Here is a 216,140-nt window from a genome sequence, read left to right as displayed (position 1 = left end):
CTTCCCAAGGGTCTGAGCTCCACCTGCCTTGGAGCTGGGCCAGGAGTCCCCAGGACCCCTGGTTCCCCACCCTCTTTGCCGCTAGGTGGGCACGGGGAGCAGAAGTGACCGCGGACATCCTGGTGGGAAGACGGTGTCCTCACCTGGCGCCCACCTGGCAGCCAGGCCCGGGATCCCCCTCTGACCTCCCCACGGCCTCCTTCAGAACATCACGGCCGTCCTCGTCCTGGGCTGGGTCTGTCCCTCGGCCGAGTGCTGCCCCACGCCTCCCCGGGCCCATGTCACAGAGGAGAAGACTGAGGGTCAGAGTGGGCAAGCAGCCAGACTGGAGGGTCTGAGTGACCAGCCCTGCCTCCTGCCCACTCCCGGATGGGGGTGGGGAGCGGAGCTGCTGGGGTCACAGGGGCCTCCCAGGGCAGGGGCCCTGCTCAGACTCCTAGGCAGCAGGGCTGCCCCTCTGCCCACCTGCACTCGCCATCCCAAGTCCCTGGGTTCGATCCTCAGCACCACATAAAAATAAATAAATAAAATAAGGGTATTGCATCCAACTACAATTAAAAGAGAATAATTTTTTTAAAAAAGGGACTGGGGGACCCTGCCTGTCCTCTCTCTTTGCTTTTGAGCTCATGATGTAACCAGGAAGCCATTCCATCTTGGCCTGGGTCCTCCAGAACCATGGGCCCAAATAAACCTTTTTTCTTTATAAGTCAGTTTTCTCAGGTAATCCATTACAGTAACGCAAAGCTGACGAATAGAGGTGCAGAGGCGGGAGTTTCTCTAGAAGCAGAATTACTGGGTCACGGCACATGCCCATTACCAATTTGGTAGATGCTACCACATTTGCAAAGCATTGTATCAGCCTGCACACCCACCAGCTGGGGACGAGATTTTGTTTCTACCACTCTTGCCAACACACAATATCGCCATATGTGTGTGTTTATCTTTACTGGTTTGGTAGATGGGAATTAGAATTTTATGAGTGATTTAAATTCCTTGATGGTACAAAAAAGGATGAGCTTTTATTTGTTTATTGATCATTCCGGTTTCCCTCTGAGCACTCTCTGCTCTCCATCCAAATGTTTATTTTTTTTAAGCTATTTCTTTGTCAGAGCCAAAGAGAGATCTGAAACAGCTTCACGTGCCCCGCTTAGCATTCGATGTATCAGTTAACTATCGCCGTGTAACAAATGTCTCCCTAAGATCAATATCTGGGGTCAGCTGACATTCAGGCTGAGATTCAGCTGAGAACACCTTGCCCATGGGTCCTTCCTCCTCCTGCAGTTGGGACCTTTCTTTCCATGGTGACAACCCAGGTGCCAGAGAATGTGTGGAAACACTGGCCACCTCTGGAGGGTGAGGCCAGGAGGGGCATGTTGTCCTCATTCACAGTGAAGCCCCTTCATTCGACTGGACAACGCGAGCCATGTGTCTGAATCCAGAACCAAAGGTTGGAGGGACAGAGGCCACCCTTGGACGTGAGGAGCTTTAGTGTCACAGGTAGATGGTGTTGAAGTGGGTGAAGAGTCAAGGTCAGGGCTCTGTCGTGGGTTGGCATCTTTTCCTGGTTCATGGATTTACATATATATTGGCACCAGGGATTGAACTCAGGGGCCTTTGACCACGGAGCCCCGTCCCCAGCCCTAATTTGCATTTTATTTACAGACAGGGTCTCCCTGAGTTACTTAGGGCCTCTATCAGTTGCTGAGGCTGGCCTCCAACTTTCGATCCTCCTGTCTCAGCCTCCTGAGCTGCTGGGATGACAGGCATGAGCCAACACGCCCGTCTCCTGATTGATATGGATCCGTGGTCTGTGCTGGGCCCCTGTGGGAAAGGATGGGAGAAGATTTGACAATGATTGAGCACCATAGGTTTGCTCATGACTGTGCTGGAGCTCATTACACCCACAGAGCAAACTGATGGAGGCTACTATTTGATGTTTTTATATAGAGAGTTAGTTGCTGATGAGCCTTTATATATTTTAACATTTTAAAATAATTTATTTTTAGTTGTCAATAGACACAAACCTTTATCTTACTTATTTATTTACACGCAGTGCTGAGAATCGAACCCAGGGCCTCACACATGCTAGGCGAGCCTCTACCGCTGACCTCCACCCCAGCCCCCTAAGTAAAACTTTGCTACTCCGTGACCCCGTCCAACCCTCCCATTGCACGGATGGGGAAACTGAGGCCCAGGGTCAGGAAGGCATGGCTGAGTGAGCCCCCCGTCCTCGCTCCTCCGGACCCTGCAGGTCCACAGCTGTGCCTGCTGGATGCACACGTCTCTGAGTGTTTTTCCCAATGACTGGTTCTCAGGAGGCGGTTTTGACATCAGATAAAGCAAACAGTTTATTAGTTAATGAGGGAGGGAAAGGGGGGGGACCAGGCTTCAGCCGTGGGCTGGGGACGGCTCCCGCCCGCTAAGCTGTGTGCCGTGTGTGATTAGCACGCACAGCTTCCCGGAGGACTCATTAGCAGCCTCATCGGGAGGCCACTGTCACTGAGCGAAAGGAGCGATTCAGTCTTCACTGAGGGTGAGGAAGGCGCTGCGGAGACTCGGGAAAACAGGGTGTATATTGAACCCAGGGACTCTAGACCCCTGAGCCCTGTCTCCATCCCTGTTTTGAATTTTATTTGGAGACAGGGTCTCCCTGAGTTGCTTAGAGCCTCGCTGTTGCTGAGGCTGGCCTCCACCTTGCGATCCTCCTGCCTCAGCCTCCAGAGCCTCTGGGATGCCAGGCCATACCACTGTGCCCAGCCAGCATGGATCTTAGAAGCCCCCAGAGGCCCATGTCCTAAGGGCTCGGTGGCTGTTCTGGGGCACTACTGGGAGTTGGTGCTAGTGAGAGGACTCTCCTTGGGGACATGCTCTTGAAGGGCATAGTGGCCCTGGCAGGAGCATGAGGTGTGACAGAAGGGGGTTCTGCCATGGAGCTATGCCGCACCACAGGCTCAAACAGGAGGCCCAGGGACCCTGGACCAAGTCCAGGAACCTGTGAGCCCAAATTCGCCTTCGTCCTTGCAGCTGGTTAAGTTGAGTGTCCCTCCTGTGGCAGGGGGCTGGCTAGCAGATGGAGTGGGCATGGGGACCGGGGTGGCTCAGTGCATGCAGCCCTGGATTGGATCCCAGGACCAAGAAAAAGCAAAAAAAAAAAAAAAAAAAATCAGCGACAGCAACACAGTGGTCAGCTCCTGGGTCAAGGACCCTGGGCATCGTGGTCAGGAGCAAGTGCTAGGTGCTGGATGCTCGTGAACTTGGGCTGGTCACCGGGCAGTGCTCGCCTCGCTCGCGATTCCTGGGCTCCATCCTCCGGGCCACATTAACGTAAATAAATAAATAAAAGATGTGACCTTTGTCCATTCCCCTCCTTCAGGGGCCCAGGGAAGCCACTCCTGGTCTCTGGGGGTTCATGACACCAGAGTCACTTCCTAGCACCCATCTGTCACTCACTGCGCCAACAGAAGCCAGATCGATAATTGATCAGGCGTCCTAAGCACAGATGCGGATGGGCCAGCTGGGTGTGCCCGTGGGAGAGGAACTGGGGTGGACGTTGGTGACCCAGAGCACGTGGCCTCACCTCTTACCTGTCATCCCAGCAGCTGGGGAGGCTGAGGCAGGAGGATCGCAAGTTGGAGGCCAGCCTCAGCCACTCGGCGAGGCCCTGAGCCACTCAGTGAGACCCTGTCTCTCAATAAAACCCAAAATAGGGCTGGAACGGGGCTCAGTGGCCGAGTGCCCCTGGATTCAGTCCCCAGTATCCCCCAATAAATGGAATTAAAGGAAGATGATCCAGGGCCGTTCCTTGGGCTCCTGGGTGGACACAGGGACGCATTGGCTGCCAGGTGGAGGACACAGGTCCAGGAGGGCCGAGCTGCTCTGTCACCTGCGGGGACGCTGGCACCCTTCCTGAGGCTCTGGTTTAGAGGCACAAACCTGGGAGCAGCCCACTCAGCCAAACCTGAGCGATGGCTTCATTTGATGACCCAAAGCGATGTGACCAGACCACGTGACTCCCTGCCCAGCCCTGATGGAGCCCCGTGTCTCCGTGCAGTGTCTCAGGGTGTCCGTGTCCTGCCAACCCAAGGAGGCACCTTCAACAGGGGGAAAGTACGTGCTGCCGCCCTCCCTTGTCCCCTTCTCAAGTGGCCAGATCCCAGTGGCCCCAGGACTGGGTGGCCCGGTCCCCGGCTCTGTATTCTGTCCTGCCTCTCATTAGCTCTGACAGGGTGCTGAGGGACAGGGAACCCAGGGGACATGTCCCAGCCGGCCCACCGTCATGGAGCCCGGGAGCAGATGGGACAGCAGCTGGTGATTCCGCAGCAGAGACCTTTAACCTGAGTCTGGAGCTCACCTGGGCCTGGGGCGGGTGGGAGACGGCGGGCCACGCCCTGCGAGCAAGCCACGCCCCACAAACCACGCCCTGCAAGCCGCACCCCTGCAAGCCACGCCCCCACAAGCCACGCCCCGTAAACCACACCCACAAAGCAAGTCACTCCCCTGAAAAAACATGCCCCACAAGCAAGCCACGCCCCCTTCAAACCACACCCACAAAGCAAGCCACGCCCTGCAAACCACATCCCATGAGCAAGCCACGCCCCTGAAAACCACACCTACAAAGCAAGTCACTCCCCTGAAAATCATGCCCCACAAGCAAGCCACGCCCCTTCAAACCACACCCACAAAGCAAGCCACGCCCCCTTCAAACCACACCCACAAAGCAAGTCACGCCCATATAAACTAGGCCTCCGCCAGCAAGCCCAGTCCATAAAAGCCACGCCCCTACAAGCCACGCCCCTTCAACCAAGCCACGCCTCTACAAGCAAGCCATGCCCCATACACACCCATATGAGCCGCCCGCTATCTGACTCCTTCCTGGGGGATCTGAGCAGAAGGCTCACCTCTTTTGAAGCTTTGTTTCTTCTCCTGTCCCTTCTCTCTCTCCTGCTCCCCACGCAGCGCCCTAGAGCACTCCTATTCCAACTGAGGTCTTTGGTTACAGTGGCATCACTGTTCGTGGGAAAGGCATGATTTTTTTTTTCCTTCCATTCAATTTTTTGGTGCCAGGCACAGGACCCAGGGGCAGTCGACCACTGAGCCCCGTTCCCAGCCCTTTTCATTTTTTTATTTAGACACAGGGTCTCCCTGAGTTGCTTAGGACCTCAATCCGTTGCTGAGCCTGGCCTCTAGCTTGGGATCCTCCTGCCTCAGCCTCCTGATGGACCGAGATGACAGATTACAGGGGTGTGTCACCAGGCCCCGTGTCTTCAGTTCAAATTTTTAAAAGCCCTTTTTCATTGACACATAGATAACGGTACGTATTTATGGGGTACAGTGTGATGTTTAAGAAACACATCGACCTACTGAGCAGATCAGGGTGGTGGGCACACCCACCACCTCAAATATCAATCACTGCTTTGTGGTCAACACACTGAGAACCCTCCCTGGTAACCATTTTGAAATACACAGTGCATCCTTGATAAGGTGGTCCCCTACTGGGCAGCCGAAGACCACGCTGATAACTTCTTCCCACCCACCAACCTCTCTCCATCCCCGACTGCCCCCCCACTTACCCCCAGTTCCAGTGACCGCCATCTTGCTCTCAATTTCCATGGCATCACTTCTTTAGATCCACCTTCGAAGGAGACGGTGCTGTGTGTGTGTGTGTCCCCCTGTGCCTGGCTACGTCACCTAACACGAGGTTCTAGGTTCCTTCACGATGTCTCCCATGAGAAGATTTGGTCCTTTTTGTAAAAAAAAATATATTTTTATTTGTTCCAATGAATCGTCCATGACAGTAGAACGCGTTTTGACACATCGTCCATAAACGGAGTCCCGCTTCGGGATGTGGAGTCACACCAGTCACTCCATGTCATTCTGCATGCCCTTAGGGTAATGATGTCTGATTCATTCCACGGTCCCTCCCACCCCACACCCCTCCCCTCCCTTCACTCCCCTTTGCCTAATAGGAAGTACCCCTCTTCTTCCCTAGTCACCCCCTTATTGTGAATCAGCAGCCACATATCAGAGAAGATGTTCGGCCTTTGGTTTGGGCATTGGTTTATTTCACTAAGCATTATGTGCTTCCACCTCCATCCATTTACCAGCAAATGCCCTGATTTCATTCTTCTTTATGGCTGCGTAATATTCCACGGTGTATATGTACCACAGTTTCTTTATCCATTCATCTGTTGAAGGGCCTCTAGGTAGTTTCCCTAGCTTAGCTATTGTGAATTGTGCTGCTATAAACATTGATGTGGCTGTGTCTCTGTGGTGTGCTGATTTTAAGTCCTTTAGGTATAGACCAAGGAGTGGGATAGCTGGGTCAGATGGTGGTTCCGTTCCCAGGTCCAGAGGAGGAGTGAGAGGGTGTGAGGCCTGAACCCGGCATGAATGGCTCCCTGGGGTCACCTGGTGGCCCTTGGAGGCAGGTGGGGTGTGGGGAGGAGGTGGCTCTGGGGCCATGGCTTGGGGTCTCTATTTGTCCCCGGAGAGTGGAGTCCCTGCTCCCTGGTCCCCATGGGAGCTGCTCCCTCCCCACACTCTTCCTCCATGATGTCCTGCCTCCCCTCGGTCCAGAAGTGGATTGGGACCTGTGACACTCTGGGCCCCAAGTCAACTTTCCTCTCCTACAATTGCTGTGGTCAGATCTCTTAATCACAGCAAGGAAAAGCCAACTGAATACAGGGACTGAACCCAGGGGCGCTTAACTCCTGTGCAGTGGGTTAAGCCACGCCCCACAAGCCACGCCCCATAAACCACACCCACAAAGCAAGTCACTCCCTGCAAACCACACCCACAAAACAAGCCACGCCCCCTGCAAAACATACCCACAAAGCAAGCCACGCCCCCTGCAAACCACACCCACAAACAAGCCACGCCCCCTACAAACCACACCCGCAAAACAAGCCACGCCCCTTCAAACCACACCCACAAAGCAAGCCACGCCCTGCAAACCACACCTTTTTATATTTTATTTAGAGACAGGGTCTCACCCAGTTGCTTAGAGAGACTCACTAAGTTGCCGAGGCTGGCCTCCACCTTGGGATCCTCCTGTCACATGAAGATCCTCCTGCCTCAGCCTCCCAAGCCACTGGGATGACAGTCCGTGGGCCACCGTGCCTGACTTATATGGACGTTTTAGATAAATACAAGCAATTTTTTTGTTCAGTACAAGTCTGTTCCATGCAACCTTCAGGATATTATTTATTTTTTTTTAAAAGCATTCATTGTTTACCTGAAATTCCATGAAATTGGGTTTTTATCTGACACTCTGGGCTGCAGAGAGGGGAGGGAGAGGACACGGGGCCAGGGCCACGCTGCAGCCGGTGGATCTGCTTCTAAGGGTCTTGGTCAGCAGCCTGGTCCGGCAGCTCCCGGGTGGGTGGTTTTTTTTTGTTTTTTTTTTTTTTTGCTTAATGGAGGAAACGTCTGTCAGGGACCCCAGACAAGCAGTTTGAGTCACCCACGTTCCAAAGAACGCTCCAAAAGATGACTCATCTTCAGCTAGAAAAGCCGGGCCGCCTCCTGCTCCTCAGAGGCAAAAACATCCCTTACATAAATGGCGGGGAAAGGGGAGGGAGGGGAGGTCCTGGGAGAGCGATGTTAAAATTAGAATAACTGTGTTCTCTTAATTAGAAATGCAGGAGGAGCCGCATGAATCCCTGATGGGCTCCTCCAGACTCCTGTAAGGGGAAGGGAAGCCCGGGAAGCAAAGCCAAGATTCACACAGAGCTGGGGGGCCCCTGGGGTGCTGGCCTGCAGGCCCCAGAAGGGCACAGCGGACAGCCCTGGGGGCCAAGTCCCTCTTTGCACTGGGTCTGTATGGCCGCAGGCCTGCCCTGCCCTCTCTGGCCCTCAGTTCTCCCATGTGGGCAAAGAAGGAGTCCACCCTGGGGGAGGACAGAGACAGAAGGAAGGGGTAACTCTGTGCCTCCCCTTGGTACCACCAGGAGACCCTTGAGTGGCCTCTGCTGATGTCAGAATCCGTGCTCATTGAATGAATGAGGGATCTTTAGAAAACCTTCTCTTAGCCTGTCATCCCAGCGGCTCGGGAGGCTGAGGCAGGAGGATCGCAAGGTGGAGGCCAGCCTCAGCCACTTAGCGAGGCCCTGAGCAACTCAGCGAGCCCTGTCTCTAAATAAAAATAGAAAAAGGGCTGGGGACGGGGCTCCGTGGTGAAGCAGCCCTGTGTTCAATCCCTGGCATAAAAAAAAAAAAAAAATTAAAAATAAATAAATAAATAAAATAAAAATAAAAGGAAATGAAAAGCAGAACCTTTCTTTTTGAAGGCGCGGCTATTTTAAGACACCTGCGAGGTCCTGTCTGGCATTTCCATACCGCGTCACATCAAACGGATTAAGAGGCACCCACATGCCTCATTAAATAAAATTCATGTCTGGCTATAGGAGAGTTGGGTTGAGATGCGATTGACTGGTTGACGAATGTTCTGTTCCGTGGATATTTAATTAGACATTTATTCATTTTGACGCCTCAGCGTGGTCCCCTCTCCCTCCCCACAACTCACCAACTGAGCCACCATCACGGACCCCTGAAAAGCTCCTGGCTGACAGGCCCTCCCCGGGGTCTGAGGGAGCAGGACTTGTCTGGGCCTCAGTCTGTCCATCTGTGAAAGGGGACGTTCTGTGCTCAGGTTAGGCATGGCTCTGGCAGCATCTGATCCTGGGGACAGCGCTCCTGCTAGGGGGCCTCGGGTGGTGGCGGGGCTGCCACAGCCCCGGGGCTGTGTAGCTGGGCAGTAGGGTCTTGCCAAAGTCTGTGCCTTGGAATCTGAAGCCCCAGAGGATGGCATTGACAGGTGGCATCTTCGGGAGGTTCTGAGGCCAGACAGTCCCTTCCCAAATGGGGCTGTGGCTTTGCCGCCTGCAAATAAATAGAGGCCCGTCAACCAGGGGAGGCACGGAGGCCGGGAGGATGGGAGGCTCAGAAAGCTGCTCGGCCTCCTGCCTCCTCTGCCACATGAAGATCCAATCTCCCGCCTCTGCCTCCTGTCATCTGGGGTCAAAGCCACTAGATGTCACCTGGGAGGTAGGGTGCAAACCCCTTCCAAATCCTGCCCCTGGCCTGGGCCTCCTCAGCCTCCGCACGTGGGTGGCGAGTCCCCTGCCTGAGGGGCTTTGTTCCAGCAGCTGGACGCCCTAAGGGACCCAGGTGGCTTGGAGAGGAGAGGCGCTCAACTGGGAGCCAGGCACAGGAAAGGGACAAGACAGGGCGCGAGTGTCACCCTGGGAGGCTGATGTGTCAGCCTCCCCGACGTGGCTGGAGGTGAGCATGCGCAGAGAGGAGGTGTTCCAGAGACCCCTGGGGCTGCCTGGGTGCAGCCCTTTGGGAGGGGGTGAAGTTAGGGTGGCAATAACGACTCTGCCCACAGGGGGCGCTGTGCTGGGGAGCTCTGCGGTGTCTCTGTTCCTGTCAGGGCCTCCCACCTCCCTCGGCAGGGGGTACTGCTGTTCCAGTTGACAGAGGATAGACCGGTGGGGGCCGGTGAGGACACGCCCTGCAGGGTCCCAGAGTGCCAGAGACATAGCACCCAGATGACAGGAACAGACAGATCCATCCATCTTGTCTCTTGCAATCCTTCTGATTATGTGAAGAAGGTTTCAAGATTGTTTTGGTGCCAGGGAATTGAACCCAGGAGTGCTCAACCCCTGAGCCCCGTCCCCAGCCCTTTTTGTATTTTATTTAGACACAGGGTCTCCCTGAGTAGCTTAGGGCCTCCATCAGTTGCTGAGGCTGGCCTCCAATTTGTGATCTTCCTGCCTCAGCCTCCCAAACTGCTAGGATTACAGGAGTGCACCACCGCGCCCTGGGCACATCTCCCTTTTAACAGAGAAAGAGCAGCCCTTAAACTCACAGTGTAGATTAAAAGCAATTTCCAACAGAAACCCCCCCCCCCTCTGTTTTAGGGGATAGTTTCTGTGGTACAAAGGAATTGAACTCGGCCCCACACATGCTAGGTAAGTGCTCCCCCACTGAGCCCCATCCCCAGCCCTCATTTTATTGGGTACCTCAGTTTATGGCAATTGTCATAAAGTTTCATCACAGTGGCTACATTTTAGTAGGAAAGCATTATTGAATTGATTTTTAACTGATACACACAGACATGGAAGTTGTACTTACCAGTGGGCTACCCTGTTATGACTCATCACACGCAGATTGTGTCATGTGGAAGTCACAGTAAGCAAATCTAGAAGAAAAACCTCTTAAAGATATTGTGACTAAAAGAAAGGCCAGGAGTGGTGGGGCAAGCCTCTAATCCCAGTGACGTGGTTGGGAGGCTGAGGCAGGAGGATTGCAAGTTGGAGGCCAACCTCAGCAAATTAGTCAGGGACTAAGCAACTTTGTAGGACCTGTCTAAAAAGAAGATGGGCTGAGGATGTGGTTCTGTGCATAAGCACCCTGGGTTCAACCTCCAGGATCAGCGCAGTGGTTCTCAGAGTCTCCAAAAATAGCAAGTCTGCAGCCAGCCAACTGCTCCTAGGAGGTGGGACAACTGAGGCACGAACTTCCTTCCCGATTGGTGAAAAGAAAGTGATTGACAAGTGACCAGGACCAGCCATCCCCCAGAGGGCGTGGCCACAGATGTTCCTCAGTTGCTCAGGGAGCAGGGAGCCAGAGGCGAGCAGGAGCCAGAAAGCCTTGCAGCCTCCACACAGGTCAGGCAAGGGGACAGAAGGTGCTGGAAGGTAGGGCCCAGTCCCAAGGCCTCCTGAGACACCTCCCATCAATCAGTGCCTACCTCTGGGCTTCACTAAGAGCCTGTCTGAAGCACCCTGCAGGGTTTTCACATTTGGGGACTGTCCCCAGCCCATGCCCACATTCCAAGAGTCTCTGCCTTTTCATAGGTGAGTTGGCAACGTTAACATTTATTGTAGTTGTTGAGGTTTGGACTTGTTGGCTTCTTACTTTATATTTTTCAATTAATCATGATTTTCTTTTATCTTAAAATTGATCAAATGGTCCATGTTGTATATTTCCTAGGGGTTGGAAAATTATGCTTCTGTCTCTATTTTCTAGTGTAGATATCTATATATGGGGTGTTGAGCCCAGGGGTGCCTAACCAGTGAGCCACATCCCCAGCCCCTTTTATTTCTTATTTAGAAAGAGGGTCTCGCTGAGTTGCTTAGGGACTCACTAAGCTGTCGAGGCTGGCTTTGACCTCGTGGTCCTCCTGCTTCAGCCTTCCGAGCGGATGGAACTACAGACATGTACACTGTGCCGGGCACTTTTATCTAGTGTTTATGAACATAGAAATGTCGGGTTTTCTACTGGTCCTGATGGTTTAATAGTGTCCACACTCCAACCTGGGCATGGTCAGGCTGATGAAGCCCTGGGTCAGCGACCAGCAGGGTGTGGAAATATAGCGCAGTGGGAGGCCCCAAGTTTGGTCCCTGGTGCTACAAAACAACACCCCCTAAAGCCCCAGGTACCTTCCCTGTGCACGCAGGTGATCTCATTCCTCCTCAGGTGCCCGGCAAGAAGAGTAACATCCTGTGTCCTGTTTACAGGTGACAAATGTGGAGCTCCAACAGGAGAGTCATCCAGGGCTGGCCTCCAACTTGCGATCCTCCTGCCTCAGCCTCCTGAGCTGGTGGGATGACGGGTTTGCACCACCGCGCCCAGTGAAGGCTCCAATTTTTGACATGGACACCCCTATCTGCCATTGTCTGTGATTTTTATTCTTGCCGCCCTAGTGGGTGCAAGCGGTATCTCGTGGATTTGATTTGTATTTCCCTGATGGCTAGTAATGAACTGTTTCTATCTTCTTAGGATAAATGTCTATTCAAGTCCTTTTCCCATTTCAAAAATGGGGTTATTTGTCCTTTTAATTACTGAGTTGTAAAGATCCTTTTTTTTTTATACTCTAGATGCAGTTTTTCTAAACGTTTTATAGCTTTATTTTATTTATGTATTTATTTATTTTCATGTAGTGCCCAGGATGGAACCCAGTGCCTCTCACCTGCTAGACGAATGTCCGGCCTCTGAGCCCAGCCCAGCCCCCGTATTTTCTTTTTCTTAACAGCATCTTTTGAAGAGCGAGGTTTTCGTTATGAGGAAGTCCATTTATTGATTTTTTCCCCCCAGAGTTTGTGCTTCTATTTCTCGTATTTAAGATATCTTTGCCAACCTCCATGTCATTAAGATCGTCTCTTATATTTTCACCCTAGAAGTTCTCTAAATTCAGTTCTCACATGGAGGTTTACAATTTAATCGGTTAATTTCTATAAATAACGTAAAGTCTGGCTGGACACAGGGGTGCACACGTATAATCCCTAGCGTCTCGGGAGGCTGAGGCAGGAGGATGGCGAGTTTAGAAGCCAACCTTGGCAAAAGCGAGGCCCTAAGAAACTCAGGGAGGCCCTGTTTCTAAATAAAATACAAAGTAGGGCTGGGGTTGGGACTCAGGGGTCTAGGGCCCCTTAGTTCAATCTGTGGTACCCACCCCCCCAAAAAATAATAATAGTGTAAGAACTGGGTTGAGGCTCATTCTTTTGCATATGGATATCCAGTTTCAATATTTATTGAAATACTGTTCTTTCCCTTATTAAGTTGGTTTAGCATCTTTGTCAAGAGTTGATCAGTCAGGCATGAGTGGATCTACTCCTGGACTCTCTTATATTCTCTTAATTTATGTGTCTAGATTTACACCGTACTGCTGATTTTTTAAAAATATTTTTAGTTGTTGTAGATGAGCACCACACCTCTATTTATTTATTTATTTTTATGCGGAGCTGAGGATGGAACCCAGTGTCTCACACATGCTAGGCAAGTGCTCTACCAAGAGCCCCAACCCCAGTCCCCATAACCTCTCAGTTTGATTGCTCTTGCTTATAATAAGTTTTGAAATCAGCTATTGACTTTTTTTGCAATTTGGGTGTGATCGTTTTTTACCGGGACTTGTCTGCGTGTGGTATCCCACGCCCTTGTGCATTGAGTATTAGAGTATTTCCAGTCATCCATTTGGATGACCCCCAAACTGTCCCCCACTGCATTTCCAAATGTCCTGCTCAGGAATAGTACTACGCGTCCCACCAAAGAGAATCTTTTCTTCAAAGGAATGAGAATCAGCCCAGTACCAGCAACCCTCAGTGATAGAGGAAAACAGAGCTGATCTTTCCAAGTTCTGAGGCAATTGGTTTTTAACCTGAAATTCTATACCCAGCCAAACTAGCAATCTAAGGGTAAAGGCGAAAGACTTTCAGAGACAGAAGGAGGCACAAGCTGTCTTTGGGAGACTTGCTTGGGCCTGTACACTGCAGAACAGAAAGCGAATTTAAGAAAAAGGGTACAGGACCCCAGAAATGGCGGATCTAATCCAGGAGTGTCATGCCAAGAAATTCCCCCGTGACAGCCGTGGAGAGGCCCCGCAAGCAGCCAGCCCAAATTACAACAGCGAGTCAGGGGGCTCTCAAAAGAAGTTCTCAGGGAGGTAAGTGAGTTTTCCACAAGATAATAGGTCAGATTAAAAAGGTGGATGAGCCGGGTATGGTGGCACGTGCCTGTAGTCCCAGCGGCTCAGGAGGCTGAGGCAGGAGGATCTCGAGTTCAAATCCAGCCTCAGCAAGGCCCTGAGCAGCTCAGCGACACCCTGTCTCTAAATAAAATGCAAAATAGGGCTGGGGAGGGGGCTCAGGGGTGGAGAGCCATGAGCTCAGCCTGACTGGGGGCCAGCAGTGGGGATCAGAGCCAAGGAGACAGGACCAAGTTCGTGGCGCAGAGCTTACAGAAACGGGTGGCTGGTGGCTTGTGCCGAACCATCTGGTGCAGCTGACCCTGTGTGGCAGAGGTTTGGCCGCACTTCCGGCCGCTTGGTTTAAGGGGCCTGGAAGGGTCTGTCTACCCTGGAGCAGAGCACGGTGGGAGGGGCCTGGGCAGGGGGAGGAGTCTTTGCCCCCAGCTGTCAATTCTCCTTGACCCACAGGGAAAGCACTGTTGCCCTGCGTGTTATTGGTACTGTCAAGTTCAAGTTCATGATCAGTCATCATCAGGCAAGTCCAGCATTTGTCATGTGCTGTTGTGACATCCTGTGGCTCATCCCTAGATGGCCACCTGTGACTTCTTCATCCCAGCTCCACCTGGCCCCTGAGGTCACACGGACACCTTGAACTTGGCCGTGGTGGAAATATTCACACTACGTGAAATGGGCAAGAGCTTCCAGCCGGGATTTCATGTGGCTGTTAAATCCTTATCAGCACCTCCCACTGACATAGGAGGCTGAGGCAGGAGGATTGCAAGTTGGAGGCCAGTCTCAGCAACTTAGCAAGACCCTGAGCAACTTGGCGGGACCCTGTCTGTAAATAAACTAAAAAGGACTGGGGACAGGGCTCAGAGGTTAAGCATCTGTACCATACCCGACTTGATGTTTTTTTAATTAAAAAAGAAAAATCATTCTGATATGTGCAAGGCCAGCCTTAACCCAGCTGTGCTCTGACAACGTCCATGACAGACCTGGGGCTGTGGCCCGGTGGGTAGAGTGCTCGCCTGGTGTGAAGAGGCCTGGGTTCAATGCCCAGCATGGGGTTGGGGAAGGGGGGGGGGAAGAGTCAGAACGTTCTAGAATGTTCGGAGATGGAGCTAAAGCTTGACTCCGAGGCGGATTTCTAGCCTTCCACGTGGGCCACGGAAACCATGGAAATCGCCTCCCTCTTTAAGAAGACAGAACAGAAGTGAGTTCAGCCCGAGGGACCCTGGAAAGCCAGACCCTCAAACAGCCAAGAAATAAAAAGATGAGAGTCACCAAGAAATGTTCAGAGCCATCATGGGCGAGGGAGTGCGGTGTCTCCGGGGGGCACCATCTGCTGCTGCGGGTCTCCAGGCCAGCGCCCAGGTGTGGCTTCGCTGGACCCGCGGGTGGAGGGCCTCGGGGGTGCCACGACAGCCACCAGGAGCTGCGGGGCCACCTTCCGGGTGCAGCAGCGGGGGGGACGCTGGGGGAGCTCTGTTCCCGCGGGCGGCGACCCTGAGTGCGCGAGGCCCGGCCCCAGAGCGCCTCCGAGCGCCCGTGCGCCCCGCTCCCCGCGCCCTCCCGCGGGCCGTTGTCCCCGGGTCCCCGCGCGGCCGGCCGCGGGCGCGGGCGCAGAGGCGGGTCCGGCAGGCGGCGCCCTGGGCCTCGGCCTCCGCCTCCCGCGCTCGCGCCCGCGTCGCAGCGGCACTTTGCAAAACTCCTCGCCGCCCGCGGCGGCCGCAGCTCCGCGCCCTGCCGGGCCCCGGGGGCGCGTCGGCGGGGCAGCGGGCAGCGGGCAGCGCGCAGCGGGCAGCGGGGCGCGGCGGCGCGGGCGGCGAGGCGCGGACGGGGCGCGGGCGCGGGCGGAGGCGGGAGCCGAGGCGGGGCCGCGCCAGCCCCGCCGCCGCGCCCCCCGGGCCGAGCCCCGCGCCGCCGCCGCCGCCGCCGCCGCCCGCCGTCCCCGCGCCGTGGCCGCGCCGCCCGCTCGCCAGGCGCGCCCGGGCCATGGCGGGCGCCGCGCCCCCCGGCCGGGCGGCCGCGTCCCTGCGGGAGCTGACCCGCATCGTGGCGGCGCAGCAGGAGCTGCTGGCGCGCCGGCGGCGGCGCATCGAGGAGCTGGAGCGCCAAGTGGCGCGGCTGAGCCGGGAGAACGCCGGCCTGCTGGAGCGCCACCGGCGACACCTGGCCGCGTGCGCCCTCCCGGAGCTGGGCGGCCGCCGCGACAAGTAAGCGGGACCGGCGGGCGGGCGCGCCAACTTCGGGGCCCGCCGGGCGCGTCCCTCCCGCGGGGTCGCCCCTGGGCGGGGACCCGGCGCTGCCAGGGCGCCGCCACCCGGGCTCCCGCGGACCCGCTCCCGGCCATCGCCGGTCTCGCGCGGGCGGGGACCCGGGGCTCTGGGCGCCGGGGACCCCGGGCGGACGCGCGGGGCAGGGGGCGCAGCAGGTGCAGCTCCCACTCTGCAGGGGCCGGGGCGAGTCGTGCCCCGTGGCCCGTGGCCCGAAGGGGCCCCCCGTGCTCGGTCCAGCCCGGGACGATCTGGCCCTTGTCGCCTAGTCGCCTGGGCTCTTCCGCCTCAGCCCCGGGGCCAACTCCCCCGCCCGCCTCGCCCTGGGATTACCCGGGCTATTTCGGAGCAAGGATTAAGCTGGGGTCACGGGGGGACTTCCCGCTGTCCCCGCGAGCTCCCAGGCCCCCGGGCTGTGTGGCTCCTCCGGTGTCGTGGGAACCCAGCGCAGCCCCTGCCGGCTGGAGTGCGGGTGCCATCTGGGGCGGGGCTCCAGGTTTAAGGCTTTGGTGACAGCGGGGTGGGGTTCCGGTGCCCTCGGTCTTTGGGACCCCCTGGGCCATTGTTGTTGGTCCAGGAAAGCACCCTGGGTGTGAGGCCGGGGGAGTGGCAGTGGTCAGTAGCTTCAGGACAGGCGTCCTGGGAAGCTTTGGGAGAGAAAGGACAGGGGGAGGGTTTGCACTGGCTCCAGAGTGCGGGGTGTTCCTGACTCCCAGGGCGGGGTGCAGGGTGTGTACCCCCAGCCCAAGGTGGGGCCGCTCCAAGCTGTGGCCCCCCAGGGTCCACCTGCCACTCTCCTGCTTGGAGCCCTGACTCTGGGCAGTGCGGGTGGGCTCGCTGGGCTCTTGGAGGACAGGCAGAGTGTGGGTGAGTGGCAGGCTGCGGTGGCCGACTCCTGCTTTCTGTTCCTCCGGGAGGTAGAATCCTTCTGCAGATGTCTCTGAGAAAGCAGCGACCCTGCAGCCTCTTTGTGCTCTCTGCCCTTAGCTCTGAGACTCCATCATCCAGTCCCCTCCCTGGCCAGGGGGGGTCAGCTGGTACAGCTTGCAGGGTCAAGCCCTTCCTGCTCACCGGCCCGAGGATGGGGACAGAAGGCCCAACGGTCCAGGCGGACTCTCTAGTAGCTTAAGGAAGCAGCACCAGGGCAGGGACATGTGTTTCTGTTTTCATAGGAAACAGTGACACTCGTTGGTCGGCAGATGCCTCCACACCACACCATCCCAGGGGACAGATTTCTTTTTTTCCTCTTCAAAGTCACCCTTGGTGACCAGACAGAGCGTAGAGATAGGAGAATTCTGAGAGACAGTGTCCTCCCCGCTGTGGGGAATCCCCAGTGTGTGTGTCCAGCCAGTGGCCTTGACCCTGGACAGAGGGAGGGAGCTGGCGATGTGAGTGCCCGGCTCTCTGAGGCTCCGAGCCCTGCTCCATCTGGCTTCCCCCTGGTGAGGCACAGCCAAAGCTCCTGTCACCTTAAAAAAAAAAAAAGAAAAGAAAGAAAGTTTGGCACCCCCTTGGGGAGGCAGGGTGGCCCTGAGCCCTGGCTTGTGGCCCGGCGGAGGACAGCTTCCAAGCTGGAGCGTCTCACTGAGCTGCGGTTTCTGACCCAGGGGTCTGCTGCAGGCTGGGGAGTCCCCTCTTTAATCAAGGCCCAGGGAGGTCCCATGTGGCTGGCCCAGGGACCCTGCGGAGAGGAGCAAGACTATGAGTAACTAGAATAGGAACAGAGACTGGGGCGGGGGACAGCGGGGACCAGCCCTCTCTTCCCGCAGGAGACTCACGCAGACAGATGGACAGATGTCCACCGGGTGTCCGAGGCCTGCCCATGACCTTGGGGGTCTGGGGGCTGCTTTTCAGAACCTAGATGGCACCAGGCCCACTGCCCGTCCGAGGAGCGAGGTGACTGATGTCTAAGGAGCCCGCCAGAACCGCCCCCTGGGCCCTGAGAGGGTTTATTAAGCACCTGCTGTATGCAGAAGTGTCAGCGATAGGCTTGGGGACAGAGAAGATGGTCTTCCGCAGAGAAAGGAAAGTGGCCCCCATGGACTTGGGCCCAGGTCCTGCTCTGCACATCCCAGCGGGTGGCCCTGGGACATGCCACCGGGGTTGAACTCCCGGAGGTGACAGCTGGGCAGGCTGGAAGTTTCCATGCTTTGAAAATCGAAAGGTCTTTCTCCAGAGAGCCCCCTTGCGTGCCTCCAGCCACCGCTGCAGAATGTCACCATGAGAAAGGGACCGGGGACAGGCAAGAAACACAGGGATTTGTGAGGCTCTTTCTGCCTTAAGGTTTTCTGTGGCCAGTGTTTGGGGGGTGCTGCACCCTAATCATCTGTCTAGGACACCTCTCCTCTGGCTAGAGCTGGGCGCCCACCAGGAGGGTATTCATTGAGTGGGTGACATCTCAGGGGGAGCGTTGACTGAAGAGCCCTTTCCCTTAGAGTCACATGGGACTTTTTATTTGTTTGTTTGGCTCCGGGGATGGAACTTGGGGCTCTCGACCCCTGAGCCCCGTCCCCAGCCCGGTTTTGCATTTTATTTAGAGACAGGGTCTCCCTGAGTTGCTCAGGGCCTCCCTTTGGCGGAGGCTGGCTTTGAACTCGAGATCCTCCTGCCTCAGCCTCCCGAGCCCTGGGATGCCAGGCATCCCGGCTTGGTCCGCTAGGGGTCTCCTGCGTGCCCACGCGGCTTGTGGTCCTTGTCAGCTCATGTCACCACCTCGCCACTCCTACCAGGCAGACAGGGTCGCCGTGCCCCCTGCACAGGTGTGGAACTGAGGCTCAGTGACATCCTGTGCCTCGCTCAGCTCCACCATCTGGCTAAGCTGCGGATCCAGGGCTCAGCCTCGGGCAGCCTGGCTCGGCTCTTACCTGCCCACCGCCCGCCCATCATACCATCAGGTGATCAGATGGTCCCCAGGGGTTCTGTGCCACCTCTCCGGCCTCAGTGCTGCGGGAGAGCCAGCTACAAGGTTTCCTGCCCTGTGGGGTCTTGTCCCCTCGGGGGACTTTGGAGGTGGCCGGACAGAGGGGCCAGGTTGAAGGAGCCGGCCCCGTCCAGCCTTCAATCCGGGGGACTTTCTTGGCAGAAGTAAATGCCGGCCTCAGGAGGCTGGGGAGGGGCCCTGGAGTGGCCTCTTTGGTTTCTTGTCCCCTGCAGCCCGCGAGGGCTGTCACATCACACATCACTCAGAGAGGACATTTTTTCCAAGGCTCTGAGTCGGTGACTCACTCCGGGGGAGGCTTCCCATGGCAGGCAGGCAGTCTCTGTTGACTTCCCAAACAGGCACTCTTTCTGGGTTCGCTGTGACATTAACCATGATGGTGGCACATCATCTGAAGGCACATGCAGGCTTGGCCGGGGAAGTGGGGGCGGCAGGGCGAAACCAGTCTGTCCTGATGGGCAGCCGGCGGACAGCACAGAAAGTCCTGCTGAGGAGGGTCCTGGCGACGAGCCTCTGAGACCCCCTGTCAGTCTCCAGGGTGGCTGGAGGAACCAAAGCTGGGGTCCTGGGGGACACTCTGTGCACAGTCTCTCCCCACCTGAACTAAAGAGCAGGGGACCACCAGGCACGGTGGCACCTGCCTGTCATCTCAGCAGCTCAGGAGGCCAAGGCAGGAGGATCGCAAGTTGGAGGCCAGCCTCAGCCATGGAGCAAGTCCCTAAGCAACTCAGTGAGGCCCTGTCTCTAAATAAAACATTAAAAAAAAAGGGCTGGGGACGGGGCTCCGGGGTTAGGCGCCCTTGGGTTCAACCCCTGGTACCAAAAATAAATAAATAAAATAAAAAAAGAGTAGGGGACCTTATTCTGATCTGTCAACGTGGCAGGAGACACTGTATTCATGTTTTCATTAAAGACTTATTTTTGTTCTCCCAGGCGAGATAAAGCCTGTATCCAGTGTCAGGGAGGAGGTCTCTTGGTCAGGAACGAACTGCGCCACACTTTGGGACACGGGTCCTGGTCGGATAAAATGTCGCAGACTCCGCGGGGGGCGGGTGAGCCGGTCCTGTTTTTCCCCGTGATGGCAGCGTCTGCAGAAAGGCGAGGGAGTCTCTGACGCTCTCTCCCCCCGCCGCCTGACAAGCCGAGCAAATGATGATTTTACAACCTGGGAAATAAATCAGAGGATGCTTCTTTTATCTAGCCGGAGCCCAGAGGATCAGAGAGGGCGCCGGGCGCCAGAGGCAGCCCAGCACTGCTCCTGGTTCCGATTGGAGTCCTCCCTCTGGGCTGGGTGCCCTGCCCAGATCTCAGATCTCTAGGCCTTGCCAGGGGGGGTCAGGAGAGTGTGACTGGTTGGTCACAGTGTACAGGCTTGCCGTCAGACATTTGGGGAACATCAGCAATTTTTCCCTGTCGGCTGGGTGGCTATTTGTCAGCTGTTCTGTGTGTGACGTCGTTTTGGGCAGCTCATCATGTTGTTTGTGGTGCCCCCCCCTTTTTTTTGGAACACAAGAGCCACTTTGCTTAACTTGGGACCTGCTCCCTTCTCTACTGCTGAGCAGGGTGGTCATGGCCACCAAGCCCCTGAAGAAACAGGCACAAACAGCCAGGCGTTGGGAGGGACCTGGACTCCACCTCATTGAAGTGGAGTCTGAGCTACAGAGGAGGCCGGGAGGCCAGCTGAGTTCATGGCCTCTGATTTGCTAACCTCCACCCAGTCACAGCCCCAGGCCAGACTGCCGCTGGACCCAGTCCTCAAGGACCAAGCCCCACCGAGTGACATGAGCCAGAATTCCCAGCCCCTGGGGACCTTGGGGACTTCGGTCCGGCCCCTCCTCCAGGCTGGTGAGGACTGGGAATTAGGTGGGGTGCATAGGACCAGCTATGACAATTGCCAAGCCCTGGACAATGCCTGCCCCACCCCCACTGCCCAGCTGTGCGCTGGGGACCCTCCAGCCCTCTGGGCACTTGGTCAGTGCCCTGCTGCAGACACACTTGCAGGAACTCCGACTTTGCAACCATGTCAAAGCCCCAGCCCTTCTTACTCGCTGTCACAGTAATAAATGAGCGGGGTGGCCCGGTGCGGTGGCCCACGCCTGTCATCCCAGCAGCTGTGGAGGCTGAGGCAGGAGGATCGCCAGTTGGAGGCCAGCCTCAGCCACTTAGCGAGGCCCTCAGCAACTCAGGGAGACCCTGTCTCTAAATAAAATCGAAAAAGGGCTGGGGACGGGGCTCAGGGATTGAGCCCCCCTGGGTTCAATCCCTGGTACCCCCCAAAAAGAGAGAGGGGCTACTTCCCTACAGGGTGATCAGACGTAGGGGTCACCTCTGGGCCCTGGCACTGTGAGATCAAATGGGTCAGTGGGCAGCTGGGGCGAGGCCCGCCTCTCTCCCTCCCTCCTCCCTCCACGTTCCATAATTAAGGTTTTGCAATATTTGCTTTATGGCCTCCGTCTCTGCCCGTGGGGGTGTTTAGCACCACGTGGACAGCGGGCCTGGCGGAGCGCCTCCCGAGGGCCAGGAATGGGGCTCAGTGCTGCAGACACGTGATGGGCACCTCCTCTATTCCCCCGTCCCCTGGCTGGTCCCTGGTTAGGGCAGTGACGGGGTCAGGATGTGGAGTGTGCATGGAATATTCCAGAGGGTGTGGGTCAGGGTGCAGGGTGGGGCCAAGCAGGAGGCTGGGCTTCCTGGAGGAGGTGACATGGAGCCGGGACTTGAGGAAGAAGACGAAGGAGGAGGGTATCCAGGCAGGTGCGGCTGAGCAGCGTCCTTGGTGGAGGTGGGGGATCTGTGAGTGGGGACCATGGGCCCAGGGGAAACCTAGGGGCTCCGAGCAGCGCCCCCGGGTCTGAGCTTGTTGAGCACCTAGATTTCAGGCTTGGAGGGGACGGTGAGCGAGCGGGTTCAGCCCTCTGAGCTGCACCTGGTCTGACTTGGAAATGTTTGGCCTTCTTCCGAGGGAAGGCGGGACACAGGAGGACACAGGACAGAGGGCCCAAGGCTTAGAACTGACACTTAAAATGCTTCGGTTATAATAAAACCCTGGGAATAACTGGGTCCTTCCCAGGTGCCGTGTCTGGGGACGTTCTCCTCAGTCCCTCCGTGGACGCCCTAGCTCTGCAAGTGTTAGCATCCCATTTTGCAGATGCAAAAACCAAGTCTCAGTTGGGGGTGTGGTGGCGCACACCTGTCATCCCAGTGGCTTGGGAGGCTGAGGCAGGAGGATCACAAGTTGGAGGCCAGTCTCAGCCACTTAGTGAGGCCCTGAGCAACTCAGTGAGACCCTGTCTCTAAATAAAATAATTTTTTTTTTTTAAAAAAGGGCTGGGGGTGTGGATTGAACATCCCTGGGTTCAATCCCTGGTACAAACAAAAAGGAAAAAAAAAAAAAAAGAAAAAAAGAAAACCAAGGGTCAGAGAGGTTGAGCTATTTGTTCACAGTCACCCAGTGGCAGAGGCAGGATTTGCACCCAGATCCCTATGTCCCCGGAACCCAGGCTTCAGAGCTGTTCATGGAGCTGTTTCCAATTGTGGTCTGGTCAGCCCACCAGATTTTTGGCTTCGGGAACCCACAATAACTCTGGCTCACCCGCTCAGAGACAGCTGTGGCTTTAAACTTTGAGCAGGGATTTGGCTCTCGATAGCTAGCTGGGTCACCTTGGGGAAGTCATTTCCTCGCTGAGAGCCCCATTTGCTGCAGAGCCAAACAGCCAGTGGTGGTGGCACCCAGCTGGTCAGTTGACCCAGGAAGCCTTCTCCAAGCCCACAGCACGGCCGGGCGCTACTCCTCGAGTTGGCCCGAGTTCCCTGTTCCAAATGCAAGCATTTGCTAAGCTCCCAGAGAGCTCTGGGCAGAGGGGCCCGTGCATTTTTGCATATTCTCATTCCTGCAAGATTTGCTTCAGACACTGGGTCAAATGCAAGGATTGGGACCGGTGCCTCTCTTCTGGATTTGTCCCCAAGCTTGCTGGTTGGGAGCACATATGTTAGGTGGATGTCCTGCTGCATTTGGATCAAGAGCATCACATCTGCAGAGAGTCAAAGGACTGGGCGGGTTGCAATGGTGCACGCCTGTCATCCCAGCAACTCGGGAGGCTGAGGCAGGAGGATCCCAAGTTGGAGGCCAGCCTCAGCCACTTAGCGAGGCCCTGAGCAACTCAGGGAGACCCTGTCTCTAAATAAAATATAAAATAGGGCTGGGAAGGTGGCCTAGTGGTTGAGTGCCCCTGGGTCCAATCCCTGGTACCAAACCAAACCAAATTGAATGGATAATTTCCCATTAAAAAGCATGAGTATCTGGAAGGTTCTATCCCCTCCCAAAGGCTTACATACACCTTTGTCCAGCCTTATTGAGGCTCTAGTTGCACCCAGCTCTCACCTTGAGGTCAAGGGGGTGTCCAGAGTAATCTTGACTGTCCTCATTTGAATCTCACCCATGGACTGGCCTCCATGGCCCCTAGGGTGAGCTGGGCTCAGGGATAAGGACCGACAGACTCTGCTGTACCTGGGCTTCACCACCCGCAGTGTTTCCCCATTCACAGGTGACCCTGCAGGGCTGCAGAAGGTCCCAAGTTCCACCAGGGGGCAAAGGCACTTGCAAAGTCTGAGCCATCGCATAAATATGACTCTCCTCTCTGAGAGGGAATGTAATGGACGGTTGTCACCACCTCTGTCAACATGGGGTAATAATAACCGTGATGCCCAACTGCTTGTTGTGAATACTTGCTATAACTGTGAGGTAGGGACCGTGATTGCCATCACTGTAGAGATGGGGAAACGAGGGCTCCGAGACAAGCACGTCCCAGCACGTCCCTGTCAGAGATGTCATCGAGACATGTTTAGGGGACCCTTTTAATTTCAATTGATTGTGTTCAGAGAGCAAACCTTGGGTAACTTCAGTCCTTTTAAATTTATTGAAACGCATTTGAAGGTCTAAGGTATGACCCGTTTTTCCTGTAGAATGTTCCTGTACACCGTAGAATATGTATTCTTTCCTGTGTGTGGAATGTTCTCTACATGTCTGTGGGGTCTTGTTGGTTTGTGGTGTTGTTAGTCTTTTATTTTCTTATTGATTTGCTTCTATGATAAAAGAAAAAAACAAGGTATTGATATTCCCAGCTGTTGCTCTTGAATTGTCTATTTCTCCCTGTATTTCTGTCAGTTTTTTGCTTTATGTATTTTGAGGTTCTGTTGTTTGGTGCGTATGTGTTTATGATGGCTGTGCATCCTTGTTGGATTGACTCTTTGACTGCTATAAAATGTTCTTCTCTGTTCATAGTAACAATATTTTTCATAAAGTCTATTTTGTCTGTATATATTAATAGAGCTACTGTAACTCTATTTTGGTTACTATTTGCAGGTTATATCTTCTCTCATTGTTTTATTTTTAACCTATTATATCTTTGAATCTAAAATGAGCTTCTGGATGGCATATAATGGAATTATGTGTTTTTTTCTATTCATTTCTGCAAGTCTCTGTCTTTTGATTGGAGTGTTTAATCCATTACATTTAATGTAATTATTGAAAAGGAGGGATTTATTTATACAGTTTTGTTGTTTATACATCTGAGGTCTCTTTTCCTATATTACTTTACAATTCTCTTCTTTTGTTTGAGGTAGTCATTTTCTTTTTGGTACCAGGGATTGAACTCAGGAGCACTCAACCACATCCCCAGCCTTATTTTGTATTTTATTTAGAGACAGGGACTCCCTGAGTTGCTTAGTGTCTCTCTAAGTTGCTGGCCTCCAACTTGTGATCCTCCTGCCTCAGTCTCTGAAGCTACTGGGATTACAGGCATGTGCTACTGTGTCCAGCCTTAGATGTTTTCTAATACAATATCTTAATTTTCTTCTTGGTTATTGTAGTTTGTAGGGTCTTTTTAGAGCTTATTAGAACTTGCTGCAGAAACAGAGCACCCCACATTTCTTATTCTCACTGAGAGAGAACAAGAGTAGGGGAAGGAACTGGTCAGGGGATAAAGCCCGTCATTCCAAGGCAGAATGAAGTCCAGAAGTGACAGACCCTGGGGGCAGAGAATGGCCAGACACGGATGTGGGTCCATGACAAACTGGGTAGACACCAAGGAACCAGCCCAGAAGCTCCCTGGGGACAAGGAGAGTGGATGGTTTGTCTCTGCTGTTCCTATAAGGAGCCCTGCCTCGGGTTAGGTTTTAATGAGTAGGTATTGAATGACTGAAGCAGTCAATCATCCGGTCGCTCTGAGTGCGATGGCTTTTTGTTGCTGTGTAGCAAGTTAAAATTCAGAGTCTTAAAACAACCACCATTTTATTCTACCTCAAGATTTTGCAGGTCCAAGTTTGGCCAGGCCTTAGAGCCAAGATTTTCAGAAGTCTTTTTAATCTTCCACATGTGGTTTGCTCAAATCCTACACTTCATCTTCCTTCCTCCAAGTCTAGCGAAGAAGTTTCCCGTGTGGTTTGCCCTCGGGTGGTGCCCAGTTCTTGCTTCTCTCTGTGTAGAATGCAGCAGCCTGTCCCATCCCCGTGTGAGGACCTATCTATGCAGGATTCCTCTGGTAGTCCGTTTTCTGTGACCGTGACAAAATACTTGAGACAAACAAATTAAAAAGAGGAAAGGTTTATTCTGGCTCCCGGTTTTGGAGGTTTCAGTCCATGATCGGTTGGTTCTCGTTGCTTTGGGCCTGTGCTGAGGCAGGACATCATGGAGGGAAATGTGGAGGAGGAATAAGGTGCTCACCTTGCAGCAGCCAGGAAACTGAAAGGGAAAGGAAGAGAGCTGGATCTCACAGTCCTGTTCAAGGCCACGCCCCCAATGACCTAAGGACTCCCATTAGGCTCCACCCCTTAAAGGCTCCACTACCTCCCAATAGCATCCTGAGCTGTAGTTTTCACACAGAGAAGAGGGTTCTGGGAGAATCATCACCACAGATGGATGCTGATTGTTCCCGTCACCTGGAATCCCATGTCCACATTCCTGGCAGTAAGGGTATCATGAGTGACATCACATCTGCCTGGTGGCTGTCCTCTTGGGAGCCCTGTGCCTACCAGGTGGTGAGCCGGCAGGAAGTCCCCCTCCCACTTCTTCTCGTCCCCAAGTTACACTTTCAGTGTCTCCCCATGAAACCTCATGTGGGATCCTTAAACTTAATTGCCAAACATTAACAGTGTTCAAGGTCGGCCTTTGGGAGGTAATTAGATGAGGTCATGAGGGTGGGGCCCCCAAGTCATGGTGTTAGTGGCCTTATAAGAAGAGGGAGCGCCCTGTGTCTCACTATGCCCATGTGATGCCCTTGCCGTGCAGCGGGAATGCCACCAGCACCAGGCCTTTAGACGTCCCAACTCCCACAACCCTGAACCCCACGAACCCCTCTTCTTTGTAAACCACCTGGTCTCAGGCGTTGTGTTTTAGCCACAGATGGGAAACCAAGCCAGCCACAGAAGCGGGTGTGCATCTGAATGCACTCCTGCTCACAAACTTGTCCAGGTGGAGTGGCCAGGTGCCTACTGGTTGGCTCATCTCCCACCAGTCCCCCAAACTGTCACTGGTCCCAGATGGGTGCCCTTCCATCTGCCTGGAAGGCCCTGACCACACCTTGAACTCAGGAGCACTCAACCACTAAGCCACATCCCCAGCCTTATTTTCTATTTTATTTAGAGACAGGGGCTCCCTGAGTTGCTCAGGGCCTCGATTTTGCTGAGGCTGGCTTTGAACTCTCAATCCTCCTGCCTCAGCCTCCTGCCTTTTGAATCTACTTGAAGGATAGCCTTCCATCTTAGACTTTTTATCATTTTGATTCATGTCAGAGTAAGTCTTCTTTTTATGTGACTGCGTGTGTTGCTGCAGCCCTGGGTTCCCGTGGGGGCTTCTGTCCACTCTTGATCACTGTTTTCCCAGGTGCCTGCCTCTCCGTCTCTGGGGCAGGTGGTGGCCACGCCCCACTCACCTTTAGCCCCGCCCTATGCAAACATATTTAAATTGACATGTTTCATATACATCCACAGTTGTGGGGTGGGAAAGGCCAGGGTTTCCAAACTGGAGCGTGCACACCCCTGGGGAAGCAGAACACAGTCCTTTGAGGTCCAGGGAAAAACCATGTCAGAGTTTCTATTTCCGTGTATTAGTTAATCTCAATCTTTGTCGTCCTTTTCCTGGGGTCTTTTACAATATGCATAATATGATAATGTGACGATATTATCTGCATATAATTTCAATACATAAAATTATATGCGGTGGTGCTGTATGCTAGAACTTTCTTCGGGTAAGAGAGCCTCATCAAAATAGTTCAAGACTGCGGGGCGCAGTGGCCCACACCTGTCGTCACAGCAGCTGGGGAGGCTGAGGCAGGAGGATCACAAGTTGGAGGCCAGCCTTAGCCACTTAGCAAGGCCCTAAGCAACTCAGAGAGACCCTGTCTCTAAATAAAATATAAAAAGGGCTGGGGATGGGGCTCAGGGGTTAGCACCCCTGGGGCTCAATCCCTGGTACCAAAAAAAAAAAAAAAGAAAGAAAGGAAGAAGTGTGCTGACTCAGGGCTCAGGGCCCAGCTGGGGAGGTGCCAGCTCATCACCCTCTTCCAGATTTTTCTTCACCAGCTGCCCCCAATTCCTGCTCAACAGAGGTGACAGGAAGGACAGCTTTTCTTTCTGTGGGGTGACAGCCGGACTGTTCTGTTGTAAAGGTAGCTTCTTTGATCTCTCCATGGGATGGCGCTTCAAATCTCCATGCTGAGGCCGCTGTCACAAGGGCTGGCCTTGGATAGGTGGTTTAGGAGCTGCGATAGGATTACTTACAGTTCTGGAGGTCAGGAAGTCCAAGACAGATTGCTTACAGTTCTGGAGGTCAGGAAGTCCAAGACGGAGGCGCAGGCAGCGCGGGCGCCTGGTGAGGCCCTGCGTGCGGATTCACAGACTGCACTTTCTGGCTGATCTCAGAGGGTCAGCTCCCTGGAGCCTCCTTTAGAAGGGACTAATCCCGTTTATGGGGGCTCTTCCCCTGTGCCCTAATTACCCCTGGAAGACCCTGCTTCTAACACCACCTCCTTGGAGCAGGAATTTCAGCCTATGAGCTGGGACATCTCCACATTCAGACCTTAGCAAAGTCCAAACCCATGGATAGAGGCTCTTTTTTTTTTGGGGGGGGGGAGTACTGAGGATTGAACCCAGGGGCATTTGACCCCTGAGCCCCATCCCCAGCCCTATTTTGTATTTTATTTAGAGACAGGGTCTCATTGAGCTGCTTAGGGCCTTGCTTTTGCTGAGGCTGGCTTTGAACTCGCCATCCTCCTGCCTCAGCCTCCAGAGCCGCTAGGATTACAGGTGGATGGAGGCTCTCATGGGTTGGAGACATCTGGGCTGCATCCAGGTGCCCAGGGCCTTCCTGAATCTTGACCTCAGAGCCTGGTGGGGACGCAGTGTCACTTTGGGTCTCTCGCCTGCAAAGAGCGCTTGCTAGTAAGAGGGACCCTGAGCCCCAGACACTCACAGCCTCGGCTCTGTGCTGTGCTACGGGGGTCTCAGGGTAGGGACCCCGGCGCGTGGGATCTTCCTGTGCCCCCTTGGGAGAGGGTCGGCTTTTCATTTCTGCGGGAGGTGAGAGCTTCTGCGCAAGCGCAGCTCTTGCTCTCTGACCGCCTCTGGGCTGGAGTTTGACGGACACAGACCACGCCCTCCCCACCAGGGAGCTGGGGCCGCTGCTGGTGCAGGCTGAGCTGAGGCCAGGTCTGCGTCTTGCATCCGGCCTCAGGGACCTGCCTGCAGCTCACCCTGCCCAGCTGAGCAGCCCAAGCCCCGGCTCTTCTTACGTGTGGTCTTGGGATATTTCCAAGGTGCAGATGGCTGGAGAGGTCTCAGGCTCACGCTCAGATGCCACACAGAGGTCAGGGGCCGTGGCGTTGAGGTCCATAGCTGTCACCTCCTGTGCCCCCGTGTGCCATTGCGCACTCAGCATCGCTGAGGTGGTCGGCTGTGTGCGGGGCCGGGTTTGGCTGCTGTTTCCAGCCCCGGGAAGCTTCCTCTTCTGGAAGGTCCTTGTAAGACTAGTGCCCTGTCCTAGGGCCACACCTGGGCAGCCCGGGGTGTGTTTGAGATTCCTTATTATTTCAGACCTTATGGGGAAAATACTAACAGGGGTCTTGGAGGTGAAAGGGGGGTGATCTCTGGATCTTATAGGGGTGAGATACGCAGCTGGGACTATTCCATGCCTTCCAATATCCACTTCCCTCTTTCCTTCAACAAGAATGACCACGAGACAACCAGAAAACAGATCATTTCAAGCCATCCTGGTAATTATGCCTATGTGATTATGCCTGGTAATTATGCTTATTGTGGCCAGTAAATATGCAGAAGTGGGGTGAGCAGCTTCCTGGGCATGTGTTTACAAGGCAGAAGTATTTCCTTTGCCTGCATTATTTTGGCTGGAATGAGGATGTGATGGCTGGGGCATAAGCAAGCATTTTGGAGTGTAAAGACAAGGGCTCCATCATACTGATGGGAATGCACTTGGTTTTGATCCCTTGTCATTCATCCTAATCCTAAAGTTATGATGAGAGTGATGTTTATTGTAAGCTGTGATCAGATGTTGGAGCACACCTCTGGGACCCTGAGGCTTTGGGTTTGAGTAGGTGTGGAGCTGAGTCCTTGGGGCTTAGTGAGGGAGGAAGAGACAGAGACAGAGATAGAGACAGAGACAAAGAGATAGAGATAGAGAGGAAGAGGCAGATACTTAGGGACAGAGACTGAAAGACAGCCAACAGGGCAGAACCTGCAGACAGTCTCCTGCAGAGAGGGACATGGGCAGCTGCTTCCCCTCCCCTCCCCCTTGCACTCCCTGTCCCCACCCCTCCCTCCCCCTCCCCTCCCTCCCCCTCCCCTCCCTCCCTTTCTATCCCCCTCCCCTCTCTTCCCCTGCCTCTCCCTCCTCTCCCCTCCCTCCCCCTCCCCTCCCTCCCCTTCACCCCTTCCTCCCTTTCCCCCTCCCCTCTCCTCCTACCCTCCCTTCCCCTCCTCCCTCCCCTCCCTCTCCCCTCCCCCTCCTCCTCTCCCCCTCCCCCTTCTTCCCTCTCCCCTCCCCTTCCCTTCACCCCTCCCCTCCCTCTCCCCCTCCCCCTCTCCTCCCCCTCCCCCATTACCTTCTGTATTCACCCACCCTGGCAAAGCACCTCCCCGCCCCCCCTGCTGTCAATCTCCCACAGGGCGGGGCCGGGCTGGCTCCCCGCCCCTGTCAATCTCCGGGGGGCGTGGCCTGTGGGGGCGGGGCCAAGCCTACCTATGGGCACCAGCAAGTGGCCAGAGCACCGCAGGGAGCCCCTTGGCTCTGCTGTGGAGACCCATGAGGGTCCGCGTAGGACTCAGGCGGGGCCCAGGTGGGGACAGCCGACAAGGTGACAGTTTGGGCCATGGGATCACAGTCTGCCTGCCCCACTGCCCAGGGCTGCCCATCCTGCCTGTCTGTCCGAGGACCCGTGGAAGCCAGTCCTGCGGCCCGGCTGGGACCTGTATTGGGGACCTGATGGCGGCGGCTGCCAGGCGGGGAGCACATCCTGGAGGAGGACGGCTGGCCCTGCTCCGGATCTGCAGGGCAGCTTGCTTCGAGGAAGGCCAGCTGGGGTCACCTGGCCTGGCTGCGCCGCCCGCTCAGAAGCCAAGAGCTCCCGGGCTATTTATATCCACCCGGCCAATCTTTTGATCTTGATGACATTGTGCAAAGCCTGTGTGAAGCCGGCGTTTGTACACTGGCCTCCCAGGCGGTCAGGAGCAGGGACGAGGACATGGATCCTGACGGCCGGACACCAGCTTGTCCACCAGAGAGCCTTAGAGGGACGGCCAGCTCCTCCAGCTGTGTGTGGCCAGCCCTGTGCTCACCCTGTACTCCGTGTTTCTCTGTCTTCGGGCAGCGGGGAGGCTGGCTGGGGCTGGGTGTTAGTTGAGCACCTACTATGTGCAGGTACTTCCCCCCCCCCAGGACTGTTGTTTAATTTTTAAGAATTGTGATAAATCTGTGTAATTTTTTCCTGCTTCATTTTTTTTTTTTTTGGTAGGAGAAATTGAACTCAGGGATGCTTAGCCACCGAGCCACATCCCCAGCCATTTTAATTTTTTTTTTTTTTTTTAATTTTGAGACAGGTCTCCACTAAGTTGCTAAGGGCCTCACTAAATTGCTGAGGCTGGCCTCCAACTTGTGATCCTCGTGACTCAGCCTCCTGAATCACTGGGATTACAGGCATATGCCACCATTCCTGACTCTTTCCTTCTTAAGACCAAATAATTTATCACCGTGTATACACACCCCAAATTGCTTGTCCCTCTGTCGGGGGACTTTGGCTATTGTGAATGACACTGCTCTGATTCTGTGTACATATCCCTCTTTAAAACCTGCTTTCCGCTCTTTGGGGTGTATTCCCAGAATGGGGACCCTGTGTTAGTTCAAATGTGCCCGGAATTTCACCAGTCTTTGTGTGACCCACCATGGCAGGTGGTGTTCTCTGAATTTTACGGATGAGGAAACTGTGGTGGAGGAATGGTGGGGTTAGGATAGGGGTGGCCTCAGGGTGGCCACATGGCTGGTCATTACTGGGGCTTTCGACCCCCAGAGGCACGTTCCTCACCCCCTTACTTCTTAAAAATAAAAGCTGCAGGGCACGGTAGTGTGGGCTGTAATCTCAGAGGCTCAGGAGGCTGAGACAGGAGGATCGCAAGGTGGAGGCCAGCCTCAACAACTGAGCCACCCCCAGGATGGCCAGGGTGGGAGCGGAGTTTAGTTGTTGAACCCTGGGGGGCGGGGTTTCTGAAGGGCTGTGTGACCTTGAGTTCTCCACAGAGCCTCTCTGTGCCCCAGTTTCCTCATCTGTAAAATGGAGACAAAGATGGGTCGTCGGAGGTTTGCTGAAGGTGCCGGAGCCGAGCACATGGGCCCTGGATGTAGTATGTGCTCAATACACGTTGGCTGTTGGGTTCAGTTGTTATTATAACCCTCTGTTGAGGCGAAAGTGGGGTTCCAGGCCTGGGGCTCATTGCTGGGCCGCACCCACACACTGAGGGCGGGATAGTCATGTTTCAGGTCTGGCTCTCTGGCCACCGGTCACCCGAGTTCCCAGCAGACTGCAAAAACGACCAGCTTCGTGTATTCCCCGAGTCGTGGGTTTTCCCAAGATGTCACCAGTGCTGGCCGATGGAACCCGCTTAAGGAGACACTGGCCCGGTCCATGAAGTGACCGAGCAGGGTGGGTGGGGAGTACACTGGCTCCTGCTGATCTGCTGGGGACGCAGCCATGCGGGGTCATGCTCCACAGGGCTGGTGGCCCCCTGAGAACCATGACTTCCAGAAGGCTCCGCCCTGCTGGGGTCTTGGGGGTGCCTTGTTTAGAAGACCCGTGGGGACGCCAGATGGGATCCACTGATATGGATTAATCCCCTGATGTGGATTAATCCGGTGGTAACTGCAGGCAGTGGGGGGGATGGAGGAAGTGAGTCTTTAGGGCTGTGCCTTCTTGTCCCTGGTGAGCGGAGCTGGCCCTGCTTCCTGGCTGCCCTGTCCTGAGCCGCTGCCCTCCTCCACGCCCTTCCTCCATGACGCTCTGCCTCCCCTTGGGCCCGAGCCAGGGAGGCGGCTGGCCATGTGCTGGGCGGGGGGTCAGGGCCAAGGTCACCAAGGTCTCCGTGTCCTCAGCCGCTGCTCAGTGCCTGGCACAGAGGAGACGCCTGAGCTCAGGGCCAGGGAAGAGGTCGCAGAGGGCCGACCGTGACCTCAGAGGCGGTGGCACTTGGACCTGGGCCATCCCCACTTCAGGGCTTTGGCCGCCGTTGCCACGTGGGTCTGTGTGGGACAGAATGGCCACCGAGTGGGAGTCTGCAGTCTGGCCCTACTGGGCGGAGACTGGCAGGGTGGCCTGGGACAGAAGCCACCGCCATGGAGGCCAAGAGGCACCCCGCTCCTGGGGGGATCCGGGGGTCCACCTGCACTCGGCGCCCCCTCTGCTCCCCACAAAATGTCAGCACAGGAATCCGGCAGCCCACACCCCGCCCGCCTTCAAGCTTGGAGCAGGAGATGTCAGGCCAGGGAGCCCAGGGGACTAGCGTCCCCCAGAGGACCCGCTGGGTGAGGATGGCAGCTCCCCTGCCCCTCCTCTCCTCCCCCTCCTCCTCCCCCTCCTCCTCCTTCCCCCCCTCCTCCTTCCCCTCCTGCTCCTCCTCCTACTCCACCTACTCCTCCTCCTCCTGCTCCTCCCCCTCCTCCTCTCCCCTTCCCGCCCCTCCTCTGACTCCTCCTCCTCCCCCTCCCCCTCCTCCCCCTCCTGCTCCTCCTCCTCCTTCCCCCGCCCCCTCCTCCCCCTCCTGCTCCTCCTCCTACTCCACCTACTCCTCCTCCTCCTGCTCCTCCCCTCCCCTCCTTCCCCCTTACCCTCCCCTCCCCCTCCCTCCTCCTCCTCCTCCTCCCTCTTCCTCCCACTCTTCCTCCTCCTCCTGCTCCCCCTCTTGCTCCTCCCCCTCCTGTTCCTCCTCCTGCTCCTCCCACTCCCCTTCTCCTCCACCTCCTCCCCCTCCTCTTCCTCTCCCTCCTGCTCCTCTCCCTCTTCCCCCTCCTCTTCCTCTCATTCTCTTCCTCCCTTCCTTTCCCTCCTGCTCCTCCCCCTCCCCTCCCCTCTTCCTCCTCCTCCCTCTCTTCCTCCTCCTCCTCCTCCTGCTCCTCCCCTCCCCCTCCCACCCCTCCTCTGCCTCCTCCCCCTCCCCCTCCCCCTCCTGATCTTTCCCCTCCTCCCCCTCCCCTTCCCCTCCCCCTCCCCTCCACTCCTCCCCTCCTCCTCCTCCCCCTCTTGTTCCTGCCCCTCCCCTCCCCCTCCTCCCCCTCTTATTCCTCCTGCTCCCGCTCCTCCCCTCCCCCTCCTCATCCCCCTCCTCCTCACTCTCCATCTCTTCCCCCTCCTCCTCCTCCCCTTCCCCTCCTGCTTTTTCCCCCTCCTCCCCTCCCCTCCTCCCCTCCTCTCCCGCTCCTCCCCCTCCTGCTCTTCCTCCTGCTCCTCCTCTCCTCTTCCTCCCCCTCCTGCTCCTCCCCTCCCCTCCCCCTCCCCTCCCCCTCCTGCTCCTCCCCTCCCCCTCCCCTCCCCCTCCCGCTCCTCCCCTCCCCCTCCCCTCCTGCTCCTCCTCCTCCCCCTGCTCCTCCTTCCCTTCCTCCCCCTCCTCTTCCTATTCCTGCTCCTCTTCTTCCTCCTCCTCCTCCACCTCCTGCTCCTCCTCCTCCTCTTCCTTTCCTCTAGTGCCCCCTTCTTTCTCTTCCTCCTCTTCCCCTCCTCCTCCCACTCCCCTTCCTCCCCACAGCCCCTTGGGCCTCCATTCTTCAGGTCCAAAGCGCCAAAACCACTCCCCAAGATGGGACCTGGGTTGCGTCTGGCAGGGGCGACTTTGGCGACGAGGTCCCTGCCGAAGCCTCCTGCCAGCCGACTGTTCTAATTAGTCATGTTTTGAAAGCAGATCTGCTGAATCGCAAGCAGCAGTAAATATTGGTGTATAAATAAAGTCATTAATAACTGCGCACAGAAACTCCTCCCGAGCCCCACAAGGACGGGCCCCGTTGACCTTCTCTGTGGTGGCATCTGCTGAGCTGAGGGGTCCTGCTCGCGCCCTCCTGGCATCTCTGGGAGATCAGAGGTCATGGCAGGTGCAGGTGAGGGTTGGCAGTTTCCCCTGGGGGACGGGAGCAAAGGCGGGTCAATAGGGGCCCTGGGGCCCTGGGAGGGATCCAGAGCAGCCTTAGGCTGTAAGCCCTGGGGAACGGGCGCTTCCAGGCTCAGGCTCTGCCTCTGGGGGGAAGGATGCGTCTTTCCAAGATAGTTCCACGCAAAAGCCATTGTGTGTGCGTGGACTTCACTGTGGCCAGTGGTCAGGCTGCTCCCCAGAGTGAGACCTTGGGCTGTCCCTCGGCTTCTCCACTTAGCGAATGCAGAAGGTGACACTCCTACTGTAGCCACAAGCGTTCACTGAGCACTTACTATGTGCCGGGTTTGTTCAGTAGAGAGTGTCAGGTCCCAGTGCCCCTGCGGTGGAGGATGGCGGGAGGTTTATGGCCACCAGGAAAGGACCCTTGGAGAAGGGGGTGGAAAGGATGGGCCTTGATGGGTGCAGAGGAGGGGAGGCCAGGCCTCAGAGGGAGGCCAGGAGCCGGTTTGGAAGGGCAGCACCTGAGCCTGTGTGCCCCCAGGGTCTGGGCACAGGGCGGAGTCAGAGCAGGAGGCAAGGAGACATGGAGGGCCTTAAGTGCCTCCCCCAGAATTCCATCTTTGTTCAGGGAGCAGTGATCGGGTCAGGAAGGAGGTTAAAGGGGCAGATGAGCCTGAGGAGGCTTAGCAGGCCGGTGTCCTCGTCCATTTTCTGTGACTGTAACTCCAGAGCACGCATCACGTCATTTATAGAGAACAGAGGTGTCTCGCCAGGCGCCACACACCTGTAATCCCAGCATCTCGGGAGGCTGAGGCAGGAGGATCGCAAGGTTGAGGCCAGCCTCAGCCACTTCGCAGGGCCCTAAGCAACTTCGTGAGACTCTGTCTCAAAATAAAAAAATGAAGAAGGCTGGGGACGGGGCTCAGTGGTTAAGCACCCCTGGGGGTTCAATCCTTGGTACCAAAAAAGAAAAGATCAAAAAAGAATAGAGGTTTATTTGGCTCATGGATTTGGAGGCTGGAGAGTCCTATGCATGATGCTGGCGTCAGGTGAGGGCCTTGGCCCTGGTGGAGGACACTGCGTGGTGACACAGAGCAAGCAGGCTAGCTGGGGTCTCTTTACCTCTTCATATAAAGCCATCCTAGGGGACTCATCTGATCCTAATAACCTCCTGAAGGCTGTCTCCAGCCTCCACTGACACATGACTTCCGGGGTTAATCTTCCAGCTTCAGTGTCTGACATAGTCGGGGACATTCGCCAACCCTGGGGACCGTAACATACACAGGAGAGGCATCGCGACATCCAAAGCTCAACTCCCACAGACTTGAACTTGACCTTAGGCCTAACTCAGGGAAAGATGGTTCAGCCGATGACCGCTGACCTTGGACAAAACCCTGACCGCCCAGCGAGACCCCCCCGGGAGCTGAGAAGGTGCCCTACCATAGGAAACTGTCCCTCAGGGGGCCGCGGAGGCGTCCCTTGTGGGCGGGGAGCTGGAGGGGTGGGGACTGGGCAGCCCTGCACGTGGCCCTGGGGATGGCTGTGGGGTGCCCGCGTCCCAGAGGACAGCCCCGGAGCCCTCCAGATCGGCTGGCTTATTGAATTAGCACTTGACACAGGACGGAGCAGGCGGCTCGTGTGATGAAATCCCGGCTGTAAAGTGATTCTGACACCCAGTCGGCCGGGCGAGAGCTCACGGACTGGAAATGATTAGAGATTAATATCTGGTCCAGCTCGAGGTGGCAGAGAGAGAGAGAGAGCCCCGCGCCCAGGGGAGGACGGGCAGGCCTGGCAATGGAGCGTCCAGCTTGGGTGGGGACAGGCCACCCAAGGGTTGGCACAGGGTATTCAGGACTACCATCCAGAAGGGGGTGAGGTGGGAGGTGAGGCTGTAGGAACCCAAGTGCTTCTTCAGGGGTCTGAAGTGGGTGCCTTTGGCTGCCCTGGACAGAAGTGGGGGACTGGACCTGGGGGACCCGCCGACAGGCTGGTACCGGTAGAGTTGGTCGAAGCTGGATGGCAGAGGAGGAAGCCCGGGGCATCCCGGGCCCGGCTGGGAGGCACGGGAATCCATCCAGAGCCCTGTGGGCAGGGCACATTGACTAGGTAACCTTGAGTCGCTTTTGGAGCTCAGGTCGTTGCAGATGGGTTAACAACCAACCCCCCAGACCTCCCCAGAGGGTCTCGAAAGAATCAGACACAGGCTGGGCCCAGGAGCATGTGCCTGTAATCCCAGGAGGCTGAGACAGGAGGATCCCAAGTTAGAGGCCAGCCTCAGCAACTTAAGGAGGCCCTGAGCAACTCAGCAGGACCCTGTCTCTAAATAAAAAAAAAATAAAAAGGGCTGGGGATGGGGCTCAGGGGTGAAGCACCCCTGGGTTCAATCCCTGGTACCAAGAAAGGTCTGTCTCTGGCTGCCAGGCAGCCACCACAGCCCTACGGCCAGTTCCAGAGGCTCAGGAAGGTCTGTTGGGATGTTTGCGTCCTCCTGGGTCACCTGAGGCACATCTTGGGGACAGAATACCCTGGCCAGGCCTGGGAATCGGGAACAGGAGAATCCTCCCCGGTTCCCTCCAGGTGGGAATGGGGATCAGGCTGTGTAACCCCCTTTCCCATAAGAACTCAGCTCTAGTTCTGCCTTGTCCACACAGGGGACAGGAGGGTCTCTGTGAGACGGGTGGGAGGGGGCAGGTAGCGCCAGACAACCAATCAGAACCTGCTCTTAATTAACAAGCACCTCACATCACCTGTTTGTAAACATGTCTTATGCTAATTAACCAAGCCTCTGAACTTGACTGCAGAACACAGCAGCGTGGATGGAGCTCGGAGCCGGAGGGGGCAGAGGTGCCGAGGAAGGGGTGCTTAACCACTGAGCCACATCCCCAGCGCTTTTTATTTTTTATTTAGAGGCAGGGTCTCGCTGAGTTGCGGAGGCTGGCCTCCCACTTGCGATCCTCCTGCCTCAGCCTCCCGAGTCACTGGGATGATAGGCGTGCAGCTCTACAGATAGTTTTTGAAACAGATTTTGGTCCTGGGGCTGGAACCCAGGGTCTCATGCTTGGTGCTCTGCCACTGAGCCACATTCCCAGGACATTTATTTGGGAAGGAATTATCACATCACCCCTGTAGGGGAAGACCCCTGGCCTTTGCTAGGGTGGGAGAGAGCTGGCATTCAACCTCGGAGTTCCGGCCGGGGATAATCCTCCTCATTTGGATTCCGCAGCATCCTGCAGCAGAGTGGGCGATGAGTGAGAAACTGGAGTCCCAGCATCTTCCTCGAGAGGAGTGTGGGTTCATCTGGAAATGAATGGTCTCAGTTTCCTGCCATGTCTGCCTCTACCTGCCTCCAGGAAAGCTCGTGGCAATGGGACCTTGGAGGGCATCCCCTGCCAAGGGGACGCCCATGTGCCACCCCTTAAATATGCGTGGGTTGGTTCAGTGACTCGCCTCGGCCAGCCACGATGACAGAGGTGACGTTATGCACACTTTTGGGCACGGTGGCACACACTTGTCATCCCAGCTGCTCGGGAGGCTGAGGCAGGAGGATCGAAAATTGGAGGCCAGCCTCAGCAACAGCGAGGTGCTAAGCAACTCAGTGAGACCCTGTCTCTAAATAAAAGACAACATAGGGCTGGGGATAGGGCTCAGTGGCTGAGTGCCCCTGAGTTCAATTCCCGGGACCGAAAAGAAAAAGGAAATGGTGCTGTGTTATTTTAGAGGTTCTGGTGATGCTCAGTGGAAATGCTGGCTGGGAAACCCAGAAAAGATGGAAGGTTTAGCTCCAAAGCCTTCTGCTTCCTCCTCAAGTGTCCTCATCCCTGCCAAAAAGAGGATTCTTTTGCCATTGGCTTATGTGTGCCACCCAGAGAAGGATCGGGGATCAGTATGCAGTGTCTAGATGGGTTACTTACAACCCGGGTGAGAAGCACAGTCAACAGATTCACTGTCCACTCTTTGGGGTCATGTTATTCCAGGCAGAGTACACCTCTCCATTCACCCACTTGGCAAACATTTATTTGGCACCCCTGTTTGCCCAGCCCAGGGTGCACTGTGGGAATGACAGGTTGAAACACATGTGCTGATCATCGCTAGGCGATCGGCGGGTAAATGGTGCAACTTCAGCTGTTTCTGCACTTTGGAGAAGGAGTGATTTCTAAGTGTCAAAAAAAAAAAAATAGACATTGTCGTATTTAATTATCGAAGGCTGTTTTTGTTTTTTAATCAGCTGCATTTTTAGAAAGTGATAGCCTGAAACGGAGTCAGAGGGTGCAGGAGTCAGACAGCCTGGAGGAAGATCTTTAGTTTGGGTCACCAAGGGGACGCCACCCCGGTGCCTGGAGCAGCACAGATATGTGCTGAGCTGACGAGAGGATGTCCAATCTCGTCACATTGTCCCCAGCGCCGCGTGTGGCCATCTGTAGGCGGACACCGCACCATCGTCTAGGCTCCTGAGGGGTGGTCCAGCTGCCAAGGCTGCCCAGTGAGGGTGGGGACAGCCAGGAGCTCCGTCTCTGCCAGCCCCCTCCTCCAGGATCAGGCCGTGGAGCACTGCTGTGCACCAGATGTTGACAGGGGGCCTGGGGAGCGGGGCAGGAAACCTCCGCATCTCCTTGTCCCCGATGGCAGTGAGAGCTGCCCACTAGCCACAGACACATGCGCCAGTCCAAGGGAGATTAGCCCAAGCCAGCTGGGCACAGTGGCACACACTTGTCATCCCAGCAGCTCAGGAGGCTGAGGCAGGAGGATCTCAAATTGGAGGCCAGCCTCAGCAACAGCGAGGTGCTAAGCAACTCAATGAGACCCTGTCTCTAAATAATATACAAAATAGGGCTGGGGATGGGGCTCGTTCCTGGCCATGCACGGCTGGGGCATCTGCCGGGCGACAGAAGCCTGAGAGAGCGGCAGACAGAGCGGGCTGCAGGCCAGCGGCACCCCTTCCCGGCCACCTGGAGTCCAGACCCACCCGCTGGACGAGGCCATCGAGCCAAAAGGGGCTGCTCCCAAAGAGGGCTCTGCTGCCCTGGGGCAGGGGACAGCGTGCAGCCAGAGGCTTCTGGGGGCAGCGCAGGACTGTGAGGGACGGACGTGGAGACCTTTGGGGCACATTGTGGCTTGCTCATGGGTTCCCCAGTGACTGTGGGTCACCAACTTGATGGACTGAGAAACGTGGGGACACTAGCCAGGCTCACTTGGGGTGGGAGGGTGTTCCTAGAGCAGATTGGCACGTGAGTCGGTGCTGCCCAGGGTGGGGACTCTCAGAGGGGTGCCTGGCAGGACAGGGAAGGGACATTGCGCATGCGCCTCCTGGAGCCTCTGCACGGTGCTTGTGCAGCTGTAGCCTTCGCACGGGTGCATGCGTTTGCTCAGAGCCTTCACGTGGGCGCATGCGCTTGCCGGAGCCTTTGCATGGGGCTTGGGCAGCTGGAGCCTACATGTGGGCGCATGGAGCCTGCTGGAGCCTTCGCGCGGGGCTTGTGCAGCTGAGCCTTTGCGCAGGCGCATTCATTTGCTCAGAGCCTCGATTCGAGCTGGAGCCTTCGCGCGGGCGCACGTGCTCCCAGGAGCCTTCGCGCCAGGGTTGTGCAGCTGGAGCCTTTGCGTGGGCGCATGCGCTTGCTGGAGTCTTTTCGAGGGCGCATGCGCTCGCTGGAACTTTCGCGCGGGCGCATGCGCATTGTGTTCTCCAGCCTGCCTGAGGTACTGCTCCCCCGTCGCCATTTCCGAGGGACCTCTGAAGCCCGCTTCTTCAGCCCTAGAACGTGGTGACACCAGCCAGGGCTTCTAGGGCTTCCAGGCCTGGGCCCCGCACTGGGCTGCATCAGAGTCCCTTCTGGTTCTGGGGCTGCCAGCTTCCTCAGCGGAGCGGCGCTGGCTCCCGGCCGAGCTGCCTGTGGACGGCCTTGGAACGCGTAAGCCACGCCTTTCGGTCCCGCGTGTCCCCCGCGGCCACCCAGAAGCCACCCAGGAGGCCCGCGGGTGTTGAGGGCGGGCCTGGGTGCCCGTCAGAAGGCGTCCCCACGCGGCCACGTGCCGGGGCCACTCTGCGGCTCCTCCTGGGCCCCGCGGGGTGGCGAGGGTGGCGAGGACGGTGTCCAGGGCCAGCTTTCCCCGTGGGCGTGTGAATGGCCGGTCACAGTTCAGTGCCGCCGTCCAGGTTCTCTAATTGTCCCCATGACCCTGGGGACTTGGAGGGCCCCGGGCATGGGGGGCAGGGGGGCGCGGTCCCAGCCACTTGGGAGGCCGAGGCCGGAGGATCTCGAGCTGAAGGCCAGCTGCAGCGACTTAGCCAGACCCTGGCTCAGAAGTGACAAAGGACCCGGGTGTAGATCAGTGGTAGAGCACCCCTGGGGTGGCTCCCCAGGGCCACCAAAAGGAGGTTCCCGGGGCCCAGCTCTGCCCCGTCCTCTTCCCGCCTGTCCCTCTGCTGCTGCTCTGGGGATCTTGAGAAGGCACTTGTCCCCACGGGGTCTAGATTGGGTCAGCGTGGGTAGCTCCAAGAGCTTCCAAGGTTCTATTTCTGCAGATCTTTTGTCCCCAACCTGAGTGTTAAGGCCTGGCAGCCACATCCGGGAACCTGCAGCTGGGTCTTGGTGGGGGTTGAGCCAGGAGCAGCTGAACAAAGGAGAAAGAGGACATTAAAGAAGAAGAAGAAGAAAAAGAAGAAGAAGAGGAGAATGTAGGACACAGGGTCCTGAGTTCGCAGGCCAGGATGTCACAATATACAGGATCCAAGAGCAGCAATTGCAAAAATGATGTCGTCATCAGAAGAGGTGTGTGGCGGAAAAGCCAAAGAGAATTATTGGTGACAGTGAAATTGCAAAAGAAGATGGCACCCCGGTGGCCTTCCTCTAACAGGGTTGGGCGACAGGAACTTGAGATTGTAATTGGAGATGAATCTTAGCACATCAAAAGTAGGTTCCTGTGTTGCTGTCAGTCACTCCAGGGCTCCTTGGAACAGGACTTGAGGTGCTGAGCTTTCCGTCTCACTGGATCACACTTGAAGATTGAACCAGTTTAAATTGGAAGAAGAAAAAATGTGGGTAGAACATCCCTCCAGAAACATAAGCTCCCAGTCAGGAGTATGGCCACCAGGTTGTCACAAAGTGCCTGTGCTGATAGAACCTGCCCAGGGAAAGGAGCAGAGTGTGACCAGCATCCTTCACCCTCCACCCCATAAAACACCATGAACACAGATGGACAGAGACTTGATCACAGCCAGGATGTCACAATATACATGAGGCCTGGGGACCCAGCTTCAGCTCGCTGGGTGTGTGGCTCTGAACAAGTTACTCTAAGCTCTCTGACCCTCAGGGTGCATTCCCCGTGTGCCCACCTTGCCTCCTACAATGCAGCATGGGTTCTATGCAACACAGCAGGCAGGAAGCATCTGGAAAATTCTTCACTGGAGGGACCATTACCTCTCACCATAGAGATGACTGTCCCACTGTCCACATTCTGTAGGTCAGGGCTCCAGAAATTCTGAGTAGTTCACCTGGGTCCCAGATGCCAGGATGAAAAACACCCACTCACACCAGCATCTCCTGAGTTCTTTCCTTACACAGATATTTCTTGGGTGTCCATGTGCCTGGCTCCACACAAGGCCTATAGCCCCCCAGAATGAGTGCTACTTGAACCCTACTTTTTACTCCTTACATGTTGTTTCATTAAAATATGGTAAAGTTGAAAAAAAAATTTGTGGTAAAATATATAACACAAAATTGGCCATCTTAACCATTTTGGGTTCGTGACATTAAATATATTTACATTGTAGTGCAACCATCACCTCCGTGAATTTCCAGAACCTCTTCATCTTCCCAAACTGAAGTCCTGCTCCTGGTTCATTTTTAATTATCTTTATCTTCTGCTGTGCTGGGGATGGAACCCAGGCCCGCGCACATGCTAGGCAGACACTGTCCCACCGGGCAGCCCTCAGCCCTCTGTTTAATTTTTAAATGTCATTCCCTAGCTGCTGCTTAGGAGTCGAAAACCTCCGAGGCTCTTAGAGGCTAATGTGTGCGTGTGAGAGAGGGAAGTGGTCTGGCCAGCGATACCCTCCTCCCAGTTGCTGCCTTCCCCACAGAGGAGCTCAGCCCGTGAAGAGAATTGTTGCCCCCATTTCTTAAGCATGGAGCCACGGGAACTGGGTTAGAACATGCCAGGTCATCCTGTCCTGAATCTAGCGGATACGCAGACATTTGTCACGAACAATGAGGACAGTCGAGACTCACCTCGACCCCTTTCCTGTTTCAAAAGAGGAGGACAAATTGTCAGAGCATTCACTCAGTGGCCTGGAAAGCAGCCCTGGAGGAAGAGGCTGTGATTTTGAGGCTAGGCTAGGTGGCCCTCATCAAAGTGTCTAAGCCACATGGCTGCCCAAATCAGTCGTCATTTGTGATTTAGGGTTAAACCTAGGAGCTCTCAATGCTACCAAGCACTCTACCACTGAGCTACATCCCTAGCCCTTTTAATTTTATTTTGAATGACAGTCTCCTTAAATTGCCCAGACTGACCTCGAACTTGCAAGCCTGCCTCAGCCTCCAAAGTAACTGGGATTACAGGCGGGTCCCACCATGTCCCACCAGGCGTCATTGTTAATGAAGAGCACGAGTTGACACATCTGCTCCCAGGCATTGATAAGAGTAGAAAGGATATTGTTCCTGTGGTTTGGTCCTCAGGGCCCGACAGAATAGCAAGGAGGTTGCCAGGTGATTCTTAGAAAATTTCCAGCGTTAAACTAAAATCTGCTTTCTGTTGCCAGCTCATGTCTGGCCTCTTTGCATATCATCAAAGTCCTGGAATGCAGCGTTTTCCAAACTTAGCTGTCTACGAGGCCGTGAAGCAAAATGTTTCATGGTCAGTGAAGTCACAGGAATTCTGAGACCATCTGCTCAGAAGTCTTTGCTGCACGACTTCTCCGAGCATTTAGGGAACTGATGGACATAGTCCACGAGGAAAAGTTGGACTGTCCAGCACATTCCACCGTCCTCTGACCATCAGGTGCCTAGTTTGAAGATGTGGTCACAGTGTGGTGCCGGTCGTGTGCTACCCAGTAGAACTGCTAGAGCTAAGTCCTTGGGGAGGGAGACAGATTCTGTTTTTTCCTGGAATTATTTTAGTAAATGACTCAGTCCAGTGTGGCGGGTGCCCCTTTGACCTTGAATTCCAGATTGAATGGGAAGTACGACCTTCAGCTTGACCTTGGCTTGAATTAGGGTGTTTTGCTAAGCTACATGAGAAGTTCCACACTTCTGCATTGATCAGGCTCCTGGGTAGGTGATCTTGCCTGCCATAGGCTGTTGCAAAAGCTGCATGTGCATTTAAGGTGTACCAGCGGGCTGTGGTGCGCATTGCTCAGTTGGGTAAAATGCATTTTTAATTTAAAGCTGTCTTTAACTTGTATTTGGTTTATTGGGGCTTAACTCCATCCTAAGTGGGAGAGGTCTTTACAGAGAGCCTTGGTTAGTTGCAATCTTTTTTTTTTTTTTTTTTTTTGGTACTTGGGATTGAACTTGGGGCCCCTTGACCACCGAGCCCCATCCCTATTCTGTATTTTATTTAGAGACAGGGTCTCACTGAGTTGCTTAGGGCCTCACCATTTCTAAGGGCTGGCTTTGGTCTTGTGATCCTCCTGCCTCAGCCTCCCGATCCTCTGGGATGACAGGTGTATGCCACCGCGACTGGCCCATTCCCTCTATTTTGACTACCTTACCACAGACCTGCACCCAGCCCTGGAAAGCTTCCAACAGTAGCTCTTTTATTTATTTGTCATTAAAAAAAATCAATTGAATTATTGTGAAATGCGCAGAACAGTGTACCACCTGACCATCTGTAGCGCGGCTCAGTGGAGGTCAGCACGTTCACAGTGTTGTGCGGCGTCACCCCCAGCCATCTGTAGAGCTTTGTCCTCTTTCCAAACTGAAACCGCCGCCACTGGACACCAACTCCCCATCCATGGCCCCAGTGCCCCCAATCCCCCAACACCTGCTGTCCTGCTTTCTGTCTATAAATGGCCCCCTCTGTATGAGTGGATTCCTACAGTGTCTACAGGCTTTGGGGACTGGCTGATTTCAGGTGGGAATGTGTCCTCAAGGCTCATGCATGTGGCAGCGTGTGTCGCATGGCTCGGTTCTGCCTGCTGGGGTGCTCACTGTGGGTGAGCTCAGTCTGATGCTGCTGTGTTTGGGGGCTTGACCCGTGGGCCTTCTAGATTCTCTTGAGCCCTTGCTGCATCCTGGGGGTGGGCAGCCTTAGTGACCGCTGCCTCAAGTCCCAAGAGTGCGGTCATTCCTAGGGACCCCATTGCCATGAAGCCTTGGACCCCCAGGACTTGGCTATTTCTAGGAACTTCCTGTGTCCTGAGTCCCATGGCTGTGTGTGTGTGTGTGTGTGTGTGTGTGTGTGTGTGTCACAGAGAGAGAGTTGGGGGCTGAGACAGGACAGCTCCTTGGAGTCGGCCAAACCTGTGTGTCCCCCCTGCCCACTCCCTGCCTGAGAGCCCAGCCAGCCAGGGGGACTTGGAGCTCAGAGGAGCGAGCTGAGTGTCCCGCCATGTGTGCTGCTGTCCCTTGTCTGCCTGATGGCCTCATCTGACCGCAGCTGCGCTGCCTGCACGTATGAGCCAGAGCTTCACGGCGGGTGGCAGGGTTTCGAGGGAATTCTGTGATTTTAATTTAATGCAACCAAAGGAAATTCATAACTTACTCTAATGTTGTTTCTTTGAGACACTAATTGTGCCGCCTGCCTCTGCCCCAGCAGGGAGGATTTGCAGGGAGCAGTGGGCATCACCCAGAGCACCCAAGTTCTCAGGGAGGACAGAGATGAGGAGAGGCTGGCAGCCCCGGCTGTGTGGAGGAGCCCTCTCCTCTCCTCTGGGAGCACTGGACAGACAGTGGTGGTGGACTTGTACGCTTGGCTCTGTGAGCCATCTCTAGGTGGCCACCCTGAGCCAGGGCCTGTCCCTAAAGGCCAGAGCCCTCCTGGGTGCTGTGGTCTTCAGCCTGGGGGCTGGCGCGGACCTAGGCAGTGGTGGGCAGCCTGGGGGAGACCCTACCACCTGAACTGAATTTGGCATGGAGGGCTGTGCTTGGGGGTGTGCAGACTGGGGAACTGAGGCAGGAGCTCATTCTTTCTAGGAGGGCAGCACGAGTTGGGGGCAGAGGATAGACATCTCAGTGCCTCAGATGCTGATTTTGTTGTCAGCCACCTGCCAAGCTCAGTGTTAGGCTCATGGGGCACGGGGGAGACAAGACATAGCACTGGCCTCGTGGAGTGGGGCTCCTGGTGACAAGTACTGAGAAGGTATCAGCAGAGGATGGGGCTTCTCTTTGAGGAGGCCGTGGCTGGGCCGAGGCCTGGTCAGAGAGAGGAGTGAGCTATGAGGACGTGTGGGGAGAGCGTCCCTGGCAGAGGGGGCAGCAGGTGCAAAGGCCCTGAGGCAGGGATCTGGGGATGGGAAAGCCTGCAAGAGTCAGAGTCCAGGGCTGCACACGAATAGCAGCTGTCCTCTCTGCACGTACCCCAGGTAAAACCCCAGTGGAGTCCTTGGGGCCGTGGCTCAGTGCTGCTCCACCGCAGGTCTCAGGAGTGACGCTGAGAAAGCACCTGGGGCTGACAGACCCTGGGCGGCCCTCTGTCTGGGTCTTTGTTGCTCAAAGCCACAGAGGTTCATGCCAGACCCATGGAAGGTGCCATCCTTGGTCTCATTCCCAGAGTGCCTTTGGGGCAGGCACCAGTCCATTTCACAGATGGGGAGAGTGAGCCAAGTGCCCGTCTCCAAGGGCGGGTGGTCACATGTGCTGTCTGCTCCTGTGCAGCCCGTGCTGTCCCGCCGAGCGCTCCCTTGCAGCCAGAGACCGACCGTGCAGTTCCACACGCAGGCTGCTGCGCGGCCTGGGACAGTCGTGTGACTGCTCAGGGCCTCCTTGGTCTGCCAGCAGTCTGGGTGCAGTCACTTGGACACAGCTGGTGTCAGGGACCAAAGGTATAAGCAGAGGGTGTTGGAAGATGGGGAATGCCGTGCTCTGGCTCTGGGCGTCCTGAGCCCGTGGAGGTGCCCAGTGTGACTGTGCGCATGGGGGGGCCTGGTTCAGAGTCTCATCAGGGGACGGTGCTGTCTCCGGGCTCCAGGAGGACTGTGACATCTGGGCTGTCCCCGCTCTCAGCCCAGGACTCTTGACTCGGGCCATTCAGCTGGCGCAGGAAGGGCTCTTTCCGGACAGGAATTTCCAGACTTTCCTATGCGAACAGTTTCCACAGCAGACCTGTCCCCACGCGGAGTCCTGCCACAGAAACCCTGCCAAGCAAGATGCCCTGGGAGGGGCGGTGACACCTTGCTGTAGCAGTGTCACTTGAGGCCTGGCATCTAGGGGGGCAGAGATGAGCAGCCATCCGTGACCAGGAAGCCCCCAAGGGCAGATGTCATGAGCAAGGCCTGGGGCAGCCGGGGCAGCCTGTGCCAGGCCCTTCCCCCCAAAACAGCCACCCTCAAGCCCCTCACAGGAGCAGCCCTGCCAAGCACCGTGGACGGGCGGGTGGCAGCGTGTCTGCGTCTGATGGAGGCTGGAGGTCCCAGGAGCAGAGATGTGGGGGAGAGGCCGTGAGGAGGCTGTCACGGCCACCCTGAGCCTCCTTTCCTGCCCCAGCTTTGCCACAGGGCCCCACGTGGCTCTGTAGGGCCCCCCCAGGGGCTCAGGAGACGGTGGGGGGCCGCCAGCTGGGGGAGAGAGGGCCCTGAGACCCAGAGGTCCCTGGAGAGGGGCCAGGCCCTTGTGGGGCGTGAGCCTGTCGTCAGCCCTGAGTGTGGCCCGGCTACCCCTGGGGGGTGCAGAGTGTGCGGGGAGAAGCCTGGGGCAGGGGCGGCTGAGCCACACGTCCTCCCCCGCCTCTGTCCTCCGCTTTCTCTGGACTCCTCTCAGGAGGCCTGACGTCATGGCCACTTCGCGCGTGGTCTGGAGCTGACAGTCTGGGTGCCACCACTGAGACACAGCACCCTTATCTGAGGGGCGGGGGAGGGGGACCCACCTCCTGGGGCTGATTCTGGAGGTGCCCCAGGCTGCTGAAGGCAGGAGGCTGTGATGACGGGGTGCCCGTGGGGACATGCCAGCACCCTGGTTCCCCACTCAGCCCACAAGGCCGCTGGCCTCCAGAGAACCCTGGGGGGACTTGGGTTGCCAGGTGGGTTCTGGTCCAGCACGGCCCTGCTGGGTCCTCCCGGGTCCTCCCCTGTTGGCTGTGGGCAGTGGAGGATGTGCCACTCCCATGCAGTCGACCTGCCTGGCCACTGGCCATCTCCCCAGCCGTTCAGTTGGGAGTTGGCCACCTTGGCCTCTTGCCCTTGAACTTCTGTGCAGCGGGAGCCAAGGGGCACCCAGGGCATGCTCTGGGCACCCAGCCACCCTCGCAGGTCTCCCGGGGTGAGGCCGTTCGCCTGGCCATACAGGAAACAGATGCCCCAGGGGGTTGTGCTTCCTGCCCAGCATCCCTGCCTGGGGCCAGGGGAAGCCCTGCTGGGCGTCCACACGGTCCTCTCAGAGGGGCCCAGTGGAAAGGAACCTTAGGGGATCTAGAAACAAGCCTCAGGGTGGTGGCCTCAGATGTGTGCTTGCTCCCTGTTCTGTCCCCGGCTCCCCCTCCTCCCTCTGTCCCCTCCCTCTGGTACGGCGCGTACCTTCTAGGAATGAGCCCTCTGCGCCCAGTCACAGTGGCAAGGGCTGGAGACAGTTCACAGAGATGACAAGAGACCAACTTGTCACGACTGGAAGGGTCTTATTCCTCACCTGCCTGGCACTTGTGCTGCTCCTGCCCCAGCCTCCCAGTTGCTGGGACTTCAAGGGCGCCACTGATCCAGCGTGGAATCGGTGCCATTTATGAGCCCCTTGGGGGAATGCAGAGACCATCTCTGCCCCTGGGAGGGTCGGGCGCAGGGGATGTCAGACCTGTCCCTTGAGGGACACTAATGGGGGTCTTGCCTGTGATGAAACATCCTTTCTGTGGGATGGACCACCCAACCTCTTGTCAGTGTGCAGGTTGGCGGGTTGACCTTCTCTGTCCCCGCATCCCCTCACACCCTGCCTGCTGGTCAGCTGGCCTTATTCCCAGGTCTCTCTGGGCCTGTGATTCAGGGTGGGACGGGCAGGCTCTAGGGCAAGGACGATGGCCGTGGCTGTGTTAAGTGTCCCCAAAGCGTCCCTGTGGTTAAAGCTTAGGCCCAGGGTGGCACTGTGGAATCTTTGGAAGTGGGGCCTAGCAGGCTGCCCTTGGGTCACTGGGACTTGATCTTGGAGAGGATTATGGGGCCCTGTTCTCTCTCTCGGCCTTGCTTTTGGCAGCGTTGGCGTCTCCACAGGCACTCTCCCACGATGTGCTGGCGCCCACGGCCTCAGCAGAGCCCAAACCAGAACCCCCAGCCCCCCATCTTGAGCTTCGAGCCTCCAAACCTCAGTAAACAAACCAACCTTTTCTCTTTGTAAGTTAGCAGCCTCAGGCATTTGGTTGCAGTAATGCAAAGATGACTAATGTGAGGAGCCTGGGACCAGCTGCCCTTGCAGGGCAGACACTGCTGGGATCCCGTGGTGACCATCAAAGCCGAGAAAAAGCCGTCTCTGGGCTGTGACACAGAAAGCAAAGCAGAGTAATGTGACCAAGAGAACTGAGGTGACTAGGGTCTGTGTGAGGCGTCAGGCCCGCATGGCCCTTGTCAAGGCAGGTGGGGTGACGCCCACCTCTCCCCGCAGGAGTACCAGACAGGGCCGCTACAAACGCAGCTGGTGACCAGCAAACGTCGGCAGCTGAAGAGCTACATGCAGCGTTGCCCAGGGGGACACACAGTTCCTGGGCAAGTTTTTCCAACCCAAGAAAGTGTGGCTTCTGGGAATGCAGAGACCATCTGTGCCCCTGGGAGGGTCGGGCGCGGGGGACGTCAGATCTGGGATCTTGGCCCTGCCATGGGTTAGTGCCCTCATAAGAGGACGTGGGATTTGCTTTACTTTGTTTTTTCACCATATGAGGACACAAGAAGACGGCCATCAGAAGACCCATTCCTGACTGGAGCTCCACCATGTGGCACCTGACCTTGCCCTCCCCAGGGTCTGGGATCATGGGAAATTTCAGTTGTTGAGCCACCCATTCAATGGTGTCTTGTGATGGCAGCCTGAACTACTACTGAGAAGGAAAGAGGAGGGTTTATCATACACCAGGCACTTTTCTTCGTATTCTACACACATCAACTCAAACTTGAAATCAACCCCATGAAATAAGTACTTATTTAATTTTTATTTGGCATATGAACCACCAAGCACAGAGCGGTTGAGTCATTTGTCTGAGGTCACACAGAAAGTGGTCATTCTAGCTGGAGCCCTCAAGAGGCAGTGGCTGAGTGATCTGAAAGAGGTGTTTGGAGAAGAGTTGAGAGCAGAGCTGTTCAGAGTAGGAACCGTGGGTGCATCTGAGGATAAGCATTGCAGTAAGAGGGAGTAGTTTGTGCAAAGGCCCTGGGGCACCTTGTGAGTTGAGGGGAAGAACGAGTGAATGAACAGGTGAATGTTGATCTTGTCCAGCCTCAATCTCTCTCTTGGTGAAGACCTATGCGCTCTCAGCCACCCATCCTGCCTCCCGTGTTTCCCGTACTCGTCTAACCTGACAGTCAGCAGTGGGTGGTCCGTGACAGCTCAGCCATCTCTTACGGGACCTTTTAAATTGTCCTGTTTCCTTATTTGGAGAACCAAGAGCTCAGCAGGACCAGAGCCAAGACACATGAGAGGAGGGGCCTGCAGCCCTGCCGAGGGGTGGGGTGGTTTTCACAGAGGAGTCCTGATGTCCCCAAGGTGTTACAACCTCAGCAAGTTAAAATAAGACTTTGGCTTTTTTCTGGTCAATTTTGCCAACGAATGTTTTGGTGTGAGGTCCTGAAATGGCGGTGCTCCTGGAAGTCCTCACCACGTGTCTTGTGTCTGGGTCCTGGGTCTCGCCACACCTGCCGAGTGGTCATGCACTGCTGAGAAGGGGCCGAGGGGGGAGTGACGAGCAGGCCATGTGCCGCTCAGCCCGTCAGGCTCCAGAGGCCTGCTGTCCCAGAGCATCCCAGACACACTCAGTGACCCCTGGACCTGCTCGCCCCACATACCCGCTGCCGCGTGGCCTCTGACCACATCTCCTGCTTGCCCGCACCCTCGCTGCGGACGACTCTTCCCCTCTCTGTCTCTGTGTATTTGAGTTTTAAAAATCCTACAGCAAGTGAGATTACCATGACATTTGTCTTTCTGGGTGTGGCTGTGTCCCTGGCCCATCATGACTGTGGCAGATGACAAGAACTTGTTACTTTTTGCCAGGCGCCATGGCACATACCTGTCATCCCAGCACCTTGGGAAGCTGAGGCAGGAGGATCGCAAGTTCAAAGCCAGTCTCAGCAACTTAGCAAGGCCCTAAGCAACTCAGGGAGACCCTGTCTCTAAATGAAGTATAAAAAGGGCTGGGGACGGGGTTCCGTGGGTAAGTGGCCCTGGGTTCAATCCCAGGTGCCCCACCATGAAAGCCAAACCAAGCCCTGGCCCTCCCCAGCCCCCTCCCACCCTACTTGGCCTTGCCCCCACCCCGCTGCCCTGGATCTGCTTTGCACACGGCCCTAGGGGTTCAGTGAGGTGCAGTCGGCCCTCGCCTCCTCTGCCTGATCCCCACCCCCCGCAGTTTTCCACCTTACCCAGGGGACACCGCGTCATCAAGGTGGGCGCACCTCCTCCATGATCTGTCATGGCTCCTTGGCCTCATCCGCTCTTCCTCCTGTCCCACCTAGAGCCCAAGTGCAAGAGGCAAGAATGTGCCTTCTTCCCTGACGCGTCCCCAGCGCTCTCATCACCCGGCTTCACGAGGTGGATGCGCCGTGGTTATTTGTTGAATGGATGGAAACTGCTCTGGGGTGGCCGTGGTCATCACCTGGTCAGACCGAGCAGAGGGAGGCGCCAGGGGTCCTGGGTCACACCAGCCCTGCACGGCAGAGTGGGCTGCAGCCCAGGCAGGCTACTTGGAACCCTGTCCCCTGTCCCCAGTCCCCACGCTGTGTCCTCACGAATTAAAACTCAGTGAGCCACTTTGGAGCCCAGTGGGCATTTGTGGGGTGAGTGACTCCGTGTGTGTGGCACTGGCCACTTGCCCAGTGACTGCGCGTCGGGTCCTGTTACAGGGTGAGCCTCTGTTGGAACCCTGCCCGTGTGTCCCAGAGCCAGACGGCCCAGGTCGTGACAGTCGAACACAGTTACACGTCGCAGTGGCTTTGTATGTCATCCATGCAGAGGGAAGTGCCCCTGGTGAGCACCGTCCCGTCTTTGGGGACTTGGTGTCATCTGATGGAAGGTCACCTTACACCCTTAGGTGCAGAGGACACAGCAGGGATCGTGCAACTAACTGACCACAGGAAAGGCCACCTGGGCACGGGGAGAAGGGACGTGGATGCCCCTGGGGCACAGAGTGGCCATCAGACGCGCTAGCCTCTCTGCACGACCCTTAACCCCGGAGGTGGGTGGTGGCTGTGAGGGGCAAGCGCCCCCGTGAGGGTGGCATGTCCTGTTGGCTGGGGCACGGCACTGCAAGGCGGGCCTCGTCTTCCCACGCCCTCCTGCCCCGCTGGGGCCTCAGGGTGGGGACACCTTCCTTTCCCTCCTTCCTCTGGCGGGACTGGGCTGGGGAGGGGACCCTAGGCTGGGAGGGGAGGCAGAATGTCACTTCTCATGGCCTCTGTCGCTGGTTCTCCTAGACCCAGCAGGCGCAGGCTCCTGCCATCCTCCAAGCTTCCGTATCCTCTCCATTTCTCAGATAAGGGGCCAGGGGTTCAGAGAGGCAGGGTGACCTGCTCAAGGTCACCTAACAGGTCCGTGGCCAGGGGAGGACTCGGCCGCACACATGGAGCTCGGAGCCGGGCTCTGACTCACCGCCCGGCCGGCCCCCGGCTCCTTCCAAAGCTAATTAATGTCCCGTGACTCTCAATCACCACCGCCTCAGGAGGTGGCTCCGGGCAGGGAATTTCTAGGGCACAAGATGTCCCCTTCGTCCCCTCCTCCTGCCTGAGTCTATCATCAACTCAGGAAACGCCGAGACGGGCCAGGTGTGCCATCTGGAGCGGGGCCCAGAAATTAATGAGTCCCCTTCCCTGCGACGCTGTGGTTCTGAGTCCCTCCCTGGGTGCTGTGGCTCCAGCGTCCCAAGCTCGTCCCTCTTGTAGTTGAGGGTTTCGGATGACAGACGGGAAGTGGGTCGGGACGTGCGAGGCCTGTGTCCCCGAACTTCTGTGGACATGGGGCTGCCCTGTCTTCCCACCCGTCCCTCTTCTCTGACACGAAAGGACTGTCAGCCTCAAGGATGTGCCACCAGCTGTCACCTCCATATCAGAGGGGCTCGTGCTCGGGGTGCAGAAAAGTGTTGTCACCTCTCAGGAATAGAGGATGTGGCCCCAGGGAGATGGCCGGCTGCCAGTGCCTGGGTGGGAGGGCGGAGAGGGGGCCTCCCGCCTGCAGCCTGAGGGTCCCCACGTGGGAGCACTGGGGCTCCTGCACCCCTCCCAGGCCGAGCGGCCATGTCTGGCCTCCCACCGGCCTGGCACACGGGGGTTGGCACGCAGAGGAAGGCCACATAGCCACGCCAGAGCCTCTGGGTGGCATCCCCACCACCGGGGAGAAGACCCGCTTTGGTTATTTCTGCCTCATGGGGATTCAGATTTTGGTGACATCAAACTCCACCTGGGACACCAGAGTGGCCGGGTGGCCGCATGGTATCGGTGTGCTCTGGGCCGCACGACAGGGGTGACCCTGGGGGTGGTCAGTGGGGTGGGCCGGCGACAGGGGAATGTGCACCATGGGGGTCCCCTCCCGAGGCCCCTCAAGGAGTCAGATTCAGAGACAGAAAGCAGGACGGTGGGCGATGGGGCGGGGAGGGGAAATGGGCAGTTTCTGTCCTCGCGATGGACACAGGTGATGGCCACGTGACAGTGAGTGCACTTAATGTCCCTGAGCTGGACACTGGATGCTGGCTCGGCTCGAGTGACGCTCTGGGTCTTCCCCTGTGGTGAGGAGCCGTCGGTGGCCAGGACATCCCAGGGCGGGGGCGCCTCTTGCTCTAGGATACGCTCAGCTCCTGGGTGAGGCAGCTGCCTGGCCTTGGGTCCCTCAGGAACCCGGTCACCCAGGCGCTGAGCCTCGTCTCCCGGCTGGCTCAGCTGGCTCATCGCTGGGGAGCCTTGGGCTGTGGCAGAGCGGGCAGCTCCGTGCAGAGGACACGTGGCCCCTTTGATGGAGGTGTTGCTGGGCCATGTGCCACGCGCAGTACAGCTGCCAAGGGCCATTCTGGGGACAGAACCGCCGTGCTCTGGGCCTCTGCTTTGGGCTGGTGGGGCTGGAGCCCACTGTTGACAGGTCTTCACCCCCAGGCGGCCGGGACGGGCTGGTGGGGCCTTTGGTCAGGGCTGGGAGTCCACAGGACAGGTCCTCCCGTGGCCTTGCCCCACAGGCTCTTCACATGCTTCCTGGGGACGCGTGAGGAGTGGAGGTGGCATGTGTGGCGGTAGCAGAGCACTGTCCCAAGTCTCCATCCTAATGTCACCCCTCTCCCGCTCCTCCCTGGGGAGTCTTGGCCTGTTGGGGGACAGTGGCATCCTGTGGCAGAGTTTAAAAGGCCTGCAGAGCTGGGCCCAGGGGCAGCTGGGGAGCAGAAGGGCTGCTGATGACCCCACTGTCACCAGGCCCCGGGACAGCAGCCTCCAGGGCAGAAACGCCCCACCTGCTCTGCGCTTCCTGGGGTCTTGGCTGAGGCTGTTTGGGGCTGTCCCAGCACAGGGTCCTTTCTGGACCTGGGTGGTCAGGAGCCGGGCGCGCTGGGCTCCTCTGGGCCCCTCTCCTGGCCACCTGAGTCTCCGTCCCTCCCGCTGCGACGTCCTTCCCATGCCTGCAGGATGGAGTAAGCAGCTCACGAAGCCGGTGTGAGAAACGAGCGGCCTCCGCAGCAGAGCGTCCCCAGAGCGGGAGCTATTAATAGAAGCGGGCTCTGGCAGGCAGCTGGGCCATGCGGGGCCACATGCCCGGAGCCAGCAGGCAGGCTGTGCCAGCCGCGACCAACAGCAGCGCAGCCCAACAGCCAGAATGGGCACCGGACGCAGCACCTAGGGATGGGGGCAGGCCCCTGGGGGACCCCGGGCGGGTGCTGGGGGGCCTCTGAGGCCACTCATGAGGCAGGACAAGGACGGGCCCAGGTCCTGTTACCTTATCTGGTGAGTGAGGGGGCTCCCCGTGGGGACAGAGCAGGAGAGGTTAGGAGGGTGGGACACGGGCCAGCTGCAGAGGGAGTCAGGGTCTAGGGCAAGGGCCCCTCCTCCCAGGCTCGAGTCTCGGTGGCAGTATTGGTCACAAGCCCCACTACAGGGTCCTTTGTCCAGGGTGGTGTTGTCCAGGATTGAGTCGGGGACAAGTGGCTCTGAGTGTTGCAGCTGAGCAGCACAGAGCACAGTCCCTACAGGACGGTTGCCCAGGGGCCCTGGGTCCGTTTCCCCACTCCTGGCCCTCAGGCATCTGAGTGCCATGGGGACCTTGGGACCCTGGAAGGTTCTAGACTAGGCTTCAGGCAGGAGCCTGGGCAGTTCAGAGAGCACCCAGCAGGAGCCTGGGGCGAGCCCAGGCAGCTTCCCGGCTCGTTTCCTCGACGGAGTGGCAGGTGGCCACCTTGGCCACTGTTCACATCTGTGAAGACTTGTTCCCAGACCTCAAGTGAGTGGGAGAGGGGACAAGCGGACACAGCAGATCCCCAATGAGTGCCCGGGGACCTTATGGACCTGGTGCTGGTGACTAATGTGAGCCCCAGCGTCTCCAGGGCTTGCCAACATGGAAACAGCCACCTCCTGCTGGTTAAATGCACTCCCCCCTCTGGTGGCCGCACTCCCAGCAGGTGCCACCCCCATGCTGTCCAGCAGAGGTGGCCAGTCACTGGGAAAGCATGGACGCGGCTGCCCCACTGGCGGAGAGCCGCTGGGTGTTTGGTGGGGCTGCTCGTCGTTGGATTGTTCAGTGTCCTAATGAGCCCATTCTCCACATCCCCAGGGTCCCCCCGGCAGGCAGGCAGCTGGCAGCGTGGCCATGAATATTAACGCAGCGTGCGGCTTGGTGTGGCCGCTCCGTGGTTCTTCCCCCCAGGGTGGGCATGCGTCATCCAGTTTACGGTCAGCAGGGTCCTGGGAACAGTTCTCCAGCGGGAGGTCCCGGGGCCTGTGGGGACACTGAGCCAGGCGAGGGCTGGTGGGGGTGTCCCAGCCCCTGGCCATTTGGTTGCAGGACTTGCTGTCAGGCTGCCCACCTTGCCCTTGCCCTTCCCGGTGAACTTGGAAGTGGGCGCTTTGAGCACCGTGCACATCACGTCCTTGGAGAGAGCAGCCGGGGAGGGCTTGCTGCTGGAGGACATGGACCCAGGCCGTCCTCCCTGTGGGGAGCAGACAGTGATGGCAAGTCCCCAAGTCCATGACCCAAAAGCACCAAAGAGCTGGGAGGGGCCCCATGCAGGAGGTGGCCCGTGGCCTGGTCTGCAGGGCTGGAGGGGCGGTGGCAGTTTGACCAGGGCAACTGTGGTTGGAGTGCACATAGGGTGAGGGAGGAGCAGTGGGTTCTGCAAAGAGCCTGGGTCAGGGATCATCCTCTGCCCTCTCCAGCCCTGCAGGGTCTGCCACGGTCAGAGCTCAGCCTGGCTCCAGTCCAGCCTCCAGGCCTCTCCCGGGTTAGCACAGGGTGGAGCAGCAGAGCCCAGGCAGAATGGGATGCTGTTATTCGTATCTCCTTGGATTTATTTTTAGGATTCTTTTCTCTTTGGGTCAAGCGGTAGTACTTTTGCATTTAAAATGTAAATATACAGCTGGGCATGGTGATATAGGCCTGTCATCCCAATGGCTCAGGAGGCTGAGGCAAAAGGATCGCAAGTTGGAGGCCAGCCTCAGCAACTTAGTGAGACCCTGAGCAACTCAGGGAGACCCTGTCTCTAAATAAAAAATAAAAAGGGCTGAGGATGGGACTCTATGGTTGAGTATTCCCGAGTTCAATCCCCAGTACCAAAAAAGAAAAAAAAAAGTGAATATATACAAAGAGGAATTTCCTTTTTGAAAGGGTGAATTTAAAGGGAAATAGTAATTCATCATGATAAGGTTCAACATTGGGGAAGGTGACTGAGTGAATCAAGTTGGGGAAATTTGGAGCTGGTCAGGTCCAAGGCTTCTGGAAGTGCCCCAGTTCTGCCTTATTTCTGAAAAGTGGATCATTCTCCACAGTGCCTTAGATGGAAACATTCTGGAAAATGGTGTGAATGGATGGGTAAAATGTTGGACTTCTATACGATGGAATATTACTCAGCTCTAAACAAGGAATGAATGACTGATACATGCTCTGCCATTGATGAACTTTAAAAACAATGCAGAGTGAAAGAAGCCAGCCTTAAAGAAATTGTTTCCAATGAGAGTTCTGAAGGGGTAAATTCAGAGAGAGGGGGTGGGGATGGATAAGAGGATACTCTGTATGCTGTATGTCAACAGACATGAAGGATCTCCCCACCCGACACCCTCAGTACTGGAGACTGAATCCAGAGGTGCTTTGCCATTGAGTTACACCCCAGCCCTTTAAAACCTTTATTTTGAGACAGGGCCTTGCTCAGTTGTTGAGGCTGGCCTCAAACTTGTGATCCTCCTACTTCAGCCTTCTAAGTCACTGAGATCACAGGCCTGCACCACTGTGCCTGGTGGCATGAAGAATCTTAATGGGAGAAGAAAATATTTTAAAAGTGATTATGGTGGTGGTTGCCCTGCTCACTGAAGTCAGTCACAACCCCTAGATTGGGCCTGGGGACATAATTCAGTGGGAGAGCCCTTGTCTAGCATGTGTGAGGCCCTGGGTTCCATTCCCAATCCCACAAAAAATTAATCAATTAATTAAGAAATATTGAGTCATGTTCATTCTGTTCAGTTGAGAAAACACACACACACGAATAAAATCAAAGTGGTCCGCAGTCTTCTGTCTAGGGGAGAATTTCCTTCTGGGCTTTCTCTCCATGTACACATACCTGGGCTTGCGACTGTTCCTCAGGCCTGAGTAATATTGTGTGTGGTATGTTTTTTTTTTTTTTTTTGGTCGGGGGGCACTCAGCATCCTCGACCCCTGAGCCCCGTCCCCAGCCCTATTCTGTATTTTATTGAGAGACAGGGTCTCCCTGAGTTGCTCAGGGCCTCGCTGTTGCTGAGGCTGGCTTTGAACCTGCGATCCTCCTGCCTCAGCCTCCCCAGCCCTGGGATGACAGGCGTGCGCCACCAAGTTCCACTGTATTGTGTTTTGTCCCGTATCGTCATTGTCTCTTTAGCTGGATCAGTGTGACCCAAAGTCATCACAAGAAGACCTCCCTGAGCCGGGGATGGGCAGGGATGGATGGAGTGGAGTGCGTGCCAAGCGAGCCTGTGAGCATGCGCTTTGATGCTCTGGCGGGGAGAGGGTGTGTTGGGCGTCCTGTCCGCCTGTCCGTCTGGGCTCGCTGTCCGGGGTTCCGCAGCTGTCCTCACCCGCCCCCGTCGTCCCAATTCCTGGCTAGGTGGGTGTGCAGACCCGGGGCGAGGGCAGCCTGGCGCAGCCCCTCCCTGCTGGCCATTGTCTCGGCGCAGTGCTCCTGGGTTCTGGTGATGGTGACGGCGCCTGCCCTGTCCTGCAGGATGAGAGCCCAACGGGTCCTGGTCTTCAGTGTCTCCACCCATCTCCCCAACCCTGTTGCACCTGTAGTGACCCTTCACTCGGCTCACTCCACTGACCCCGGGAGGCCCTCTGTCCCCCACTGCCTCCTGCGTCCTGAATGCGTAGGCCCCGTGTTTCTCACGGAGGTCACCCATGGGACCGTTCAGGGACGTCATCCCACAGCAGCAGTTTCAGCAGCTGCAGGGTCTCCCCGGGGAGCGTGGGGTCTGATCGTCGTTGGGTCCTGCTCTGAGCCGTCCCTCACCGCCTGTGCGTGTGCTCGCGTCCACGATGGTGATGATGACCTTCTTTTTAGCTTATTCTTTAGTCGTGGGTGGACACGAGGCCTTTATTTTACTTCTCTTTAGTGGTGCTGAGGATGGAACTTGATGGCTGCTTGTGCCAGGCAAGGGCCCGCCTCTGAGCCCCAGCCCCAGCCCAGCCCAGCCCCAGCCAGCGGTCAGCCCCTTCTCAAACATGCGCGAGGCCTGGGCTCACCGGGTGGGAAGCTTTCCTTCCTCCATCACCATCCCGCCTGTCCCCCACGGTTAGCCGGGTGGTGCCCTGTGCTGTCGCTATGGCTGCCCCCCAGCCCACCCTGTGGTCAGCCAGCAACATGTCTTTCAAGATGTCAGCCGCGGCCTCGCCTCTGGGCGGCCCAAGGAACCTGCCCCATGGGCCAGGCTGCCCCTCACCTGACCAGGAGAGCCCTTGGTGGTCACCTCGCAGGCCACTGTCACCAGGCGCCTCCTGGCTGCTGAATGCTGGCTGTCTCTGCCACCCCACTGGATGGCTTTCTGGAGGTGTCACTGCCCAGCTCCCCCAGGTCCCCATGTAAGAGACGCGCTGTGTCCCACGTGCAATGCCACCTGGGAACTGGGTTTCCCCCTCGTTCCCTGAGAAGGAGGGGTCAGGCTGGGCTGGGCCTGGGTAGAGGGAGGCCCATGGGACTTTCTGGGCCATGCCGCTGTCAACTTCGCTGCTGGGACGAGAACGATTTTAGAGGAGGGCAAGTTTATCTGGGGCTCACGGTCCCCAAGGTCCGCAAGGTCTCAGTCCAGAAATGGCCGACTCCACTGCTCTGGCCACAGGTGGGGCAGGACATCATGGCAGAGAGCGTGGAGGGGGAAAGAAGCCAAGAGACGAAGCTTGGCTCACCAGGGTCGCTGTATGTACCCCAAGGGCATGGCACCATGGCCACCTCACCCAGCCACCCTGCCTGGCCGCAGTCACCACCAGGTGACCCAGGTCCACTCAGGTAGGTCAGTGCCAGCAGGGTGAAGGCCTTAACTGGTGCTTCTCTGTGGACCTTCTTATCTCCTGTCACCCATGGGCTTCTGGCGGACACCTGGTTCCTGCTCTTGGTGACTAGACAGATGATGCTCGTGCTGCGGTGGCCTGGGCATTGGGTACCGTCCCTCCTGCCACTGGTGTGACCTTCCCATCTGTATGTTTCCACTGCACACCTGGGGGCCTGGTCACACAGCCGGGTCACAGGGCCGAGGGGATCTCTGTGTGCGGGTGGTTGGGTTTGCGGAGGTTCAGCAGGATCTCATGAGGCTCAGAACTCGGCTCACAGTGATGGGCATGAGGTCTGAAGCAGCCCCGGATAAAATCTGGCCTTCAGGTTCATGTCCATCAAGAATGAGGGTGGCCAAGTGGCTCTGTGATTCACGGGAACCCAGAGGAATCCACGACAGCCGAGGGAACCCCGAGGGAACATGAAGCCAGCAATCTCACGCTTCTGATGTCAGAAGTCCCCGCGAAGCAACTCAGGTCCTGGCACAAGGAAGGACATACTCCGTGGAGTGGATCTGAGAGTCCAGGAGGAAAGCCTCACATCTGTGGCAGCTGTTTGTGCAGGGAGCCAAGATTGTGCCGGATGGGCTCCTCCACAAATGGTGCTGGGCAGTTGGCTGCCTCCTGGCCAAGATGAATCTGGACTCTTGCTTCAGGCCATGCTCTTAACAGTGGGCCACAGGTGTCAGTGTGAGCGTAAGAGCCAGAGGTACCAAACGCTTAGGAGAATCAGAGGAGCAGACTCCAGGCCTTGGGCTTGGCAAAGGAGTCTCAGGTCTGACGCCAAAAGCACGAGCCAGAAGAGGAGACCATGGAGAGGGGATGCCACCAGGTCGAGACTCGCGTGCTTCCAGGAAGGCTCTCGTGAAGGTGAGCTGGGTGGGCACTTGTCCTGCGGTCAGCCCCAGGCTCTTGCGCCCTGAGGCAGGGGTGTCACTCCAGGGCAAGGCCGGGCAAGGCACCAAAGGCCCACTTCAAAACCAACAATGGCAACAGAAATCATCCCGTCCCCCAAAAAGAAGAGAGAAAGTGAAAAGAAAACCCTCAGAAAGGAAGCAAATATCAGCGAACCTCGTATCTGATGAGGGACGCGTAGCTAGAGTATGTACAGACACGGCGCAGTAACAAACAGCCCATCAGACACCCCACAGAAGTCCAACTGCAGTGGATTTAAGACTCGGGTAGGCAGTTTTCCAAAGATGACACAAATGGCCAGCGTGCACCTGAGGCGGTGCTTGACGTCCTCAGTCACAAGGGACATGCAGATCAAACCACAGTAGACACCACCTCCCACCCATCCACCGGGACATCTTCCAATAGAAGATAGATGTCTGTGACAATGCAGAGAAACTGGGACCCTCGTGCACTGCCGCTGTGAATGTGGGGGTGCAGCTGCTTGGGGAACAGCCAGGTGTGAAGGCCCCACACCTGAATCCCAGTGGCTTGGGAGGCTGAGGCAGGAGGACCCCAAGTTAGAGGCCAGCCTCAGCAACTTAGTGAGGCCCTAAACAATTCAGCGAGACCCTGTCTCTAACTAAAAAAGGGCTGGGGATGTGGCTAAGCACCTCTGGGTTCAATCCCTGGTACAAAAAAAAAAAAAATGCGTTACCCTACCACTCAGCAATTTCAATCCTAGATGTACCCGAGAAAGACAAAAATACACCTCGACACAAACCCGGTACGTGGTTCATGATAATGGCATTATGCACAATAGCTGGGTCTTTGTCTGGTGGATGGAAAATAAACTGTGATATATCCAGATAACAGAATATTGCAAACATAAAAAGGGATCAACTGCTGATCCACAGCACGGCCAGTCTACACACAGGCTGAAGCCATTCATAGAGCCCTGCTACACCACGCTTCCAGAGAGCAGAGAACTAACTGCTCCGACAGAAAGGAGGCTAGCTGGTGCCAGGGACCCGGTGGGAGAGTTTCTTTTTCAGTGTTGAAGCTTTTCTGAAATTGCTTTGGTGATGGCTGTCCAGTCTGTGGGGAAAGCGAATACCGCTGGCTTGCACACCTTCAAATGAGTGAGTGAACTGTCGCTCAGACTGTTTTAAAAAGGGCAAGGACGGGCTGCTCATCTCTAGAGGTATCCAAGAAGCAGCTCAGGGCGGACCCAGGGATACTATAGAGATCTCAGATCTTTTGGGGTTTAAAAGCATCTTTATTTTTTTGGTTCTGGGGATTGGTCTCAGGAGGACTCGACCCCTTAGCCCCATCCCCAGCCCTGTTTCGTATTTTATTTAGAGACAGGGTCTCGCTGAGTTGCTTAGGGCCTTGCTTTTGCTGAGGCTGGCCTCCAACTTGTGATCCTCCTGCCTCAGCCTCCTGAGCTGCTGGGATGACAGGCATGGGCCACCGCGCTTGACTTGGAACCACATGAGGGTGCTCAGGCTTGGAAAGACTTCAGGCCCTGTGCCCGCCATCCCGCACCCTGGGTCCCTCCTGTCAGCAGCACCGTCTACACTGTGCCCTGGGTTAGGCCAAGGCTGCTGGGCGGCCTGTGGGGTCTGCCAGAAACAACGGGCCCTGAGAGCTGGGCGCCACCGCCACCCTGGAGCCCAGTGGTCAGTAGATCCGTGATCACAGAGGAGCCATGCAGGACCTCGGGTCAGGAGCAGACTTCTGGTGGCGGGGCTGCGGGTGGTGTCTGGACACTTCCTGTACCCCAGATCTGAGCCAAGGCCTGGGGGGCAGGGCTCCTCTGAGCCTCTGCTTCCTGTCTGTGTTGGTCGGCTCCCAGGACTCTCCTAGAACCCCAGGCCCTGGCGTCACCCCCTGGCCTTTCCACCCCAGGCACTAGTTGGCCACTGCAGCTACCTTTCCTGAGCCCCATGATTCTCTGCCTTCATTAAAATTCACCAGTTGCCCCGAGAGTGTTGTCATCATTGATCTTATCACTCTTCTTATTAAAGCCGCACTTTATCAGAACCTCCGTGGTACCGGGCTCTGTCCCAGAAGTGTGACTTCTGTGGTGTCATTTCATCTACACAATGATCTTGATGAAGAGGTACAATTATCTCCACTTGATGTGTGTGCAGATGGAGGCTCAGAGAGGTTAAGGAGCTGCCCCTGAGGTCACACAGCACAAATGAGGCAGAGGCAGCGTTCAGACTGCCCTCTGCGAAGCCGGTGCTCATGGCCACGTGCAAGGCCACCAGAGCTTGAGCACACAGACCTTGTGGAGCCCCAGGTACTCAGATAAAGAGAGTCCCATTGGTGTCAAAGCAAAAGGGCTGTGGGCACATGAAAGAAGAACAGAGGGACGGTGGCTTTGAGGACAGGCAGGTGCTTCCTGGAGGTTCTGGGGATTGAACCCAGGGCACTCAAACCCTGAGCCACATTCCAGCCCTATTTGTGTTTTATTTAGAGATAGGGTCTCGCTGAGTTGCTCAGGGCCTCTTTTGCTGAGGCTGGCGTTGAACTCATGATCCTCCTGCCTCAGTCTCCCAAACTGCTGGGATGGCTGGCGTGTGCCACTGCATCCAGTTCCTTGTGGTCTTTTTCTTCCCAGTGTCCAGCCTCAGGTCAGACCCAGGGGCAGGGGAACAGACTGATAACGTTTGTTGAGTGACTTCCATCTGAGGAGTGCAGGGGGCTCAGGGGTCTGCTTGGGCTGTGTCTGTAGGTTCTGTGCCCCACCAGACCTTGCAGAATCCTTAGCCAGGCGCCTGCCTCTCAGTCCCCAGCAGCAGTGCCTTCCGCACCGATGACATTTGTTTACAGGGCTTTGGGGCCTGCCTGTGTCCTCCCCTCGCCCAGGAATGTCCCCATGGGTGTGAAACAAGGAGAGTACAAATCGTGCTTCCCGGGCCCCCTGGATTACCCTCCACTGCTCAGCTCTGTGACCCGGGCCTGGGCAGGTGACAGGTCTGCCTGCGGGTCCCAGGGGCTCAGCTTTACCTATGTGAAATGGAATAACCTAGAGCGGCCACGGGGCTGCTGGGCTTCATCCACCCAGACACTCACGAGTCTCCTTGGGGTGCCAGGGGCTGGGTGCCCTGGCAGCTGGGGCGAGGAGATCGGGGCTGCCCTGGGCAGCCCAGAGAGGCACAAACCCTTGCCAACCTTGTGACACAGTGCCCACAGGGGTGTGTGAGGCAGGGTGGAGGGCGTCCAGGGTGTGGGCACTGACCCTCACACGGCCCACTGGGTGCTTTCTGCAGGAGATGTTCTTGGAACCACTGTTTTATGGGGCGCCACAGACTGGAGAGGTGAAGCCCCTAAACTAGCATTGGAAGGAGCCGGAATTCAAAACGGGGCTTGTCAGACTCCACTCCACGCTGATAGGCACACACAGGGCTTTTGTGTCTTGCAAATGAGCTGACAGCTGGGAATGCAGGCTCAGAGGGGTGATGTGACCCCCTCAAGGTCACACAGCAAATGTGTTGAGTTTGCTGGCTGCACCTCCTGAGCTGCATGAATATTAAGTAAAGCGTGCTCTGCTCCATGAAGGCCACGGGAGGGGGGTGGACAGATTGCCCCAGGGAGAGAGTAGGGGAAGCAGCGGCTCATATCATACTGCAACCGAGCTCTGTGACAGTGGGGAGAGAAGACACGGAGCCAATATGGCCAGTCCAGGGCTGGCCACCTCCCGGGCACGTGCCCCATCCTCATCTCTGAGGCTGTCCAGAGCAGCGGGCTGCTGTGGGTTAACTGCATGAGACCACCAAGGTCCAGGCCGTGGGGTCCCTGAGAAGCAGGGAAAGGCCTCGGGGTGGGGTCCAGGCTGCCGGGGCTGATGCCCACCTGGAAATGCCCAGAAGGAAGCCTCTGGGAGCAAGGCCTGCTCAGCCGCCTGAAGTTAGGGGCGCATCCCAAAGCCTTGGGGAGAGTCAGCCCACACCCCGCGGCTTTTTGGGCCCAGTTGAAGGAGGCACCGGAACTGCTGGCCAGGCACCTTTACCCAAGCTAAAGGACCCCAGTGGACAAGCAGAGGGACAGAGAGAGAGGCTGCGCTAACGGACACCATTTGACCTACCTCTCCTCGGGAGCCAGGGCCTGGAAGTGGGCGTGGACTAGGGGTGGGCGTGGACAGGAAGTGGGTGTAAACCTGGAAGTGGGCATGGACCAGAAATTGGGCGTGGGGCCAGGAGGTGGGCGTGGACATGAAATGGGCGTGGTCATGAAGTGGGTGGGGACCTGGAAGTGGGCGTGGACAGGAGGTGGGTGTGGACATGAAATGGGCGTGGACAGGAAGTGTGTGTGGGCTTGGAAGTGGGTGCGGACCAGAAAGTGGGTTTGGACCAGGAGGTGGGCGTGGGCCTGGGAGTGGGCGGGGCCAGAAGTGGGCGGGGCCGGGAAGCAGCCTGGGGTCTCTTCCGTGGTCTCCACGCCCCTCCTGCCTGTGCCGTGGGAGGTCCACGTGTAAGGACACAGGTTCTGGCCCTGAACACAAGTTCTGCCTCTTCTGGGTTTCTCAGAGACGACAGCCGTCCGGGGACTTGGGGCGGAGACGTGTTCTCTTGAGTTGTTGGCTGCAACCCTGGGTCAGCTGTCATGCACCCTGTCTTTAGGTCCTTTAGGTCACTGGTCTGGGGATGACCTTTGCCCGCTCGACTTGACTTTGACCCAGCCTCTGGTGGGATCTGGCCCCGCAATGGGCTTGGGGCAGCCGCCCTGTTTGACCTGAGATGTGGCCTCCCTGTCCTGGGGTGGCCCCAGGGCAGTTCCGTGAGGGCTGGAAGGGTGGCTGTTGCCGGCCCATCCTCCCAGAGGCGGACAGGAAGCCAGGGAAAGGCTGAGTGGGCTTATGCCGGCATCCTGGGGAGAAGCAGGCAGGTGGAACAAGGAGAGAACGGGTTGGGTGGGGCTCTTCTCGAATCAGGATTGGCTGACCATGGAGAAAACAGGCACCGACTGCATTTTTGAGACTCCTTTGTTTCCTCATTGTTTAGCCATCCCTGGAGGGAGTTAGGCATGAGCTGATTTTGTAAATGAATCCATTCAGGAAATCACAGAGTGGGCTGGGGATACAGCAAATGCTTGCCCAGTAGGCACAAGGCCCTGGGTTCAATGCCCCAGCACCACCAAAAATGAGAGAGAGGAATCACAGAGCCCTTGGTGGTGGCGCACACTATAAACCCACCAGTTAGGGAGGCTGAGGCAGGGGAATATCAATTTGGAGGCCAGCCTCAGCAAATTAGTGAAACCCTGTCTCAAAATAAAAAAAAAAAAAAAAATAGAAAGAACTGGGGATGTGGCTCAGTGGTTAATGCCCCTCCCTGGTACCAAAAAAAAAGAAAAAGAAAAGAAAAGAAAAAGAAAGAAAGAAATCCTGGGATGGCGAGGCGGAGATGCCGTGGGTTCAGCATGAATGAAACAGGAATCCTTGAGTGGGCTCCGGAGCCCAGGCTGTTTAGGGATGCTAGAGTTCGCTCCTGGAATAAACAAGAAGTAAGTAGAAGGTGAGAGGGCAGCACGCCCAGACAGTGGGGAGCGCGGCCCAGCGAGAGGGGAGCACGTCGGGTGGCCCCGTCTCTGTGGCTGTATGGCAGGGGCATGGATTAGCAATGACAAGCAGAGACGGTGACAGCCAGAGAGCAAGTGGCAGGAGGAGGTCCCGTGGAGATCCGAAGGGGGAGCGGGCAGCAGGAGCCCTTGGTACAGAGGCTGGGGTGCGCAGCCTGGGGAGCCAGGAGGCAGCGCCAGTCGCAGGGGACACAGCAGTTGCCAAGGCGCGCTGACTGGGGTGCGGGTCCGGAAGCTCTGCGGAGCGCACAGGGACTCCATGGGCAGCTGGCAGTGGGCGGTGACGTCAGAGCCGCCGAGGGGGCTGATCTTGGCTGAGGTAATGGCAGCTGGCAGGTGGGGGCAGCCACTGGAGGCTGTGCTGGTGACCAGCACAGATGACGGGTAGTACGGGAGGTCCTGTCCAGGGCGGTGGCCTTGGAGGCAGAGACCTAGGGACATGGGTGATGGGCATTGGGGGTGGAGACGCGGGACCTGCTGACTGGCTTGGCTGTGCCCGGGAGGAGAAGCCACGAGGATTCAGAGGTGGACAGGGCGGGCATCCAGGGCTTGGTTGGGGTGTGGCCAGTGGGAGATGCCAGGCATGGCGGGTGTGTGGCACACAGGACCTTGGGTCTGCCATAGAGACACCACGTAACAGACCACAGGGGGATGGTATCCCAAGGACAGCTCCAGGGACAAGGTGGTGACAGGAAAAGCCCTTAGGCCTGTGGTATGTAGAAGGTGACAGAGGTCAGAATGGGGTGGGGACAGACGCAGGCAGAAGGAGTGACAGCTCTGCTTGGGTCTCCCCAGAGCACTGGCTGCAGGCCCTCCCTGGAGCCTGACGTCAGGGATGCTGGTCTCTCTGTGCAATGGGGTGCAGGGGCGTCCGTAGGCCTCCTGCCGTGGCCGAGTGCTTCCAGTCAATTCTGGCGACTTCCTGGCTGGACCGTGGACGCTGGGCGCGGTCCTGCTGTGTTGCTGGACGACAACAGGAAGCGCCCTCGCAGAACAGAGGCTGTGGTTCCCCCAAATATTTTCTATCCGCTGTGGGTTGAACCTGCTGAGGCAGGACCAGTGGCCATGGGGTGGGTCCCACTGTCCTCCTGTGAGGGGCAGAAGGGTCAGGGGTGCCCGCCCCAGCCCTCTGCAGGTGGCTCGCTCCAGGGTGACCCTGGTGGCTGTGCTGGCTGGAGTGTGGCGGGGCCTCTGGCTCCCAGTCCTGCTGCACACAGGGGCCTGCTGGACACCGGAGGGCCTTGCTCAGTGCCTGGTCCCGTCTTAGTGGGGACAGCCCCAGATCCATGCCCACCCGCCAGAGGAGCCGGGGTCTGCCCAGCACGTGGGAGAGGGTGGACTTCGTGCAGACACATGTGCAGAGGAAGAGAATGGAGACCGGAAGGGACAGGGACAGACGGAGAAGGCGCAGAAAACAAAGAGCAGGAGAACCTTCTCTGTGGGCCAGAGCTCATCCTGCCGCCTGCGCAGGTCTTCATGGCGGAGCAGCGGGGCTCTGGGAACTGCTTTAGCAAAAAAAAATATGTGAATAATCACCCAACGGCGTGTCCTTGTGTCCTGGGTGTCAGGGTGAGACACAGAGCTGCTGTCTTGGAGGCCAAGGTGGCTGCGGTCGGCAGTGGGCTGGGCCCCAACCCAATAAGACTGAAGGGTCAGGTTCTGGCTCTGAAAATGCCAGGCTGGGGACAAAGGAAGAACCCAGCAAGCCCAAGGACAGGACAGTCCTTCCTTCCACCTGCCTCAGGCTATAATGTGACTCCATAGCTCTGCAGACGCAAAGCCCCAGCTAGAAGATCAGAAGGAATCGGGGTGACATGAACAAGAAGAGTCAAGACCGAAGAAAAGACTGAGGGTCACAGTGGCAGTGCTAAGGACTGATAAATAGGTTAGCCACGTGGGGAACTGAACCTCGGTGTTCCTGAGACAGGGACAGGGCCATGAAGGGCTAAACGGAGAGGAATGGGATGCAGTGGGTGGGGCGGTGGGCGGGGCTTAACCCTGGACGCTGCCAGACTGATGGCCACAAAAGTCCGGAGGAGGGAGGGGGAGGGGAGGAGTGGGGTGGAGTATGAAGGGGCAGCAGCACAGCATGAGCACCTACTGCATACACTCCTCTCCTGGCTTTGGGATTGCCTTCCCCACCTCTCCCCAGTGTTGGTTTGTTATCGTTACACCTTCTTTGCCCTTGTCTCCCCTGAGAGCCCAATGGCCCTCTGAGAGGAGGGATTGCTTCCTGTCCCCTTCTCGGCTGTCCCCCACCCGTGCCTTAGACCAGTGTTCAGCCACAAGAGGCCCCAGTCATGGGGAGCCGAGTGGGTGGGCGAATGGAGGGAGAGGTGGAGGGTGAGGTCCTTTTGGTTACTATAGTGAAATGCTTGGGGCCGGCTACTGTACAGAGAAGAGAGGTTTGGCCCACAGTTTTGAAGGCTGGAAGTCTGAACAGCATAGTCCTGACTCCTGGGAGGGCCCCATGAGAAAGGGCAGCAGGGGCCAGAAGGGCACTTCGGAGCAAGTGACGTCAGCAGGGAGGATGCTGGGAACTGGGTCACAGGGTCGGCGAGCTTTTACGAGATCTGACTCGGGATCCGCAAGGACTGTGCCACCCTTCTGAGGACATTACCCCCAACAACTAAGGCCTCTGTGAAGCCCCACCTACTAAAGGTCCCTCGACCTGTGAACATGGCCACACTAGGGACAAAGCTTCTAAGACTCATCTCATACACGAACCTTTGAGGGGGACAAATCACATCCAAGCCACGTCAGATGGACAGCGGGGGAGGAGAGGAGAAGGTGACAGCGGGGTGGGCAGACGGGTGGGTGGGCAGGAGGGAGGAGGCGTTGGGGAAGCGTCTCATTTGGGGATATCCGCATGGCGGCCACTGCATGGTCCTGGGACCTGGCACTGGTGGGCATTTGAATGCCATCTTGGGATTCTGTGACATCTGGGTGACTGAACTAGTGTGTCGTGTCCCCAGTTCAGTTTGGGGCACAGAATGGTCCTACTGTGTTGGGCCATCCAGGTTTGAGTTGACAGCGTGGGCTCCCTTCTGTGATCCCTCTGTCCGGGACAGGATGGAGGCGCGCTGGGTGGCCCCAGGAGGCGGGAGGCACGAAGACATTCTACATGAAGCTTGTGACGAGGGGAGGCAGAGGTTGAAGGGCACAGGACAGCAGAGGAGCTGGCTCCGCGTGTCCCGACAGCCAAGGGTTTTATACCCAAGTGTCTTGTACAGTCCCCAGGAGGCTCCAGCAACCTGAGCGCCCTGGGCCTGTCGTGGGGAACTGGAGACTGAGGCTCAGCATCGGCCACCTCTCGCTGGCCGTGGGCAGTTGGGGTGACCTGTGGGGCCTCCATCTCCCTTTGTAAACCAATGGGGAGGTGGCACCTTTGGGGGGGCTGTGGAAGGTGGCAGAGGTGGGCCACGTCAGGACAGGGCTTTGCACACTCAGCAGCTGGGGGGTCTTTGTGGCTCGGGATTCCGGCGGCGCCCGTGGGCACACCTGCTCATTTCCATCCTGATTTCTCTGGGACTCGGGCTCTGCCGCACCCTGTGACGGTTCCAGCGCCCGAGCTGCTTACTGAGGGTTTTCTTTGATGACAGTCACGCGCAGCGGCAACGGGAGGTGCCAGCAGCCGATCCCACTCCCTGCAGCTCACCAGCTTGATCCGGGCCTGTAATCTCCCAGGCCAGCGGGAGCCTGTCACCACGGCCTGAGGATGGAGGTGCAGAAGGGGACTCTCCGGGGAGCGCCACACTGCCTTCCTGGAGACGCCTGGGGACCCGCGCCTCACCCACAGGGCAGCAATCCCAGTTCCAGGATCCCAGCAAGGCGGGTGCGTCCTGGCCACCAGAGCAAGGCACAGCGAGGTCAGCTGGCACGCCGTGTCCCTGAGGACCACCTCAGCCATATCATGGGGCTTGTTTGACAGCTTTGTTAACATCAAAGCTACCTGTTAGGACAATGGGGAGAGAAGGTGGGGAGACTGAGTACAGAGCACCTTAGAACAGGGCAGGAGCAGGCGCTGTCTCCAGGTCATGCCCCAGCGAGCTAGAGTTGGTGCCAAGAAACTGGCATTAATGAGCAGATGAGCCGCCATGACCCCACCCCGCCACTCACCCCACCGTCACCCATCCACCCGGCTGTCAGTCATCCGCCCACCCAGCCACCCACCCAAGAGTTCCCCTGAGGAGCTACCGTGCCTGCTGTGCCTCATCGGCGTCACACACAGGCACCCGCACGCACACTCACACACACACACACACACACACAGCGATCTTTGAGGACGTGGATGACCACAGCTCCCACAGCTCCTGGTCATGAGTGTAGCCCTCAGCCCAGAACCAGATGCAGACATACCTGGCTTTGGCCCTGGCCCTGGCCCTGCCGTGCTGTGACCTGGGCACCGAGTGCACCTCCATGTCCTCACCTGGGAAGGCCCACCCTGGGCGGTTCTGAAGGCCTCTCTTAAGGGGACTGCGTGTAGCAGTGGGACGCAGAGTCATCGTGTTCCATGTCCAAACTTGGGGACGCATTAGGGGGGGCATCTGCAGGCCCCGTAGCTGATGCACACAATGTGCTGGGGAACTCCCTTCCCATTTTTTGTCTATGCATAGATTTTTATTTTTATTTTTTTAGTTTTGGTACCAGCGGTTGAACTCAGGGGCCCTCGACCCCTGAGCCACGTCCCCAGCCCTATTTTGTATTTTATTTAGAGACAGGGCCTTGCCATTGCTGAGGCTGGCCTCCAACTTGGGATCCTCCTGCCTCGGCCTCCTGAGCCCTAGGATGACAGGCGTGTGCCACTGCTTCCGGCTTTGTGCATAGTTTGTGCCAGTGTTGAAACACCTTGGTTAGGTGCTTATAAGTGATGAGGAGGGTGTGCGGCGTGGGGTGCGTGTGGCCCATGGCTTCCGAAGGGCGGCTCACACAGCAGTGCAGTCACTTGCGGGAAGGGGAGCGACTGTGAGGCTTTGACCCTGACCGGCAGGGACACCTCAAGTACTCCCATCAGCCCTGCTGACTCAGCCGCCAGCGGCAGCTGCAGGCTGGGGCTGGGCAGGGCTGTCATTCTGGGCCAGCAGGTGTCTCGTGGCTCTGGTGAAGGACCTGTGTGGCCCCAGAGCAGAGTGTGGCCCCGGGGACAGCTGCGACAGGAAGGAGGAGGGCACAGTGGGCAGGGGGGAACCGAGGGACAGGCCGTGAGCCAGTGGGGACAGGGCAGTCCCAGGTGGTGGCTGCAGCTTTCCAGGCTGTTGGGAGGATCATGTGTGATGTCCACACTGTCCCATGGTGGGGGACAGTGACTCAGCAGAGGCTGGCCCGAGCTGCTCCAGGTATCCGCTGTGTGGGAGTTGGGGCGGCCGTGGACACACGCCTGCCAGCCCCAGCCCACCAGGCTGTCCACTAGCACCCTGTCCTCGTCGTCCTCCCTCAGGAAGGCTGGCTGCGCCCCAGGCTGGGCCCTGCAGCTGTCTGTGACGCCAGGCTGAGGTCACTCTCGGCCCTGTCTGTTTTTGTCACCTGCCCCACAGCTCCCCATCCCTGGTGCCACGGGCTTGAAGTGCTTGGCTGGTGCACGGTGACGGGGACTTTGTACAGGTGTGGGTTTCTGTCCATGCAACAGGACTTTGCAGAAAATCGGGTAAACAGGCTCAGAAGTGACCCCTTCGCCTTCCTAAGGCACAGTGGGGCCACTCAGGGGCGCTGCCCGGACGCTTCCTCCCTCTGCGGTCCCTTCCTTCCTTCCTTCCAGTAGTGAGGAATCTGGGCCCCGCTTTTCTCTGGCAGAAGAGCCCCCAGGGCCTGCGCCCAGCAGTGCCTGCCTGGGGGTACCTGCTCCCCGCGAGCGCCACGCCTCGGATTGGAGGCTTCACCCTTTCCGGGAGGACAGTAGGTAGAAGAGGGGAGGTGGCTCCCCAAGGTCACTCAGGGGAGACACAGTCAGCTGGACTTCAGGGCCAGTGGGCAAGGGGGAACCGGGGGACAGCCACACCCCAGCTTCAGACCACCACCAAGTCCCCACCAGAACGTGTCACCCTGAAGGTCCAGAGCCTCCCCTGAGGGACCCAGAGCCTTCCCTGGGGGACCCAGAGCCCCTGGGCTGTGGAATCTTCTGGAGGATGGCTCCCTCTGGGGACTAAGCCTCATGACGCTTGCCTCTCTCGAGACGGAGCCACTGCTTGCCCCGTGGCCTGCCCAGCTGGGGGTCTCGGGCTGTCCTCCCTGGGCACCGTCCCCTGGCCCGTGAGCTGGTCAGCAGCAGGTGTGGTCCAGTGTCTGGGGGTCCTGCTTCGCCCTGCTCTGTTTGCAGGGGTGGGAAGGAAGCTGGGCCCTGGCTGCCTGGGCTGGACCCTGTCCCACCTGTCTTGTCCCGGCCGCGCCAGCAGGAGGCACACCCCTTCGCTCTTCTTTCCGGCCAAGGCATCAGTGAGTTTCGCAGCATTTTGGCAGGAAGGGGCGTGTCCCTGTTGTCCAGCGCAGGGGACCTGACGTGGATGGAGGGTGTGAGGGGTGTGGCTGTGCAGAGATGTGGTCATTCACAGGTGTGGCCCCAAGGACACAGTACAGGGACATCTGTGGCTCCCGCCCCTTGCACGGGGCCTCTGGGCTGGGGTGTGGGCCTTTCTCCCTAGGAAGAGCTGGCTCCTCCCTCCGGGGGTCAGTGAGGACAGGCCAGGCCTGCTGAGGTCCTGCAGTGACAGCCCCGCAGCTGGCAAAGGTGCAGCCAGGAGCTGGCCTCAGGGAGGGCCATCCTGGGGACAGGACTCCAGACCCCACGAAGTCCCAAGTTTTCATTTCTGGGAATATTTCAACAAAATTGACACAATTGCCTAAAATAGGCTGAAAACCATCATCTTGAGCTTATATGTGTTATGTTAAGGTTAATTAACGTGCTGCAGCTAATTATGTGATTATGATTATGCACAGTACTTAAGTGGGTTTCGTACTGGGGATTGAACCCAGGGCCACTTACCCACTGAGCCCCGTCCCCAGCCCTTTTTGGTATTTATTTAGAGACAGGGTCTCACTCAGTTGCTCAGGGCCTACTAAGTTGCTGAGGCTGGCCTTGAACCTCACGATCCTCCTGCCTCAGCCTCCCCAGCCACTGGGATGACAGGCATGTGGTGCCACCGTGCCCAGCCACCCTGACCAGTTTTGAATCCCCGGGGCGTGGCTGTGTGCTGGTAGCGATGGTGGGGATGTCTGGGAGCCCCAGGGGTCAGCCTGGGCCTGAAGCCTGCTGCTCTGCACCAGCAGGATGGCAGGTGCTTTGGATTTGAGCAGTTGCCTCCAGAATGAGGGGCCTGCCCTGGGGCCCCCGGGGGCGGTCAAGGAACATCTCCAGAGCCCTGCTGGCATCAGGGCCAAGAAGCAGCTGTGGCGCCCCCTGGAGGACTTGCACCAGCGACAACCACAGAACCATCCCCGGGACTGGGGGAGGGTGTCTGAGCTCCGGAGGGCTGAAGTCCCCGGGGAGGGGCCTGGGTCCCGCAGAGGGAGGAGCCTGGGTCCCACAGGGGAGGAGCCTGGGGTCCTGGGGGAGGAGTCTGGGTCCTGGGGGAGGAGCCTGGGTCCCGTGGGGGAGGAGCCTGGGCCCTGGGGGAGGAGTCTGGGTCCCACAGGGGAGGAGCCTGGGTGAGCGCAGGCGCGGTCGCGGGCTGGGGAAGGGTGGGAGTGCTTAGCCTAGGCTGTGTGGCCCTGGACCCTCTCAACCTGAAACCCGACCCCTGGGGCCCAGCTAGAGACTCCACAGCTGAACTTGAAACTGGGGGACCTCAATGTTGTCTCTGCCTGGAGGTGGCCCTGAGTTAGTCCAGGCAGGGTCTGCCACCTGGGTGGCCGTGGCAGGGTACAAGGCCTCAGTTTGCTGGCCCCTACGGAGACCTGCTAGGGTACGCAGGGGAGGGGCCAGAAGTGTTCCTGTCACAGCAGGACTTCGGGGACTGGGGTTGGGGCCTTCGAGGCAGACAGGTGGAGGCAACCCGCTCAGGTCTGTCCCCAGAGGGATCCTTTGGCCTTTTACCATCTTGACCTGTCATTTTACTTGTGCTTTAATTTCAAACAACTTGTGTTTTTCATTCCTGCAAATTACTTATTTATTCGTGTATTTATTTATATATTTACCTATTTACTTGGGTGCCGGGGATTGAACCCAGCTAACCTCTGAGCCTCATCCCAGCCCTATTTTGTGTTTTATTTAGACACAGGGTTTTGCTAAGTTGCTGAGGCTGGCCTCCAACTTTGGAGCCTCCTGCCTCAGCCTCCCCAGGTTCTGGGATGACAGGTGTGGGCTTGCACAAATGATTTAGAAAAGACAATTGATCCTGCAATGCTTGGTGGAAACTGGTCTGCAAACTGGTCTCGTGACGTTGCTGTTGAGTCGCAGCCTGACGTAGTCCATGGTGCATGGGAAGGGACACCAGCTGGGCCACAGGAAGGTTAAGGTCACACTCAGAGCATCACCCCTGTGGGAGGGAGGTGAGAGAAACGAGACTGGAAGTGGCTTCCCTCGAGCCTGTGGGCCCCAGGGGGGGAAGGCAGGGGAGGGGTCCCCTCTCCAGGTGGGCTGTCCAGGCCAGGAGATGGGCACCCTGGGCACTGGAGCCTGAGCAGCCCTGGAGGGAGCTGGTGAAAACCCCAGTCTCTGACCAAGATTCCTGACCAAGACTGAGTCCCACTTACTTCCATGATGGGCCGCTTCACCACAGGCCTAAGGGTAATGAGTCTGCTTGATCTTGCATGAGAACCTTCAAAACTGTCAGCCCAGATCAACCTTTTTTCTTAATAAGTTTATTCTCTCAGTTGTTATGTTACAGTAATGGAAAGCTGACTAAGACGATAAGTAAATGGACAGAAGGATGAATAGTTGAGCAGGTGTGTGGAGGGGTGGGTGGATATGTGGGTAGTGGGTAAAAGAAAGGACGGACGGATGGATGGACGGATGGACTGACAGGGATGGATAGATGGACAGACGGATGGATGGATGGATGGATGAAGGAATTTGTCCATATATTCCATCTGCCAGCCGCATTCTTCCTGCGGGAGCAGGTCCAAGTCACTTGGCACAGAAGATCTCTGCGTCATTGTCACGTGCACACCCTGATGCGCTGTCTCCTGGGGACTTCAGTTCCACTCTGTGCCTGTTAGATGTCTCCTGGGCTTTGTGGTTTGGGGTTTCCCAGATCCCAGAGCGACTCCTTCATGCTGAACCCTAGATCCCCGTGGAGCTTGTGCCTGGCCTAGAACCCAGTCCATACTGGCCCCAGGGCCTTGTGCTGTGGGTTGGAAAACAGCATTCACCTGTGTCCAGAGTGGCCGGGCCACCCTCTCCCTGCGGGGTCTCCATAGTGACCCACACTGGTTGGGCCTGCCCTCACCTTAGGTAACCAGAGGACGGTCACCCAGGCCCCAGCAGGTGTCCTCAGAGGGGAGGGGGAGGGGGAGGCACCCAAAGCAGCGCTTCTTTTTAGCCGAGCAGGCGGATCTCGGTGCCGCAGAGCCCGTCCCCCCCAGCCTTGTCGCCAGGTGCGGGTCTCGGCTGCTGTAAACAGCATCTCCCCGACTCCCCGTCTCTGGTGATGACGGTATTTATACAGACTCTGTCCCCGTTCCTTCCTGATCACCATTCATGGTCTATGAAAAGATGTCGTCCACATTCAAGCCTCAGGGTATTTATAGAGCCTCCATCCTGGGGTAGGCGGGGTGGGGACCCGGGGGAAGGAGACGGGCTGTCCCCACCCTCAGGACACGTGAGGATCCAGTGGGGTGAATCCACAAGTCAACAGGGTGTCATGGCACCTGGTGCTAGTGTGAGGGAGAGCCAGGGCAGGGCGGGACTTTTAGGACCGGGTGGCTCGGAGTGGATTCCTTGATGCAGTGACATTGGTGACGCTGGATCAAATCCAGGAGGACGGGGCGGGGGGGCGGGGAGCAGGACATGAGAATGAGACATGTGAAGGTCAGGCAGAGGGCACGGCAGGGACAGAGGCCCTGCGTCACGACATGCATCAAAGCTGTGTTCTGGGTCGGGCAGCAGTGCTAGTGAACCCAGGGAGGACGCCCAGGCTGCGTGGGAAGACGGGGAGGGTCGTGGAGAGGGGCCACCTGGGACAGGGTCTAGGGAGCCTGCTGGGAAGGGACGTCCATCTTCACCTGCAACCAGCGTCCAGAAAGGAAGGGTACACAAGAGCGATCCCTCTGGCTGTAAAAACCCTGTTGCAACAGGTAGAATGGGCAGATTAAATAGGTGTAAACCAAAAATACCAAACCACAACCGAGGTGGGAGTGTGGGTTCACGGATCTGTTCATGGGACTGAGATTTCCAGGGCAAGGCGGGCTTCAGGCATGGCTTGATCTAGGTCACAGGTTCAGCAGGACCTGGTGTCTTGTCTGTCTGTCTCCACAGCTTGGCTTACTTCTGCCAGATTATCTTGCATATATGTTTCCTTTCCTTCCCAGTACTTGTCACAGGCTACATCTTGTGCTCCATCCCAGGAATATGTACATGTGTCCTGGGCCCCTTGAAGCTGGGGTGTCCGGCAGACTCGGGCCGCAGGCTGGGCCCTGTCACTCCCTCGAGGTGGGCCTGGGCCACTGGTGGAAGTGCGGGAGCCTCGCCTTCCGCAGGGCCACAGGCCAGGTGGCTCAGACCCCACCCCAGGGGTGCCCAGGCCCAGGCCTAAAGCCAAGTGAGTCGGTTTCCTTGAGAGTGAGTTTCCTGTCCCTAAGGAGGAAGGAAGGGCGGAGGGACAGAGGACAGCCCTGATGTGATGACTCACAGTTAACCAGGCGGCTAGTTAGAGTCACAGTTGAGGACAAGATGGTAATATTCTTCTGAAAGAAAATCCATCTTTCCCAGATGAGTCCCAGCCATCGGCCACCATGGCAGCCGGAGTGGGCCCTCGGAGGTGGCCTGCGTCTGACTGTACCTGGGCACCTGGGATGGCCGGCGGCTGGCCACCCCCTGGAGGCCACACAGAGGAGTGGTGGTGCCCCCCGTGCCACGGGGGTGAGCGTGGAGTGCCTCCTGCCTCAGTGCTAAGGAGACGTGCTGACCACTGCCCGCGGTCCTGCGGGTGTATCACCCTGGGCCAGGGTCACTTAGAGCCACAGTGAGTCGTGGTGTCCAGGCCCCTGGTCTGTGCTGAAGGGCCCCTCCCAGGGGGCCGGGCCCAGGCAGGGGCAGGGCTGACGGAGGGAGCCACGGGCCTCAGACCCCACAGACCCCGTGTCCCCAGGCAGCCTCCCTGAGCCCAGGGCCCATCAGGGAGATTCAGGAGTCACCCTGCCATCCTGGGCCTCGCTGGGCCGCACGGGTCCCTCTGGCCACAAGGACATGCTGCATTGGTCTTCAGATTTGTCCCCCGAGTGGCATCGAGTACCCCGGGTGGCCACGCAGTAGGGGTGACATAGGGAGATTCATCTGTGGATTGGGACCTGGGACACCCTGAGCCCCACATCCAGTGTCCCCCTCTGCACTGGTGCTGGTGGGTCTTGAGTCACCGTGGGGAAGAGCTGAGGGACACCCGACTCTCCGCCATCCAGAGGTCTGGGCAGAGGGGTGCTGGGCTGGTCTCTGGTAACAGCCAGACGGACCCCAGAAGGACGGAGGTCAGCCAGGCCAAGGCCGCCCGAGAGCCAGGTCAGGGTAGACACAGACCCTTGGGCTGCCAGCAGGGTGGACACCGATGATCTTGACCCTGACAGAGGCCATGTGGTGGCCAGGGTGGGATTCTCCCAAAGTGGGCCAGAGGGTGTCAGGGTGAGAGCAGGTGGGTGAGGCCCAGCTCCTCTGTTGGCCAGAAACTGGCCGACGGTCAGGCCCCAGGTCAGGGGGCCCCAGGTCCTGCTGGCTTCTGATGTCACCCCAATCCAGCCACTCTGTCACCCCAGTGTTTCTTCATTGCTGTCCCCAGCTCGCCCTGGCTGGAGAATGGGATCCCTCTTGCATTTTGGGGATTGTCCTTGTGTTCTGTGACCTCTTGGTGCGTTTGTCACTTCTAGTAGCTTCTGTGTCAATTCTGTGGGGTTTTTAACTCAGACAACCCCGTGGCCTCTGAGCACGAGCAGTTCTGTTTCTCTCTTCTCATCTGTCCTCCTCCTCCTCCTCCTCCTCCTCAATCTTCTATGGTTTATACCAGGGAATGAACCAGGGCCTGTCCACCCCTGAGCCCCGTCCCCAACCCTGTTTTGTGTTTTATTTAGAGACAGGGCCTCACTGAGCTGCTTAGGGCCTCACTGTTGCTGAGGCTGGCCTCCACCTCTCAGTCCTCCTGCCTTGGCCTCCTGAGCCACCAGCATGCCCAGCCATCGTCTTCTCCTGTGACCCGGGCAGGAGCTGCAGAGTGATATTGACAAGGGGGTGAGGGTGGCGGTCTGGGCCTTGTTTGGGATCCTGGGGGAGGAAGCTTCATTCTGTGACCACTAAAATGGTATGAACTGGAGGTTTTGAAGATTCCTTTCGTCAACCTGAGGAAATTGCCTCTGTGCCCAGTGGGAAGAGAATTTCCATCATGAATAAATGTTGGATTTTGTCAAGGATTTTTCTGCATATTTGATATGATCATATCATCTTCCTGCTTTAGTTTGAGGATATGGTGCATTATGTGGACTAATTCTCAGGGCTGAACCGTCGTTATTGTTGGATTTCATCTGCTCCTGCTTGTGGGTGGTTATTGCATCCGAGTTTCTGAGGGATGTTACTTTGTAGATTTATTTCTCAAGACGTCTTTGTCTCGCTTGGGGATCTGGGTAATGCCAACCTCCCAGGAGGAGTTGGGAAATGGCTCCCTTGCTCGTATTCCAGAAGATAGATCTGGAATTGGTCTTATCTCTTTCTTGTTTGACTGAACTCCTTAGTGAAACCGTTTGCACCTGGTGTTTTTTCTTCTTCTTGTTGGAAGGTTTGTTTCTTTAAACTTCGAATTCTAGCCAGGTATGGTGGCCTAAGCCTATAATCCCAGCAGCTATGGAGGCTGAGGCAGGAGGATCTAAAGTTGAAGGCCAGCCTCAGCAACTTAGGCCCTAAGCAACTTAGCAACCCCTGTCTCAAAACATAAAAGGGCTGGGGACATTGAGGGTTAGGGAACTTGGGGGGCACTTAGGGTTAGATAAAGCCATGAAGAATCCCAGAAAGCTTGCTGTCCCGCAACTACAGTGTGAGGCTACAGCTAGCGGGTGGGAGAGAGACCACCCATCTGGGCCGAGTACCCGCCCGAGACTTCCAGCCTCCAGATCCGTGGCTCACTGTGTCCTTTACCTGCCCCCGGTCTCTGGTGCTTTGTTCCCGAAGCCCGGACACAGCAGTGCCAGCCCAGGGCCCAGCCTCTCACCCTGACCTCAGTGCCTCTCTGAGCTTGGCGTTACCAGCCTGCCAAGGGACCTTGTCATTCCTTCGCTTGGTTTGGACTTTGACCCTCACGGGGTCGTTTCCAGAACGCCTGGGTCTTGGATCTGTCTGTCCTCCAGGGACCCTCCAGCGCCTGGCACACCCAGAGATTAAGACCCAAGGTGCGTCTGACCCTGGGGATGGCGAGGGACACAGTCCCGGGGGCACCTCGAGCAGCCGGCCAGCCTGGCCCAGGGGGGCCTCGAGCCACCGCAAAGGAGCCACAGCGTCCCTGGCCTGCCCTGCGCTGCCCAGCCTGGCCCCGTGGGCCTCCTGGATCCCAGCTCTGCGCAGCAGCCCCGAGCAAGCGCCTCTACGACCCCCGCCGCCGGTCTGTTGTATTTTTAAAATATTTTTATTTTTTCTTCTTACCATCCGTGACGGCAGCGTGCGTTGTGACATGTCCCACCTACACAGATGTGACGTCCTACTCCTGTGGCTGGACCTGCTGTGGGGTGTCTCTGGTCGTGGGTTCCTATGTGAACGTGGGAAAGTGACGTCCGTCCATTCCCCCGTCTCTCCCAGTCCCTCCCCTCCCCTCCCTTCACTCCCCTGTGAGCTTCTGTCCCCCCCATTGTGGATCAGCATCTGCATATCACAGAGGACATTCAGCCTTTGCTGTTTGGGGACTGGCTTATTTCACTTCTCATGACAGTCTCCAGCTCCGTCCATTTACCCACAATGCCATCGTTTCCTTCTTCTTTAGGGCTGAGTAATATTCCACTATGTGCCTGCATGGCGGTTTCCCGGTCCATCCTCTGTGAGCACCCAGGCTGGCTGCATGGCTTGGCCAGTGTGAGATGAGCTGCAGTGAGCATCAGGTGGCCCTGTCCCTCTGCTCCTCTGTCCTACTCACAGTGTGGCTGAGATGTGGCCTGCAGTGCTGGGAACGGAACCCTGGGCCCTTGGTGTGCCACAGGCTCCTTCCAAAGTGCATGCTCAGGGGGCTTCTGGGTGGTCACCAACCGTGCATCCAGCACCACTGTCCAGTTCCAGGACATTGTCACCTGCTCCAGGCCCTGCAGAAAGACCAGGACAGAAGGAAGGAGCCCCACCCATGCCAACTGCTCCCTCCCTTGTCCCCAACTGGTGCTGGCTGACCCTTGGCCGGTCGCTCTGGGTTTCCCATTGGGATGTCCTGCGTGGGCACTCGGTGGCCTCTGTGGCTGTGGCTCAGCGTGCTGTGTTCTGGGCTCACCCCTCCGTGGCTGCCTGGGACTGCCACCCTGGGCCATTGTCATCTCTGGTGTGGGTAGAGCGCCATCTCGTCCCCGCTTTTCAAATCCGCTCCCCACCGGTCGGTCTGGTCTCTGAACTGGTGTCCGCACTTGGCGGCTGCACAGGGCTCCAGGAGAAGGTGGCCGCAGCCAGGGCCGCACGTCTGAGGAGTCCCGGGGCAGGGAGAGTGGCTCCATCCGGGTCACACAGCTGCTCTGGAAGGAGGCCTGGTTCTCCCCATTGGCCTCTCCAGAGGCCGCTGAGTGTCCCCCAGATGAGCAGACGGAACAGCAACGTGGCTGTGACCCAGCCCGGGAACTGCCCGCCGTCCCCTCTGCCACCTGCGTTCACTTGGTCTGCTGTGACCCGAGCGTGGTCACCCCGCCCCCAAGTCCATCTGCAGGATCCAGAGCACCAAAGCGGGGGTGTGGGCAGGCGGCCAGGAGGCGGGGGCCGAGTCCTCCCGAGCGGGGCTCGTGCCGGGTCACCAGAGGCCACAGCTGCGGATGACGTGAGAGGCAGGAGGACATCAGGCTCCTGCGCCCTGGACGTGATTGATGGTCCCTCTTAGCCACCGGGTCTGCGGCGTCGGCTGGAGGACCCAGTGGACAGACAGCTGGCAGCCCACGCGGCCCAGCCCACGCCCTCGAGTGGAGAATTCATCCCTGTCGCGGGGCGACCCAGAGGACTCAGCCCCTCCTGCTTCGTCCCCTACTCTGCAGCTCTAGGAACGGACTTTCCCAAGGTGACACAGAGCTGGGGACCAGCCCGGCCTCCTGGCTGCTGCCCAGGAACCTTGGCCCACGGCACAGGGCGATGCTAATAATAGCTAATTGGACGCTGGCAGCTGCCGGGCAGCCACACTCCTTCATCCCTACGACATCCTGGGCGAGGGCCACTTTACAAATGAGGAATCGGAGGCACAGAGAAGTCAAGGACTTGGCCCAACATCACACAGCCGGGGAGCGGCAGGCCAGGGCTCCACCTGTAGCATTATGAGGCACCTCTGGGGGCTCAGGTGGTGGGGGAGGGTGTCACTGGCACGTAGAGATCACCTAGGACCCAGGTGGCAAGAAAAGGAGCAGGGATTTGTGGGACAGGAGAGAGTCCACCGCAGATGCATCTGGGAACGTGGGGTGCAGGGTGGCCAGGAAAGGCCTTGCTGAGCGAGGACTTGGAGGAGGCGCGAAGAACACCCTGTGGCTGTCAAGGACAGTGCGCCAGGACGGGGATGGCTGCTGGGGACAACGAGGGGACAGTCAGCAGGGAGGCGGGAGGGAGAGCTTGGGCCTGTCCATCAGCTCAGGCAGGCGGAGTTAGCCCTCAGGGCCACCACAGGGCCTGGCAGGGGAGGACCCTGTCTCCAGGACAGGGCCTGGTGACATGAGGCCACTGCAGGTATTGGACCCCAGGCCAGTTCTCTCTCTTCCCAGCTACCCTGAGGGGACAGCCCTGTCCCACCATGTGCTCCTGCCGTGAGGTGCCAGGCCCAAATCCGCAGGCTCAAGTGACCGCAGACTGAAATCGGGAGCCCGAGCAAACCTTTCTGCTCTGTAAGTTGACCCGCTCTCGGGCGTTTGTTGACAGCAGCTGTCACTGACCCGCATGGTGTCCCCTGGAAGGGAGGCCCCAGCAGGAAGCCTCTACCTCACCTCTTGGGGACCTGGCTCCCAACCAGGCCTGGCAGACGCTCCCTGTGAATTGACAGGTCCCCCGCGAAGGACACCACAGGGAGGTACAGCCCCCTCACCCTGGGATGGACTCCTCTGGATGACGGAGGACTAGGTGGACCTCGGCCTCCTGCCGTCTCCCAGTGACAGGAGGGCCCAGGAGGGGGCCCAGTCCCCAGCTCACTCCTGCACGGCCTCCTCCGCCTCCAGCCTCCCACGGTGCCAGGGATGGGGACGCTCATGGTCAGACACCATCCTTCCTTCCTGAGGTTCCTGTGGTGACTCAGGGGTCCCAGGCTGCCGTCCGAGCGCCGTGGATGGCGCTTACCCAGCATGCCGTGCAGCCCTGTCCACCCCAGCACCTGAGGAACAGGCCTGGGAGACTGAGCTGCTTCCTCCCTGCACCCGCGGGCGACGCCTCTATTGGTCCTTGCTGTGGGACAGGGACGCCAAGACTGGGCACTGCCCGCCAACCGCTTCACAGCCAGGGCATTGGGTGGATGTGTCCCTGGTCGCCTCTGGCACCTGACTCATCTCCTGTCCAGCTCTGGCTGGGCTCCTGTTGGTGACTGGTAACTGCCCTGGGGCAAAGAGGCCTCTGGACTTGGTGACCCCACGACCAGGGTCCTCTCCCCTCACTGCGGTCACTCCGGGCAGGCTCCAGACCTGAGCCCCCATCTGAGAGCCACGCAGGACTCCGCCACTTGGCCCCATCTGTCCCTTTCCACACTGCCTTCCCCAGCAGGAGGGCCGCTCCTGGGGCAGCCAGGTTCCTCCCGTCGCCACACCCTCTCTCAACACCTGCATGGCAGTGACACTGTCCCACGGTGGGCCTGCCTCCCCCTGTCCCTCTGTGCGACTTCTGGTCATGAACAATCCTGGGTGAACGTCCTTGTGGGTCAGAGTGCCCTCATGGCCTCTGAGGTTCCTTAATGACAGGCTCAGGAGGAGACACTTTGCATCAAAGACGTGCACAGCTCCCGGCTCTATCTGTGCGCCCTGCACCACAGCCACGCGCCTCAGCCACGCGCCACAACCACGTGCCACAGCCACGCGCCACAGCCGCGTGCCATAGCCCCAGCGCCTCACACTTGCTAGGCAAACACTCTACCAGTGAGCCACAGGCCTGGAGAGGGTAATTCTAGTATATTGCAGGTATGTGTGGGACTAAAGGCAGACAATAGACAGGACTGACCAGGGTTGCTCTGGGAGATGGTAAATGAAGCCGCGATGCAGGGTGCGGCCGGGGTAGGCGGGGCCCTTGCCCTTGGCACCCCTCGGTACCATGTGAGGTGCTCCAGGGACCACGCGTGCCTTTCGTAGTAAAATAAGCGAACCCTGAAAAGTGGCAAAACTCAGTGCAGTAAGGACAGGCCCTCCCTTGCAGGGCGCGGGGGGCGGGGGCGGGCGACACACAAGGACGAGGACAAGGACCGCGGTCCCAGGACTGAGTCAGTGCTTGGGCTGTAGTGACTGGGAGTTTGCTGAGTCGTGAGCCAGTCGCGTCCTTCTGGGAGACGTGGGTCCTCTTTAAGCCTGGGGTGGGCCTGGAAGCCCAGGGAGGCTAGGAAGGGGGAGGCTCAGGAGGCCCAGGAGGCCCAGGGCTGTGGGCAGCTGCAGCCCCAGGACCCCAGCCTCCCTCAGTGGCCTCCTTACGGGCCTCTCCGCATGGAGTCGGGATGTCTGGGGAGTCTAAAGGGCAGGTATGTCCCTCTGTCTTGTGGTTGGGGTGTCTTTGGTGGCTGAGACGGGCAAGGGACAGGGAGCGGACATCTGGGCCAAGCAGTGGACCTGTGACTTGGACCACCAGCCCTCTTCCAGGCCGGACTGCTTAGCAGCCAGAAGCAGGGGTCCTAGGGACCTAGAGATGGGGTCAGTTCTGGGGGCCAGCAGGTGGGTGCTGGGGACGTCTCCTGTTCTGCACCCAGAGGCCACCCAAGTGGAGCCCCGCACCCTGGACCAGGGAGGAAGAGAGTTGAGAGAAGTAGTGGCCCCTAGAGCCATGCGGGAGAGATGTCATTTGAAAAACAGTGTCTGTGCCACCAGGGACGGGGACGAGACGGCCCAGGAGGGACCAGGATCCTCTGGAGCTGAGGCCTCTGGGTGGCTCTTGGGTTTGATAGCGGAGTCCTTGAGCTGGGGACCTGGGGGGGCAGAGCGGGGCATGGCCCGGGGCTCCCATGGTCGGGGCTGGAACGCAGCCCCTGAGCCCTAAGCTCATCCCGGGGAACATTCGGGGTGCAGGGTTGTAAGTAAAGGACCCCAGAACTGCACACTGAACCTGGGGGTGCAGAAACTCAACTCAAGGACAGCACCAACTGCGCGTTTCTGCTGGGAGAGAGGTGACCGCCAGGGTCTCCGTAAGGACTCCAGATGGGCCCTGGCCACACGGAAGGGCTCTTTAGCTTTGGGTGGCACCAAGTAGCCGGCTGATGGCTGCTCAGTGTCTCTCTGATGGTGTTTCTTGCTTCAAAGCTGAGCACGTCTTTCTGGGATGCGTGGGGACCCTCCCACTGTCCCAGGGCCCTGCTCTCCGTGGCTGCCCTCTGTGGTACTGTGCACCATCCAGGATCACATAGTTGGCACCTGAGTGTGTTTGCACGTGCGTGTGTCTGCACACACCCAGCCTTGAGGTTTCTCCTTCTGCCGTGCCCCCCGCCCTTAGCTTGCTCCGTGCATCTGTTAAAGGGAAAAAGGAAATTGCAGCTGACTTGGCTGTCCCCTCCAGTGGCGGTGGGCAGGGCCACAGGGCACGATACAGGCTCAGTAAGCAAGGAGAAGGCACCCAATCAGAAGGTGTGGCACTAGCTGTGGCTCCGGGGACCTTGACCCCTGCACCGCCTTCCCTGATTGGCTGCTGAAGAGCGCAGAGGGGTCCACGCAGGGCCTGGAGACGCAAGAGCTGGGCAGAAAGGTGGCCAGCAGGAGGGCTGGGCCAAGAGCCTGTGCCCACACGCAACTGGAAAGAACATGGCAATAAGACCAGCGCCTGGCGGGGGTGAGGCTGGCTTGATCCCTCCTGCTCTGGCAGTGAGCCCAGGCAGCGAAGCCTTTTATTTGGGTCCCAGGGATTGAACCCAGGGGTCTTCGACCCCTGAGCCCCATCCCCAGCTCTTTTTGCATTTTATTTAGAGACAGGGTCTCGCTGAGCTGCTTGGGGCCTCGCTAAAGAGCTGAGGCTGGCCTCCAACTGGCGATCCTCCTGCCTCAGCCTCCTGAGCTGCTGGGATAATAGGCGTGTGCCACGGTGTCGTCCTGAAGTCCTTGACCTGTGTACCCACATCCTTTTGCTCCTCAGGAGCCTGGAGTCCCCCACGGCCGTGACATCAGCTGGGTGGCTGAGCCCCACAACCCTTTTCTGTGGTGCACAGATGTCTGGAAGCTTGAAAGTGGAGCTCCAAGTGGGGGCCCTGTGGACACACCAAGTAGCGGGGCGCTGGCTGCTAGCGCTCGTCCTCTGTCCCCACCACCCGCGGAGCCCCGGGGACCGAGGCGGGAACCGCACACCTTCCTCTGTGATTGTCACAGGTCCTGGGATGTCGCAGGTCCTGGGAACAATCAATGGGCCCCAAAGGGAATGGCATGGAGCCTCAGGCTTCCAAGAGGAGGGGACTCTGGGGGACAGCTCCAGGTGTAAAGTCCACGAGAGCGAGACCCGGGGCCTGGGCCTGTGGGCGACGCCCTGGGGCTGGACGGGGCAGCGGGTCCCCGGGGCAGGGTCTCTGAGCGTGTGCTGTTGTCTTGCAGGTTCGAGGAGGACAGCTCCCGCAGCATCAGGTAGGCGTCCCTCCCCGTCCTCGTGTCTGTCCAGGAGCAGTGGCCTTCGTGATGTGCCTTGGTGGCTTCCTGCAGGCTCCCTGCCCAACGTGGCTCCCGGGCCTGGTCTCCCCCGAGGGCCTGGCGTCTGCACAGGAGCACGTGAGCGAGCGCGGGTTTTGGTGTAGGCGCCCCGGGCTCAGGGGGACGTCTGGGAGGCCCCGGGGCTGGTGGCCGTTCCTCCATGTTGGGGCTGCAGGGACCCCTGTGCCGGAGCAGCTGACCAGGGCCACCGGCTCGACACCCCTGTCTGCCCTGGGGCTGCGGGCGCCTACCCAGGATGCAGTGGGCACAGGGACACGGGGAAGGAGGGTGCAGGGGACATGGATGGGTCTTTGCTGGGCACCGGCAGACCAGGGAGAGGCTGGCCCCAGAGGGAGGCCCTGTCAGGGCCTCGTCCATGGAGGCCAGGGCTGGCCGATCTCAGGGCAGGAGTCAGGGAGCGGAGGCTGTTGGAGACAGCAGGTGGGGCCAGGGGCAGGGGCAGGAGCCTGTGAGTCCCCAGGCCCCGCTGGCAGCAGGTGGACCCAGGTCAAGGGAGGTGGCAGAGACAGGGGAGGCTGTGCCTGTGGCCAGGCTGGAGCCCGGGTGACAGGAGGGGGCCCGCCTGGGGACTGCAGCCTGGGAGGGGGGCAGGGGCGGCCCCCGGGGGCTGTCGGGAGTCGGGTTCAGGCCCAGACCTGTCCTGGGGGTCGGGGACGGCATGGGGGCTGGGGAGTGAGGGGCGCAGGCTGGAGCCCCCCAGTCAGGGGTCCCACAGGGCAGAGGCAGATGGCAAGGGGACCTGGAGGGCAGCCCTGGGGCCAGTGGGGATGCCACATCTGGGCTCGCGACATGGCAGCCAGAGCAATGGCAGGGCTGCGTCCTAGGTCGCAGGAGGTGGCACAGTGGCCGTCCCACACGGGCATGCAGTGCACCCGTGAAGAGGAGGGACGCTGCTGGTGTGCCTTCCGGAAGGCGTCCCTGAGGAAGGCAGAGCACCGCGGGGGCCTTTCTCCTGCTACATTTTGGTCAACTGAGGGACAGTGCGGGGTGCGCATTCCTCTTTATAATATTTGCTGAGGGACACTCGGAGGAAACACAGGACGCTGGGCACAGTGGCCCACACCTGTGATCCTGGAGGCTTGGGAGGCCCAGACAGGAGGATGGCAAGTAGGAGGCCAGACTTATAAATTTAGGGAGACCCTGACTCAATGAATACAAGAGGTTAAGAATGGCCAGGCACCATAGTGCACGCCTGTCATCCCAGGGGCTCGGGAGGCTGAGGCAGGAGGATCGCAGGTCGGAGGCCAGCCTCAGCAGCAGCCAGGCCCTGAGCCACGCAGCAAGACTTGGTCGTGACTTTACCACAGGCTCCAAACCACCAGACGGGACCCTGAGACCGTGGACCCGATCCCCCTCCTCCTTGTAGCTGTTGGCTCCAGGTGGGCCGTGGCTGCGACGGGAAGCCAGCTGGCACCCGCTGGTGCCCTGTGAAGGGTCATTAGTGCATGAGCATCAAGGGTCCCCCCCAGAACTGGAACCTTCCTGACTGTTCACATCCACTGTGCGTCCTCCCCAGGTCCCCACTGCGGGACATTTGGTTTCTGTTCATCATTCTTTGGCTGCTGGTTCTGCACCGTGTCCTGTGGAACAGCAGCTGCTGGGTCGGGGACCTTCGTGAGGCTCCTGTGCTTGGCGTCCCCTCGGCTGTTCCGTCTCAGTGCTTCCTTGGCAGCTTTAGATCCTGAGTGTCTTCCCTGCCCTGTGCCGGGTGGAAGTCACCTTCACGGGGCGAAAATGACTTGTGGGGACCTCCCACCACTGACTGTGAGTCCTTCCTGGCTGTCCTCGTCATCTTCTGTCATCAGCAATGCTGCCATGACATCTTCTCAGGGGTGCGCTGTGTATGGCGCGGGTGGACTTGCGGGGTCAGGGACGCGCGTGAAGGATCAGGCTGCAAGGAAATGCCAGGGGGCCTGCAAGTGGTCACGCCATCTGCACGTCCCCAACGGGGCTTGCGTTCCAGTGGCTCTCCACCCCGCAGGCCCTGGTCCAGAGTAGAGGAGATACTGCATCTGGGGGCTCTGCAGCCAGTCTGGGGGATGAGTGACGTCTCATGGGGACCTTAGTTTGCAGGCTTCTGCGTAAGAGGGACGCCGAGCGCCTGTTGGCTGTGCCCGTCTCCTGCCCCGAGAAACCCCGGCTTCCGTGTTTGGCTTCTTGCCCTGTCTGGGTGCCTCCAGGTGTCTTTGTGTAAGCTGGACGCTGACCCTTGGCCGGCTGTGCCTGTCCCTGCTGTCTTCTTACTGATTTGGTTCACCTTCTCGTATTTCTTCGGTGGCTTTGGCACATAGAAATGCTGAAGTGTGGTCAAATCTATTTAAAAAAAACTTTGTATTTGCTTTACTTAGTTGTACGCGACAGCAGGACGCACTTACGCACTCCGACATGTCACATATAGACGGATAGGGTTTCTCATTTTCTGAGTGTCTCTGTTGCAGAATTGCATTGGTCACGCTGACCCACAGACACACAGTAATGATGTCTGTCCTGTCCCCACATCCCCTCCCCTCCCATCACCTCCCTCTACCTAACCCAAGGTGACAGTTTCCTTCCCTAGTGTCCCCCGCCTTATTGTGAACCAGCATCTGCTGCATTGTTATTATTATTATTATTGTTGTTGTTATTATTATTATTATTATTATTTTACCAATGGCAAGATTCCATTTCCTTCCTGAGAAACAGTTCCCAGCTCAAGTGTGGGAAGAGATTCTGCCAATTTGTCATCGTGGACATTCTTGAAGTCCCCCCTTTGGGCTTGGGCTCCTGGCCGTGTCTGGGATTGGCCCTGGGGTGCAGGTCAGGCTGGATCCAGGTTCATCTCCCACCTGGTTACCCAGCAGCCCCGGCACCACCGTTCCCGTGGGGCCTCTGTTCTGCAGCTCAGGTCAAGACATTTCCAGAAACGCCAAGCCCTCGGGTCTTTGATCGCATGGAGGGACCTTCATCCAGGCCTCTCTGTGGGTCCTCCCCTCCCCCTGACCATGGAGCTCCTGGTGTGTGGCACCCTCAGGGCACCTATGTGGTGCTGGCCAACAGGAAGGGGGGGGACAAGAGCCCCAGCCCCGCCCCTCACAGCCGGCTTCAGCCCTGGGCCATCTGAGTCCTGCCTGCCCAGAAGACCTGGTGCCGGCATCAGTCAGCACCAGCTGCGTAACAGCCATCCCCAGTGCAGCGACTGCCTAGGAAGGCATTTATCCAGCTGGGAAGTTGGCTGGGCCGGGCCCCTGGGCTCCCTTGGGCCCGTGTGGTCACAGCAGGGTGGTAAGACTGTTTCTGAGGGTCACCTGCCCCTGGCTACAGGTGATGTGATGTGGGGTGGCAGTAACCAGGGTACTGCTCTCATTCTTCAGGAGCCAGCTGGGCTTCTGCACATGACAATGACCGGGTCCAGGAGACTGGGCTGAGCCATCGACCCTTAGAGTCCCCCACCCAGAAGGGGCACCGCGTTTCTACCACATCCTGGAGTCCAGAGAAGTCACAGGGCCAGCGTGGACTCCCGGTGGGGAGCAGACTGTGTCTGAGTTCGGGGAGCCCCCAGGTCCTAGTGTGAGGGGCGTGGGGACAGGAAAGTGGAGCTGCTCAGGGACGACCACCATGCCGTGGACGTCTGGGCAGCAGATGGAGGGGCAGGGCCAAGGCCACTGCCCAGGGACTGTTGCTGTGGCCGCTCTCTGTGCTTGGGGGGAGCCTGACCCCCAGCTCTCCAGGGACAGGCCAGGGGGGCTCTGACGGTCCCTTTCTTTGCTACTCACCGGGAGGTGGGGGCCTGCCACCCACGAAGACCCCTTCATGCCACCCCTTCACGTTGCCACCCGAGACAGAGATTCGTCCCCTCTGAGGCGTGTTTCTGAGGGCTGCAGGGTCGGTGGGTGGCCCACACGGCACCTCCCCAGGACGCCCTGCAGCGCCGCGGCCATCAGGGCGCGGAGATCCGACAGCTGGCAGGGTCCTCAGGAGGGGGCCAGCGAGGTCCCAGAGGACTGCGCACGGTGACAATGATGGCCAAGGGAACACAGCATCATGTGACCCAGCACAGGAGGGCCGCCCCCTGCCAGGCCATCCCCATCCCTTCCTCCCATGATCCTGAGGTCGCGGGGCTCCCGGAACACACTGGTGACGAGGCAGCGTCCAGTGTAGACCCAGCCCCCAGGCAGCGCATTCCCTGGGCTCCGGGGCAGCGACCCCGAGAACCTTCCAGAAAGCGCTCTCTGGTTCCCCTGCCGTCCACCTGGAGCTCTGCTGCGGCCCTGGTGCGACGTGTGCTGGCCAGCCCAGGGCTCCCTGCAGGTTTCTGCTTGTGTTCTGGGGGGTGAGGGCGGGTGGCTGGTGGCCGTGGCTGGTGGCAGTGCCCGTGGCAGGGGTCCTTTCTCGGGCCCTCTCCCAGGTGAGCCCCACCCAGGTGCCCGTTGCTTTGAGACAACAAACAGACCCAGGGATGGGTGGGTGTGGGGTCCCCTCTCCCAGCCCTCCGCATGGACTTGGGGAACAGAGAGGCCCTCAGACACCCTCCCTGAGCGATGCTCTTGCTGTCGTCTTCCGCATGTGGTGGCCCGGACAACGGTGTCACCCGAGGACATCCTGCCCCCGCAGTGGAGCAGCCCCAGCCCCATCTCCTCGGGCCTGACACCCACTGGCTTCACCCCAATCTGCTGTGGTCAAGCTGCCTCCCGTGAGGTGTCTGCAAGGGCAGAGGGGACAGTGGCCCAGGGTGGCCCCGTGCAGGCATTTGCACACACACACGCACACACACACACACGCAACCAGGACAGCTGGGATGCGGCCAGACCCCGTGCCATGAAGTCCCTATGAGCCGGACCAAAGCCAGCCCAAGGTGCATGCCCACAGAGACAGAGGGGACAGCAGGGGACCCTGCAGGTCTTCACTGAAGCTCCAGGGTGTCCCCCAGGGCCTTGGTGCCTAAGCCAGGCGGGCTCCGGGCTGTCCACGCTGGCCCAGGTCATGAACTCTGCGCAGGCGGCACCAGGCACCGTCCCTCGGGGAGGGAGTTTGGTTCAAGGGTTCGCAGTTTGTCGCCGTCGTCTGCCACATTCAGGGAGCCCAGCGTCCCAAAGCCGCCAATTACCCTGAACTAGTTCGCTGACCTCGTGTGACTTGGTGCCACGGCTCCTCAGAGGCAGCGGTTACATAAGGGGCTGAGAGGGAGGCACGGCTGTCACACTGTCACGCTGTCACGGCATCTGTGCCACGTGGAAGGGGGAGAGGGTGGTCTGGCCCAGGCCCCCCGGGATGGCCCAGCCAGGGATCACCTGAGGCAGCTTGCACCCTTCTGAGGACGGTGACCTGGTCCCTGCCAAGGTGTCCCACACTAACAGTCGCTGACTTCAGCTGTCTCTGCTGGGGACACAGTGGGAATCGGGGTACCTGAGGTGGCCTGCGCAGAGCCAGAGGCCATGCCAGCGGTCTTGAGCAGCCAGCCTGGCTCCCCGGCCACTGTCCCCATAGCTGGACAAACCTGAGGGGGCTCAGCAGGGCAGGGACATTAGCTGTGACTTCAAGTTACCTGGGCCAGGCCCATGTCCGTGGCCAGTTCTAACACCCAGTTCCTGCAAGAGCAGCCGGCCACTGTCCCTTATCTCCAAGGCCCCCGCCACCCGCTCCCTGCTTCTGTCCTGAGACAACAGAAAGGTGAATTGAATTCTGGGAATGGGCAGAGATGCTGCTTGTGACCTGGAACCAAGTCCAGGAGCCCAGGTTCTGCAGGAATCAAACCTGTTGGGGGTTCCCAACTGGCCTTCGGGTGGGACAGAGCCCTGAGGTTTCCAAAAATATAGCTAAACCCGTGGACCTGCTTTGCCAGACACAGGGCTTCGGGAGGTGGCATCTGGAGAGGGTGACCTTGGTGGTATGCCCAGTGTTTACCTGGAGGACTGTCCAGGCCCCAGCCCGGGGAGGAGGAAGCAGCTGAGCCTAGAGAACAGCCTGTGGACTGGGGCTCAAGGCTGGGAAGGCCGAGCAAGACAGCAAGACCAAAGAGGAGCCGCGGACCCGTGCAGGTCCCTCTCCAGGGTCCCCTGAGTGCTGACCAGCACCTGCGACAGTGAGAATGTCACTGGCTGGGGAATCTTCTGGATCCAGGCTGCAAAAGAAATCAGGGCTGATGCGTCTGTGGATGGAGAGGCGTCTGTCGTCCCCAGTGCGCCCGGAAAACCTCACCAGCAAAGGACGTCGGCCAACGTGTCTCAAAAGCCTCGTCCCCATACCAGGAAATGGGCAGCTCTAAACCAGACCCTGCGTGGCTTGCAAGCCTCAAAGGACCAGGCTGCTTCCACAGGACCTGGCCATGAGCGAGTGCCACAGGATCTAGGGGACGCAAACCTCCCAGCATCTGTCCCCAGGAAGAGCGCAGATTGGGCAGAAGCAAGAAGCCATCGGGAGTGACCAAAACCCATGTGGATGCTGGCTCAGAGGAAAGGCTTTCAAAATAGCCTTCCCAACACCCTCCATGCCCAGGTCAGAGAGCAGCGGCCAAAAATACACAGCCACACCCCGTCTGCGACAGTTAGCACCCCTACTCCACCCAGGTGACTAACCCATCAAGTGGATTAATCCACTGTGTAGACAGCGGCTCCCGTTATCAGAGCGTCACCTCTGAAAATTTCTTGCTCTCTCGCTCCTGAGCCTTGGGGACACCCTGTACCCAAACTATAGCACCCAGGCCTCTGGGCCCTGGGCTAAAGCAGCAGGGTGACCTGAGCCTCAGAGGTCCTGCAGACACTGCCTCAGCCTGGCCCCCAAGGCCACCCATGCTGACGGCCACACACAGATGGAGCCACACACTGGCAGGAGTCCCCTGTGTGGAAGGGGGCGGTTGTTGGATTGGATGAGGGCACCCCACACAGCCTGCGGGTGCCAATGTCACTCGTTTGTCAGCACCCCTGGGCCACCGTGGTTCCCAGAGCAGCTGCACCCAGGTCAGAAGCCAGTGGCCGTGGCCCAGTTCCAATAAAACTTTATTTATAAAGGCAAGGCGTGGGCCGCACTCTACAGACCCCTGATGGTGGATACTAAATCCTGTGATGAGCCAGTGACCGGAGGCCACAGCGATGGCAGGGACCATGACCTTCCTTCCCACCCTGCAGCGTGACCCCGAGCCTCGCCTCTCTGGGCCTCCATTTCCACAAGAGAAGGCTCATCCAGGGGCACAACCTCGGGGATCTGCAGAGGAGACCTCAGTTCCTTGGCCTCACAGTGACAAAGGCTGGCTGGGGCACCCTGGGAGCACTGTCCGGTGTCACCAATCATTCTGGTGGCTATATGACAGGTTTTCCCAGATGTCCAAGGCATAAGGCCACATTTGGACTTGGAGCCCGAGGGGGGGCCTTCTAGTTTGGGGCCTCCCCAGTTGTATGGTGGCCACTGACTGAAGCCGGCCTCCTCTGGTGGGGCCGGCTGTGGGTACAGGAACTGCCAGGTATGGTCCCTGCAGCTCTGGCCTCTGGCGGTGCTGTCAGTGTCCTTTCATGAGAAAAGAGGCACCAGGGCTCAGAGACCTTGGCCCATGCCCGTATCCCAGCAGCTCAGGAGGCCGAGGCAGGAGGATCGCAAACTGGAGGCCAGCCTCAGCAAAAGTGAGGCCCTGTCTCTAAATAAAACACAGAATAGGGCTGGGGACGGGCTCAGGGGTCGATGGCCCCTGGGTTCAATCCCTGGTTCCAAAAAAATAAAAAGGAAGAAGAGGGTGGCGGGGGGCTGGCTTTCCTGTGGACACTGAGTTTGTCACAAGTCCCAACGAAGCACAAATATTAGGAATGAATGCCCCAGCTGGATGCCGTGTTCGTCACCGCCCGGCAGTGACCTTCCAGGCCCTCTGTGGGGCTGCGTGTCTTGGAGTGGCCCCCAGAGCTGGGGTCTGTATCCTCTCCTCTGCTCAGCGGGTGGCCCCTGTGACACGCGACTGTCTTCCTGGGGAAAGTCACTTCAGGGCTGTGAATGCTCTTCATGGACACGGGGGACAGTGAATCCCACACTGCTCTTGGGGCCCCAGGGCACTCGGTCATCCCCGAGGGTGGCCGCATCAAGGCACTTCTGGGGTGGCGCAGGGCCACCGTCCAGTGCCCAGAGCTTCTCCAGCTTCCCAGTCGGTGGGTGCAGTCAGAGGCGGCTCCCGGCGCTGGAGGCCGGGGGAGGCCGGGGAGGCCGGGGGAGGCCAGGGGAGGCTGTCCCCTCCTCGGGAATCCAGGAGCCGCCTGCGCTGAGAGATTTGGGAGTGATTTGAACCTTGACGTACCCAGTAATGACCCTGTGTGACCTTGGCAAGGCCTGTCACTGTCTGAACCTCAGAGGCCTTGGCAGCTAAGTGACACCAGTAACAGGGACCTACTGAGTTACGTCCCCTGAGGACTATGTCCCCAGCTGTGGGCCTTGAGAAGGCATCTGGGACTCTCGGCCCAGAGGCCATTGGCCTGTCTCCAGGGTGTGGACCTCATCACACTCCTCATTCCTGTCCCCTCACTGTCTCTCTGTTCTGAATCCAGAGGCCCTCGACCTCTGAGCCCCGTCCCCAGCCCTGTTTTCTATTTTATTTAGAGACAGGGTCTCGCTGAGCTGCTTAGGGCCTCGCTTTTGCTGAGATTGGCCTCCACCTCACGATCCTCCTGCCTCGGCCTCCCCAGCTGCTGGGATGCAGGGGTGGCCACTGCGTCTGACTGTGGTTTACTTTCATCCATTTATTCCCTCGCTCGTGTCCACAGGCTCCACTGAGCAGGCAGAAGGGTCCTTTGAGACCTGTGGGTGGACACCCCTCCCCTGGCCCCACCCGGCCCCTCCTCACTGAGACTCCTGACAGTGACCCGGCCATGTGGCCGGCCCCTCCTCTGGAACAGGAGCCAGGGTGGCCGGGCTGGACGTCTGCCCTGGGACTTCTCCTTAGCCTTAGTGGAGGTGCCCTTCGCCTCCTGTCGCCCAAGCCTGGTGGCAGTTCTGTACCCCATTGCTCTCCCCCTGACCTGGAGCGGCCCAGTCTGTCCCTTGGTGTGGACACTGGGGTTCAGCAGGCCCCTGTCCTGTTGTGAAGGGGCTGCACTGGCCCAGAGCCCCCAGGCCTTCCTGGTGTGGCCCGGCACTCAGACCCCTCCCTGAGCGTCCTGTGCCTCTGCACGCAGCCCTGCCCCAGGCCCCAAGCCCGTGGTCTTCCTGAGACAGTGGCCCGGCCGCCCCTGGAGCCTCGCAGAACACACCCGTCCCCTCTTCCCAGCCCGGAGGCTTGGCCTCCTCTAGGACAGTGAGCCCCGTGTCCCCTGGACCCCAGGGACAGTCCTGCTGGGCTCCAACAACATCTTCTAGGAAGAGAACTATCAGAAGCTCATTCTCTGCCTGGCACAGAGGCCCACGCCTGTAACCCGAGCGGACCAGGAGGCTGAGGCAGGAGGATCACAAGGTGGAGGCTGGCCTCAGCAACCTAGCAGGAACCTGTCTCTGAATAAAATATAAAAAGGGCTGGGATGGGGCTCAGGTTAAGTGCCCCTGGGTTTAGGGTTTTATCCCCAGTGCCAAGATGGAAGGAGGGAGGGAGGGACTCAGGGGCCAAGGTCACAGGAGTCTGTGGGCTCACAGACACGAGGTTGAGTGGCTTGGTTGGTCTGTTTTCCACCAGGAGGTGGCCTTTACAGTGACCAACTTCTGCTAAAATAAGTTCAAACTCCCTTGAATCTTTAACTTGTGGATGAACACACAGGGTCTTAATTTTGCCCCAGCCCCAGCCCTTTCTAAAACTTTTATTGTGAGATGGTTTCTCCAACGTGCCCAGGCCGGCCTCTAACTTTCAATCCTCCTGCCTCAGCCTCCTGAGCGGCTGAGATTACAGATGGGCACCCCTACGCCTGTCATCTGTCATTTTAAGAACCATGCCACCTGGCCTCCTGCTCTGCTTAGGTGAGGCCCCTCTGATGGTCGGTCTCCCTCCCAGGCGGCAAGGAGATTCCTTCTAACCAACTCCTTCTGACCACCTCTCACCAACTCCTTGTTCCGTTCACCCCGATTTCCCGTTGCCTTGTAAGTCTCCCTAATTAAACGCTGGCCTCCTCCCGTAGACTGTGGGCTGCGGCTCCCCAGGGAAGAGAAAGGAAGAATCGAGACTATTCAAGGGTGTATCTGGTGCTCGCCTTGGGGAAGCAGGGACTGAGCCCAGAGAGGTCACTTGCCTGCCCAGGGACACACAGCATACAGGCTGGAGAGCAGAACAGGACTGTGCCACCATCCATTGCCCCCTCCCCCCAATGCCACTGATCATATGGATAGTCGCCCTCATTCTGCACCCACCTGAGCCACATGGCCCTACACGGTCTGCAGAGGCCACACCCTCGGTCCTCAGGCCACACCCAGGGTGCCTCTGCTGCTGTCGTCTGGTGCCTGTGGGACAGGTGTTGATATGCTCATGAGGACAGCAGTGCTGGACTCTCCTGCCCTGGGCCTTAGTCAGTTCTTTGTGGCTATAATACAGTGCCTGAGGCCGGGAGACTTATAAAGGAAAGAGGTTTGCTTGGTTATGATTCTGGTGGCTGGAACGTGTAGACAGCTTGGCCTCCTTGTTCCTTGGGGTCATTTTAAGGGTAGAATGGAAGAGAATTTGCTGCAGTGTGTTCTCCGGGCCTCTACTTTTTAATTTAATTTTTTAATCTTGTCCATAAAAATTTTTCAATGGAGTGACTCTATCATACAGTGTTACCGTATTAACCGCAGTTAGGTTCAGGTTCAGAACACTCACACTGCTGTGCAAAGATCCCTGCCTTCTCCCAGTGGAACTTCTTTACCTTCCCAAATGGAAACTCCACCCTGTTAGACAGTGACTGCCCAGTTTTCCTCCCTTAGCCCCAGACACCCGCCATGCTACTTTCTGTCTCTGTGAACTAGACCAGTCCGACGATGAATGGGAGTCATTCCACAGCATTTCTGTGACTGGCTTATCACTTAGTGCCCTCACGGTTCATCCATGTTATAACAGGTCAGAACGTTCTTCCTTTTTTAGGGTTGTATAATATCCCATTGTCCCAAGAGACCACATTTGTCTGCCTGTTCATTCATTGGCGGACACCCGGGTCACTTCTGCTTTTTGGCTACTGTGAGTCTTGCTGCTGTGAACGTGGGTGTGCCAACACCTATCTGGGTCCCTTCCTTTCATTCTTTGTGGTTTTGACTGGGAAGTGGGGCTGCTGGACCCTGAGATCATCCTCTGTTTAATTTTTGAGGTTCCGCCATATTGCTTTCCCTGTGGCTGCACCACTGTCTGTCGTCCCCAGCGCTGCACAGGGGCTGCCAGCTTCTGGGTCCTCCTCGGTCCTCAGCTCCATTGTGGTTTCGCAGTGGCCTGGGGGGCTTCCTCGTTGCCGTGTGACTTCCACTCCCTGATCATCAGCACTGCCAGCCTCTTCCCTGGGCCGTCCCTGCGTCATCTTGGTACAAGTGTCTACCCAAGGCCTCAGCTTTTCGTTGAATTCAGCTGTTTGTCAAGTTTGAAGATTTCTTTACGTAGCTGGCCTTTTGCAATAGAGAAACATCCATGTGCCTTTATTCTTTCTGTCTTTAAGTTTTTTACTTCTTTTTAGCTCTCCACGATGGCATCGAGCATCCTGCCATGTCCCACCTACACGGGGTGTGACGTCCCACTCCTGTGGCTGGACCTGCTGTGGGGTGTCCCTGGTCGTGGGTTCCTATGTGAACATGGGACAGGGACGTCCATTCATTCCCCTGTCTCTCCCAGTCCCTCCCCTCCCCTCCCTTCACTCCTCTGCGTCTCAACCAAAGCACCTCTTTCTTCCCTACCCCCCACCCGTTATTGTGGGTCAGCACCCGCATATCAGAGAAAACGTCTAGCCTTTGGTTTAGGGGACTGGCTTATTTCACTTACCCTGATAGTCTCCAGTTACATCTGTTTGCCAGCAAATGCCCTAATCTCTTTCTTTTTCAAGACTGAATAATATTCCATTATGTATTAATACCACATTTTTTTTTATCCATTCATCCACTGAAGGGCATCTAGGTTGGCTCCACAGTTTAGCTGCTGTGAATTGTGCTGCTATAAACATTGATGTGGCTGTGTCCCTGTAGTGTGCTGTTTTTAAGTCCTTTGGGCATAAACTGAGGAGAGGGATAGCTGAGTCAATGGTGGTTCCATTCCCAGATGTCCAAGGACCCCCCATACTGCTGTTAATGAGGACGCCAGGAGGCGCACCTCAGGACTCGTGGGGATTAAATGAGATGCTGCAGTGAAGTCCTCCCAGGCCCCGGAGCATCCCGAGTTTGGGGAGGACCCCGTTCCTTGGCAGCCATGGACCGAGCACCTGCGCTTTGCTGCACACTGGGGTGGAGCCGTGACGGGACAGACAGGCCCTGCTCTCCTGGGTGCGGGGCCTCCTGGGCCTCAGGCCTCCTTCCCTCCCCTGCTCTGCGGCTGCACCGGGCCCTTGGCCTGCTGGGCTTCAAGGGTCCTCCCTTCCTCCCTGGGGTGGAGGCCGCAGCGCTGTCACGGGGGTTCAGACAGGTGGGGCGACAGCCGCCCCTGGGGGAGGTGCAGGGCCAGGGTGATGGATGGGGCCTTGGGGGCGCTGGAGGGGTAATTAAAACGCTGGCTGGACTTCAGGAAACATAATTGGAAACCAATGGAAGCCATTGATCTGCCTAATGGGAAGCCGATGGGAGCCGGGAGCCAAGGGCGCTGACCGCTCCTGCCCAGGGAGGGAGGAAGGGAGGGAGGGAGGAACATGGCCAAGATCCATGCGGGGGGGGGGGGGGGGGGGGGGGGGGGCCTTCCCGGAGAGGGCCTGCGCGGGGCGGGGCCAGAGGGATGGGAGAAACCTGAGGGGATGGGTGGGGCCAGGTGGGTAGGCGGGGCCAGGGGTGGGGCTGGGTGGGTGGAACCAGAGGGGTGGGTGGAGCTGGAGGGGTGGGTGGAGCCAGAGGAGCTGTACGGGGCCAGGAGGGGTGGGCCTGGAGGGGCAGGGCTGGAGGGGTGGGGCCTGCAGCAGAGCTGGGAGCCCTCTGCCTTCCCACCCTGGAGCCTGGGGAGCTGGACACATGAGCCAGGCCCAGCTGCCTGCATGGCCAAGGTCAGCACACCTCCCCACCTCAGGCCCCTCCTCTGGAAGCTCCTGACCTCCCAAGTGGTCCTAAGCACTAAATGCCAATAATAGGTGGGCCCCAGTGGTCACAGGCCTCAGGCCTAGGACACATAGGGTAGTGACCAGGATACCCCAAATCGCCACCTTCTTGGAGGTAGTGTTTGAGTGGGTGTAATGAGAAATAAGAGGACTTAAGAGCCGGGTGCTGGGCACATCCTGGAATCCCAGTGGCTCCGGAGGCTGAGGCAGGAGGACCCCAAGTTGGAGGCCAGCCTCAGCAATTTAGCGAGGCCCTAAGCCACTCAGCAAGACCCTGTCTGTAAATAAAAACTAAAAAAGGGCTGAGGATGGGGCTCAGGGTTAGCACCCCTTGGCTCAATCCCCAGTACCAAAAAAAAAAAAAAAAGAGGCTGCTTATATTTTCAGAGAGGATCCAAGCAGGGGGACGTGCCTAGAAGGACCGGAAGCTGCATCCTGCAGTCAACTACGCAGCCTGCCCTGTGTGGGGACCCCTCCCAGGTGTCCAGCCTGCACCATGGAGAGCCGCTGGTGCAGATCTGCCCCGTTCCTCCTGCAAAGCCCCTGGAAACCCACATCCTGAGGCCCATTTCTCAGCCAAGCAAACTGAGGGTCAGAGAAGAACAGCCCCAGCCCCAGGCCCACAGAGTGGGCAGTGACCCTTCACCTCCGGCCCTATGCCAGCTCTCAGGGACTCTCCAAAGAGTCATGCTCCATAGCCAAGTGCCAGCCTCTCCTGGTGTCAAGGTCCAGGGTTCCAGAGTGGCTGAGCCGCAGAGCTTGGGCCTCCCCCTCCTGCTGAGGCCAGAGTTACTTTGCAGCCCTTACTGTAAAATCCTCTCTTAGGTCCTGGAGGGGAGGGAGGCCAGCATCAGCCTCTGTGTATTGATTCCTGGACTTTATAAGGGCTTATCTCCAAGACAATAAAATTGAAAGATGGCCCATGGATAACCCGGCATTTGGCATGGCTGCCAAATGGGCCCCGGGCAATAGCCACCTCTCCTGCCTCCATCGGGCCTCCCTGGTAGAGGCTGAAACAGGGACTTGGGGTCTGGTTCTGCTCCCTGCCCCACTGTCCTATGGCCTGACTGCCTTTCTGCCTTCCACCACACCCCTCGTGGGCGCCTGGGCCCCCAGAGCACCCCAGCTGCCTACCTCTCCCTGCCCTGGCACCCCCACCACTGGCCCTCACAAGACCCTGCCCGGCTCCCCTCTTTTCCTCCTGCCCCCTGAGCAGCAGAGGGACTTCAGAAAACACGGGTGTCATAGGGGCAGTGCCAGCCATCCACAATCCCAGGGCTTCCTTCTGCCCTCACCATGAAATCCAAACTCCTCCCAACAGCCTCCCGGCCTGAGGCCCACCTGGCCTCCCTCCACAGCCTCCTCTTGCTCCTTTCCTACTCCGCTGTCCGTAAGGCCTTCCGGCTCACTCCCTGCTCCTGGCCTGGACCATCCTTGCCCAGGGCTCTGTGAGGCCTGCCTTGTTCCCGTGTCTGCTGAGGCCGCCTCCCCGGGAAGCCCTCCCTTGACCATCTCCTCAGCTCTTCATAGCCTGAGCACCCTTTAAAGGTATCGTCCCTGTCCCCAATTCCTGTGGCAGCAAGAACTGCTCTCCTCTGGCCTGGACCAGGGCTCAGTAAGCACTCTAGGTTGAATCAATGGGCAGAACGTCACCACCGACCTGAGCATCGCTGGCCCTGAGGTCTCAGCCCCTGGCTCTGTGCCCAGCTGTAGCTCTGAGAGGCAGGAGCCAAGACACGTCTTGGAGGCTGGTGTTTGTGTGAGGCCCAACCCCCGGGGTGGTCAGCCTCCATCCCAGGGCACTTGATGACGGACATTCACCAGGCGATAAGGAGGGGAGGGGGAGAGATGGCAGAGGACACAGAAAGAACGTGGCATAGAAAAAAGGAAGGTAGCCAGGCCACGAGCCACCTTAGGGCACCTCTGGGGCTGGCTCTGGGATGCCCAGTCGGGGCCTCCAGAAGCCCACCCATGCCTGGGCCATCCGCTGGGACCATTAGGGCTTTAAGCTCGGGGCCGTGCAGGCAGATGGACATCTCCCAGGACGCCATCGAGCTGGTTGTTAAGAACAGACGCGGACGCCAGCCTTCCCGAGTGACAAATGGCTGATAATTAATGTTGGGTCTGCACGTTATTAATCAATTTAAAGTCGAATGTGCGGCCAGAAACGATTCCAGGAAAAAAAAATCCTGCCCAGCCCCGCAGCCTCCCGCTGTCCCTCATCCGTCACCAGCTTTGCAAGCAGCTCATTAAAATGTGGAGAGAAGTGCGGCTGCAGAAACGGAGCCCTTGCAGGCTGAGGTGGCTGAGGGTCTGCAGCAGGCGGCGGCGGGGAGGCGGGCTGGGGGCGGGGCATGTGGGTGGGGCCATTCCAGTGATTGGCGGGGCTGGGGGCAGGGCCATTCCGGGGGTGGGCGGGGCTGTGGGTGGGGCCATCTTGGGGATGGGCGGTGCCATTCCAGCGATTGGCAGGGCTATGGGCAGGGCCATTTCAAGGATAGGCGGGGCTGAGGGCGGGGGCGTTCCAGGGATGGGCAGGGCTTTGGGTTGGGGCCATCCGAGTAATGGGAGGGGCTGTGGGTGGGGCCATTCCAGTGATTAGCGGGAGCTGTGGGCGGGGACGTTCCTGGAATGGGCCGGGTTGTGGGTGGGGCCATTCTGAGAATGTGCGAGGGGGCTGTAGGCGGGGCCACTTCGAAGGTGGGCGGGGCTGTGGGCTGGGCCATTCCGGGGATGGGCGGGGCTGTGGGTGGGGCCATTTCAGGGCGCTGAAGGAGGGGCCGGAGGGGGAGCCCTGGGGAGACCCGCAGAGGGCGGCCTCTGCTGGGCCACCAGGCAGAGTCCAGCCCCAGACCTTGGTGGCCAGGGTCCCTCCTGGATGCAGGTTGGGGGAGGTTGTTGTAGAGAAGCCAGACCTGGATTTCAGGTCCTGGTTTTTCTGCCCACCGAGGGGAGCAGGTCCCCTCCCCCTGACCGTGGCTTTCCTTCCCTGTGAACCAGCAGCCCTCCGCACCCTCTCAAAGTTGGCAGAGAGGCAGGGAGGCCACGTTGGACAGGCCCAGGACAGTACCCAGGCGCACAGTAGGTGCTCAGTAAATGATAACTGTCTGCCTGTCATCCAAAGGCCCTGCACTGGGGCAGGAGGCAGCTGAGCAGGCGTCCGATCACTTGCCGTTTGCCAGGACATCTTTCGGGGCTCCAAAGACCCTGCCTTTGCCATCTCCCTTCCTCTGGGAGTGTGCTCTCTTCGCGCCCCATCCCAGCAAACTCCTACATGGCCTTCAAAACCCACCTCGCAGGCCCCTCCTCTGCGCCGTCTTCTGATGCTCTCTCACCTTCATTTTTTTTTTTTTTAATTGTTACCAGGGATTGAACCCAGGGTCACTCGCCCACTGAGCCCCGTCCCCAGCCTTTTTTATGTTTTATTTGGAGACAGGGTCTCACTGAGTAGCTTAGGTTCTTGCTTAAATGACGAGGCTGGCCTCCAACTTTCGATCCTCCTGCCTCAGCCTCCGGAGCCGCTCCACCGCGCCTGGCTCAGGTTCCATTCTTTGGGTCATTCAACCCAGATCATAGACTGGCCGCTGGGGCAGTGGGACTCTAGGATGTGAAGAGGCAGGATCGCTGCTGGGGTCTGGACCACGGAGAGCTCCTTTGGCCTCTCACGATGATTTCTGATGAGTGTGGATGGGAGGGTGGGTGAACGGGGTCTCATTGGAATCTAGTCACTGCCTTGGTCTTGGTCTCCTCCATCCGGCTGGCTTTGCGCTTGTCCTTGGGACTCTGGGATGGAGCCCGCCCCCCCCCCATGCGTCTGTGAGCCGCGCCCCTCCCTTTGTCCCGCGGCCCCGCCCTCCGCCCCCACCTCCCGGGCTCCGTGTCGCAGCTGCGCCCCCCCCCCCCCCCGCCCCCTGCCAATCAGAGCCCCATTGTCCTGCGGCATCTGGAGTCTCTGAACTGCCGCTCAGCATCCTCTGCGGGAGGACGTCCCGCTCCATTCATAAGCGCCCGCTCCTAAAAGGCTCGTGATTGCGTCCTCAGTGTCCCCACGGGGCCTACCCAGAGCCTGCAGCGGTGGCAGAAAAAGCCCCAGGTGGCGGAGGAGGGGGTGGGGCTGCATGATTATCTCGGAGCAGGAAGCAGCTCGGTCTCCAAAGAGGCCTGGATGTGCATGAAGTAGGGGACCCAGTTGTAAAGATGTCCTTTGCTCCATCTGTCTGTCCCCCATGCTGCCGCTGTCCCCAAGCCGGCCCTTCCCTAACCTAGTGGGCGTCGGCATCCCCTGGAGGCTGGTTCTACCCCACACATCCGGACCCCACCCCAGCGCCTGAGTCGGGCGGTCCCAGTGGACCTGAGCATTTGCTATGTGTTTCCTGAAAGTTCCCCGGTGACCAGGTGGTGGGTGAAGGGACAGAGCACACACAGCCTTCAAACCTCCAGGGGGCTTCCTGGAGAAACTTGCAGGGCTGGGCTGTCGACAGGACAGGGACGCTAGCCTGGGGGGCGGGGGCTGAGAGAGCCCTCACCTGCCCAGGGCAGCCCAGGGCAGGGACAGCCAGCTTCCTGGCTCACTGGAGAATTGGGGCTACAACTGGAGGTCATCTTGAGCCTTGTTCCAGAACCATCTAATGCAGCCCCACCTGGGAAGGAATAGATGGCATTCTATTCTCCCGCCTCCTCTGCATTCCCTGCAGAGCCCAGAGAGGGCAGTTGTTCTCTGAAGGTCACACAGCCTACCAGGCAGCTGAGATCCAAGATAGAAGGTCCCAGAATTTGTGGTTGCTGAGCCAGACAGCCTGAATATGACTCCGCACCCCTCTGCCCAGCAGTGTCCGTGGACAGGACCCAATCACTCTGTCCCTGCTTTTGGCCTCTGTTCTTGGGGGCAGTAGAGTAAGGTGCCTGGTACACGGCCTGGTTCAGATGGAGGGAGAAAGTGAAGCAGAGCTCCAGGCTCTCACCCACTGGGTTCAGCAGCCTGCACGTGGGAAAAGTGCTCTGGACATCTGTCCATGAAAGTCCCAGGGCTGCCTGGCACCGTGGCACACACTGTCCTCCCAGCGGCTCTGGAGGCTGAGGCAGGAGGATCACAAGTTGGAGGCCAGCCTCAGCCATAGTGAGGTGCTAAGCAACTCAGTGAGACCCTGTCTCTAAATAAAATACCAAATACGGCTGGGGACGGGGCTCAGGTGTGAAGCACCCCAGAGTTCAATCCCTGATACAAAAAAAAGTAAAAGGGTCCCCTTCCTCGCTGCCCAGAGCCCTGGGCCTGTGCCCGGATGGAACCCTCAGTGCTGTAGCAAGGGGGGACTTGTGAAGGGTCCCACCTGCTGCCACAGGAGGGCGCCAGCTCTGCTGTGAGATCCCCACAGGGTCGCTGGAGGGGCCTCGGTTCCCCTCCCTCCAGAGCTGGCTAGTCCTGCAAGCCCTGGCCACAGGACAGATTTCCAGCTAGGTGTCGCCCGGGGCACCGGGTAGCACTTCCTGCCTGGGTTCTGCTAAAAGAATCCCAGCTACTGACAGGCTGCCAGGTTGTCACAACAGCGATAGGACCTAGAGGCCTGGGAGCCACACGTCCCTGGGGGCCAGAGAGGGCGTCCCTGGGAAGTGAGGCTGGAGCCGGATGGCCCAGGTGACAGGGACAGGAAGAGGTGGCCTGGATCCCACGCAGGGGCCTCAGGCAGCAGGGTCTGGAGGTTTTGAAGCCTGAGAAAGAACTGGGGGTTTCTGTAGATGGCGAGGGGGGCATCACGGCCGGGACAAGGCCTGGCGGGGGGCTGGACGGGCCACCAGGGTCCCCGCGCTGGGTGGCTGGATTTGCAGGCAGGACTCTCCCAGCCGTTGCCGCAGCTCCGCGGCGCCCTCTGCTGGCCTCGTTGAGCATCGCACCCCGCGCCCTCAGGCTCCTGGGCTCCTGAGCATTTAGGGGACGCTCCCAAGGCTCAGGGGGCGCTGAGGATTGAACCCAGGGACACTCAGCACTAAGCCACGTCCCCAGCCCTATTTTGCATTTTATTGAGAGACAGGGTCTCACTGAGTTGCTCAGGGCCTCACTGAGTTGCTGAGGCTGGCCTCCAACTTGAGATCCTCCTGCCTCAGCCTCCTGAGCCACTGGGATGACAGGCGTGAGCCCCGGCACTGGGCTGAAGGATTTTTATAAAAATATATTTCTGCATATTAAGCAGCCTGCTGTAGGGAATTTAAAAATAACGAAAAAAGGAAAATAAAGGCCAGTACGGGGAACCCCACCACTCAGAAGTGGCAGCTGTGAGTGACGTCACGTCTCTGCATTTCTGTTTCTGGAAGTTTCTCTCATGGTGAATGACCTGTTCCCGTCCCACAGACTGACTGCGCTTTGCAATGCGGTTTCCCGGTTAGTGACCGTCGCGGCGAACCCCCCAGCAGCGTGGATCCCTTGTGTCCCACCCTGTTCCCGGCCTTAGAGGTGACCCTAAGTTTGGTGGGTCTCATCGTCTATCCCTGTCACCCACACACGTGGCCGTCATCTGTGAGCGGGAAGCTCAGTCCCCGTCTTGGACTCTCCTTTGCTGAGTCCTTGGGAGGGGGCAGGGCCTGAGTCCTGGCAGCACAGGACAGATGGCAGGTCCCCAGGAAGGCGGGAGGGGCGGGGCAGGCTGTCCCCAGGTTGGACCGAGCACTGTGGCAGGTGCTTCCTGCCAGGCTCCAGGGCCTCCTTGTGCACTTCCGTCCCTTCAGCATCCTTGTCCCCAGGGCCATGCCCGACTGTCCCTCCTCACCCCTGGCCCTTCCTCCTGCCTCCGCCCACGAGCCCTGAGACTCTGTCCCGGCCTCTCTCCAGAGGTAAGGTCCCACCTCCTCTGGGTCCCCATCCGCGTGTCCCCTCCAGGGCACCCCCAGGAAGGCTCCGTGTGGTCACAGCCTTTCCAGTCTCTGTGCCCAGGAGACTCGCCCTGGCACCCCATGACCCTCACAGTGAAGCCTGAGCCCCGCCCAGGGTGTCCCTGTCACCTCCACCTGGAAGTCACTCAGTCCCTGTGCGCTGTCTGTCACGGTGGCCAACTTAGAGGAAGAAGAGTTTATCTGAGCTCATGACACCAAGGACCCCATCTGTGTTGGCCGACCCCCCCGGGTCCTGGGCCTGAGGTGACGCAGAGCGTCCTGGAGGAGGGACATGGTGGGGACAGCTGCTCTGTGCAGGGCAGCCAGGAAGAGGGGCAGGGAGAGGGCACATGGGAGTAGCCAGGGACAAAGGACATGCTCCCCAAGGTCACATCCCGTTACCCACCTCCTCTAGCCACTCCCCACCTGCTGCAGGCACCACCCAGACAGCCCATCAGCCATTAGTCCAGCCAGGTGGTGACGCACCTGTCATCCCAGCAGATCAGGAGGCTGAGGCTGGAGGATCGTGAGATGGAGGCCAGCCTCAGCAAAAGCGAGGCCCTGAGCAGCTCAGTGAGGCGCTGTCTCTAATAAAATGCAAAATAGGGCTGGGGACGGGGCTCAGGGGTCGAGGGCCCCTGGTTCAATCCCTGGTGCCCCTCAAAAGAAAAGAAAAAAACAGAAACGAAAGTTCCAGAAAGGCCGCCCGTCGGGTGGCAGGGCCAGGAGAGCCCTCCTCCCCGGGGCCACAGAGCTCCGTCCCTGACACTCTACTTCCCCGCCCAGAAGGCCTGTGACTTGCAGATCTGTCCTCAACCTTCCCTGTCCCCCCTCTTCTCAAACGTGGTTGGGGACAGATGGCCTCGGCTGCGGGACAACCTGGTCTAGGTGGCTGTGCTGAGGGCTCGCAGTTTGGAACTTTCCAGTCGGGGGAGGACAATCCCTGGTGTTCAGTGTCTCCAGAGCATCCCGCAGCAGGTCCCTGTCCCATTCCGCAGTGACAAGAGCCACCGTGAGAACAGATGAATCTGGGAGGGGGGCGGGTGCGGCTTCCTGAGCTCCACCTCCCACAGATTAAATCAGCCAGCTCACTTCTACCTCAGGACCTTGACACATGCTCTTCCCCTGCCTGGAATCCACCCTGCTCCTCTCTGCCCCAGGGCCTTGGCACACACTCTTCCCTGTGTGTGAAAAGCCCCTCCCCTCCATCTTTCATTATAGGGGGTTCTCAGCCGTCTGAGCTGTCCCCTAGAGATGGTCCCTGGCCACCCCATCTAGTGCAGATGGCCGCCCTCCCCTCCTTCTCTCCCCCTCCCTCCTGCCTCTCTTCTGCGTGCTGGATTCCTGGTCCTGTTATGCAAACCTGCATATTCGGTGACATGTGTATTTCCCAAGTCCCCCTGGAATGTAGACGCAGGGGACATAAGTCCTTTGCAGGCCTCGTTCATGGGCATCTGGGTAACGCACTCGCTTTCCCTGGCACAGGGCACACTTGGGGGCACGGGCAGGAGGCCATTTTTGACCCTGAATCCCTTAGATCCTGAGCAGGCCACTTAACCTCATGCCATCTCTTAGGGGGACGGTGCGTGGGAGGCCCTCCCGGGACCCCAAGGTGGCATTTAGGGTCCTGATTCTCAGTGGCACCGCCAAGAGCCAGCAGATGGGTCGCAGGACTCTTGCAGCAGAGTGGACCTGGGACCTGGGGACGCCTGACTCCAGGGTGTGAGCTCCGTGCCCAGGTGGGGACGGGGCCTAGGGGGGCAGCGAGGGTCCTGTCGCTGTGCGTGCACAGGTCGCAGGGGCCGGGAGGGCGGGGGTCCCAGCTGGTGGCCGGCCGCGCCTGCAGCTGCGGTTGCCATGGCGACGAGCGCCTCGGCGATTGGTCCAGCGCGGCCGCAGCGCGCTCCCGGCCGCGGGAGGCTCCCGCTCGTGTCCCCTCCCCCGGACGCCGCGCAACCCGGAGACGCCCCCGCCCTGCGCCCTGCGCCGCCACCGCCACCGAGGTGCCTGCGCGGAGGGCGCGTCCCCAGGAGGGCCCCCCCCAGCACCGGCAGACGCCCCCGCCCGGCGACCATGGTGACTCCAGGACCCCGCGGTCTCCGGGGCGCCCTGTGAACCCCCGCACCGTGGAACCTGTCACCTGCTCCCGCCGCCCCCGCCATCCCCGCCACCGCATCCCGCAGAGCATCCCGCGCCTCTCGGGCCCCAGGGGACAGCGCGAGGGGACTTGGACTGCGACAGGATGGCTTGCAGGAGACGCTATTTGTGAGTACGCGTGACAGGTTGACGCCCGGAGCCACCTGGAGTGGGGGAGGGGGAGGGGCTGTCCCCGCAGGGCTCTGGGCTGGTGGCCGGGACACCGGCTGTTACTCAGCACGTCTTGGTCACACCGATCCTGGGCTCTGCGACCAGCTGTCCCCTTCCCAGCCCGTCCCCAGGGTCCCCAGCCCCATGCTCCCACGGTGGCTTCAGCGTCACCCGCAGCCTGCGTGGGAGGAAGCCCTGGTGCCCAGGGAGCCTGCCGCTGGCCCTGCGCCCTGCCTGGGGACACGGATTGGCTGGGGCAGGGGCAGGGGTTGGTGTCCTCTGGGGACCGATGAAGGGCCACCCCCCCCATCAGCAGGGCAGCCTCAGTGTCCAGCGGTGGCATCCAGGTGTCCCCTGGGCTGGCAGCAGCGGCCTGTCGCCCAGGCTTCGGGCCAGCAGCAGAGGCCCTTCCGACCCGCCGGGTGGTGACATCACGGCTGATGTTTACGGTCACCGGGCCACGGCTCCAGCCTGTCCTCCCAGGGACTGGGATGGTGGGATTCAAAGGCCACCTTCCCTGCAGCCCTGCGCTCTGCCCCGCCATCCCGCGTCCTCCAGAGACCTGAAGTCACAGGGACTGGCCTGGCCACCTGCCCGGGACGGGCGGCTGTTGGAGGCCTGAGGGACCCGGCCAGGTGGTCACAGAGCAGCCAGGAGCCCCCCCGGTTGGATTCAGCCCCGTGAGGACGAGGGACAGGAGACCTGGGTCAAGGGGCGGTGCCTGACTGGAGGGACAGCCAAGTCCCCTGTGCTCTGAGGCCAGGAGGGGACTCGGTGGCCCCAGGAAGCCACAGCATCCCCCCACAGCAGGGCCTGGAGGGGACGGGGACACAGCATCGCAGGCTGCATCAGTAGTGGCCTCTGTCTGGCCCGAGGCTGGTGGCTTCTTAGGTTGTTTGTGGCAGGACGCGGTCCCCAGCCAGGCCCTGTGGCTGTACCTGTGGAGACAGTAAGTCCCCGGGCCTGGAACTTCTGTCACCACCCCCGGGACTAGATCCCCATTCAGCTGTCTCTGCCCCCACAGCTGCGCCTGGTGACAGAGACGCTCAACTTCCGGGGGGGGGGGTGACAGCTCCTGCGGAGACGGAGATGTCCTGAGGGTGGACGTGACGTTGTCCCTGGAGAGTCCCTGGTCATCAGTGGTGGGACCCCGCAGCCCGGGCAGGACGGGTGCGGTCGCTCCGCGTTGGCGATGGGGACGGAATCGCGGCAGACCCCCTAGGACCTGGAGTGTCCCAGCTAGGGGTGGGACCGTCACCAGGCTCTGCCCAGGAGTAACTTGAACAGCATCAAAATCATCGTCATCGTCACCATCCCCTGTCCCGGGTCCCGAGGTGCAGACTGGGCTGTGGACGGGGCAGGGGCTGGGCCACCAGGGTCTGCTGAGTGCCTGGCGTGGCCGGTGGCCCACAGAGACAACTACTCTCTGTGGTGACATTGCTGAACCCTCCGTGGCCGACTCCCTGCCCTGTCCCTGTGTGGCGTTCTCAGACAACCTTCTGGGCCTGGTTCTGTCCCTGGGGTCCCGGAGCCTGTGCTGGATTGTGGCCAGGCACGGTGGCCGCAGCAGAGGGGCCTGGGGAGTCTGGGGGACAAGGTGTCCCCACTTCCCTTCCCCATGCCCTTCGGCCTCTGCTCCAGCTCAGGGACCCCCGTCTGGGCGTCCAGGGCGTCCCCACCCTGTGCCCACACGCTGTCATGGGTCCTTGGCACCAGAGACTCACAGGCTGGTGTGGCCGGCCCAAGTGGACAAGCAGGTCCCCAGAACCAGGACAGGGCCACCCTGGGCCCAGGGCTCCTCTGGCACCTGCTGTTGGAGCTCCCTTGTCCCCAAGGCTCTCTGTGTGGCCTGGTGGGCGCCAGGCACCTCTGGGCGCCTGACTTTCCCACAGCCACGTGGCGGGGACCTCAGAGCTGCCCCAAGTGGCCTCATGGTTTGCTCAGGCCAGCTCCCTGGTAGGTTGTCCCCACCTGCTGTGACAGTGGCCTTCCTGATCCCTTTGTACTGAGGGGGTTGAGGCCTAGGGGGGGACCCGGCAGGGTCCTCAGGACTGTCCTGCTGGCAGCGTGTTCCCCCGTGCCACACCCCAGCTCTGCACAGATGTCCCCAGGGTCCCCATGTGTCCTCAGTAGCGTCCCTCAGCCCAGGGCAGCTCTGCCCACAGGGCCACTTCCTGGCGTGAGCTTCCAGGGACTGCCAGGGAACCTGGCCTCTGTCACTGAGAGCAGGACAGTGCTGGCTGGGGACACGGTCCCTCAGGGCCACCGCATCCTGGGGCTCAGGCACGAGGCCGTGCTGTCAGGGCCTGGGGTGTCCTGGGGTCCCCTCTGTCCCCGCCACGCCCTGCCGTCCATCATCCACTCCCAGCAGGGAGCTGTCCCTCCCCCCTCCAGGGCTCAGCCTTGACCACCTGACAGCCCCGTCCCCGCTCGCGTCCCCACTGGCCCTGCCGTTGTGCGTCTTGCTCGTGGGTGAGTGGCCTGCTCCGCCATGGGGACTCCAGCTGTAGCGGGCAGAGGTCCGGGTCCCTGCAGCAGGGCCCAGGGGAGCAGCTGGCACGTAGTAGGTGCTCAGGAAACCTGTGCCGCAGGTGACGGAGCCTGGGTGGGACGCAGGGGCTGCCTTCAGCCGAGCGCGACCCAGTGACAAATGGCTTCTGCCTTCCAGGGCTGGGACAGGTGTGGGCAGACCAGGGAGTGTGGAGACAGGGACGGCAAGATGGCCCGGAGCAGGGGGCCGAGGTCGCAGCTGGGCTGCAGAGAGCTGGGGGAGAGGCTGGGGCAGGAAGACCCCCCAGGGGCCTGGAGGGGCCTTGGCTGTTCTTTTCTGTAACCACAGCGCCGCATGCAGAGCAGGTGACCCCCTGCTGGGGTCCGTGAGGAGGCTGGAGGGTGAGGACAGGGCCACACTGTTCCCCGTGCTCTGCCTGTGACTGTGGCTGGTAGCCAGGATGGCCCTGAGAATGTGCTTCTGAACTGTCGTCACCACGGCGTGAGAAAGACCCTCGTCAGGCCTCAGCCTCTCTCTGACAGCCACCCTTGAGTCCAGTAGCCTGGACAGGGACGCCAGCATTCTCTCTCTGTCACTAGGCGCTGAACCCAGAAGCACGTTACCACTGAGCCTCATCCCCAGCCTTTTTTATTAATACAGGGCCAGGCTAAGGGGTTGAGGCTGGCCTCCAACTTGCGATCCTCCTGCCTCAGCCTCCCAAGTCGCTGAGATTAGATGGGTGGGCCGCCGTGTCTGGGTCCCAGCTTTCCCCCTGAGTATGCTACAGAAGACATGGTCCCTTTGTAGCCGGGCCCCCGGTGACGGTGTCCTCCCTTGACAAAGTTCATCCGGGCACTGTCTTGTGGCCCCAGCTCCACCCAAGCCCAGAGGGAAGAAGCCTGTCCAGGCCCCGTGACCACCCCAGCGGTTGGTGTCCAGCGGCACTGGGTGGCTCCTGGGCCCCTTGGGCCTCGCTGTGCTGGGCTGAGGCTGGCTGTGGCCCCTAGGCCTGCTCTTTCCTAGACCTCCTCTGTCCTGCTCTGTCCCAGGCCCAGCCCCCACCTGGGCTCCCGTTTGTCCCTGTCCTTGGCCGAGGCCTGCCTTCTCTCTGACTGAGCCACCTCCCACCCAGCCACCTCTGCCCCCGCCCCTGGGCCTGCTATTGCTACTCGAGCCTTTCCCAGCCTCCCCTGTGTCTGGCCTCTGTTTTCTGCCTCCCCGACCCTTGCCCAGGAGGCGGCGTCTGCCCCTCAGTTCCTTCCTGAACAGAGAAGGAAGGCTCCTGCCCCTGGCCCTCTGAGCTGCCCAGTTCCTGGGGCCTCCCAGAGCAGGAAAAGGAAATGGAGCCACAGCTGCACCCCCAACTCGCTGTGCATCCCAGGGCAGGCCTCTTGGCCTCTCTGGGCTCATGAGCTTATGCAGAACCAGAGCAGCAGGAGCGACACTTCCCAGCTCTGTGTTGCTTGGGGACACACAGGAGGCCTGCCCCAACCTCCTGAGGCTCTGGGATTATAGCTGTGTGCCACCGTGACCAGCTTTGCGCCTCTCTGAGCACCTCCATCACTGGCCCTCCCTATTGCCACAATGCCAGCCCCTCCGTTGTCACCAGCTGCCCTCAAAGCCCTGCCTTTGTTTCCTGGCATCCCTTTGGGACCTGATCGAGGAAATCACCAGTGACTTTTTAAAAATAGGGATGCAGCCAGGCACAATGGCCCACACCTGTCGTCCCAGTGACTCGGGAGGCTGAGGCAGGAGGATCACAAGTTGGAGGCCAGCCTCACCAACTTAGGGAGGCCCAGAGTTGCTCAGCGAGACCCTGTCTCTGCATAAAAACGTAAAAGGGCTGGGGACGGGGTCAGCGGTCCAGCACCCCCAGGTTCAGTCAGTCCCCCAATTAAAAGTTTTTCAGCTAAACACAGTTGGGATATGAACCTGTCTGTCCCCTGAGCCATCTTGGAGCCTGCAGCTCGGTGACATTAAGTGAATTGACACTGTCACACGGTGCCCGCCACCGTCCATCTGCAGAGCGTTCCCATCTTCCCAAACAGCAGCTGCGCCCTCCCCCAGCATCGTCCCCGCGCCCTCCCCCAGTCCCACTCCCAGCCCCCTCTCCTGTCTCTGGGGACCGACTGCTTGGGGAGCCTCGGCCTCAGGCTCACGCCACCAGAGCCGCTTACCCACCCGCCACCCGCACACACTCTGGGCCTTACCTTTGGGCAATTCTGAGCAATGTCACCATGAACGTGAGTGGGCAGAGGCCTGCCGAGGACCTGCTGTCACACGTCTGTGCCAAGACGGGAAGTGGGATCGCTGGTCAGATTCCATGAAATGTGTTTTGAAGAGCCGGGCGCAGGGGGCCCACGCCTGTGATCCCAGCAACTGGGGAGGCTGAGGCAGGAGGATCGCAAGTTGGAGGCCAGCCTCGGCCACTTAGGCCCTGAGCCACTCCGAGAGACCCTGGCTCAGAATTTTAAAATAAAGGGCTGGGGATGAGGCTCGGTGGCTAAGCACCCCTGGGTTCAGTCCCCAGTTATTTAAAAAAGAAAAAAAGAAAAAAGTGTCACCTCTGTCTTGGGCGGGGCTGTACCTGTCCCTTTCCTCAGGGGCTGCCTGTGGTCCAGTTTCCCCACATCCTTGCTGACACTTGTTGTGTGGGTGGTCTCCTTCTTTGCTCTGCAGATAGTGGCCCTCTGGTGGCATGCGGTGGCTTTGACGTGTCCTCTCTTGAACAGGCAGGTGGCGATGGTGAGGCCGACTCGCACAGGACAAGCTATTTTTGCCGTCGTTTGGTTGACCGTATAACTGAGATGACGCGTCCATATGGCACCGACGTCTGTGCAGGGTTCAGACGTGACCCCTCAGTCCCTGTCCCCCACCCAGAGGCCACAGCTGTGCCCCGTTTCTGGGGTCCCCCCCAGGAGTTCTGAGCACTGCCGGTTGAGCCTCATGGGAGACAGAGGCCTGTGGTGATTCTGCATTCACCCCTGAGAAGCCCAGTCTGGGGACATGGGGTGAGTCGGGAACCCTGGTGGAGGGTAGGACTCTCCTCAGATGGGACTCTCTGACCTACTTCTTGGACCAGAGGCTGCCGCAGCCAGGGACGTCCAGGTGTCTCTGGGAATGAGAGTCCGTGGGTCAGTGAGCGGAGGCTGGAGCCTCAACTGTTTGACATCTAGACCACTAAATGGGCGGCGGGGACAGAAGGCGTTTAGCCTGTGCAGGGCCTGGGTCGATCCCCAGCACCCCAAATTTTGTTTAAAAGCAAAAAGTCAAAATGTTTTCAATTTAAGCCAGGCACCATGGCATGCAGTGGTCACAGCTCCTCAGGAGGCTGAGGCAGGAGGATCACCTGAGCTCAGAAGTTCAGAGCCAGCCTGGGGATCTTAGCAAGATCCTGTCTCAAAAATATATAAATATAAACAAAAATGAGCTCCAGTAGTGCACCCCTGTCATCCCAGCTACGCGGGAGGCTGACGCAGGAGGATCGCAAGGTGGAGGCCAGCCTCAGCAACTTAGGGAGGCCCTGAGCCACTCAGCAAGACCCTGTCTCTAAATAAAATATAAAAAGGGCTGGGGACAGGGCTCAGGGGTCAGGCACCCTGGGTTCGGTCCCTGGCGCTGCAAAAAAACTAGAAATAAACCCCGAAGTGCATTTCGTGTGACTTGAATTGGCTCCTTCTCCAGGAAGGTGACAGCTCTCGCAGTCGAGGGAAGAGCAGACTGGGAGGTGTCCGGAGCTCTGCCAAGAACTGTCACCGTTCAGAGCGCGTCACCAAGGACAGTGTCCCTCATGGGACCAGAGATGCCAGCAACCCTGGGGTCCATCTGGGTCTGCAAGTGGCTGTCAAGTGACCAGGGGAACAGCTGGGTCTCCTGCTGGGCCTGGTGGGGAGGGCCTGCTGAGTAGCCTCATGCCCCAGGCAGTGTGACGTCACCCTCAGGGGCCGCTGGGGCTGTTGAGTGTGGGGACAGCAAGGCCACAGCTCAGGAACTCAGAACCCAGAGGGCTCTGCGGGCCTCGGGGCACTGGTGCAGGGGCGCTGGAGGCAGGTGTGGGTGGCGGTGCCCAGGAGCCCAGGTCTTGGGTGCGCGACTCCTGATCAACGGACCTGGCCCACTAGGGGAGAAGCCCTGGATGGGGTTCCAGAAGGTTCCAAGGGGTAGGACTAGGAGCGCCTCATTGAATCCACATGATGGCGCCATGTGTCCCCGGTGCAGTGGCTCCGTGCCACCCAGGATACAGCCCTGCTGTCAGGGCTGTGTCTAACCCTCCCCTAACCCTCCCCCAGCCCAACCCTGGCCCAATCCTCCCCCTCCCCTCCCCCTGACCCACCCCCAACAGTCCCCTTCCCCTCCCCTCCCTCAACCCTCCCCCAACCCTCCTCCTCACCTTACCTAACCCTCCCCTCACCCTCCCCTCACCCAAGCCTCCCCCCTCCTCCCCAACTCTCCCCTCCCTCTCCCCCAAACCCTCCCCCTCCCCTTCCCCAACCCTCCCCCTCCCTTCACCCAACCCTCATCCAACCCTCTCCCTCCCCCTCCCCAACCCTCCCTCTCCCCTCCCCCTCCCCTCCTCCTCACCTTACCTAACCCTCCCCTTCCCAACCCTCCCCTCCCTCTCCCCCAAACCCTCCCCCTCCCCTTCCCCAACCCTCCCCTCCCTCTCCCCCAAACGCTCCCCCTCCCCTTCCCCAACCCTCCCCCTCCCTTCACCCAACCCTCATCCAACCCTCTCCCCCAACCCTCCCTCTCCCCTCCCCCATCCCTCCCCCTCCCCCTCCCCAATTCTCCCCTCCCCCTCCCCATCCCCCAACCCTCCTTATCCCCTTCCCCAACCCTCCCTCTCCCCTCCCCCCAGCCCTCCCTCTCCTCTTCCCCTCCCCCTTCCCCAACCTCCCAACACACTGCAGTGTGACAACTAGCTGTTGACATTTGGTGAGGTATCCTAGGTCACCTGGAGATGACCTGAAGTCACAGGAGAATGAATGTCTGTGTGTCCTGCACATACTGTCATTTTATGAGGACGTCCTTGGACTTGGATTCCAGAGGACAGCTCTCCCTCTTTTTCCCTTTTGGCACTGGGAGTGACCCCAGGCCCTGGCCCCTGAGTCCGTCCCCAGCCCTCCCTATACTGTACTCAGAGACAGGGTCTCCTGAGCTGCCTAGGGCCTCACTCAGTTGCTGAGGCTGGCCTCCACTTTGCGATCCTCCTGCCTCAGCCTCCTGAGCCCTGGAGGACAGGTTGCTCGCCCAGGGCAACTCTTCTTAATCTGTCTTCTCTAGAGAATCTGAGATGGACAGATGTTGCGATGACACTGTCCTGGCAGTGACACCCGCCCCCTGTCTGACTTCCTGTCTCCTTTCCTCCTGCTGTCCCTGAGAACATGTTTCTTTGTGACTTCTGCAGAAGCTGGACCAGGGCTGTGGAATGTTCTGGAAGCACAGAGGCCAGGCCCATGCTGGCCCCACAGGCCTGTGTGGCTCAGAAGCCTGGCCTCTGTCCCTTATGGTCACTACCACAGCCCAATCCTTGTCAGCCTCCCTGTGCGTTGGGGACAACCAAAAGGCGATTGCTGCTTTGTGTCCCAAGACACTAGCAGGCAGGGGACAGGCAGGGCGCACTGGGATGTCCACGGGGACTCTCCTAGGTCACCTCAAACTCTGGGGGAGCCTTAGCGGCCGGCAGGACCTCCCGGAGCCTCCTTGGTGGGGACTTGAGCCTCCGATGGGGACCAGGAAGCGGGTTCTCCCAGCTTCCGGGGGCCACCGTGTCGACCACGGGTCCTGGCCTGAGTGTCCAGCGGGTGCGTCCATCACCCGACTGTGAGCACGGGGGCCTCGGGTTAGTGGAGGGCCTCAGAGCGCGTCACTGTCCTGCAGGGACCTTCCTGGTGCTCTCAGGGGTTGGGAGGAGTGGGTGCCGTTGGCCCCCCATATTGTTTCCTTCTCTGCAGCCGGATATGAAGGCCCCTCAGAGTGACACTGGGAACTTCTTTGGCAGTGCTGGGCCACCACCAGGGCCTCACAGGTCCTGAGCACTCGCTCAGCCATTAGTGCTCCCTGTAGTGCTCCCCGTAGTGCTCCCCGCGGGTGCTCCTCCAAGAGTGCTCCCCTCATGAGTGCTCCCTCATAAGTGCTCCCCACGATGCTGTCTGTAGATGCTCCCTACAAGTGCTCCCCCATGAGTGCTCCCTCATAGGTGCTCCCCACGATGCTCTCTGTAGATGCTCCCTACAAGTGCTCCCCCACTGGTGCTCTCCCATGAGTGCTCCCCCATGAGTGCTCCCCCATGAGTGCTCCCCACAGGTGCTCCCCATGAGGACTCCCCATGAGTGCTCCCCACTGGTGCTCCCCACTGGTGCTCCCCGAGTGCCCCCCACGGCTGCTCCCCACACTGCTCCCCATTATTGTGTGCCCCACGGGTGCTCCCCCACAGCTGCTCCCCCACGGGTGCTCCCCCACGGGTGCTCCCCCAGCTGATTCAATTCTTAAAAGCTGGGAAGCAGGCGATGAGTCGCAGGGGCTGAGACCCTCTGTGACCGTGGGCCACAGGACAGCTGACAACCTCCGAATCTTCCAACCAAGGTTGGCCTATGGTCACCAACCTTTGCTGACCCCCTGACAAGTCTGACCACTGAACACTATTCCCAAGACCAGACCCCCCCCCTCAGAAAGGCCCCACAAGCCAGTGTGGGGGTGCCCACCTGTCCTCCCAGCAGCTCAGGAGGCTGAGGCAGGAGGATGGCTGTTGGAGGCCAGCCTCAGCCACTTGGCCAGGCCCTGAGCCACTCAGCCAGACTCCCAGGAGGTGGCTCAGTGGCCGAGTGCCCTGGGTGGGGGTTGGATTCAGAGTGTCCCCGTCGGCACCAAAGGCTGAAGCAGGTCCAGAAATCTGTGTCAGAGGCTGGGAGTCACCTGCCCTGATGGGGACGCTGCCCCCCCACGCCCTGGCTGAGGAAGACTCTTGCTGCCGCCAGGAGCCACCAGCCTTCCCCGTGGCCTTCTGCCAGGGCCGCGGCCATCTGCTGGACATTGCTCCATGTCCCAGTCCCAGGCAAGGGGCACAGAGCCGGCTGCAGTGGCCTCTAGTGGCCCTGGCCAGCTTCTCCCCAGATCCTCCTCCTCCCCCGCTGTCCCTCCCTCGCCCGGGCCTGGGGCTGGGCTCCAGCTGCAGCAGGACAGAGTCCCCAGCCAGGGCTGGCCTCCTCCGAGTCTCAGCCGCCCCAGGCGGTCTGTGCTCCGGAGCGTGAGATGCGCTGCTGTCTCCAAGAGAAATGTCATCACATGCGCGCGGCTGGGGGGCTGAGGCGGCTGCTGCCCAGCACCCAGTGACCCCTGCAGACCCCAGTGACCTCCGCGGTGGAAGGAATGCTGGTCTCAGGGACTCTCCCACCCAGAGCCTCCGCCCTGAGGTGCGGTGGGTGCGGAATGTTCCGTGGTTGGAGGCCAGGCCTGGGCTGACCGTACACCCAGGGCCTGGGGCAGAGGGCAGGGGACAGAGTACCATGGGTCTGGGTCAGGAGCTGGGCAGGGCCAGCTGAAAACACTAGGGAGATGTGGGCCTCTCAGAACCTCAGTCTCTTCATCTGTAAAAGTGAGATAAGCAGCTGGTTGGGGGGGGGAGGCAGGCCTGGCCACATGGAGACTCTGGTGCCGTTCTAAGGACCCGGGAAGGACACTCCAGAGGGCCATGTGGCCGCAGGGGTTTGCCGGACGTCCCCTTTGCCTTGGAGCTGGGCGGGCTCCTCATGTTCCCGCCGCACAGGGTGATGAGATGAGGAGAGTGGTCCAGGCGCTGCGGGCACGGCCCTGCCCTGTGCTGTGTGGGACCCGCTTGTCCCTGCTGGCCACGACTCAGACCTGGGCCTTAAGAGGACACCAGGGCCCAGGCCCAGGCCCCACAGACCCCCCAGCAGGGCCCCGTTCCCCTCTGCTAGCCCCAGGGAGGCCGGGAGCACCCTGGGCCCTGGTCACCCTCAGCTGGTGGACCTGGCGGCCAGGGCGTCACAGGACCAACGGGGGTGGTGCGGGAGACTGGGGTCCTGGGGGTACTTTCTGGAAGGTTCTGTTCCCGGGCTGGGCCTCCCCGATTAAAGCCAGGGCTTTCTTACTGCAGCCAGTGCCCGGCCTGGCCCTGTGCCACCCTGTGCCAGGGACCCCACCTCAGCTGGGTGGGGCTCATTCCCTTCACGGCCTTCACCCTGCCCGTTCCCCAGGGGGCCCCTCCCTGGTCCCCAAGCTCTGGGGACGGCTCAGCCCCGCGGAGGGCCTCTCCTGACGGGTTTCCTGGTGGCCCCAGTGTCTGGCTATGAAGAGGCCTATCTCTCTGTGGATTTATTTATTATATTGGGCGTCCCCAGCCCTTGTTATATTTTATTTAGAGACAGGGTCTCGCTGAGTTGCTGAGGCTGGCCTCCACCTTGCGATCCTCCTGCCTCAGCCTCCACGGTCCCTGGGATTGCAGGCAGGCACTACAGTGCCAGCCGTGTGTTTCCATACTGTTTAGACTGCACCCTGTGCCCACAGAGGCGGTGGCCATGTCTGTCTGCCCCCTTCCTTGTCACCCTGTGTTCTGAGCACACACCGAGATGCTCCAGGTAGTTCTCTGGGCCTCAGTTTCCACATCTGTAAAGCAGGGACAAGCTACCCTTGAATCACAGGTGGTCTTGAGCGGGAACTGCGTTTACAGTCATCCCCTGTCACCCACCGTGTTTGCTTGCTGTATTTTCAATTACCTGTGACCCTTCAGGGTGCAAAACTATTGAGTGGACAGCCAGGCGCCGTGGCCCACGCCTGTCATCCTAAGGGCTTGGGAGGCTGAGGCAGGAGGATCGCCAGTTGGAGGCCAGCCTCAGCCGCTTAGCAAGGCCCTAAAAAATTTCAGTGAGGCCCTGTCTCTAAATAAACAATAAAAGGGCTGGGGATGGGGCTCAGAGGTTGGGGACCTAGTTCCCAAAGAGAAAGGGCTTGGCGTGGACTGGGTTCTGCGGTGGACGGGTGGGTGGGCCCGAGACCCCACTTCCTGAAGACTTGTCCAGACAGACCTCCCAGCGTGCGGATGGGGACGAGGCCTGGAGGGAGCGATGTCCAGTTCCCGCCCAGGCTGCCCGGGTGCCTCTGGCCAGGGGGCCCCCAGAGTGCCCTCCCGGCAGCAGACTTCCAGACGCTGAGCGCTGGGCGGGGCGGACCGGGTGGAGGCCAAGCCTGGACAGTGGCTCCCTGTGCCCTGGGGCCTCCATCCTGTCTGGGCTGTGGGCAGGGCTGTCTGGCCAGCGCCAGGATGGAAAGCCAGGGACAGGACAGGGGCCCTCTGTGGCCTTCTTAAGGAGGCCTCCCTTGGGCGGCCCTCAGAGGCGTCACCCCACGGTCCCTCCTCAGGAGGCGCCTGGGGTCCTGGCCGCGCAGCCCGCGGAGCAGAGGAGGAAACCCGGGCCCAGGCAGGGGACAGTGGGACCTGGTGGGTTTCCTGGCTCAGTCCAGGTGCCCTGATCGGGGTCCAGCAACAGGGGGGTGCCCATGGGTGGCACAGACATGGATGACCAGACCTGGCCCTGGGCAGGCTGGGGCAGAGTCCCCATGGAAACTTCTAGAGCCCGGGAATGGCCAAGCACTCAGAGCTGCTGCCCAGAGCGCCCTGGCCCAGCCTCCTCCCCAGCACTGCAAAGCCAGGGCCCTAAAGTCACCTCCCCATGTCCCCGCCGGTCCAGGAACTGGGCCCAGAGGAGTGGCCGCCACACACAGAGACCCCATTGAGCACACGGAGCTGCCCAGGGTCGTCCATGGGGTGGAGGGACGGCCACACCCCGCAGGCAGGGAGCAGGGACGGGATGTGGGACGGTGTGACCACATGTCCAGCCCCAGGTGACGTCAGCCTGCCGGGCCACACAGCCCCTCAGGTGCCCCCGGAAGCCGCAAAGGGGCTTCACTCTTCTTGCCGGGCCGGCGGTCATTTGTCCAGCTGAGACTGTGACCTGTTGGCTTCAGTGTGTAACAGAAGGGAGGGCCCATGTGACAGGGAGGGCCGTGGCCTCCCCAGCCCTGGACACTAGGGCACTGACACAGGCGTGTCCCTTGCCTCAGCTCCCTGGGGACCTGCCCCAGGTCCCCTGCGCAGCCTGGTGACCTCAGGGCTCCTGGGTGGCACAGCCACCCCCAGGGCCTCCTTTTCCCGTTTGCTGTTTACTTCTGCCGCAGAGGGACCAGGGAGGGACCAGGGAGGGACCAGGGAGGGACCAGGGAGGGACTTCCTGAGCCAGGCCAGCGCTGGCCACTGAGCCGCCCCAGCCCCCTCTGCCTGCCCTCCGTCCCCAGGTCCCTGCCGAGGCACAGACGTGGCCTGTCCACCCCGACCCACAGCCCTGCAGGGACCCTTCTCCAGGTCACAGCGTCCTGGGACAGTCCCCCTACTGCAGTGCCTGTGTCCAGCATGGAGCACGCAGAGCTGCCCGGCTCAGAGGGCTGCGGGGCTTCGCCGGTGTCCTAAGGGACATCTGGGGACCAACACCTCTCTCATGGAGGGGACAGGGTGGCACAGGCAGGAAGGGTGCCAAGTGAGCCCCGCCACCGGGCCCCGTCCCCAGCCCTGCAAATGATAGAACAATGACAAAGTCACCTCTGTCCCCAGCCTCAGTGTCCCCTCAAAGGGCAGCGCTTGGGCCGACCTTGCCAGGCTCTTGGTGGCCAGAGCCCTGGGCGGCTGTGGGGCCTCCCCTTGGCAGAGACACGGGGCGAGGACAGCACGTGGTTCCTGCAGGGGTGGCCGGGGGCGCGGGGACCCTCCCAGGGACCCTCCTCAGCTCCTGCAGCGCTCCTGGGACCCCGGGGGCCGAGCTGGGGCCCTCGAAGCACCCAGGGTGGCCGTGGATGACCCTGTCACTCTGTCACCCAGGAGCCCCCTGGAAACCAGACGCAGCCTCCCACTGACCATTGCAGATTCTGTCACATGTCACTTCTCTCCTGTCTCCACGGGGACGGCCAGCACCCCTTTGTCCCCCAAGGGCAAGCGGCTAGGACCAAAGCCAGGGTGGCCATCTGTGGCCCCTCTTCCCCGAGCCAGGATGCCCCCAGGATGCGCTCCCGAGGACAGGGCTGGACCCTACACACACTCCTGTACTGTCACAGGCTACACTGTCACACCCACTGTGGTGACAACCGTCTTGTTTAAAGGACACCGTCTGTCCTCACCAAGACAGGACTCTTCATGGGCTCAGATGTCACAATGAGGAGGGGGGCACGGTGGCGCCCACCTGCCATCCCAGTAGCTCGGAGGCTGAGGCAGGAGGATAGGAAGTTGGAGGCCAGCCTCGGCAGCTTAGCGAGACCCTGTCTCTAAATAGGATATAAAAAGCTGGGGACGCGGCTCAGGGATCAGGGACCGAACCCGGGTCAGTCCCTGGCACCAAAAAAGGTAGTCGCGTCTGGGGAGTCCAGCTGGCAACACTTGGGGACCACGGTGTGAATGCCGCCAGGCTCGTAACCCTCTCCCTGTCCCCGCGTCCACCTCACACCCACAGGGCCCTGGAGTCGACACATGGCCAGTTCCGCCTGACATGGGGTCTCACACACCTGCGTGTGGCCACGCCCTCGACTACGCCCCCTGGCACCAGGTGGCCACACAGCCTCGGGTGTCCCCACCAGGCTGGCTCCCGGTGCCCGCAGGTCCATGGGTGTCCAGTGCAGGGTGGGCTGGGCGCCAGAAGGAAAGGCCCAGAAGCCACTGGCCCCCGGCTGGAGAGCCAGGCACCCTGCTGAGGGTCCTGGAAGGAGGGGTGGCCGGCTGTGCCCGTGGAGGCTGCCAGACAGAGCTGCAGTCGGGGCCAGCAGGAGCCCTGAGCCCGCCCCGACCCCTCCGCTATCCGGCCATTATGTCCCCAGCACTCGCAGGTGTCCAGGGCGACCGGCACCAACGCACCAAGAAATTATTTGGGTTTTTTTTGGCACCAGGACTGAGCCCAGTTGTGTGACCCACAGGTTTGTTTGGAGACAGGGTCTCACTGAGTTGCTGACGGTGTCTCTAAATGCTGAGGCTGGCCTCCAACCTCTGATCCTCCTGCCTCAGCCTCCCGAGCTGCTGGGGTAACAGGCGTGCGCCACCACACCTGGCAGAAATTGGTTTTCTGTGCAGCGCATCGGCTGGCAGTGGGGGTGGGGAAGGGAGATAAACTGGTGGGAAAGGAACGGAGGGTTGGGAGGCTGGGGAGGGAGGCTGGGGAGGGAGGCCGCTCTGGCGAGACACCATTTAACCAGATCCTGGAGGGAGAGGAGGTGAGAGCATCCCGCCTGCCCGGTGGAAACAACCCGTGCAAAGGCCCTGTGGTGGGCGCACGGGGCACATTGCAAGGAGGCAGGTGCTGCGTGGGTCCTGCCCTGTCCCTGTCACCTTGCAGAGATGCGGGCGCGCTTGGCCCTGGATCCTGCCCTCAGACCCTGTGGGGACTTTGCATGGAGATGGAACTGGCGCCATGTTCCCGTTTCACAGGTGACAAAAGCTGAGACCCCCCAGTAGAAGGAGCACTGGGCCAGCCCAGGCCAGGACCAGGTCCCCACCCCACCCCTGCGCTGCCAGTCCCTCCCTGCCCCCACAGCGCCGCCCCTCAGCCTGGGAACCAGGGACAAAGGTCCCAGCCAGTCACAGCGCCTTTCAAAGGCTCAGCGGCTTCCTGTGCCTCAGGCGTGAGAGGAAAGCTAATGTCCTTGTCCCCAGGGAGGGGAGGGCCCAGCCTGCCACCTTGGCCAACAGGCCGTCCCCTGAGCAGATGGCCCGGGGTCGGGGCGTCCTGCGCCCCCTCCCCCTTGGTCTGGGCCCCCCACTCTCCAGACCTTCCCCCCCCCCCATGTGACAATCAGACCTTTCTGCAGACACTGCCAGATGTCCCCCGTGGTGGGGCACTGGAAAATCACCACTGGCTGGGGACGGTGTCCTAGGAGCAGGGCGATTGCAGATGACACGCTGAGGGGAGGCCCCGGGGGGCGGGGGGGCGGTCATGGGGCATAGGATCAGGCCCCCGGGTCCCCACCCCAGCCCTAGAGGCCAGCGAGCCTGGCTCGGGACACTTAGAACCCAGTCTGTTTGGTGGCCTGTGACTTCATTCCCCGCTGGCTGGCGGCCCCAGAGCTCCACATGCACACCCTGGGATGGGGTCCTCTGGGAGCCTCTGTTTCCTCATCTGTGGCCGAGTGGAGGGGTCGGAGGCCTCCTGCAGGCCTGGAGGGCGACCACTGCTTAGTGGAGGGGTCAGTAGGCCTGAAGTGGCCAGAGCGGTGACCACGGTGTGCTTGTGGCCTAAGTCCTTTATGCTTTTGCCCGGCCATGACCGATGGCCGCCTGGGGCTGGACGTTGGGAGTAGAGGCTGTCTGCCTAGAGCTGCCCCTGGTTGGGAACAAGCAGGGTCACTGCAGTGTCCCATGGAGGGTGTCAGGCAGGGCGAGGAGCAGGGGGCTGGGCTGCTGTAGCTGAGTGTCAGGCAGGGCCAGGCGTTCAGCAGAGGCCAGATCATGGTGGCCTGGAAGGTCACCCCGGGGGTCGTGTGGCTTTCATTCTTTCAATTTTTTTGGTCCCTGGGATGGGACCCAGGGTGGGATGGGCGTTCATCCCTGAGCCCGTCCCCAGCCCTTTCTATTTTTCATTTAGAGACAGGGCCTCACTATTGCTGAGGCTGGCCTCCAACTTGCGATCCTCCTGCCTCAGCCTCCCCAGCTACTTGTGTGACAGTTGTGTGCCACCTGGCTTGGCTTTATTCTTAGAGCAGCAGGAAGTCCCCACGTTCCCCTGTGGCTGGGTGTGGGGCACGGCCAGAGCAGCCTGAGGGTAGGGGAGGGAGGGTGGCCGGACCAGGGTTGTGCCCAGATGGGAGTCACCCGGGGCTCCCGTGTGTGACAGTGGCCCGGGCTGGCCCTGGCCCCTCCACCCGGGCACTTCCCTCCCCCCCCTCCGCTCCCTCGCCACGGGGTCCCCTTCCCAGCAGCCAATCAGCAGCTGTCATCGGGTTCCATTTTAGATTTTATCAATGTGTCCCCGTTGCCTGGCAACCGCGGTGGCTGGGCCTTTCTTCCTGTGTCCCAGGGAGCTGCCCCCACGGCACCATGTGGCTGCGCGGTAAGTGTCCCCTGGCGCAGTCCAGGCTGGGATTCCACTGAATGTAACTCAGCTGCCAAAAGAGGCCGGGCTGTGTGTATCTCCGCTGTTCCCCGGGGACGTCCCTGTCCTCGGCCACCGGACAGGCAGGAGGTGGAAGCGTCCTGGCCCAGGTGCCTGCTGGGTCCTGGGACCTGGCTGGGGACACAGGCTCACCGCGATCGCCGACCCCCAGGCGCCCAGGATGAGGGGCCGGGGACCCCGCGGCTCCACCCAGCCAGAGCCCGTCCCCGGGTCCCCAGGGGGCCCCCAGAAGCACCCGCCACCAGGGACAGCGTGACCAGCCTGGCTTTGTGTGGCTCTTTGTATTGGAGGCGGGGACTGCGGGGCGGGCAGCCGTGAGCGGGCCGGGTGGCCAGTGCAGCGTCCACAGCCGCCGCGGACCCCAGGAGGGAACATGGTCAAGTTCAAGGCCGTCTGCCTGGAGTACTGGCAGCTGCTCTGCCTGCAGCCCCTGCCCGGCTACCAGAGGTGAGTGGATGCCGGGGACTGTGGCCCTGGGACAGGGGGCCAGCACAGTCTGCCCGCCACAGGACGCCCTCTGTCCCTTCCTGACACTGGGGGTGTCTGCTGGTGGCCTGGGCTGTGCCGCCCGGCTCCTGAGCAGCTCTGACCCACAGGAGGGCAGCCGCACAGCAGCCGAGGTCCCCAGCCTGGCTCTGCCGTGGCCTGTCCCTCCATCTCGGGGACCACCTGCGAAGGCCGACTCGGGGTTAGAAGACCAGAGTTCCGTTTGCGTCCCTTGCTGTGTGACCTCGGGCAGGTCGGCTTCCCTCTCTGAGCCTCAGTTTCCCATCTGTAAGGATTTGGACCCGATGACGTCTAGTGGGACTTGGGGATTGTTCCCTGAAGTGACAGGGCTGCGGGGGCCACAAGCCTTCAGGGGTGTGTGTGTTCCTGTGCCACCGTGGCCAAGAAAAGCCCTCGCCTAGGCCCGTGGGGACAGCGCCCCCAGCCACCGCCATGTGGGCTCTGAGGGCACGTGACCAGGGTCTGTGGGGCCGCAGCCATTCACAGGCGGTGGCCCTGGGTAAGTGCGGGGCTCTGCTTGTCCTTCCAGGAGGAGACACCGAGGGTCACCCAGGAGCCATAGAAAGGAAGTTCCCATTCTGGGGTGGGAGCCAGTGGGTGGCCTCGCTGCATGTGACCAGTGCCAGCCACTCCGAGTCGGGAGGGGCTGCGGATCCAAACCCAGGCTTCTGCTGCCCCAGGGGCCTCTCCTAGTGCGTATGTGCCAAGGTCCTGGGGCAAGCAGGCCCCAGGGCTCCGCCGACAGGCAGAGTCAGGTCGAAGCCTGGACGGAGGGGTCAGCTTGGCGCGGGGCTGTCCCGCGGGCATGGTGGCTGCGCTGGCCGTGAGGGGGATGGAGGACGGTGCTGGGCTGAGGTGGGGGTTCTGGGCAGAGGAGAGGGGAGCTCAGGAGAGGAAGCAGGAGTCTTCAGGGGTGGCCAGATCCACAGGACTGGGAGGGGCCACTGGCCAGGGCCGGGCTTCGTCCTGTAATCTGTGGGATGCCCACGAGGGTCTTAGTGGACCACAAGCTGAGTCGCATCTGGGAATCCCCTGATCCAAGAGTGAGGCCTGGCTCAGCCTCCAGGCCAAACAGAGCAGCCTCCTCTCCCCACCCCTGGGCCGCAGAAGTCAGGGCGGGGCACAGATGGAGCTCTGGGTGCCAGCAGCTGAGGGAGGCCGTCCGGGGAGGCTGAGGCACCTGGGTGGAGGGGTGGTGTTTTCCGGCCGAGGGGCACCGCAGGCGGAAATGGTCCTCCAACAAAGTCCTGGAGGGAGACGGAGACTGGTGAGGGGTTAGAGGTGGCCACAGGTGAGGTGGGAGTGTCTAGGTCGTGCGTGGGGGATGGAGGCCGAGAAAGAAGGCCAGGCCTGAGCCTCCACTACATGGACGACGGTCCTGACCAGTGCGTGGCGCACAGCTGTCACCCTAGCGGCTTGGAGGCTGAGACAGGAGGATGGCAAGGTGGAGGCCAGCCTCAGCAATCAGTGAGGCGCTGTCTCTGAATAACACATAAACAGGGCTGGGGACACGGCTCGGGGGGAAGCACCCGGGTTCAGTTGCCAAAAAAGAAAAAAATGACTGTTCTGGACGCTGACCCTGGCAGCAGGGGACACAAGTGTCCCATTATCCAGGTGAAGAACTGAGGCACAGGGAAGCAGCTGGCCCAGGTCCCACAGCCAGGCTCCGGTGCCACCAGGAGCCAGCGGTGGTGGCCCCAGAGCTCTGTCACGGGACACGCTCAGACTGGGAGGGTCCCCTTCCCTCTGTGGTTGTCCCCAGTGTGGGGTGGTACGCAGGCTCGGTGGCCGGCCCTCCCCGGCGGGGAGCTTAGAAAGTCACCGTCCCTCTGACCCTGTGTCACCTGGGGACGAGCAGGCAGAGGCCACCCCAAGTCCCGCGCTTAGCAGGGCCTTGGCAGGTGGCGGTCCCAGGTCCTGACAGAAAGCACGTGGCCCTGGTCACTGTCATACTCTGCTGCTTGGCCCAGACTTTCGAGCACCAAGGGGCGACTGCAGCGTGGGGACTGTCCCCCACAGGGCGCGTCCCCCTCGCAGGCTGGTTGTCCCCGTTGGTGGCCTTTAGTCGATCCAGGACAATCCTGGAGTGCCATCCCGGGCGGCGCTGGGCCACTTCTGCCACCAGAGAGCAACGCGAGCCTTCCCGTGCCCCTGCCTTCTGTCCCGCGGACCGGACAGAGGGCCACCCTGGACCCTTAGTCCCTGGGGTCCCCCGGAGTCCTCGCCCAGGTCCCCCAGGCCCGAGGGTCCCCTGTGGGCTTCCCTTCAGGTGCCAGGCCAGACGCGAGGAACATGTGGAGCCCAGCAATCAGCAGTTCCCAAGTGACAGGCGTCCCCAGGAGCCCAGACCCGCCCTGTGTCCCTGTGTCCCCGTGTCCCCGGCCAAAGCTGAAGAGGCAGGTTTTGTCTGGTGTCTGTCATCCTGGGCCTCCCTAGTGACCTGGCTAGTGGGAAACATGGTGTCATGTTTTGCGGACCCTTAGGTGCGGTGTGGCGCTCTGCGACCTTTAGAGACCCTTGGCTATGGCTGGGTCCACGTGACGTGACGTGGCCAGTGAACCCCCCCAGGAGCCACACAACCTCGGTGTTTCCATATGACCCCACGCTCACCCTGCCCCACTTTAAGTCACCATCTTCACGCCAGGGAGAACGTTCGGCCTGCGGTGTGTGGGGACTGGCCCATTTCACGTAGCATGACCCTCCCCAGCTCCGTCCATTTACCACAAATGCCATGGTTTCATTCTTTAGGGCTGAGTAATATTCCAGTGTGGGCCAGGTTTTCTGCATGTCTTCACCACGCGGCTTCACTCCTGCTGTGCCGCCCTCTCTCTGGGGAGTCCCAGGGTCCTCCCGTGGCCATGGAGAAGGGACCTGGGAGTGCCAGGCCCTGGCAGAGCTTGTAAGATGGCCCGTGAGGCTGAGATTCTGCGTGGTGACCAGGGCAGATCCCTTCTCCGCTCTGACTCGCCAGATCCGGAGCCGAAGTGGGGTCAGGGTCGACTTGAGTGGGTGCCTGGGTGCCTGGGATACAGCTGGCACTCAATAAGTGCTGGGTGTTCTTAGTAATGCAGTAAGTTCAAACCAGGCTCAGAGGAAGAGCATCCATCTCACCTGGGACAGGGCCACCCTCCTCTAGGTGACCAAGGGCTTCAGGCGACCCCAGGTTCCGTCCCTGGTGCCCAAAGTAAAGGGGGGGACAGGGGGGAGCTACTGCAGCTGTTCTGGCCACTCTGGCTCCACAGGCAGCTGGGGAGGGGGACAAGGAGCCACTGGGCAGAGGCCTTTGGCAGCCAACCAGCCTCTGCTCCCCTCCAGCTGTGGAGCCTCAGGACGGGGTCGGTGGGTGACAGTCAGGGCAGGGCCTGGCCCTCCGTGGGGGCAGGAGGAAGTAGGGGGCGTCCCCAGGGGCCCCTGGCTTCCACCAGGGACAGAGACAGGCAGGCCTCCCGTTTCCTGGTCACCAGGGCTGTGCTCTGGATGGGCCATCCCCGGGGGCACGGAGCAGGGAGCCTGGGTTGTGGACAGGGCGGGACAGAATGGCCTGCCCTCTCTGGGACCATGTCCTTCTATTTCAGGCACTTTGGCCCCGGATGGGCTGGGAGGGAGGTAGACCAGGGGGTCAGAGTGACCAGGGGGTCAGAGTGACCACGGTGTCAGGGACCTGGAGGAGCCAGTCTACAGCACAAACAGGGCAGGATAAAGAACCAAGTGCCCAGGCCGGGCACGGTGGCCCTCACTTGTCCTCCGAGCGGCTCTGGAGGCCGAGGCAGGAGGATCATGGTTCAAAGCCGGCCTCCACAACAGCGAGGCCCTGAGCAGCTCAGCGAGACCCTGACTCTAAATAGAAAGTCAAGGGGGTCGGGGACACAGCTCGGGGGGTCATGGGCCCTGGGTTCATGCCCAAGAGTCCAACCCAGCCCAGTTCAGGGACAGGCACTGAAGTCCTGGGGGTAAGAGTGGCCTGGCCGCCATCTGCGTCTCCTTACCCAGCCCCCCATAGGGACACAAAGGCGACCCAAGGCCAACTGGGCCCCAGGCCAGGCCCGCCCCGGTCACGGTCCAACCCCCGCAGCCCTCTCTCTGTGTCAGCCTCAGCCCTCCGGTGGCCACAGGGGTGGGGACAGGCAGTGGCCCGTTCCTGAGCCTTGGTTTGGGAGAACCCGGCCGGGGCGGGGGACGTTCCTGGATTCTCTCTGACAAACACTGTTGCCGTGGGTCATTGCTGGGGGTGACAGGGCGCCGTCCAGGTCAGCCCTGGCGCGTCACCCATCTGCTGGACGGGTCAGCCAGCCTGGGGACGGTCATGCCAACCCGGGGACTCCAGATGCCCAGCTGATTGGGGGGCTGGGCCTGAGGGCTCAGGAGCAGGTCCCCTCCCCTGCTGGGTCTCCAGTCCCCGGGGTCCCCTGACTTGAGGTCCCGGGTAGATGAGATGGTGGGTGGGTGCCGCTCCCTCTAGCCAGGGTCCCTACAGGACAAGGGCTTGGGGCGCAGGCGCACAGAGGGAGTCCCCGGGCCCATCTCCTGTGTCCACTGCGCTGAGCCGAGAGGCCCGGGGCATTCTGAGTACCTGTGGGGTCATCTGGATGGACAGCTTGTGTTGTTTGGTGATCATTCTGTAGCTGTGGGTCAATGTCACACCTTTGGGCTATCCATTCACCTTTATGTGGTGCTGGGGACAGGAACGGTAAAAAGACCAGGTGACCCTGAGTCTGGAGGGCAGAACCTGTGTCCCCCCAGGATCTCCCACAGGGACCTCCCTGGGACCTGACAGTCTTCTGCCCACTGAGAACCTCAGTCTCTTCTTCTGAACCCGGCCATAAAGCTCTCGGACCTGGACAGTCCCCATCTGCCACAGGGGCCGAGTCCTCCACGGCGTCCATTTCTGCTACAGGACAGAGGCAGGTCGAGCCCAGAGCTCAGCGGGGGTGGCCCTGTCCCATACCCCAGGGTGGTTCTGTTCCCTTTGTGTCCCAGGAGCCCCAGACGCTTACCTGGGCCGGCCGCAGTGTGCATCCCCCTGTCCCCGCTTCCTGGCCGCGGGCAGCCCAGCGTCCTGGCCGGAAACAGCAGCTGGAGACATGGAAGAGCAGGACCTTGTCTTCAGGGTGACCTGGGGGGCGGCTTCCACCTGGGGAGGGGATTCAGTCTCCTGTCAGAGAAGTGTCGCCAGCCGCGGCCGAGGCGGGTCCCAGCCGGTGGCCCTCGCTGCACTGGAGGCCTGTGACGTTTTTTCTGGTGGAAATTTGAAACTCCTTGGAAGGGACCTTCTGGGACAGGGGAACCGTGGGGACTCAGGGGCCTGGCTGCCTGCCCTGGCCACGGCACTGGGTATGGTGTCCCCACCCCGCATCCTTTCCTTTCCTTTGTCACCAGGGATGGAACCCAGGGGGCTTCACCCCGAGCCCCGTCCCCAGCCCTTTTAAGTTTAGAGCCAGGGTCTCCCTGAGCTGCTCAGGGCCTCGCTAACTGGCTGAGGCTGGCCTCCAACTTGCGATCCTCCTGCCTCAGCCTCCTGAGCCCCTGGGATGACGGTGTGCCACCGCGTCTGGCAGGATTCTTACTCCTGTTTTGCAGAGGGACAAACCGAGGCCCAGAAAGATGGGGGGTGACTCATGTGGGGACGGGGAGTCGGCAACGAGTAAGGAGTCTGTCGCGTTCACGAGGACGGGCCACGTCAGGGGTCCTGGGAGCACCTGGACCCTTGGTCTCCTCCTCTGTAACTCGGGACCCCGAGGTCCCGCTCCAGGGCCGTGGAGTTGTTCTTGGTGTCCTCGGGGTCCACCAGATGTCCCAGGGTGCTCCTAGCCCTTGGCCACCCAAGCTAAGGAAGTGGACGGTGAGGACCCAGCGCGCCCTGTGGGCCTGGGAGCCTCGGTCTCTCCGTCTGGGAAGGGGACACGGGCGTGGCAGGGGACTGGGGGACGGGGACCCACAGGCCTCTGGTTGCAGAGGCTTCGTTTCCAGCCTGGCCTAGAAGTGGCCCCTCTCCCTGCCCAGGGCCACTCCTCGCTCCCACCAGCAGCTGCCCACCCAGCCGGCGTCTGTCACCAGTGGGCGCGGAGGGCGCAGGTGACCAGCACTGGCCGCTGGGTGCTGAGCGCAGGTCCCCAGGGCTGTGGGGCCCGGGAGGCAGGACGAGGGCTGTGCAGAGGGCAGTGGGGAGGCCCTCCCTGGGTGGGGACCACGGACCGGGGGACAGGCCGCGACCCACGGGGACAGGAAGGCTGGGGACCAGGCTCCTGCTGTCATAGGTGTCAGGGGGCCTGTGGGGACAGGGGACTCTCCCAGAGCAGAAGGCAGTGGGTGGGGCTATGGGTCATGGTCAGATGAGGGGTGGACACATGGGGCACGGGGGCTGGGGATGGATGGGTGGACGGATAGACAGATGGACGGATGGACAGATGGATGGGTGGACGGATGGGTGGATGGATGGACAGATGGACGGATAGAAAGACACTTGGGTGAAGTGCTGGAGGAATGGACAGCAGGGACAGAAGGACGGCTGAGGAGATGGACGGACAGACAGGGGCCCTGTGGAGGGACCCCTGTGTGGCTGCGGGTGACGGATCCAGGCGGGGGCCGCGCTCGGGGACAGTGGGCAGGTCCTGCCATCGCGTCCACCCACAGGAGACACCGTGGGAACTTCTCGGGGACATTTCAGACAAGGCCCTGGGCGGACAGGCCACCAGGAGCCTCAGCAGAAGGCAGAGTGGGACGTGAGGGACTTCTCCCTGGGTCCCCGGTGGTCCACGTGGCCTTGGCGGTGGCCAGCCTCCGTCACCAGCGTGTTCAGGCTGAGGCCAGGCAGCTCCGGCCTCTTGGGTCGTGGCTCTGGTGCCTGGTGAAGTCCCTCTGGTGACGAAGAGGGAGGACGGGGTCCCCAGCCCCCGAGGACGGGGCCCTTCTAGAACCTTCTCTGGCTCTCAGGGAAGCCCCCTCCCTGGCCCAGGGACAGAGCGGCCTGCTGGTCCCCACGAGGGACAGAGGCTGGGCCTGAGGATGTTCCCATCCTGGGCAGGGGGCAGGGGACCTGGGCCAGCAAGGCCTGACCCTGCTGGGGGCAGCTGGCCGCTCTGTCCTGTTTCCTGGGTCGAGCGGCCCCGGGTCCTGGACGGGTCAGTGGGTGAGCGAGGCCACTGCCCTCCTGGGACCCTGCTGGGGGCTGTGGGTGGGAGGCGGGGCCGTGTGACCTGGGCCTCGGCAGCCGTGAGTCACCGTCCCCAGGGGCTCAGCCTGGGAAGCCCCGCTTCCTGCCCTGAGCCAGGCGCAGCTGTCTGGGTGGCGGCTGGGGACAGCAGCTGGGCCCCTCTGGGCCAGGACCCAGGCCCAGTCTAGGGAGGTGGCACATGCGCTGTCCCTGGCTGTCCCTCAGAGCCACTGCTGGTTCCCATCTACCCCCGTCACTTCGTGGGCACTGGTGTCCCCACATGTGAGATGGAGCTGATAAAACCCCAGTCCTGTCCCCACCTGTCCCCAGTGGCCAGCGGGGAAGCTGGGGTGGGAGAGGGACCTGCCACCACCAGAGCCACAGAGTGACGCGGCTGGGACTGGGCTTCATCTCCTTAGTCCCAAGGGGACCCTCAGAGCGGCTGGTCCCCCGGGGGTGGCCCTGGTTCTCTGTCCCTCCCGTCTCATGGCCCTGGAGCCGCCTGTCAGAGCCACGGTCACCGCCCGGCCAGCTCCTGGGGCAGTCATTGGGCGGGTGTTGGGTTCGGGCCTCTGGGGACAGGGGAGGATGTGGCCCGCCCCTGCCGGCTCCCTGCAGTCCCACACCGGCCGCTGCTGCCATCACGTCACCGTGGACGCCCCTCGCGTCCCGCCCTCCTGGTGACTCACGGCTGCCTGGCCCCCGGCCACCCTGGGTCTTGGCAGGAGGCGGCCGCGAGGCTGAGCAGAAGCCACGGGTCTGGTGTGAGGGACGCTCAGCCGGGAGGGAGCAGAGTAGCCGGACGGGGCCAGGCACAGAGGCCAGCCCGGGGACAGCACCGCCGCTGGCTGGACCTGCCCTGGGGGACCCTCCCGGCTCTGGGGCCTTTGTTCCTTACTGCGACCATGAAGAAGGAAGTGACCTGACTCAAGAAGAGAGCCAGTCCCTGGCCCCGAGGGCAGCTGGGCTTGGGGGACAGGGGCTGCCACCCCCTCCCCGGGCCACTGAGGTCCCCGCCAAGCCAGGCATGAAGGGTGGTGGCAGTGCCGTGTGGAGCCTCATGTGGAAGTTCTGCATCTCCGTGAGGACCCTCAGGTACCAGGGGACGTGTGTGGAGGTGGCCCTGCCATCCTGGGTTGTGTGGCTGCTGGAGTTCGGGAGGGAGCCGAGATGGAGTGCAGGCAAGGCTGCATCCAGCACCCTTGAGGAAGCTGGGGGTGTCTAGCAGGCATGGAGGGAGGAGCGGGGAGCAGGGGTCAGGAGTGTGCTGGCCTTGGGCTGGGGCCCAGTGTGGCCTCCAGGGCAGATGCAGGATGTGCAAGACCCATCACGCGTCATCCACGGCGGGCTGAGCTGTGTGACTCTGGCCTTGTCTCCTGACCTCTCTGAGTTTCTTGGGCCTCATTGAAGTGTGGGGCTCACTCTCCTTCCTTGAGCACAGAGTACAGTGGCCCCTTGTGACCGTGGACACTGTCACCACGGCTGAGAGCTCCGTCCTGAGCCAAGCACCAGGCCACTCGGGTTTAACGCTGGTCGTGAGTCGCTGTGCCCCTCGGCTGGAGGTGCTCTTAGGACCCGGGTGACACCTGAAAGACCAGGACCTGGCACCTGCCAGCTCCGGGGAGTGTCAGATGTGATCACCGATGGTCACCCTACCCTCTCCCCTGGGGCTGCCAGGGAGCGGGCAGGGGACCAGGAGGGTGGCCAGCGCTCCTCGGGGCCCTGGGGGGACAGCTGGGGCTTGCTGTGGCCCTGCGGCTACAGGAGGAGGGAGCCAGGGGACAGGAAGCCACGGGACCTGAGGCCAGGCCCAGGGCCTCCGCTGCAAGGGCGTCACCTGCCACCGTGATTTGCATGCAGGCTTGGAGGGTGCTACTGTTTGGAAGGTGTCGTATGGTGACACCACCCAGGGCACCTGCTGTCTTAGAGGGCTGTCTCTCAGGGTGAGGGACTGAGACGTCCTCCACATCTGGTCTGCAAACTAGAGGCCTCCTCCCTTCCCTTCTTCTCCCTTTCTCCTTCCTTCCCTTTTGAACATATCTGTGACAGCTGACAGGAAACGCCTACGGCAAGACGATCAATGAGACAACAGGCCGGTTGCCGCAGTGGCCCACGCCTGGGACCCCAGTGGCTTGGGAGGCTGGGGCAGGAGGATCGCAAGGTGGAGGCCAGCCTCTGCAATTTAGCAAAGGCCTTAAGCAGTTCAGCGAGACCCTGTCTCTGAATAAAGTAATAACAAGGGCTGGGGACGGGGCTCAGGGGTCAAGCACCTCTGGGTTCAATCCCTGGCACCAAATAATGATAATAATAATAATAAAAATCGGGATCAGGAAAAGCACCTTCAGAATAGGACATCATGACCCACTGTGTAATAATAACGATGATGGTGACAACAGTAACAATAATGACAGTGACGATGATGATGATAAGTGCACATGGGCAGGGTCCTGAGGTCTTTCTGTTGAGGCAAAAATGGCTGAGTTTCCTGGTAGCCAAAGGGAAAGGGGAAATGCAGCCGCACAACCCACTGTCCCTCACTAAGAACCAGGGGCCACTGTTGTCTCTGCTGTTCGCTGAGGGTGTTGGGGGCTTGGACGGGGAGCAGGGCAGACACAAGGACTGGGGTGCCCTTTAGGACAGGCGCCGACTGGCTGTGGGGATGGAGAGTGGCAGTGGGTCAGTGGCTGCCTGGCCCCGATGGACCTCCTTACACGGGGACTCAGGGCCGGGCCAGGCAGGGGCCAGACTCTCCTTTCCCAGGGACGCGGCTGGATCTTCCTGCATCTCCTTCTCCTGAGACTTGGGGTTGGTGGCTGGAAACCCCCAGGCAGTGGCCAGAGAGGAGCCTGGTCCCTTCTGAGTCCCTGACTGGCCTGGGTGGCCTTAGGGAGGGGGCCGCAGCCCAGTATCCTCCGCACCTCGGTTTCCTCATCTGTTCAATGGGGACAACTCGCCCTGACCTGGTGGGGCTTGGAGCTGAGCTGCCCGGGGCCTCAGGACGCACCCCCCTGGGTGTCCCCCACCGTGGGTGTCCCCTGCCACAGCCATCCCTGTCCCTGTCCCACTTCCCGGGTGCCTGGCCTCAGGGAGGCTCCCCACCTGCCCTGGAGCTGCCATCCTCCCCTGTGCCCTGCCCCTCTGGGGTCCCCACCCGGGAACAGGGCCACTCCCAGCCAGACAGACGGCGGGAGCCGCCCGGAGCCGCGGGGCCAGGGAGACCTGAATCAGCAGATCCAGCCCCGGGCGGGTGGGCGGCGCTGGCGGCGGCCGCAGGGGACACTTTGGAGGCTGCCCCGGGCGCATAGTTTCCCACTTGCGTCTTCGGGTCCCTGCCAGCGGCTCCTGCGCATCTGGAGAGCGAGGTGTGCGGAGCCCCGGCCTCCCCTGGCCTCCCCGGCCTCCCCTGCCTCCCCTGCAGCCCGGAAACCCGGGGCTGAGCTCTGGAACCTTGGCACCGGGCTCTGAGAGGGACCTCACGGCTCAGAGCCACCTCCTGGCTCAGAGCCACCCCCTGCACGGAGCCGCCCGGGAGCCTGGCCCAGCCGCTAGCAACGGTAGGTGGCAGCAGTGTGACCTCGGGCCAGTGGCTCAACCTCTCTGGGCCGCTTCCTGGCCTGGCTGGGGCCACCCTGCCCTCACCCCTTCTCTATCCCTGAGACTCCACAGGGCGTTGGGACAGGGCAGAGTAAGTAAGGGGACTAGGGACAAGGCCAGCCTGCGCCTAAAAGCGAGCTCAGCCCTTTTACTGCCTAAGTGACATTTAGGACTAACTGACCCTGTGCCCGTCAGCCTGTCGCGGGGGCCACCCTGTGCGCCTTGGCTGTCCACTGTGGTGGTGGCCTCTCTGAACCTCGGTATCCTCCTCTGTGAACCTGTGGGTGGGGACGTGCGCTCTCAGAGCAGAAGCCAATTGGGGCAGCCCCCTCCACCTGTCCCCTGTGTCCTCCCCGGCCAAGTCCCCAGCCAGCAGGGAGCCACCTCGCTTGATGTCATTTTGCAAAAGAAAATTTGTTTTGTGGCCTGACAGCAAAAGGTCTTGGGTCTCCTGGGGACGGGTCCCCGCGTCCCCACCCACTGCGACTCCCAGGGCTCAGCTGAGCAGAGGATGCCCGTCCTTGGCCAGCAAGGTCCCGTCCCCTCCCCCACGGTGGCCACAGCTGGGCAGGAGGGACGGGAGCAGGTGGCCACCAGTTCTGAGAGCTTCCGGGGGACCTCCCTGGGCCATCAGCCACCTGTGCCCCACAGCGGGAGGCCCAGGGGACGCCCCGGAACCCGGGGCCCATTTCCTCCCAGCCTCGGGGACCCTGGGACCCTGGGAGGAGTCCCTTCCCTCCTGGGGGTGGGGCCCCAGCTCGGCTGTGGCCAGGGCTCCCCAGGAAGAAGCCACCAGGTCCCCCCGCCTCTGCTGGCCATGCCCTGGGCTGCCCTGTCCCTCGTCTAGGATGTGGGGTCCCGGGCAGCATACGGGCCCCCTCCTGCTCTGTGTGCTGTCCGCACACACGCCGTTCCCCTGTGATGCTGCCTGGTCCCTGTCACTGTCACCCCCACCGCAGCCCTGGGCTCCCCTCCTCCCTCCTGGGGGCTCTGTGGCCGGCTCCAGGTCCCAGGCCAGGCCCTGCTCGTGGGGACTCCTGGGTGCTCCTCCCTCCCAGGAAACCGCAGAGGGTGTGGGCACCGTCGCCGGACACACGGGGAGAGGCGTCCCCAGCAGCCCACGGAGTTAGCTGAGCAGCTACTGGGCGCTGGCCGCTCTGTGCCGCCCTGTGGTGTAGCCTGGTGAGCTGGGTCAGGGCTCCTGGGACTGCTGTCCAGGAGGGACAGGGACGAGACACAGAAAAGAGACAGGTGAGCGGCTTCAGGTGCCAAGATGAAAAGGTTGGGGGCAGTCGGGGCGGGGGCCCACGCCTGTCATCCCAGCTACTTAGGAGGCTGAGGCAGGAGGATCGCGCGTTCGAGGCCAGCCTCGGCAACTTAGCAAGGCCCTGTCTATAAATAAAATCATAAAAACGGCTGGGGGTGACGCTCAGTGGCAGGGCCCCGGGTCCAGTCCCCCACCAAAGTAAAAGGGAAAGGAGGAGCCACCGTCTCAGAGGTGGGAGGGACAGGCAGGTGAGCTGGGGCCTCCTAAGCAAAGGCTCTGCAGATGCAAAGGCCCTGGGGTAGAGCCGGCCTGGGGCACTGGAAGAACATACCAGGAGGAGGTCAGGCGGCTGGGGGCAGGAAGTCCTTGGGGCCAGATCCTGGTGACAGCTTGAAGGGGTGGGGAGGGGGAGGCTGGGGCCGCTGAGGAAATGAGCAGGGGGGCGGGGCCAGGTTCTGTGGCCAGTGGGACAGCAGGTGGTGGCCACTGTGCAGATGCGAGGGGGATTGACAGCGGGGGACCCTCGCAGTGGGACTTGGACAGGGACCAGGTTCCTCCCTGGGGGGCAGAGAGGAGCCTCCCTGTAGGAGGGCCCTGGAGTGGCCTCTGAGAAGGGCCCCTGGCTGGCCAGGGACAGTAGGGACGGGGCTCCCCAGATGTCCCCCTGCGGAGCCTGGGGCTGGACACGCGCCTGGCCAGAGGGGACGAGGCTGCCCACCCGGCCCCTTTGGCCCCTGGTGCTTTCTACGCAGGGCGCCCTCTTCAGGGCCACCTGTCCCAAAGCCTCTGTCCTGGGGCTCGCTGGCCCCGAGTGGGGGGTGGTGACCGTGTGGCCAGCGCCCCAGCTGGGCCCTGGCGCTCCCAACAAAGCCGCTTCCCCAAAACTCGAGTGGCCCCGAAACGCGATCGTCCCAGGGCGCCGGGTGACCCTGCATTATTCATGTCCCCAGCCCAGCGGAGCCATCGGCCACGGGCTGGCCACACCGCCACGGCCGCCTTCCCTGCGTCGGGCCAGGACCTGGGTGCCTGGCACCCTGTCCCCGGGGTGTGGCTTCCTGGATGCCGCGGGGCGGGGAGGAAGTTAGGCGACGTCACACCCCAGGACCCGCTGTGGGGAGGGCCACGGTCCCCGGCGGAGCAGTCGGCCGGGCCCAGGGCCCCAGGAGACCTCGGCCCCTCCCCCTGGACACTGTGAGTACCACCCTAATGGCCCGGGGACCCAGGGACCAGCGGCTGCCAGGGCGAGAGTGCGGGGACTCTGGGGTCCTCCTCTGTCCCCCGAGCTCTCTGGGCCCCTGTGTCCCTGCTGGTGGCCCAGGGCCCGGGTCTCCACGGCTGCGAGAAGGGCGCCTGAGCTATGGGAGGAAGTGTGTGGCTCCCGGGGCGGGAGGCCACCCGGGGCCACCCAGGGTCACCTGGGGCTGCGCTCTCGGGCCCTGGAGTCACTCAGACAAACAGGGACTCCCAATGGCACCCATGTCACAGCTGGGCACACTGAGGCCTCTGGGCACAAGGTCACCTTGGCCACAGGAGCCTGGTGGGTGCCGGCTGCTCCCTGCTCTGTCCCCTCAGCCTGAGTTGGGGACTCGGGGCAGAGAGAATGGTGGCCTTGTCAGGCCTCAGCCTTGGGCAGGCCTCTCCGGCCCTCTGTCCCCAGGGCCCTGTCCCCTTCTGGTGAGGCCTAGTGCCACACCCCACCCCCGCCCGTCAGGAGCTGCTGACAACTGACGGCTTCAGTTCTTCGTTTCTTTCTGGAATGATCCAGAGTGGGATCTTGAGGATCTGTGGGTCCCCCAGAGACTCAAAGGGCCTTGGGGGATGGTCCCCAAGTGGAGCTGGGCCCTGGGACATGCCAGGAGGAGGGGACATCTGCGGCAGGTGTGGCGTGTGAGTAGGAATGGGGCACAGAGAGGTGCTGTGAGTGGGGACACAGTCCAGGAGTTTTCCGCCTTCAGGAATGGCTAGATCAAGGGGACCAAGTTAGTGGTTTGGGCTTCCCCGCAGTGGTTTGGTACTTTCCTTGTGGACCTTCCCGGCTCTGTACCTGGCAGGTAGTGAATGCTCAGAAAACACTCCACTGTCCCCAGCCCTGTGACAGGCTAGCTGCAGGGGCCAGGCCCAGGTGACCAACACATGGCTGTTGTCTTGAGGCTGCTCCAATGCCCCCAGGAGGTGGGACGGGAAAGAGGAAATGACCGCACAGGGCGGTGGGCCTGGGTGGGAGCTGATGGAGCGCTCAGCCCTGGAGCCCTGGGTCAAGTCAGGACCCGCCCACCCCAGGCCGGGCCGCGCCTTGCGGTTCCTGAGTTCAAAGTCAGGGTCTGTGTTCACGCGGTGTCGGGGACGAGCCCCCGGGTGGGTGAAAGGTGTACCCACAGCTGGGGACACAGCTCAGAGGCCGAGCACTTGTCTAGATTGCGGGACGCTCCAAGTTCCACCTCCATCCTCGAGAAAAAGCCAGGCATGGTGGCACGCGCCTGTCACACCAGTGACTGGGGAGGCCGAGGCAGGAGGATCTCAAGTTGGAGGCCAGCCTCAGCCATTTAGCAAGACCCTAAGCCACTCAGTGAGACCCTGTCTCTCAATACAATGCCAAGTAGGGCTGGGGACAGGCCCTGGGTTCAGTCACTGGTCCCCAAAAACATTTGGAATTTCTGTCGCAACCATTTAGTCCAATTCAGATTTTTTTTTTTAAGGAAAAGAAAACCCAAACAGGCGGCCTCAGCTGTAGCCGTGGGGGAGGAATGAGCACTTAGTGGGCGCCGACTGCATGCGGGTGCCACCTGGGGTCACTGTGTCAACCCACCCTGCGGAGGAGGAGCCGCGGAGCTTTCTGGGTTCAGGGCTGAGTCCTGGTCTCAGTGCACAGGGGACGCGTCTCCCCGACTCTGTGGCCTCTGTCTGCCACACGGAGGCTGCTGGGTGCCACCCCTCTCGGGGACATATGGGGAAGTCACCATCCTCAGGACAGTCGCCTGTCGCAACCCTTCCCAGCAGACAGTTGCCCAGCCTGGATCCTGCAGTCACCCGAAAGCCACCGGTGCCTGCCAGAGAGCAGAGCAGGCCATGCCTGTCCCAGCCTGTCCCAGCCCGGAGCCCTGGGGGAGGTGGGAAGGCAAAGTCCCCACTCAGAATTGGCTGGGACGGCCACCTGCCCCCGAGCAGCCACAGGCAGCCAGGGGTCCTGGGTTCTGGGCCCTGAGCCACTCAGGTGCCACCCAGTCTGGGACGAGCCAGGGGAGGTTCAGCGTCAGGACAGGCAGGGTTAACGCCCTGGCGCCATGGCAACGGCTTAATGAACGTCCCCAAGTAAAAAGACCTTTCTCAGTTGGAACTTATGCTACTTAAAAACGGTCATTTAAGCCGGGCGTGGTGGCACATGCCTGTGGTCCCAAGAATGAGCCACAACCCGCCTTCTTGATTTTTATATTTTATTTAGAGTCAGGGCCTCGCTGAGCTGCTCAGGGCCTTGCTGTGGCTGAGGCTGGCCTCCAATCTGCGATCCTCCTGCCTCGGCCTCCCGAGCCACTGGGATGACAGGCGTGGGCCCTGCTCTCCTTGTTCTTGATATCCTGTCAGCCACGTTTGTTGTCCTTTAAATCGATAAGAACGTCTCCGTCTGGCCAGGACACAAGTCACACGTGGCACCTGTTATCAATCCTCCTGTCCCCGGGTTTCTGCGAGGAGCTGGGCAGGAGATGGAGAGGGTTGAGGCCCTCAGCCTCCTCCAGAGGAACTCCCCTCCGTGGCCCCCTCCGGCATTTCCGGGGGAATTTCCGGGGGAAGTGGTCAAAGGAAGGTGACCTGTCACCTGGCAACGGGTGAGGTGGGGACCTGGCTTCCTCTTTCAGCCCCAGGGGCACACCCCCTCCTGCCCCCTGCTGACGTCACAGCCTGCCCCAGTCATCCGCCACACCCGGGGACCCAGGCGGTGAGGTGCAGGTGCCTCACTGTCACTGTCCCTAACGCGGGGAAGTCCCGCGCTGGCTCCTGGCTCTGGACGGGCCCCTGCGTCTGGCAGGGCCTTGGGCGGGTCACAGGACCACTGTGGACCTTGGTGACCTTGGCCAGTGGCTGTGTGTTCCCCCGGGGCACATGGAAGACCCTCTGCGAAGCCCCCGGCCAGACCTGTCTGTCTGTCTGTCCTCCTTAGCTCCCCGTGACGGCAGCGTGCGTTCTGCCACATCCCACTCCTGTGGCTGGACCTGCTGTGGGGTGTCCCTGGTCGTGGGTTCCACTGTGAACATGGGACAGGGACGTCCATTCACTCCCCTGTCTCTCCCAGTCCCCGCCCGTCCCCTCCCTCCACTCCCTGCGTCTCATCCAGTGAACTGCTGTCCCCCCCATTGTGGGTCAGCGTCCACATGTCAGAGAGGACACTTGGCCTTTGGTTTTGGGGGACTGGCTTATTTTGCTTAGCATGAGAGTCCCCAGCTCCGTCCATTTTCTTACAAATGCCATCATTTCGGTCTTCTTTAGGGCTGAGTAATATTCCACTGTGAATGGACCACAGTTTCTTTATCCTTCCGTCCACTGAAGGGCATCTGGGTTGGCTCCACAGTTTAGCTAATGGGAATTGAGCTGCTATAACCATTGATTGTGGCCGTGTCCCTGTCGTGTGCTGACTTTAAGTCCTCTGGGTACAGACCGAGGAGAGGGATAGCTGGGTCACATGGTGGTTCCATTCCCAGTTTCCTGAGGCGTCTCCATCCTGCCTTCCACGGGGTCTGCGGTCCCCCAAGCCGTGGATGAGTGGCCTTTCCCCTGCCTCGTCGCCCGCACTTATCGTCACTTGTGTTCTTGGTGGCGGCCACCCTGCCTGGCTGGGATGGGACCTCGCTGCGGTTCTGGCCTCCCGGTCTCTAGCAGCTGCGATGCTGAATGTCCCCTGAGCTGGTGGCCGCGGTGTCTCTCCCTCTGTGAGGCGTTCGCTCGCCCCTTGGCCCGTTTACTGCCTGGGTTGTTGGTTCTGTGCTGTGACGCGTCCCTGGGGTCACTTTGCATCCTGCAGTCAGTGCGCTCGCGGTCTGAGGTGCGGGGAGGGGACTGTCCCTGTCCTGGGGGCTCCCCTTTGTCCTTGATTCTGTCCTTTGCTGTGAAGCAGTCCAGGGTCTCCGCTGTGTCCCTGAGGCCCTGGCCCGGCTGGGTCTGGGTCCCTGCAGGCCGGGTAAGCGGTGCGTGTGTCCCTGTCCCTTTTCTTCACATCCAACCACGCCACGGGTCCTTTTTCCTGTTGGGGCTTTTCTTTGGGATGTGTCGTAGCCCTCGGTAGCTATTTTTTTTTTCTTGTTACCAGGGATTGAACCTAGGGGTGCTTGACCCCTGAGCCCCATCTCCAGCTCTTTTTATTTTTAATTTAGAGACAGGGTCTCGCTGAGTGGCTGAGGCTGGCCTCCACCTTGTGATCCTCCTGCCTCAGCCTCCCCAGGCCCTGGGATGACAGGCGAGGCCACCCAGGCCCGGCTGGAAGTTGACTTCGGATCCTCAGGGATTGTGACCACCAGCGCAGGAGGCTTCGTTCTCCTGGCTGAAAACGCTACATGATGACAGGGAGCCACTGGGAACCACTTTGGGATGAATTTGAAGTTGGTGGATTTTACTTCTCCAGGCGACGTCTGTTTGGGCTTGAGCAACGCCGATGTGTGAAGCGCAGCGTGTGTTTGGCCTCCCGCGGCGGCGGGCAGACATATGGGGTGCAAAATCCTCAGGGCTCCCAGCCTGGGAATCCTGGGAACTCTGAGCAGCTCTGGGGCACATGGGGACCCTGCCGTCGGGGGCCTCCTGGGACGTCTGTGTGGCTGGTCTGGGCTGGGAGGTGAGCAAGGTGCCCCCCAGACACTGCATCCCCTGCCCTGTCCCCACTGCCTGCAGCCTGTCACCCACCAGCCCCAGATCCCTTCCCTCCCACCCCATCTTGGTGACACTCTTCAGAGCTGTGCTGTTAGGCGACCTGGATGGCCTCCGCTCGGGGCCTTGGGCTGTTTTGCGTTGCTGGAAGCAAACCCCCGAGACTGAGTCGTTTATCAAGAAAAGAGGTTCCTCAGGTGGTGGGCGGGGCGCTGGAGTCCAGCACCCGGGGAGGCTGAGGCAGGAGGATCTCCAGTCAAGGCTTGCTGCTTAGCAAGACCCTGTGTCAAATTAGAATAGAAAGGACTGGCCACGGAGCTCTGTGGGGAGGTGCCCCAAGTTCATCCCCAAGCACTGTCACAGGGGAACAAGGCCAGACACAGAGGGACATGGTCAGCCAAGCAGCTGGTGCCAACCTCTGTGACCCTCACCCCTGGTTACTGACCATGAGCTGGGAGGAAAGCGACCCAGTCCAGAGGCACCAAGTGCCCCGGTGGCCTTGCTCAACACCCGCCCTCCAGAGCCTACTGGCCCCAGAACTGAGAACTGCTGGGGTTCCTTCTGAGGGCGGCGCCCGGTGACCTAATCCTCCCCCTCCTCCTCCTCCTCCTCCCCTCCTCCTCCTCCTCCTCCTCCTCCTCCTCCTCCCCTCCTCCTCCTCCTCCTCCTCCTCCTCCCCTCCTCCTCCTCCTCCCTCCCCCCCCTCCTCCTCCTCCTCCCCTCCTCCTCCTCCTCCCCTCCTCCTCCTCCTCCTCCTCCTCCTCCTCCTCCTCCTCCTCCTCCTCCTCCTCCTCCTCCTCCCCTCCTCCTCCTCCTCCTCCTCCCCCCCTCCTCCTCCTCCTCCCCCCTCCTCCTCCCCCCCCTCCTCCTCCTCCTCCCCTCCTCCTCCTCCTCCTCCTCCTCCTCCTCCTCCTCCTCCTCCCCTCCTCCTCCTCCTCCTCCTCCTCCCCTCCTCCTCCTCCTCCTCCTCCTTCTTCTTCTTCTTCTTCTCTCTCTTTCTCTCTCTCTCTCTCTCTCTCTCTCTCTCTCTTTCTCGCTCCCTCTCCCTCTCCTTCTCCCTCTCTTCCCCCCATACATACTCAGGATTTAATCTAGGGACGCTCCATCCCCAGGCCACGTCCCCCAGGTCCCCAGCCCTCTTTATTGTTTAAGGGAGGTCTTATGAAGTTGTAGAGGCTGGCCTCAAACTCGTGATCCTCCTGCCTCAGCCTCCCAGACACTGGGGTGACAGATGTGCGCCACCACACCTGCATCTCCTGAAGCCTCCCTTAGAGGTCCACCACCTCCCGATCCTTCGACATTGGGGATCAAGCGTCCAGAACGTGAATCTCTGGGGTCCAAACCACCCCAAGACCACCGCAGGCTCTTTCTCAGTCTGTGGTCCTCAGTCTGTCCCCCCTCTTTGCTGTGTGGGGACAGAATTTGACTTCCTTATGATCTGGGGTGGCAGGACACAGATGAGTCCATGGTCCCTGTCGCCAGGTCCCCTGGAAGCTGGGACCTGATGTAGTTGATCCCACACCCACTGACCCTGGTGCAGGAACCCCCCAACCCCAGCTGCACCCGGCACCAGAGAGGGGGATTGGTGCGTGGGGGGCTCATGGCTGAGGCTCCTGTACATAGTAGATGCTCAGTAAATACTGTGGGATGAATGGACGAATGCACGGATGTCAGATGTGGGCACCGCACCACACTCCGGCCCCTCTGACTGTGTCCCCTGATTGGAGTCCAATAGACATGTGGGAGAGACTTGTTCACAACTAGATCAGGGGTTTTCTCCTTTAGCTGTCCATGGATCTATACACGTATGGCTTCCTTAAGAATTGCGAGAATCCCAGTGCCGTGGCCCACGCCTGTCATCCCAGCAGCTGAGGAGGCTGAGGCAGGAGGATCGCAAGTTGGAGGCCAGCCTCAGCCACTTAGCAAGGCCCTCAACAACTCATCGAGACCCTGTCTCTAAATAAAATCTAAAAAGGGCTGGGGACGGGGCTCAGGGGTTAGCACCCCTGGGTTCAATCCAGATAGCAAAAAAAAGGGGGGGCGGTTGGAAGATTAATTTTGAATAATTTCAATCTTAGGGCAGAGCTGCAAGATCATCCAATGAAAACAAGTCTCTGCCGCCCGCCTTCCACCCAAACTCATCAACAACATTCCACCAGGTTTTTCTCTTAAAAACATTTTTTCCTTGTAGACTGTCTGAGTGGCCACCAGGAGTGTGCGATGGGTTGACTTTTACCCCTAAAGAACCCTTGTGCGCGTTTCTCCTGAGATAAGAACAGGCCTGGGCTGGGGGCTGGGGGCTGGGGCTGGGGACTAGGGGTGACAGGCGGGCTGGCGGGTGGAGCTCAGAGCCTGAGCTCTTGCCTGCCGCATGTGGGGTCCTGGGTTCCGGCCCCACGTGTAAAATAGACACATGAAAAACATGTCATTCTGTTCCCGGTGTCCTCAGGGCCCAGAGGCCACATTCGGGAAAATCAATGTTTACACAAAACCCAGGTCTAACACTCAGCCGGTATTTTGTCCGTGTCCCCATCACACCCGGATCCAAGTCCCTTCAGTGCATTCAGTCATCGTGGTTTGGTGAATCTTTATTAAGGTATGACTCACACACTGCAGAACGCACTCGTGGTTTCTAGAATACTTACAGTGTTGTGTGTCCGTCACCACAAATAAAGTAGGCTTTTTTGTTTCTTTTTTTGGTCCTGGGAATTGAACCCCAGGGGTACTGACCCCTGAGCCCTGTCTTCAGCCCTTTCTATATTTTATTTAGAGACAGGGTCTCGCTGAGTGGCTTAGGGCCTTGCTGAGTGGCTGAGGCTGGCCTCCCACTTGCGATCCTCCTGCCTCAGCCTCCTGAGCCTCTAGGATTATGAGTGTGGGTCACCCTGCCTGACACAATTTTAATTTAAATCTTTACCATCACCATGTGAGGAAAGTTTGTGCCTGTTTCACTCATTCCTTGACCAATTTCCTAGTCCCTGGCAATCACAGTTCACCTCCCCACCCTGTTATTTCCATGGAGACTCTGGCTCCGTGGCTCAGGCTGGCCTTGAACTTGCTGCAGCTGGCTTTGAACTTGGGATCCTCCCACCTTGGCCTTCAGTGTTGCTGGGTCCCAGGCTGCGCCACCGCCTGACAGAACCTGTGGTCTCTGTGGAGAGGGCTTCCCAGCGTCCCGTGCCCATGGATCCGCACAGCCTCTGGCGTGTGGCTTCTCTGGTTGAGCGAGAGGGTTTTGGGCCGTCCATGATGGGCCGGGTCAGTACAGCGCCCGTGGAATGGACTGGGGTTTTTCCGTGTCAAGTTCATAGGCATGCAGACCCTTTTCGTCCTGGGGCTGTTATTCATAACTCTGCTGTTGACATGTGCATACACAAGTCCTTGAGGACATATATTTGCATTTCCCTTGGGCAAGCCCCTGGAGCAGAGTTTCTGGGTCACAAGGTAATTCTGTGTTTACTTGTTTATTATTTGATTGATTGATTGATTGATTGTTCCAGGGCCTGAACCCAGGGGTGCTTAACCCCTAAGCCCCATCCCCAGCCCTCTTTTGTATTTTATTTAGAGACAGGGTCTCCCTGAGTTGCTGAGGGCCTTGCTAAGTAGCTGAGGCTGGCCTCCAACATGCGATCCTCCGGCCTCAGCCTCCCCAGCTGCTGGGATGACAGACGTGCACCCCCCACCCCTGGCTGGTGTTTCATTCTGTAAGAGCCAAACTGGTTCCAAGGCGGCTGCCACTTCTTCCCTTCCCAGCGGCAGTGTCTGAGGGGACCAGTTTCCCCAGAGTCTCTGCAGCATTGGCCACTGTCTGTGTTTTGAGTGTCGCCGGGCCACCGCGCGTGGAGGCTCACCCTGGCTCTGATTGCATGTCCCTGTGGCCATGGCTCACTGGCCTCTCATGAAATGTCCCTCCAGGACTTCCGCCCACTCTGGAATCATACCTTATTATTGGATCAGAGGAGTTTGCAGAAGCGCCCTCCCAGGGCCGGTGGGCGGTCTCTCTCTCTCTCTCTCTCTTCTTCCTCTTTCCTTTTTGTGGGTGCTGGGTTGGAGCTCCCCTGTGCTCTGCAGTGACCCCCGCCCCCAGCCCTCTTCAAGGTCCCGGTGACAGGGGGAAGTTTTGGATTTTGAGGTTCTTGTGGCTTGGGCGTGAGGGGCTCCCGACAGCTCCCTCATGTCGGGGACATTCAGGGGGAAGTGACTGGACTGTAAGAGCTGTGACTGATGGGACTGCAGCCACTGGGAGGTCACCGCAGGCAGAAGGGGTGTCAGCAGAGGGGGGTCACTGTGGGCCTGGGCCCTCCTCCCTCCCTCCCCCTCCCCTCCCTCTCCCCCTCCCCCTTCCTCTCCCTCCCTCCCTCCCCTCCCTCTCCCCCCCTCCCTCCCTCCTCTCCCCCTCCCCCTTCCTCTCCCTCCCTCCCCCTCCCTCTCCCCCTCCCCTTCCTCTCCCTCCCTCCCTCCCCCTCCTCACCCTCCCTCTCCCTCCCCTCTCCCCTTCCTCCCCCCACCCCTCCCTTCCTGCCTCTCCCTCCCTCCCCCTCCCCTCCCTCTCCCCCTCCCCCTCCCCCTCCCTCCACTCCCTGCCCCACCAGGAGCTGAGCAGCTCCCTCCACCCCAGGCCCTTCCTGCATGATCCTCATCTGAGACCGCAGCAATAGCAGCAGTGGTGGCAGCTGGCCCTCTGTGACACCCTGAGCCCCAGGTGACCCAAGCTCTCAGTTTTGGCCGCTGGTATCTGGTGCTAAGTCGCATCCTCTGGCTTCGTAGAGGGACCCCGGGGTTTGGACTGCTCCCTGTAGAACCTTCCATCGTTTTAGGATACTTTTTGCTCGTGGTGAGTGGTCGGGGTCCAAGTGTGTCCTCTGCCTACGGACGCCCAGTTGTCATGTCGCTGGCTGCTGGAGAAAGATCTTTTTCAGTCAACTATCTTGTCCCTCTTGTCAAAAATCACTGGACTTGTGTGCGTGCTGGGCCTGGGGGTGGAGCCCACAATCCTGAAGGTGCAGTTTTAAATGTGGTTTCCATGGTGATGAAACCCTCCCCCGTCTTAGCAAAAGTATGTTCGAGGTCGTTGGCATGACTCTCAAAAAGTAAATTCTGAGCCAGACGCGGTGGCACCCACCTGTCATCCCAGGTTCAGGAGGCTGACGCAGGAGGATGACAATTGGAGGCCAGCCTCAGCCACTTAGCAAGGTCTGAGCACCTCAGTGAGACCCTGTCTCTAAATAAAATGTAAAATAGGGCTGGGGACGTACATGGCTCAGGGGTCCAGTGCCTCTAGTTCAATCCCCAGTACAAAAAGAAGAAGAAAAAAGAAAGAAAGAATAAAAGAAAAAATTAGTTTGAGGAGGAAAAATCACAAGTGCAGGAAGGTGAGGACGACAAATGAAGGATTCCAAGTACAGGATCTTACTGTGCAGTGAGGAGAGAGCCCTTGACCTGGCAATATGGTGGGTCCAACATGAGCCCCATGGGTGTCCCAGACCACGTTGGTGTCCAGAGTTGTGTCATCTCCCTGAGCCACAGGACTGACCTCCAATCCAGACAGACACAGCGTTGTGGGTGGGGGGGACCCAGAAAGGAAATAGGAACCCGGAGTCTCCAAGCACTTGAAGTGGGAGAAAGAAAGAGGAAGGGCATGTCTGAGAGCCGGGAGGCACCTAAGAAGTCCTGCAAGAGCCGGGTGCAGGGGCACAGGCCTGTCATCCCAGTGGCTCAGGAGGCTGAGGCAGGAGGATCAAAAGTTAGAGGCCAGCCTCAGCAATTTAGCCAGGCCCTAAGCAACTCAGGGAGACCCTGTCTCTAAATAAAATACAAAAAGGGCTGGGGACGGGGCTCAGGGGTGAAGGTTCCATCCCTGGTACAAAAAAAAAAAAAAAAAGAATTTTTAAAATTGTGAAATTAATTTCTAATTCTTAGAAAACTTCTAATAATATGGATGACATCACATGGGGGAGGGGCTCAGGCCTTGGTCATCAAGCCCGATTTAGGTGCCGCAGGCTGAGTCCTGCGGGGACGGAGGGAAGCTGTCCCCTCGGAAGCTGGACCAGCTCCTTACCAGTAGCTGTACATTCTGGGTAAACCTGAAGTGCTCAATAATTGCTGCAGGGTGGAGACCACGGCAGCCAGGCCTGCACTTGAACTCTGCATCGGAGTTCCAACCTCAGCAGCCCTGGGAACGGAGGCAGGAGACCTCCTCCAGCCTGCGTGTCCTTGTGTGTCACCTGGGAGGCTCACTTCTGCCTCAGGTCCCTGAGATGTCCCATTGAGTGGTGGACAGAGTGCCCGCGTGTCACCTCTGACCTGTGTGTCCCTTCCTGGGCCCCTGCGCACTGCCATATGGCCGCCTCCCTCTGTCCCCGAAGCCCAGAGCAAGGAAGCGCCTCGCCCAAGGTCACACAGCTCCACGCCGCGGAGCCGATGTCCATGACGTCACCCGCGCGGCTGGACCGCCGCAGCCGAGCGCTCGGGCCGCCGGTGTCGCCGCGTCTGGGCGCCAGGGGGCGCTGCGGGGCGGCCTGCGCCGGGGCTGCGGGGAGGCTGGAGCTGCCGGAGGCCGGGGCTGCGGGGAGGCCGAGCCTCGGGCCTGCGCTCCGGGGTCGGGATCGTCTGTGCGCCGCCCCCTCGTTCCCCTCCGGGACCCCCGCGCGCCCCGCTGCGGTGCTGTCCCCAGGCCCGGCCTTTCCCCCGGGGCGATCCCCTCCCGCCGCCCGGGACCCTCGGGCCGCGCCCACCCCGCTCTCCGCGACCGCCCCAGGCCATCGAGGGCCGTCCCCGGGGTCCCCCTAAGGCTGGGTCAAGCCCGCTGCCCGCGGAGGGTCAAGGCCACGTCCACCCCGCCCCCCGCCAACGGGGAGCGCGTGTCCCGCAGCGGCAGGGGGCGTGGTGGCCGGCGACACGGCGGCCGGGCGCGCTGTGCGGCTCGGGCCAGCGGCTTGCGGTCTCTGAGCCGCGTCCTCGGACCCGCGGGCCGGCGGGGCCTCGGCGGCCGGGCATTGGTGGCCTCGGCGGGGCCGTCCTCGTCCTCGGGAGGGGCCGCGCCTGGCCGGGCGCTCATTGGCGATCGCGGGGCGCGGAGGCGATGCCGGGGGACGCCGCGTCCCGGGCCCCGAGGCCGCTCGGCCCCAGCGACCCGCGCGCCCCCCGCGGTCCCCAGCTCGGGTGACGTCGGCGGCGGGGGCGGCCTGTCCCCCACCGCGCGCTCTCCGCAGGGGAAACTGAGGCCGGCGCGGAGGCCCCGCCAAGGTCGGCACCGCGGGGACGGGGACAGGGACGGGGACGGGGACAGATCGGCTCCGCTCCTCGGTGCGCGCCCCCCCCCTTGGCCCGCCGGACGCGCAGGAGCCGCGCCCGCCGCGGGGACGGGGACGGGGACGGGACTGCGCGCGCTCGGCGGCTGCAGGCGACCCGCGAGGTAGGCGGCGGCGGGGACGCGGGGACGCGGGGCCGGGTGGGGGCTGCGGCGCGGGGACCCTCCGAGAGCTCCGGTGGCCGCTGGCCGGGCCGCAGGACCAAGCCCGGGCGGGGACGCGGGGACCGCGGGGGGCTCCCGAGGAGACCGCAGTGGGGACATCGCACCGCGGCTGCGGCGACCCCAAGGGCCGCAGGGACACCCGGGCCAGCGTTTGGAGCCGGGGCTCTGCGGGTGTCGCTCCCGGGAGCCGCGCGGAGGGGACGCAGCGGAGCGGCCTCCGCGGCGCTGCGACGCTCTAAGGCGACCGTGGCGGCTGCGGGTGGCAGGTGCGCGGTCGTCGCCTTGGGCCGTTGGCGGCTCCCCCAGCCCAGCCCTGGGGTCGCCGCGCACTCCTCATCCCCTCCCCTCCCCCAGCCGCTCCTGCCTCCCGCGGTGGCCGGCCCAGCCAGGGTGGCCGGAGGTGGTGGCATCCGAGGAATTCGTCCCGAGCCCGGGACACGCCGCGGGCGGGGGAGCAGCTCTGGGAACCGCAGCCCCAGGCTCCGCAGCCGCCCTGCCCACCTCCCGGGCCACGAAGCCCCTCCTGCCACCACGTGGGGAAGGGACCAGGGACCAGGGGCTGGATCCTGGTCTGGGGAGTAGGGTCAAGGGACCCCCCTTAGAGGCTGGAACTGCCACCGTATCTGGGACCTGTCCTGGAGACAGCAGGATGTGTTGGGCTAGGGCAGGACACCCCCTGACCTGTCCCCAAGGAGGGGACCCTCCTAGGCCAGGGCTTTAGAGGGGCAGCCCCTTCACCCTGAGCAGCGTGGGCTGCCCCTGGTGGGCGCAGGGGCAGCCAGGAGTGGGCAGCTGGGAGTCTTGGCTTCCCCTGTCCCCCTAGGGCCCGCCCTGGGGACCTCGTTCCATGTTCCTGCCAGGAATTGCCATTGTAAATGGCCGAGCTGTCCATGGTCACAGCTGATCAGTTCCTGGAGCAAACGGAGCAGAAAGATGATAGTGGGTGTCCCCTCCCCCTGGCCCTGGCCAAACCAGAGGCTCCCAAGGACAGAGGGGCCCTGCCTGGCCAGCTGTGTGGCGCTGGGCATGCCCCAGGGGCTGCTGGGAAGCTCTTGCTGGGCTCTGAGAGGCGACCCTGGTGGGTGCTCAGCTGGGGTCCTACCCTATTCTGTGGTCAGTGTCCACCAACCGCGGGCCTGGGCAGCCCCCTTTGAAGGAGTCTGAATGGAGGTGACATAGATTGGTCTTCTGGTCAACCTCCCCTGCCCTGTATTGTGCCCAGGCCTTGGTACCTGCTGGTGACAGGAGCTCCGACCCCCAGCGCCAGCCCAGAACCCCCTGCAGGGAGGGCGGGAGATGGGCCCAGCCCCCAGCCCCCTCCCCAGGCAGGAAAAGGTAAGGCAGAGGTGGCCCGGGTGCCACATGCCCCAGCCCAGCTGTGGAGGATCCTGCAGGAGACAGCATCCTGCAGCCAGGAGCTGGCCAGCGCCAAGAGCACGTCCAAGGTCACAGGGCTCTGGGTTGCGGGCCTATCCCCTGTCCTCCAGGACCCCGTCATTCCTGTGAGCTGCTGCCTGGGGACCCCCGTACCCCCACAGAGGCCCCTGAAGAGGCAGCAGGAGACGGGCGCTGGCTCCCCTCTGCAGGGGCCCTGGCTCCTGCCCGGTTTGCAAACATTCAGTAATCTCGGGTCTCATGACTTGGAGTTGACACTTGTGTCCAAAGCTCCTTAAAGGGCCGGTGGCAGCCAGCCGGGCCCTTCCAGCCAACCTGGCCTGCCCCACGCCTCATGTCCCCATGGCGACCGCTTTGACCCCTTCCCACCCTTCCAGGTTGTCCAGAGGGGAGGGCCAAGGCCACACCAGAAGAACTGGGACCCTTGGGGCCTTTGGTGTTCCTAGTCACCCATGGGAGTGAGGGGACACTGGTGAGCTCTAAGCCCTGCTGGGAGGGGAGAATGTGGGCCCCTTTGATCTGGGGACAGCCGGCGTTCAAGCTGAGCTGCTGCACTTGACCTCTGGTGGGAGGGTCGACCAGATGCCTCGCTCCGTCCTGCTCCTTCGTCATGGGGGTGTGGGGGGTGGACAGTGGGGGTTCTTCTTTCCTGGGTGGATGAGCTTGGGTGAAGGCCACCCTGTCGGTGAGGTCCCTGTGACCTGGGGTCCCACACACCAGCGCAGCTCCGAGTTAGCGTTCTTTACTGTCGTGCAGTGACTCGGGATACAGGGTCTTCTGATGACCCCGCCTGACCCTGGAGCACCTGGCCCTGTCCTGGCTCCTGCAGGAAGGCACCCCACCCCCACCTCGTCACCTGACAACTCTTCCCTCCGTTCTTGACCACTGTCATCCGTGTCCTTTCTTTTTGAAAGTTTGCTCGCTCCTCCCTCCCTTCCTGCCCCCCTTCCTTCCTCTTTTATGGATTGAACCCAGGGACCCCCAACCCCTGAGCCCCGTCCCCAGCCCTTTTTCTATTTTATTTAGAGACAGGGTCTCATTGAGTTGCTTAGCGCCTCATAAGTGGCTGAGGCTGGCCTCCACCTTGCGATCCTCCTGCCTCAGCCTCCTGAGCCGCTGGGATCACAGGCAGGTGCCACCCTATGCCCTGGTCAGAGTTCGCTTTGAGTAGCCAGATCACTGAATGAGAGAGTCGTGTGCAGGCCCTGACTTTAGACCCCCAGAGCCACTCATCCTCCGGAACCTCCAGCCCTGGGTACCCCAGCTGATGCCACCTGGGAAGGGCGCCCGTGCCAGCCTCGTTCTCAGGCTCCTGGCCTGCCGTCTGATTTTCGGATCCACCAGATTGCAGTTCCAACCCAGCCGCACACTTAGCCCCTGCTCCTGGGGACGCAGTCCCAGGGCTGTCACACGTGTCACCCCTTCATCTGCAAGCCACAGGCCCACCCGTTAGCTAGCAGGATGGTTCTGGAAAAGTTCATGTTCAAACAGTGATGTCACCTCCCAGGCCACAGCTCCTGTCCAGCACTGCCCCTCCCACCGCCCCTGTGGGGGACCCAGTCACGGTTAGTTGGTGGCTCTGCAGCCCCGGCCCTGTGTCACTGTGTGGGGACATTCTTGGGGGACCCAGCATCCAGCTGACGCCCACAAATCCCGAGGCGCAGGGTCGGCCAGCCTGACTCGGGGACTGGCCAGCTGTGAGCCCTGCATGTTGGCTGTGAGCCCTGCATGTCGCTCCCTGTGTGCAGGGACACCCAGTGTCCACTCCTGTCGTCACCCCCCTGCTAGACTCCCCGAGGGCAGGACGCTGGGTGGCTGGGGGCTGGTTAAGTCTGGGTTATGCTTTGAACTTGAATCCAAGCAAGAGTCGGGCTGCCTTAGAGAGTGACCACGCAGAGTGACCAGGTCCGGGTCCGTGGGGACTCTCATGCCCATTTCGGCTCCAAGCCCCAGGGCCCGTGATTTCTTTTGCATTTTACACTTTCCAGTCATCTGGGGACTTGCTGGAAGGCTCTGGATTGTCCTGGGGGTGGGGAAATGCTACGTGGGGTGTTTGTCTGGACAAAGCCAGGCCTGGGCTTTCTGGAACATTCCATGGCGTACTCATCCAGATGCCCAGCTGGGTCAGTCTGGCTCCTCCAGAGGCCTCAGGGGTGGGCAGAAATTGAGGCAGGAGGGAGGCACAGCCCCTCCCCTCTGGGAGCTGGAGGTCCCAGGACTTTGTCTCCCAGGACCTAACATCTGCCCCAACCCCTAGAGACCAGGAAGGTCCTTAAGTCAAAACCGGCACCATAAGGGGTTGGGGGCAGTGGGACAGGGGGAGGGGAGCTCAGGCATTAATAGCCACCAGCAGCCAGTGCCCCCACTCCCCGCCTGGTCTGCAGCTAGACTGAGTTCAAATGCCACTTCTCAACTTCCCAACTTTGCACAGGACTTTAGATGAATCACAGGGCCTCCCTGACCCTCAGTCTTCTCCTCTTTAAAATGGGGTCATGAACCCAGTGCAGGGTGCACGCCTATAATCCCAGCAGCTCAGGAGGCTGAGGCAGGAGGATCGCAAGTTGGAGGCCAGCCTCAGCCACTGAGCGAGGCCCTGAGCAACTCAGCGAGACCCTGTCTCTAAATAAAACACAAAACAGGGCTGGGGACGGGGCTCAGGGGTTAAGGGTCCTTGGGTCCAATCCCTGGAACTAACAAAGAAAAGAAAGAAAACATGCTGTCAGGATAGCACCGACCCCCTGAGGCCACCAGAAGGTCATTCTGTGCAGGGACGTCAGCTTCCTGCAGATTGTTTTTCATTTCTTTCCTTGGGGACATCAGAGGAGCCGCCAAGGATTTCTAGGACCTCAAAGTCCAAATAGAAATGTCGGCTCCACCCAGAGATGACGGAGTATACGTCACGTCCCTGGTTCATTTTCAGTTTGGGGGTGACCATCGGGGCACACAGACTCCCACCTGACCCTCCCAGAGCTTTCCTGAGTGTGGGGACAAACAGGCGACTAAGAAGAGATGTCACAGACTGAGAAGCGTCACAAGGACGAATCTGTCCCCGTTGGTGTGACATGGGATTTTCAGTGACAGGACCCTTCCGGAAAAAAAAAGAGACCCCTGGTTTGGGCTCCACAAGACCCGGATTCTAGTCCTGGCCCTGCTGACCTCTGACTTGCTGTGCAGCCTTGGGTCAATTCCTTGCCGTCTCTGATTCTCATTTCTTATCTGTGCCATGAGCTCTTCCAGCTCAGAGATAATGGCCTGATGGCTGAGCGGTCACCAGTTGAAAGGTTGTGACACTCATAATGGCCACAGAAAGTGGAAAGGTGCTGATAAAAGATGGGAGCGTGCATGCGGTCACACCCAGGTCCAGAGGCTGACCGTGGCAGGGACGCGCCTGTCACACCTCGAAGTGTCTCTGTCTCGGCGAGCCCGACTCCATGAGAGCCCCATCCTTGGTCCTTGCTCATCCATCCCCCCTGCTGTGGGGCGACTCCTTTCCATGTGACCTTGGTTTTCTCATTTTCGAGCTGTCTATAAATAGGCGCAGGCTGTGCAGGCCAGGCAGGCTGGACGGGTGGCCACAGGGTCACCTGTGTGAGTGGCTGTCTTTGGGCCTTTGAAACCAGTTGTTGTTCTTTTGTTTGTTTTGATCCCAGGGAAGGAGCCCAGGAGCATTTAACCCCTGAGCCCTGTCCCCAGCCCTTGTTATGTTTTGTTTAGAGACAGGGTCCCGCTGAGTTACTGAGGCTGGCCTCCAACTTGCGATCCTCCTGCCCCAGCCTCCCGAGCTGCTGGGGTCACAAGCGTGCGCCCCGCACCCTGTACTCCACGGTGTCCGTAGGCCACCTCCCCGTCTCCTGCTTTCAGTTTGGAGCTATTGGTTTTGAATGAGTGTCCCCAGACACGTGGCGTGACTTCTCTAGGGCATCGACCTTGGTGGTCAATATGTATACGTCCCAATTCACAAAGCGCTGGGCCTCTGCCTCCCGTGCCCCAGGGCCCCTCCTGGTTGTTGGGTGCTCCTGGTGGGTGTGTGACAGAGCCGCCTGGTGAGTTTAGTGGGGCGTTTTGGGGTGTGCAGACGCGTTTGTTGGCCATTCAGATGTCCCCTGTGGTAAAGAGCCGTTCAGGGCTGTCCCTGCACCAGGCTTGCTTTTCCTGCACACTGGGGTCTTGGGATGGACTTCAGGGTTTCAGAGTTCTTAAAGTCACCCGTCACCCGCCACCCACCGTCCACTCTGTTAGTGACATTGTGTGTTTCAAGAAATTCATCCCCAGCCTCCACCTATAATCCCAACAGCTCAGGAGGCTGAGGCAGGAGGATCGCAAGGTGGAGGCCAGCCTCAGCAACTTGGCAAAGCCCTAAGCAACTCAGCGAGACCCTGTCTCTAAATAAAATATACAAAGGGCTGGGGACAGGGCTCAGGGGTCGAGGGCCCCTGGGTTCAATTCCCAGGAGCAAATAATAATAATAATAAATTAATTAAATAAAGAGGGGACTCCCTGCCCCCTGGCCCTGCAGGTCCCCGCCTGTCCCCAGGAGACGCTGGCCCACCTGGGGCTCATCTGCATTGTGAAAGGAAAGAGGTCCCTTTTGTCCCTGCACCCGTCCCCCATAACCCAGGTGACCCAGCACCATTGGGGACCAGTGCGTCCTTTCCCCTCCTCTGCGCGTCCCCTAGCCTGTGTCCACACCCTGCAGGCCAGGCCGGGCGCCCCCGGGGAGTGGGTGACAGGGACGGCCTGCGGGCCCCGCCCAGCCCTGGCTCCTGCCCAGCAGGTCGGTGGGGACGGTCACGTGTCCGGCTCGGGCTCGGGCGGATTAAGCCGGGCTCAGGGTTTGTGACCCGGACCAGCCAGCGGCTGTGCGGCTGGGAGGGACCAGGGAGCAGGGACAGGGACAGGGCCGCAGGAGGACGCGGCCTCGCCCGCAGGACCGAGGTAAGGGAGGGCTGGCGTCCCCAACCTGGCCGCCAGGACCTGGGCCACCCCGTGTCCCCGCCGGAGCTGTCCTGCCGGTTCCCAGCAGCGCCACCCAGGGACTCCGGTCCCCTCTGGTGTCCAGGGGGCGGGTGGCCATTGCCAGCATTAGGTGAACCTCCGGCTTCCAGCCTCCTCACCACCCTGGGCACTGGCCCAGGCCTGGTGTGGTCAGGGTCGCCGTCCCCCAGCCCCGTGCCAGGCTCAGGCCTGAAACCAGGGACAAGAATGGCTGAGCAGGGACCGTCCTGGGGCTGGGCACCTCGGGCCTCCTCTTTCCTCCTGTTGTGCAGAGGAGGCGCAGCCGCCCATTTCATAGATGAAGAAACTGAGGGTCAGGGAGGGCCTATGATGGCTCAAGGTGCAACCAGGTCCCCTCCAAGCCCCCGCCCAGGCTGAGGCTCTGTCCCTGCCCCGGGGCTTCTGTGGGTGTGTGACAAGGCACATTCCCTCTGGAGCCAGAGGGTGGAAGGCCCCAAGAGGAGTCAGGACAAGGGGCGGTGGCTTGTGTTGTCATGGGGAAGGTGGACGTCCAGGTCCCTTTCCTGTTCTCCTGTGGCTCTGTCTGTGCCTTTCCCACTGCTGAGGACACAGCCCTGTGGGAAGGGGTCAGGACAGTGAAGACTGCACATGTCCCCTCACCGTCCCCGGAGCAAACGGGAGCCACCTTTGGGGCGGGGACATTTGGCTAGAAACAGCTACGTTCAGTTTTGCCTTGTTTTTGCACCAGGGACTGAACCCAGGGTGCCTAACCCCCGAGCCCCGTCCCCAGCCCTTTTTAGATTTTATTTAGAGACAGGGTCTCACTGAGTGGCTGAGGCTGGCCTCCACCTCATGATCCTCCTGCCTCAGCCTCCTGAGCCGCTGGGATGACAGATGAGAGCCACCGCGCCTGGCTATATCTATCCATCTGTCACCCCCCCCCAGACATATTTTCATGACCCCCCCCCCATTGCTGGCTCTGCTCCTTCTGTCCTGTGTCCCCCGCTCTGAGCGGGAACCCACGCCTCCCCCTCCCTCTGGAGAGCACACATATTTGTGGACGCTGGCACCAGATTGTCCCCGTCAGCAGGATGGGGCAGGCTGCAGCCTGGCACCGGACAAACAGGAGGGACTCTTGGACAGCAAAGAAGGGCCCCTCTGTGCCCAGAGGCTCAAGCCAGACACCAGCCCCCGGCCCCGGCCCCAGCAATCTGGGTCTGCCGTGGGGGTGGAGCCGGGGACCGGGCTCGGCCTGGCCTGGCTGCGGGACCTTGAGCCAGCTTTGGCTCCCGACTCCGTGTGGGAGGCCAGGGCGTGTGGCCACCTCTGAGAGGGCAGAGAGTCTGTCTGTCTGCGTGAGGACCTGAGCAAATGATGTCGCTCCTAATGGCCTGTGATGTGGGATTGGGGTTTTGTCGGCCTTAAAAATCACATTGCTTCAGCCCTGTCCTCCCGGTGGCTCGGGAGGCCGAGGCAGGAGGATCACAATCGTCCAGTAGCAAAGCTTCAGGTGTTGCCCGTGTACAGATGTTTGGGTTGTGCACTGCACAAGAGCAGCTGGCAGAGACAGAACGCCATTCCTGCCTTGTCTGGCCCCGGAGCTGGCTCCATCAGAAGAGGGCGCCTTTGTCAGATTCCCACGCTGGGTCCCTGCATGTCCCTGGAGGAACAAGCCCCGACTGTGCCCACAAAGCTCAGGTGCCAGGACACAGGGTCTCTGTGGTCTTCCTGGGCTTAGTTTTCTAGAATCTTCCTCCAGGGACAGTCCCATAGGGGTCCCAGCAGTGGGGATCCCAGACACTGTCCCCGTTACAGTCTGTTTCAGCCTCTTGAGTTAGGGACTCCTCCACATGGTCAGCCCCCAGGAGAACTGGACCATGTGCCCAGCTTTCTGGGCTATAGATCGGCCTGGCTCAGAGCAGACCTGGGCCCACCTCTCATCTTCGTCTGGCTGTCCCCCCTGCCCAGGGCACCTCTGTGTAGGTGCACTCCCTCCCTTTGGTCATCTGTTACCATCCCCCAGAACTCAACTTTACAATGTGCTTATCTCACGGGGTGCCGTGGGCAGGCCTGTCATCCCCGCAGCTCGGGAGGCTGAGGCAGGAGGATCACCAGTTGGAGGCCAGCCTCAGCCACTTAGCAAGGCCCTGGGCAACTCAGCGAGACTCTGCCTCTTAAAAGAAACTAAAAAGGGCTGGGGACAGGGCTCAGAGGTGAGCAGCCCTGAGTTCAGTCCCTGCTATCCCCAAAACTCCGAAAGCTGCGTTTGTGACACTGATTAGGGACAGGACTCACCGTGGGGTGACATAATTCATGTGCTGATATTTGCCAAGCACCTAAGGCAGAGCGAGCTGGGGCCTAGGCCGAGTGGTGACAGCGTCACCCCCACCTGGACAGGTCCCCAGCGTCTCAGGAAGCGTCAGAGTAACCTCCACTGTGCCCCGAGCAGGCGGTGAGGGCGGCCTGGGGTTCAAGGCTGCCCCCTGCCCAGTGCCAGGCCTGGCCAAGCCCCTGGGCTCCTCTCCAGGCTGCAGTTCCCCAGCAGGGCGACAGGTGGCGCCAGCCCGGGCTGCGTGGGTGGGCTGAGCCGCAGGAGCAGGCTCCTGGGGGTGGGGACAGGGACAGCCCCTCACCCACTCCCAAGCTGGGGGCCGCTCAGTTGTCACCGCCTGTCTCTCATCCCCTCCAGAGCTGCCGGGCCAGCTGTGCCCTGAGCTGCTTAAGCCGATCTAAATTTGCCACCAGCCTGACCTGGGGACAGCCCGGGTGGGGACCTGGGGCCTGGGGGCTGGAGCATCTAGATTCAGAGCCGCGCTCTGCCTCTGAGAGGGAGATGCTGGCCGTCACCTCCCTGCCCCACAGCTGGGGCGTCCTGAGAATGGGCTCCTGTGTGACAGAGGACCCCAGGGGCCGCGCCCTTCACCCCTGGGCACCCCAGGGAGGCCGGGGCCACCCCTTGGTGGAGTTGGTGACCGTGGTCAGGGCCCCTGAGGCCGGAGAATCAGGAAAACCAGCACAGAACCCCAGCAGTGTCTCTTTTTTAATTTTCATTTATTTTTTTCACGATTTATTATTATAGAAGCTCTCAGGCATATGGTAGAATGTTCTGGAAGCTCTCTCTCAGGCATATGGTGGAATGTTCTGGAAGCTCTTTCTCAGGCATATGGTGGAATGTTCTGGAAGCTCTGCAGTGTGTTGGTTCATGGAGTGGTGCTTGTGTATCTCTGTGCTAAAAGGATCTGTCACTTTCAGTTTCTCAATGCAGTGAATATCAATAGCTGTGACCCCCACAGGCCATTTTGGTGTCCTCAATAAAGAGCATGAAGAGATTCTGAGACCAAAAGGCTTGAGAGCCGCTGGCCTATATTTAAAGAAGAAGCCAGGCGTGGAGGTGCAGGCCTGTCACCCCAGTGGCTCAGGAGGCTGAGGCAGGAGGATCGAAAGTTGGAGGCCAGCCTCAGCAAGTTAGTGAGGCCCTAAGCCACTCAGTGAGGCCCTGTCTGAAAGTACAGTGTAACAAGGGCTGGGGACGGGGCTCAGGGCTTAAGCGTCCCTGGGTTCCACCCCTGGTACCCCAAAAAGAAAAGAACAGGAAAAGTCAGCGAGTGAGTTTGAGCCTCTTTTAGAGAGTCCTCTGCATGGTCAGTCCCCAGGGGAAGTGGATCACCTGACCAGCTTTCAGGGACTCTGTCCCTGTCCCTGGGAGGCCTGTGGTCACTAACAGAAGCCAAGGGGTGGAGATGGGCCCCCGATGGCAAGCAACATGTAACCAGGTGGCTACTAAAGCAAGAGGCAATGTTCTGGAAGGTGGCTGCTGTCTTGGAACTGTCCTGGACGGGCCTCTCCTGGGGACGGGGGTGGGCTGCACTAGGGTGGCTTCTGTCACCCCACGGTCAATCATTAGTGCCTGTCCCCCGACGGTGGCTCCTGCACAGGTCCACAGAGCCTGGGAGCCAGGGCCAGGCCCCTTGTGGGAGAGAAGAGGAGCCTGTTGGGCAGGAGGCCCCCAAGCTGCGTTGGCCCTGGCCGCGTGGGGCGTGGGGCAAAGCCCCCTTAGCTAGGCCATAATCATAATGCAGCCAACTGTGGCGCCTGTGATTGCAGGTGACGCTTGGCTCTCCGGGGTCCCCAACCCTGATGTCTTGGCTCTTAACACAGAAATCACAGTCACTGTGGGAACTGCCTATGGACTGTGGCTGGGACCCACTCCAGGGGACGCAGGGCCCAGGGGACCCAGGAGCAGCGCGTACCGGGCCCCTTGGCTCTGGCTCCCAGGGGCCGGGATGTCTGTCCCCGGGGACAGCCAGGATCGATGGCAGCCCTACCGAGTGGCCTTGAGCAGGTCGGTCCTCGGGTCTGGGCCTCCGCTTCCTGATGGGCTAAGAAACAGCGTCCCCCTCAAGGCCTCTGGGAGCACAGGGGCCCCTGAGACCCTCAGTGCAGGGACCCTGGTGGGGCAGTAGCTTCCACTTGTCCCCAAAGAGAAGAGGGGTGGCTCATGCCTGGCATTCCAGCGGCTGGGGAGGCTGAGGCAGGAGGACCGTGACTTGGAGGCCAGCCTCCACCACTTAGCAAGGCCCTGTCTGTAAATCAAATATAAAAAGGGCTGGGACGGGGCTCAGCAGTGAGCGCCCTGGGTTCCATCCCTGGTACCAGAGAAAAGATATAGAAAGGTACACAGTGGTCCCTGAGTGTCCCCACCCTGTCCCGTTCAGAGCCCCTGTTTGGGGGGATTTCAGGTCCACGTGTGTCACCTTGTTGTCTTTTTCTGTCTGATGCTCCCTGCGCTGAGCTGGAGCTCTGGGCCCCCGCGCATGCGCAGCCCGTGCCCCGCGGAGCCCCGCCTCCCCCCTCCCCCGCCTCCCTCCTCCCCCGGCCTCCCTCCTCCCCGCAGCTCCTCCTTGGTTCAGCGATTCTCTTTCACACTTGAGTCCACGTGGGGACGTAGAAAGCCCCTCCCGTTGGCTCGGTGGCCTTACGTAACCAGGGTCCTCTTCCCCGGCTCATTGGAGCCTGGAGCAGGACAGCAGGGAGCGTCCCCGCGGCCTCCGCTGGTAGCAGGACAGAAGCGGGTGTCACAGCGGCGTTTGGGGCCTGTTGATTTATTTTCCCAGGGAACATCCAGTTTGTGCACAGTGGGAGTCCGAGGTCAGAGGGGATGTCACATGTCACCGTGGCTCGTGGACAGAAAGGGTTGCTGGGCACGGGGGCATGCGTGTCATCCCAGGGGCTCTGGAGGCTGACGCAGGAGGATCGAAGGTTGGAGGCCAGCCTCAGCCACGCGCCTCCCCACCAGGCCCCAAGTCAAGATGGGCATCACCTCCTCCAGGAAGACCTCCCTGCCTGGCCGCCCCCAGCCAGCAGCCTCTGCCTCTCCGCAGCTCCTCCCTCCGTCCTGGGGATGGGCCGCCTTAGCACAGAGCAGAGACCCCAAACTGCAGCAAGTGTCTGCCGCCAGGGCTCAGGAGCCCCATTTGTGATGACTCCCCCATCCATTGCTGCTGCCGTGCCCAGGGCCCCACTTTGAGAGGCACCGATGGGGCACAGTGAGCCCAAACTTGAGCCCACCTGAGGTATTTCTGGGTCCATCCCTTATGCTGTGTGTCTTAGGGCAAATGACTTACCCTCTCTGGGCTTCAGGGCCTCTGTGTCTTTGTAGAACTCCTGGGAACAAGGCTGACAGCGAGGATGAGCAAGCCCCACAAGGACAGGGGACAGGGCCCACATGCAGGTGAGGTCCCTGGGCTGCCCCACACACGGTAGGTAGGGACAGGTGTTGGTGAGCGCTGGGGAACATGCACATCCCCAGGTCCAGGTCTGCGCACTTGGTGAACTGGGCCTCACACTGTCCTCTACTGTCCTCTACTGTCCTCTACTCCCCTGCGTGGGTTGGCTCAGGCTGGCCTTCCGCCCTCTGGGACCAGAGAAGGTGTTGTTCAAATCAATAGCGCAACAGAGACTGCGGAGGGAGCGCATCAGCCACTTAAAAGTAGCCAGAGTCTCAGGAGCACTTAGTGGCCTCCCTTTGAAAGAGAGGCCTCCCGCACTTGGGAGGAATTCATCTATTCATTAAGTAGGGGCCCCCAGGGCCTGGGCTGGCTCCCCTCTGCTGGCTGTTCTTGGCTGTGAACTCACTGTTTAAAAGTAAAGGCGGACGCGGTGGCACACGCCTGTCATCCAGGGGTCTCTGGAGGCTGAGGCAGGAGGATCCTGAGTTCAAAGCCAGCCTCCGCAAAATTGAAGCCCCCAGCAACTCCGTGAGACCCTGTTCCCAAATTAAACACAGAGCAGGGCTGGGGATGTGGCTTGGAGGTAGAGTGCCCCTGAGTTCAATCCCCAATGCCCCCCCCCTCCGCCAGCAGATTCTGGGACAGTTGCTTTCTTGTAGTCAGCCCTGCTCTGGGCCAGAGTCAGTGGCCTCCAGGGGGTGCGCTGTGACAGCCAGCCTTGCAACTCTTTCTGTAGATTTTTTCTAGATTCCCTTGACTTTGACATTCCATTTAATATGCAGATGGACTCTTGTTTTGTTTTGTTTTTTATCTGTTTAGAGACAGGTTCTCACTGAGTTGCTGAGGCTGGCCTCCAACTTAGGATCCTCCTGCCTCAGCCTCCTGAGCAGCTGGGAGGACAGGCGTGGGCCACCGCGCCTGGCTAGTCCACTGACTTTTTAAAGTTCAGTGACTTTTTAAAGAAGTCCTAGGATTTGTTCCCAATAGTGTCCGCTCTTGGGGCCCTTTGAAGCAGTGACCATCTGGCCCAGCCCTATCTGTTTAACCCCCACAGTCCCCCGTGGCATCTGGAGCCTGCTCTTGCATATTCAGGGCACCGGGGTCCTCCTGCGTGGACAGGGGTTTCCCCAGGTGGCTGGACCCCACATGCGACGCCCTCCAATGGCAGACGTGACTTTTTCTGGGCGGGCTGGACAGGTGCTGGAGGCTTGGTGGGAGAAAGCTGTGCATGTGGAAGGGGCGGGTGTGTCTCTGTGTCAACAAAACTTTATTTAAAGTACAACAGCTGGCAGGGCGAGGTTTGGCTCTCGGGAGAGACCTTTTAAGGTGTCCAGCTGCCATGTCCCCTCTGGGTGACAAGCCCTAGAGCAGGCCCGGGGTGCTGTGGGGAAGAGTGCCCACCCAGCCCTGCCTGGCAGTGACCGTGCCACTCCTTGGTGACATGAAAAGACTGAGGGCAGGGCCAGGGGGCGTGGCGTCCAGGAGAGGGGACACTAAATTTGACCGCAGGTGGAGAGATGGCCCAGGACCAGGCCACATAGGCCTGAGGTCAGCCACTTGAAGCCACCAGATGTCACCCTGAGAACTCTGAGATAAGGGTCCCACATGCCTGTCCCAGGAGACAGGAAATCCGTGGGGGACATCAGGTTGTCAGAACCCAGGAGGATGAGGACAGAGTTAGGTTGTGGCACGAGAAATGGGCCAAAGCAAGCAACTCAGGGCTGAGACCCAGGATGGTGGCACTAAAGGCTCTCTGACTTCTTGCATCCTGCGACCCCAGACACGAACTCCTACTCGTCCCTCAAGACCCAGCCCCAAATGCCCCTATCACTGGAGCCTTTCCCGAGACAGAGTTCCAGGTTGTCCCCCACTGTCACAACATCACACGAGGGGATGGTCATCACAGCAGTGCCTTCCCACTGGGGCCTCAGAAGGCAGGTCAAGAGCAGGTGCTGGTTAGTACTTGCTCAGTTAAATGGCTAATGCGCCAGGCCTACTTTGAGGAAAGTGAGACTCAGAAAGCAAAGTGCCCACGTGGTGGACGTGAGGTCTGTGCAGTTCAGTCATTTGGACAGGAAAACTGTCCAGGTGCTCCTGGACAGGGCCTCACCGCTGGCCGGGTTGGCCTTAGTGGCGTGGTTCAAGCTGGGATTTACAAAGGGACTTAAGTCAGGAGGGATCCCGGGGAAGGGTCTCCCTGTGGCCAGGGGCCTACGGAGTGTGCCCCCTCGCTCCCCCTGTGTCCTGCTTGGCAGACCAACAATACCAGGAGTCGCGGGTGGCAGGAGGGAAAGGACCAGGCTTTGAGCAGGGCAGCCCGGTGGTCTTCTAGAACCTTCTGTGTGTAGGTCCTTTTGCCCATGTTTTGGCTCATCACCTCCTTAGAACATGGGGTGGCAGTGTGTCATGCCTTTGATGTGACCTTGAGCATCTTTTTGCGTACTTACTGGCCATTTGTACTTCTTCTTAGGAGAGATGTCCATCCGGATCCTTGGCCCGTTGGGTTGTTTGCTTTCTCTGATGGAACGTAACACAAGCCCTCGTCCGTCTCTGATTGGCGAATCTGTCCTCCCATTCTGTGTTTAAGGATTTATTTGGTCCCAGGGATTGAACCCAGGGGTGCTTAACCCCTGAGCCCCGTCCCCAGCCCTTTTTAATTTAGAGACAGGGTCTCCCTGAGTTATTTAGGGCCTAAGTTGTTGAGGCTGGCCTCTAAGTTGCAGTCCTCCTGCCCCAGCCTCCCGAGCTGCTGGGCTTACAGGCATTTGCCACCATGTCTGGCTTTCTCTTTGTTTTTAATGTAGCAAAGAAAACATGGGAGCCCAAGAGGAGGAACGTGGCTCTGGGCATTAAGCGGGGCTTAGTCTTGGGGCGTCAGCCTGGATCTGGGGGCTGCCCTGCCCTTCCCGAGGCTGGGGCAGCTTGGCCGCTGTCTTCAAATGAAAGCTTCCAAAGGACACAAGACCGGGCCCCTTCATTAGTGGCTCCTGCGATTTCCTGATCCCGCAGATGTGACAGCTGCCTGGCTCTCCGGGAGCTGGCCTCGCAGGTGGTGAGACCCCGGGCAGCTGGGTTTGGTGGCGTCTGTCCACGTGCTCGCTACCTACCCTAGCGGGTGTCACCGCTGAGCCCGCCTCCGTGGACCCGGGGACGGGAAGTAACAGGCGATGGACAGACAGATGGGGACGGGCAGCCCCAGAGGAGGGTGGGGCGAGGACCCTCGAGCAGCCCAGTGAGCAGAGCCTGGTCTCCTGTCTGGGCGCCGGCCGGGGTCACCTGTGCACAATGTCGCCAGGAGGAGCTCTGGGGTGCTGCCAGTACCCGGGGCTGCGGGGCGTCTCTGGGTGGCAGTGGGCACGGGGGGCTGCGGGGGCTGGCCGGGCGAGGGGACGAGTTGTGTAGTTGTGCAGTTTTCCATCGGATCCTCCCCCAGGGTGACGCCGGGTGGGACCCCGCCCTTGTCCCCTGGGCGGGCGCGTCGTCCGCGAGGCCCCAGGCCGGCCTTAGGAACTGAGGCCACAGTCTGCGGAGCAGCCTCGGGTGAGCGGCCGGGTGCTTTGTATTTGTCGCGCGTCGTCGCCGGGGAGGAAGACGTGGCCACTGGGAGGCTCTGGAGCTGGAGCGGGTGCGCAGAGCGCGCCTCCCGCGCCTCCCGAGCTCATGGGACCCGAGAGCGCCGCCCCGCCCGGGATTCCCAGGGCGCCGCCCCGCCCCCGCCCCCGGCCCCGCCCCCGCAGCCCCGCGCAGCCCCGCCCCCTAGGCTCCGCCCCCTAGGCTCTGTACGGCCCAGCCTGGCCCCTCTCGGCCCCGCCCCCGTATCCCCGCGCAGCCCCGCCTCCGGGGCTCTGCCTGGCCCAGCCCCGCCTCTCTCGGTCCCGCCCCCTGGTTCCGCGCTCCCCCCGCCCTTCTCGGCCCAGGTCCTCTCGGCTCCGCCCCCTAGGCCCCGCCTCCTGGATTCGCGCCTCTCCCACCCCCTGGGTCCCACCCCCTGGCTCCGCGCTTCCCCCTCCCCTCTCGGCCCAGCTCCTGTTGGTCTCGCCCCTTTCGCTCCTCTCGGCCCCGCCCCTCTCGGCCCCGCCCCCTGGCTTCGCGCGTCTCCCGCCCCTCTCGGCCCCGCCCCCTTTGGCCCTCTCGCCCCGATCCTCACGGCCCCGCCCCCGCCGCCCTCGGCTCCGCCCCCCCGTGGCCCCGCCCCTCCCGGGCCACATTCCTCCGGCCGGGACTGTCGCTGCGCCAGGCGGGCGGCGGCGGAGGGCCGGCTCGGCTGACCTGGGATCGACACCGGGCCCGGAGCGGCGGGAGCCGGCAGGCCCTGGGCCCGGGGACGCGGCGTGGTCCCGCGGCAGGAAGCCGGGCCCTCAGGCCGAGGGTGTGGGCCTGGGAGCCGGTGGGCCGCGCTGGGCCTGGGTCCCTGCTCCGGCTGGGGCAGCGGCCGCCCGGCCGCCATGTGGTGCCTGCACTGCAGCTCGGAGAGGACGCAGTCCCTGCTGGAGCTGGAGCTGGACAGCGGGTGAGGCCGGGCGCGGGGCGAGGGCAGGGCCTCCTGGACAGTGGCCAGGCCAGGGACCCCCGTGTTCGGGGTGTGACGACTGGGGGGGCACTGTCTGGTGGCCAAGAGTGCCCGGAAGAGGGGACTCTGGGATGGGGGGCAAGGGTGCCCCTGCTAGAGCCGGTGTTGCAGGGTCGCCGGCTGGACCTGTTCCTGGGGGACAAAGGAGGGATCTGGGGACCTCTGTGGCGGAGTTGCCCTCGGGGACCCTGGGTGGGAGCTGCTGTGGGTGGCCGGGTGGCAGAGCCAGCGGCGGATGTGACAGAAGTTTGTGGCGGGGCGGGGGGTGGGGGGGCTGGGCTCTGTTTGTGTCTGATGGCAGCCAGGGAAGCTCCTGCGGCCGTGTCCATGGGAGACCCTGGGCTTGTCCCTGAGTTGTGTGTCCACCTCATCTGGGAGACCCTGAGCAAGTTCAAGTTGTGGGTCATGTTCCAGCTGTGCCAATCAGTGGGGGCTTGGGGACCAGGCACCTGACAGGGCCACCTGTGAAGGTGCCGGGCTTCAGGTTTGTGTGCGTGGCTGCTGTTTGCGACTCGGTGTGACCTGGAGGAGGCCGCTGGTCGGGGGTGTTGTTTACACGCGGGGGCCAGGGGGCCTGTCATGGCCGGGGCTGGAGCTGGCGTCTGATCCGCCGCCCTGTGAGTTGCAGGGCTGTGGGCGGCTGGCGGGGCCTCAGCGGCTGTCTGTGAGCAGGGGGTGTGTGCGGGGAATATTGATTTCCTCTCTCCCTCCCCGGGCAGCTGCCCCCTGAGCCGCCTGCGGCCCCTCCAAGGATCAGGGGAGGGAAGCGAGGCAGCGGGTCTGCAAACAGACGTGGCTGTGTTGGTCCCCGCTGGGGGAGGCCCACCTGGAGCCTTTTGATCTTTTAGTTCCAAAATTCTGCAAGCGTGTGCCTGGCAGTTGCATGCAGACCCTGCATGAGGTCCCCTTGGTCCCCTCCCCATCCCAAGTGCTTGGGGCTCTGTGTGGGGTTGTGCTGACAGGGGGGGCGGTTCCCTGGATCCGGGGCAGAGGCCAGGCAGGCTGCAGCTGCGGGACCATCTGTCTGGCATCAGTGGCCCGGGCTGGGAATGGGGGTCCCAGTATCCATACCCCACACGTGGCGGCCACCCCGCGCAGCCCTTCAGCTGTCGCGCTCTGTCTGCGCCTTCTCCTCCTGTTACCAGCACCCTCAGGTGGCAGGGGAGCCACAGCTGGAGTCCTCGATAGCACCAAGACTCGCGGTTATGGAGTACCTACTGTATACTTGCGCTGAGCACCAGGGACCCGGCAGGAGGCTCTGAGTCTTTGTTCTGTGCAGCCAGCAGTCCAAGGAGAGCAGGCGACCGCCACTGGGAAGCCACTTGTCCTGGCTGGACTCCTTCACGCTTTTGATGTGAAGGAGACTCGGGGTTTCTGCCCCTCGGTTAGGACTTCCCCAGGATCCGCAGGCCACCTAGCGTGTCATTGAAACCACTTCTTGTGCGGGTTTCTCAGTCCCATGTCCCTTCTCAGAAGTCCCTTGGTCTCTGCTCTAAGCCCTTCCAGCTGCGGGGGGCTGAGGGCCTTCTGAGTCTGGGCTGCACATGAGCCGCTGCTCCCCGGTGGCAGGGGCCAGGCCAGGTGTCCTGGGGCCAGAGAACCGTCCCTTAGCCTCAGAGCAGATGGGGCCCAGTTGTTGCAGAACACCTGGCACATCTGTTCCAAAAGAAGCCCGGGGTGGCCCGAGGAGCACCCTGGACCTCTGGGCTGTTGGGGCTGAGCTGTACTCCTTCAGACTTCCAGAGGCCCCTGCCCCCACCCAGGGTGCTCCCAACTGGCCATCTCCACCTCCCCAAACCCAGAAGGGACCCACCAGGCTCCAGTGACCTCAGGAGAGCCCAGTCTGTTGTGGGCCTGAGAAAAGCCTGCCCAGGCCCGGCCACGCCACCCGCTCGCAGCCTTGGCCATTACGCGTGGCCCACGCGGGGCAGCAGCCTGATGCTGGGTGGCACTGGACCTTGGAGCCCCACGGCTTTGCTCCCTGGTTTCCAAACGGGCACACCAGGGCCGGGTGCCATGGACTCCACCAGAGTATCCCAGCCATGCCTGAGTTGCCCTGCTGTCGTCGGGGGGGCCCCGCCGCGATTTCAGCCTTCTCCAAAGCCGAGGGAGCCCGACTCTGAGCGAGCTGTGCTGATATGTACCCAGATCCAGCCCAGAGGTGCGGGCGGGCAGGCGGGCTGCAGAGTCACCTAGCGGGGGCTGGGCACTAGGGTTTCAGGAGGGCATTGGCCCGGCCCCTGGGAGCTCCTGTCTGTGCGCGCATCAAGGATTTTTTGGTCTTGGGGAGGGGGCCCTGGGGATTGAATCCAGGGGCTCTTAACCCCTGAGCCCCTCCGTAGCCCTATTTTGCATTTTATTTAGAGACAGGGTCCCGCTGAGTTGCTTAGGGCCTTGCTGTTGCTGAGGCCGGCCTCCAACTTGCGATCCTCCTGCCTCAGCCTCCCAAGCCACTGGCATGACAGGCACGGGCCACTGTGCCAGCTGCGTGAAGCGTACTGTGGCTGGATTCTGCAGAACACGGGCTTCTGGTTTTATCAAGAGAATCTCTAAGTCCAGGGCACCTCAGCGATCGGGGTTGACTGTGGCGCTCGACCGTGGGCCTCTGAGCAAGTGGGTGGCCTTGCCCGGCAGGGCAGCCCTGGGGTCCCGCAGTCAGAGGCTGTGTTTGTCCACGTCAGTGTGTCCTTCCCAGCTGTGCTGACCGGCTGCATTTTCTTCCTTCCTCTTTTGTAAGTTTCCTCTGGATTTTGATGACACATGGAATGTCCGTCCAGTGAGCTCCAGAGGCCAGGCGACCGTCAACAGCGCCCCGTGGGCTGGAGGCCTGGGGAGAGGCGGACACGCGCGTGTGGACGGGGGAGGGCGCACAGAGGCGGGGGTGTGGTTTGTCATGGGGCCACAAAAGCCAATCTTAGTGGCCTTAGAGGCCACGCCAGCTCCTGAGGAACTTCTGGTGTGGCTTTGAGGACCCGCTGCTGTCCTTGTGGAACTACGCAGAGCAGGAATCGATGACCGCGCGGTGGGACTATGGCCGGGCGCCACCTGGACCCACCACTGCCCTAGCCGCCATGGCCAGACCCTCATGGGGCAGGTGCCCCCCATGAGCCCCGGGCCTGTGGCCTGTGTGCTGATGCCCACGTGGCCTGGCACCTGGCCACCCAGGAACACATGTAGGCACCTCCCGGGCTCAGGAATGCCTCATTCCCGAGCGCACCCACCCGCACTCCCCTGCGCTCCTTTATCCACATGAGGCAGTATTTACTGAGCACCTACTTCGTGTCAGGCCCTGGGCCAGTCGAGAGACCATGGCGTATCCTGAAACTGCCCCTCACAGAGCCCGGGTCTTGTGGGCCACATGGAACACAGACTCCTCCTCTTCTCAACTCTGCGGCTTTGGCTGTTTCCTCCCCCATCTGAGCCTCAGTTTTTCCCATCCATGAAATGGGACCAGAAGTGACTCCCCAGGGGATGTGCGGCTTCTCCTGGTGACCACTGCGTCCAGGTGCCCGACGTCTGGTAGCTATTGTCACCACAGTTGTGATCGGCCACCTCTCCCTCCCGTGAGATGAGTAGAGCTGGAATAATGTCACCGTTCTTATTTGCCAGTTTCTGGGGTTGGGGATGGACCCCAAGGGCTGTTTGGCTCCTTGGCGCCCTGTCCCTGTCCTCGCCCTGACCCGACAGTCACCTGTGTGTCCTGGGCCTGTGCGGGGGCTGCTGCTCCTTGGGGCAAGGCGCCTCCTTCCCATTTGATGTCCTCGCTCTGTGGCTTCCTGACGCGGTGACAGTCCCCCGTGGGACCCTGCACAGTGTTCCCTGGCTGTGGCGGGAGCCCTGAGCGCATGTCCCCTCTTTGTGCAAAGGTTATTGAAAAGATGACATAGTGACCATCTGGGTGATGGCCGTCATCCACGCAGCCTGCGGGAGGGTTGTGATTCCCAAGGCGACATAGCAGGAGGGACATGGGTCATCCCTGGGCTTTAGGGGGGACGTTGTCCAGGACAAGGTCTGGGGCTGGGGTGTGCGCTGTGTGGCTTCAGGGCCGGGCCCTAGAGCCAGGCTCTGCCTCCTGTGCTGTGAAGTCGTCACCTGGTGAATGTGTCCCCAGCTGTCCCAGCCCAAGTGCTGGTTGGTGACGACTCACGGGGCCCTCCTGGTGACTTTGTCTCTCTCCCCAGGGACCCCAAGGGGCGTCTGGGAGAGAGTCCCTTGGTCCCCAGCACGGGTGGCGTTTGTGGGTGGCTTTCAGCCCCCGTGCTGCACAGAACAGCGTTCTGGGACCAAAGCCACTGTCCCCTGACTCCCTGAGGGATCAGTGTAGACACGACAGGTTCTGCGAGGTGAGGAGACCCAGGGCCAGGGCCTGTGACATCAGTGAGTACACAGGCGTGTGGGTGCTGGACGCAAGCCCGCGGGAGGAGAGAGGGATCCTTAAGAGGAACAAGGAACTCAGATTGTCCCAGATGGGAGGCCCCAGCTGCCTCTGCCCCGATGGGTGGAGGCCGGTCTGCCTGGGGAAGCACTGTCCCCAGGACGCGTTTCGTTTTGTTTTGGTCCAGCAATGGGACCCAGGGTGCTTCACCCTGAGCCACGTCCCCAGCCCTGTCTTATTTTATATCTTGAGACAAAGTCTCATTAAATCTCTTAAGACACTTTTTAAGCAACTGAGGCTGGCCTCCAACTTGCGATCCTCCTGCCTCAGCCTCCTGAGCTGGATGACAGGCCTGCACCACCGCAGTGGCCTAAGTCCTGATTTAAAGTGAGAAACCAAATGGTGTTTGGCTTCCTGTTTCCGCCAGCAGGCGAGGTGGTGTGAGCGGCAGGGGCAAGAACGTGAAAAGCCGTTAACACGGGACCTTAGGGTAGGTGGTGAGGCACCGTGGAGGCTGCCTCTCGTTATTCATTGGTTTTTTTAAACGGTTCTCACTGAGCTCTGAAGGCTCACCCCCTCCCTTGCAAGGAGGCTGGCCGGAGCTGGCCACAATCGGCTGCCCTCTGTCCGGCCTCCTGGGCCAGTTTCCATACCTGAGAAGAGGGGGAGCTTCATAACCCCTGTGGTCATTGCAGAAGGAGGTTAGGGGACAGAGTCCGCGGCCAGATGTCCACAGCGCTCACTCCCCCCTCGACCCCGCCCGCTTCCCAGTTGGCCTCTGATCCTGGCCTCCTGCCTTTCACCCCAGGGTAAGGGTGGTTGCGGAGGCCCTCGTGGACTTGGCCCAGGCTAACTGTGTTTATTCTTTTCTTTTTGGTCCCAGGGATTGAACCCAGGGTCACCTGACCACTGAGCCCTGTCCCCAGCCCTTTTGGTATTTTATTTAGAGACAGGGCCTCACTGAGTTGCTTAGGGTCCTGCTAAGTTGCTGAGGCTGGCCTCCAACTTGCGATCCTCCTGCCTCAGCCTCCCGAGCTGCTGGGATGCCAGACGTGGGCCACGGGGTCCAGTAGAACACCGGGTTTTCACATGAGACCTCCAGATGTCACAGTGTCACCCACGTGTTCCAGTGTTTTAAGCAGAGCCCTGTTTGGCCCCACGGAGCAGGCTGTGAGCCACACTGACCAGGCTGGCTCAGCCACAGGCTGCCACGCTGCCAGAGACCTGGGGTGCTTGTCCTTTGGAGGTCCCTTGGTGTCCTCGTGAGGGACAGGTTGCCAGTGGGTGCCAGGCCTCTGGCCAGCTCTGCCGGGGGGCGGGGCCCGGGGCCTGGGGTGCAGGACAGATGGCCCTGGGGGAGTGACAGGCTCTCGCAGACCTGGGGACTGCCGGCCCAGTGGGGTGGGCTGGGGAACGGCCCCTCTGCCTCGGCCTGGGCCCTGGTTGTGGGCTCTGCTCCCCGCGACGGGCGGCTGGGCCCCTGGGGCTGGCGGGCACTGATAGGGACTCCCGCCCAGCAGCGTCCACAGACGGGACCTGGCAGGCGTCCCCGGGCACCCCACCCAGGGCCTCCCGCCGCCCCTGCTAGCTGGCCCCGCGCCCAGGGAAAAGCAGGTGCTTGCCAGCCGGGCGGGGGCTCTGCTCCCACTTCCTGTCCCCAGCCCCACCAGCGCCTGGCCCAGCCTGGTGGCCTCCCTGCCCCCCGGCTGCTGGCCACATTTACTCACAGCCAGGACCCGCCAGCTCCTCCCCCCTGCGAACCCAGGGCTGCTCGGGTCCTGAATCCTCCCTCCTGGGCCTCTGGTCCATCAGTGGGAATGAGTCAGAGCACAGAGAAGGAGCCCTTGGCTCCTGCAGACACACAGCCCGAGGGAGCACAGAGAAGGTGCCCTTGGCTCCTGCAGACACACAGCATCCTGTGTTTAGGGAAATGAGGTTTGGTCCTGGCGGATGCTGTTGGCCAGTCCTGGGCTCCCAGGCCACAGAGCCCTGTGACTCCTGCCCCTGGTGTGCCTGATGAGAACAGCGCTCTGCCTGAAGACGCTGCCCAGGCCTGCCCTGAGACTGGCCCCTCCCGGCTTGGCAGTGGCCCCGCCAGGACTCCCCTGGGCACGGCCTCACCTTGCCACGTCAACAGCGCCCCCACCGTGCCCGGGGAGAGGAGGCTCCAGCCAGAGCACAGCAGGCAGGGGGCCTGTCACCGCGACGTCGGGGCGGGAAGTGCCACACGGTACCGGGGACACAGGTCAGCCGCCCTGCCACCCCTCCCCCCAGCTTGGGGCGCCCCCAGAACCACATCTTCTTGATGACTGTCCACCAGCCGAGAAGCCCCTGCGTGCCCAGCTGCTGTGCGCCTGCCCTGTCGCCCGGGCAGCTGAGGGCCAGGGCGCTGCCCAGCCACTCAGTAAGCAAAGCGCTAAAAATAGCCTTCCCTGGGGACACCCATTGTCCTCAGTCCTATATTTTTCTCTGTATATAAAAGCCACTGCCGGAGGCCCGGGGCCCGGTAATTAAAGATGACACTGTGGCCCGGGAGGTGGAGCGGTGGCCACTCGGCCTGGCCCGTTTCCTGCCCTGCAGCGGTGGACAGTCAGGCCAGGGGCCCGGGGAGGGGTCCTAGCTGTGCTCTGGGGTCCCCAGGCCTTCCACACAGGCCACAGGCTTAGGGTGACTACCGGGACCCAGGGCGGGGACCATGCCCACCCGTCAGCAGGATGCAGGACCCGGGGACCCCATTCCTCTCGCTTTTCCATTCAGACTCCAGGCTCCTGGAGCAAGCCCTGCCTGAACCCCACTTCATGGGGCATCAAGGGAGAGGACCAGGTCCCTGTGGGCACAGGGATTTCCAGAGAGTCTTGTCCCCTGCGGGGGGTCTCAGGCCAGCCCCTGCCTCCTGCCACCTCTCTGCTCCTGTCGCCGTCCGCACATGCCCAGTGTCTTCAGCCTCCAAGCCACAGCCCTTCCCTGGAGCCTCAGGACCTCAGCTGTCCCCAGGGCCGCCCTCCTCGCCTGGGCCCCTCCCACAGACTGACCATCCCCGGGGTGGGGGGGGCCGAGTTCCCTGCAGAGCCTGCACTCAGCCAAGAGGACACACTTCCAAAGTCTTGTCTGGCTTGGTGGCACAGCCCGGGCTGTGTGCGTGACAGGCCAGCTCCCGAGGGCTGGCCTGTGCGGTTCAGAGTGAAGTCATCGGTGGCCTCTGGGTAGAGGGGAGGGTCGGGTCCAGCAGGAGTTAGAAGGCCACACCAGGCACAGGGCATGTGCAAGGGTCCTGTGGTGGGAGATGCTGGGACTATAGAGGGAAGCCGGAGGCCGGTGGCTGCTCTGGGCAGCCCTGGGAGGCAGGCCGGGTGGGGTCCTGCACTGTGTTCTGGTCACTCGGTGGCCAGGCCGCTCACTGTGTCCTCTCAGCAGAGCCCGCAGGGGGACTTCTGGAGCATCCACAGAGTCCGCCAGCTCCTTGGTTCTGAGTGTGGCGCACCCAGGGTTGGGGACAGTGTCTTGGCCTCGGGGCGCAAGGACACTTGAGCCGTTGTTCCGCATCCCTCCTGGGGGTCCCTGGTGCTGTGCTTCAGGTGTGCCAAGCCTGCCCTTGCTCGGAGGTGACAGAGGCCCAAGCCCTGTGCAGAGCAAGAGCATCATCACCTCCTCTCTTCTGGGTGATGAGCCTTGATTAATGTGGCCCAGGCAACCAAGAGGGACACAAAGCCCTACATGAGGGCTGGACATGAGCTGTCCCTGCCTTATCTGGTGTCCCTTTCAGGAAATCAGACACCCGGACCCAGGAGAGCTAGAGGCGAGCGGGGACAGACGTAAGGTCAGAGGCATTTTGCTCTGTCCTGTGCCGGCACCTGGCCTGAGGCTTCTGGTGTGGACATTGAGCCACAGACGGGGCTGGAAGGTCACCTGCGTCATCAGCCCGGGGCCAGCCTTCTTGGAAGGGGGTGGCGTTATCAAGTGATGTGGCCCCGGGTCAAGGACCCCCAGGGTCAAGGCCCAGCCCGCTCTGCCCGACCTCGAGGGGCCACTGGACGAGGCTGGCGGTCCCTGCTCCTGCCACCTCCCAGGTGGTGACACCTGGCGCAGCTGGGGCCCAGCAGGCTCACAGAGGAGTCCAAGATGGTCAGCCCCGCGTCCGTGCTGACCGTGTCCCCGGCCGATGGCTCCCTTCCTTGTGAGTCCCCAGCCCTGCGGTGTCACGAGTCCTCACCTGCGGCATGGCGGGGACGGTGGCTGGTGTGGGGACCCTCCCGTGAGGACCTGGAGAGCCCAGGCTCTGGTGCCCTCTGCGCGTGCCACGCCATCCTGTGACCTGCCACCGAGGGAGGCCCTGGGGCCGACCCTGCACCCCGAGGCCCATCGGGCCACCCTCACGCCCTAGCTGTGCCGCCCTTGGGGGGGTTACTTGACCTCTCTGTTCCTATAGGGCTGAGTCTCATGGGAGCCGGCCATGCTGACCACCGTGGACACTGAGGGGGGGTCCCCAGCTCCCCTGCTCCCCTGCCCGGGCCCAGAGCTGCCCTGGGGGACATTCTTGCTGAGAGGAGTGGCTCTCGACCCCACAGCCCCTCGCCCCGACCCCTGCCGTCCAGCCTGGGCCCATGTTGGACACGGTCCCTCCTCTCCTTGGCCACTCTGCCTTTGCTGGAGGCCAGGGCTGGTCACGGCCCCCCACCGCTGTCCCCTGCTGTCCCACAGCCACAGGGAGAGGAAGTGGGCAGCGGTGGTCCCCGGGGGCCCTTGTGGGACATCCCAGAGGTCAGGGAGCAGGGGACGGGACGGGTTCACAGAGGCCCTGTGACACTGGCGGTAGGGGAACGTCCCCTTGGCCCCTGTCCTGTGGGGACCCGACAGCTGTGGCTTGCATACCTGTGACAGCGCTCACTCCTGAGCCCCTTCCTCACCTCGGGGACACTGTGGGGCGTGGCGTCCTTTGCTAAGGAGAGCCTCTGGTCACCGTGGATGGTGACCGCCCCAGCTGTCTCCCTCAGGTGGCGGTCCCCGCTGCTCTGGGGGCCATCTCCAGTACCCCCCTGGCCCTCTGTGCTGCAGGGGACCCTGGTCCTGGGACAGGTAGGAGGTGACATGACTGCGCCAGCTTCCGGGGCTTGGGGACCCAGACGCCGTCCACTGTGACCCGACACTGGGGCTGGTGGCTAGTGTGGCCTCTGGTGGCTTCTCTGGCCGCTCAGCTCGCAGTGGCTTCCCCTCCCTCTTCCCGAGACCCAGCCAGATCCCCCGCCGCTGGCCTCGTGTCCTTGGTGTGGGAAGGGCCACCCGGTCCCTGGTGGCGCAGGACATCAGGTCCAGCCAGGCCCATGACCGGGAAGCGTCCTCGGGTCACCTCCCTGCGCCTGGGCTCCGTCCTTGGGGGAAATCTCTGGGAAGGGCCCCGCACCCGGAGCCTCCTCTGAGAACGTGGGGCCACCCAACTGCCAGAGAACGTTCCAGAAACTCTAAACTGCCGGGCATCGCCAGGGACCAGGACTGTCCTGCCCGTGGCTCGAGCTGCGCGTGGCTCGTGTCGTCGGAGATGGTCACTGGGCTGCTGTGGAGGACGCTCGCAGGGCCGTGGAGGGCCATCTGATGGCGCAGGCTTGGGGACAGAGCTCCGAAGGGGCCTGACCTGGGCGGTGAGGCTCAGGAGGTGGGAGGCCGGGGCCAGGGACAGGTGCAGCTCTGTGCCCACCTCCAGGGACCAACGCCACTCAGCCCGTGTCCCGGGAACCCGAGTCAAACACGCGTGACCGCCCAGTGAACGTGGCTTCTAGGCTGGTTTCCCTGGGTCCTGGAGGTCGAGACCGCTGGGCCTCAGCCCCCGGCCTCCTTATTGATTTTTTTGCTGAGGCTGGCCTCCAATTGGCAATCCTCCTGCCTCTGCCTCCCAAACCGCTGGGATCACAGGCGGGCGCCACTGCCCTCAGCTAGGAAGTCCACTGGGAATTGAACCCAGGCCCCTAGACCACGGGGCCACCTCCCCAGCCCCATTCTGTATTTTATTTAGGGACAGTTATTTAGGGCCTCACTTTTGCTGAGGCTGGCCTCCAACTTGTGATCCTCCTGCCTCAGCCTCCCAAGCCGCTGGATGGCAGGCGTGGGCCACTGTGGCCAGCACACAAGCCTCATTTTGGAGCTCCGAGTCTTTAGGGCATCTGCCCCTCTGCCTGGGAGGGAAAGAGTCATAGTTACATGACATTTTGGACAGTCCCCCTCCCCCCCAGGAAGAAACGGGGCAGAGTGGCCTCCTAATCGGGAGGCAGGAGGAGCCACGTGGCAGCCCAATCTCTGGGAATGAAATCTGGTGACTTCCTGACCGGGGGCCACCAACTAGATGCTAATCGCGTCCCCTCCCTCGACCGCCCGGGCTTGTCAGCAGGCGACACTGACCGCTGTGTGGATCAGCTCTGGTCATCTCTGACGCAGGCTCTGGGAGCGTCGCACTGGATGGCTGCTGGGGGCACCGTCAGGACGTGACGTCCTCCACGTCAGACAGGGTCCTCCGGGGTCACAGAGGAATTCCTCTTGCGATGGCTGCCGGCTGTGAGCCCGGGGCTGTGCGGGTCCCCTGGGTGTCCCCTGTCGTGTTGGGACATTTGGATCCTTTTGCGATTAGTTTTCTGCTTTGTTCTCCCTGCAGTTCGGAAGGGCGCCAAGCCCACCCCTGGGGACACCGCGTCCCACCCCTGGGGACACCATCTGCATAGATTTTTTTTTTCTTTTTTGGTACCAGGGATTGAACTCAGGGACACTCGGCCACTGAGCCCTGTCCCAGCTGTACCTTGTATTTTGTTTAGAGACAGGGTCCCACTGAGTTGCTTAGCACCTCTCTCTAAATTGCTGAGGCTGGCCTCCAACTTGTGATCCTCCTGCCCCAGCCTCCCAAGCCGCTGGGATGACGCGTGCACCCCCGCGCCTGGCTTCTGCGGACACTTTTGACCAGACTTGGTGACAGTTGAATGCGGTTGGCGTTGGCTGGGGGGTAGGAGGAGAGGGATGCTGCCCAGGGTCAAGGGGCAGGCTGGGGGTGACTGTAGGAATCTCCCTTCCTGGAGAGCATGCTCTTAAGGAGACCCTGGTTCTTTCTCCCTAGAACATTCTGGAACCTGCTGGCCCCCAGCATCACAGAGCAGGACCTCTGGGCCGCACAGCCCCTAAGTACTTCCACCTCGTATCCCAAAGGGCCCCTTCCCAGGCCCTACGTCTCCCTCCAGGGCGGAGGACACCCACGCTGATGACCTGCCGTGTCCCCGCCTCGCAGCCAGGCTGGGGGAGGTCCCAGGCTGGGCCCAGGTCCTGAGCCCTGGACTGCTGGTGGCCGCTCGGGGTCACGCCCCCTTCCACGAGTTCAGTGCCTCCAAGGGCTTCAGGCTCCACTCAGGGACCCCCAAGGAGACCCGTCCGTCTCCGCAATGCCGCTCACTGAGCCTCGGGGACCACTGAGTCCCCTCTCTTGCCTGGAGCCTGGCTGTGTCTCCCCCAGCTCAAGGCCGTGTCTCCCATCAGCCTCGGGCTCAGAGACACAGATTTGGCCTCTGACTGAAACACAGCAGGGGACACAGGTGCTGTGACACACAGGCCACAGAATGCGGGCCCCGCTGGGGGCTGGGTCTGGAGGCTGGGCCTGGAGGCTGGGTCTAGAGGCTAGGTCTGGAGGCTGGGCCTAGAGGCTGGATCTGGAGGCCAGGCAGCATGGGCTGGGCTTTGTCCTCCATCCTCTGAGGAGTAAAGGCCTGAGATCAAGAGTGGCGGTTCGCTCCCTCCTGCAGACGGTCAGTAGAGGCACGCGGTTTTGTGGCCGGGCACCAGGCAGAGCATTAGCTGGCCCCATCCCTCCTATGCACTGGCCCAGAGGAAGTGGTGGGTACAGGGGAGAGGGGACGGTGGCTCTTCAGAGGTTGGGGGATCTCGAAGGGGAGCCACCTTGGCTTCCTTGAGAGGGAAGCTGAGGCCTAGGGGGGGTGATGGCCATGGTCACAGCCAGAAAGAGGCCAGGCCAGGCCTAAACAACATGAGCCCTGTCACCCGAGCCCCTGGGGACGAGATGGGATGTCCCTGGAGGCCAGAGCCCATGGCTGGAGCGGATACTCTGTCCCTCCATGTCAGCGAGAGCTGAGATTGGCCGGCGGCCCTGGCTCAGGGTGGACCTGGCTCTGGGGCCAGGCTCCCTCTACACCAGCTCTGCCGGCCTCCTTCCGGGCCTCACCCGGGTCTCGCCCAGGCCCACCCGGGAGCCGGCAGTGGACAGCGGAGTCCCGCAGCCCCGGGGGCAGCAGGAACAGGCGGGGCCCTGGTAGACCAGTTGGCCAGCTGTTGAATGCAGGGCGTTCCCACCGCCTGGGTGGCCCCTGTGTCCCCTGTCCTCCTGGGGCCACTTCCACTGAGACCTTCACCCTGCCCCAGGGACCACAGGGGTCTTCAAGTCCCTTCCAGCTCTGGGTGGAGTAATGTCCCGGGCACGGGGTACCTGGCAGGGTGACAAGAGGTCACACTGGCGACGTGTGTCCACGTCTCCCCTCTGGCCTGTCCCTTGCTGGAAACCTGTAAACGGGGGACCCAGCGTCTGCATGGAGCAAAAAGTGTTGAGTCCCAGAGTCGGGATGAGTCACCCTTTGGGCCCGGCTGTCCCCACTGGCTGTCCCCACCCACTGTCCCCCTGGCTGACCCTGTGCTGCCACCGCTGTGCAGAGGTCAGGGGTGTGCTGGACACGAGGGTGTGAGAGGCAGCAGGTCCCGGTGGCCACCACCGGGCTCTGGCCCACCGCCCGCTCAGTGCTGGTGGCTCGGGCAGGGTCTTCTCCACGTAGGTGGCCCTGCCATCCTCCTTCTAAGGGTTAAGGAAAATGTCTGCAGAACCTGGTGCCCAGTTCCCGGCCCGGACAGTGCCACAGGCCAGGTGCCGGGGACACTGCTGTCTCTCGGCTGGAGGCCAGGGGAGGGGGCGTGGGCCCAGCTGGCTCTGGCAGGCCCGTCTCCTGGGCTCGTGGAGGGCCGCCTCCTGTGTCTCCATGTGGCCCCCCACCCTGCCCATCTGTGTCCTGATGTCCTCCCTGTTGTACCGGGGTCCACCCTAATGTCCCTGTTTTGACTTAATTGCCTGGTGAAGACCTCTCAGGCCGGGTACAGTGGCCCACGCCTGTGATCCCAGCTACTTGGAGGCTGAGGCAGGAGGATTGCATGTTGGAGGCCAGCCTCAGCCACTTGGACAATGCCCTGGAGGCTTGTGGAATCCAAGTGGTGACAGAGAGAGACTGACTGTATTTACTGAGCACCTACTGTGTGCCAGACTGAGTTGCCAGCAGCCCCGGGCCACACTGCTGTCCCCAGGGAAGCCTCACATAAACAAAGCCACTCGCTGGCGTCGGTGGCCGCTAGAGAGGGGCAGGTCTGACTGAGGACACGAAGCCCGTGGGGGGCCGGGATCCACAGGATGGTGCTACCCAGGGTCTCCTCGGGCGCGTGGGAATGGCATCATGGGGCCGGAAGCGGGCAGGAGGTGCCGGGCCAGTTGGCTCCCGGGTCCCCAATACCCGCTCACAGGACACTTCTCTCCCCCTGCAGCGTCGAGGGCGAGGCCCCCAGTAGTGAGACTGGCACGTCCCTGGACAGCCCTTCGGCCTACCACCAGGGCCCACTAGTGCCTGGGGCCAGCCTCAGCCCGGAGCAGTGCGAGCTCACGCCCGGCGCCTATGGGCTGCACGCGGGGCCGCAGCGCCCACGGAGACCCCGGCTGCAGCACTCCACGTCCATCCTGCGCAAGCAGGCCGAGGAGGACGCCATCAAGCGCTCGCGGTCACTCTCCGAGAGCTATGAGCTGTCCTCAGACCTGCAGGACAAGCAGGTAGGTGGGGTTAAGGCCACCCTCCTTCCCCAGAGGCCAGGACCAAACTCCCGAGAGTGGACGCCGCGTGCAGACCAGGTGCGCCTGGCCTCTGTCCCTGTGGGCTCCACCGATTCAGAGGGGCCTTCCAGTCCCTTCCAGCCCTATTTAGCATTTATTTAGAGACAGGGCCTCCCTGAGCTGCTCAGGGCCTCACTGTGGCTGAGGCTGGCTTGGAACTCACGATCCTCCTGCCTCAGCCTCCCGAGCCACTGGGATGACAGGCGTGGGCCACCGCGCCCAGCTAAGAGGCAGCCTCTTGGGGTTGAGGGGGACAGAGGAGTGTCCCTGTCCCTGCTAAGATGGTGGGCAGGGTAAGCAAGGCAGCGGGAGGTCCCCTGGGTGTCACAGAGTCCTCCCAGTGTGTGAGGCTCAGTCCTGCAAAAGGGGTCAGTTTAGTTCTGGAAAGGGCCATAAAATTGGGGGAAAGAGAGTGGCTTGCTGGGCATGGTGGGCGCACACCTGTCATCCCAGTGACTTGGAGGCTGAGGCAGGAGGATTGCAAATTGGAGGCCAGCCTCAGCAACTTAGCAAGGCCCTAAGCAACTCAGCGACACCCTGTCTCAAAATAAAAAGTAAAAAGGGCTGGGGACAGGGCTCAGGGGTTAAGCACCCCTAGTACCCAAAAAAATAAAAATAGAGTGGCTCTGGGTGGTGGCAGCGTCAAATAAGGGGGTGGACGTGAGAACTGGGTATTCCCCAAAGAGGTGACAGCAGCTGCAAAAGCCCTGAGGTACTGAGCTTGGTGTGTGTGAGGAGTGCAAAAGGAACAAGTGGTGCAGAGACAAGAGACAAGGTGACAGGCACAGGCATGGAGCAGTCCAGGCTCCACTGAGCTTCCCAGCAGGCAAGGTAAAAACGGGAATCGGCTGATGGCGTGAGCACTGCTGGACGCCAGTGGGTACTCCATTCCACAAGAGTCTTCATCAGGGGACACGGCACCCGCAGTAGTGAGAGGAGCCCAGGGGAGTAGAGGAGCCCCAGGGAGGTTGAATGCGTCCCCTGGCCTCTGGGGCTTTCCTGTCCCTGAGAGCAGAATCTGGGTGGGTGTCGGGGAATGTCCCCGAGTCTTTGAGAGGTGGCAGTTCTGCTTTGTGGGTGAGCATTCCTCTCGGTTCCTTATTGACACTGTTCCAGAAGTTTCCCTCAGGTGAGTGAGAGCCAGAGCCACAGCCCTGGCCACAGGGCCTTCTCTGGCACCATGTGTCTCCTGCGGGCCGGTCACTCCTCCCTGCCCGTCTGAGAGCCCAGGAGGTGGTGTGAGGCCCCTGAGCTGCCGGCTGCTTCCCCAGGTTCCAGGACGCAGAATGACCTGGCGGGTTGGCCTGGCCTGGCCCAGTGTGGCCTGCTTGGTGACTCAGTGCAGAGACTGTGTCTACCTTCTGGAAGTTTCTATCACACACGCACTTAGGAGGAGAGCTGGGGAAGCAGGTGACCGCCTGCCCAGGCTGGCAGGAGAGGGGCCTGGAGCGCCTGGTGTTTGGGACACCCCGTCCAGGCCTGGCAGGAGGAGCCGGGGGACCTCAGGCAACCCCCAGGTCAGGGCTCAGCTGGCTCCTGGGGAGCAGGTGGTGCTGGGTGGCGTCCAGCAGCTCAGAGCAGGAGACAAACTGCCCCTGCCACCCTTGGGCCCTGATCCCCAAGCCCTGAGCCCGTCCTCTGTCCGCCCCCTCCTGTGGCCCAGGACGGCTGGGCTGCCCGCCTTTCAGCCCAGCTCTGGTGCAGGCCACTGGAGCTGGGGGTCTGTCCCTCTGGGCCTCGGTTTGCCCACCTGCACAGGGGGTGCTGAGGGCTCACAGAGCAGGCTCAGCTGCAGGAGGACCACGAGTTCAAGGCCAGCCTCAGCCACTCGGCTGGGGTCTGCACAGCTGTGGACCCAGTGCTTGGGGAGTGCCGAGCGCTTTGTACCCACATCACCCAGGACTCCCAGAGGCCCAGGAGGCAGGTCCCACTTTCCAGATGGGGAAACTGGGGAGCCCCGCGGTTCCCGGGGACAGAGGCAGGGTTACAGCCAGGCACTTGGCCTTGAACCCCAGTGCCTGTCCTCAGCGCTTGGGCCTTGCTGGGGTGTTTGGCACATGCCCTGACCTGCCTCGGGTCCTCGGCCCCCAGGGCTCTGAGAAGCCCTACAGGGCTGCCCATGCCTCCCCTTTGACGTGGTGTGACCCCAGAACCCACAAGCCTCCCCTAGCAGTTGTCTGGGGACATGGCGAGACCCTCGCAGGTCACATTCCTGTAGAATGAGGAGGAGGCTGGGCGCGGTGGCCCATGCCTGACATGCTAGAGCCGGGGAGGCTGAGGCAGGAGGATCATAAGTTGGAGGCCAGCCTCAGCCACTTAGCAAGACCCTAAGCAACTCCCTGAGACCCTGTCTCTAAATAAAATCTAAAAAGGGCTGGGGACGGGGCTCAGGGAGGGGGCTCAGTGGGTAAGCGCCCCTGGGCTCCATCTTGGAACCCTAAAGAATCCCACCAACCCGAGGGCGGGGGTGGGCGAGCTGGGGACAGGGCGGCCTCACTCTCTGCTTCCCCCCAGGTGGAGATGCTGGAGCGCAAGTATGGGGGGCGCCTGGTGACCCGCCATGCGGCGCGCACCATCCAGACGGCCTTCCGCCAGTACCAGATGAACAAGAACTTTGAGCGCCTGCGCAGCTCCATGTCCGAGAGCCGCATGTCGCGCCGCATCGTGCTGTCCAACATGAGGATGCAGTTCTCCTTCGAGGGTCCCGAGAAGCTGCACAGCTCCTACTTCGAGGGCAAGCAGGTCTCGGTGACCAACGACGGCACCCCGCTGGGGACCCTGGTGCCCGCCGAGTGCCCGGAGCTGGGGGAGCCGCCCGCCTCGCTGCCCCCTGCGGCCCCTGCCGGCGACTTCGCGGATGCCATCACGGAGCTGGAGGACGCCTTTTCCCGGCAGGTGAAGTCGCTGGCCGAGTCCATCGACGACGCCCTCAATTGTCGCAGCCTGCACGCCGAGGAGGCGCCCGTGGCCGAGGTGGCCCGCGCCCGCGACAGCGAGCCGCCCCCGGCCTTGCACGGCCTGGACCCCCATAAGCTGGACGAGATGACAGCCTCCTACAGCGACGTCACGCTGTACATCGACGAGGAGGAGCTGTCGCCGCCCCTGCCGATGTCGCAGGCCGGGGACCGACCGTCCAGCGCCGAGTCAGACTCGCGGCTCCGGGCGGGTGGCGCGGACTATTGGGCGCTGGCGACGCCCGAGGAGCGCGCGGACGCGGACGCAGGTGGCACGGCGTCCCTGGAGCGGCCCGAGCCGCGGCTGCGCGCCGGGCGCCTGCCCCTGCTGACCATCGAGCCGCCCAGCGACAGCTCGGCCGACCTCAGCGACCGCTCGGAGCGAGGCTCGCTGCAGAGGTCGGGCGCCTACGAGCGCGGCCGGGTCGGGCCGCAGGGCAGCCCCAAGCGCGTTGCGCACGGCGTCAAGGGGACCCGCGACGAGCCCGAGCCCCGCGCCCGGCCGCCGCGGCCCCTGGAGGGCCACCTGGCCATCAACGGCTCAGCCAACCGGCAGAGCAAGTCGGAGTCGGACTACTCGGACGGCGACAACGACAGCATCAACAGCACGTCCAACTCCAACGACACGATCCACTGCAGCTCCGAGTCGTCCTCGCGCGACAGCCTGAGGGAGCAGGCGCTGAGCAAGCCCACCTACCACAAGGAGGCGCGCCACAGCTGGGACTCGCCCGCCTTCAGCCACGACGTGGTGCGCAAGAGGCACTACCGCATCGGCCTCAACCTCTTCAACAAGTGAGGCCCGCGGGGGCGGGGACAGGGCCGGGGATGGTGGAGGGGGAGGGCACGGGGCTGGGGGACGGCAGGGAGCAGGAGGGCACGGGCAGCGACCCACGGGGTTCCAGCTCTGCTGGGGGACACTGGGCGCAGGGGCACAGGCAGCCTGGCCTCCTGGAGGCTGAGTGGAGGGAGGCTGTTCCTAGCAGGGCCGAGTAGCCAGGAGGGGAGGCCGGCGGCAGGCTCTCCTGAAACCTCAGAGTCATTTCCATCCCCCCCACCTCTGGGGTGGGGGGTCATCAGATGTCATTATGTGTGGCCTCCCTGGGGCCGTGGATGTGGACATGACTGCCCCATCCGGGGACATCAGAGACCTGTCCCACCTTGGGTCCTTAAGGACCTGAGTCTTTTCTGTCCATCTCTAACTTTCCTGTCTTTCTGGGTAGTTCACATCTCATCAGATGGACCCTTGGGAAGTGTCCAAAGGACATCCCCAATCTCTTTAAAAAAAAAAATTCTTGTAGTGACAGCATCTTGCTGAGTGGCTGAGGCTGGCCTCGAACTTGCTATCCTCCTGCCTCGGCCTCCGAGTTGCCAGATCTGCAGGCGTGCGCCCTGCACCGAGCTCTTGATCTGAACGGGGGTCTTTCTCGCTACTAGTTCTCCCTGGGGACTTAGGACCAGCTCAGGAAGGTGCCTGACCAGCTCTGCTGGCTGCTGGCCCTGCCTGGAGCTCAGAGGTGACCAGGGGAAACTTGACCTCTTTATGCAGTCGGCGGGGAGGATGGGGAGGCCCAGCTGCAGGTGGCTGCATGTATTAAAGAGGACGAAGGTTGATCCGTCCCTCAGGGGCACTGGTCACCTGGAAGAGGCTCCCGCATCACATGTGGGTGGACAGTCCTGCTCTGGAGCGGGCTGGTCCAGGCTGAGGGGTCAGCATGCACTGGGGGTGTTTCCGCTGGGTGAGGAGCCGCTGGTGCGCGGGCCTTGCTGGCCTGGCCACGCTGGGGCTCCTGTGGCACAGACCCCTCTGCCCCTCCAGACCAGGTGGCCCCCTCTGCACGTAGACCCTGGGGGCAGCTCGCGAGGGGATGGCCGGGGTCTGGACAGGCTGGCAGGTCCCCTGTGGAGGGGAAGCCGCAGCTGGGTGCTGACCCTTGCCCGGGGTCTAAGGGCCTGCAGAGGGGACCCTCGGTGGGAGGGCCCGCCAGCCAGGGAGGCTGCCAAGGCCAGTGTCCAGATGTCCCCAGGTGCCCAGCCCCTGCCCCTGCCCCGGGCCACACATCTGGCTGGCAGCTTGGGGAGGAACGGGGAGGGGACTCAGGCATCACTGTGGCCTTGAGCCGGGCCCTGACCCCTGACCTTGGCCAGGAGGGGGCCGGCTCTGCCACTGACCAGCCGTGGGACCTGAGCCTCCGGCTGCCGAACACACCTGTGAAAGCCGCGGTGTCAGGATGGCGTCCACGGTGGAGTCAGGCCCCTTTCCCGGGGACGGGTCTGAACTGAGACCAGGAGCAGAACCGCCCACTGGAGGGAACAGGCCCAGGGCAGCGGGTGTCAGCACAGTGCTCCACAGTGACCAGCAGGGACCTTGGCCTGTCACATCCTGCTTGCCAGTGGCACTGAGAACCACCCCGGGGTCACTCCTGTGGCCCAGGGCATGTGCCTAGCTGTGGTCACCCGTCCTGGCCTGGTGGCCCCTGGGGTGACAGTGGCAGGACCCCTGTGGAGCTTGGAGCTGTGCACGGGCCTCCGCGGCCCTTCCAGCCTGGGGTCCTGTTTGGGGACAATCCTCCTCCAGTGCTCGGTCCCTGTGCTCGCCACCTCTGTGCAGCCACCGCAGGGTGGGGCAGGGGGACCCAGGGCCAGGCCCAAGGCCACGGTCACGCCCTGTGCTTCGCAGTGGCCCTCGGGAGCACAGGGAGCGGGTCTTTGGAGCTGGTCTCCCCTCCTGGGCGGGGGCCACTGGGCCTGGGGTCACAGTATTGAGTCCCCAGTGGGGAGAACGGTGTCCAGGGAGCAGGACCGGCCACCTCTGGCCAGGACATGATCGTCCCGCTTGGGTCTCCTTTGTGGGCATCAGAGTGGATTGAGTGGGGGCCGCGGGAGGGCCGCTGCTGGCCCTGCAGGTGGGTGGGCAGAAGGGAGGTGACTGTCCCTGGAGGACCTGGGTCCCTCCAAGAGGCCCTTCCGGGCGTGCGGGGTCTCTGCACGTAGCCTGCTCAGCCCGTGGCCTGGGGCACCCTTGGCCTCCCTCTGGGTCAGGGCACTTTGCATCTCAGGGCACAGGGACCAGCTCACACCACTTAGACCGAAAGCGTCTTCCCTGGTCCCCAGCTGCAGCCCTGTCCCCTGGGCAGCAGGGCCACCAGCGGTCTCCAGCCCCTGCAGGAAGTAGGGTCTCTGTCCCCGCAGGCTTCTGCTGGCGCCAGGTCGGCTCCCAGGGCCACTTCCTGTGGCCAGCAGGAAGTGGGCTCTGTCAGGCCTGAAGCCAGGGATGAAGGCGGCCACTGGGTCATGGGGACACAGCTCGCTGGAGGGGTGGGGTGGGAAGTCCAGGGGCTCCTGGTAGGGACGCTCCTCGCGGGCAGCTCCGACCTGGACGGGTGCAGGGCCTGCTCTTGCCTGGAGCCCGCCATGGCTCCCTCTTGCCCAGTGGCCCCGAGTGGCTCAGGGGCAGGTGGCTGCGCGGTCCTGGCTCCTGGTGGCACTGGACTCTGGGTCAGCATCCGATGTCAGGGAGGCGTCCCCTGCCAGCCTCGAGGGAGGGGTGGGGTGGCCCCGGGTGCAGACAGCAGGGGCTGGGGCGGGCCACTCCCGACACCTGCCAGAGCACGTCGGGGCAGCTGGGGACGGCGACATTGGCGGAGAGAGCAGTGGGGCGCTCAGAACCTGCTGGACAGGGCCGCCTCTGAGTGGCAGGGATGGCATTTTCCGGGGCTTCCCGGGGCGGAGAAGGGGCTCACAGTCCAGCACTTTCATCTTGCTGGGCGCCCCGGAGCTAAGTGCCTTGACCTCTCTGTGCCCTAATGGAAGTGTCTGTCCGCTGAGGCTTTTGCAGTGGTCCTTCTGTCCACCAGGAACCCTCTCCCTGTTCTTCTTGCTCCCGTCCAGGGCCACCTCCTTAAGGAGCCTCTTCCTGCCTGTCCCTTCAGCCCATCCAAAGTTGACACCTCATCCGGGTCCCTGGGGCATCCTGAAGTTGGCTCTGCCCTGTGGCCAGAGCGCCTCTGAGGGCTGGGAACACGTGCTTTGTGGACAAGCTTGTTGACTCTTCCCAGTGACTGACGTGTGCACTGAGCCAGCCCCAGAACACAGGCACAGAGAGGTTCAGCAGCTAGCCCTAGGTCACCCAGCTGGTCGGCCAGACTCGGCCCCCGGGGCCATGCCCAGGACGCCAGCGCTGCCGTCCATCCCTGGGTGCTTGGATCGTACCTCCCTCCTTCGTGTCACTCTGATGAGGATGTCCCCTGGCACCGTGCCTGGCCCTCAGCGGGTGCTCGGGTGACCAGTAAGGGAGGCTGCAGGGGTCGCGCTGCCGTCCCTAGGAGTGGCACCTGCGCCCTCCGCTCACCGTCCAGTAGTCAGGGCAGGCCCACCGCTCCCGCCCTGGGCAGGGGTGGGACAGTGCGGCTCTGTGACAGGAAGAGGCCGAGGGGACTGGGTGGCAGTCGCGGCTGGTCCCATGGGACACGTTGCGGAGCCTGTGAGGTGCGTGTCCTTTGGGCACAGAGCACGGGGCTCTGCAGGGACGGTGGGCGAGGAGGTCGCCCTGTAGGGCCCAGATCTGCACTGGACAGGGGGCCTCCCTGTGGGAGGGGACACCAGCAAGGTCCCCGGACAGGGGATTCGCCCTGGAAGTGTCTGGGGCACTGGCTGCCACCACCAGGTCACTCTAAGGCTGGTCCCCTCAGCTGGAAGCCATTCAGGGCTCCTGCCCTGCCTCTCCAGCCCGTGTCACCTGCCATCCCCCCCAGGGTCCTTGGTACCCAGCTTTGGTTCCTTGCTTCTGCCGAGTCGGGTGGGATCCGTCCTTCCTGCCCCAGGCTGGGGCCGCCTGGGATGGTGACTCGGTCCCTCCTGCCCACCCCGGCCACCCACCCCTGCGCTCACACGCGTGGGTGCACACAGGCGCCCACCTGCCAACATGTGCCCTCCGCCCTCACCAGGTCCTAATTCCCTTCTCCAACCTCCTCCACGGGCCACCCCTGGAAGCCACAGGGGCCACCAGCTTGGCTCTGGCCGGGGCCTGGCCCTGGGTCTCAGCAGCCACAGGCCCCTTCACTCCCCAGAGCTGGACTCTGCTCCCCCAGGAGGAAGCCAGCACCTGCTGTGGCCTGGCCCACCACGGCCCTGCCCTCCCCTCCCCCAGGCCCCGCGACAGCTCCCAGGGTTGCCAGTCCCACAACCCCCTCCCCCAGGGCCTCTACCCACAGTTCCCAGCCACTCCTGAGCCTGTCCCTTGGTCCCTGCTCACAGAGGCCCTCTCTGCTCCCCCTGCCTGCTCCTTTGTGGACTCCCTCGGTGCCAGGCTCTGGGCCCCAGCCCGCCAGTGGGCTGGGTGTCACTGGCACGGTCCCCACTGCCCCGTGCCGGGCACAGACTCAGAGAGCCGGTGTCCCCACGCCCCACGCACAGCCTTGTGGCTTGACCCCTCCCCCTTTCCCACTGTGCCCTGAGCCGCCCAGGACAAGGGACTGGCGCTCAGATCCCCGATGCTACAGGGGTCTGCAGGGGAATGTGGGCACGTCCCCAGGAGGGGAGGACGCTGGGCCAGGCCGGGCACCCTGTTAGCATCCTGGAGGGACCAGGGCCGCACAGCTGTGGGGGCAGGGTCACCCCATGGCCCCCTCTCTGTAAGCTCCTGGGGTCGGGTTTCCAGTGTGTGGCCGTCCTGGGGCACAACAGCAGGGCCACCTGGAGGCCAGGAGGTGGCTTTCTGCTGTCCCCGGGAGCCGCACACACCACCGGCGCGGGAAGCGGCCTTTGTCTCTGTGGCCACTCAGGGGACAGCAGAGCCCTGCACTCCGCCCACCTGGGTGTCCGCCCGAGGCCCTCCCCAGCCCACACACCCTCCAGGATCATGTGTGGCCCTTCCCAGTGCCTCACGCCACCTTGTCTCCTGTGACCGTGCTGCCCTTAGCCAAGGCCAGACCTGCCACCAGATCGGAGGCCGTGGGCCAGAGGATGGGGGGCCGGCGGTGCCCAGAGCCCACCTGGACCCCCAGGCCCTGCCCACAGCTGCCAGGCCCCAAGCCCCATCCCCACTTCCTGCCGTCTCTACGGGGCCTGGCCTTCTGCACCCCTCGGGCACTAGAGGCTGCGGGGACGAGGAGACCCGGAGACGCGGCCCAGCCCCAGAGCTGTCCTCCCTGGGCAGTCGGCCTCTCGGGCCTCTTTCCCTCCCAGGTCGTGCAGCTGGACGTGCTGATAGGTTTTGCTGTTTTCATTTTTTGGTTCCAGGGATTGAACCCAGGGGCATTTAATCACAGAGCCCCGTCCCCAGCCCTCTCTCGCTGAGTTGCTGAGGCTGGCCTCCAGCTTGCGATCCTCCTGCCTCAGCCTCCCCAGCTGCTGGGATGACAGGCGTGGGCCACGCCTTATGGGGCTTATTCGGGGCGTCCCTGTGGCCTGAGTACTGCCCAGGGCTCCTGATGGTGATAGAAGTTGTGCCCCGCGTGTGCCTTGAATGCTGAGCCCAAGGAGTGGGGTTTCAGGGAATCGGTAGGCCCAGGACCGCTATGGGGACAGGAAGATGTCACTGTCACATGTTGGGGTCGTTGGGTTTGGGTGTCCCGCAGCAGCTTCCTGGCCAAGGGGTGCAGAGAGCTGGGCTGTGCTGGGCGACTCTGGGTGTGTGCGGGTGAGGCCGCGACGTGGGGTCACGCTCCAGCACCCCGGAGTGTCCCAGGGCCACCCCAGGCCTGGGTCACCACTGGCTGTCACTCTGGCCACCATGAGGGCGGGATAGCATGGCAGGAGCCCGCAGGGGCAGGAGGGAGGAGGTGGCCATCCCCTGGTGGCTGAGCCTGTTCTTGTCCCCAGGAAGCCTGAGAAGGGCGTGCAGTACCTCATCGAGCGCGGCTTCGTCCCCGACACCCCCGTGGGCGTGGCCCACTTCCTGCTGCAGCGCAAGGGTCTCAGCCGCCAGATGATCGGGGAGTTCCTGGGCAACCGGCAGAAGCAGTTCAACCGCGACGTGCTCGAGTGAGTTGTCACCACCCCAGGACACGCACATGCACGGGAGTCCCCTGGTGTCCTGGGCGCTGCTTCCCGAGCCTGCGGTGGCAGGATCCCGTGCTCAGGTCCCTACGTCAGGGGCCCTGGGGTTCGAGTGGCCTCCTGCCTGGCTGAGGTGGTGGTCAGACTGCAGTGTGGGGCACAGAGCGCCCCCAAGTCTGTCCCTGGTCCTCGCGGGCAAAGTTGGGTTTGGTTGTTTTTTGGGTTTTTTGGTCCCAGAGTTTGAACCCAGGGATGCTTAACCCCTGAGCCCCGTCCCCAGCCCGTTTAATATTTTATTTAGAGACAGGGTCTCGCTGAGTTGCTTAGGGCCTCGCTAAGTGGCTGAGGCTGGCCTCCACCTTGCAATCCTCCTGCCTCAGCCTCCCGAGCCGCTGGGATGACAGGCGTGGGCCACTGCTCAGCTCAACACGAGCAAAGTTTTTGTTTTTCTTTTGTTTTAATATTTCGGGTCCCTGGTCGGTCGGATCTGAGGACTCAGGGCTCGCTCACCTTCCTTGGTCCTCCACACGCCCTGCTGGTCTTGCCCATGGGTCTCACGCTGACCCCTCACCTGCCTCCCTTCTGCACCCTGGGGCCCATGGGGCCCTCAGTGACCCATGGAGGCCCTCAGTCCATGGAGGCCCTCAGTGGACCCTGCGGCTGGCCCTGCCTGCTCCTTCAACCAGGGAGCTCCAGTGTCACCTGCCATGGTCATTGTCCCTCTCACCCCTTTCCAACTAGTGGGAGGGAGGAAGCAGCGCAGGAAGAGCAGATGGCCCCTGGTGAGGGGCTTGGGCGCCACCCGCCATGTCCCTGCCGCCCCCCGGCTGGCGCCTGGCCAGGGGAAATCCGGCCATTGTCCTCCTGTTAGAAAATAGCAGTGGCTTCAGGAAGCCGCGAGGCTCCCACCACCGCCCGGCCTCCTCCAGGGAAGCAGCGCCCGGCTTGCTCCCTGCTGTCCCTGTGCAGCCGAAGCCACCCTGAGGGTACCGCCCAGGCTGCCGGGAGGACGGGGACGCAGCCACACTGATGGCCGTCCCCAGTGCAGGAGGACCTGGGAGCAGGAAGCAGGGAGCAGGTCCCCCAAAGTCCTTGCAGCCCGGTGGCGGTGACTGTGGCCACAGCTGCATTAGAGGTGACCGGACGCCTGAGCCCGGTCATGGGAAATGCCCCCACCCGCGAGGTTCCTGGTGCAGACCCCCCCTGGCCCGTTTGGGGGTCACCGCGGCCGGGCTGCAGGGTGGTCCTGGGGGGGCAGGGCTGCGGCCAATCAGGCCACCCACGGCCACCCACCAGCTGGCCCCTGCCCACCCCATCACCCACGGGCCCTGTGCTGAGAGCCAGTCTCCAGGGACTGGCGCCCTGACTGTGCCTGAGGGACGCAGGGCAGTTCCCGCACAGGTGGCCCCTGCTGGCCGCGCAGGAGGGGCTGGTCCAGAGTGGTCATGGGCCTCAGTCTCTTGGTTCAGGGGTCGCAGGCTCCCGGGGCTGCGGTCTTTCTGGAAGGTTCCAAGTGCGTCCTGCCCGTAGCCTGCCCTGGCCCAGGGTCGGCCCTGTGCCCAGGGAGAGCCTCACGCGGCCCGGGCGTCTTGCGTTCCAGCTGCGTGGTGGACGAGATGGACTTCTCTGCCATGGAGCTGGACGAGGCTCTCAGGAAGTTCCAGGCCCACATCCGGGTCCAGGGCGAGGCCCAGAAGGTGGAGCGGCTCATTGAGGCCTTCAGGTGGGGCCCTGTGCTGTGGCTGGGGTGGACCCTCTGCTCGCCCGAGTCCCAACTGCTGTTCGGGGCCCTGTTCCTCCCAAGGGGATCGTGTCTGTCCCAGCTTTGTACCTGAGGACACCCGAGCAGAGGCTGTCAGAGACCCACTGCTGGTTCTTGCGGCTCCGAGTCTTGGGCACATCCCCCTCTGGTCCTCTCCAGTTCCCCCTCTGGTCCTCTGCACACTCCTCTCCCGGGCAGCAGCTCCCCCAGTGGCTCCCCTCCAGCCCTGTGACAGTGGCCTGGTTCCCTGGCACACTGCCACTTGCTGTGTGACCCCAGGCTGCTGGCTCGCCCACTCTGGGCCTCACTCCTCACCTGGGCAGCTGGGACAGCACAGCTCCACCCTGGAGAGGGGAGCCCAGGGGTCCAGTGCCCGGGGCTCTTGGGGACACCTAGCCCAGCAGCCCACTGGGCTTCCTGGAGGGGACAGCTCCAAGCCGGGCCCCCAGCATGGGGAGGACTGAATTGCAGCTCCTGCCTGTCCCTGCCCCTCCACAATGTCATTAGCAGGGTGTCCTGGAGGCAGGGTGGCCCTGGGGACAGTAAGTGAGATGCCCGGCTGAGGCGGGCTGTGAGCACTCCCGGGGACCCAGGTTCAGGCTGGGAGGGACTTGGGGACAGTCAGGGCCAGCTATGGCAGCCAATGTCCCCCCAGCTCCGGGGAGGGTGGCGTGCCTCCTGGGGCCCTCACCGGCTCTCGTCCCCAGCCAGCGGTACTGCATCTGCAACCCCGGCGTGGTGCGCCAGTTCCGGAACCCGGACACCATCTTCATCCTGGCCTTCGCCATCATCCTGCTCAACACGGACATGTACAGCCCCAACGTCAAGCCCGAGCGCAAGATGAAGCTGGAGGACTTCGTCAAGAACCTGCGCGGTGAGCTGGCGCCACCACGGGCCGACCCGCCCGGCTCCCCCAGCACCCGTCCCTGGATGCTCCCGGGCACCAGGGGCCCCAGTGGGGTGTCAGCTGGAGCCCGGCCCGACCCCTGGCCATTCCCGCTGGCCTCTAGTCTCAGGGACAGAACCCACGACGCTAACCACTGGGCAGCACCCCAGCCCATATTTATTTAGAGACAGGGCCTCGCTGAGTTGCTGAGGCTGGCCTCCACCTTGCGATCCTCCTGCCTCAGCCTCCCCAGCTGCTGGGGTGACAGGCGGGTACCTCTCATGGAGCCAATGTCTAAACCAGAGCTCCGGCGTCCCTTCCCCTGTGGCCAAGGATTCCCCTGGGCATGGTGCCCCTCAGCTCCGGGGTTTCTGCTGGGGTTTAAGGCGTCCTTGCCTGCCCCCTGCTGGCTGTGGCAGGAAAGGCCATGGATTCCCCAGACAAAGGCCCCCAGGCTGAGGGCTGGGGGGGCGTGGCCTGAGCGGTCACCCCGGGTCCCTGTGCTATGTCTGTGGGGACTTGCAGGCCCCAGGGACTTCAGATCCACAGTTGTGAAGTCGCGTGGCCAGGCGGGAGTGAAGGCGACTGGGGATCCTTTGATGGCGCAGGGGAGCAGGGCCCGGGCAGGGGCTGTGAGCTCCCTGCCCCGCCCGGCCTCCCTGCCCTGTCCCCTCGCTGGGCCCAGCCGGATGCTGGTGGTCAGAGTCCCCAGGAGGAGCCAGAGATGACCAGGACAGAGGAAGGAGAGCTGCAGGATGGACACAGCAATGGCTTTAGGGCTGCGTCCATCATCCCACCCGTTGACCCCACAGTCCGGGTCCTCTAACCCCGCTGTCCAGGGAGGGACGGGGCTCCCCTTCCCAGGGTCCTGCCTAGACTCAGTCACTTCTCTTCCAGCCAGGAGTTCGGGTCACTCTGTCCTCCCAGTGCTTGAGAAGGGACAGCCAGGGCAAAGAAGGGCCGGGTCCATGGTCACAGAGCAAGCGGTGGGCAAGGCGGGGCAGGGCTGGCGTCCCCAGGCCTGGCTGCTCCTCCTGGCCGGTCCAGCGGTCTCTTCAGGGGACCCGCCCCACGTTCCCCCGTAGCCCCTGTGGGCCCAGCAGCAGGACCGCCCCTGGGGCTTAGCTGGACAACTGCTGACCGTCCCAGGGTCCCTGTGCCCGGGCAGGAGCAGGGCGCATGGGGCCTTGGGAAGAAGCCCGTGGCCCTGGCCCTCCCTGTCACGCAGGCGCAGTGGGTCGCCTGAGGCGCCCGTCCGGGGGTTGGCTGGGGACGGATTGTGTGAGACTGCAGCCGTTTGTCACTGAAAGGCCACGTGTGTCCCCTCTGTCCTGGTGCCGTGTCCAGATGCCACCTGAGGGTGGCCCAGAGGGTTTGGAGCTGGTCCCTCTGACAGGCCAGGCCAGCTCTCCCAGCTTGGGGGTAGGGCCGTGTCACCTCGGGCCAGCCGCCTGCTCGAGGACCGTGTCCCTGGCCTCTGGGCTCATGCAGTCTGAGGGCTGGGGAGGCCACCCAGGGGCTGCCGCTTCTTCCAGGGGCTCTTCTTGGTGGCGTGGGGACACCGCAGGTCCCAGAACTCTCGCCAAGGGAAGGGGACAGTCAGCCAGGCCACGCAGTCCTGCTCAGTGTCACTGTCTGTGACCTGGGACCATCAAGCCTCTTGCTCCGGGTGGAGCAAGGCAGCCCCGGGCGGGTGGGCGGAGCCAGGGCAGCTGCGGCCACCCCATCCCCTGCCTGACCTGGGCCGCGTCCCGACCAGGGGTGGACGACGGCGAGGACATCCCCCGGGAGATGCTGATCGGCATCTACGAGCGCATCCGGAAGCGGGAGCTCAAGACCAACGAGGACCACGTGTCCCAGGTGCAGAAGGTGGAGAAGCTCATCGTGGGGAAGAAGCCGGTGAGTGGCGCCGCCAGGTGACCTGTCCCCAGCCCACCCCGCTCTGCTGCAGGGCCCTGTGGGTGGCTCTAGCTGGGCACTTCTTTTTTGTAGTACCAGGGATTGAATGTGGGGTCCTCAACCCCTGAGCCTGTCTCCAGCCCTTAGAGACAGGGTTTCGCTGAGTGGTTGAGGCTGGCCTCCACCTTGCCATCCTCCTGCCTCAGCCTCCCAGCCCCTGGGATAACAGGCGTGGGCACTGTGCCTGGCTGAGGCTGGGAATGTTCTAGCAGCCCCTGGCACTTGGGCCTCTCAGCCAACTGCTGGGCGCTATAGTTGACAATGGGACACTACCAGCAGTGGTCAGGCTGCGTTGGGGCTCAGCTCTGCCCCACCCTGGTGGGACATGGGGGATCTGTATCACCTCCCACCAAGTGACAGAGGGCTCCCTTTGGTGGCACCAGGGCATGCTGATGCCTTAGGGTGGGGGGGACTCAGGCTACTTGCCTGGTGGCCCTTGCGCTCCCTGGGCCCGGTGGCCTCCGGAGCACTGAGGGCTTTTCCTGCCATTTGCTGTCCCCGCAGATCGGATCCCTGCACCACGGGCTGGGCTGTGTGAGTACCCGGCCGCCACCTTCGCCCCGCCACCCTGGGCAGCCTCCCTTGGCCCTGCTGTCCCCGCCAGGGCCCAGCTCCCAGAGCCCAAGTCGGCTGCTTGAGATGTTTCCAGAGGGACCCGGAAGCTTTGGCTCGACTGTCCAGCCTGTCACCTCTGCTCGCCGGGCCACAGCCACTCGGGAGGGTCATGGGTCGGGCCCAGCGGGGGACTCCCCTAGTGCAGCCTCTGCCCCTCTCCCTGGGGGCTCTCGGGAAGGCCTTTCCCCTCACAGTGACCAGGGGACAGAGTTGTGGCTGACCCCCCCCACCCAGAGAAGCCAAAGGAGGTCTCAGCAGCAGTGGGGACACATCCTTGGGGGAGCCCGAGACCAGGGGACAGAGCAGGTCCCAGGATAGAGTGCCCGGGGACAGCTGCCACCAGCCAGGTCCCCTCTGCCCAGTGGGGGCTGGGCCCGTAGGCCGGGTGCGGCGGCCTGGGAGGCTGGCGGTGACGATGGCCTGTCCCCAGGTGCTGTCCCTGCCCCACCGGCGGCTGGTGTGCTACTGTAGGCTCTTCGAGGTCCCCGACCCCAGCAAGCCCCAGAAGCTGGGCCTGCACCAGAGGGAGATCTTCCTGTTCAACGACCTGCTGGTGGTACGTGGCCGCCCGGGCTGGACACGCGCCCTCCTGCTGGGGACCCGGGGAGGGCGTGGCCCTGGGTCTTCTGTGGCAGAGTCCCACCCAAGCCAGTGCCTGTGACAACAGTGACCTGGGCCCAGGGGACGAGCTGGGGTGTGTCCAGGGCTCTCCTCACCTGGAGGTGGACAGGGCAGGTGGGTGGGCAGCAGCTGCAGCGCCCAGTTCCCCCACCCAGGGCCAGGCCTGGGCAGGGCACCCCAGGCCACCTTGGGTGGCCCCAGAGGTCAGGCCTTGGCCTCTGGATTCTGCAGTGCCGAGTCCTGGCCGCCATTCCTGTCCCCGGGCGTCTGACCCCTGGTGCATGCACCTCACGTGGCTACAAGAAGCCCTGAGGGGACTGTGCCTGCCACCTCGCTGCCACCTCGCTGCGGCAGCTGCTCATGCCACGCCTGCAGGTGCCACAGCTCAGCTCTCTGCTGTCCCCAGGTCACCAAGATCTTCCAGAAAAAGAAGAATTCGGTGACGTACAGCTTCCGACAGTCCTTCTCCCTGTGTGGCCTGCAGGTTCTGCTCTTCGAGAACCAGTGTGAGTGCCCGGCCGCGCCTGTGTACCCTGGGGGAGGCACTCTTTCCTGTCACCTTTAGGCCAGGACCCAGGGTGGGTGGCAGGGCCACTGTCCCTGGGAGAGCGGAGCAGCCCTGGACACGGGCCCTGGGGTCAACTTGATGTGTGGCCGATGGGCCCCTTGCTAGAATGTTCTGGAGAGCGTCAGTGGTGGCCAGGTGCTGCATCCAGGTGTCCACTGAGCGCCTGCGGGAGTTGGGGCTGGCCTGGCCACCCGGGGAGTCCTGGCCCATGTGCCCGCTGCCGTAGGTCAGGGGCCGCGGCCTCTGTCCCCTTGGCCCACGTGGGGGCAGACCTGACTGCTGGGCTCCCAGGGCCATGGCTCCTTCCTGGGAGGCCTGGTCACTCATGGCACAGAATGGTCAGCACTTGGGAAGGGCTGTCCCCAGGCCCTCCGAAAGCCCTCGGGGACCCCAGGACCGGAGGGGTCCTGGGTTGGGGGTGACTCCTACCTGGGACACCCACCGCTGGCTTGTGAGCTGGCCTGTCCCTCGCCCCCACTCTCTGCTCTTTCCTTTGTCTCTGTCCCCGGAGATCCCTGAAGCCGGCCTGTCGTCCTGGGTGGGGACAGCGTCCCCCTGGGGCTCTCTGCCGCCTGTCTTCCCTCGGTGGGACCCAGGGGCCACCCGGCCAGGACCAGCCTCACTCTGTCCCCTCCTCACATGCCCTCGGCTAAGTCCCCACACCTGCCCCTCCCTGGCCAGCAGCTGTCCTTGCTTGGTGTCCCACACATGTACCAGAGTGACATCAGTGGGGGCCATCCCCACGTCACCCTGACTAGCACCCCATCCCTAAAGGGTGGCGATGGCTCCTGCTCCCTGGGTGGGGACCAGACCTGGCGTGGCCCTGGAAGTGACGTTCCAGGGGCCCAAGGCTGCACATGCTGGACTACAGGTGCTGTCCAGGGCCACCCTGCCGTTACCACAAGAACGCCTTCCCCTAGGGCCCAGGCTGGCAGGCAGCCTGGGTCAGCCCCAGGCCAGGTGCGTTCTATGTGCCAGAAAAAGTCCTTGCAGAGCCCGGCTGGTGGCCCAGCCATCATCCCAGCAGCTCGGGAGGCTGAGGCAGGAGGATGCCCAGTTGGAGGCCAGCCTCAGCCACTTAGTGAAGCCCTCAGTAGCTCAGCGAGACCCTGGGGTGTGGGCAGTGGCTGGCTTTTCTGGGGGATCAGAAGGCTTGGTGTCACTCAGCGGCCATTCCCACAGGCCAGCAAGGGGCTGCCACGACGTGGCTGTACTTGTGCCACGCGCATACACGCTCACACACCTGTGCACACCCTGTCCCCTGCGGCCACCCGGAGTCCCTCCGATGTCAGCGGTGACGTGCTGGTGCTGGGCCGAGACCCTCCACAGGCCCATGTTGGCTCCCTCCTGAGAGCAATCGGGACAGGGACCCCAGAGCTCAGCTGTGGCACCAGGAAGGTGTGGGCAGCGTGTGTCCGGGGGTGTCCACAGCGCACCCCAAGGCCCTCTTCCTGAGGTCAAGGCCAGCCCCTCATCTGTCCAGAGCTGCCTGGGTGACAGGCACACGCCCCAGCTCAGCACCCATCCTCTGTGGACTTGAAACTGGGCACCGTGACCAAGGGCCTCGGGGGGCTGCGGGGAGTGACCACCCCAAGTCAGATCCTGCCGCTGCCCAGAAGCCCAGCCCTCGCGCCCTCTGGGCCCCGGTGCAGAACACCTGCCCCACAGCGTGGCCCTCTGTCCTCCGCAGACTACCCCAACGGCATCCGGCTCACGTCGGCCGTCCCCGGGGCGGACATCAAAGTGCTCATCAACTTCAACGCGCCCAACCCCCAGGACCGGAAGAAGTTCACCGATGACCTGCGGGAGTCGGTGGCGGAGGTGCAGGAGATGGAGAAGCACCGCATCGAATGTGAGTCCCCCAGTGACCGCACGGGGCAGGGCTGCCGGGCACCCCCAGCTCCTGCAGGCCTGGCCACCCGACCAGGAGGCACCCAGGGGCCAGCGCCAGCCTCCTGCTGGGTTCCTGGCTGAGCAGAGCTCTGGGGCCAAGGTCAGTGGCCTCCTCCTGGTTGGACCCGCCAAGCGCTGGGTCACGGCCAAGGCCATCCCTGGACTCCAGGCTGGACTGACTTTTTTTGGAACCAGGGATGGAACCCTGGGAGCTGAACCTCTGAGCCGGGTCCTCTTCCTGTTTCTGATTTAGTTTCTTTCCGTGTTGTGGGTGCACACGGCACCTTTATTTTATTTTTTTTTTAAATATTTTTTAGTCTTCGACGGATGCAATATGTTTATTTTGTTTATTCATTTTTATGTGGTGCTGAGGATGGAGCCCAGGGCCTCACACATGCTAGGCTAGTACCGCCACGGACCCATGTCCCCAGCCCTATTTTATATTTTATTTGACACAGGACCTCCTTAAGTTGCTGAGGCTGGCCTCCAACTTGCGATCCTCCTGCCTCAGCCTCCCAAGCCACTGGGATCCCAGGCGTGTGCCCTGTGCCCTCTGGGTCTCATTTGTGCTCACAACTCTCTCTGAAGGGTCCCACTGAACCCAGGCTCATCTCCCAGAGCCCAGCCAGCCCTGGCCTCACTGCCTCTAAGCTGGGCACGAGCCCTTCTGTGCTGCAGGTCACAGGAGAGTGGCTTCTCCGGCACCCTCTGGGGGTCTCCTTTCCACCCAGTGCCATAGTGACAGCCATCCCTTCCAAAGATGGCCCCTCCCACCCTGGTGAAGATAGCCAAGCGGAGGGTGGTGGTGCCAGTCCCTGCCCCCTGGGCTGCCGTCCTGTGCTGGGCTGCTCTGACCCAGTGCTGACCCTCTCTGTTGCAGCGGAGCTGGAGAAGCAGAAGGGTGTCGTGCGGCCCAGCATGTCCCAGTGCTCCAGTCTCAAGAAGGAGCCGGGCAACGGGGCGCTGGGCAGGGCCTGCCTGGACGACAGCTACGCCGGCGGGGAGGGCCTCAAGCGTAGCGCGCTCAGCAGCTCCCTGCGCGACCTCTCAGAAGCGGGTAAGGGCCCAGCGGCGGTCCCCCTTCCCAGCCCGCTGCGTGCCGCTCTGAGCCCCGGGCGGCCGCGGTCGGTATCTAGGAAGGGCCTGCCCGGGGCCTGCGAGGAGCACTCCGGGGTTCGCCCCGACTGTCCCCAGACCCGAGTGACCGCTGACCACACAGAGAGGGCATCCTAGACAGGTCCTAGAGGGCGCAGGACCAGCCCAGGTGGGAGGGGTGGTTGGCGGGGCCCGGGTGTCGCCCCTGTCCTCCTCCTGGGGTCCAGCTGACCCTGCTCCCTTGAGACCCGCTCTGGCCAAGCAGGCAGGCCACTGTCCGCGTGCTGTGCTGCCCTCTGTGCCGCGTGCTCGCGGGGGCGGGCGGGAGGGGATCCCCGCTATCTCTGTCTTGCTTTCCCCACGGGGACCTCTGTGCTGGACACCCAGGCCCCTGTGGGGCACAGAGCTGGTGGCGGGCGCGCCGGGCCCAGGGCATCGGGGAGCCTGTGGACACTTGGGGTGTGGCTGTGGGACGCTTGCCACCAGCCGGTCCCCCCGCTAGTGGCACCTCGGGCTCCCAGGGGTCCTCTCGTCAGCCGGCTGCCCAGGGTAGGGCCGGGGCTCGGGGGCTGCTGGCGGGGAAGCCTGGAGGGCCGCCCGCCTGCCTTCTGCAGCTCGCGGTGACCGTGTGCTCAGTGGCCTTCTGTCCTTTGCTGTCGTCTGTCGTCCATTTTTCGTGGTGAAACCTCAGAACTCATCGCAGCATGAGGCCGGGCCAGGGCTTCTCAACCTGGACGGCTGACCCCGGGCAGGGCTTCCTGGCCGTGGCCACGTTGGGCCTGGCAGGGGTTAGGAGTGTCCCGGCCTCTGCCACTGGACAGCCCTCATGTCCCCCAAGGGGACCTTAGTGCCCCTCGGGGCCGCGGGGGCAGAGCCACCCCGGGTTGAGAACCGCTGGCTTGGCCAGTGGCCGTGTCCACCCAACTCCACTCTAGGGACTGCTTGGGGTCCCCGCAGGCGGCGGGCCCAGCTCTGGGTTCGCGTTTGTGCAGGGCTCGGCCGCCCTCCCCACCCGACGCCCTGGCCAGGCCCCACTCTGGGCCCAGCGGTCACCAGCACAGCTGTCCATTGTGTGCCCGTGCTGAGAGATCAGCCAGCCCCCTGCCCGGGTCACCTTCACGAGAGGGCAGAGGTCAGAGGGCAGCCACCGTTGGCTTGTTCCTGTGGTCATTGCTGTGGCCTCCTGAGCTGAGGTTGTGAGGCTCCTGGCCTGTGGCGCATGACGAGCTGGGACAGATCCAGGACGGGATGTGAGCATCTGGGCCCAGCCTGCGTCCAAGGCGCCAGCAGAGACCACCTGTGCCATCCAGAGGGACACCAGTGTGGGCCGGAGATGCCCTGGGAACCGCTGGGGAGGAAGATGAGCCACGAGCTCCCGCGGGAGGCCAGGGACCATGTGCCCTCCTGGCCCTCGCCGAGCCGAGCTGGGTCTGAGCCGTGAAGCAGAAGACAGCCCTCAGGGACAGCCTGTGGCCACTCAAGAGCAGGGGACCAAGCTGCCACGCACATCCACCCAGGAGATGGCCGGGCCTGGCTTCACCCAGTGTGAACCTGGGGTGCCTACGAGGTGGCCAGTCTGGTGCCCGGGAGGCCTGTCCACAGCCACGTTGGGCGCCTGTCACTCACCTGGCCTCTGTTGGCCATGGTTGTCTTTCAACCGGAACCTGCGCCCATGTCTTTTTTGTGGCCCTATCTGGCTCCAGGCCTAGGGGGCTGGTGGTCCTCCTCAGGGCGGGGGGACCGGGCCACGCTGTGGAGGACACGATCGGGGCCTCCCCACAGAGAGGACATCTCTGGGGTCGTAGTGGCTGACCCCAGGCACCCTGCCCTTTATCAGAGTAGCCCTGCCAGGGAGAGCTGGCCACCCATGGCCACTGGTGTCAGATGGCCAAAGCCACGTGAGGCACCTGGGGTGGAGCCAAGCCTCCCTTTGCCCCACGGGACATCCAGCAGGGCCTGGGCACCGCGTCCCCTCTGCCTGCCCCTCCAGCTCTGTCCTGTCATGTAGGGTCGCCCAGAGGCAGGCGCAGGAGGAGGCTTGTCCCCTCACAGGTGGGGAAGGGTGGAGGCCAAGCCGTGTGGCCAGGGGCAGGGCTTTACGCCCTGGACACCGGAGTGGGCAGGGAGGAGGGCCATCTAGAGGTGGGCAGGAACCGCAAGCCGCCACCTCCCGGCTGAGATGAGGAGCAGGGTCCCAGTGGGTGCTCCAGGTCCCTGCAGCGGGCAGGAAACACTCCTGCCCTGACCCGTGGTGGCCTCCTGTCACCCCACGCGCCCACCTGGCGCTGGGGCTGGCCTCCCAGCCTTGGGACTCCCTCCCATCTGCAAAGGATTGTGGCCTGTGCCCTGAGATGCCCACGGCACTGTCCCCACCATTTCTGGGTCCCTCTGGCCCGGCTCCGAAGGACAGTAACAAGGATCACCTCAGAAGCTGGCATGGGGTTGCTGGGGCCCTGGCGCAACTTGACCTCGCCCGCTCAGAGGCCATGGAGCCAAAGTGGACACCGTGTGTTTCAGCAGCCAAAGTGTGATGGCAGAATGGAGCCCATGGGTCCTGCCACGGCCTCGGTCCCCTGCTCTCTGACATGGACAGAGCACCATTGCAAGGGTCCAGCATGGCGCTCGACTCGCGGCTGGTGCCACACACAGAAGCACTGCGTGTCCCTGGCCACTCATTGTCCTTGCTCCCAGAGACTTGGGATATCCTGCAGGAAGCCTGGGAGAGGTGTGTCCCTGGAGCAGCTGGACCTGGGCCTCCAGTGCCCCTAGGAAGACTTGGCTGTCCCGCCTTGGCCACACCTGCTGAGCATCCGCTGGGTGCCCCGGGCTGGGGACGAGCCAGGCCCATGGGGGACAGAGGCCTCTCGGCTAGGAGCAGGCTTTGCAGCATCTGGACAGGGCGCCAGGGGAGTGGCCGGCCAGAGGAGCGTCAGTCCCCACCGCTGGCCAGGGGCCTGCACAAACCCGAACTGGGCTGGGCCAGGGATGCAGGGGTACGCGGACCTGCGCGTGCGCACTGGCTCCCAGAGCTCCGCGCGAAACCCGGTGCTGGGCGAGCAGGCAGGAGGCGGGCGCGGCCACCTGGGCCCAGGACTGAGCTCTAGGCGCCCGCCCCAGCTGTGCCCGCAGGACCCCGAGGTCGGCTGGCTGCAGACCCCCCTCTGTCCCTCCCGGGGCGCCCCAGCGCTGTCGAGAGACCCCCTGCCCTGGCCCAGGCCGGCAGGTGCAGCCCGCCGGCCCAGCTGCGTTGCTAGGGCGGTGGCGGCCAAGGTGTCCCTGGCAGGCGGGCAGGCGGCGCCCGGCCGGTGCCTGTGGTGTCTAACCTCTGGTATTGCATGTTCTGGGCAGGGAAGCGAGGGCGCCGCAGCAGTGCAGGATCGCTAGAGAGCAATCTGGAAGTAAGTAGGAAAGACCTCGTCCAGCCGGCTGTCCCCTGTCGCCTCCCGCCCCGGTTTCTCTCTGTTGTCGTTTTTTTCTTTTGGCTCCCCCCACAGAGACGCGGCCACGGCCCCTGCCTGCCTGGGCCCATGCATGCGGCCTCTGCCCGACTGTCCCCTCGGCTCGCGCTTGCCCACGGTGGGGGGGCTCGGAGGTGGCGTTTCTGTTCCCGCTTCTCCCCATCCGTCCCCGTGGTCCCCCCGCATGGATAACCCGTCCCGGGCGCCCGCCCTGTGGTGTCTGTCTCTGGCTTGGCTTCGCGCTCCATGTCATCGCTTCGTCGCGGAGTGTCGCTGGCCGCCGCGGCGGGACGTGGGCTTGCTTAGCTAGCTCGGGGGCCCGCGGGCTGCGCGACAGCGACAGCCGGCCGCTCTGGCCTGGCGGGTCCTTTCCTCCCGTCCCCTCCCCTGCTTGGTCTGCAAGTAGGTAGCGGCAGCGAAGGGCCTGGGCAGGCCACGCCCCCAGGACGAGGCCCCACCCATCCCGGCGGCCACCTCCCCGATCCCTGCAGGGGCGCGGCCCCGAGGTCCCCGGGAGCGGAGGGCAGCGTCAGGGGAGCCGGTCCCGGCCCGGCCACGGACCCCAGGGCCCCGGGCAGGCGGCGCGCCACCACGCAGGGCAGGGCCACCCCCGCCCGCAGCCACCCGGCCAGGCCCAGCCCGCGCTGTCCCGCACGGCAGCGCCGGGGACGGGGCCGGAGCCCAGCCGCCCGCACGCGCCCTCCGCGGCCGGCAGGGAGGCGACTGTCCCCTAACCGCTCTCTGGCTTCCTCGCAGGGGTCCGTCATTAGCAGCCCGCACCTGCGCCGGAGACCGCCCGCCCGCGAGGGCCCGCCGCGCGCGCCCGCGCCCGCCTCGCTGCTGGGCTCGCTGTTCGGCAGCCGCCGCGGGAAGCCCCCGCCCCCCGGCCCCGGCGGCCCGGCCCCGACGCCCCCCGAGGGCCACCACGCGCAGCACTGCCACCTGCCGCCCAACCCGCCGCCCTACCACCACCACCACCACTTCCACCCGCCCGCGCACCTGCCGCACGCGCACGCCTTCCACCTGGGCGCGCACGCCGGCCACGCCCCCTACGCGGCGCATGCGCACGGCCACCCGCCGCTGCCCGCCGGCCACGCGCACGCCGGCCACGCCCACCCGGGCCACCACCACGGGCAGCCGCCCGCCCCGCCGCCGCCCGGAGGCAGCAAGGCCAAGGCCAGCGGGATCAGCACGGTCGTGTAGGCGGCCGGCGGGGACCTCGACGGACCGGCCTCGGCTGCGTCCCCCGCCGCAGCCCAGGGCGGGCCAAGCAGGCGGGACCCCGCCCCGGCCCCGCGCACGCGGCGTCCCCGCCGGGCGACGAGGACCAGGGAGCGGACCCCGTGGGCAGCCGGAGGACCGTCCCCGGCTCGCCGCGTCGCGCCTGTCGCCGGCCAGGGCGAGACGCTAGGTAGGCCTGAGCGGGCGGCGACAGTCCGCACGTAGACGTCACGTAGTATAAACCTATAAATAGACGCGACACCGCGACACCGCATCCCCGCTGTACAGGTAGCTGCGACACCGCCCCAGCCCCAACCGCCAGGAAGAGCGCCCCGGGCCCGTGTGACAGGTGACAGTGGCCGGCACCCGCTCGGCCCGAGGAAGGATCCCCGGGTTGTGGCCCGCCCGGGTACAGCGTCACCCCCTGGGCCGGGTGACAGTCCTGGGCGAGCCCCACCCGCTCCGGGCGACCCTTTATGGACAGAGCGCTCCCAGCGCGCTGTCACCCGGGAAGCGACAGGCACACGCAGTCCCCCTCAGGAACCGATGTCCCTGGCCTCCGCCCCTCAGTCCCTCGGACGCTGTCGCCGGCCGCCGGAGCTGGACCTGAGCGCGGCGTCTCCTCCAAGCACAGCCCCCCGCTCCTCCAGGTCCCCACGGGGCGCCCCGAGAACCGCCGCCCGCCCCCTGTCCCGTCCCGGATGTCACCGGCTGCCCTGGAGGTGCCCTGAGCACCTGCAGCAGGGCGACCTGTGTCCCCGTGTCGTGGCCATTGTGACTCCATGTGCTCGTCCCACCCCCATGTCACCACTGAGGCCGCCCCGGGACACCCGCTGCCACCTGGTTCCCCAGCCAAGGGGTGTCCCCACCTGGCCGTGCTCTTGTTGCTTCTGTTTGGTGGTGACACCTCGGTCCCTGCCAGGGCTGCGCCTGAGTCACCCGCGGCCTCCTTTCCAGTTCGCAGCCCTGAGCCTGGGGACAGCGGGCCACCCAGGGCCATCGGCTGTTTCCTTTCCTGTGTCCCTGTTGTGTCACCGAGGACACCCACTGCGCCATCCCGTGCCCCCTCTGCCATGTCATTGAGGTCACCCACTGCGCCAGCAGGTCTGCAAAAGGAGCTCTGCGTGGTCCCTGTGGCCGAATCCCGCAGACAGGGCTCCGTGTCACAGCTCCAAGCCACTGTTGTGATGGGAAGGTGACATGGGATTGCATGTCCCCGGTGCGTGGCTCTGTGTTGCACATCTGCAGAACCTGCCCGTGCTTCTATTGACAAATGGCCCAAGTGGCAACATTAGATGTCAGCTTTTCTCCACCATCTTTCCCAACCAAGGGTCGAGAGTCAAAGGGCACCTTTTAGATTGTTCCAGAAAGAGACATGGCAGGGCCTTCCCAGGGCCGCGTGGATGCCCGTCTTCGGCCTCCCGCAGTGTCCCCTGTGCTGGGCCCACACTGTGGCGCTGGAATGGGCCTGGTGACAGCTCCTGAGAAAGTGCGGCCTCTGGTCCCAGCCTCTAGGGCTCCATTGTCACCCGTGTTTTCTCAGATGTTTCTAGAAGGGTTTAACCGCGTTTAGGATGGGGGTCCCACTTCTCAGACCCAACTTGGGGAGCATGAGCCACCAGCAAGCTGCTGTCCCCATGTCACATTCACGAGGCTGTGGGTCCCCACCTGTCACCCAGCCATGGCATCCTGTCCCCTGGGGTGGGAGCAGGTGGCAGACCTGGGGCAGCCACGTCATCTCTCTTCAGTGTCATATTGGGGACACACGTGGGACTCGAGTCAAGCGAGCGGAGCAGGTCCCCTCGGGGACGCAGCTGGTCACGTCACACAAAAAAGACAATCTGGGACGACGATGGGATTATGGATTTGTATATTTTTTTTAAAGTTTCCACACGAGCTGTACAGCCATGTAAAATAAAGCCATCGAATACCCGCTGCCTGTCACGTCATGGCCAGGGAGGGACGGCACGTCCCCGGGTCCCCTGGGTGAGCTGGCCTCGTGGGGTCCCTTCCCTTTGGGGAGATGGGAACAGGCCCCTCGGGTCTTCTGGGGAGAACAGGGGAGGCCACCTGGTGTGGAACCTGCCCGCAGGAACAGAGCTGTCACCCCAGCCTGGTGACAAGGAGGCCTGGGCTGGAGCAGGGACGGCAGAGCAGAGGGGACGTGCTAGGAGAGCAGTCACCTCAGCTGTATCCCATGCCCCTGAGGGAACTGAGCCCTGGGGACAGGGACCTGGGTAGTTCCAGAAAGTCAGAGGGGCCACCAGGAGATGTCCCCGGAAGCCTTGGAGACGAAGGGAGCAGGAAGCAGCAGCCCAGGCAGGGGACTGAGTCAAATAAGGTGCTGTCACGGGGTCAGCAGGGAGACCCCCCAGTGTCTTCAAATCCTCTCCCTGTAGCAGACAGATGGGGGTCTCTGGGACATAGAACCAAGGAACCCATCCAAGCCCTGGCTCTTGGTCCAGGAAAATCCAATAACATTTGGGAAAAGGGGGGGGGCGGAGCTTAGCTAGGCACCAAGCCACACGCCTGTCATCCCAGCAGCTCGGGAGGCTGAGGCAGGAGGATCGCAAGGTGGAGGCCAGCCTCAGCCACTTAGTGAGGCCCTGTGTCAAAGGATAAAACAGGCTGGGATTGGTCCAGTGGTTGAGTGTCCTTGAGTTTAACCCCTGGCACCGAAAACAGATGGCTAAGAGGGGGCTAAGGACATCCTCAGAAGGTGAGTCACTAGGGGAGCCTCTTGCGGTGCCTGCTTTTGGGCGTTGACTGGGCCAAGGGGGACCCCACCCCAGAGCACACTCGCTGGGTGGTACCTGGAGGTGCTTCTGGGGGAAACGAGACAATCCTGTCCCACCAATGCCCACGGATGTCACCCTGTCCTGCAGAGCAGAGGCAGGGTGAACTCACTCTCTATGGGGACCGGCACAGCCCTTGGCCATTGCACCACAGATTCCTGTACTCCCAACTCCACCCCAGCATCTTGGGCCCTTGCCTCAGGACTAGGAGCTTCACCCCAGGACCCCCCAGGTTCTCAGGCCTTTGGATGGTGTCACCGGATTTCCCAGGCCTCCAGCTTGCCTAGGGCAGATCATATGACCAGGGTCCTATGAGTAAGGCGCTTTGTTACGCAGCACAGACTGACTCATACTACCTGTGTCCTCATGGGTTGACCAAACCTAGACCTGCCCAGAGGCCTGAGAACTGGATGCTGAATTATTTCCATTTGCTGATGATTTAACAGTTTGCAACCCAAGAGGACAAGTGTCACAAAGCTGGCGCAATCGTTCGGGAAACAGGAGACAACCTTCAGAGGCTGAACCTGGCCTCCCAGCCTCCCCCAGGTGCAGCCCCAGCGCCTGAATTATTCCATGTGTTTCTGGTCGTCGATGGGCCTTTATTTTACTCATTTCTTATATGTGGAGCTGAGACTCGAACCCAGGGCCTCATGCGTGCCAGGCCAGCGCTCTGTCCTGGCCCCACCCGGCTGCCCAGCAGACACCTGTGGAGGCCCAGGCATGTGGGAGGCCGGCTGGGCGGGGACATCACCACGCCTGGTCAGAGCCCTTGTGAAGGTGGCCCTTACACCTGAGGAATCCATGTGGCACTTGTGTGTGGACAAGTCCAGAGACAGTCCCCAGGTGACAAAAATCGGGGCAGCTAACGAGCAGCTCTGTGGGCACCAAGACGATGTTCCCGTGTGTGTCGCGGTGGCTCCTGCCACAAGACACAGCGGCCGCACCCCTGGCTGAGGGGCAGAGGGGCTGCCGCAGGCCCAGGCCAGGGTGGTGGGGTGGAGGCTGGCAGCACAAGCCCCGGGTCTGCGGCTAGGAGGGCAGGAGGCCACTGTCCAGGTGACAGTGGCAGAGGCAGCTGCCACTGAGACAGGGTAGATGTACCTTGGGAACAGAGAGGCCACCTGTCCTGCAGTTTCTCAGTGTCACATGCTCAGGGACATCTGCACAGCCAAACTGCGTGACACAGGGGCTCAGGGAACACTGAGCCCACGTCCCTGACCCCCTGTGACACTGGCATGTGGCACCCTTGCTGTGCCCACCGGAGAGCCAGATGGCTCCGAACGCCAGGGGTGGTGGTGACCAGGGTGACAGCCCAGTGGGGGCCCAGGACAGAGCCAGAGTCAGGTGGCCCAGGAAGTTCGTCGGGAGGGACGTTCCAGGCCGGGAGCCGCGGCCACCTCGAGCTTCCAGGCCTCCAGTGGACCTCCCGGCCTCCCCCCAGCGCAGCCTCCACACCTGATGACCCAGAACATTCTACCCGCGTGACTGACCGTGCACACGGAGGTGCTTGTGGGTCAGGTCTGCCTCCCAGGCCTCGGTGTGGGATGTGGTCACCTGGTTAGAGGGGACCCCCCCCCCGCACCCAGCTGCTGACCGAGTGTCCACCTCTGTGGTGCGTGAGCCTCCAGGAGTCAGGGAGTCCAGGCAGAGTCCCTTCTGGGCAGGGACTGACCTCCTGACGTCCCTGTCTTCTGGGGAAGTTGCTGGCAGGGAAGCCCCAAGGCATGTCCCCTTCCATACTGTCCCCTGAGTCGTACCCACGATCCCGCCCTGTGGACACTGTGCCCGTTTCCCCAGGGGCACGCCTGGCCTCTACCAGAAATGGCGGCCTCTCCAGCTGGCGGCGTCCCTACCCTTCCAGATGGCTGTTCTGGGGACTTGGTCCTGCCCCTGCCCACCTGTGTCCCCATCCGACCCTGATGCACTCGGCTCAGCCGACTGCAATGTCCTGGGGGTCACCTGTCCCCTTGGGAGATGCTGCGCTCCTCAGGAAGAGCCCAGAGGACGGCTCCCCGGGTTCTAAGCCATCTGTGTGACCCTGGGCCAGGCCCCTGTCCCTTTGGGGACCTTGCTTCTCCCTGGAAATGGGCCTGGCAGCTGTCCCCCTGCCGTCAGGCTGAGCCAGAGGACACACTGTCAGCTTCTGTGTCACTGTGACCAGACACGGGAACAGCTCAGGGGACACTGACTCAGGAAGAGAACCCAGGAAGAGCCCCCTGGGGACGGTCCCCAGGGAGCCACCCCTCTGCCCCGCCCCGTCTGCCCACGGGGCCACAGCTGTCAGGACCCGACTTCACCCTGCATAGGTGGCATAAGTGGGACCTTGGGGACACCTGGCTCTCGGTCACCTGTGCTGCCGCCCTTGTGGCCACTGGCCAGGGTGCGTGGCAACCTGGATGGGAGGGAGAGGGACTGGAGGAAGGCGGGGTCCCCGCTCTCTGGGGACACGGGCCAGCTGTGGCACTCCCAGGCCTCGGCCACCCTGCCTTTGGGAACTGAAGAGGATTCAGGGTCCTCAGGGCTCTTGGGGACCCTCAGCCGGCCTCCCAGTGACAGTTGCCGGCCGCAAGCCCACTCAAGTCTGCCACGACGGCCTTGCTGTCCCCGGGTCTCGGGCCCTTCACCTGCCAGGACATCACTTATGCTGAGCTCGGAGTCCCCGAGTGTCCCACCTGCCTCTCTGGGCCTGAGGGGGCAGGGGCCTGTGTCACATGCAGCCTGGACGGGGAGGACAGCAAACCCCAGACCCTGCCTACTATATGCACTTTTGCATTTTGTCACCCCAGAGGTGGCCTGGTGGCCTCCTGCTCCTCCTGTGGCCAACGAATAGCAGACTGGCCCTGCACTCAGAGTGCAGGGGCTCATCCCACCTGAAGAGGGCGCCATCACACACACCAAGGCCAGGTGTCCTTGCAAGCTGCCACCAGGACCCTGCACCTAGAGCCCCTGTCCCACCCCCTCCGCCATAATTAGAATCAAAACATCACAGTCAGCCCGGCCAGTGGCACACACCTGGCATCCCAGCAGCTCGGGAGGCTGAGGCAGGAGGATTGCAAGTTGGAGACCAGCCTCAGCCACTTAGCACGATCCTATGCAACTCAGGGAGACCCTGACTCTAAATAAAATACAACATGGGGCTGGGGACGGGGCTCGGGGGCCGAGGGTTCAATCCTGGTACCCCACTAAATATTTTACAGTCGCGGTCATTCACACGTGGCAGATTAAATTGGCCCAGCGAGGAGGGCGTTGGTCACCAGCACCGGGTGGGGCTGCTCCTCCCCTGGGTGCTCTCAGCCTGTGGAACGGCAGGTCAGGTCTCCCTAAGGGCCCAGGAAACTTGGGGCTTTAAAATGGGCGGGGCCGTGGCTGGGCGCTGGTCCAGCCCTGGTGAGGTCCCATTCCCTGCCCAGCACCTCATGAAGATGGGCACACACCGTAAAGGCACTGTCCACCTACAGCTGCAAAAGACCTTTAAAAAGTGACCATTGCCTTCTAGAAAACGACTGCAGGGGGAGGCTGGGCGGCCAACCTGGCATAGGCCTGCCTGGCGATCAGAGGCTAGAGCCAGAACTAAATGGGAGGCAGGGAGGCTGGGAAGTGAGGAGGCAGGGCCGGGGTCCAGTGGGGTCAGCTGGGTCTGGGAAGGTAGGGACAATCCCCTGATGGCCATGCCACCGCCTGCAGGGCCGTCGTCCACCCTTATCAAGACAGCCTACGGGCTCCAACCTGTTGCTAAGGGAACCCGTCCCCGGGACTGTCCCTCCCCACAGGGGCTTGGGAAAGTTGTTCCTGTGTCCTGGGTCCCCCCTGTGCATCTGCTCCCCACCTTCCGGCCATCTCACCTGGGCCAGCTCCTGGACCATCACATGGGCAGGAAGGAGAGAGATGGGGAGAGCCCAGGACACCAGAGCAGGCCTCCTCGGGAGGCCAGCCTCAGCCCACTCCTCCTCCATCCCAGAAGTCCCCGTCATCCCCTTGTAAATAAACCCTGCTGTGGGTGCTCTGACGTCACGATGCACGTGTGGGGGGCAGGGCGCTAGGCGGGGTGTCTGGCTGCCAGACGCCATGTCACCACCTCCTTAGGAGCCTTCATTCATTCAACATCCACCAGAGCTCAGTGTCACCAGCCTCCAGTCGGCAACCACAGCCTCCCATGCACATCAGGGTGTGTGTGGGGGGGAGACTGCGCTTTTCTTGGTGCCAGGGGGAGCCGCGTCCCCAGCCCTGAGTGGCTCAGGGCTTCGCTAAGTGGCTGAGGCTGGCCTCCAACTGGCGATCCTCCTGCCTCGGCCTCCAAGCCTCTGTGATGACAGGCCTTCGTGCTGGAGCGGGGTTCATTCCACTTCTCCGACCGCTGCGGGGGACACAAGTCCCGGCGAGGACATACCGGAGGGGACGGGCCGGGACCGAGGGACTCGGGGCGCTCGCCTCGGATACGCATAAAAATAAAGACCTGTGTCCACCTACAACTAAAAAAAAATTTAAAAAAGAACAGAACGAGGAAGCGGCGACCGGTGCAGGGCTGAGGGCCGACGCCAGCCTTCTGCGCAGCTGCGAGCCCGGCCCCGCCCCGCGCATGCGCACTCCGACACTGGGGGGGGGGGCGGCAGGCAGCTCCGCGCTTGCGCACATGAGGCTCCGGGCCTCAGAGTCCGTCTCTGGCGTCCAAAGGGGCGGTGCGCGCGGCTCCGCGGAGGAGGGCGCTGCACGGCGGGCGAGTGACCGCTGAGGATCCTGCAGGGGACAGCCAGCGTCCCGCCGCCCGGGCGCCGTCAGGGGGGGCCGGGGGTCCACGCGGAGCCGCCGCCCGGCGCCGCCCCGCCCGCGAGTGACCAGTCGGCGAGGAAGCAGAGCGCCAGGAGCCCGGTGCCCAGCAGGTCCCCCAGCCCCGTGAGGTAGGGGATGCAGTGGTTGTCGGGGTCCAGGCCCCGGTGCCACGTCAGCCGCACCGCCACCTCCGCCAGGTACAGGAGCACCACCACCTGGAGAGCAGGGGACACACGGGGACACAGGCAGAGGGTCAGGGCCGGCAGGGACACCAGGCGGGCTTCAGAGTCGCCTCCTGCCTCCGGGGCCGAGCCTGGCGCTGGTCACCACGAGGGCGCCGGGTCCCTGGGACGCCGAGCGGTGGGTGACAGTGGGTGACACTGGGTCCCCTCGCTGCCTCACCCTCCCGCGTGGCCAGTCCCCCTGGAACAGCTCCTTGGCGCCGCTGATGGGACCCCAGAGCCACCTGAATTCCAGGCTTCTTTGTGGCACCAGGGACTGAACCCAGGGCCTCACCCACTGTCCCATCTACTGGCCCCGCCCCGCCCACCGTCCAGGTCCCGCCCACGGCCCCGCCCTTTGCTGAGGCTGGCCTCCAACTCTTGAGATCCTCCTGCCTCAGCCTCCCGGGCCGCTGGGACGGCAGTGGGCGCCCGGCTGAAATGCCTCCTTTTCTAAGTTTCTGGCAACAGAACAGGACGCTCCGAAGCCCAGCTACTGCTCTGGCTAGAGAAGGCCACCCTCCTCTGTCCTTCCTGGGGGCCGTTTCCTGCTCTGGCCTCTGGCAGTGCCACACAGACCTGCTGCCCCCCACCTGCTGCCCTGGCTCTGCTCCTGAGACCCCACTGGGACCCCCACCTGGGTCTACGTGAACACTCTGCCCTGCAGCGCTGGCCAGTTAGCCCTTCCAGAACTTTCCAGGACAAATGCACACACCACCGTCCTCCAGGCCACCAGCCCTGACCGGAGGTGGCACATGTCTGCAGCACCCCGGGCGGGTGGGGCCTGCCCTGTCCTCTGAGCCATGGACACTGCCTCCTTGGCGCCGCCCGCTCTCTGAAGGTGGGTGTGTCCCCTGCCATCAAGTGCAGTGGACAGTGGGACAAAGCCTGCGGCCTGACCCAGTGAGCTCGTGCGCCGGTCAGTGTCCTCACCTGGACCAGGCCAGCCAGCAGGTACAGCAGCACGAAGGTCCTGCTGCTGGCCACCGCCGGCCCCTCCACCAGGCGGATGACGTAGAAGAACAGCAGGTGGCCGGGCACCACCAGCAGGAGCAGCACGCGGGCCGACGTGGAGTTGATCTCTGCAGGGACACAGGACCGGGGCCCCTGTCACCGCCCGGCAGCCAGGGCCACAGCATTCCCAGCTGACCCCACGGTGCCCGCCTGACCCCACGGGGCTGGTGTCTAGGACGGGAGCCGAGTCACAGCAGCAGAGCACCAAGGGGCATTTCAGACTGCGACCGCCACAGTCAGCCCGGTGACACCGCAGGGCATCGTGGGTGCGAGAGGAGGGACGAGTCCCCGGGGTCAGAGGGCCCCTCAGGGACGTGACACCAGGATCTGAGCTGAGACCTACGTTTTGGGGAGAGGATTCTGGGCACAGGCAAGAGGACAGGTGCAGGCAGTGAGGTGGGAAAGAGCTTGGGGACATCAGGGGACACCCACTCTTCGTGCATGGAACCTGTAATCTGAGAAGGCCACTGTCCTTCCAGGGGACCCTGGGAGCCCCTTCACACAAAAGCACCTGTGGCCTTCCTCAGGCTCCTCTAGGGAGTCCGAGGTGAAGGTGATTCGCTGTCACTCAGCCTCGCTGCTTGACATGGTCACCTCCAAGGAGGCCGACAGGGAACACGTGATAAAAAGAGCCGACGTGGCTGGGCGGGGTGGTGCCAGGGCATCCCAGCGCTCAGGAGGCTGAGGCAGGAGGACCACAGGTTGGAGGCCAGCCTCAGCCACCTGGTGAGGCCCTGTCTCTAAATAAAATAGAAAAAGGGCTGGGGACGGGGCTTCGTGGGAGGGCACCCGCCTGGCACGTGGGAGGCAGTGGGCTGGACCCTCAGTGCCACATAAAAATAGAGACACTGTGTCCCTCAACAACTAAAAGGGGGTGGGGACGTGGCTGTTGGGTGTCCCTGGGCTCCATCCCCAGTGTCCCCCCAAAAAATGCAACAGAAAGAGCAGAGCTCCCCCCACGCCGGGCTCCCAGCCTCCTCTTCCTCCTCCCCGAGCCTCCCTGGGCCTCCAGTGCCTCAGACACCAGAGCTGCTTCCCGCCTCTGGGGCTCTGCTTGGCCGGTCCCTGTCCCAGCACTGCCCCCCGGGACTTCTTGGCCTCAGAGAAGCATCCCTGCCCCGGCGTGGGCACCTGCTCCTCCTGGCCCTCACCACGCCCTGGGCCTGGCCTTCTGGAACGTCCCACAGTCCGTGACCCAGGGCTCGTCTGTCTGTCCTGTCTGCTCCTCTGGACTCTCAGAGGGCAAGAAGTCACCTGCCCCTGACCCCCACGGTCACCTGACCAGGTCGACAGACGGTAGGCGCTGTGGACACGGGAGGAGGACCTGGGGCCGGGTCACCTCCACCTGAGGCGTCCACCGCTACAGACACCGATGTCACTTGTTTTTTAAGACAAAGTGTCCCCAGGGGCCTGCAGGGCTGGACCCACCTGGGCTGCAGAAGGTGGCCCAGGGCCGGGGCCAGAAGCCCTTCATGGGCAGGGGCAGCACCCCGGGCGTGCTGCGGACGTGCAGGTAGGTGGAGATCCGGCTGCTCTGGATGGCCACCAGGTTGCCACCAACACCTGCGGGACACGGGAAGCCGCTGGGCCCTGCGCCAAGCGGCCACGACTGCAGGCCCGTGGCACCTTGGGGACAGGGACCGCAGGGCTTCCTCCCCTTGGTCTCGGTT

General features: G+C 61.2%; 2 protein-coding genes across 9 annotated transcripts in view; one reads left to right on the top strand and one right to left on the bottom strand.

The window, feature by feature from the left end:
• The first annotated feature begins 15,584 nt into the window (after positions 1-15,584).
• On the top strand, positions 15,585-207,600 carry Iqsec1 (IQ motif and Sec7 domain ArfGEF 1). 8 transcript variants are annotated; one of them, XM_077106225.1, is made up of 15 exons: positions 167,027-167,071; positions 167,206-167,312; positions 181,306-181,585; positions 184,160-185,391; positions 191,419-191,580; positions 193,196-193,318; positions 194,065-194,231; positions 196,003-196,142; positions 196,707-196,736; positions 197,248-197,373; positions 197,845-197,944; positions 199,697-199,858; positions 200,780-200,956; positions 204,343-204,392; positions 205,209-207,600. In XM_077106225.1, the coding sequence occupies exons 2-15, from the start codon at positions 167,248-167,250 to the stop codon at positions 205,653-205,655; spliced, it is 3,261 nt and encodes a 1,086-aa protein (XP_076962340.1). In that variant the 5' UTR covers positions 167,027-167,071; positions 167,206-167,247; the 3' UTR covers positions 205,656-207,600. The 8 variants fall into 8 exon arrangements, with proteins under 8 accessions (XP_076962342.1, XP_076962338.1, XP_076962341.1 ...); XM_077106227.1 differs by lacking the exons at positions 167,027-167,071; positions 167,206-167,312 and adding an exon at positions 15,585-15,687; XM_077106223.1 differs by lacking the exons at positions 167,027-167,071; positions 167,206-167,312 and adding an exon at positions 133,286-133,635.
• A 5,335-nt stretch (positions 207,601-212,935) lies between these two features.
• Positions 212,936-216,140, bottom strand: part of Slc41a3 (solute carrier family 41 member 3) — a 19,719-nt gene continuing 16,514 nt past the window's right edge. The window contains exons 8-10 of the mRNA XM_077106231.1: positions 215,899-216,033; positions 214,390-214,538; positions 212,936-213,450 (exon numbers count right to left, since the gene is read on the bottom strand). Of these exons, the coding sequence (XP_076962346.1) occupies positions 213,241-213,450; positions 214,390-214,538; positions 215,899-216,033 (494 nt within the window). The 3' untranslated portion in view covers positions 212,936-213,240. The remainder of the gene's footprint in view (positions 213,451-214,389; positions 214,539-215,898; positions 216,034-216,140) is intronic.

Source organism: Callospermophilus lateralis, chromosome 20 (genome assembly GCF_048772815.1).
Source record: "Callospermophilus lateralis isolate mCalLat2 chromosome 20, mCalLat2.hap1, whole genome shotgun sequence".
Taxonomy (NCBI): Eukaryota; Metazoa; Chordata; class Mammalia; order Rodentia; family Sciuridae; genus Callospermophilus; species Callospermophilus lateralis.
The sequence above is the reverse complement of the archived record's forward strand: the minus strand, read 5'-3'. Positions and strand labels throughout refer to the sequence as shown.

Coding starts and splice junctions, on each gene's coding strand:
- Iqsec1 (XM_077106223.1), top strand. CDS start 133,568: ATGAAGGGTGGTGGCAGTGCCGTGTGGAGCCTCATGTGGAAGTTCTGC. Junction 133,636..181,305: donor ATCTCCGTGAGGACCCTCAG/GTACCAGGGGAC, acceptor CTCCCCCTGCAG/CGTCGAGGGCGAGGCCCCCA. Junction 196,737..197,247: donor TGCACCACGGGCTGGGCTGT/GTGAGTACCCGG, acceptor GCCTGTCCCCAG/GTGCTGTCCCTGCCCCACCG.